General features: G+C 42.8%; 6 protein-coding genes and 1 long non-coding RNA gene across 17 annotated transcripts; 4 read left to right on the top strand and 3 right to left on the bottom strand.

Annotated features, from left to right (window-relative positions):
• Positions 1-55,249: 55,249 nt before the first annotated feature.
• Positions 55,250-56,163, bottom strand: LOC140581169 (uncharacterized). The gene is made up of 3 exons (XR_011984236.1): positions 56,114-56,163; positions 55,645-55,753; positions 55,250-55,538 (listed from the first exon to the last, which is right to left on the bottom strand). It is a non-coding gene; the product is annotated as an uncharacterized lncRNA (long non-coding RNA).
• Positions 56,164-83,835: 27,672 nt separating this feature from the next.
• LOC111833683 (ena/VASP-like protein) lies at positions 83,836-148,334 on the top strand. Of its 2 annotated transcripts, XM_023792196.2 has the most exons (13): positions 83,838-84,314; positions 127,361-127,529; positions 127,817-127,994; positions 131,719-131,782; positions 134,234-134,295; positions 135,930-136,177; positions 139,209-139,288; positions 139,530-139,575; positions 139,759-139,801; positions 140,486-140,546; positions 145,412-145,472; positions 146,592-146,649; positions 147,619-148,334. In XM_023792196.2, exons 1-13 carry the CDS (start codon positions 84,310-84,312, stop codon positions 147,654-147,656), a joined length of 1,113 nt encoding a protein of 370 aa, XP_023647964.1. In that variant the 5' UTR covers positions 83,838-84,309; the 3' UTR covers positions 147,657-148,334. The 2 variants fall into 2 exon arrangements, with proteins under 2 accessions (XP_072558607.1, XP_023647964.1); XM_072702506.1 differs by lacking the exons at positions 131,719-131,782; positions 134,234-134,295 and having other exon boundaries at positions 83,836-84,314.
• A 2,382-nt stretch (positions 148,335-150,716) lies between these two features.
• On the bottom strand, positions 150,717-160,482 carry LOC111833692 (acyl-CoA Delta-6 desaturase-like). 3 transcript variants are annotated; one of them, XM_023792222.2, is made up of 14 exons: positions 160,408-160,482; positions 159,825-160,154; positions 158,905-159,201; positions 158,239-158,349; positions 157,723-157,920; positions 156,991-157,092; positions 155,838-155,963; positions 154,207-154,267; positions 153,805-153,881; positions 153,588-153,685; positions 152,023-152,119; positions 151,701-151,780; positions 151,464-151,589; positions 150,717-151,090 (listed from the first exon to the last, which is right to left on the bottom strand). In XM_023792222.2, exons 3-14 carry the CDS (start codon positions 159,109-159,111, stop codon positions 151,039-151,041), a joined length of 1,335 nt encoding a protein of 444 aa, XP_023647990.1. In that variant the 5' UTR covers positions 159,112-159,201; positions 159,825-160,154; positions 160,408-160,482; the 3' UTR covers positions 150,717-151,038. The 3 variants fall into 3 exon arrangements, with proteins under 3 accessions (XP_023647990.1, XP_023647992.1, XP_023647993.1); XM_023792224.2 differs by lacking the exons at positions 159,825-160,154; positions 160,408-160,482 and adding an exon at positions 159,741-159,785 and having other exon boundaries at positions 158,905-159,168; XM_023792225.2 differs by lacking the exons at positions 159,825-160,154; positions 160,408-160,482 and adding an exon at positions 159,533-159,626 and having other exon boundaries at positions 158,905-159,168.
• Positions 160,095-194,638, top strand: LOC111833691 (adhesion G-protein coupled receptor G5-like). Its single transcript, XM_023792221.2, has 19 exons — positions 160,095-160,117; positions 166,331-166,448; positions 167,673-167,763; positions 170,543-170,593; positions 170,749-170,865; positions 177,344-177,409; positions 177,593-177,688; positions 177,970-178,047; positions 178,712-178,871; positions 179,472-179,625; positions 181,937-182,071; positions 182,159-182,269; positions 182,390-182,429; positions 182,599-182,699; positions 184,161-184,282; positions 184,885-185,153; positions 185,253-185,343; positions 185,483-185,766; positions 192,795-194,638. The coding sequence occupies exons 3-19, from the start codon at positions 167,694-167,696 to the stop codon at positions 192,947-192,949; spliced, it is 2,100 nt and encodes a 699-aa protein (XP_023647989.2). The 5' UTR covers positions 160,095-160,117; positions 166,331-166,448; positions 167,673-167,693; the 3' UTR covers positions 192,950-194,638.
• An 11,623-nt stretch (positions 194,639-206,261) lies between these two features.
• On the bottom strand, positions 206,262-211,180 carry LOC111833690 (uncharacterized). 7 transcript variants are annotated; one of them, XM_023792218.1, is made up of 10 exons: positions 211,128-211,156; positions 210,985-211,026; positions 210,825-210,896; positions 209,769-209,820; positions 209,666-209,695; positions 209,498-209,579; positions 209,186-209,300; positions 207,915-207,976; positions 206,697-206,771; positions 206,262-206,615 (listed from the first exon to the last, which is right to left on the bottom strand). In XM_023792218.1, the coding sequence occupies exons 3-10, from the start codon at positions 210,877-210,879 to the stop codon at positions 206,481-206,483; spliced, it is 606 nt and encodes a 201-aa protein (XP_023647986.1). In that variant the 5' UTR covers positions 210,880-210,896; positions 210,985-211,026; positions 211,128-211,156; the 3' UTR covers positions 206,262-206,480. The 7 variants fall into 7 exon arrangements, 6 of the variants coding, with proteins under 6 accessions (XP_023647986.1, XP_023647985.1, XP_023647984.1 ...); XM_023792217.2 differs by having other exon boundaries at positions 209,769-209,823; positions 211,128-211,150; XR_011984234.1 differs by adding an exon at positions 207,233-207,289 and having other exon boundaries at positions 206,584-206,615; positions 209,769-209,823; positions 210,985-211,180.
• Positions 211,181-216,679: 5,499 nt separating this feature from the next.
• LOC111833689 (uncharacterized) lies at positions 216,680-218,631 on the top strand. The gene is made up of 2 exons (XM_023792213.2): positions 216,680-216,843; positions 217,398-218,631. Exons 1-2 carry the CDS (start codon positions 216,722-216,724, stop codon positions 218,584-218,586), a joined length of 1,311 nt encoding a protein of 436 aa, XP_023647981.2. The 5' UTR covers positions 216,680-216,721; the 3' UTR covers positions 218,587-218,631.
• An 11,615-nt stretch (positions 218,632-230,246) lies between these two features.
• On the top strand, positions 230,247-288,040 carry LOC111853831 (uncharacterized). Of its 2 annotated transcripts, XM_072703029.1 has the most exons (21): positions 230,247-230,568; positions 230,827-231,171; positions 231,583-231,930; positions 233,173-233,274; positions 234,244-234,339; positions 239,079-239,168; positions 239,842-239,913; positions 242,490-242,603; positions 243,004-243,099; positions 244,930-245,028; positions 269,324-269,407; positions 270,024-270,104; positions 273,586-273,672; positions 279,725-279,817; positions 284,209-284,298; positions 284,515-284,607; positions 284,722-284,817; positions 285,115-285,133; positions 286,351-286,408; positions 286,848-286,905; positions 287,280-288,040. In XM_072703029.1, the coding sequence occupies exons 1-21, from the start codon at positions 230,508-230,510 to the stop codon at positions 287,297-287,299; spliced, it is 2,202 nt and encodes a 733-aa protein (XP_072559130.1). In that variant the 5' UTR covers positions 230,247-230,507; the 3' UTR covers positions 287,300-288,040. The 2 variants fall into 2 exon arrangements, with proteins under 2 accessions (XP_072559130.1, XP_072559131.1); XM_072703030.1 differs by lacking the exons at positions 285,115-285,133; positions 286,848-286,905; positions 287,280-288,040 and having other exon boundaries at positions 286,379-286,410.
• Positions 288,041-288,358: the final 318 nt, after the last annotated feature.

Raw genomic sequence — 288,358 nt, 5'->3', positions numbered from 1 at the left:
ATGCATTGAAGTCAATGGGAGAGAACGAGGGATGAAAGAGGAGTGCGGGTCAAGATGGTGGACTTGGGGTGTTGGGTGATGAGGCCTAAGGTTGAATATCGAGTCTTGTTGCTGTGGCATGAACACTGGCCCAGTGGGAAAACTTTGACTGGAATGCATTGAAGCCAATGGGAGAGAACGAGGGATGAAAGACGAGTGCGGGGCAAGATGTTGGACTTGGGGTGTTGGGTGATGAGGCCTAAGGTGGAATACCAAGTCTTGTTGCTCTGGTATGAACGCTGGCCGAGTGGGACAACTTTGACTGAAATGCATTGAAGCCAATGGGCCATTCACTCCCATGAAAAAAGATGCGCCTTACTACTATTCACATGGCTAATGCTAGGTAAAAGTTAGCATTCAATGCATTCCTATGAGATTTTAAGTGTGTTTAAACGTTAATAACGTCGCCATGGTAACATATTCTGCGCAGAAAAGTAATAGCACACCTCACACCATGAAGGACTCACTTTTGATATATAGCTTGCCTGGCTGCACGCTACGGTACGACCCGCATTAATTGCCGAAAATCACGGAAGAATAATAATAATAAAAAAATTCCTGAAGAAATTTTGAGATGGGCCTATTCTGCCGACCGAGGAAGAGCTGGTGCTTTTACTTATTGATTTAATTATTCAGTCTTGTAGCTGTGGCAGAAGTAGTGGCCAAATAATGAAACTTTGACAGAAATGCATTGAAGTCAATGGGAGAGAACGAGGGATGAAAGACGAGTGCGGGGCAAGATGTTGGACTTGGGGTGTTGGGTGATGAGGCCTAAGGTTGAATACCGAGTCTTGTTGCTGTGGTATGAATACTGGCCGAGTGGGAAAACATTGACTGAAATGCATTGAAGTCAATGGGAGAGAACGAGGGATGAAAGACGAGTGCGGGTCAAGATGTTGGACTTGCGGTGTTGAGTGATGAGGCGTACGGTATAATACCGAGCCTTGTTGCTGTGGTATGAACACTGGCCCAGTGGGAAAACTTTGACTGAAATGCATTGAAGTCAATGGGAGAGAACGAGGGATGAAAGACGAGTGCGGGTGAAGATGGTGGTCTTAAGGTGTTGAGTGATGAGGCCTAAGGTTGAATACCAAGTCTTGTTGCTGTGGCATTAATACTGGCTAGTTGGCAAAACTTTGATTGAAATGCATTGAAGTCAATGTGAGAGAACGAGGGATGAAAGACGAGTGCGGGTCAAGATGTTGAACTTGTGGTGTTGGATGATGAGGCCTAAGGTTTAATACCTAGTCTTGTTGCTGTGGCATAAACGTTGGCCCAGTGGGAAAACTTTGACTGAAATGCATTGAAGTCATTGGGAGAGAACGAGGGATGAAAGACGAGTGCGGGTGAAGATGGTGGTCTTAAGGTGTTTGGTGATGAGGACTAAGGTTGAATTCCTAGTCTTGTTGCTGTGGTATGAACACTGGCCGAGTAGGAAATCTTTGACTAAAATGTATTGAAGTCAATGGGAGAGAACGAGGGATGAAAGACGAGTGCGGGTCAAGATGGTGGACTTGGGGTGTTGGGTGATGAGGCCTAAGGTTGAATACCGAGTCTTGTTGCTGTGGTATGAACGCTGGCCGAGTGGGACAACTTTGACTGAAATGCATTGAAGCCAATGGGCCATTCACTCCCATGAAAAAAGATGCGCCTTACTACTATTCACATGGCTAATGCTAGGTAAAAGTTAGCATTTAATGCATTCCTATGGGATTTTTAGTGTGTTTTAACGTGAATAACGTCGCCATGGTAACATATTCTGCGCAGAAAAGTAATAGCACACCTCACACAACCAAGGACTCACTTTTGATATATAGATTGCCTGGCTGCACGTTACGGTACGACCCGCATTAATTGCCGAAAATCTACGGAAGAATAATAATAATAATAAACTAGAAACGAAAATTCCTGAAGAAATTTTGAGATGGGCCTATTCTGCTGACCGAGGAAGAGCTGGTGCTTTTACTTATTGATTTAATTATTTAGTCTTGTTGCTGTGGCAGAAGTATTGGCCAAATAATGAAACTTTGACAGAAATGCATTGAAGTCAATGTGAGAGAACGAGGGATGAAGGACGAGTGCGGGTCAGGATGGGGGTCTTAAGGTGTTGGGTGATGGTGCCTGAGGTTTTATAACGAGTCTTATTCTTGTGGCATAAACCCTGGCCTAGTAGGAAAACTTTGTCCGAAATGCATTGAAGTCAATGGGAGAGAACGAGGGATGAAAGACGAGTGCGGGTGAAGGTGTTGGACTTGGGGTGTTTGGTGAAGAGGCCTAAGGTTGAATACCAAGTCTTGTTGCTCTGGTATGAACGCTGGCCGAGTGGGAAAACTTTGACTGAAATGCATTGAAGTCAATGGGAGAGAACGAGGGATGAAAGACGAGTGCGGGTCAGGATGGTGGTCTTAAGTTGTTGGGTGATGAGGCCTAAGGTTGAATACCGAGTCTTCTTGCTCTGGTATGAACGCTGGCCGAGTGGGACAACTTTGACTGAAATGCATTGAAGCCAATGGGCCATTCACTCCCATGAAAAAAGATGCGCCTTACTACTATTCACATGGCTAATGCTAGGTAAAAGTTAGCATTTAATGCATTCCTATGGGATTTTAAGTGTGTTTGAACGTGAATATCGTCGCCATGGTAACATATTCTGCGCAGAAAAGTAATAGCACACCTCACACAACCAAGGACTCACTTTTGATATATAGATTGCCTGGCTGCACGCTACGGTACGACCCGCATTAATTGCCGAAAATCACGGAAGAATAATAAATAATAAATAATAATAAAGTTTTTTTTTCGACTTTGAGAGGCAACTGCACGCAATCCGTAAGGAGTACAGAGACAAACGATATGTCATTCCATCCGGCTAGGCAAGCCCTACGATTTGGCACCAAAGTGAGCTCCGTGCCTTTCACGGGCTCAGCGCAAATTGGCAAAATGTAGTTTACTAGGTGAAGAACAATATGGGCCTTTCATTACATGAATAGGCCCATAATAAAGTTTTTATTTTTCGACTTTGAGAGGCAATTGCACGCAATCCGTAAGAAGTACGGAGACAATCGATATGTCAATCCGTGCAGCTAAGTAAGCCCTACGATTTGGCACCAAAGTGAGCTCCGTGCCTTTCACGGGCTCAGCGCAAATTGGCAAAATGTAGTTTACTAGGTGAAGAACAATATGGGCCTTTCATTACATGAATAGGCCCATAATAATAATAAACTAGAAACGAAAATTCCTGAAGAAATTTTGAGATGGGCCTATTCCGCTGACCGTGGAAGAGCCTGTGCTACTATTAAAATGGCTGGTCTGTGTACTGCTAGGTGATTGCTAAGATTTGCAAGTTAGTTGCTACTGTGCTGCTAGGTGGTTACCGAAGTGCCGCTAGGCATTGCTAGGTGGTTGCAATGTTGTTATTAGGCATTACAAGTGTGTTGGTAGCTGGTTGCTAGGCATTGCTACGTGGTTGCTATGTTGTTGCTATGCAATTATAGGTGGTTGCTATGGTGTTGCATGGTGGTTGCTAGGTGCTGCAAGGTGTTTGCTATGGCATCAGAAGGCATTGCTATGGTCTCAGTAGCTGGTTGCTAGGCATAACTAAATGGTTGCTATGGTGTTGCTATGCATTTTTGGGTGGTTGCTATGGTGTTCCTAGGTGGTTGCTAGCTGTTGCAAGGTGGTTGCTATGGTGTCATAAGGCATTGCTATGGTCTCAGTAGCTGGTTGCTAGGCATAGATAGATGGTTGCTATGGTGTTGCTATGCAATTATAGGTGGTTGCTAAGGTGTTGCTAGGTGGTTGCTAGGTGCTGCAAGTGGGTTGCTATGATGTCAGAAGGCGTTGCTATGGTCTCAGTAGCTGGTTGCTAGGCATAGCTAGATGGTTGCTATGGTGTTGCTATGCAATTCTAGGTGGTTGCTAAGGTGTTGCTAGGTGGTTGCTATGTTGTCAGAAGGTGTTGCTACGGTCTCAGTAGCTGGTTGCTAGGCATAGCTAGATGGTTGCTATGGTGTTGCTATGCAATTCTAGGTTGTTGCTAAGGTGTTGCTAGGTGGTTGCTAGGTGCTGCAAGTTGGTTGCTATGATGTCAGAAGGCGTTGCTATGGTCTCAGTAGCTGGTTGCTAGGCATAGGTAGATGGTTGCTATGGTGTTGCTATGAAATTCTAGGTGGTTGCTAAGGTGTTGCTAGGTGGTTGCTAGGTGCTGCAAGTGGTTTGCTATGATGTCAGAAGGCGTTGCTAAGGTCTCAGTAGCTGGTTGCTAGGCATAGCTAGATGGTTGCTATGGTGTTGCTATGCAATTTTAGGTGGTTGCTAAGGTGTTGCTAGGTGGTTGCTAGGTGCTGCAAGTGGTTTGCTATGATGTCAGAAGGCGTTGCTAAGGTCTCAGTAGCTGGTTGCTAGGCATAGCTAGATGGTTGCTATGGTGTTGCTATGCAATTCTAGGTGGTTGCTAAGGTGTTGCTAGGTGGTTGCTAGGTGCTGCAAGCGGGTTGCTATGATGTCAGACGGCGTTGCTATGCTCTCAGTAGCTGGTTGCTAGGCATAGCTAGATGGTTGCTATGGTGTTGCTATGCAATTTTAGGTGGTTGCTAAGGTGCTGCTAGGTGGTTGCTATGTTGTCAGAAGGTGTTGCTATGGGCTCAGTAGCTGGTTGCTAGGCATAGCTAGATGGTTGCTATGGTGTTGCTATGGAATTATAGGTGGTTCCTAAGGTGTTGCTAGGTGGTTGCTAGGTGCTGCAAGTGGGTTGCTATGATGTCAGATGGAGTTGCTATGGTCTCAGTAGCTGGTTGCTAGGCATAGCCAGATGGTTGCTATGGTGTTGCTATGCAATTCTAGGTGGTTGCTAAGGTGTTGCTAGGTGGTTGCTAGGTGCTGTAAGCTGGTTGCTATGATGTCAGAAGGCGTTGCTATGGTCTCAGTAGCTGGTTGCTAGGCATAGCTAGATGGTTGCTATGGTGTTGCTATGCAATTCTAGGTGGTTGCTAAGGTGTTGCTAGGTGGTTGCTATGTTGTCAGAAGGTGTTGCTATGGGCTCAGTAGCTGGTTGCTAGGCATAGCTAGATGGTTGCTAAGGTGTTGCTATGAAATTGTAGGTAGTTGCTAAGGTGTTGCTAGGTGGTTGCTAGGCAGTTGCTAGGTGTTTGGTGACGAGGCCTAAGGTTGAATACCAAGTCTTGTTGCTGTGGCATTAACACTGGCTAGTTGGCAAAACTTTGATTGAAATGCATTGAAGTCAATGTGAGAGAACGAGGGATGAAAGACGAGTGCGGGTCAAGATGGTGGACTTGGGGTGTTGGGTGATGAGGCCTAAGGTTGAATACCGAGTCCTGTTGCTGTGGTATGAACACTGGCGGAGTGGGACAACTTTGACTGAAATGCATTGAAGTCAATGGGAGAGAACGAGGGATGAAAGACGAGTGCGGGTCAAGATGGTGGACTTGGGGCATTGGGTGATGAGGCCTAAGGGTGAATATGAAGTCTTGTTGCTGTGGTATGAACGCTGGCCGAGTGGGACAACTTTGACTGAAATGCATTGAAGCCAATGGGCCATTCACTCCCATGAAAAAAGATGCGCCTTACTACTATTCACTTGGCTAATGCTAGGTAAAAGTTAGCATTCAATGCATTCCTATGGGATTTTAAGTGTGTTTTAACGTGAATAACATCGCCATGGTAACATATTCTGCGCAGAAAAGTAATAGCACACCTCACACCATGAAGGACTCACTTTTGATATATAGATTGCCTGGCTGCACGCTACGGTACGACCCGCATTAATTGCCGAAAATCACGGAAGAATAATAATAATAATAATAATAATAAAGTTTTTTTTTCGACTTTGAGAGGCAATTGCACGCAATCCGTAAGAAGTACGGAGACAATCGATATGTCAATCCGTGCAGCTAAGTAAGTCCTACGATTTGGCACCAAAGTGAGCTCCGTGCCTTTCACGGGCTCAGCGCAAATTGGCAAAATGTAGTTTACTAGGTGAAGAACAATATGGGCCTTTCATTACATGAATAGGCCCATAATAATAAAGTTTTTTTTCGACTTTGAGAGGCAATTGCACGCAATCCGTAAGGAGGACGGAGACAAGCGATATGTCAATCCGTCCGGCTAGGTAAGCCCTACGATTTGGCACCAAAGTGAGCTCCGTGCCTTTCACGGGCTCCTCGCAAATCGGCAAAATGTAATTTACTAGGTGAAGAGTAATATGGGCCTTTCATTACATGAATAGGCCCATAATAACTAGAAACGAAAATTCCTGAAGAAATTTTGAGATGGGCCTATTCCGCTGACCGTGGAAGAGCCTGTGCTACTAATAAAATGGCTGGTCTGTGTACTGCTAGGTGATTGCTAAGATTTGCAAGTTAGTTGCTACGGTGCTGCTACGTGGTTACCGAAGTGCCGCTAGGCATCGCTAGGTGGTTGCAATGTTGTTATTAGGCATTGCAAGTGTGTTGGTAGCTGGTTGCTAGGCATTGCTATGTGGTTGCTATGGTGTTGCTATGCATTTTTTGGTGGTTGCTATGGTGTTGCTAGGTGGTTACTAGCTGCTGAAAGGTGGTTGCTATGGCCTCAGAAGGTGTTGCTATGGTCTCAGTGTCTGGTTGCTAGGCATAGCTAAATGGTTGCTATGGTGTTGCTATGCATTTTTTGGTGGTTGCTATGGTGTTGCTAGGTGGTTGCTAGGTGCTGCAAGTGGGTTGCTATGATGTCAGAAGGTGTTGCTATGGTCTCAGTATCTGGTTGCTAGGCATAGCTAAATGGTTGCTATGGTGTTGCTATGCATTTTTTGGTGGTTGCTATGGTGTTGCTAGGTGGTTGCTAGGTGCTGCAAGTGGGTTGCTATGATGTCAGAAGGCGTTGCTAAGGTCTCAGTAGCTGGTTGCTAGGCATAGCTAGATGGTTGCTATGGTGTTGCTATGCAATTCTAGGTGGTTGCTAAGGTGTTGCTAGGTGGTTGCTAGGTGCTGCAAGTGGGTTGCTATGATATCAGATGGTGTTGCTATGGTCTCAGTTGCTGGTTGCTATGCTGTTGCTATGCAATTCTAGGTGGTTGCTAAGGTGTTGCTAGGTGGTTGCTAGGTGCTGCAAGCTGGTTGCTATGACGTCAGAAGGCGTTGCTATGGTCTCAGTAGCTGGTTGCTAGGCATAGCTAGATGGTTGCTATGGTGTTGCTATGCAATTCTAGGTGGTTGCTAAGGTGTTGCTAGGTGGTTGCTAGGTGCTGCAAGCGGGTTGCTATGATGTCAGAAGGCGTTGCTATGGTCTCAGTAGCTGGTTGCTAGGCATAGCTAGATGGTTGCTATGGTGTTGCTATGCAATTCTAGGTGGTTGCTAAGGTGTTGGTAGGTGGTTGCTAGGTGCTGCAAGTGGGTTGCTATGATGTCAGAAGGCGTTGCTATGGTCTCAGTAGCTGGTTGCTAGGCATAGCGAGATGGTTGCTATGGTGTTGCTATGCAATTATAGGTGGTTGCTAAGGAGTTGCTAGGTGGTTGCTAGGTGCTGCAAGTGGGTTGCTATGATGTGAGAAGGCGTTGCTATGGTCTCAGTAGCTGGTTGCTAGGCATAGCTAGATGGTTGCTATGGTGATGCTATGCAATTCTAGGTGGTTGCTATGGTGTTGCTAGGTGGTTGCTAGGTGCTGCAAGGTGGTTGCTATGGCGTCAGAAGGCATTTCTATGGTCTCAGTAGCTGGTTGCTAGGCATAGCTAGATGGTTGCTATGGTGTTGCTATGCAATTATAGGTGGTTGCTAAGGTGTTGCTAGGTGGTTGCTAGGTGCTGCAAGTGGGTTGCTATGATGTCAGAAGGCGTTGCTATGGTCTCAGTAGCTGGTTGCTAGGCATAGCTAGATGGTTGCTATGGTGTTGCTATGCATGTTTTGGTGGTTGCTATGGTGCTGCTAGGTGGTTGCTAGGTGCTGTAAGTGGGTTGCTATGATGTCAGATGGCGTTGCTATGGTCTCAGTAGCTGGTTGCTAGGCATAGCTAGATGGTTGCTATGGTGTTGCTATGCAATTCTAGGTGTTTGCTAAGGTGTTGCTAGGTGGTTGCTAGGTGCTGCAAGTGGGTTGCTATGATGTCAGAAGGCGTTGCTATGGTCTCAGTAGCTGGTTGCTAGGCATAGCTAGATGGTTGCTATGGTGTTGCTATGCAATTCTAGGTGGTTGCTAAGGTGTTGCTAGGTGGTTGCTAGGTGCTGTAAGCTGGTTGCTATGTCAGAAGGCGTTGCTATGGTCTCAGTAGCTGGTTGCTAGGCATAGCTAGATGGTTGCTATGGTGTTGCTATGCAATTCTAGGTGGTTGCTAAGGTGTTGCTAGGTGGTTGGTAGGTGCTGCAAGTGGGTTGCTATGATGTCAGAAGGCGTTGCTAAGGTCTCAGTAGCTGGTTGCTAGGCATAGCTAGATGGTTGCTATGGTGTTGCTATGCAATTCTAGGTGGTTGCTAAGGTGTTGGTAGGTGGTTGCTAGGTGCTGCAAGTCGGTTGCTATGATGTCAGATGGCGTTGCTATGGTCTCAGTTGCTGGTTGCTAGGCATAGCTAGATGGTTGCTATGGTGTTGCTATGCAATTCTAGGTGGTTGCTAAGGTATGGGTAGGTGGTTGCTAGGTGCTGCAAGCTGGTTGCTATGATGTCAGAAGGCGTTGCTATGGTCTCAGTAGCTGGTTGCTAGGCATAGCTAGATGGTTGCTATGGTGTTGCTATGCAATTTTAGGTGGTTGCTAAGGTGTTGGTAGGTGGTTGCTAGGTGCTGCAAGCTGGTTGCTATGATGTCAGAAGGCGTTGCTATGGTCTCAGTAGCTGGTTGCTAGGCATAGCTAGATGGTTGCTATGGTGTTGCTATGCAATTCTAGGTGGTTGCTAAGGTGTTGCTAGGTGGTTGCTATGTTGTCAGATGGCGTTGCTATGGTCTCAGTAGCTGGTTGCTAGGCATAGCTAGATGGTTGCTATGGTGTTGCTATGCAATTCTAGGTGGTTGCTAAGGTGTTGCTAGGTGGTTGCTAGGTGCTGCTAGTGGGTTGCTATGATGTCAGAAGGCGTTGCTAAGGTTTCAGTAGCTGGTTGCTAGGCATAGCTAGATGGTTGCTATGGTGTTGCTATGCAATTCTAGGTGGTTGCTAAGGTGTTGCTAGGTGGTTGCTATGTTGTCAGAAGGTGTTGCTATGGTCTCAGTAGCTGGTTGCTAGGCATAGCTAGATGGTTGCTAAGGTGTTGCTATGAAATTGTAGGTAGTTGCTAAGCTGTTGCTAGGTGGTTGCTAGGCAGTTGCTATGTGTTTGGTGATGAGGCCTGAGGTTTAATACCAAGTCTTGTTGCTGTGGCATTAACACTGGCCAAGTGGCAAAACTTTGATTGAAATGCATTGAAGTCAATGGGAGAGAACGAGGGATGAAAGACGAGTGCGGGTCAAGATGATGGACTTGGGGTGTTGGGTGATGAGGCCTAAGGTTGAATACCGAGTCTTGTTGCTGTGGTATGAACGCTGGCCGAGAGGGACAACTTTGACTGAAATGCATTGAAGTCAATGGGAAAGAACGAGGGATGAAAGACGAGTGTGGGTCAAGATGTTGGACTTGTGGTGTTGGGTGATGAGGCCTAAGGTTGAATACCGAATCTTGTTGCTGTGGCATAAACGTTGGCCCAGTGGGAAAACTTTGACTGAAATGCATTGAAGTCAATGGGAGAGAACGAGGGATGAAAGACGAGTGCGGGTGAAGATGGTGGTCTTGAGGTGTTTGGTGATGAGGACTAAGGTTGAATTCCTAGTCTTGTTGCTGTGGTATGAACACTGGCCGAGTAGGAAATCTTTGACTAAAATGTATTGAAGTCAATGGGAGAGAACGAGGGATGAAAGACGAGTGCGGGTCAAGATGGTGGACTTGGGGTGTTGGGTGATGAGGCCTAAGGTTGAATACCGAGTCTTGTTGCTGTGGTATGAATGCTGGCCGAGTGGGACAACTTTGACTGAAATGCATTGAAGCCAATGGGCCATTCACTCCCATGAAAAAAGATGCGCCTTACTACTATTCACATGGCTAATGCTAGGTAAAAGTTAGCATTCAATGCATTCCTATGGGACTTTAAGTGTGTTTGAACGTGAATAACGTCGCCATGGTAACATATTCTGCGCAGAAAAGTAATAGCACACCTCACACAACCAAGGACTCACTTTTGATATATAGATTGCCTGGCTGCACGTTACGGTACGACCCGCATTAATTGCCGAAAATCTACGGAAGAATAATAATAATAACTAGAAACGAAAATTCCTGAAGAAATTTTGAGATGGGCCTATTCCGCTGACCGTGGCAGAGCTGGTGCTTTTACTTATTGATTTAATTATTTAGTGTTGTTGCTGTGGCAGAAGTATTGGCCAAATAATGAAACTTTGACAGAAATGCATTGAAGTCAATGGGAAAGAACGAGGGATGAAAGACGAGTGCGGGTCAGGATGGTGGTCTTAAGGTGTTGTGTGATGATGCCTGTGGTTTAATACCGAGTCTTATTGCTGTGGCATAAACGTTGGCCCAGTGGGAAAACTTTGACTGAAATGCATTGAAGTCAATGGGAGAGAACGAGGGATGAAAGACGAGTGCGGGTCAAGATGGTGGACTTGGGGCGTTGGGTGATGAGGCCTGAGGTTGAATACCAAGTCTTGTTGCTGTGGTATGAACGCTGGCCCAGTGGGGAAACTTTGACCAAAATGCATTGAAGTCAATGGGAGAGAACGAGGGATGAAAGACGAGTGCGGGTCAAGATGTTGGACTTGGGGTGTTGGGTGATGAGGCCTAAGGTTGAATACCGAGTCTTGTTGCTGTGGTATGAACACTGGCCGAATAGGAAAACTTTGACTGAAATGCATTGAAGTCAATGGGAGAGAACGAGGGATGAAAGACGAGTGCGGGTCAAGATGTTGGACTTGGGGTGTTGGGTGATGAGGCCTAAGGTTGAATACCGAGTCTTGTTGCTGTGGTATAAACCCTGGCCGAGTAGGAAAACTTTGACTAAAATCTATTGAAGTCAATGGGAGAGAACGAGGGATGAAAGACGAGTGCGGGTCAAGATGGTGGACTTGGGGCGTTGGGTGATGAGGCCTGAGGTTGAATACTGAGTCTTGTTGCTGTAGTATGTACGCTGGCCCAGTGGGAAAACTTTGACTGAAATGCATTGAAGTCAATGGGAGAGAACGAGGGATGAAAGACGAGTGCGGGTCAAGATGTTGGACTTGGGGTGTTGGCTGATGAGGCCTAAGGTTGAATACCAAGTCTTGTTGCTCTGGTATGAACGCTGGCCGAGTGGGACAACTTTGACTGAAATGCATTGAAGCCAATGGGCCATTCACTCCCATGAAAAAAGATGCGCCTTACTACTATTCACTTGGCTAATGCTAGGTAAAAGTTAGCATTTAATGCATTCCTATGGGATTTTTAGTGTGTTTTAACGTAAATAACGTCGCCATGGTAACATATTCTGCGCAGAAAAGTAATAGCACACCTCACACAACCAAGGACTCACTTTTGATATATAGATTGCCTGGCTGCACGCTACGGTACGACCCGCATTAATTGCCGAAAATCTACGGAAGAATAATAATAATAATAATAATAAAGTTTTTTTTTCGACTTTGAGAGGCAATTGCACGCAATCCGTAAGCAGTACGGAGACAAACGATATGTCAATCCGTGCAGCTAAGTAAGCCCTACGATTTGGCACCAAAGTGAGCTCCGTGGCTTTCACGGGCTCAGCGCAAATTGGCAAAATGTAGTTTACTAGGTGAAGAACAATATGGGCCTTTCATTACATGAATAGGCCCATAACTAGAAAGGAAAATTCCTGAAGAAATTTTGAGATGGGCCTATTCTGCTGACCGAGGAAGAGCCTGTTCTACTAATAAAGTGGCTGGTCTGTGCACTGCTAGGTGATTGCTAAGATTTGCAAGTTAGGTGGTACGGTGCTGGTAGGTGGTTACTGAACTGCCGCTAGGCATTGCAAGGCGGTTGCAATGTTGTTATTAGGCATTGCAAGGATGTTGATAGCTGGTTGCTAGGCGTTGCTACGTGGTGGCTATGGTGTTGCTATGCATTTTTTGGTGGTTGCTATGGTGTTGCTGGGTGGTTGCTAGCTGCTGCAAGGTGCTTGCTATGGCGTCAGAAGGTGTTACTATGGTCGCAGTAGCTGGTTGCTAGGCATAGCAAAATGGTTGCTATGGTGTTGCTATGCATTTTTTGGTGGTTGCTATGGTGTTGCTAGGTGGTTGCAAGTTGCTGCAAGGTGGTTGATATGATGTCAGAAGGCGTTGCTATGGTCTCAGTAGCTGGTTGCTAGGCATAGCTAGATGGTTGCTATGGTGTTGCTATGCAATTCTAGGTGGTTGCTAAGGTGTTGCTAGGTGGTTGCTAGGTGCTGCAAATGGCTTGCTATGATGTCAGAAGGCGTTGCTATGGTCTCAGTAGCTGGTTGCTAGGCATAGCTAGATGGTTGCTATGGTGTTGCTATGCAATTCTAGGTGGTTGCTAAGGTGTTGCTGGGTGGTTGGTATGTTGTCAGAACGTTTTGCTATGGGCTCAGTAGCTGGTTGCTAGGCATAGCTAGATGGTTGCTAAGGTGTTGCTATGAAATTGTAGGTAGTTGCTAAGGTGTTGCTAGGTGGTTGCTAGGCAGTTGCTAGGTGTTTGGTGATGAGGCCTGAGGTGTAATACCAAGTCTTGTTGCTGTGGCATTAACACTGGCCAAGTGGCAAAACTTTGATTGAAATACATTGAAGTCAATGGGAGAGAACGAGGGATGAAAGACGAGTGCGGGTCAACATGGTGGACTTGGGATGTTGGGTGATGAGGCCTGAGGTTGAATACCGAGTCTTGTTGCTGTGGTATGAATGCTGGCCTAGTGGGAAAACTTTGAGTGAAATGCATTGAAGTCAATGGGAGAGAACGAGGGATGAAAGACGAGTGCGGGTCAAGATGGTGGACTTGGGGTGTTGGGTGATGAGGCCTGAGGTTGAATACCGAGTCTTGTTGCTGTGGTATGAACGCTGGCCGAGTGGGACAACTTTGACTGAAATGCATTGAAGTCAATGGGAGAGAACGAGGGATGAAAGACGAGTGCGGGTCAAGATGGTGGACTTGGGGTGTTGGGTGATGAGGCCTGAGGTTGAATATCGAGTCTTGTTGCTGTGGTATGAATGCTGGCCCAGTGGGAAATCTTTGAGTGAAATGCATTGAAGTCAATGGGAGAGAACGAGGGATGAAAGACGAGTGCGGGTCAAGATGGTGGACTTGGGGTGTTGGGTGATGAGGCCTGAGGTTGAATATCGAGTCTTGTTGCTGTGGTATGAATGCTGGCCCAGTGGGAAATCTTTGAGTGAAATGCATTGAAGTCAATGGGAGAGAACGAGGGATGAAAGACGAGTGCGGGTCAAGATGGTGGACTTGGGGTGTTGGGTGATGAGGCCTGAGGTTGAATACCGAGTCTTGTTGCTGTGGTATGAACGCTGGCCGAGTGGGACAACTTTGACTGAAATGCATTGAAGTCAATGGGAGAGAACGAGGGATGAAAGACGAGTGCGGGACAAGATGTTGGACTTGCGGTGTTGAGTGATGAGGCCTATGGTATAATACCGAGTCTTGTTGCTGTGGTATGAACACTGGCCCAGTGGGAAAACGTTGACTTAAATGCATTGAAGTCAATGGGAGAGAACGAGGGATGAAAGACGAGTGCGGGTCAGGATGGTGGTCTTAAGGTGTTGTGTGATGATGCCTGTGGTTGAATACCTAGTCTTGTTGCTGTGGTATGAACGCTGGCCGAGTAGGAAAACTTTGACCAAAATGTATTGAAGTCAATGGGAGAGAACGAGGGATGAAAGACGAGTGCGGGTCAAGATGTTGGACTTGGGGTGTTGGGTGGTGAGGCCTAAGGTTGAATACCGAGTCTTGTTGCTGTGGTATGAACGCTGGCCGAGTGGGACAACTTTGACTGAAATGCATTGAAGTCAATGGGCCATTCACTGCCATGAAAAAAGACGATCCTTACTACTATTCACATGGTTAGTTAGGTATAGGCTAATGCTAGGTAAAAGTTAGCATTCAATGCATTCCTATGGGATTTTTAGTGTGTTTTAACGTGAATAACGTCACCATGGTAACATATTCTGCGCAGAAAAGTAATAGCACACCTCACACCATGAAGGACTCACTTTTGATATATAGATTACCTGGCTGCATGCTACGGTACGACCCGCATTAATTGCCGAAAATCACGGAAGAATAATAATAATAAAGTTTTTTTTTCGTGTTTGAGAGGCAATTGCACGCAATCCGTAAGAAGTACGGAGACAATCGATATGTCAATCCGTGCAGCTAAGTAAGTCCTACGATTTGGCACCAAAGTGAGCTCCGTGCCTTTCACGGGCTCAGCGCAAATTGGCAAAATGTAGTTTACTAGGTGAAGAACAATATGGGCCTTTCATTACATGAATAGGCCCATAATAAATAAAGTTTTTATTTTTCGACTTTGAGAGGCAATTGCACGCAATCCGTAAGAAGTACGGAGACAATCGATATGTCAATCCGTGCAGCTAAGTAAGCCCTACGATTTGGCACCAAAGTGAGCTCCGTGCCTTTCACGGGCTCCTCGCAAATCGGCAAAATGTAATTTACTAGGTGAAGAGTAATATGGGCCTTTCATTACATGAATAGGCCCATAATAACTAGAAACGAAAATTCCTGAAGAAATTTTGAGATGGGCCTATTCCGCTGACCGTGGAAGAGCCTGTGCTACTAATAAAATGGCTGGTCTGTGTACTGCTAGGTGATTGCTAAGATTTGCAAGTTAGTTGCTACGGTGCTGCTACGTGGTTACCGAAGTGCCGCTAGGCATCGCTAGGTGGTTGCAATGTTGTTATTATGGGCCTATTCATGTAATGAAAGGCCCATATTGTTCTTCACCTAGTAAACTACATTTTGCCAATTTGCGCTGAGCCCGTGAAAGGCACGGAGCTCACTTTGGTGCCAAATCGTAGGGCTTACTTAGCTGCACGGATTGACATATCGATTGTCTCCGTACTTCTTACGGATTGCGTGCAATTGCCTCTCAAACACGAAAAAAAAACTTTATTATTATTATTCTTCCGTGATTTTCGGCAATTAATGCGGGTCGTACCGTAGCATGCAGCCAGGTAATCTATATATCAAAAGTGAGTCCTTCATGGTGTGAGGTGTGCTATTACTTTTCTGCGCAGAATATGTTACCATGGTGACGTTATTCACGTTAAAACACACTAAAAATCCCATAGGAATGCATTGAATGCTAACTTTTACCTAGCATTAGCCTATACCTAACTAACCATGTGAATAGTAGTAAGGATCGTCTTTTTTCATGGCAGTGAATGGCCCATTGACTTCAATGCATTTCAGTCAAAGTTGTCCCACTCGGCCAGCGTTCATACCACAGCAACAAGACTCGGTATTCAACCTTAGGCCTCACCACCCAACACCCCAAGTCCAACATCTTGACCCGCACTCGTCTTTCATCCCTCGTTCTCTCCCATTGACTTCAATACATTTTGGTCAAAGTTTTCCTACTCGGCCAGCGTTCATACCACAGCAACAAGACTAGGTATTCAACCACAGGCATCATCACACAACACCTTAAGACCACCATCCTGACCCGCACTCGTCTTTCATCCCTCGTTCTCTCCCATTGACTTCAATGCATTTAAGTCAACGTTTTCCCACTGGGCCAGTGTTCATACCACAGCAACAAGACTCGGAATTATACCATAGGCCTCATCACTCAACACCGCAAGTCCAACATCTTGTCCCGCACTCGTCTTTCATCCCTCGTTCTCTCCCATTGACTTCAATGCATTTCAGTCAAAGTTGTCCCACTCGGCCAGCGTTCATACCACAGCAACAAGACTCGCTATTCAACCTTAGGCCTCATCACCCAACACCCCAAGTCCAACATCTTGCCCCGCACTCGTCTTTCATCCCTCGTTCTCTCCCATTGACTTCAATGCATTTTGGTCAAAGTTTTCCTACTCGGCCAGTGTTCATACCACAGCAACAAGACTCGGTATTCAACCTTAGGCCTCATCACCCAACACCCCAAGTCCATCATCTTGACCCGCACTCGTCTTTCATCCCTCGTTCTCTCCCATTGACTTCAATGCATTTCAATCAAAGTTTTGCCACTTGGCCAGTGTTAATGCCACAGCAACAAGACTTGGTATTAAACCTCAGGCCTCATCACCAAACACCTAGCAACTGCCTAGCAACCACCTAGCAACACCTTAGCAACTACCTACAATTTCATAGCAACACCTTAGCAACCATCTAGCTATGCCTAGCAACCAGCTACTGAGCCCATAGCAACACCTTCTGACAACATAGCAACCACCTAGCAACACCTTAGCAACCACCTAGAATTGCATAGCAACACCATAGCAACCATCTAGCTATGCCTAGCAACCAGCTACTGAGACCATAGCAACGCCTTCTGACATCATAGCAACCGGCTTGCAGCACCTAGCAACCACCTAGCAACACCTTAGCAACCACCTAGCTATGCCTAGCAACCAGCTACTGAGACCATAGCAACGCCTTCTGACATCATAGCAGCCAGCTTACAGCAACTAGCAACCACCTAGCAACACCTTAGCAACCACCTAGAATTGCATAGCAACACCATAGCAACCATCTAGCTATGCCTAGCAACCAGCTACTGAGACCATAGCAACGCCTTCTGACATCATAGCAACCAGCTTACAGCACCTAGCAACCACCTAGCAACACCTTAGCAACCATCTAGCTATGCCTAGCAACCAGCTACTGAGACCATAGCAACGCCATCTGACATCATAGCAACCCACTTGCAACACCTTAGCAACCACCTAGAATTGCATAGCAACACCATAGCAACCATCTAGCTATGCCTAGCAACCAGCTACTGAGACCATAGCAACGCCTTCTGACATCATAGCAACCAGCTTACAGCACCTAGCAACCACCTAGCAACACCTTAGCAACCACCTAGAATTGCATAGCAACACCATAGCAACCATCTAGCTATGCCTGGCAACCAGCTACTGAGACCTTAGCAACGCCTTCTGACATCATAGCAACCCACTTGCAGCACCTAGCAACCACCAAGCAACACCTTAGCAACCACCTAGAATTGCATAGCAACACCATAGCAACCATCTAGCTATGCCTAGCAACCAGCTACTGAGACCATAGCGACGCCTTCTGACATCATAGCAACCACCTTGCAGCAGCTAGCAACCACCTAGCAACACCATAGCAACCACCAAAAAATGCATAGCAACACCATAGCAACCATTTAGCTATGCCTAGCAACCAGCTGCTGAGACCATAGCAAGGCCTTCTGATGCCATTGCAAACACCTTGCAGCACCTAGCAACCACCTAGCAACACCTTAGCAACCACCTAGAATAGCATAGCAACACCATAGCAACAATCTAGCTATGCCTAGCAACCAGCTACTGAGTCCATAGCAATGCCTTCTGACACCATAGTAACCACCTTGCAGCACCTAGCAACCACCAAGCAACACCATAGCAACCACCAAAAAATGCATAGCAACACCATAGCAACCATTTAGATATGCCTAGCGACCAGCTACTGAGACCATTGCAACACCTTCTGATGCCATAGCAAACACCTTGCAGCACCTAGCAACCACCATGCAACACCATAGCAACCACCTATAATTGCATAGCAACAACATAGCAACCACGTAGCAATGCCTAGCATCCAGCTACCAACACACCTGCAATTCCTAATAACAACATTGCAACCACCTAGCAATGCCTAGCGGCACTTCGGTAACCACCTAGCAGCACCGTAGCAACTAATTTGCAAATCTTAGCAATCACCTAGCAGTACACAGACGAGCCATTTTAATAGTAGCACAGGCTATTCCACAGTCAGCGGAATAGGCCCATCTCAAAATTTCTTCAGGAATTTTCGTTTCTAGTTAGGCATTGCAAGTGTGTTGGTAGCTGGTTGCTAGGCATTGCTATGTGGTTGCTATGGTGTTGCTATGCATTTTTTGGTGGTTGCTATGGTGTTGCTAGGTGGTTACTAGCTGCTGAAAGGTGGTTGCTATGGCCTCAGAAGGTGTTGCTATGGTCTCAGTGTCTGGTTGCTAGGCATAGCTAAATGGTTGCTATGGTGTTGCTATGCATTTTTTGGTGGTTGCTATGGTGTTGCTAGGTGGTTGCTAGGTGCTGCAAGTGGGTTGCTATGATGTCAGAAGGTGTTGCTATGGTCTCAGTATCTGGTTGCTAGGCATAGCTAAATGGTTGCTATGGTGTTGCTATGCATTTTTTGGTGGTTGCTATGGTGTTGCTAGGTGGTTGCTAGGTGCTGCAAGTGGGTTGCTATGATGTCAGAAGGCGTTGCTAAGGTCTCAGTAGCTGGTTGCTAGGCATAGCTAGATGGTTGCTATGGTGTTGCTATGCAATTCTAGGTGGTTGCTAAGGTGTTGCTAGGTGGTTGCTAGGTGCTGCAAGTGGGTTGCTATGATATCAGATGGTGTTGCTATGGTCTCAGTTGCTGGTTGCTATGCTGTTGCTATGCAATTCTAGGTGGTTGCTAAGGTGTTGCTAGGTGGTTGCTAGGTGCTGCAAGCTGGTTGCTATGACGTCAGAAGGCGTTGCTATGGTCTCAGTAGCTGGTTGCTAGGCATAGCTAGATGGTTGCTATGGTGTTGCTATGCAATTCTAGGTGGTTGCTAAGGTGTTGCTAGGTGGTTGCTAGGTGCTGCAAGCGGGTTGCTATGATGTCAGAAGGCGTTGCTATGGTCTCAGTAGCTGGTTGCTAGGCATAGCTAGATGGTTGCTATGGTGTTGCTATGCAATTCTAGGTGGTTGCTAAGGTGTTGGTAGGTGGTTGCTAGGTGCTGCAAGTGGGTTGCTATGATGTCAGAAGGCGTTGCTATGGTCTCAGTAGCTGGTTGCTAGGCATAGCGAGATGGTTGCTATGGTGTTGCTATGCAATTATAGGTGGTTGCTAAGGAGTTGCTAGGTGGTTGCTAGGTGCTGCAAGTGGGTTGCTATGATGTGAGAAGGCGTTGCTATGGTCTCAGTAGCTGGTTGCTAGGCATAGCTAGATGGTTGCTATGGTGATGCTATGCAATTCTAGGTGGTTGCTATGGTGTTGCTAGGTGGTTGCTAGGTGCTGCAAGGTGGTTGCTATGGCGTCAGAAGGCATTTCTATGGTCTCAGTAGCTGGTTGCTAGGCATAGCTAGATGGTTGCTATGGTGTTGCTATGCAATTATAGGTGGTTGCTAAGGTGTTGCTAGGTGGTTGCTAGGTGCTGCAAGTGGGTTGCTATGATGTCAGAAGGCGTTGCTATGGTCTCAGTAGCTGGTTGCTAGGCATAGCTAGATGGTTGCTATGGTGTTGCTATGCATGTTTTGGTGGTTGCTATGGTGCTGCTAGGTGGTTGCTAGGTGCTGTAAGTGGGTTGCTATGATGTCAGATGGCGTTGCTATGGTCTCAGTAGCTGGTTGCTAGGCATAGCTAGATGGTTGCTATGGTGTTGCTATGCAATTCTAGGTGTTTGCTAAGGTGTTGCTAGGTGGTTGCTAGGTGCTGCAAGTGGGTTGCTATGATGTCAGAAGGCGTTGCTATGGTCTCAGTAGCTGGTTGCTAGGCATAGCTAGATGGTTGCTATGGTGTTGCTATGCAATTCTAGGTGGTTGCTAAGGTGTTGCTAGGTGGTTGCTAGGTGCTGTAAGCTGGTTGCTATGTCAGAAGGCGTTGCTATGGTCTCAGTAGCTGGTTGCTAGGCATAGCTAGATGGTTGCTATGGTGTTGCTATGCAATTCTAGGTGGTTGCTAAGGTGTTGCTAGGTGGTTGGTAGGTGCTGCAAGTGGGTTGCTATGATGTCAGAAGGCGTTGCTAAGGTCTCAGTAGCTGGTTGCTAGGCATAGCTAGATGGTTGCTATGGTGTTGCTATGCAATTCTAGGTGGTTGCTAAGGTGTTGGTAGGTGGTTGCTAGGTGCTGCAAGTCGGTTGCTATGATGTCAGATGGCGTTGCTATGGTCTCAGTTGCTGGTTGCTAGGCATAGCTAGATGGTTGCTATGGTGTTGCTATGCAATTCTAGGTGGTTGCTAAGGTATGGGTAGGTGGTTGCTAGGTGCTGCAAGCTGGTTGCTATGATGTCAGAAGGCGTTGCTATGGTCTCAGTAGCTGGTTGCTAGGCATAGCTAGATGGTTGCTATGGTGTTGCTATGCAATTTTAGGTGGTTGCTAAGGTGTTGGTAGGTGGTTGCTAGGTGCTGCAAGCTGGTTGCTATGATGTCAGAAGGCGTTGCTATGGTCTCAGTAGCTGGTTGCTAGGCATAGCTAGATGGTTGCTATGGTGTTGCTATGCAATTCTAGGTGGTTGCTAAGGTGTTGCTAGGTGGTTGCTATGTTGTCAGATGGCGTTGCTATGGTCTCAGTAGCTGGTTGCTAGGCATAGCTAGATGGTTGCTATGGTGTTGCTATGCAATTCTAGGTGGTTGCTAAGGTGTTGCTAGGTGGTTGCTAGGTGCTGCTAGTGGGTTGCTATGATGTCAGAAGGCGTTGCTAAGGTTTCAGTAGCTGGTTGCTAGGCATAGCTAGATGGTTGCTATGGTGTTGCTATGCAATTCTAGGTGGTTGCTAAGGTGTTGCTAGGTGGTTGCTATGTTGTCAGAAGGTGTTGCTATGGTCTCAGTAGCTGGTTGCTAGGCATAGCTAGATGGTTGCTAAGGTGTTGCTATGAAATTGTAGGTAGTTGCTAAGCTGTTGCTAGGTGGTTGCTAGGCAGTTGCTATGTGTTTGGTGATGAGGCCTGAGGTTTAATACCAAGTCTTGTTGCTGTGGCATTAACACTGGCCAAGTGGCAAAACTTTGATTGAAATGCATTGAAGTCAATGGGAGAGAACGAGGGATGAAAGACGAGTGCGGGTCAAGATGATGGACTTGGGGTGTTGGGTGATGAGGCCTAAGGTTGAATACCGAGTCTTGTTGCTGTGGTATGAACGCTGGCCGAGAGGGACAACTTTGACTGAAATGCATTGAAGTCAATGGGAAAGAACGAGGGATGAAAGACGAGTGTGGGTCAAGATGTTGGACTTGTGGTGTTGGGTGATGAGGCCTAAGGTTGAATACCGAATCTTGTTGCTGTGGCATAAACGTTGGCCCAGTGGGAAAACTTTGACTGAAATGCATTGAAGTCAATGGGAGAGAACGAGGGATGAAAGACGAGTGCGGGTGAAGATGGTGGTCTTGAGGTGTTTGGTGATGAGGACTAAGGTTGAATTCCTAGTCTTGTTGCTGTGGTATGAACACTGGCCGAGTAGGAAATCTTTGACTAAAATGTATTGAAGTCAATGGGAGAGAACGAGGGATGAAAGACGAGTGCGGGTCAAGATGGTGGACTTGGGGTGTTGGGTGATGAGGCCTAAGGTTGAATACCGAGTCTTGTTGCTGTGGTATGAATGCTGGCCGAGTGGGACAACTTTGACTGAAATGCATTGAAGCCAATGGGCCATTCACTCCCATGAAAAAAGATGCGCCTTACTACTATTCACATGGCTAATGCTAGGTAAAAGTTAGCATTCAATGCATTCCTATGGGACTTTAAGTGTGTTTGAACGTGAATAACGTCGCCATGGTAACATATTCTGCGCAGAAAAGTAATAGCACACCTCACACAACCAAGGACTCACTTTTGATATATAGATTGCCTGGCTGCACGTTACGGTACGACCCGCATTAATTGCCGAAAATCTACGGAAGAATAATAATAATAACTAGAAAGGAAAATTCCTGAAGAAATTTTGAGATGGGCCTATTCTGCTGACCGAGGAAGAGCCTGTTCTACTAATAAAGTGGCTGGTCTGTGCACTGCTAGGTGATTGCTAAGATTTGCAAGTTAGGTGGTACGGTGCTGGTAGGTGGTTACTGAACTGCCGCTAGGCATTGCAAGGCGGTTGCAATGTTGTTATTAGGCATTGCAAGGATGTTGATAGCTGGTTGCTAGGCGTTGCTACGTGGTGGCTATGGTGTTGCTATGCATTTTTTGGTGGTTGCTATGGTGTTGCTGGGTGGTTGCTAGCTGCTGCAAGGTGCTTGCTATGGCGTCAGAAGGTGTTACTATGGTCGCAGTAGCTGGTTGCTAGGCATAGCAAAATGGTTGCTATGGTGTTGCTATGCATTTTTTGGTGGTTGCTATGGTGTTGCTAGGTGGTTGCAAGTTGCTGCAAGGTGGTTGATATGATGTCAGAAGGCGTTGCTATGGTCTCAGTAGCTGGTTGCTAGGCATAGCTAGATGGTTGCTATGGTGTTGCTATGCAATTCTAGGTGGTTGCTAAGGTGTTGCTAGGTGGTTGCTAGGTGCTGCAAATGGCTTGCTATGATGTCAGAAGGCGTTGCTATGGTCTCAGTAGCTGGTTGCTAGGCATAGCTAGATGGTTGCTATGGTGTTGCTATGCAATTCTAGGTGGTTGCTAAGGTGTTGCTGGGTGGTTGGTATGTTGTCAGAACGTTTTGCTATGGGCTCAGTAGCTGGTTGCTAGGCATAGCTAGATGGTTGCTAAGGTGTTGCTATGAAATTGTAGGTAGTTGCTAAGGTGTTGCTAGGTGGTTGCTAGGCAGTTGCTAGGTGTTTGGTGATGAGGCCTGAGGTGTAATACCAAGTCTTGTTGCTGTGGCATTAACACTGGCCAAGTGGCAAAACTTTGATTGAAATACATTGAAGTCAATGGGAGAGAACGAGGGATGAAAGACGAGTGCGGGTCAACATGGTGGACTTGGGATGTTGGGTGATGAGGCCTGAGGTTGAATACCGAGTCTTGTTGCTGTGGTATGAATGCTGGCCTAGTGGGAAAACTTTGAGTGAAATGCATTGAAGTCAATGGGAGAGAACGAGGGATGAAAGACGAGTGCGGGTCAAGATGGTGGACTTGGGGTGTTGGGTGATGAGGCCTGAGGTTGAATACCGAGTCTTGTTGCTGTGGTATGAACGCTGGCCGAGTGGGACAACTTTGACTGAAATGCATTGAAGTCAATGGGAGAGAACGAGGGATGAAAGACGAGTGCGGGTCAAGATGGTGGACTTGGGGTGTTGGGTGATGAGGCCTGAGGTTGAATATCGAGTCTTGTTGCTGTGGTATGAATGCTGGCCCAGTGGGAAATCTTTGAGTGAAATGCATTGAAGTCAATGGGAGAGAACGAGGGATGAAAGACGAGTGCGGGTCAAGATGGTGGACTTGGGGTGTTGGGTGATGAGGCCTGAGGTTGAATATCGAGTCTTGTTGCTGTGGTATGAATGCTGGCCCAGTGGGAAATCTTTGAGTGAAATGCATTGAAGTCAATGGGAGAGAACGAGGGATGAAAGACGAGTGCGGGTCAAGATGGTGGACTTGGGGTGTTGGGTGATGAGGCCTGAGGTTGAATACCGAGTCTTGTTGCTGTGGTATGAACGCTGGCCGAGTGGGACAACTTTGACTGAAATGCATTGAAGTCAATGGGAGAGAACGAGGGATGAAAGACGAGTGCGGGACAAGATGTTGGACTTGCGGTGTTGAGTGATGAGGCCTATGGTATAATACCGAGTCTTGTTGCTGTGGTATGAACACTGGCCCAGTGGGAAAACGTTGACTTAAATGCATTGAAGTCAATGGGAGAGAACGAGGGATGAAAGACGAGTGCGGGTCAGGATGGTGGTCTTAAGGTGTTGTGTGATGATGCCTGTGGTTGAATACCTAGTCTTGTTGCTGTGGTATGAACGCTGGCCGAGTAGGAAAACTTTGACCAAAATGTATTGAAGTCAATGGGAGAGAACGAGGGATGAAAGACGAGTGCGGGTCAAGATGTTGGACTTGGGGTGTTGGGTGGTGAGGCCTAAGGTTGAATACCGAGTCTTGTTGCTGTGGTATGAACGCTGGCCGAGTGGGACAACTTTGACTGAAATGCATTGAAGTCAATGGGCCATTCACTGCCATGAAAAAAGACGATCCTTACTACTATTCACATGGTTAGTTAGGTATAGGCTAATGCTAGGTAAAAGTTAGCATTCAATGCATTCCTATGGGATTTTTAGTGTGTTTTAACGTGAATAACGTCACCATGGTAACATATTCTGCGCAGAAAAGTAATAGCACACCTCACACCATGAAGGACTCACTTTTGATATATAGATTACCTGGCTGCATGCTACGGTACGACCCGCATTAATTGCCGAAAATCACGGAAGAATAATAATAATAAAGTTTTTTTTTCGTGTTTGAGAGGCAATTGCACGCAATCCGTAAGAAGTACGGAGACAATCGATATGTCAATCCGTGCAGCTAAGTAAGTCCTACGATTTGGCACCAAAGTGAGCTCCGTGCCTTTCACGGGCTCAGCGCAAATTGGCAAAATGTAGTTTACTAGGTGAAGAACAATATGGGCCTTTCATTACATGAATAGGCCCATAATAAATAAAGTTTTTATTTTTCGACTTTGAGAGGCAATTGCACGCAATCCGTAAGAAGTACGGAGACAATCGATATGTCAATCCGTGCAGCTAAGTAAGCCCTACGATTTGGCACCAAAGTGAGCTCCGTGCCTTTCACGGGCTCAGCGCAAATTGGCAAAATGTAGTTTACTAGGTGAAGAACAATATGGGCCTTTCATTACATGAATAGGCCCATAATAAAGTTTTTTTTTCCACTTTGAGAGGGAATTGCACGCAATCCGTAAGGAGCCTGGAGACAAACGATATGTCAATTCGTCCAGCTAATCAAGCCCTACGATTTGGCACCAAAGTGAGCTCCGTGCCTTTCACGGGCTCAGCGCAAATTGGCAAAATGTAATTTACTAGGTGAAGAGTAATATGGGCCTTTCATTACATGAATAGGCCCATAACTAGAAACGAAAATTCCTGAAGAAATTTTGAGATGGGCCTATTCCGCTGACTGTGGAATAGCCTGTGCTACTATTAAAATGGCTCGTCTGTGTACTGCTAGGTGATTGCTAAGATTTGCAAATTAGTTGCTACGGTGCTGCTAGGTGGTTACCGAAGTGCCGCTAGGCATTGCTAGGTGGTTGCAATGTTGTTATTAGGAATTGCAGGTGTGTTGGTAGCTGGATGCTAGGCATTGCTACGTGGTTGCTATGTTGTTGCTATGCAATTATAGGTGGTTGCTATGGTGTTGCATGGTGGTTGCTAGGTGCTGCAAGGTGTTTGCTATGGCATCAGAAGGTGTTGCAATGGTCTCAGTAGCTGGTCGCTAGGCATATCTAAATGGTTGCTATGGTGTTGCTATGCATTTTTTGGTGGTTGCTATGGTGTTGCTAGGTGGTTGCTAGGTGCTGCAAGGTGGTTACTATGGTGTCAGAAGGCATTGCTATGGACTCAGTAGCTGGTTGCTAGGCATAGCTAGATTGTTGCTATGGTGTTGCTATGCTATTCTAGGTGGTTGCTAAGGTGTTGCTAGGTGGTTGCTAGGTGCTGCAAGGTGTTTGCAATGGCATCAGAAGGCCTTGCTATGGTCTCAGCAGCTGGTTGCTAGGCATAGCTAAATGGTTGCTATGGTGTTGCTATGCATTTTTTGGTGGTTGCTATGGTGTTGCTAGGTGGTTGCTAGCTGCTGCAAGGTGGTTGCTATGATGTCAGAAGGCGTCGCTATGGTCTCAGTAGCTGGTTGCTAGGCATAGCTAGATGGTTGCTATGGTGTTGCTATGCAATTCTAGGTGGTTGCTAAGGTGTTGCTTGGTGGTTGCTAGGTGCTGCAAGTGGGTTGCTATGATGTCAGAAGGCGTTGCTAAGGTCTCAGTAGCTGGTTGCCAGGCATAGCTAGATGGTTGCTATGGTGTTGCTATGCAATTCTAGGTGGTTGCTAAGGTGTTGCTAGGTGGTTGCTAGGTGCTGTAAGCTGGTTGCTATGATGTCAGAAGGCGTTGCTATGGTCTCAGTAGCTGGTTGCTAGGCATAGCTAGATGGTTGCTATGGTGTTGCTATGCAATTCTAGGTGGTTGCTAAGGTGTTGCAAGTGGGTTGCTATGATGTCAGATGGCGTTGCTATGGTCTCAGTAGCTGGTTGCTAGGCATAGCTAGATGGTTGCTAAGGTGTTGCTAGGTGGTTGCTAGGTGCTGTAAGCTGGTTGCTATGATGTCAGAAGGCGTTGCTATGGTCTCAGTAGCTGGTTGCTAGGCATAGCTAGATGGTTGCTATGGTGTTGCTATGCAATTCTAGGTGGTTGCTAAGGTGTTGCTAGGTGGTTGCTAGTTGCTGTAAGCTGGCTGCTATGATGTCAGAAGGCGTTGCTATGGTCTCAGTAGCTGGTTGCTAGGCATAGCTAGGTGGTTGCTAAGGTGTTGCTAGGTGGTTGCTAGGTGCTGCAAGCCGGTTGCTATGATGTCAGAAGGCGTTGCTATGGTCTCAGTAGCTGGTTGCTAGGCATAGCTAGATGGTTGCTATGGTGTTGCTATGCAATTCTAGGTGGTTGCTAAGGTGTTGCTAGGTGGTTGCTATGTTGTCAGAAGGTGTTGCTATGGGCTCAGTAGCTGGTTGCTAGGCATAGCTAGATGGTTGCTAAGGTGTTGCTATGAAATTGTAGGTAGTTGCTAAGGTGTTGCTAGGTGGTTGCTAGGCAGTTGCTAGGTGTTTGGTGATGAGGCCTGAGGTTTAATACCAAGTCTTGTTGCTGTGGCATTAACACTGGCCAAGTGGCAAAACTTTGATTGAAATGCATTGAAGTCAATGGGAGAGAACGAGGGATGAAAGACGAGTGCGGGTCAAGATGATGGACTTGGGGTGTTGGGTGATGAGGCCTAAGGTTGAATACCGAGTCTTGTTGCTGTGGTATGAACACTGGCCGAGTAGGAAAACTTTGACCAAAATGCATTGAAGTCAATGGGAGAGAACGAGGGATGAAAGACGAGTGCGGGGCAAGATGTTGGACTTGGGGTGTTGGGTGATGAGGCCTAAGGTTGAATAGCGAGTCTTGTTGCTGTGGTATGAACGCTGGCCGAGTGGGACAACTTTGACTGAAATGCATTGAAGTCAATGGGAGAGAACGAGGGATGAAAGACGAGTGCGGGACAAGATGTTGGACTTGCGGTGTTGAGTGATGAGGCCTATGGTATAATTCCGAGTCTTGTTGCTGTGGTATGAACACTGGCCCAGTGGGAAAACGTTGACTTAAATGCATTGAAGTCAATGGGAGAGAACGAGGGATGAAAGACGAGTGCGGGTCAGGATGGTGGTCTTAAGGTGTTGTGTGATGATGCCTGTGGTTGAATACCTAGTCTTGTTGCTGTGGTATGAACGCTGGCCGAGTAGGAAAACTTTGACCAAAATGTATTGAAGTCAATGGGAGAGAACGAGGGATGAAAGACGAGTGCGGGTCAAGATGTTGGACTTGGGGTGTTGGGTGGTGAGGCCTAAGGTTGAATACCGAGTCTTGTTGCTGTGGTATGAACGCTGGCCGAGTGGGACAACTTTGACTGAAATGCATTGAAGTCAATGGGCCATTCACTGCCATGAAAAAAGACGATCCTTACTACTATTCACATGGTTAGTTAGGTATAGGCTAATGCTAGGTAAAAGTTAGCATTCAATGCATTCCTATGGGATTTTTAGTGTGTTTTAACGTGAATAACGTCACCATGGTAACATATTCTGCGCAGAAAAGTAATAGCACACCTCACACCATGAAGGACTCACTTTTGATATATAGATTACCTGGCTGCATGCTACGGTACGACCCGCATTAATTGCCGAAAATCACGGAAGAATAATAATAATAAAGTTTTTTTTTCGTGTTTGAGAGGCAATTGCACGCAATCCGTAAGAAGTACGGAGACAATCGATATGTCAATCCGTGCAGCTAAGTAAGCCCTACGATTTGGCACCAAAGTGAGCTCCGTGCCTTTCACGGGCTCAGCGCAAATTGGCAAAATGTAGTTTACTAGGTGAAGAACAATATGGGCCTTTCATTACATGAATAGGCCCATAATAATAAATAATAAAGTTTTTTTTCCACTTTGAGAGGGAATTGCACGCAATCCGTAAGCAGTACGGAGACAAACGATATGTCAATCCGTCCGGCAAGGTAAGCCCTACGATTTGGCCCCAACGTGAGCTCCATGCCTTTCACGGGCTCAGCGCAAATTGGCAAAATGTAGTTTACTAGGTGAAGAACAATATGGGCCTTTCATTACATGAATAGGCCCATAATTAATAATGTGACAAATCGGTATTATATATATGTAGCATACACACGTGATCGTACCCTTATATATGTATATTTCAATTCCTAAATCTATAAGATACCCTAAAAAGTAATAATAATAATGATATTGATCGCTCAACCATTCTTGTATGCATCTGCAAGTGTAGCGGTTACCTGATTTGTCATTGGATGTGCTGGCATTTAATGCCGTCAGGGGAGGTGGCAGCACCCCCCCCCCCCCAGGCCCAAGGCGAAGGCAGGAGAACCAGGCAACCGAGGCCACCCTACCGCGCCCCCCGCACAAGGGCCCACAGCCGCGCATCCCCAAGACAACCACCCGCCCAACCCGAGAGGGAGGCACCAACCCCCGTACAGGGAGGCCCGCAGAGGGAGGACGGGCGGCGAGCCCCCCAGCCCCACCCGCAACCCCCCCCACCGAGGCAGGCGGGTCCAGGGCCGAAGGGCCCCACCAACCAGGACCCCCTCCCCCCCGGCGGACGGCCCCCCACACACCGGAGGAGCCTACCGCCCCTCAAGGCCCTAGTGTTGTGTGAAATGTGGTGTCAGGCCCAGGGGAGCAATAAGGGCGTGCCAGGAGTGGGCCCCCCCCGGCACCGGGGCCAGATCCCTGACTGGCCCTGATTAGTCCCCATCCCCGACCCCGCACAGCCGGCAGGGACGGCCAACCGAGGTGTTCAGGGGTGCCACAAGCAGCCCGGCAGCAGGGAACCCCCCTCCCCCAGGTGCAGACCGGGAGAGACCCACCCCACCACGCCCGATGAGACCCCAGCTAGCAGCCAAGGACGGGACAACCCCAGACCCCCCCGGCAAACGAGGAGCCGGTCCAGCCAGGCGGGGTGACCCCCGCCCCCCGGCCACCCCAGGCCCCCCCCAGTCGAGGCAGAGGCTCCCCCCACCGCCCCCTCCAAACCACCCCACAGCGCCCGAGGGCCCCGCGCCGGAATCGCCAACGGCAGACAACGACCCATCCCCACCAGGCAACAGGCCCAGGCAGACCAGGCCCCCCCAGCATGCGGGCGACCACCCGCCCGTGAGCCGGAGCAGCGGCCCAGGCGGAACCCAGAGGCCCCACCCCCCGATCCCCCCCCAGCGCGCCACCCACCCCACGGGGGCAGAACCCCCCATCCCCCGCACCGCCCCCAACAGGCCAGGCCAGCGGCCACCCAGAGACACTGACCACGCGCCCTCAGCCAAGAGAAACATCAGAGGACCCCAACAACCCAGCCCCCAACCCGGGACGGTGACGGCAAGGCCCCACCACCCCTGACGACATTACATTAAAAAATTTATTATTGGAGTCCAACTGTCTTCAAAATCGATCAAATGATTTTTCTTACAGGCAGACATCCTCTCCATGGAAACATAATCCAAGAGTAGATTTTTGAACAGATTTATGTTTAAATTCTCTTTTGACTTCCAGTTCAGAAGGATTGTTTTCTTAGCAACGGTTAGTACTGTGAGAAGCATGCAAGATTTATTCGTGTCCATATTCGTGTTAGTGAGGTCCCCAAGCAGGCAGAGTGAGGGGGAGGGTGGGATGGGATGCCCTAAGTGTCTTCACAAATCCTTTGCCAGAATTCGTTGACCGGTGTGCAGTACCAGAAAGCATGCAGGTAATTATTTGGTGCGTCCTTCTTACAAGTTAGGCATATGTCAGTATCTCTGATACCCATCTGGAACATCCTCTGCCCTGTGTAGTGTGTTCTGTGTAAAATTTTGTACTGTAATAGCTGCAGGTTGGAGTTCCGATTCATTCGAAAGGTATTCAAGCAAATTTGCCTCCAGAAGTTAGTATCTGGATTGATGAGTAAATCCCTTTCCCATTTGTGAGTAGGGAGTAGGGGTGTGCAAAGCAGCCGGTATTTGTATCTGTATTTGTATTTGTTGAGGGGGGAAAAGTATTTGTATTTGTATTCGAGTAAAATTCAAAATAGGCGTAAAAATCCAGTTTTTTTGCGTTGCACTTCTAATTTACGTTACAGTGTAAGTATTCTTTAATTATATCCATTATAATAATTATGGATATGCAGTAGACAGAGTAACTTAAACGTACCATATAACTCCTACAAGTGCATACAATTCGACACAACTACACAAGCATTGTTTTAACCTTTTTAACCAAACGTTAACGTTACTCTGTCAACAGCCTATTGTCTAAATTACCTAGCTAACAGAGCTACGTAAACAGAGCGAACATGAGAGCACCTGACTGCAGACGTCAATAATGCAGCGTAATGGAATAATCTCCCGATCAAACTCCGCTTCCCGAAAGTTATAAACTGCCTCCGGAACCCAGTTAAGGTACAAAAATAGTGATACAGTTAAGTCTTTTTTTCGCTCAGCCGAGTCTTCTCTGTTGCTGTGTGGAGCAGCCTGTGTCAGTCACCTCTTTTACTCCCCCCCCCCGACTCCTGAACTCACTCACTCACTCATCCGGGCATGCACTGCGGTCTCAAGAGGAAACGCAGGTTTTTGATATAAAGTTTTTCTTGTTCCCGAATACAAATATTTTTTTAAGTATTTGTTCGAAATAAGTATTCGTAAAAAACACATTATTTGTGCCTTTCCGAATACCGTATTCGGGTTCGGCTCCATCCCTAGTAGGGAGTGAGAGCGTTGTATCAGATTCTGCTAGATGCACGTAAATCCTAGACAGTAGTTTTTTAGTTGGAGTTATTAAGAAGTTTGCTATTTTAGGTGAAAGCTCCAGATCTAATTGCTTACGGCACCATCTATTATGTATTATTGATTTAAGTTGAAGATATTCTAAGTATTTGTTTTTCTCAGTGTTATAAGTTTCTGTAATTTTGTCAAATGATATCATGCAATTGCTCTTAAAACAGCAATGTCGTTTAAGTATATAACCGATAAATGGCAGGTCCTGGACTCGAATATCATTACAGAAAGTTTGCTCAATATCCAGCCAGTTATGGTCTAAGTTATTTTGCGTAGTCCATTTTAGGACTTTAAACTTATTCGTGGTGGTTTGGATTTACATAGATATTTTGAAATTAAGGAGTCCAGTGATTTAAACCAAGTCCGCGGAGGTTGACTCGGAACCATTGAGAACGTAGTTAATTTTTGGTAGGATCATCATTTTGATTGTAGCTACTCTTCCCAGAAGTGATGTGGGTAGATTGTTCCACCGTGCAAGGTCATCTTCTATCTTTTTAAGCAGCGGACTGTAATTTAATCGCGTCAGATCTGACAGCTTGGCAGAAATGTTAATACCCAGATATCTAATGTTCCCAGATTGAAGTGGGATAATTGGATTGGACTGGAAGTCACAAGATATTGGAAGAGTAGTCGACTTGTTCCAATTAATAGAGTAATCTGATATGGAGGAGAACTTATCTATGAGTCTTATCGTCTCCGTGAGGGAACCCTGTGTATTTTGAACCGGTTCATTGTTTGAGATGTTTGGTGTTTGTTATAGCTGTTAGTGTAGTTTTGGATTACTTATTAAAGTTTTAAATACAGTATAGCCTCCCTTTGGCCCCAGCTCCAACGTACAGTATCAGATGTTCCATAGTTTCATTATCTTCAGCAATATTTCTCAACTAACTTCCATAGTCGTTCAACTTTACATCTGAAGCCTCTCGTGAAAATGAAATTGAGCTTGAAATCTTTTAGCAGCGCTCTACATATTTTACAAAAGAATATAGAAAATTTTTTTAAATAAAGCATAGACAACCTGCCCCCTGGTACTCTGATCATACACGTGAACTAAAATAGTCTTCACGCAAGCTAGATCACACTGCGTGTGATACATTTCACTGCGTGTTGTACCCATATAACTATGCATGTGACAAATAAAGAATCTTGAAAATGGCGCTCAACTAAACTAGAAGAGAGCCTCTATATGTAAAGACAAGTACTAGTTTAATAGTAAAAAAACTAAGATTAGACAGACCATCCAGTGCATGTCTACATACAGCTACCAGCCTTATGCTAGTCCTATTCATACTGATAATGACACCTTTGAATCTTTCTTTCCTATAAAACAATCATAACTTTCCTCCTGCAAATCATCTACTAGCCTTGTAGACCAAATTCCTACAAAATTCCTCAAGGAGATTGCACCACTGATTAGCACTACCCTGTTAAACTTGTCAAACTCATCTCTCAGGCTTAGATATGTCCCAAAACTTTTTTAAATAGCTGTTATTATTCTTTTCTAAAGAAATCAAATCTTCAACCTAGTGTTTTAGGAAATTATAGACCTATCTCAAATCTTCCTTTCATTTCAAAGATCCTGGAAAAAGCTGCTGTTCATCAGCTGTCTTCTTTTCTACAGAAAAATAATACAAATGAATTATCAGTCCAAACCATAGCACAGAAACAGCTTTAATCAAAATAATGAATGACTTGCTTATGGCTTCTGAATATCGTTGATGTTACCATGGGCGTAATTTCCAGGGGGGTTAGGGGGGTCAATAATAATCATGTTTGCCCTGTAATGGGTGGAGCCAAAGTTACGCCCTTGGATATTACTAACTGCAGCTAGAGCTGGGTGTAATGGCCTAAAAATAATTTTCACAATAAATCAGATTTTCGATTTTAATCGATTTTCCCCTCATCTACTCAAAATAAAACTACAGATGACAAATAAATGGTTCAAAACAAGTTTAATTTAACTTTACACATTAACTCTAAAGTAAAAAAAAACAATCTGACAAGTCAAAAAAGATGCTTGTGAGATGGCAGACCACGCCATTATGGAAACCCGTTTCCGCCACCCGGAGGAGAAAAAAAAACCCATTTATCTCAGAATTCTGACTTATTAAGTCGGAATTCTGACTTTTTATCTCAGAACTCTGACTTTTTATCTCAGAACTCTGACTTATTTCTGAATTCTGAGTTCTTTCTGTCTTAAATTTTCATTGAATGTTGAGTGCTGATAAATCCATTCGCAAATGCGCATGTAACGGCAGACCCTATAGAGTATAGACCTACTTGGTCTTAGCAGCATGGAGCACATAGCTGAGTATTTTAGTTGTGGTTTTACAAACAAAGAGATTTTATCATTGTTAGATCTTAGACACAGTGTCCAAATCAGCAACAGAACTCTAGAAAGGTTTCTTAAAAATAAACAGCTATGGAGGCGAAAAAACCAAACAAATGAAACAACAGAAGTAGCCAGCTTCATACAACAACAGCTGTCAATATCTGGACAGCTACACGGATATAGATGGATGCTTCATGGAATAAAAACAAGCAGGGAGACTGAAAGGCAAATTTTGCGTTTAATTGACGGAGAAGGAGTTGATTTACGAGCGCGATACAGGCTTCGCAGACGAGTCTATCACTCTCACGGGCCAAATTTTGTCTGGCATATAGACGGATATGACAAAATAAAGCCTTATGGGATAGCAATTAGTAGGTGCATTGACGGCTACTCTCGCAAAATGATGTGGCTGGAAGCATTCAGAACAAACAATGATCCCAAGGTAATCGCTGGCTACTATATGGATACTGTTATTCAGTCAGGAGGGTGCCCAGAACGAGTTCGTTTGGACCACGGCACCGAAAATGTCTATGTTGCCGACCTACAGAAATTCTTGCGCCTGTCCCATAGTGAGAGAGCAGCCCAAGACAGTGTAATTTTTGGTCCGAGTACAGGTAACCAGCGCATCCAGCAGTGGTGGCTGACACTAAGAAAACAATGTGTTCAGTTTTGGCTTGACCTGTTTGAGAAATTGAAAGAAGACGGACACTTCACTGGCACCTTCTTGGATAAATCACTGGTTCAATGCTGCTTCATGAATACGATCCAGGCATGTATTTGCATTGATCTAGCTGACTTGAATTTGAGCACATTTGTCAGTGGTAGTGGTGTGTAGTATTATTCAGTGTGTCTATGGGCTTTAACAGCGTTTGCTATTTTACTGCTAGTATTGTAATATATATTTAAATGTTTAATAGACTGCTAATATTTTACAAATAATGAGACTCATTGACTGCAGACATCTCACACCCTCACTGGTCCTTCGTGGACAAGATTGTCCCAAGGTGTTATTGGAATCTGAGATGTCTTCCATATCAAATCAATTCTCGAAATGTGGCATTTTTAAAGAATTTCAAAAGACTATCTAAAAATCATAATGGTTCTGCTTGCTTGTTTTAATAGGAGGAGCTCGACGAGATTTGCTGGACTTGGAACAATCACCGGGTGCAACCATCACACAACGGTCGTGCTCCAAACGGCCGGCCTTTACTTATGTACGCTGTGCCAAATTTGTACGGGACCACAAGTTATCTTCACCCAGTGAATCAAGATTCAATTCAGACCTGCCTAGAAGAGTGTGCCTTCAAAGACTTTCCATGTGACAAGGACATTTACTATTTATGCGCTGACATTGTATCAGAAAATAATCTTGAGGTTGTAGATGAGGTGTACGCCAATGTAGATTTATACCTTAAACTTTGTGAAATTGTTATGGACATGCTGGGTTAATGCACTTTACTAGGTTTATGTTAAAACGTTTCATCCCTTTTTAACACAATGTTATTTTAAGAAGGCAGATGTATATTAACGGTTTTGTTTTGTCAGTTGTTCAGATAAAATGATTATGTATTTTCCTGATTGTTGGTATTTCCAGTCGTAGAAAGAGTACATACAATTTGTATTAAACACAAGCACAATGCTACTGCTTTGTCTTAAAATCAAGAGGGCCATCATGAGGGATAAAAATTTAGATTGAATGTTTTTACTATTTCACTTTTGTTTTGCTAATTAATAATTTATTAATATCTATATTTATTAATAATCTCCTTAGAAGATCCATAAGGTGAAAAGATTAAAAAAAAGTTACACCCGTTTGATAATTCAGAATGGGTAAGTCAGCAAAATGTACACACTGTTCTCCTATTATGTATATTATGCCTTCTTAAATATAACATTAAATTCACAAGTGAAAAGGTTAAGTAACAAAAAAGTAAACAAGTCAGTCTAAAGAGAAAAATATATTTTCAATAAATTTGACCAAATCACTGAGTATAAAACAGCTGTTTTTCACAGATAACAAAAAAGAAATCTTCAAGAGATCTGAAATTAGGTAAAATCTAGGAATTCACATTTCTTGTCTTTATGTGGTTTATACATTGCTTAAAGAATATTTTAAAGAACATTTTACAACATGTTAGAACAACCTCTTAGTTATTTGTAGAACACTTAACATTAAACTGCAATGATACATAAAATAGAAGAATATTTCAAAATACTAACAGGTCAAATTAAAAGAATTCCATATCAAGGAGTCATTAAAGTGCAAACAAAAGAACAGTCAGCATGCATTGTCTTTAAATGCTAAAACTGTATACCATTACAAATAAAATGGTAAAATCATCAAAACAAAACTAAAATCAAACACTGGCGTAGTGTACTTGCGGAGATAGTTTTTATAATAATCATAAAATCATAAATGGCCAATTATATCAAAATACTCCTCTACAACTGATTCTTTCTATCCTTCCATTATCAGAAACATTTTCTTGGAAAATGGACTTCCTTTAACTGCCCTGAACATTTAGGTTGAACCATGGTAGACCTCTTTGCACTATATCCATGACCCACATGTGGCTGTCTAGAATCTTGTACATTTCTGCCCGAAAATCAGGGTAACTGTCATAGAAAATTGACAGTTCCAGGACACATCCACATGTGTGTGATACAGGTGTTCTTTTAAAACCTTGAATCTCTGTGAATATTACATTTATGGTTTTTCCAAGGTACAAGTCAGAGCCTGTGCAAAATCGCAAGAACTTTGACAGGCGGTGAAATTCAGACTCCTTGATGTATCTTCTAAGGTGATTCTGAATTTCTCTTTCAGGACCATTTATTGCTGGATCAGTGGGGAAGGAAAGAGATTTTAGCATCTTTCTTACAGTTGGCTTCAGGTTTTCATAACCATATTTTATTTCTTCCAGGTCTGAACAGATTGCATTCAGCACCTTGGTCCACTGATCAATCACAAAAGCTGGCTCTTGGATGAATTTCTTATGTGCCATATCTCTCAAGATTTCTTCAATGGGCATCTTACGACAACTGTAACCATCAAGTATGTCAAGCAGTTCCTCTTTGTCAACAGAATGAAAATCAGTACGGCTCTCTTCAAAAACAGTACGCTCTGTTTCTGGGACATACTGCAAAAAGTTCTCAATTAAGTCACTTTGGACATCACCCAGTATTGCCTGCTCAAAAATTAGAGGTGCCAATTTAATTGGAAAGTATCTTTCTCTCTTCCAGCCCAATATGATCACTCTGGCTACGCTTACCCATTCTTCTTCAGCAAAATCATGACGCAGGAATGGGACTTTGCATTGGTTTCCCATTGTGCATTGCTCGTAGAAGTCATTCCAAAACTCACTTAAACAGTCCCTCAGTACTCCTCCTTCATCGTGTGCCATTTCATGTTGACCATTAGGCAGGACAAGCTGAATTTTGAACTGAGACTGGAGAGGATCTTCGTCAGTAAAAATGCCATAAGCTGAGGAAGTATGTTTCCACGATGAAGAAGCAGAACCTTGAATTCTGTTGACTGGGATTCTGATGGCATTGGTAATGTGTCATCTAAGACTTCTGACATTACTGACTCCATATTTATTAAAAATGTGATTGTGTCACTGTCATCACAATTGTTTTCAAATGAATTTTCAGGAGGAACTGAACTCTGTATCATGCATGACGCTTCCTCATCAACTGCAATAAATGATACCGTGTTTTGTGTAATGTCTAATGTATCATCAAGTATCCTCAAGTCTTCTCCTGAAGGTGATGAATGAGCTTGAGGAACTGATGGTGTAGTCTCAGGCAGAGGCGATCCTAGGGTCTGTTGGGGCCTCAAGCAAAAATTCACTGGGGGCCCCCCCTCTAACCAGTTTTTGTCATGATTTTAATAAATAATCTGACATTAACAAAAAATTGCGAACAGTAAACTTTTTTTATTTCACAAGTTACCATTTTCAACAAGTTAATGGACTTTAAAATATGAAACCAGCTCTCGTTCGCCATCTAGTGGCTTGGGGGTCCCAAGCAGCTGCCTGGCCTGCCTGCTGACAAGATGCACCTCTGGTCTCAGGCTGAACTAATCTGTTTTGTTTCAGTTTTGATGTCAAGTAAAAGAGAAGCACAGATAACTTCGTTTCATCGTAGAGGTCTCCTACAGTTGTGTTTTCGTCAAGTGATGCTTCCTAGAAATATTTTAGGTCCATTTCAAAGTCACTAGCACATCCAATAGAATTCCTGCCATTCGGGAAAAATAAAGATAAAGCTTTATCCAACAAATCAGTTTTTTGATAGCTTCTTGACACTTCAAGTTTTCTTGTTCCACCACCTTTCTTTGTTCTCACTTGAATGAATGCATTTTTTCATCATCAAAATTCACCCACCCTATTTCTATCTTTCTGAATATTTTGATCAATTTTTTTTTCAGTAATGCTGAAGTGCCTTCTGTTGTAGGACCTTCTTGTGGTCTTTTTTGACACAACTTTGACCGTAGACGTTCTAAAAGTTTTGACTGCCGCCCTTCTACATTTTTTACTTTCCTCCTACAGTATGACACTATTGCCAGATGGTCACCATTAGTGATCGACCGATATTGATTTTTTATTACCGATACTGATACCAATTATTTGCATGTTTATGTGCCCGATAACCAATATTCAGAACCGATATTTATTTACTATTATACTTCTGTTTTTGACACAATGATTACAACACCACTGAACTGAACAAACTGTTTTATTTATAACAATCACTTCCTCCTTGCATACAAATCAAAACTCTTATTTGTCAACAGTAAGAGGGGTCTGAAAGTGCAAAAAATACAAGAAGTGCACTGTTACTAAAGTGTTTAAGTGTGTAATATCGCTATTATTCTTACTGGATCTAACTGCAGCATTCGATACTGTAGACCATAATATTGTTTTGGACCGGCTGGAAACATTGATTGGCATTAAAGGGACAGCATTACTGTGGTTTCGTTCGTATTTAACTGATCGTTACCAGTTTGTCCATGTAAACAATGAGTCATCCATAGCCACTAAAGTAAGATATGGTGTCCCGCAGGGATCAGTGTTGGGCCCACTACTGTTCAATCTATATATGCTACCGCTTGGTAACATAATTAGAAATTACAGTGTTAATTTTCATTGTTATGCTGATGATACACAATTGTATCTATCTGTCAAACCTAGTGACGCATCCCAGCTCTCTTCTTTAGCCGACTGTCTGCTAGACATCCGTTGTTGGATGGCAAGGAATTTCCTCATGTTAAATACCGAAAAAACTGAGGTTCTTTTAATCGGTCCTAAGGATGCCCGCAATAAGTTTGTAAACCCCAACCCTAGCGGCCTCCCTACTCAATTTAAAACAGTGGTCAGAAATCTTGGTGTCCTGGTAGACTCCGACCTCTGCTTCAGTGCTCACATAAATAGCATTACCAGTACGGCATTTTACCATCTACGGAACATAGCCAAGCTTCGGAAGATGCTTTCCTTTCAAGATGCAGAAAAACTAATACATGCCTTTATAACTTCTAGATTGGACTACTGTAATGCCCTCCTTTCGGGTTGTCCATCTGGATCCCTACATAAACTTCAGTTAGTACAAAATGCAGCTGCCAGAGTTCTCACAAAAACTAAAAAATTTGATCACATTAGCCCTATCCTGTCTTCCCTGCACTGGCTACTGGTCAAGTTTAGGATTGACTACAAATTATTGCTATTGACCTACAAAACTCTGAATGGCCTTGCACCACAATATCTCAATGATCTTCTGGTCCCTTACAACCCTTCTCGCCTGCTTCGTTCACAAGGAGCAGGATATCTATTAGTTCCTAAAGTAGACAGGGCTATGGCAGGCTGCAGAGGAATGGTCTCCCGGCGGATGTGCGGGATTCAGGCACACTCTCGCTTTTCAAGTCTAGATTAAAAACGCACTTGTATAGCTTAGCGTATAGGAAACCTAGTTCGGGTTCCAGCTAGTCACTCACTCCCAGTCAGACTAACAGTATGAGGTGATGAGCTGGGTGGGGATCGGTGTCATTGGCTTTGGATAAACTGATGCGTCAGTGCTGTCACTCTAGCTTTACACTAGAGTGCTGATGTTCAGGGAGTCCCCATGCCTGTGTTCCCGCCTGTCTCTCCCTCTTTCTCATGCTGCTATACCCAGATCTGCCGGAGCCTAGACGAATATTGCACTCGATCATTTTGCTTGCACTGCCTCTGGTTTCCTCAACTCTGGCTAATACACAATTTTTCTTACTTCCTCCCTCACCCCTTCTGGGGTGTGCTCCCTGGAGCACAATGTCATTGAAGAATTTATGCCTCTGCTGCCTGCAAGACAACTACCTCCACCTCCGGCAACTACCCTCCAACCGGCCTGCCCTTGGCTCAACACGATGCCTCGCCATCCTTCCCTGCGGCTGTGCCTCTATTAATCCTGCCATCGTGCATCAAGCACCACGTGCCTGCACCGGTCGGTCGCTGCATTGAGACATATATTTCAACCCCTGTATTAGCTTAGTCATATCATCTTGTTTGTTTGACTCATCTGCCGGCCCCTGGAGGATGGGCTCCCCCTTTGGGTCTGGTTCCTCCCAAGGTTTCTTCCTCTTAGGGAGTTTTTCCTTGCCACCGTTGCCTTTGGCTTACTCAATGGGGGGTCCTTACGAGGCAGAAATGTAAAGCGCATTGAGACAATGTAATGTTGTGATAATGCGCTATATAAATAAAATTGAATTGAATTTTTGTTCAAAAATAAAATCTTCAATGAGTAAAAAAAAAAAAAACATGTAACATTCTTAGCCACCTGAAAAAAAATTACGTTGCTGTTTTAATGCAGCTTAATACTCCCAGTTGAGCAGAACGAGGTTGTAGTGTAGAAAACAGAGTCTACAGAGAAAAGCATGAGCAGCAACACTAACATTACCAATAAGCAAAATAAATATAGAATGTCTGTTTTCAAGCACAGGAGTCATATCAACTTTGCAGAAATGTAACTTCATTTTAAACTACAGTTTTATTAGGTTTATAAAGCTGTTTATAGGCTAAAGAGTGAAGAATAATTTGCTGGATAATGTTAATTTACTGAATAATATTCTGAAATATTGAAATATAACAAACAAAACATAGTTTTTTAATTGCTTTTCTGATATGTGTAGGATCACACATGCACATGTCACAGGCCCAAATTCCAGGTGGCCTGAGACAAGGCCGAGCCTGGTACGAGAGGCACCAAAGGGGGGTTACACACATGAACACACACACACAGATAACAAGGGAGGCCAGTACTCCAACTTTTATTGCCCTCGACTTGGCACACAACCCCCTTTCCATACTGTACATTCTGCCTTACATATCACTCACCCAACAGACGAACACCCTAAAGGAAATTTCATTTAAGTTTGGCTTTTGTATACCCTGTATATTGATTTACTCACGACTACTAGTCTCAATATACAGATAGGTTATGTTTGTATGTGTCCTTAGACAATCTTAGTGTTTTGTGTGCCACCCTTATAACCCTGTTCACGGAGTATCACCTATTTTACCCCTTTGCACTCGAACACATATAAATTTAAATAAATAGATAGGTATAGCTACCATTGTATATATGTTCTCATGGTATACCAGAAGAATCTGGAAAATTAGTGTAACCAATGTGTCCTAATGTAGCGGGTCCCGGCTAGGTCCCCGCTGGCAGATATATATATACTCCTCTCCTAGGAGTGCTCTGGAAATATATTAAATATTACAGAGAAATCAGTGACGCAGGAACACAGTTGCCCATTCTCCATTAACTTGGATTATGAGCTCATCTTGCTCTGCGCATCGCTAAATGTCCCCGTGTGACGCTACTCGCGATTACTGCCACCCTGTGTCTATTTTAGGAAATACATGTTGTGTGCTTTTTCGTACTCTCTCATTAATATCCAATTATATAAATCAGAATAAAATAAAATACTGTTGCAATAGAAGGAAAGGAAACTAAAATAAAATCTCAACAAAACTTATTTTGTGAGTGTCACATCCACCCCGACAAACAAAAAAATGACTCCCGACATTTTCCCATGTAAAACAAAACAAAACTTCTACTCTATTGGTTGTCTAGCAAACGTGTGTAGTAACGGCATGTAATAGGTATACGGCATGTACATATGAGGTGTATAAACAGTAGGTAAAATGAACTGGCTATGCAGATGTGGCATGAAAGGTAGGGGGGGGTAAGGTAAACTGCGAAGAAATGGACTCTACATGGGTTTGTAATGAGGGTTGGCCCAGTGACTCATAAGTGAATATTGGCCTCGGCCTTCTCTCTCTGGCTGACCTCCTAACCTATCTGCGTGTCTCTCCCGCAGGCCAAGTCATAGTAGGGGGAGAACTCTGTCTCTCCTCTTGTACTTGCTCCTCATGTCCATTTGTCTCTTCAAGCTGAGATAGGTAACCATCCTCAAGTTGTTCACTTGTCTGTGATTCCTCTCCCACTACTTCCACTTCTCTATCCGACGAGCTTTGTTTATCCTCTCTTTCAGGTAGGTTTGTCTCACCCGTGTGTATGTAGTCTCTTACAGGTGCCTCTCGTCCATCTGGTAAATATGCGTCCATCGGTTCGGTTTCCCTCATCAGTAATGTATCTGGACCTTCTTTGTGGGTCATGGTCAGTTTCTTTTTAGTCCGACCAGGCACTGTTGTAGGAGATGACTTTGGCACCGTACTTTGCTTCTTCCCCGAGGCCGCTGATCTGTCATGTCCAACTTGATCATTTTCCTTCCTGACTACAGGTGTTCTCAGCTAATAACCTCCTATCCACTCATCCTCCTCATCAGTATCCAAAATCCCATCCTTGTCCGCAGAGGTTACTCTCTGTTGAGGCTGCTTTTGCCTCAGACGGGGTTTTATAACAGAGTCAGCTGGCTGTGCTGAGCCAGCAGCAAGTTTCTGTGTATTGTTCTGTCCCTTGCATTTGGGTCTCCCTCAGGATGGATGACATATACCGGATTGTCTGAGATTGACTCCTTCACTACATAGATCCTCTTCTCCCAGTATGAGCGTAGCTTGCCGGGTCCACCTCGCTCACCCATATTCCGGACCAGTATTCGATCTCCTGGTTTGAGGACCACACCCCTCACCTTTTGATCATAGTAGGCCTTGTTCTTTGCACTTGATGCCAGGCTGGATTTATTGGTAATCTTATACGCCTCCGTCATCCTTTTTGACCACTTATCCACATATCCCTTGTGTGTCACTGATTCGTTGTTTCCCAATAATCCAAACAAGAGATCCACGGGGAGACGGGGGTGTTGCCCATACAGCAGGTAATGAGGTGAGTATCCGGTGGACTCGTGGCGAGTACAATTATATGCATGTATCATTTGTGGCAAATGTTCTTTCCATCTCTCCTTTTCTCTGTCTGTCAATGTCCGTAACATTTGCAACAGCGTACGGTTGAACCTCTCAGCAGGGTTGCACTGTGGGTGGTATAGAGATGTTCGTGAGTGTCCGACCCCTGACAGTCGTCCAAGAGTGTGAAATAGATTGTTCTCGAACTCACGTCCCTGATCATGGTGAAGACGATTTGGATAACCCAGACGAGGTATGTAGTCATTGTATATCCGTTCAGCCGCAGTTTGTCCTGATTTGTTTTTGGTGGGGTAAGCCTGGGCAAACCTGGTAAAGTGGTCTATTACTACCAGAATGTACTCATAGCCTCCTTTACTTTTCTCCATGTGTAGGTAGTCTATGCAAACCAGATCAAGAGGGGAAGTAGAAGTCAGACCACCCATTGGCGCACGCACATGTGTGGTGGGTTTCTTTTGTTTTATACAGCTGCATTTCCTGGTGACATACTCCTCTATACACCTCTTCATGTGTGGCCAATAGAAACGTTCTCTGGCGAGATGAAGCACACGTTCAGTGCCAACGTGTCCCATGTTTTCATGGAGATGCTTTAGGGCAACCGGCCGATACTTGGTAGGTAAGACTAACTGTTTTCGCTCTGATGTTTGGCGGTACAGGACTCCATTCTCCACATGTAGTTGATTCCACTCATGAAGAAGCTTGCGAGTGAGCCCACTCACTGAGCTTCTTACCTCATCAGTAAGAACATTATTTGCCTCTTTCAATCTCATTATTTCCCCTATTCCAGGGTCCTCTCGTTGGGTTTTTGCCAGCTCTTCATGGCTTATTTCGGGCAAGAATGAATGAGGCTGTGGTATCACATCAGCAGAGGAGATGTAAAGTGCAGCTATCCATGCTACATCTTTCTTTTGGGCTGCTCGACCCCCTTCCCAGGTCGCATGCAACACTTCCTGAGACAGCTCCTCCGTGCATGTAGCTACATAGTTGTCAATATCGAGTGGGATGTGTGATAGCGTGTCGGCATCTATATTGTTTTTCCCAGGTCTGTATCTAATCTTGAAGTGGAACTCTGACAATTCTCCAACCTAGCGATGTCCATTGAGTTTCGCAGTGCTCATGACATAAGTGAGCGGATTGTTGTCAGTGTAAATGGTGAAATGTGGAGCATAGAAGAGATAGTCTCTAAATTTCTCACACACTGCCCACTTCAGAGCAAGGAACTCGAGTTTTCCGCTGTGGAGCCGGTAATTCTTCTCCGCCTGTGTCAGAGTCCGTGACCCATATCCGATGACTCGCATCTTCCCGTCTTGACGTTGATAGAGGATTGCACCGAGTCCTTTCTCCGATGCATCCGTGTGTAAGACGAATGGTTCCTCAAAGTTAGGGTATGCAAGTACTGGAGGTTTGGTCAGCATACTAACAAGTCTTTACAAAGTACTCTGATGCTCACCTGTCCATAAGATGGGTGTTTTGGATGGAAGTTGTGGACCCTTGGACTTGTGGTGATGTGGAAGAGGTTGGGGCATGGAGGACTTCACTTGTAGCAATTCATACAACTGCTTTGCTATTTTGGCGAAGTCCTGTATGTAGGAACGATAGTAACTTAGAAAGCCGAGAACCCGTCGAAGGTCACCAACTGTTTGGGGTGGTTTGGTTTTTAAAGCCATCACTGCCTCGAGGTCTTTAGGGTCAATTCGAACTCCCTCAGCCGATACCAAGCGTCCAACATAGCGAACCTCCTTCTGAAACATTTCGCACTTCTCTGCTCGTAGCTTCACTCCATGATGCTGCAGTGCTCTGAGAACTCTGCGGATCACGTCCACATGATCACTGAAAGATCTAGAGTAGCACAGGAGATCATCCAGGTACGGGATGCAGCACTCATCCCTCAGAGAACCTAACATTTCCTCCATGCTCCTTTGAAACGCTGCAAGTGCGTTAGATAGTCCAAACGGAATTCTTACCCATTCGTAAAGACCCCATGGGGTGATGAAGGCCGTGAGATGACGTGACCCTTCGGCCATGAACCCCTGGTGGTAAGCTTTACCTTGGTCCAGTATGGTGAACATGGAATATCCTCCTAGCGTGTCTATCAAGTCCCGTATTCGTGGCAGCGGATGTCTGTCGGGTACGGTCTTTTGATTCAGGAGGCGATAGTCTATACAAAGACGAAGTGTGCCGTCTTTCTTCCGTACACACACCACTGGCGCAGAATAGGCAGACTTAGATTTCACTATCCAACCCTTCACAAGAAGATCTTGAATGTATCCTTTCACTTCTTTAAACAAAGGTTTGGGAATGGATGTGTATGCTCTTTGCACCGGAATATCGTCGTTGAGATTGATCACCATCTGTAGGTTTGGGATACAGCCAAGGTCATTTCCGTCTCTTGCAAAGGCGTTTGACTCCTCGCGAAGCATCTTCCTAGCAGCCTCTTGCTGTTCTTCCTCCAGATGGTCAAGGCTTACAGGTGGGTCCCACAGTGGTGAGTCTGAGTTGCTGTCTCGAGTGGTGGTGACCTGACTGATAGTCACTGCAGGCTGTGACCTGTCCAGGATATCTGCCTCCACCACATTTTCAACACGCTGCAGGATCCCTAAAGCTGTCTTACGTTGTATCGTGATGTCATGATTGGTGTTATTACCAATTGGGATGGTGACATAGGGCTTTGTCGGGTTCTGGATTTCAAACAACCATGGCCCTGTATCCCACTGTCCAGGAGATAAGATATCTTCATCTGTCTCGAACAACATTAGTCGGGTGGAGGCGTCCATGTTTGGCGGAACCCGACACCTCAGCCACAACACTTGAGCAGCTGAGAGAACAATATCCTTGGCCCCTGTCCTTATGCGTATTTGTTTGGTGAATGGCTTGGCTGTTTGAATATAGTTGACGAGAGCTTCAGCTGTTTCTTTGGAAACAGATATAGCGTTGCTAAGCAAGTTAGCGAGGATTGGCACTAGCCTCTCTGGTTTGCCACAGATGAGTACTTCCAAAACGTTAAAGCCAATCAGTGGTTTGTCCACAGGGTAGCTGCTGATGAGAAATGGAACACTAATGGACAGGTTGGGGTCCAAATTCCCTGGCAAATTCACTGTAATCGCTACCCACCCTTCATAGGGAATGAGACTACCATTTGCTGAGATAACCTTCAATTCCTCCTCCCCTAAGATCTCTGAAACTGGGTGGATACTGAGGTCAGGTAGGTACTCATCTTTCCAGGCGCGGCTGACTATGCTGACTTGTGACCCAGAGTCGAGCAAAGAAGTGACTGCTAAACCATTTAGATAGCTCTGAACTAGGGCCCTTTTCCCAATTAGGCTAGCAACACTCTAGCTTTAGCTACACGTAGTGACTGGGGAGGGAGCTGAGCTACTTGGTTACAGTGACTTAATGTGCTTCTCATTACTGGGGTTGAGGGTGAGGAGGGGCGTGTTTTGTCATTGTTGACCTCACTTTCTGGTTGGGACTTATCTGCAGACCCTGTCACTAGATGTCCCTCTCCAGTGCCCGAATGGAGTTTCCCTGTCCCTTTGGTCGTTTTAAACAGCCTGCTGCACGGTGTCCTTCCTCCCCGCATGTGAAGCAGTGTTTAGTCTGGTCTGTTTTGTTCCACGCAGCTTGGACAACCATAGGGTTTTCCATGTTTTGATGGGGTCCTCTTTTGACTGTACTGACGCCCATTGTGAGTTAGCTGTTGTTGGTTTTGTTTTTGCATAATCTCAACCAGTCTGGTGAGCTCCTCTACTTTTATCGTGAGTTCTCTCAAAGGATATGGTTTTGTTTGCTTTGATTTGGACTCTACTCTTTTCCACCTCCGACTCAAGCTGTGTGCATTCGTTACAGTCTGTCGGCGGGATGAGCCAAGTCTTTTCATTCTCTCATTTTCCTCGCTAGTGATTCTCATCACATGACGCAGAATCATCTCATCAGTGACCCCCGTTTGTCAACAAAGGTTTGAGCTCTCTGCGTATGTCCGTGTGTTTGTGTCCAAAACCTTGGTACACTGTATGTAAGAAGACATCTTGTATTGTAGCTGTAGAGTATTTAATATTAGTGTCAGCCAGTCTTGATGTCAACAGGATACGTTGTTTTAAACCTATCACACGATAGAGAAACTGTTGTGGTGTCTCGTTCTCGTCTTGTTTCGTGCACATCAACTCTTGAAATAACTCTGTGCTGTTTTTTTCTCTTAGATGAGTTTGAAGAAACCCCTTGAGATCAGTCACTGTCATGTCGTCTTTGTTTATCAACATTTCTTTGAATATGCCTGGTTTCATGATTCTCAGCACACCACGAACAATCTCTGAATCGGGAAATCCTTCTTTGATTCCATCATCAATTTGTCTACAGACATTGTTGTAGCTGATGTCTGAAGATTGGTCACCGATCTGTCCGCCTTGCACTTTGAACTCTCTCCGAGGCAGGTAGCTGAGTTCCCTCAAGGATACCATTCCCTCACGCGCCGACTGAGAGACAAGTTCACTCGATGGTTTCCTGTCTGGCTGTTGAAGAAGGCCCCAACCCTGCTCAGTATGTAACTCAGAATCACCTTTTACATTTGACATCGACACCTCATCATCACGACATTTCACCACCTCGTCAATAGCGTCTTTCAGGATCAACAACTGAACCATTCCCTCGTCCTCCGTGTCAAGTAACTGCTTACTGCACATGAACGAGTTGATGTAATCGTAACATCCTTCCTCGTCCTCCCGGTCTGACTGGACCTCGCTCGACACTGGCCCCACCGCTCCGGCGACCTGAAGAAGCTCTCCAGCTGACAGGGTGAGTAAGCGTTTCCTAATGTCCCACACTAGGCTTTTCCTCCCACTACGCGACATGATGGCTTCTCGTCTCCCCACGGCTAACAACACAATTCGGCCACGATGCAGTCAGCTCCGGATCGTATACCTCCACTCGTTCGAAGTTCCACGGCTGGACAGGGTTAATCACTGGTCAGCGTTGTCATCATTCGGCTCCCAATCCGCTAGGTGGCGCCGAAGAAAATCCCGGACGAGCCCCCAAGAATCTGTAGCGGGTCCCGGCTAGGTCCCCGCTGGCAGATATATATATACTCCTCTCCTAGGAGTGCTCTGGAAATATATTAAATATTACAGAGAAATCAGTGACGCAGGAACACAGTTGCCTATTCTCCATTAACTTGGATTATGAGCTCATCTTGCTACTCGCTACTCGCGATTACTGCCACCCTGTGTCTATTTTAGGAAATACATGTTGTGTGCTTTTTCGTACTCTCTCATTAATATCCAATTATATAAATCAGAATAAAATAAAATACTGTTGCAATAGAAGGAAAGGAAGCTAAAATAAAATCTCAACAAAACTTATTTTGTGAGTGTCACACTAACTTTTAGAGAGTCTTCTTTGTTAAAAACCCCCCCTTTTCTTCCAACATTCCTTTGTGGTCCTTATCTGATCTTGGTGGACCATCACCAAGTTTCTTTGTTTCTACCATGCTATGTTAAAAGAACTGAATTTAGGTGTATCTTATCCATTCTGGAGAAGATGAATTGGCATAAGCCACACCAAACAAAATATGTTGTGTCCAGATGTGCAACTTATATTGATATTACCACAAACTAATGGCCACGCCTATCTATGGCTAAGATGTGCTGTTTGTAATATGAATATTTGATTTAATGTCTGAACAATGCGTAACATCTGTTGAGGTGCAACCCAAAACACCTGTATCCTATACTGATGTGAATCAGTCACATAGATAAAATAATTAATTGTTTAATCAATTAATACAGATGGTATGAGGTATGTACCTGTGAAGCTGGTATGGCATGTTTGGTGACAAACTGATTGTTAATCACCCCTGATTCCAAATCTGGTCAGTGATTACCATAAAAGTGGATGTATCAAAGGTTCTAACAGCTTAATGAAAATCATCAGTAAAGGGAGAATCAGTCAAGTCATAAATCCCAAAAGGACTGATACAGACCCCCTTCCGAAAGCCCGCCAAATGGATGGCCAGCCATTGGGCCAGGAGTCGAATTCCTGGTCATCCCTATTCATGAACTTTAGACCATAAAAATCTAGCACCTCAGAACAAAGGTGCGCAGAGAATAACCGCCAGCCCGAAGGAGAACATCAGCCGGGGCAAACAGATCATCAAGCGCAGAAAAGACCATCAGCCCAGGAGACGAGAAACCCACAAGAAGCAATCCGGTGAAGGCACAGCTGAACAGAGAACAGCACCCAAGACAAAGCTTCACCAGGAGAGAGACTCCAGAGGGGCTCCACTCCACTGCTCCAAACGCCGCGCCTTCCTGAGTGCCATCAACTCAGCAGCTCTGCCATCAACCTGCCAAGACCCTCCCCCCACACACTCTTCAACCAAGTAAACCAACTTCCTTTCATTCTAACAACTTAAGCTGTTCTGTTAACCTGCTATAAGACTTTAGGGTCGTGTTCCACAAACTGTGCTTGCTTTGCAGAACAGTATTTCCCATTTAAGGTTACTCATTTAAAATCCGGTCATTGCATTTTCATAATTACATCGTTTGTTTTATTCCGTTATTTCGTGTTTGTTGTTTGTGTTAGGTGTAATGTCTGTCTTATGTTAGTTGTAGTGTTAGCTAGGAATAAATGCATGTCTTTTACACAACTTCAGCCTCCGTCATTGAGTACTCACACTAAGTTCCTGCCTCTGTGCGATCTTGCTACACGCTCTGAACCTCAAACTCGCCTGAAACATCGCGAGACTCTCTCTCATCGGCCGTGAGAGGAGCTTCGCTACCAATCGTTTACATTACCTGGTGATGCAGCTCGCTGGACGAGCCTTCTAACCCAGGTTACTAAGCGATACTGGTAATTAGTGAATCCCATTTAAGTCTCACATTAACAGACTCACAGGGATACCGCAATTGAGTTTGGAGGAGCCGACCATTCGGCATAACAATTGATTAATAATCAGCATTAAATAATAATTAATTAAACTTTAATTAATTCAAACATATTGGTGGAGATATAAAAATGTACCTGAGCTAATAATTCCTACATATGTTATACCACAATTACGTTTTTGGAAAAAAAAAACGTTTTTGTCGTTCTAGATTATGAAATGCGTGCTGACAAAGCGCATTCAATTTCTTAGTTATATTTATTTAGAAGATGTTTATTAGCGGAATGATGGTTATATATAGCAAATGTTAATATAATTCGGGGTGTTTTAGTGAATCTTGTTAAAAGTTATATGCGGTGGCTGTGCTGGAGCATTTCATGAGCATGAACCCGGTGAGTGAACAGCAAAATGGAAGCGGCTTCAGGAGACGAATGATGAGCATATAGACGCTCGTTAGTGGCTCTATTTAATTCAGGCAAGTTACATCTTTATTGGAACAGGCTGACATGACGGTTTCTTAGCATTCGTGACTCTGACTTCACGAGACTAATGATGAGCATGTAGACAACATTGAGAGAATTAAATTCAGCGCTTTTATTTACAAGATGCACTCATCCATGACTGTAATTTATTTAATTCATGCAAAGGTACATATTTATTGGGATAGGACTTGATGGGTTGTTTTAGCCGACCAACTTCACGAGACTAATGGTGAGCATATAGACAATATGAGAGAGAATTACATTCAGCGCTTTTATTTACAACATGTGCTTATTAATGGCTGTATATTATTTAATTCAGGCAAAGTTACGTCTTTATTGTGACAGGATTTGACGGATTATCTTACGTACGTGACTCTGTGAGTTCGTCTTTATTTCTTAGAGCCAAGCTGCATAAACTACATATCAGTCATTTATGTAACACATCTAATTTGTGCATTAATAGCTGTTATGTTAAATAAAGTTTACTAAATATAGCAAAGCAAGTAAGTATACTTTACCTGTGCACGCAGTTGTTTCCCCTCAGACGCCGTGCTGCAATGGCGATCATGTGCGTAATTCTCAAAACACCCACAAGATGGCGGCGTTTATCGGTGAACCCGATATTACAAAACCGATAACCGATTATAGTAAAATGCTTAAATATCGGGAAAAATATCGGTAAATTGATATATCGGTCGATCTCTAGTCACCATACGATGAAAAGTATCCCTGGAGTTGTTCATCTGTCATTAGTAGAATTACATCACTGTCAATCTGAAGAAGAAAAAACATACCAGCAAAAACATATTACTAACTACAGTGCACACATTTTTTTTTACAAATTATATACAGTATACAGTAAACACAAATACATCATATACAAGAATAAGTGTTGAAGTAATAAGTTTCAACAAAATTATTTGTTTATGTTACAAACACATACTTATGAAGAAACAGAAATGTCAACAAGTTAACAGGTACTGGGTTTTTAAATTTTTTTTTAGAATTTTTAAAAAATAACCACCTTGTCTCTTTCCAGCCTTTCAATGACATTCTCTGGAATGTTCCTCTGTCTCAAAAAACATGACAGCTCATCCATCCTGGCCAATTAAACAACCAAAAACATGCTACAGATGGCACTATAAACCTTAAGTTATTTAATTTGGAATATTACATGCTGTATTAAAGTATTACCAATTCAAGACACATACCTCTGCTTAAATTTAATGATTTCCCAGGACTTGTTTCTTTCATATAGTTAACTGCAGGCTATGAAATAGAACAATATCAAACAAGAAAAATAATTTCTAATTTAATATATTTAATGAACTATTTACTACATTCTGTAGCAGTGTGGTGCTACTTTGCTACTATGGCACATAGAGACTATATTTTTGATTGATTTTTATGGCCACTTGTAGAGGACACAGCTTTATTAAATTGAATCCTGGAATGAGGTCCTGACTCAGAAATTCAGGAAGAACACAACTGATGCTCCTGCCTACACTATTCCCACTTATCAATAATACTCACAAGCACATCATTTCTTAGGTATGTCACTATCACCAGTTCTGCGCCATAGGGGCTTTGGCAGGCAGCCTCGTTTTCAATTTGGTCGCCATTCCCCAGAGCACCAGGGTATCCCAATAGTTTTTGCCTTTTTGTTGTGTTATTTTTGTGTCTATTAGGGTAACCCGTTCTGATAACGTAAAACATACCTTCATCTGGGGATTTCCATTCAAAACACAGTAATCTGACTTTCTGATAACTTCGAAATTTCCTCCCGATCTTACCAAAAATTTCACTCGTTAAAACCTTCGTTGGGACAATAAAGGTAAGGAGAATTATTCTTCAAACTATGATAATTATATTTCTTGGTTAGTTTATTGTATTTAGGCGTATTTTGAACAAAATTTATCGATCAGCAGTTCACTTTTTTGGATCTGCCGCGAGAGCCGGCCATGTTTTGTGGTGAACAGTGCAGCAAGAGCCGAAAATAGCATGATTTTCAGCATGGAATTTACAGCTTTAAAATGATGTGAAGGCTTTTAAATGAGGTTATATGTGTTTATGAATATATATTCTTGTAATAAAATGGAGTAGATACCCATCGCTTGCTTTTGTAACACAGATGATTGATCATTTTGAATGGGTTAGAAAGGCTAGAAATAATTGCATATTGTCTTTTCAGTTACCTTTAACATGAAGAGAAAACGTAATCCTCCACAACCAGCACGGGCTGGCATAGCAAGGCAGCATCTCAAAGACTTCTTTTCTTCAACTCCCGGAGATCAGACAGTTCTTTACGGGCACATACTGCATATTTACCTGTACCTTTTGATACTTTACTATGGACAATGCTTTTCAAATGTATTATTATTGAATGGATTATAATGATAACACAAAGTACTTTTTAATTTGATGCTGTGGACTCTTTGAAAAGACATTCTTTTTATTATTCACTACATACATTCTCCGGTGAGTATTAATTGACAGACAAATAAATTAAATAATTATTTGTTTTATTTTCAGTGTATCTGAGACTGTTAGGCAAGGAATAAGCTTTCTAATGATACCTAGTTTATTAAAATCAGATAAACAATAACAGAGTTATGCTCATTTTTCTGAACATCATAAACAGGTCACAAAGTCAAGTATGGTTCTCCATTGTTTTAACTGTTACTAAGTGGACGTTAATAAGCCTTAATTGTCGTTACAAAATATCCTATAACTTTCTTGCCATTCATCACAGAAAGAAGTTCTTGGTATCATTGGAAAGGTCTTATCAAACCCTTTCTTCTGGTGCTATTTTTGTAAAAATCCAACAACTTTGAAATTTTTTGTGACATACCTACATTTCTCACCCACCACCTCCATCTCTATTTTCCCAGTTATATTTGTAATCTGTCCTGACTATCAAATACCTACCCAAGACTACATTAACACAGCCATACATACCAGATGCTACTTTTGGCTGGCATTTTTAATGACATTTTAAAAAGCTGCAATTACGTTTAAAATTGGGCTGTAAAAAGACGTCTGCTTGAAATCAGCTGGTCCACCAGCAAGGGCTCATAAATAACGCTAACAAGCTTACCAGCACCAAACAATAAATGCTAATAAATAACCGTTTTTTTCTCTTACGTAGAGAGCACACGTCCACGCTTATTGCCTGTCTTCGATCCTCCTCCTCCTCGCGTTTAGCAACACAGGATATTTGAGAAGGGTCCAGCTGCAGACGCCTGTATAGTGGAGCTCCACCGGAAATACGTCACCTCCACAGGAAATACGTGATTTTAAGGGGCGTAAAGTGGATCTCATCTTTACGGACGTAAAGTGGAGCTCCACAGGAAACACGTGACCAAACTGTGTGTTACAGCGGAATTTCAGTTGTAAAATTCTAAAAAAGTATGTTTTTGTTCATTTATACGCTAGAGAAATTATATATATATATGTATATATATATATATATATATATATATATATCTGGTCTGATCTAGTTTGTGGAATATACACTCACCTAAAGGATTATTAGGAACACCATACTAATACGGTGTTTGACCCCCTTTCGCCTTCAGAACTGCCTTAATTCTACGTGGCATTGATTCAACAAGGTGCTGAAAGCATTCTTTAGAAATGTTGGCCCATATTGATAGGATAGCATCTTGCAGTTGATGGAGATTTGTGGGGTGCACATCCAGGGCACGAAGCTGCCGTTCCACCACATCCCAAAGATGCTCTATTGGGTTGAGATCTGGTGATTGTGGGGGCCATTTTAGTACAGTGAACTCATTGTCATGTTCAAGAAACCAATTTGAAATGATTCGAGCTTTGTGACATGGTGCATTATCCTGCTGGAAGTAGCCATCAGAGGATGGGTACATGGTGGTCATAAAGGGATGGACATGGTCAGAAAAAATGCTCAGGTAGGCCGTGGCATTTAAACGATGCCCAATTGGCACTAAGGGGCCTAAAGTGTGCCAAGAAAACATCCCCCACACCATTACACCACCACCACCAGCCTGCACAGTGGTAACAAGGCATGATAGATCCATGTTCTCATTCTGTTTACGCCAAATTCTGACTCTACCATTTGAATGTCTCAACAGAAATCGAGACTCATCAGACCAGGCAACATTTTTCCAGTCTTCAACTGTCCAATTTTGGTGAGCTCGTGCAAATTGTAGCCTCTTTTTCCTATTTGTAGTGGAGATGAGTGGTACCCGGTGGGGTCTTCTGCTGTTGTAGCCCATCCGCCTCAAGGTTGTGCGTGTTGTGGCTTCGCAAATGCTTTGCTGCATACCTCGGTTGTAACGAGTGGTTATTTCAGTCAAAGTTGCTCTTCTATCAGCTTGAATCAGTCGGCCCATTCTCCTCTGACCTCTAGCATCAACAAGGCATTTTCGCCCACAGGACTGCCGCATACTGGATGTTTTTCCCTTTGCACACCATTCTTTGTAAACCCTAGAAATGGTTGTGCATGAAAATCCCAGTAACTGAGCAGATTGTGAAATACTCAGAACGGCCCGTCTGGCACCAACAACCATGCCACGCTCAAAATTGCTTAAATCACCTTTCTTTCCCATTCTGACATTCAGTTTGGAGTTCAGGAGATTGTCTTGACCAGGACCACACCCCTAAATGCATTGAAGCAACTGCCATGTGACTGGTTGATTAGATAATTGCATTAATGAGAAATTGGACAGATGTTCCTAATAATCCTTTAGGTGAGTGTATATATTGGTCATAAGATGAGCAGTCATAAACATACCATACATACGCAATTGCTATTATGTTACTTTACATACACATTACTAATATATATATTGGTCTTGCCTTAACTGTTATAAACATATACTATATACGATTGCTGGAACAGCGCAAATGCGTACGTATTCTATGTGCATTTGCGCTGATATGACAAGAAATTATTGTGCATTTTAACCTGTATGCTAATTCGTACTTCATTTGCGGTATATAGGTTGAAATGCACGGTATTTTCTTGTCATATCAGCACAAATGCACATAAAATACGTACGCATTTACACTGTCACAGCAATCGATTGCCGCACGTATCACTTTTAAAGGTGAATGCGTACTTGCGTACCAGTTATATGCAGACCTGTATGTGTTGTATAAATGATGATCAACATGTAACAATTATATTCAATCAACTGCTAAATTTATTTAGACAGCAACAACAAACAGAATGAAATTTAAAAAAATCAATCAACACACTCATGTGCCAGTAATTTAATCTTTCTCATAACAGACAGCATTAACCCGGAGGCCCCGCTGGTCAACACAGGCCTGTAAAAATAATTCCATGTCCTCTTGGATCTGAAAACCAAAGAGGAATGGCTCCTTGGATTCTATCTTGTCTCCATCCAGCACATCCCTTAGGGCCTCCTGGCGGTGCTCTTCCGTCATGGTCACATTTGGGAAAGGTTATTTGCCCACTGAATAGAGCCTCATTCCCCTCAATCCACTCCATAGCAACGTGTAGATCAGAGATGATTGCTGGCTTCTGTCAGAAGCATAGGAAGAAATGTTATTATGTGTATATTATTTTAACACTTTTTCAGAAATAAAACAATTTACTGTTAAAAGTAAGGTTTAATCTGTACACTGACCAGACTGAGTTCCACAGACTTGCGCTTTCTTAGTCTGAATACAGGTGCATGTTCACCTTTCAGCACAGCCTCTGATTCCTTTGTCCAGTGTGCAAAAACCTTCCCATAACTTATAATGGAGAAATACTGATATTGTTAATTTACAATCAGAAGTTCATAAATCAATGTTCCTGTTAATGTAATGACAAATGTAATCTCAAAAAAACACAATACACAGTGTGAAGATTACTGCACCTACGGCTTCCAACTGAATACACTTAACTGTTAGATGGTTAATAAGACTTTGCAGCATGCCTGAAGAACCGCGAAAAAAAAAAAAAGTTTTTAAAGTAAACGTTAAATGTTTTCATGGAAAGCCTGTTCTATATGACAACAAATGCTAAAACAGCTCGTCAAGCAACATAACGTTAGACTCAAATATTGTGTACACACGAGATTGTTTTAATGTTTGTCGCTTCGCTTAACTTACTTCAGATTCGCAGACTTGCTCCAGACTCTCTCTTTTCGCTAACAGAGTGGTAGTTTCCGATAGAGGTCACGTGTTTCCTGTGGAGCTCCACTTTACGTCAAGAGTGTCCGTAAAGATGAGATCCACTTTAAGCCCCTTAAAATCACGTATTTCCTGTGGAGGTGACGTAAATCCGGTGGAGCTCCACTCTACAGGCATCTGCAGCTGGACACTCTTGGGGATATTTTGCGATGCCTTCGGCAGGAAGTTCAAGGGGCATTGAACCATCCAATCAGAGTCAGAGATAAAAAGTCAGAATTCCGACTTTATAAGTCAGAGTTCTGAGATAAAAAGTCAGAATTCCGACTTAAATGTTTTTTTTTTCTCCTCCGGGTGGCAGAAATGGGCTTCCATAAACTGCAGCACTGAATACTGTGGACTATAATATTCTCTTGGACCAGCTAGAATCTGGGGCATTAAGGGGACAGCTTTCTCTTGGTTTCGCTCTTAACCCTTTAACGTTCTGGTCAACAATTTGGCAGAGCACATTTTGAGTCCCTATATCTTACTGAAGCATGCACTGAACTTAACTTAACTGATTGAGTCATCTCTACCACTTGGTTTAGGTCTGTTTTGCTCAGAAAATCCACTAGATGTCGCTGTCTTTTTTAATAGTATAGTTTTTCAATCGGCTTCCTCACAGGAAGTTAGGAATGACAAAGGAGCACTATAAATGTGGACTGTGGAGAAAATTTTAAAGGTAGGCATGTTTTTTCTACATTGTATACTGTCAGAGGCTTTATTGAACAGAATTAAGTAATTAGATCAATAAAAATAAAGTCTAATAAGGGTCAAATAATTTTCTGAAGACGTACTTTACCAAACGGTTCATTTGTCACTTTATGGTACAGTTAGTAAGCCTTAGCTAACATCAAGCTAATGTAATTGAAAATGACTATTTACCAAGAAATATTATTCACTGTTGTTTATATTATGCATATTTCATGGTATTAATGCTAAAACAACTTCATTAGTATGATTACAAGTATTATTTTTGGTAAAATTTATATCAAAATATATATCGTAATTGTCAAGACTGCGGGGCAGGTGAGCCAGAAAGCAGGCGAGCGGAGCTGTGAGGTCGGGCAAACAGGATTTATTTGGAATGGAGGGTAGACAGGCACGAACATCCACTGACACTACAATGATGGATCTGGGGAAGACGGGAGAGACTCGGACTAAATACAAAAGACTAGGCAAACGGAACAGGCAACAGGTGAGAACAATCAGGGATGAACACGCGGTAACGAGGTGAGTGTGGCACACATCAGGAACGGACAGAGCGGGGCGTGACAGAACCCCCCCCAAAGGTGCGCACACTGGGCGCACCCGAGAGGAGATGACGGACGAGACAAGGGGCCCAAAACCTGGAAAACAAAAGCAAAAACATCAACGAGACACCGGAAACCATCGCCGAGGAGGGAACAGAGGAGACACAGAGGGCGGAGGAGCAGAGAGGGGAGACCAGACAGGAACGGACGGAGGACAAAGGGGAGCCCGGGGGAACCCAGGCGGGCGAGGGAAGGCAGCCGCAGGGGCCACAGGCGGACGGGACCACACAGGGGGCAAGGAGACAGACGGAGGGACGGACAAAGGAAACGAGGAGGGAGCAGGAGGGAACAACGGCGCAGGCAGGAGGGGGAAGCCGTGGCATGAGAAGGTGCAGCCGGAGCCAGGGAAGGCGCCATCCGACGCCCAGCCGGAGCAGGGGGGCCCAGAGGCGGCCGACGAGGCACCGGAGGGGGACCCGGAGGCGAGAGCCGAACCGGCGCCGCAGGACCCGCAGGCAGCCACCGAGCCACAGCCAGGGGCCGAACGGGCGACCCAGGGGGTAGGGCGGACGGGACCCGGGCCTGATGCTTGAGTCCCCGTCCTTTGCGGGACACTGAAAGGCGGGGACCCGGGGGGCGTCGGCCTTGTCGGGGCAAGGGCGATGGAGTCATTAGGGCTGGGGAAACTAGAGGCAGGGCCTCTGGTGAGGCAGCAGGCGCGGCCGCAGGCGGTGCAGCCAGAGCCGCGAGCTGGACGGGAGAGCCGGGCTGGACAGGAAGGATGGGCTGGACGGCCTCAGGCAGGGCCGCGGGCTGGACGGGAGAGGTGGCCTCAGCCAGGGCCACGGGCTGGACGGGAGAGGTGGCCTCAGGCAGGGCCGCGGGCTGGACGGGAGAGTCCGGAGCAGGCTGGACCAAAGAGCAGGGCTGGACGGGCAGAACAGGCAGGGCCGCGGGCACAGCGGACGTGCGGCCAGCAGGGGGCGCCTCAGCAGGCACCTCGGGCGCGTGGCCAGCAGGGGGCGGCGCAGCAACCACTGCTCCAACAGAAGCCTCGTGTGCAGCAGCAGGAGGCGCGAAAGCTTCAGGCAGGATGGGCGGGACAGGCGAGACAGGCAGATCAGGCGGGGGCGCCTCGGCAGGCACCGCCATCACTTGGTCAGCAGGGGGCGCCTCGGCGGGTGCCGCCATCACGTGGCCAGCAGGGGGCGTCTTGGCAGGCACCTTGGGCGTGCGACCAGCTGGGGGCGCCTCGGCAGGCACCGCCGTCACGTGGTCAGCAGGGGGCATCTCGGCAGGCGCCTCGGGCGAGGGGCCAGCAGGGGGTGCCTCGGCAGAGTGGCGGCAGCTGCAGGGACCGCAGGCAGGACAGGTGGGTCAGGCAGGACAGGCGGGTCCCCAGGCAGAGCGGCGGCAACAGCAGCAGGCGTTGCTCCTTTAAGAGCCAGGCGCGTTCTTACAAAGGGGCGAGTTGCCGGTGCTGGCAGCAAAGGAGCGGGTAGGTGTGTCGCGCTCCTAGGCTGCCTGGCGGCTTTGATGCGGGCTTCGGGTACCCGCTTGTGCGAAGCGGCGCTGGTGACGTCAGGGGTGAACACCGCCGGGTTGAAAATCGGACGGGGTTTCCTCTGACCCCTGGCAGGCAGAACAGCGGAGAGCTGGGTAGCCCCTAGAAAGATCTTCGGTGTGTCTACCTGCTCTTGGAGAGTATGCCGTCCTCTCCCTCCCCTGGTCTGTGGTGAACTGCGGGGTGCTGCGAGTGGCGAGCTGTACATCAGCCCGCTGTCACAGTCTACCTGCCACTGCATGGCTTCAGCCGCTACCTCTCGAAGCTGCCGGAGGTTTTCGCGCACCTCGCTTGCTTGGTGCGCGTCGCCGGGTAAGGACATGCCTTCCAGGATATCCCGGCCTCCTGGATCTCGGGCTGGGTCAGCCAGCACAGGACCTCATCAACCAAGCCGAGGTACTCATCCTCGGCTAGGGGGGATCCTTTCTTGTGGAGATCCGTCATTCTGTCAGGACTGCGGGGCAGGCGAGCCAGAAAGCAGGCGAGCGGAGCCGTGAGGTCGGGCAAACAGGGTTTATTTGGAACGGAGGGTAGACAGGCACGAACATCCACTGACACTACAATCTGGGGAAGACGGACTGAGACTCGGACTAAATACAAAAGACTAGGCAAACGGAACAGGCAACAGGTGAGAACAATCAGGGATGAACACGCGGTAACGAGGTGGGTGTGGCACACATCAGGAGCGGACGGAGCGGGGCGTGACAGTAATTATATATATATAATGGTATTATCGTTAAAATTGCAAATATGCAAAACCATAAAAGAGCCGCAGCTTTCAGTTGTCTTCTGTGACAACTATTTTACCAGTTTTGACTTGATACACAACCTGCACGCAAACCTGGGTGTCAAATGCATTGGCACCGTCCGGTCCAACCGCATGGGTGGAGCTTCTCTAATGACAGACAAAGAGCTGGTGAAGAATGGACGTGGAGCTTATGATTACAGGTCACAGTGAAATGGTTTGACAACAAATGTGTCAACCTAATGAGCAATGCCTGTGGGATCAAGCCTCTTTCAACTGTTAAACGCTGGAGCAAAGAAGCCCATGCAGAAGTTGCTGTCCCATGCCCATCACTCATTCATGCCTACAATCAGCATATGGGAGGCATCGATCTTTCTGACATGCTGGTACACATGTACAAGACCCCAACAAAGTCAAGGCGATGGTACTTTCCCCTGTTTGGATACATCCTTCACCTGTGCATCTCAAACTCCTGGCTTATCTACAAGAGGAACTGTGCCCTACTGAATGAGAAACCAATCTCACTGATCGATGGTTTATTCCGAAAGCAGGATCACCTTTGTCATTGTCACCATCAATGGCACACGTGAGAACTAAATACAAGTGAAATATAAACATAAAACAGCAGTAAACATTCCTTGTTGGCTGCTCACAGAGAGGATATAACCTTTTTCTTCTTTGTGCTTACGAGCACACAAGCTGGATCCATTAGCATTCTTAACTGGATATGGGAAAAACGTGATTCCTTCTAACATACCTCAATAATAGCGGACTTCAGAACAACAGTTCCGCGCTATTACTTTAGGTCCGCTTAATTACGCTAAACCTATAGAAACGTGTAAAGGTAAAACAACAACACAAAGAGAACAAATTCAGACTGACAGGTTAATGTCAGTTACACTCAGATTGTCTACAAAATACTGCTAATAACTTATAAAGCACTAAATAAGCACTAAATAGGCACCAGAATACCTTACAGATCTACTGGCCTCTTATGAGCCTCCTCGCTTGCTTCTATCTCAAGAAGCAGGATATCTATTAGTACCTGGGGTAGAAAGAACTGCGACAGGGTGCAGATAATTGTCTTATAAAGTTCCTCAGCTGTGGAAAAGTCTTCCAGCGGATGTGCGGGATTCAAGCTCACTCTCAATATTATTGAAGTATAAACTAAAAACACACTTGTTTAGTCTTGCTTGTAGAGACTTTAGTTCTAGCTCTAGTTAACTACTTACTCCCAGTTAAGCCTACAGTGTGAGGTGTAGAGCTGGGTGGGGATCGGTGCCATTGGCTCTGGATGAACTGAATTGTCAGTGCTGTCACTCTAGCATCACACTCCCTTGTGGAATTGGAGTGCTGATGTTTCACTTACCTCTCCCTCCTACTTATCTGCCGGAGCTTACATATTGCACTCACCTAACTGATTGCACTGCCTCTAGTCTCCCCTGCTTTGGCTAATTGCACATATTATTTTCCCTGCTTCTCCTGGGGTGTGCTGCTTGGGGACCCCAAATTATCAAGATAGTCTGCCTTCCCTGCTGCCTGCGACATCTCCATTTCCTGTGGTGTCTTTCCAGCCTGCTCACCCTTCTGCTTGTGACGTCTCTCCTGAATACCTTGCTGTTGTACCACTGTTCATCCTGCCATCTGAAGCAGCACCAGCACCAGGACCTGCCTGCCATCACCTGCCTGCCCCCTGCTTTGAGACTTAAAGTGTTAAAAGTGGGACAGTGTGAATTGGAACTTTGCCATCTTGCCCATTTGACTTCCTCTGTTGCCCCCAGGAGGATGGGCTCCCCCTTTGAGTCTGATTCCTCTCAGTTTTCCCTTGCCACTGTGGCCTCTAACTTACTCACTGGGGCCTTTCGAGTTTGAGACACCATAATGTTGTGAAAATGCACTATATAAATTAAACTGGATTGAATTGAATCAAATCGAATTGAACTGAATTTGTGCTCACTGTCACGCCCAGCTCGTCTGATCCTCCTGTGTGCCACGCCCCCCTCGTTACCTCGTGTTAATTCCCGATTGTGATCACCTACCTGTTGCCTGTTATTTTTGGCTTGTCCTGTGTATTTAGTCCGCGTCTGAATCCATTTTCCTCAGGTCTGTCATTGATGTGGTTTGCTGTGTGCTCCCCAGTTGTCCTGTCAGCCCTAAATAAAACCCCGTTTACCCGCATTTACGGCTCTCTCGCCTGTTTCCCCGCTCGCCCGCATGCAGTCATCACACTCACAACCCGAAGCACTTCATAGTAAAGATTTAAAGATCTTTGCTGAGAAGTAAAGATCAGAAATTGCAGTTGGATTATTTTAGTCTGCTTTTGTATTATCAATTACTGAAGTGAATGCATCAAATACCATTACATATCCATAAACAAATACAGAGGTTTGCATCTCATAAGGTATTTCTGAATATAAAATTTTCTGAAAGACAATAATCATTATTTTATGTAACTAGGATGTGGTTATGTTTGCTGTAATATTCAAATTGCCTGTTTAGATTCACTGATTCATTACAGGTTTTCAGTTCTGAGTCACAACTGGCCCTGAGTGATACTATTTATATCTGCTTGTATGTGTCATGCCCATGCAAGCGGGACTGAACACCTGCAGGCAATCACCATCTGATCACCCCTCTTCTTAAGATCGGCAACGTCGATCTCTCATTGCGAAGTATTGTTGCCATTTCCGAATGAGCCATACCAAGCGTTTTCTCGGTCTCTTGTCCTCCCTGTTCATCCTGCCTGCTGTGTCCTGCCTGCCTGTCTGCCTCGTCCTATCCTGCTGCCTCGCTGATCCTGTTCCTCCTGTCCCCTCGTGATCTCGTCTAGTCCATCGGTGTAGGACTGACTTCCTCGGTACCCGACCTCTGCCTGTGACCCAACCACTCTTCTGGATTTGTTAGTGCCCGGTTTCCGAAATAAACGTGTCTGCTCTCGCATTTTGGGGTCTGCCTCCTCCCTTCTCGTCTGGTGTCACAGTATGTCCATCCTCCACTACACCCTTGACAAACATGATCATTTTGACAGGTAACATGGTACCATGGGTAGAGTCTCGGACACCTGGGGCCTCATGTATAAACGGTGCTTACGCACAAAAATGTTGCGCACGCCCGTTTCCACGCTCAGGTCGAGATGTATAAAAACTAAACTTGGCGTACCGCCACGCACATTCTCACGGCAACCCTAGACAAGGCGTATGCAAGTTTCTGCTCGATTTGGCAAAATGGAGGCACCTACTGGCAAAAGAGTGCTACTGCAGTTTCACTGTGTCACACTCGCATTCATGACGCGGTCTGCATGAAATACACCGAAATTAATTGGCCATCGGTCACCTGATCGTAATCAATCTGTGACAATAAAACGGTGCAGGGAAAGACAAAAAATATTCCAACCATGGCTGCTCTTGCATTGTTAGAGGACATAGCAAATGGAAGAGTCAGAAGAGAGCGCGTATTCAGGGATCACAGTGATTTCTTGGCTCATGATGATGACTGGTTCTGTCATGGTTCTGACTGGGTCGATGCAGATTTCCAAGAGCTATCCTCTTGGAGCTGTGTGCTGAACTGGAGCCAGCTTTACGGAGGAAGACTGCAAGAAATTGCGCCTTACCGGTACCTGTACAAGTTCTCTCCACCCTCGGATTTTTAGCCACAGGTGCTTTTCAGCGTGAACTTGCGGACCGATCAGGCATTTCTCAGTCATCACTGAGTCGTGCCATGCCAGCTGTATGGGATGGCATAATCCGCTTGTCATCGAGATATATAAATTTTCCCTACACTGGGTGAACAGGCAAACATTAAAGCGCAATTCGCAGCGATGTCCGGTTTTCCAAATTTAGTCGAATTATCGACTGCGCGCACATTGCTATAAAGTCACCTTCAGAGAACGAATTTGCTTATGCTTATGTAAATAGAAAGCACTTTCACTTTATTAATGTACTCTATTAATGCACTGGGGGCACCTCTTGTACTATTGTCTGTAAGAATAAACAAAGAGAATAAACTAAAGTAACACCGCATCTGCGCCCTACGTGTTATTCATAAACATGCAAGTAATTCAAACAAGTATGGTACGAGAAAAACTCACCCGCGCTGACATCGGCGTCCCCCTCACCCGATAAAAGTGTGTCCCCAATCATCGCAGCAACTAGTTGCTCAAAGGGTGTGATACCGGGAATTCCGCAACCTCCGCCTGTGCTTTTAAGACTCTTACGGCGAGCGGCCGCTCGTTTTTTCACGTCGATTTTAATGTCCGACCACTTCTTTTTAATTTTGGCCACCGTGCCATTTTCAGAACCAACACTTTTAACTGACTCTGCCACGCTGTGCCACTCCGTCAACTTTCGTTTATTGCTGATGCCACTTATACAGTACCACCAAATAATATCACTTTTCTTTTCTCGATTTCTGTTAACATGACCTCCACTTCGCACTCGCTGAAATACTTCTTTTTCCCTCGTGGTTTATCCATTGTTGTTTAAGAACAACATAGAACAAAGTGGACGTTTATATAGATTTACATATGCAAATATACATAATTATGGGCGGGTCGGGGGGGTGGCTGTGGGCTCGTTCACGTACGTAAAATATCACGCTCATTCGGATTTATAAAGGGAATGTGCGTAGATCTGTGCGTACGCAGAGTTTTATGCATCTGGATTTTTTCTTGCTTACGCACATTCCTAGTTTTGTCCGTACGCCATGTTTTAGTGTGAATTCTACACACGTCGTTATACATGAGGCCCCTGGAGAAGAGGTGCATCTGCCAATTCTGGGTAATCAGCGACTTGGAGACATGTCCCATGTCTACTTGGCACCAAAACATAATGACAACACAATCATATCAAATAAACAATGCTTAAAAATGGAGCTGAGGGGTATTCCACGAAGTAGGATTAAAGGGAAGTCTGACTTATTTCGACAAGTCTGGGTCATTTAAGTGGGAGTTCCGTTCCATCAATGTGTCTTAAATGAATCCCCGCCGAGCTACCATGGTAACTTAGGTGAGTGAACAAGTCTGCTCTGGACTGTCTCACTTAGTTACGCATTGTCTCAAACAACGTCCGACGTGTGGGAACAGATTCCCAAAAGATCGTTCCGTTGGATGAAATTCCACGCTCTCACTACTCATGTCATGTCATCAATATAATAAAGCCTATAAAAATCAAGTTTCTATGGAAGCCCATTTCCGCCAGTAAAAGAAAAAAAAATTTAAATAGAAAGTCGAAATAACAAAATGGAAAGTCGTAATTACGAGTTAAAAAAATCGAAATTACGAGATAGGAAGTCATAATTACGAGATAGAAAGTCATAATTATGAGATAAAAAGTTGAAATTATGAGATGCAAAGTCATAATTACGAGATAGAAAGTCATAATTACGAGATAGAAATTCGAAATTATGAGATACAAAGTCATAATTATGAGATAGAAAGTCATAATTACGAGATTAAAAAAAATCGAAATTATGAGATAGAAAGTCATAATTACGAGATAGGAAGTACGCATGCGCTCCAGTCCAGCTGAAGACCTGTCTTCGCCTCATTGGCGTCAATGTGGAGAGACGCAGTTCAAACGTAAGCCATTAGAAGTGGTGCTTTTAAATGTTAGATACAACTGCCAGACTGTAAATCCCTCGTTTCACTACATTATTGTTAGTTTTGCTGGACTGAGTGTCTTGATCTTATTCAAAGTTCAGCCTTACATACTGTTGAGTTTACGAGGCTGAAGTTGGCTACTTATTCGCAGCTACTTATTCGGATTTTTCCGGTCCACCTTAAATGCTTCTTTTTTTCAGCTATTTTTACAGGCCCCTGCTCTTTCATTTGTGAATTTTTACTGTAGCATTTTTTTAATAATGCTCCTCCTAAACCTCCTAAACTTGGCACCAACACTCCATTCTCCATAATGGTCTGATTGCAGATTTTAGCTATTTCTAGAGGCCCCTGCTCCTTCATTTCAAAACGTCCCAAAAATCTGCCATCGCCTTCTTATAGTAGGTATAACAGAGTGTAAGCAGACTTATTTTGGTGAATTTTTACTGTAGCATTTTCTCATAATCACCTCCTAAACTTGGCACCAACACTCCATTCTCTATGGGGCTCAATGCATTTCTGAGCAATTACAGTACATCCCAGCTTTTTTTATATGCCTGAGGAAGTGCAGTCGTTGGTGTGCCTTTTTAGTGACGGCTGCTGCATGCCCAGCTGACTTAGAAAGTCAACATGAAATGGAACATGAAATGGAATGACTGAAATTGAAAAAATAATCCATTAAAATAATATGAACAGGAAGATATTTTTATATTTTGTTTAGTCACTGTCTACAATAAGAGTTTATTAGTAAAACAGGCAATTATTTTGTCAATAACACTAAGCAACAAAAATCTGTGTCATTACATTTTGTAGTGTTTCCTATCCAATTTCGGCACGCTGATTTGGGTGGTAACGTTTTTTTTCATGTAGCTTCAAAGGTTTAGTTAGAAACGTCATTTTTAGAAAAAACTAAACTTGGCGGCTCGACTGACATGGTCTTTTGTTATACTTATACCTTTTTGCATATTAATATGCTGTTTTTTTGTTGTACATGTAGATAAAAATGTCTTCTAGACACTGTAAATTACCAGCTGACTGTTTCTGTTACGTTTGTGGATATTATATTGGAACGATATCAAGGAACACAAAGTATTACCAAGCTTATGAGAAGTATTTTGGAATGCCCACTGGGGACCAAGACAAATCCTGGGCTCCTCATGTTATATGTGGCTGCTGCAAATCAACATTGGAAGGGTGGTTAATTAAGAGGCACCAGGAAAAGTATGCCATTTGCAGTCCCTAGAATTTGGTTGGTGTCCCAAACTTTTTTCCTTTCAAAACTTAAATTGCATTTATATTTATTTTTTACTCTAACTTCTAATTTGAAGAGACCGATGATCGATTACATCGATTAGACTTGTAGGATCACACATGCACATATCACAGGGCCTAAATTCCAGGTGGCCTGAGACAAGGCCGAGCCTGGTACGAGAGGCACCAAAGGGGGGTTACACACACAAACACACACACACACAGATAACCAGGGAGGCTAGCACTCCAACTTTTATTGCCCAAAGATTTAGGGACCTACAGACAAGCAGAGTGGACTTCACGGACAGGGGTCCCTCGACTTGGCACCCAACCCCCTCCACATACACTCTGCCTTACATCTCACTCACCCAACAGACGAACACCCTAAAGGAAATTTCATTTAAGTTTGGCTTTTGTATACCCTGTATATTGATTTACTCACGACTACTAGTCTCAATATACAGATACGTTATGTTTGTATGTGTGCTAACTTTTAGAGAGTCTTCTGTGTTAGAAACCCCCCCTTCTCTTCCAACATTCCTTTGTGGTCCTTATCTGATCTTGGTGGACAGTCACCAAGTTTCTTTGTTTCTACCATGCTATGTTAAAAGAACTGAATTAAGGTGTATCTTATCCATTCTGGAGAAGATGAATTGGCACAAGCCACACCAAACAAAATATGTTGTTTCCAGATGTGCAACTTATATTGATATTACCACAAACTAACGGCCACGCCTATCTATGGATAAGATGTGCTGTTTGTAATAGGAATATTCGATGTAATATCCGCACAAAGTGTAACATCTGTTGAGGTGCAACCCAAAACCCCTGTATCCTATACTGATATGAATCAGTCACATAGATACAATAATTAATTGTTTAATCAATTAATGCAGATGGTATGAGGTATGTACCTGTGAAGCTGGTATGGCATGTTTGGTATCAAACTGATTGGTAATCACCCCTGATTCCAAATCTGGTCAGTGATTACCATAAAAGTGGATGTATCAAAAGTTATAACAGCTTAATGAAAATCATCAGTAAAGGTAGAATCTGGCGGGCCATAAATCCCAAAAGGACTGATACAGACCCCCTTCCGAAAGCCCGCCAAATGGATGGCCAGCCATTGGGCCAGGAGTCGAATTCCTGGTCATCCCTATTCGTGGACTTTACAGCATAAAAATCCTGGCACCTCAGAACAAAGGCGAGCAGAACAACTGCCAGCCGGCGCAGAGAAAACCATCCGCCCGAAGGAGAACATCAGCCCGGGAGGAGAGAATCCCACAAGAAGCCCTCCGGTGAAGGCCCAGCTGAACAGAGAACAGCACCCAAGACAAAGCTTCACCAGGAGAGAGAATCTAAAGGGACTCCACTCCACTGCTCCAAACGCCGCGCCTTCCTGAGTGCCATCAGCTCAGCAGCTCTGCCATCAACTGCCAAGACCCCCCCCCCCCCCCACTCTTCAACCAAGTAAACCAACTTCCTTTCATTCTAACAACTTAAGCTGTTCTGTTTAACCTGCTAATAAGACTTTAGGGTCGTGTTTCCACAAACTATGCTTGCTTTGCAGAACAGTATTTCCCATTTCAGGTTACTCATTTAAATCCGGTCATTGCATTTTCATAATTACATTGTTTGTTTTATTCCGTTATTTCGTGTTTGTTGTTTGTGTTAGGTGTAATGTCTGTCTTATGTCAGTTGTAGTGTTAGCTAGGAATAAATGCATGTCTTTTACACAACTTTAGCCTCCGTCATTGTGTGTCTCATAATAAGTTCCTGCCATTGTGCGATCTTGCTACACGCTCTGAACCTCAAACTCGCCTGAAACATCGCGAGACTCTCTCTCATCGGCCGTGAGGGGAGCTTCGCTACCAATCGTGTACATTACCTGGTGATGCAGCTCGCTGGACGAGCCTTCTAACCCAGGTTACTAAGCGATACTGGTAATTAGTGAATCCCATTTAAGTCTCATATTAACAGACTCACAGGGATACCGCAATTGAGTTTGGAGGAGCCGACCATTCGGCATAACAATTGATTAATAATCAGCATTAAATAATATTAATTAAACTTTAATTAATTCAAACATATTGGTGGAGAATATTAAAATTTATTTGAGCTAATAATTCCAACAGACTTTTAAACTTTCCGCGAAAGATCTTCAAGCTCCTTCAACCCGGACATGCAGGCTTTACAGCAACTCATCTTCATATTCCCCCAAAGACGCAAGAACCAACTTTTCAGCGAATCTACACAACAAGAAACAGCGTAAGTGAGATTTTGTTTTAAGTAAGATGGCTAATGGTGTTGTGTTTTGTAGCGAGTGTAGAATGTTTAGCCATAGTTCATAGTTCTTAGTTCAGCAATGGTAGTTTAAATAGCAATAATTTTATCTGTAGGAAGTGTAAGGCAATAAAAGCTCTGACGGAGAGAGTTACACAGCTAGAGCCTCCAGATATTAGCACAGTCGCCAGGTAGTCAATTAGCTGCAGGTTCGCAGTCAGGGAGTCTGGGGGCTTCAGAAATAGATTTAGACAGCATGGCCCAAACTCTGGCATTGGAGCCCATGCAGCAGGGCTAGTGAGAGTCAACTCAGCATCATAGCCGGAGAGCCCAAGCTTCGGTGAAGGTTACTCCTGAGCACCACTTTCCATCTCTCAGCGTGTCTAACAGGTTTTCCCCACTCAGTGAAACACCCACTGAGACACCTGTTGAAAGTGCTCTGGTGATAGGTGATTCTATCCTACAACACGTGAAAATAGCTAGACCGTTGGCGGCACCAGCAGTCGAGGTAGCCAGCGGGAGCGGGAGCCAGAGCGCCGGACATCAGAGCCAATCTTAAGGTGCTGACCAGAAATAGATGTAGATATTCCAAGATAGTTGTCCACATCGGCGCCAATGATGTCAAGCTCAGACAGACTGAGGTTACAAAAAGTAATTTTAAAGAGGTATGTGAGCTAGCCAAGACAATGTCCCAGGCAGTAGTTATTTCTGGCCACATCCCAGCTAGACATCGCTCAACTGCTGGCTGTCAAGGTGGTGCTCTGAAAATAGGATAGGTTTTGTAGATAACTGGTCCACTTTTGAGGGGAAGCCAGGTCTTTTGAGCCGGGACGGTATCCACCCCTCGTGGGAGGGTGCTGCCTGTATTTTAATGAACTTAGCAGCTAGCCTTTAGGCAGGTACAGGTTTAGGCGGCCTTTGACAAACCGGAGCTAAGGCCAGGCCACAGGCAGAATGTTGTGAGCGGCGTGCAGGCGAGCGGGGAAGCAGGCGAGAGAGCCGTAAATGCGGGTAAATGGGGTTTATTTAAGGCAGACAGCACAAACCAGTAGCACACGGCAACGAACATCAATGACAGACCTGGGGAAACAGACTTGAACGCGGACTAAATACAGGACGTGACCTTAGAATAAACGCAAGACAGCTGATACGATGGGAATTGACACAGGGTTAACAAGGAGGTTATGGCACACACGAGGACTGGACGTGCAGGTCATGACAGAACCCCCCCCCCCCTGCCCCAAAGGGAGCGGTGGACAGGACGAGATTGGGAACAAGACGAACCTGGAAAACAAGACAAGACCGTTACCGGGGCACAGGGAACAGGACCGAAACACAAAACACGCACAAGGGCAAAAACCACGACAAAACGGGAAACGCGGACAGACAAACTAGAAAGGGAGATACCGGGGGAACACCAACGGGAGGAATGAAAGGGCTGGGAGTGAACATGGGAGGCACAGAAGGACGAGTAGCAAAGACTGGAGGGACCAGGAGGGAACGGAGGAGACAGAGGGACGAGGAGCAGAGACAGGAGGGACCCAACAGGGAGGATGAAACCAGGCCGATGGACCCACGGGAGCCCTAGGGATCCACGGCAGGCGACGGGTGCGGAAGTGGGCCAGTGGAAGTCGTGCGAAGGCGAAGCAGCAGGGGCCTCGTGCGTGGCAGCAGGAGGCACAGCAGCAGGGGCCTCGTGCGTGGCAACAGGAGCCGCCGATTCATGGCCAGCAGGGGAAGCCGCAGCACACACCGTCGACTCATGGCCAGCAGGGGGCGCCGCAGCACGCACCAACAATTTGGAACCAGCAGGGGGTGCCGCAGCAACCGGAACCTCACTGGGCGGCATGGTGGCTGCCGGAACAAGCAGGATGGGCAGTTCAGGCAGGACAAGCAGATCAGACAGGACAGGCACCGCAGAGACCGCCGACCCGGGACCAGAAGGGGGTGCCGCAAAGACTGCAGCAGGCACCTCGGGCGGCGCCACAGGAACTGGTAGCTTAGGACCAGCAGGGGGCGCTACAGCCAGAGCCTCGCTTGGCAGCGCTGGCAAGACAAGCGGGACAGGCAGATCAGGCGCTGGCAAGACAGGCGAGTCGGGCTGACCAGGTAAAACAGGCAGCTGCACTTTTCGCAATTGGAGCAGCCTTCTCAGGCCGTCCGCTAACCTCTCTATCTTGCCTGGAGAAGAAGTCGGCGAAAACAGGGAGAACTCGCAATGTAGCTGAGCGGAAAGGTGGACAGCTTCAGCGGACTCCTGAACGGCCGGGTCCTCGATCACCCTCCAGTTGAACTCCAGGAGGGTAAAATAGTGTTCGGCGAAAGCCGGTTCTGCTCGCGCTTCCGCCAGCATAAACACCGCCGGGTCCAGGATTGGACGGGGCTCTTGCGAGCACCCGGCGGGGGGTTACTGCCCATAAGGGGATCACCAACGTCTCTTCAGGCCTCTTACCTCCTCTCCACTTTTTCTTCCTCTGGGTCTGGGCTTTCGGTGGAGGCTGGTATTCTCCGGGGACATCCACAGGCTGATCGGGGAACCTCTCCTTTTAGACACTGATCAGCCGGGCTTTCTGCCCGGTTAGCCTCTCCTGCAGCTGCCGTAGATTTTCGCACACATCCTCCGCTAGATGTGCGTCTTCAGTGAGGGACATTTCCTCCAAGACGTCCTGGATGTGGCTCGCTAAAGCCCGGGCTACAGGGTCCTCTCGGACCTCCGGCTGGGCCAGCCAGTAAAGGACCTCGTCGACCAAGCCGAGGTACTTGTCCTCGGCTTGGGGGGATCCTTTCTTGTGGAGGTCTGTCATTCTGTTGTGAGCGGCATGCGGGCGAGTGGGGAAGCAGGCGAGAGAGCCGTAAATGCGGGTAAATGGGGTTTATTTAAGGCGGACAGCACAAACATGACAACGAACATCAATGACAGACCTGGGGAAACAGATTGAACGCAGACTAAATATAGGACGTGACCTCATAATAAACGCAAGACAGCTGATACGATGGGAATTGACATGGGGTTAATGAGCAGGGCGTGGCACACATGAGGACTGGACGCGCAGGTCATGACACAGAAAGCCTAAACCGGCCGCCTGCGAGTTGCTTTGAGTCATCACCTAGGTACCACCATAATGACATTGCGTCTGTGCCCCAAAACAAAAATAGTGCACGTAGACTGCAAAAAACATCCCTTTCAAATTTAATTTAAGCTAGAGCATCTGACCTGCCCTGGGTCCTAGAGAGCCCCGCTCTCGCCAAAAAGAGGCGCAGGAGGAAAAGAACCGCCCAGACGCTCTTCCTGGGAGCGTGTTCCCTTTTCCCCGCCTGGGAAGACACCGCGGCCCCACTTACTCCTGCCGCCGCCGATCCGGGTAAGCCCTGCACAGGGGAGAAGCCACCGCCGATGGAGGCTTCCTTTTACCGGCTGGCGCGCCTGGGTCAAGGTGAGATACGCGCCGTAAGAGACGGCATTCCCCAGGTCTCGAGAGCCCTTAAAGGGACAACGCCTTCTCGCTCGGCGCCCCTCCTGCCGCCCGTGCCGAACCTAGCGGCGGTGCTGCCTGCTGCTGCCGCCGATCTGCGCGCGGCTGCACTGCCTGCTGAAGCTGCCGCCGATCTGCCGGCAGCACCGCCTGACCCGCCTGTCCTGCTTGATCCGCCTGTCCCGCCTGCTCTACCTGCAGTCCCTGCAGCTGCCACCACTCTGGCTGCGGCACCCGCCGCGGTGCCCCCTGCTGGCTGCGTGATGGCGGCACCCGCCGCGGTGCCCCCTGCTGGCCGCGGTATGGCAGCGCCCGCGAAGGCGCCCCCTGCTCCGTTCGATCCTAATGTGTGCCACGCCCACCTCGTTACCTTGTGTTTAGCCCTGATTGTGATCGCCTGTGTCCTATTAAGTCTAGCTTGTCTTTTGTATTTAGTCCTCGTCTGAGTCAGTCTTCCCCAGACTTGTCATTGTAGTGTCCGTTGATGTCCGTGCCTGTTCGTCCCTCCCTAAATAAACCCCGTTTCCCTGACTACCTGGCTCCGATCGCCTGCCTACCTGCACCGCATGACAAGTCTCCGCAACACGCTCAGCGCTACTGGGGAGAATCTCCCTATGGAGGAGGAGGTGATCAGGTGGACGGACCTGCTCGATCTCCACCCGGATCCCGTAGCCCGCCGGCTGGTGGCTAGCAGCTGGGAGCTCCTGGACAGGAGGTTCCGCACTGGTGAGGAACAGCTGCTCGAACAGATGGACGTATACCTGCGACAGCTGAGGGAGAGAGCGGCAGTCTGGCTACCCCACCTGGGGTATGCCGCCGGGCAACCGCCCCCCGACTCACCACCTGCCACCTCGGTCTCTAAAAGGACTGCTCCACCGAAGCGCAAAATTGAGCGCAACGCGGCTACGGCCGCTCAGTTCCCCAGAACTGGGGAGCTGCCTGGGAGAAGACCCCAGGAGAAGGACCTGCCCTGGGTCCTAGAGAGCCCCGCTCTCGCCAAAAAGAGGCGCAGGAGGAAAAGAACCGCCCAGACGCTCTTCCTGGGAGCGTGTTCCCTTTTCCCCGCCTGGGAAGACACCGCGGCCCCACTTACTCCTGCCGCCGCCGATCCGGGTAAGCCCTGCACAGGGGAGAAGCCACCGCCGATGGAGGCTTCCTTTTACCGGCTGGCGCGCCTGGGTCAAGGTGAGATACGCGCCGTAAGAGACGGCATTCCCCAGGTCTCGAGAGCCCTTAAAGGGACAACGCCTTCTCGCTCGGCGCCCCTCCTGCCGCCCGTGCCGAACCTAGCGGCGGCGCTGCCTGCTGCTGCCGCCGATCTGCGCGCGGCTGCACTGCCTGCTGAAGCTGCCGCCGATCTGCCGGCAGCACCGCCTGACCCGCCTGTCCTGCTTGATCCGCCTGCTCTACCTGCAGTCCCTGCAGCTGCCACCACTCTGGCTGCGGCACCCGCCGCGGTGCCCCCTGCTGGCTGCGTGATGGCGGCACCCGCCGCGGTGCCCCCTGCTGGCCGCGGGATGGCAGCGCCCGCGAAGGCGCCCCTTGCTAGCCACGTGACGGCGGCGCCCATCCTGCCGGCACCTGAACTGCCCGTCTCACCTGTCCCGCCGGCTCTTGACCTGCCCGTCTCGCCTGTCCTGCCGGCTCTTGACCTGCCCATCTCGCCGGTCCTGCCGGCGCCTGAACTGCCCGTCTCGCCGGTCCTGCCGGCGCCTGAACTGCCCGTCTCGCCGGTCCTGCCGGCGCCTGAACTGCCTGAGGTGGCCGCGGTTGCGCCCCCTGCTCGCCGTGTGAGGGCGGCGCCCGTTGTGGCGCTCCCTGCTGGTGGCGTGCTGGCGGCGCCCGTTGTGGCGCTCCCTGCTGGTCGCACGCCTGCAGCTGCCTCCGCTCTGCCTGAGGTGCCCGCCAAGGCGCCTCCTGCTGGCCACACGCCTGCGGCCCCGCCTGAGGCCGCCTCTCCCGTCCTGCCCGCGGCCCCACCTGAGGCTGCCTCTCCCGTCCTGCCCGCGACTCCGACTGCTCCGCCTGCGGCCACGCCCGCGGCTCCGACTGCTCCGCCTGCGGCCACGCCCGAGGCTCCGGCTGCCCCGCCTGTTGCCTCCTTAGAGGCCCTGACTCCCTCGCCCTTACCCCGGCAAGGCCAACGCCCCCCAGGACCCCGCCTGTCGGTGTCCCGTAAGGGAAGGGGACATAGGCGTCGGGCCCGGGTCCCGCCCGCCCTGCCCCCAGGCTCGCCCGTTCGGCCCCTGGCTGTGGCTCGGTGGCTGCCTGCGGGTCCTCCGGCTCGGGGTCGGCGATCGCTGCCGGGTCCCCCCCTGGATCCTCGGTGCCGGTCCTCGGTCCCGCCTCCGGCTCCATGTCGGTCGCCTCCTAGCCCCCCTGCTCCGGCTGGGCGTCAGACGGCGCCTTCGCCGGCTCCGGCTGCGCCTCCGCCTGCCGCGGCTTCCCCCTTTGGCCTGCCTGCACCGGTGTTCCCTCCTGCTCCCTCCGTGTCCCCTCCGTCACTCCCTCGTCCCGTTCCCTTGGCCCCTGGGTGGTCCCCTCCTGCTCCCGCCTCCCTCTCCCCTGCGGCCCCTCAGGCCACTGCCAGTCGCCCGCCTGGGCTCCCTCGTGCTCCCCTTGTTCCTCCTCCCTTTCCGGTTGTCCCGCCTGTCTCTGCTCCTCATCCCTCTCTGTCTCCTTCGTTCACTCCTGGCCCTTTTGTTCCACCTTTCTCCCCTTCTGTGTCTCCCTTCCTTGTCTGTCTGTCTGCGTTCCCCGTCCTCTGTCGGGTCCTGTCTTTCGTCTCGTCCCTGTTCTTGTTCTGCGTCTCCGTTCTGTTCCCTGTTTTTGGTTGACGTTCTGCTTTGTTTTCCAGGTCCTGTTTTCCAGGTTCGTCTCGTCCGTCGCCTCTCCTCTGGCGCGCCCGGTGTGCGCGCCTTTGGGGGGTGGTTCTGTCACACCCTGCTCCGTTCGATCCTAATGTGTGCCACGCCCACCTCGTTACCTTGTGTTCAGCCCTGATTGTGATCGCCTGTGTCCTATTAAGTCTAGCTTGTCTTTTGTATTTAGTCCTCGTCTGAGTCAGTCTTCCCCAGACTTGTCATTGTAGTGTCCGTTGATGTCCGTGCCTGTTCGTCCCTCCCTAAATAAACCCCGTTTCCCTGACTACCTTGCTCCGATCGCCTGCCTACCTGCACCGCTCGTCCACGAACGTGACACCCGGACTAAATGGTAAAGGCGGAGGTATTGCAGCAACTTATGAAGAAACACTTCCAATAACGCAGAAGTCAGGATTTAAATTTAAATCACTCTAATCATTTTTCCTCAAAATTTCAAGCTCCTGTTCAAAATCTAAATCTCTATCTCTCCCCCTCATTATAATTTACCGTCCACCAGGTCCTTATTTGGAATTTTTAGCTGAATTTGCAGAATTCCTTTCAGACCTAGTTACTTCAACTGAGAGAGCAATAATTGTGGGGAATTTTAATATTCATGTAGACAACAAACTAGATCCCCTGACAATAGCCTTTACTAATATACAGTACTAGACTCTATGGGTATCATTCAAAATGTAATTGGGCCTACCCACAACTGTGGTCATACACTTGATTTAATCCTATCGTTTAGTCTTAATATAGATAATGTAACTGTACTGCCTCAGACTAGTATTATCTCTGACCATCATCTTATCATGTTCAATATTTACCTTGCTCAAAATATTAGCTCGCTGACTCACTTCTATTCCAAACGTCAAATACAGCGAGTAACTTTATTGATAATCTCCCTGAGCTATCGTTTTTACGGATTACGGATTGTTTAGCATCTACGCTTAGTTCCACCCTAGATAAAATTGGTCCATTAAAAATAAAAAATACCAGAGTAAATAAAATTGCTCCTTGGTATAATGACCACTTGCGTACTTTAAAACAGGAGACACAGAAATTAGAACGTAAGTGGCATCAAAATAAACTAATATCTATCACAACTAATTGAAATAAACAAAAATAATCCTAGATTCCTATTTAATATGGTGTCCAAGCTGACTAATAACCAGCCTACTACTCAAAGTGTGCCCGCGTTATTTTCCAGTGACTGCAATTTTTTGACCAAAATAATATGTTCAATTAGACATAAAATTTTGAATATTCCAATAACTATATTCTCTGGCCTTGACACGGCATGTGCTAATGCTGCAACCGCCCTATTTGAAGCATTTACCATGGTTAACCAGTCAGAACTGACGTTCTTAATTTTATCTTCAAATTCATCTACTTGTACTGTATGCTAGACCCTGTTCCAACAAAATTATTCAAAGAGATGATCCCGGCAATGATTGAACCGCTACTAGCAATAGTTAACTCCTCAATCAGCATTGGCCATCCACCAAAATCTCTTAAATTAGCAGTAATTAAACCTCTATTGAATAGAACCAAACTTGGATCCCTTGGAAATGATAAACTATAGACCAATCTCTAATCTACCATTTATCTCTAAAATAATACAGAGAGTTGTAGCTGGTCAACTAACATCATTTCTGCAGGAGAATCAGATTTATGAAAGATTCCAGTCTGGGTTTAGAGCTCATCATAGCACAGAGACTGCTGTACTGAAGGTAGTAAATGATCTTCTCCTATCTGCTGACCAAGGCTGTGCCTAGCTCCTAGTGCTGCTTGATCTTAGTGCTGCTTTTGATACTATAGACCATGCCATTCTCCTACATAGGCTTGAACATACTGTAGGCATAAGGGGAGTGGCACTCTCTTAGTTTAAATCTTACCTCTCAGACTGCTTTCAGTATATGAATTTAAATAGTGATTCCTCAGAACATGTCAAGGTCAGATATAGAGTGCCACAAGGTTCTGTTTTAGGTCCCCTACTATTTTCACTATACCTTTAGGCTTAGTTATTCGTAATCATGGAGTTAGCTTTCATTGCTTTGCAGATGATACACAATTATATATACAGTATATCAGCCAAACCAGAAGATAGACAGCAACTTCAGAGACTGGAAGAATGAAATAAACAAGAACTCGTGGCCATAGGTGGAAATTAGCGGGAGAACATTTCAAACTGGATTTAAGGAAGCATTTCTTTACACAGCGTGTAGTCAGAGTATGGAATAGTCTTCCTGATAACATAGTGCAAGCTGAATCCCTGGGTTCCTTTAAATCAGAGCTAAATAAGATTTAAACAACTCTGAGCTATTAGTTAAGTTCTCCCCAAGCAAGCTTGATGGGCCGAATGGCCTCCTCTCGTTTGTATAGTTCTTATGTTCTTAATGTTTAATTCACATCAAAAAGTGGATGTCAGACAACTTCCTCCAGTTAAATCAGGACAAGACTGAGGTTCTTCTTACTGGCATTAAAGCAAAAATCATAGTCAATCTGGATGGACTACCTATTGCATCAAGTACTGTTGTTAAAAACCTTTGTGTTATTCTAGATTCTGATCTTTTATTTGATGTACATGCTTCTAACATTAGCCATACTGCCTACTTTCACCTGCGTAATATTGCGAAGTTAAGAAACACGCTATCCTTTCAAGATGCAGAGAAATTGGTTCATGCATTCATTACCTCCAGGCTCGATTACTGTAATGTCTTATTCTCCGCCTGTCCAAATAGGTCATTAAATAAACTCCAGCTAGTCCAGAATGCAGCAGCCAGAGTCCTCACCAAAACTAAAAGATTTCATGTTGACTACAAAATACTACTCATAAGTTATAAAGCTGTAAATGATCTTGCACCGCAGTATGTGTGACCTCATTTGCAACTACATTCCAAATCGTATGCTTCAATCGCAAGATGTAGGTCTTCTATTCATACCCAGAATAAAGCACATTACTTTTGGGGGAAGAGCATTTGCTCATAAAGCACCACAGTTATGGAATAAATTTCTTATTAGTATTCGGAACTCAGACACAATCTATGCTTTTAAGTCAAGGCTTAAGACGTACCTCTTTAGTCAGTCTTTTGGATAGTAAAATCCCCTTTTCTAAGGTGAATGTTAACTCTGGAGGTTCATGGTCATTTGAGATTAAAAGTAAAAGGGGGGTTTGGTGCTGTCGTCCTACCACTCTCACCGATCACTTAAGCCGTTGATGGTAATTTGGCTTGGTGCCAAAACACCTGGAAACCCTCATGTCTGTCCTTCCTTCCAGGTCGCTCTTTTAGCCAGGCTGCCATAGTTACTTTAGTACTGCCGGAGGTTAGGTTAGGTGTAGGGCAATAACTCTTCTTCATCTTCTCTTTTCCGAGCTGATCCCGAGCCGACACTACACCGCTTGAACCCTCACCTGGACTCGTTGGAGATAATTACATGAAACCAACTGGGACTTTAAAACTATACGGACTGAAATTAATGTCAGTGTAAATGCAGTTTCATGCTCCCCAGTCGCCCAGAGGAGGATGAGGTCCCCTTCCAAGTCTAGGTTCCTCTCAAGGTTTCTTCCTGCTAGAGGGAGTTTTTTCCTTGCCACTGTCGCCTCAGGCTTGCTTGGTGGGGTTCTGGCAGGTTAAATGTGAAGTGCTTTGTGACAATGACTGTTGTTAAAAGCGCTATATAAATAAAATTGAATTGAATCATTGTTTCCTAAGCTATCAGATGCTAAAGTTACAGCAGGTGTGTTCATTGGGCCACAGGTGAGACAGATGTTTGCATCAAAAAAGTCTGGAGAGCAAAATGAAGCAGAAAGAAAAGAGATCCTGGACTGCATTCAAACATGTTGTTTCTGATTTTCTTGGCAACAACAGGGCAGAAAATTACAAGGAACTGGTTGAAGAACTGCTCAGCAGCTACCGGGAGTTGGGTTGCAGAATGTCACCCAAGCTGCACTATTTGCACTCTCATCTTGATTTTTTTCGACCAAATCTTGGTGCTAAGTGAAGAACATGGAGAGAGATTTCACCAAGACATCCAGGTGATCGAGAAGCGGTACAAAGGATGATGGGACGAAGCCATGATGCGTGATTATATCTGGAGTTTGGTTCGTACTGATGACTCAACTCACAAGAGAGAAAAACGATCCAGTGTACACTTTTAAAGCTTTGAGGGTTATTTGCATTGTTACCTTATTTGTGCATGCAAAAGCTCTGAAATACACCTCTTGGTGCTACTTGGACACATCATCAGTGATGAACCCAAGGTCATGGGGTGTTTCGGGTCATTGACCATCAAACACTCTCGCTCGGGCGACCCAGTCAGGGGTGATCAGCCCCTGACTTGTGTCCAAGTGGCCTACTATTCCACGGATCCCCCCTCCGGATCCACAGCCATCTTGAGGCTTTCTCTGCAGCCTCTGTGATGTTCTTGATAGCTCTTCTGCACAGCTGACCTTTTGCTCCAAGAAGTTTGAGAGTACGATATAATGATTGGCCAGCAAAACCCCGGCTCCCCACCTCTACTGGTTCGCCGCGGGCTTTCCAGCCTTTGCTCCTACATTCCATCACAGCGTATTTGGCCCTCTTGCGCTCATTAGCCTCCTCAATCCGGTCTTCCCAGGGAACAGTAAGCTCTACCAGAACCACTTGCTTCGTTGACTCTGATGTTAACGCCATGTCTGGGCGGAGTGAAGTGGCTGAGATGTGCTCTGGGAACTTTAAGCTGAAAAAGAAACTTTGTTGCTCCAAGTGGTGTTAATATTTTGCAAATTCCATGCATGCTGGTTAAAGTGGATTGCTCGTATATGCTAAATACAGTGGTACCTCGGTTCTCGAACTCACTAGAACTCGAACTTCTTGAAAGTCGAACAAACCAGTTTGACCTAGAACTCGATCTGAATATCAGAAGTCGAACCGTGAACGCTGACCTAATATAAATTGTACACGTCAGGAAATGAGTCATACTACAATGCAATTCCTCCTTGAATGCCTTCTTCACAGACTGGACGATTAACCAAATAAAGCAGTGCAACATTACAGTAACTAACAATAAATAAACCACTAACTTACGTGTACTATTAGAGCATTTATGTAATTTATTTAAACTTTATTTTACCAGGTAAATTAACTGAAAACCAGTTCTCACTGCTTTACGTAATATTCGGGAGAAATAGCAGATTACACATCGGAACTGCCTGAGATACCAACGTCATGCGTGTAATTAAACTCTTCAGCCAATAAGGGCAAAGGCGTATCGTCACGGAGGCGGTTCCAGTTTGTGCAGCCGGGTGAGAGGTCGCAATGCATCTAACTGTAATGCATTGCGTCAGGATCAGAATGTGATGCTTTAAGCCAGCACTGTAAGCAACTCTAATGCACCCAATGACCAGACTGGGGAAACAAACTGAAACGCGGACTTAATACAGAGGACTAATGACAACAACCAGAAACAGCTGATCACATGGGGATCCCACACGGATAAGGGTCCAGCTGCAGATGCCTGTAGAGTGGAGTTCCACCGGAAATACGTCACCTCCACAGGAAACACGTGGCCTCAACTCTGTGTCACAGTGAATAAACCCTAACCCTAACCCTAACCGGAGCTCCACTTTATGACCTTAAAGATCACGTGTTTCCTGTGGAGGTGATGTATTTCCGGTGGAGCTCCACTCTACAGGTGTCTGCAGCTAGACCCTCTTGCCTACATGAGGTTAACGAGGGGGCGTGGCACACGGAAGGAGCGGACGTTCGGGGCAGGACAGGGGTAATGTTGGGATAAGATCTTTATTGTTTTGGAAGCCATTAAGAAAAAAATGCTCTTCTTGTTTTATCCTGTTCATTTTGTGTTTAAATGCTTTAAAAAAAAAAAAAAACATATTTAGGTGTAATTTTGGGGGGCGGGAACCAATTAATTGGTTTTCCATTATTTGTTATGGGAAAAATTCGATCAAAACTTGACCTTTTTAGGATTCAATCCGGAGTCCGGAACGGATTCATTTCGAGAACCGAGGTACCACTGTATACATAAAATTTAGTTTATCTCTAGAACTATTGAGGGTAGGAAGAAACTGATTTTCTGAATTAGCGTGCAAAACTTGACTAAGAAACATCAAAAATTGCAATGAAACAGACCTTTCTTAGAAATTTGTTACCCAGTGTAATAAGCCAGTAAAATTGTCAATAATAGACAAGATACGGTTATTTGTGCAGAACATTTCATACGGATGCGATTAAAAGTATTTTACGGAGATCAAATAATACAGAATAACACTATACAGTAAGAATGACACGTGAATTCAACCCAGATGGCTCCCTGGTGGCTATGGGGATCGAAGCAGGAACTTTTGCGGTGTAAGGCGACAGCATAAATCACTGTACCATCATGCCATTGTATTAGCTACCTGTAACATTTACATAACTACCGCATTTATTCTGTCTGCAATTCTTTGCCAAGTCAATTCCCTGGCTTTACTTATGGCCACAGTATTGCCTTTTTTAGTGATTACATCCCGCAGCTTAAGAAAAACACCACTCTCACTTTACACGCTTTCTGACTCATTTGATCGATTTATCGTTCATCCATTCATTTGGGCTTCTTAAATATCTCAGGTATGCGCACTAAGTGAGGTTATGCAAGTCTGCAGTATGAGCCTTGATTAGTTAAAGCTGAACTGCATTAGTGGAATGACTTGTGGCCAAGTTTAGAGATTGGCGCTAGTCTTAAGTTGGTTACCTTTAGCTACTGTCATGGAATACCCCACTGAAAGACTGTTTCTGGCTAAGCCACCTGAAATTCAAGATTCAGAAAATTACTGCCATTTATACAAGTACGGGTATACTGTAAGTACAATGAACTTGCATTCCTCCCTGCAGTCAACTCTACATACAATAAATGCAACACAATAAATATAATTGGCATACAAGTGGGGCAACGGTGACCTAATGGTTAGGGAAATGCACCTTTAATCAAAAGATTGTTGGTTTCAATCCCAACCAGCCAAGTAGTGCTGTGGTACCCTGAGCAATGTACCACCCCCAAGCACTGTTCCCTGCATGCTGAATTAGCTGCCCCCCCTATGTCACATATGGGTTAAATACAGAGGATGCATTTCAATGTTGTGTGCTGTGGTGTGTCAATAATGACAACTAATCACTTTAAAAAAATACAACAGGTACAACAAATATGTAATGTATACACCATACAATATTCAGTATGTAGGTAAAAAACTGGCTGCCAATTTTCTGGTGCCCAGGAAAAAAGGGATTTGAAGGAAATTGTAGAGCTGCCTAAAAACTGATACAAGAGAAAGAAGGCATATTAAATAGTCCACAAAAATAACAAAACTTGACCCAGCAGTCCATCTGCCAACCACTCATCCAGTGCTTTGTTGCAATGAGCATAAATGACTAAATGTTCTTTTTTTCACATAATAGTATTGTACCTTCTAAGAATAAGATGGTTATAGAACACCTACATGGGGTGCCACAGAAATGCAGTGGTTAGCACTGTTGCCTCAAATGGTCACACCTCTGGGAACAGGGTTTGAGTCTCTGCCATGGCTCCATATGCATGGGGATTGCATGTTCTCCCAGTGTCATTGTGGGGTTTCCTCCAAGTTCTCTGGTTTCCCCCCATAATGTGAAAACATGCTGAGGTTAATTGGAGTTACCACATTGCCTCTGTGATTGCTGTGTATATTACTGTGCCCTGAAATGGGTTAGAACTGTCCTAGGCTGTTCGCCGCCTCATGTGCATATGCTGCAGACCCCCATGACCCTGAAGAGGACAAGCAGTTACAGATAATGGATTGATGAATACATACACAAAAACTAAGTGCACAATATTTTTTAAAAATACACAATTGCTTTTTGCAACTCACAAACTTATATAAGCACTTTTCAGGCCCTCATCTCTCCACCACAAACTTCATTCAGTGAAGCTGACTGACACACCTTGTTTAAATGTTATGTACAGCTAATTTATTGCACTAAAATAGTCCAATCATTATACAGTAAAGTTATTTTTATTGTCATGTCTTGCAAAACAAGCAAGGTAAATGTTTTAAAGTCCCAATCCAAATTTACCACTCAACTAATGTTAGGCTATGGTTCTCCTATGATTATTTTACAAAAATCTTCTCGTAACGTTCTCCAAACATTCTGAGACTTCTAACATTACATGAACCTTTCTATAACGGTAGAGAACCTAACTGGAACGTTGCCATAAGGCTTTCCAAAGGGTTCTTGTATAGCATTGGTTAGGAGAACATTAATATAACCAAACAGGAACGGTACCCAAAGGTTATCCAAAGGTTCCCGCATTGCAAACTTTAGGAGAATGATCCATAAACCAAAACATGCAAGCAAAATTAACGTTATATATTTACGCTGAAAACATATTTCCTGGCAAACCATAGGACTCCAAAACAAACCTTCAGGATATCACTCCCGTAACTATAAAATAACATTCTCGGAACCATAAATTATTAGCTGCATATTCGAATACTTTTGCATTGCAAAAATGGTATGGAAACCCGTTTTTATATTATTATTATTTATGCCCATTTAACCCTTAAAACAATATTACAGGCAGTTTGTTAAACCTGAGTCAGACAGCGGGCGGACATGTGCGCTCCTATTTTACCCATGACCGCTGTATTGTAGGGCGGTGCTGTCGCAAGTGGGCAGCACAGCATCGTAAGGTTGTGTCCACCTCTCATCCCCCTTTCTCTGTAAACCCTGCAGGAAAAAGAACGGAAGATGGCAACTAAAGGACAACTGTTAGACGCAACGCCGTGCCATTTTACAACAACAGCAGACATCGATGCATCAACATAGGACAGGGGATACGCGGAAAATAACTAGAGGGGAATGGTAGTCCGCAAAAAGGTTAAGAGAGAACATTTGCAATTTGAAGTCTGTAGCTTTTCCCAGGCGTCGCTCGTCAGCATCAGCAACACATTGACATTGCTTACGCTGCTTGGCTGGCCTAATATACAAAATATCAAGTTAAAATTACCAGACTGAGATTTCTCTTTGTTATAGCTGCGCAGTGGAGTCTTCAAATAAATACCAATCAACGGATTTTTGTCAGTCTTACAAGAGAAAAAGGGAAGAATGAGGTAAGCGGCATTTGTCTCGTCTGACACACCATGCAAAATTATCAGACCGTATGGTATTTCACAATGTAAGGTGCCTAAATGCTGACAGATTTACTGTCTTTCGTGCTTTACGCTGCTAAATAGATAATTTGCTTTACTTGTTTTTATATTTTTGTCTTTCAAAATATATTTCTTCAATATGGGCATATTAGAGCGCTTGAAAAACGCAGTTACTAACAATGATGCGATCCGGCCAATGCAGCAGTGTGATCGCTTTTGGTGAACAGCGGTTTAATACGGCGCGGTGGGTTTCCTGCGGCACTGACATTAACGATACATACGTCTTCCATTACTTCATTATAATATTCAGTGTGTGATATACCCCTCTATACCGATTACCTTAGTCTTGCCTAGTGGTTTGTTATCCCTTTATCTTACATTGTTTAAACCTCCGCTTGTGTTCGTATTTGTAACACATTAGTGATGATGATGATGATGATGATGATGATGATTATACGATAAAATATGACATGGATATAATAAGTCGAGGGGTGCCGCAAGATCGTACTTGAAGGGGAGGACCGCCGTGGCCGCAGCATCGCATCCGGTTACCGGCGAAAGCAAATGACGAAATGGCCGTATTGACTGAACGTGATTGTCACAATGATCGTTATTATGCTCTTGTATACGTAACGATAATAATAATAATAATAATAATAATAATAAATTGTGATGGGGTGTTTTAAATAGTGAAAGGCCATACCCTCGCTAAAAATGTACTGCCTTGGGTTCGACTTATTTCTATAAAATGTGTAAAAATTCTCGCATTTTAGTAGCATTCAGCTATCACATTAAAAGGCAGAAGGGGGGGAAAGGCGAAACTATGCGGCTTATGCTATTACCACTCGCGAGTGCATAAACCCAGACTTTGCTCATTAAGGACATTGTTCTTGAAATTAATGAAAATATGACTGTTTGTCTGTGTATGTCGGTATGTAGACGCCAAAGGCAACCAACCCTCTAAATTTATCGATTATGCGCATATTTTAACAGCTGTATGAATTAAATATTTAAAATCATTACTTATTTAAATAACAGTTCACGATATTCTAGCTGTCAGTCATTTTACCCCACATTTAAAAGTAAACGTAAATGTATGACGAATAAATGCGAAACCTCCCGACGTTTTATTTGACGTATATCTGTTGTTTTACATATGTCTCTGTTTTTTCAATGTGCTGTTAATGGTTAAGAGTTAAATTCCTTTTATTGGGGCAGTTTGCAATTTTTCATTTTGACGGAGAAATGTTCGACAAAAACCACATAGGCCTAAAGAATAATAAAATAATAATAATAATTACAACGTATTATCTATCAGGCCATCCTTGGGCACACACACAGAAACAGTGCGACATTTACACAAAAAGCATGTAAACCACCAGCTGAAATCAGAGAGGAAAGACAAACAATCTGAGACTACGTGCAAATGCCATACATATCATGCAGGGGCCTGGATTCAAACCCACAACCTGACTATTGTTCACCCATTCAGCTACCATAATGTGCTATACAATAAAAACAGCAGTGATCTTACTTTGCCACTACATCAGTAGCATTATTTTCTAATTGCTGTTATTGACTGCTATGACTTACAGAGGGTGGTACTGTGGCTCGTTGGGTAACCCTGTTTGGAATCTCACATCCACTTTAGTTCTGTGTGGAGTTTGCATGTTCTCCCTGTGTCCCTGGATACTGTGGTGTCCTCCTGCAGCACAAAGACATGCAGTCATTATGTGCTTGTGAATGTGCATGTGCCCTGTGATGGACTGGCATCCCACCCAATGTCTCCAGCTGCGTCCCCTATACTGCCTAGGATAATGCTTCAGGCCCTGTGACCCTGACCAAGACATGTGGTTTGAAGATGGATAGTTGATTTATTGGTAACGGTATTAAATTGTTTTGAAAAGTCAATAGTGTAAACAGACCTACATGTGAGTTGTAAATATTGTAGCACCTGATTTTTTTAGATGTACACAACTTTCCAATACATCCTAGCACATTAGTATCTAAGTATAAGGGATGATTTTACATATAGGTCTTAATTACTGCATGTGGTCTTTGATGTAGATCTGTTAGATCAGGTGTAGGCAACCCTGAACTGGAGTGCCAGTTTTCTATCCTACTTGGTCTCTGTTGAACTACACCTGATCTCAGGCAGATAGTAAGTCATCAGGTTGAATGGAAAACCTACTGGATACTGGCACTCCAGGATCAGGACTGCCTACCCCTGAGCTAAATTATGTTTGAGTTATCCCCATAGCAGCTGGAAGTCTCATGATAATCATAATAAAAACTCCACACATTGCTTTTAGCTGCTTTTTTACATGGCCTACTAAAGATGGTATATAACAAAACAAAGCATCTTCTTACTGTCATTAAAATAAAATAGAATTTTGCATGCTTTCCCCAAAAACAACTTACAGTTTTAGTTGTTTTTATTGTTGTGTTTTTAATATTTTTTTTTATAAGTGCAATGTGCATGATTGCAGCAATAGGCCTTCCAACAATGCTTATACTTAGAAGAGGTCTATGTCTTTATGCCTGTTTACCCTAATAAATGCATTTGCTAATGTGAGTGATTTAAAGATATTTAAATGTGAAGTTATGAATACTTCATTTTAAATAGAATTCTGGGTTTTTAAATGAATAAATTTGGCCAGCACTATTGCCTCACATTTGCACGGTTTCGGGCTCGAATGCTACCACCCTGTGTTGCATCTGCGTTTCTTCCACAGAGCAACAACATCTTATGTAAGTTTAAATTTATGAATTGCCTTGCTGTAGATTGTTGTTCTGTCCAGGGCGCTTCCTGGGCTTGTACCCTTTTTCTGCCCAACATAGGCCCCCTTGACCCTGTACTGGGTAGGTGTTTGGAAGATGGATGAAGTATTAGCAGTGTTTCAGAAAATATATTCTGGAATGAAGAATGCGCTTCATTTGTACACTGTTTTCACTTTTAATAATTTAACAACTCTGAAATAATGCTAAAGCTGTGGAACTGTATTCATCACAAAATAATTCGCAGTAATGAGCCTTCCTACCCTTGTACATTGTTTCTATTCTGCTGTCGGAAGATTTATTTCACTTTTAGTTTAATTTGCTGAGCTGTAAAACACTCCAGTCATCCATGAAAATGAAAATAATGACACTTTATAGAAAGTTTCAAAAAGTAGTTAAAATGTTTTGAACCTGCCCTTTGATTCAGTATTGATGGGAGAAGCGTAAGAAATCACAATCTGTAAGCATTTATTACATGTAAGCAATTTGTCCCTTCATAATCCCCCATCCAGTGCAGGGTCTTGATGATGACATTTCACAATCTGCACAGCGAATTGGCCCCAGCACAATATTGAAATCAATTGAAGTATTCGGATTGGACACAGGTGGGGTCATTTATGTTACATATTAAGGCGTTCTGTGTAACCTAGTTCATCTGGGAGCTTTGTAGTGCAAAATGAGAGTGGTGCAGCATTTCAGTTGGTTATGCTGCCAGCTTATAACTCCTGGCTGGTGGGTTCATCTCTGAGTTTCCTCCAGGTGCAATGGTTACTCCCCACAGTTCAAAGACATGTAATTAGGTGAATATATGTCTTTGATTTGTCCATGATGTATCTGTGCCCTGTAATGGACTGACATCTTGCCCAGAGTGTTACCTACATTGTACCCTTTTTATTTCTCATTGAAATCTTACCACATGTTTTGTACATCAATGATGTGTTTAGTGTTTTTGTACTGGATATGGAGTTCACATTTGATGTACTTGTTCAGAATAAGATTTCAACCAAATCAAGGAAAATGGCACTTCCTTTTGGATACATTAACCTGTATCGTGACACAGAGGTCATTAGAAAGTCTCAATTTATTGTGTACATTCTTGGCATTCAGCATTCAGTAACTGAATGTTTTAATGATGCATGAAAACAGCAACTGTAGTCATAGAGTGAAATAATTTCACCCCATCAATATCACACCTGGAGAAAGAATAAAGGCGGTCTGAAATGGAGGAGTAGATCAGTAACAGGATTATCCTGGAGAAGATTCTGGGACAGGCAAGCAGCATCTGGTTGAGTTATTTTGGGGTCACGGGAGATTATCAAGGTAAGGTGCAGCACAGTTTTTAAAGTGTACAGCACACACTTTGATGTGCATGTTTCTTTAAGCCATAACTTGAACATTGTATACTGGGGACAGCACATTGCCACAGCACTGTGTTGAGGATAGCATTGTGTCAGGGACGGCACTGTGTCAGTGACAACTCTGTCAGGGAATACACTCTGTTGGGGTTTCATGGACAGCACTGTATGAGGGACAGCTCTGAGTCAGGGACAGCACTGTGTCATGGTATCTGGAGCTGCACTATGTCAGGGACAGCTCTGTGTTGGGGACAGCTCTGTGTCAGGGACAGCACTATTTTGTGGAAAGCTCTGTGTCAGGTCCAGTACTGTTTTGGGGACAGCTCTTTGTCATGGTTTCAGGAGCTGCATTGTATAGGGGACAGGTCTGTGTCGGGGACTCACTGTGTCAGGGCTTAGTGGGGACCATGTTATTATTGACCAAGACCTGGTAAAGAAAGCACGCCCAAAGGCCCATAAAAGTATTGACTAAGGGATTTCTGGAATGGGGAGCCCAATATACATGACATTGACAACTCAAACTCTTTAAGAGACACCAGGACCCAATTGTTCAAACAATTTAATCCAGATCAAAGTAATCCGGATTTTGAAATCCCTTGTTTTGCTATCCAGGATTTGGTAATCCATTTTACTTTTATGCTGGTTTTTCAAAGCAACACTGGATTGGATCACTGTTATCCAAATGCAGAATTTTCAGGATTACTAAATCTGGTTTACTAGTACATTAAATGGAACCAACAGTGTAGCCTACTGGCTATGTCAAGAACAACAGGTAGACCTAAAATACCAGTCACTACAAATAGCCATTATGTGTTTTAATTTGAACAAACAGAAAACACCACAATAAACCAGAGCAACCTCCAATGTTCTCTCAAAATGAGGGACACAACTGTAATTACTTCTGACTGGTGAATTGAATAATAGTAATTATTGTCATTAAAATACAATGGACATTAGAGCTTTTTGTTTTGAGCTTTGAGATTTTGTTTGAGTACAGATATCTCACGGGGATTTTTTTTCTCTTGACTATACCAAAAGGCTTCATGTCTGGATTTGGAATTGAGGTCCAGAGTTGAAGAACCCTGATCTAGATTAAAACCAAGATTGGATTAGGTGATCTGATCTGATTTCAGAATCCCTCTTTTCCCTTTGAACAACCTGTTTTCAAGATTCAATCCAATCCGTTATCTGAAATCCCATTGGATTACTTTTGAACAACTGGGCCCAGGGCCTAGTGATCGGGATTTTGAAACCCCTTGTTTTGCTATCCAGGATCTGGTAATATATTTTACTTTTATGCCAGTTTTTCAAAGCAACACTGGATTGGATCACTGTTATCCAAATACAGAATTTTCAGGATTACCAAAGCTGGTTTTCTAGTGCTTTGTCCTCTCTACCATTTAATGAACTGAAACATCCTACTATGGTGGAATAATGGCACCCAACACCCTCCAACTTGCTTGGTTTTGTGCCACTCTGAAATTAAGCCCTTTTGACAAACCAATCAGCTCGTTACTGCTTAATGAGTGTGTGACCATTTAAAATCACCCATTTCTTACACACCTATGTCATAGGTTTACAGAGGTATCAGCATGGCAGGTATTGTTCATCATCACCACCACAGGTTGGGAAGGAGAAGATACCGTGAAAGGGTGTATGCTGAGCATGCCCAACCACTTGAGCAATATACTACAGAGGAACTATATGCCTGCTTTTGCTTTGGGAGAGATGATATCAAGTACATTGCAGACCTTGTCAGGCCAAAGTTACAGCACAGAAGCCAAAAGAGTCATGCTCTGTCTGTGGAGGAACATTGCCTAATTGCACTGTGCTTTTATGCCTCTGGGACTTTCAACCAGGTTGTTGGTGACAATATGGAAGTGGAAAAATCAACAATTAGTAATGTGGTGAAAGCTGTCTCAGTTGCATTGGCCAGTCAGTGAATCTTTTTCATTTCCCAAGGATGACCAAATGGCTCAAACTACGTGCAGTTTTTATCTTTTGGGGATCATGCCTAATACTAACGGTGTTATTGATTGTACTCGTATGCATATCCAAGCACCTCAGGAGAGGGAGGGGGAGTATGTGAACCGAACAGGGAGGCACAGCATCAATATCCAACTTGTGGGCAACGTTTACCACATCATCACAAACTGTGTTGTCTAGTGGCCAGGGTCTGTCCATGATGCACGTGTACTGAGGGAGAGCGCACTCTACAGAGAGCTCCAGTCTGACCAACCAAATGGCATAATACTGGGAGACATTTCTTATCCACTCTTACCATGGCTGATGACCCATTTTCCAGTTGCAAACACACCTAAGCAGGCACGTTGCAACTCTACACATTGCAAAAGAAGATGTGCAATTGAGCTTTTAAATGGACTACTGAAGAGGCGCTTTGCATGCCTTAACTACTTGCGGGTGGAACCTGCATGCCATATAATATTAGCCTGTATTGTCTTACATGACATCGCCACCAGGCATAACGTTCCTCTTGATGACATATATGATGGACTTGAGCTTGATGAAGAGCAACCAGAGCAACCTCCAATGTTCTTTCCAAATGAGGGACAGTCTGGACATTTGGTCAGGGATGCAATTGTAAGACATTACTTCTGACTGATGAATTGTGCAATAGTAATTATTTATGGAGTGAGATCACTGCCAAATATACGAGAGCGCAGACGCATAGATAAACCGAGCAAAACAGACACTGCGAGCGCGCACTGCGCCTTTGAATCGCAGATAAGAGCACTCGCTTCTCGCAGCCTCGCGCTCGATTCACTGTTTCGCGCTCGCTTCTCGCAGCCTCATGCTCGATTCACCGTTTCTTGCGCACTTCTTAGTTTTCTGCTCGCTTCCAAAATCCCTGCGCGCTTCGCAATTTTCTGCTCGTTTTGTAATTAAAACAGGAAATTACGTCAGAGATTCAAGGCGTGGTAGCTGATTTCTGAGACTGTCGATTGAAAGCGCACAAAAGGGTATGGCATTGGCTGCAGAACGTGCACTCTTAGCTATATGCATGCTCAGCCACAACGGGAAGTGCAACCGGGGAATCGATTCCTAATTGCTAGTTAGTGCTAATAAAGTGTAAAAATGGTACGTTTTCGAACGATATAAAATATTCTAAATCTGGCCTTTATTGGTCAGCGGGCGTGAGGTGGAGGCCGCCGGAGCAGTAGGCGACCGTGAGGCTGAAGCAAGGGCTGAAGGGTACATCGAGGGTGGCGAGGACGCAGGTTAAAGGGCTGGTGGAGATGGCGAGGAGGGAGCTGAAAGGGACTGTGGCGGAGGGGAGAGGGGAGCCGTAGCTGTGGCCAGCGGGGGCGCAACCACAGCCAGTTCAGGTGCAGACAACCCACGAGTCACGGGCGGAGAACCCGCAGCCGATCGAAGAGGCGCCGGGCGGGGGACCCGACGAGGTGCCCTGGGTGAAGCCGGGACCAACCGCCGAGTTGGAACCTGGGGTAGTAAGGGTAATTCCGGGAGTCTACCCCGATGTCAGTGTCCCCTCCCTTTCCGGGAGGCCGAGAGGCAGAAACCCGGCCGTGAACCACCGTGATGAGGTGCCGATGGTTGGGGTGACCCCCTGGAGGGGTCCACGGGCATGGTCAGAGCGATCCCCGAGTGGTCCCACTACAGCTCCTCCTCCAGCTTCATTGTGGAGGAAGGAGCAGGGATCAGGTCATCAGGGACCTCCTCGGGGACGGGGCCGAGGGAGCCGGGACCGCGGAGACTGGGAGCTCATGGGGCTGGACCCTCGTGCGGTAGCGCGTTGGCTGCTGGGGCTGGAGCCGACGGGCATGGCATGGGCGGAGCCTGGGCCGGGACGTCGGGTACAGGCGGAGCTGGGGCCAACTCCTTACAGGGTGGAGCGTGGACTACAGGAGTGGATATCACAGGGACTGGCTCCTCGGGAGCGGACGCCAGAGCAGGAGCTGTGGGCACGGGGACCTCGGGCGCCAGAGCAGGAGCCGTGGGCGCGGGGACCTCCAGGGGCACACCGGAACGGCCCGGTCTGGAGTCCCAGAAAGCAGGGCAGAGGCTGCCGGGTCGGGGACCACTGGGGGCAGGGCTTCAGCCTCTGGCACTGAAACCCTGGGGGATGAAGCAGGAGGCGCAGGAACCACGGGGGACTGAGCAGGAGGCGCAGGATCCACGGGGGACTGAGCAGGAGGCGCAGGATCCACGGGGGACTGAGCAGGAGGTGCAGGAACCTCGGGGAGCTGAGCGGGGGCAAGAGCAGGGACCGTTGGGCCAGGAACCACGGGCACAGCCAGAACCTCCGGGGGTGGTGCAGGAACCTCCAGGAGCTGAGCATTCACCCCTGGCCTGGGAACCCCCAAGCAGGGACTGGAACCACCAGGGGCAAAGCAGGGACCTCAGGAGCCACGGGGGACTGAGCAGGACCCACAGGGGATGGCAGCGATGCTGCCGGGACCTCGGGCGACGAAGCAAGAACCGTGGAGGGCACGGCAGCCTCAGGAGGTGGTGCAGCAGCCACAGCATGAGGCTTGGGCGGTGTATGAAACGTCGACACTGGGCCAGCAGGGGGCACCGCAGCAACCTCTGAGGGTGGCACAAGAGCAGGAGGCACAGGAACCTTTGGGGGCGCCGCAGGAGCAGGAGGCACGGGAACTACTGTGGGGGCTGCGGGAACAGCCGGCACAGGAACTACTGGGGGCGCTGCTCAGTTCGGGAACTTAGGGACCCGCAGGATGGAGTCCCAAATGGACCTGGCCCCTTTACGGGCCAGGCACGTCCCGGAAAAGGGGCAAGCAGCTGACGTGGACAGCGATGCAGTGGGCGGATGGTCAGGGCAGGCGGTAACAGGAGCGAACACCGCCGGGTTCAGAATTGGAAGGGGGTTCTCCCAACACCTGGCTAAGGAAGCAGCAGAGAGAGAGACAGCCCCCAGACACACCTCCTGCACGTCTTCCTGCCCGCGTTTTCTCCACTTTTTCTTCCGCCTTCCTGCGGTGGGTGGCGGCGTTTCGGGTACCTCCGGTTGCTCAGAGAGCAGACCAAATGGCAGTCCGCTTGCGAGGGCTACCTTCCACATGTTTGCTTCTGCCACCCCGCTTCTCAGCCGGGTAGGGACATCTTCTCTTAAACGTCCCTGCTCTGGCTGGCTATAGCCAGAAGGAGGGGATCCTCTCGGACTTAGAGCAAGCCAATACATAACCTCGTCAACTAGACCAAGGTAGGAATCCTTAGTCAGGGGGGTTACCTGTTTTACGAGTCCAGTCATTCTGTCACGCTTGATGGCACACAGAGCGTAGGCAAAAGCACAGGACGCCAAGAGTCTGGGCAAATATGGGGTTTAATTGAAGTGGCAACAAAAGGAACAGGCAAAACGCAGGCTGATATCACAATGACCGGACTGGGGAAACAAACAGAAACACAGACTAAATACAATGGACTAATGATAGGAACAGCTGGTAAACACGGGGAATCCACACAAGGTTAACGAGGGGGTGTGGCACACGGAAGGAGCGGACGATCAGGGCAGGACATAATGGCTATTCTTGAACAGGAGTAATCTGTTTAATTGTTCAATTTAACGGTGGAACACAGAGAAATACCCCAACTTTCTGACCTGAAAATTAGCTTGAATAAGGGACAGGTTTTTATAGCAAAACTTTTTATTAAATTTATTCTTTTTCAAAAGTAACTGCAGTTTGTAGAACAGGAATACCCAACTCCAGTCCTGGAGGGCCAGAGCCCTACACATTTTTGGGTTTCCCCTCATTTAACACACCTGATTGTACTAATTACCACACAGCTCTTGAGCTGAATCATTTATGGAACAGGGAAAGAACTAAGCTACACAGGGCTCCGGCCCTCCTGGACTGGAGTTGGGCACCCCTGTTGTAGAACATGGTCAAAATTGTGTTCTTGGAAGAGTTAAATAAACCAATTAAGTGTATCTTATACAGGGGTCACCAACTCCGGTCCTGGAGGGCTACTATCCAGTAAGTTTTCTATCCTACCTGGCTTCTGATGAGCCACACCTGCTCCTAGTATTTACACTAATCACTAGTGTGGCTCATCAGAAGTTGGTGACCCCTGAATCTTATACACTCACCTAAAGGATTATTAGGAACACCAAACTAATACGGTGTTTGACCCCCTTTTGCCTTCAGAATTGCCTTAATTCTACAAGGTGCTGAAAGCATTCTTTAGAAATGTTGGCCCATATTGATAGGATAGCATCTTGCAGTTGATGGAGATTTGTGGGATGCACATCCAGGGCACGAAGCTCCCGTTCCACCACATCCCAAAGATGCTCTATTGGGTTGAGATCTGGTGACTGTGGGGGCCATTGTAGTAGTGAATTCATTGTCATGTTCAAGAAACCAATTTGAAATGATTCGAGCTTTGTGACATGGTGCATTATCCTGCTGGAAGTAGCCATCAGAGGATGGGTACATGGTGGTCATAAAGGGATGGACATGGTCAGAAACAATGCTCAGGTAGGCCGTGGCATTTAAACGATGCCCAATTGGCACTAAGGGGCCTAAAGTGTGCCAAGAAAACATCCCCCACACCATTACACCACCACCACCAGCCTGCACAGTGGTAACAAGGCATATGGATCCATGTTCTCATTCTGTTAACGCCAAATTCTGACTCTACCATTTGAATGTCTCAAGAGAAATCGAGACTCATCAGACCAGGCAACATTTTTCCAGTCTTCAACTGTCCAATTTTGGTGAGCTCATGCAAATTGTAGCCTATTTTTCCTATTTGTAGTGGAGATGAGTGGTACCCGGTGGGGTCTTCTGCTGTTGTAGCCCATCCGCTTCAAGGTTGTGCGTGTTGTGGCTTCATAAATGCTTTGCTGCATACCTCGGTTGTAACGAGTGGTTATTTCAGTCAAAGCTGCTCTTCTATCAGCTTGAATCAGTCGGCCCATTCTCCTCTGACCTCTAGCATCAACAAGGCATTTTCGCCCACAGGACTGCCGCATACTGGATGTTTTTCCCTTTGCACACCATTCTTTGTAAACCCTAGAAATGGTTGTGCGTGAAAATCCCAGTAACTGAGCAGATTGTGAAATACTCAGACCGGCCCGTCTGGCACCAACACCCATGCCACGCTCAAAATTGCTTACATCACCTTTCTTTCCCATTCTGACATTCAGTTGAGTTCAGGAGATTGTCATGACCAGGACCACACCCCTAAATGCATTGAAGCAACTGCCATGTGATTGGTTGATTAGATAATTGCATTAATGAGAAATTTAACAGGTGTTCCTAATAATCCTTTAGGTGAGTGTATATTAATCTAAATGTTCCAAAGTAATGTATGCTAATGGATCCTCACTAATATGATTAATATGATTCACAAGACAATAAGGTTTAATGTCATGAATTGAAGCTGGTACAATGAAAGACAAAAACAAGAGCATGGTCAAAAGACTGGCAAGGGTCAAAACTGGCATGCAACATGGTCAAAGGTATCAAAGCACAAGGCATTTGTGTACTCAGAAGACAAGCAATGGTCAAAAACAAGCAGACACAGGAAATAGGCAAAAGACTTGGGCAGAATCAGAAACACAAGAAGAAAAGCAAAGGTCAAAAAAATAAAGCAAGGCAAGATGAAGATAACCACTCAAATGCAAGACAAAACACTGACAATCTCACAAAAAAAATGGTTGCGAGGAAAAGGGCTAAATTGGGCAAGAGAACAAGACACAGGTGGGCACAATGAAATAATCAAGGTAATTGAGGGAATGGAACAGGACGTGCCTGCAAGGGTTTCTGGGGACTGGAGTCTGCTACAGTCAGACTGTGATTGGTGTCCCATTTGTATGTTCTTCCATTGTGCACATGGGTTTCTTGCTCATGCTTCGATACCCTCCCTCATTTCCTTAGTGAGTATGTCACTATGAGTGCATCAGAGTGTCTACTACCTTGTTCCCTGTGCTGTTGGGGATAGACTATGATGTGTGGGTCAATCTAAAAGACCCTTAAAAGACCAATAAAAAATGCCTAATTTAATATACAGTATGTAATATGGGTCTAGGAAGGTTTTTTATTTAAAATGAATAAAATGAATATGATTTCTGCCACAGTTGATTAGTGTCAAAGCATATTAGTGTCCTGTGTGCTAATACCTGGCCAAGGTTAGGGGTGGCTATTATATTCTTCTACAGTCATGTGAAAAAATTAGGACACCCCATTAAATATTTAGTTCTTCATTAAGAAATATCAAAATATCATTATTAAATATTCTTTCAAATTATATCAGTAGATAGAGCTGATGTAATTGCATGCAAAAACTAGAAACATATTCACTTATTTAACAAAGGAAATTAACCAAGATGCCAGTTCTTACTGAGGAAAAAGTTAGGACACCCTGTGCCCTAATAACTAGTATTTCCCCCTTTAGCTGAAATAACCTAAATGAGATGTTTCCTATAACCATCTATTAATCTCTGACATTGACTGGCAGAAAGTTTTCCCTACTCTCCAATGCAGAATTCCTTAAGCTGTGTGATGTTTGAAGGGTGTCCTGCATGCACTTCTGCTTCAAATCACCATACAGCATCTCAATAGGATTCAGATCCGGCTTTGACTTGACCATTCCAGAACTCTCCATTTATTCTTGTAAGCCATTCCTTGGTAGATTTCCTGGAAAGTTTTGGGTCATTCTCATTTGCATGGTCCACCCCACTTCAGCTTCAACATCTGGACAGATGTTTTCACATTGTCCTCAAGCACCCTATGATGAAGAATTCATAGTGGATTCTATGATGGTGAGCTGGCCAGGTTCTGCTGCAGCAAAGCAGCCCCAAACCATGACATTTCCACCCCCATGCTTCACGGTTGGTATGAGGTTCTTTTGCTCAAAAGTTGTCTTTGGTTTACACCAAACATGTCCTCTGTTACTGTGCCTAAATAATTCAATTTCAGATTCATCAGTCCAAAGCATGTTGTTCCAAAAGTCCCAATCTTTGTCTAGGTGGTCTCTGGCAAACTTCAGTGTTGCCCAGATGTTTTTTTGACAGCAAGGGTTTCCTCCTTGCACAGCTCCCATGAAAATCAAACTTGTGCAGTCTCTTTCTGATGGTAGATGCATGTACCTTGACATGAACTGTGGCAAGAGCTTCCTGTATGACCCGTGATGACCTTTTAGGATTTTTGGAGACTTACTTCAGCATCTTGCGGTCGGTTCTTTGCCTGAACTTGCTTGGACAGCCTACCCTGGCCATACTGGCAGTTGTTTTAAATGTTCACCACTTAATTATTCTCCAGATAGTGGAATGGCTGATTGCAAACTCTCTTGAGATCTTTTTGTATCCTTCTCAGACTCATATGCATCTATAAGCTTCTTTCTGAAGGCCTCAGCGAGCTCTTTGGATCTCACCATGGTGATACCACTCATTTCAACAATCAAGAGCAAACCAAACTAATTGTCTATCGTTTAAATAAGACAGGCTCCACCAAAAAGCTCTGTAATGATGTTCTGATCATTTCCCCCTGATGTGGTGCACCTGAATCTAATTCTAGGAATTTTAAATTGTGATGAATGTGAGGGTGTCCTAACTTTTTCCTCAGTGGAAATTAGGATCGCAGTTAAGTTCTTTTCATAAATAAGTGAATTTGTTTCTTGTTTTTGCATAGATGATGCAATTTCATCACTGTCATCTACAAGATATAATTTGAAAGAAGATTTAATACCAATATGTTGCAATTTCTTAATAAAAAACTAAATGTTTAATGGGGTGTCCTAATTTTTTCACATGACTGTGAAGCATGATTTTGAGCATTTTTGGTTTTCTGCAGGGTCAGGCCTTTTTTTCCCTGTGCATATCTATTTTTATTCAACTCACATCACCTAAAATTCTATTCTCTTCATGGCCAGTAATTTTACTCATGTGCAAGTCATTCATCCATGCATCTGTCTTGCATGGACACATGTCCACTACAGTGTAATGATGATGATGATGATGAAAACCCTTTATTGCTGTTACAATGCACCATGTCACTAGTCACAAGTACCAGCGAAAAGCAGGCCATCAACCCGACCATACATATACACACATCACATTACAGGGGGTAGACAGGTCAGGAAGACAGGGGATATAGGAAAAAACAGAGAAAACAGGATTACATGACGAGAGAGGAGGAGAATAAAAATAAATAAAGAAGCCAGTGTCAGATTAATGTTTACCTGTGAAAAGTATAAAAGTATGGGAACTGCTTGGACTTGTAATTCTAATGTTTTTCAGTTAGAGAGTCCAAAAGTATATTGTATTGAAAGTACAAGAGGTGGCACGTATCCAGAATAAGACATAACTATTTTGTTGAAAGTTTAAATGGTGGGATGTAGTGGGAGTAGCATATCATTGGGCATGGACGTACTGTAGGTTTCATATCAACATTGGGGTGGACGGGTATATCGGGGCTAGAGGTGTGATGTCATGTTGCATTATAGAGCGATTCTGTAGTGGCTATTATTATGATTAGAGGTGTTTTAGACATTTTAAACATTCAATACTTGCGTATCCTCTTTTGTAAGGTTTTGAAATTGAATTGCAAATGCCTCAAAAACGCTTAAAATTAGCTGTACAAGCAAGGTGAAGCAGTACACTATGTAGGCCTATGTTTCTAGTAGCCAAATTAAAGATTTTTTTGGCATACATTTTTTCATTTGTTTTTATAAGTTTAAAAATATTAATATATAAAGTATATAAGAACATAAAAACTATACAAACGAGAGGAGGCCATTCGGCCCATCGAGCTCGCTTGGGGAGAACTTAACTAATAGCTCAGAGTTGTTAAAATCTTATCTAGCTCTGATTTAAAGGAACCCAAGGATTCAGCTTGCACTACGTTATCAGGAAGACTATTCCATACTCTGACTACACGTTGTGTAAAGAAGTGCTTCCTTAAATCCAGTTTGAAATGTTCTCCCGCTAATTTCCACCTATGGCCACGAGTTTTTGTATTTGAACTAATGCTGAAGTAACTATTCGGTTGAACAGCATCCAAACCTGTTAGAATCTTATAGACCTGGATCATGTCCCCCCTCAGTCTCCTTTGCTTGAGGCTGAACAGATTTAGCTCAAATAACCTTTCCTCGTATGACATTCCTCTAAGACCAGGAATCATTCTTGTGGCCCTACGCTGCACCTTTTCTAAGGCCGCTATGTCCTTTTTAAGATATGGTGACCAAACCTGTATACAATATTCTAGGTGAGGTCTCACCAAGGAATTGTATAATCTTAGCATTACCTCCCTTGACTTAAACTCCACACACCTGGAGATATACCCCAACATCCTATTGGCCTTTTTTATTGCTTCCCCGCACTGGCGAGAATGAGACATGGAAGCATCAACATACACACCAAGGTCTTTCTCATAATCAGCTACCTTTATTTCAGTAGGTCCCATAAAATACCTGTACTTTATATTTCTGCTCCCTACATGGAGTACCTTACATTTGTCTATGTTAAATTTCATCTGCCAGGTGTCAGCCCAGTCACTAATTAAATTAAGATCCCGCTGTAGCTGCTGAGCCGCTAGTTCAGTATCTGCTACACCACCCACCTTGGTGTCATCTGCAAATTTCACCAGTTTACTGTATATATTGGTGTCTATATCATTTATGTAAATTAGGAACAAAAGTGGTCCTAAAATTGAACCCTGCGGTACCCCACTATGAACGCAGGCCCACTGTGACATTGAGCCTCTTATAACTACTCGCTGCTTCCTATCCGTTAACCAGTTATCAATCCAGGTCGCTACAGTTCCTAAAATACCTGTCGCTTTGAGTTTAAGTAAGAGCCTCTTGTGGGGGACAACATCAAAAGCCTTTTGGAAATCTAAGTAGATGACATCATAGGCCTTCTTATCATCAACTTCCTGAGTAGCTTCCTCAAAAAACTCCAACAGATTTGTTAAACAGGATCTACCTCTCCTAAATCCATGCTGGCTATCCCTCAAAATGTTATTTGAGTCCAGGTAATCTACCATTTTCTCTTTGATTATAGCCTCCATAACTTTACCAGTTATACAAGTTAGACTGATTGGCCTATAGTTTGACAAATTACTTCTATCCCCTTTTTTGAAAATGGGCGTTATGTTGGCATGCTTCCAATCAGAAGGTACCACACCTTCAGATAAGGATTTTTGAAACAGTAATGTTAAGGGTCGGCAAATAATATCCCTCATCTCTTTTAACACTATAGGTAAGATGCCATCAGGGCCCTGTGATTTATTTATTTTGAGCTTAGCTAGGCTTTGCAAAACATCAGCTTCAGTTATATATATATTAGTTATAGACGATATACTGTATATATATATTTATTTGTATTATATTAAAATATTAAAGTAAAAAAAGCTCTTGTATCAGAATCTACGTATATTGGTATCAGCAGTTATGTATCGGAATTGGAATGGAATGGAATTATTAATTATTATAATAATAATTATTATTGTTATTATTATTATTACAGTATGCCATGGAAATTTTCAGATTTAGCTTCAATTATGTGGAAAATGACTTAATTAAATCCAAAAACTTGCAAAGCCAAAGGGGATTTCAGTAGGTGGGACCTGATCTCTGAATGTATTGTCTATAACTGTGATTATACAGTATGTGTTACAAGAAAGGGTCCAGGCATGATAGGGAGTCATCCAGGGTAAAGCAGAGACACATTACACACAAGCACACCAGTGTGTGTGGAGGACAGAAACATTTGCTTTGACCAGGGGAATCCTGCAGAAGAGAACAGTGCAGTCAGGGGCATAGGATTCATTGGGGGGTCGGGTGTATCGGGGCCGGAGGTGTGATGTCACATCGCATTATAGAGCGATTCTGTAATTGCAGTGTATGCAGTTTTCTTTCTTTATTTGTAAACTATTGCTGTTACATGTGCAATACATAAAGTGATATTTATTTTCTCCATTTTTATTGATATTCATCTTCACTAATATGGCAATTTAAGTGCTGTAATGTTCTGCATTATATATGCTGACCCCTATGCTTTTGATGTAGCTGATTTTAGGTTTATAATAGAATACTATAGATTTGCTGCAAGATTTCTTGCGTGAGTGTGAATGCCTGAAAGCGTGTCACCCCTGAAGCATGAGAGTTGGCAACCCTGTGTGCAGAAATTGCAGAATTCCACCACAAATGTCAGGCCATGCACTGGAAAAATTATCTCACTTCAGGGTCCACTATGATACCCCAGTCACTCTCTTGCACCCTGTCTTCTCTAACATACACATGCTAACTTTCCAGAAAGAATCACTAGCACAATCACAACAAACATAAAATAATGATTTGGAGATCATTTCCTAGAGACCTGTAGAAATAAAAAAGGGGATTTATTGAATCTCTTCTTAGCAATAAATGGGACCTTCTGCCATCTTAGTGAACTGAATGATTCTGAGTTCCTGGTAACTGGGTAACTTACATTGTGGTGTTTTCCAAATAAATGCCACGTCTGGTCCTGTTTTTATGATGGGCTTCTTACTCGTACGCCCTGACAGCAAACACAGTGGGATGAGAATTGTTTCTGACACAGATGCACTTTATCGATGGGTTATCAGTATTGCTATTTGTGCTGTGCTATTAACTAATCAAGCTAGTTGCAGTTCACACAGTCAAAAAACAAGGTAATCTTTATGAAAACTGATCAATGAGAGATGATTCAATTCCACCCCTTACTAAAAATTATCATGGAATTATCATGTGAGTATGGTTGTACTGGATTGTACTTTTAATGTTTTTCTATTTTGTGCATGTTACATGCCCCTTATGATGAATAAAAACATAGTTTCACGTTTTCCCTCATCCACTTGGCACTTGGCAACAGGGCACCCTAGGCCGCAGTTCGATGATCGACTTTGTGGTCGTGTCATCAGACTTGTGGCCGCATGTATTGGACACTCGAGTGAGGAGAGGGGCGGAGCTGTCAAACAATCACCACCTGGTGGTGGGTTGGCTCCACTGGTGGGGGAGGAAGCTGTTCAGACCTGGCAGACCCAAGTATATGGTGCGGGTCTGCTGGGAACGTCTGGCAGAATCCCCTGTCAGAAGGAGCTTCAATTCTTACCTCCAGCAGAACTTCACCCATGTCCCGGGGGAGGCGGGGGACATTGAGTTCGAATTGAGTCCAGGCGGCTGACCGGACCTGTGGCCGTAAGGTGGTCGGTGCCTTTCGCGGCGGCAGTCCCCGAACCCGGATACCATCAAGCTGAATAAGGAGTTCTATCAGGCCTTTTTGGCCTGTGGGACTCCGGAGGCAGCTGATGAGTACTGACGGGCCAAGCGGAATGCGGCTTCGGTGATCGCTGAAGCAAAAACTTGGGTATGGGAGGAGTTTGGCAAGGCCATGGAGAACGACTTCCGGATGGCTTTGAAGAGATTCTGGTCCACCATCCGGCGGCTCAGGGCGGGAAAGCGGTGCAGCATCAACACTGTTTATGGTAGGGATGGGGCGCTGCTGACCTCAGCTCAGGACGTTGTGGGTCGGTGGAAGGAATACTTCGAATACCTCCTCAATCCCACCGACACGCCTTCCAAAGAGAAAGCACAGTCTGGGGACTTGGGGGTGGACTCCCCTATCTCAGGGGCAGAGGTTGCTGAGGTGGTTAAAAAGCTCCTCGATGGCCGGGCGACAGGGGTGGATGAGATCTGCCCAGAGTTCCTCAAGGCTCTGGATGTTGCAGGGCTGTCTTGGTTGACATGCATCTGCAGCATCACGTGGACACCGGTGGTGGTGTCTCTGGATTGGCAGACCAGGGTGGTGGTCCCCCTCTTCAAGAAGGGGGACCAGAGGGTGTGTTCCAACTATAGGGGGACCACACTCCTCAGCCTCCCACACTCCATCATTGCCACTCAATGATGTCAGCATTTACTCACTCAGCCTTGCCATCTTTCTGGTCTGTGGTTCATACTCAGAAAGAAGAGATTCCTCTTTCGGGAATAAAATGAAGAAACAGCTTTGAAGCCCCTATGTGCTAGCGGCGGAGGGGAATATGGATTCTAGGTATGTGCTGTTCTGTGTATTTTCTTTGCCCCCCCTAGTGATCAGATGTGGTTTAATTATACAGTTATGGTACAAAGCAGGGGTCCACATCTATTTTTCCCAGAGGAGTATATTCCTTCAGCAACACAAGACCAAGGTACACCATGTTAGAAAAAAAAAATAGCTGACGGGGTGAGGGCAAAATTTGGCAAGCAGAGGACCATTGATCACATGGTCTGTATTAAGTTGTCTGCTAGTTGCCCCTGGAATTATGGTGACCACCTAATCCATGTCAGGAGGGACACTATGAGCTACAACAGGATTTGAAAACTACCATTTCATACATTTCAATTAAAAGGACCAGGATTTCACTTACTGTAAGCACTGGGTTCTTGCCGTATGCTGATTGGTCAGTCTCCTATAATCATGCATATGTGTCAGTAATGTTAATGCAAAACAGCTGGATGAGTCTTTCAATCTAGGAACTAACCAAACATTTTAGCAGAGCACAGAACCCTTTCAGCTTTAAAGTAGTTCGTAAAAGCTGAAGTAGCTCATAGTGTCCCTCCTGACATGGATTAGGTGGTCACCCTACCTGGAATGGAGTGTTTGGTCACTGTTTCATGCAGCTTTTTTCTGGTGTGAGCGTGGAACTCTGTACAGAAAGAATCAGATTTCTCCTGATTGGGATTAGGGGTTTTCCCATAGAAATAAATGGAAGGTCCCCTTTTAGAGCCAACATGTGTCTGTGTGAATTTGGGTTGGTTACTTATGGTTAAGGTTAGGGCTGGGTAGAGTATAAGGGTGTTGTGATTGGGATTAGGGTTTTTCCCATAGTGAATGGACGGTCCCCATTTAGATAGGTGCACCAACATGTGTAAGTGTGTGTATGTGAGTGCATGTGGGGGGGAGCGGGGTTGGGGGGGGTTAGATCAGGACAAATATTTCAGAGCTAGGGCAGCCTTGTCAAAAAAACATTTTGATACCACTGCCTTAAAGCAAGAATATCTCCACTCGAACCAAGGACCTTTCACATGTCAGGTAAATGTGATACAGTCTCTGCTTCTTTATCAGTTGTGTAGGGTGTCCAATTAGGGAGAGTAGCAACATAAAGTGATTCCCTTTGTAAACTATCTGCCTGACTGCAAACTGATGGAGGTCCGAATTTAGGAATCCATTTGTATCTGAATCTCTTCAACTATTTTCCTGCTGAGTTCCTCTGTAATCTGTTTTGATCAGGCCATATTGCAACTGAACATAAATTTTGTTGTGAATAACAAGTAATCAGAATCATGTGGTTTCTTTTATATGACAAGACAAGTCAAAACATGCACCTGAGTTAACATAACCCCAAAATGATTATGCACCTCTGTTATCATAGAGGTTCGCATTATGTTTTCCCATAATGATTTTTAAAAATGTTGTTTAACAATGATAGAGTAATGTAAAATAATAGTGTATTTTTAGGACAAGTGGTTTTAGAAATTGGATGGATGGATGGATGATCCAAGCTTGAGAGCCAGAATCATAGTTCACAAACAGGCAAAGGTCAGAAACCCGGCAGAAAGAAATGAAGGCAAACAAATCCAAACTGGGAAACTGGGATTCAAATCCCCAGCCCAATTACAGGCAGAATGTCACATAGTTCATGCTGGGAGTATTGGGCCAATTACCACATCCAAATAAAAGACAAATAAGAGGCAAAAACTAAAAAGCACGAAATCAGATCATGAAACAAATGCTTAACAAGGACTTTACTGACACTGGGTGCTTTTTATCCATGCCAGTTATGTTGGTTGATGAGTTCAGAGTTTACCTGTCATTCAGGGGATGAGGTGCAGGATCCAGCTGGGTGAGATTGGGTGGATACTTGGCTTGATCCAAAAATCAGATCACATTTTAGGAGCCAATCATGCAGCGAAACAGTGACCAGATAATCTATGTCAGGGGGCTTTGAGCTGAGACAGAATTTGTAAATTCCATTTCAATTCAAATGACCTGGATTTCACTTAAGCACTGAGTTCTTACTGTGTGCTGATTGGTCCGTGTACTATAATCTTGCATGTGTCACTAATGTTAATGTAAACAGCTGGATGAGTCTCTCAATCAAGGAAAAAAACAGTCAAAGCACAAAAGGAAGTAAACTATTTAGCCAAGTATAGGAGCTGTTCAGATTTAAAGTAGTTTGTAAAACCCAATGTAATTCAAAGCATCCACCCGTACATGGATTATCAGAGTCCAGACAATTCCAAAGAAATCAATTTTTTTTCACCACTGTATAAGATCTGGTTGATACCTTTACACTGTGTGCACAATTATTAGGCAAGTGAGTATTTTGGCCATATCATCATTTTTATGCATATTTTCCAACTTCAAGCTGTATAAACTTGAGTGCTTATTGGATTTAAGCATATCAGGTGTATTTGCGTAATGAGTGAGGGTGTGGCCTAAGGAGATCAACACTCTATATAAAGGTGTGCATAATTATTAGGCAGCTTCTCTTCCTCAGGCAAAATGGGCCAAAAAAGAGATTTAAAGGACTCTGAAAAGTCAAAAATTGTAAAAAGTCTTTCAGAGGGATGCAGCACTCTTGAAATTGCTAAGATATTGGGGCATGATGGTTCTGTGGGGCATGACCACAGAACCATCAAACGTTTTGTTGCAAATAGCAGACAGGGTCGCAAGAAATGTATTGAGAAAAAAAGACGCAAATTAACTGCCAAAGATTTGAGAAGAATCAAATGTGAAGCTACCAGGAACCCATTATCCTCCAGTGCTGCCATATTCCAGAACTACCCAGAGTGTCCAGAAGTACAAGGTGTTCAGTGCTTAGAGACATGGCCAAGGTAAGGAAGGCTGAAACCCTAGTGCTGCCAGTTTTTAGAAGATACTTCCTTCAAGCAGTGGTACAGGAAAAAGTCTGCATCTTTCAAGAAGACCATGATTTTTATGCAGGACAATGCTCCATCGCATGCATCGAAGTACTCCACTGCATGGCTAGCCAGTAAAGGCCTAAAGGATGAAAAAATAATGAATGGCCCCCTTCCTCACCTGACCTAAACCCTATTGAGAACCTGTGGGCCCTGCTTAAATGGGAGATTTACAATGTAGGAAAACAGTACACCTCTCTCAACAGTGTCTGGGAGGCTGTGGTTGATGCTGCACAAAAAGTTGATCGTCAACAGATCAAGAAACTGACAGACTCCATGAATGGAAGGCTTGTCACAGTTATTGAAAAGAAGGGTGGCTATATTGGTCACTGATTTTTTTTGACATGTCAGAAATGTTTATATGTAAATTTTGAGTTGTTTTATTATTCTCACTTTAACAGATGAAAATAAACAAATGAGATGGGAAAATGTTTGTTTTTTCATTTAGTTGCATTATAATTCTGCACACTATTAGTTGCCAAATAATTGTGTACACAGTGTATATTCTCTTAAGAAAGACAAAACCTCACTTTTACTTTCTTAAACATTCAGGTTTAGGTTCATTAACATTTTGGATTGACCGAGAGCACTGTAGTTATTCAATAACACCTCTACAACCTGTAGTTCTTGACTTAATTTTGAAGAAAAAAAAAAAATCTCTTTATATTGGATTTAAATTCTGTATCCCAGCATCAGTTATTTAAGTAGTGCACCAGCCTACTTTTAAAATACAGCATTTTACTCTGCTGCTCGACATGTGTGAATGTGGGTCAGTGTAGTTTTAACATGAAAGGATTTTAGCAATACAGAGTGATCAGAGCTAAAGTTTATAGACCATGACTGCAGCTCAGAGGATAGCAAAGGAACAAAGGTATGTGTTCTCTCATCATTTGCCATTGAATGATGATTTAAATAACATCTGCATATCATGTTGTGTTGACTTAACAGGCCTAATCCATTTCAGTGAAGTTGATATCATACAGTGTTATTTGGCTAGTACTACTACAATGGGACATGATGCAATTTCAAGTTTATAATTGTGTATCTTCAATTTGATGTTACAATTTCATCTACAAATTAAGTATAATTGAAATCAGTTACATATTTCCCATCCTTTAGACAGTTGTTGGAGGTGTTAGCTGTTTTGTCAGATGACTTTGGGACCAGTCCTCAACAACACACAAAAGTTAAGGGAGTCTTTTTTTTCGGTCTCGGTCTTCGTCTCGTCTCAACTTTGTCTTGGTCTTGACGCAGTCTGTCTTGGTCTTAGTCTTTGTCTTGTCTTGGTCTCGATACCCTCTGGTCTTGGTAATGTCTTGGTCTTGGTTTAGGCGGTCTTGACTGCAAGTCTAGCTCAGTGTCCTCTATCTGCTGGGAGCTGGAAAACACTGGGGTTACTGTCGCACATAAACTGGAGCAGGGTGGGCGACATGGACAAAATATTTTTGGTTATAATCATGACCCACTATATATAGTCATGTGAAAAAGAAAGTACACCCTTCTAGGTGTAGGTCTGGACTTCGACTGGGCCATTACAACACCTTGATTCTTTTCTTTTTCAGCCATTCTGTTGTAGATTTGCTGGTGTGCTTGGGATCACTGTCCTGTTGCATGACTCAATTTCTGGCAAGCTTTAGCTGTTGGACTCACATTTCACTCTCCAAAACTTTGGTATACAGAGGAGTTCATGGTCAACTCAATGACTGCAAGGTGCCTAGGCCCTGTGGCTGATTAACAAGCCCAAATCATCACCCCTCCATGACCATGCCTGACAGTTGTGATGAAGTATTTGGGCTGATATGCTGTGCTTGGTTTTTGCCAAACATGGCCCTGCGCAGTATGCCCAACCATCTCCACTTTGGTCTTGTATGTCCAAAGGACATTGTTCCAAAAATTGTGTGGTTTGTTCAGATACAACTTTGCCAAAACCTAAGCCGTGCTGCTAAATGTTCCTAAGACCAGGCTGAAGACCAGAGGTGACCGAGCCTTTGGGGTGGCTGCCCCTAGACTTTGGAATAGCCTACCTTGGCATTTTAGATCTGCCTTGACTCTGGACACTTTTACTGTAAATCTTTTCTTAAGACACATCTTTTCTCGATGGCATTTAATTTAGGATGAGTTGGTCTAAAATGCTCTGAGTCTGTTGTTCTTCATTTTATGTTTCTTATTTGTTGTCATTTATTGTTTTTAATGATGTGAATCTGTACAGCACTTTGGTCAACTTTGGTTGTTTAAAAGTGCCTTATAAGTCGAATTTGATTTGATTTGATTTGATTCGATTCGATTTGCCTTTTGGTGAGAAGAGGCTTTCTCCTGGCAACCCTTCCAAACAAGCCATACTTGTTTAGTCTTTTTGTAATTGTACTGTCAAACATTTAACATGATAACTGAGGCCTATAGAGTCTGAGATGTAGCTCTTGTTTTTTTGCAATTTCTCTGAGCACTACACGGTCTGACCTTATGGTGCATTTGCTGGGACATACACTCCTGGGATGATTGGCAACTGTCTTGAATATTTTCCACTTGTGAGTAATCCATCTCAATGGAGAATGATGGACTTCAGATTGTTTGGAAATGGCCTTATAACCCTTTGCAGATTGGTGGGCAGCAACAATTGCCTCTCTAAGACCATTGCTGATATCTTTCCTCCATGGCATTGTGTTATCACACACCTGAATGGTTCAGGCCAGCAAACTGCCAAAATTTCTACTTTTCCAGAGTGGTCACGCTTGCTGATGATCAGTTAATCAAGTGCATTTGAGTAGCAGCACCTGACTGCTACTTACCCTCTTAATTCCTATGGAAGCAGTACTTAATTTTTCATTCACTGCTTCTGCATTTTGGCTTAATTTTTGTTAAATACATAATGACACAGTATAATATGTCATGTGTTGTTGTTCATCTGAGGTAGTATTCTACATAATTTGAAGACCTACTAAGGATGAAATGATTTCATTATTATTATTATGTTCTCATATGTAAAACCTTAGAATTGAATAGAATCTTTTTCACATAACTGTAGATCACATTATTTCTTTTTTACTGGTTTCAGTGTTTTTGAATTGAGCCTACCAGACAGGAGAAAAGTATCATATGATTAGGCATTTCTTTGATACCAGACCAAGTTTTTTCACATTTTGTCATTTCTTTTAAAATTTTATAATAAATTTAGTATATAAACATGGCAAGGGATGGCAACTACTTGTACAACCAACCTCTCCTCCCCAAGTGACAACTACACTGTTTCTGAATAAAGATCATAAACCTCAGTTCACTCAAAAGCATCATGACTTCTCATTTGCAGGAGAAAGCATGTTTATTTCCCCAAGAATCCCCACATGAATATTCTCCATTTTAGTAGCTCATGTAGGAATTATTAGCTCAGGTAAATTTTAATATCTCCACCAATATGTTTGAATTAATTAAAGTTTAATTATTATTTAATGCTGATTATTAACCAATTGTTATGCTGAATGGTCGGCTCCTCCAAACTCGATTGCGGTATTCCCGTGAGTCTGTTAATGTGAGACTTAAATGGGATTCACTAATTACCAGTATCACTTAGTAACCTGGGTTAGAAGGCTCGTCCACCGAGCTGCGTCACCAGGTAATGTAAACGATTGGTAGCGAAGCTCACGGCCGATGAGAGAGAGTCTTGCGATGTTTCAGGCAAGTTTGAGGTTCAGAGCGTGTAGCAAGATCGCACAGAGGCAGGGACTATTGTGAGCACTCAATGAACAGAGGCTGAGGTTGTGTAAAAGACATGCATTTATTCCTAACTAACACTACAACTAACATAAGACAGACATTACACTTAACACAAACAACAAACACGAAATAACGGAATGGTAACAATCAATGTAATTATGAAAATGCAATGACCGGATTTAAATGAGTTACCTTAAAAGGAAATACTGTTCTGCAAAGCAAGCCCCGTTTGTAGAAACACGAACCTAAAGTCATATAGTAGGTTAACAGAACAGCTTAGGTTGTTTGAATGAAAGGAAGTTGGTTTACTTGGTTGCAGAGTGGGGGGGTCTTTTGTAGTTGGTTGCAGAGGCTGATGAGCTGATGGAATCATGGCACTCAGGAAGGTGCGGCGTTTGGAGCAGTGGAGTGGAGCCCCGTGGATTCTCTCTTCTGGAGAAGCTTTGTCTTGGTTGCAGTTCTCTGTCCAGCTGGGCCTTCACCGGAGGGCTTCTTGTGGGCTTCTCTTCTCCTGGGCTGATGTTCTCTGCCTCTCCTCGGGCTGACGGGCTTTTCTCTGCTCCTTGATGATCTTTCTCCTCCTGATGATCTTTTCAGCCCTACTTTGTTCTGAGGTGCCAGGTTTTTATGGTCTAAAGTTCATGAATAGGGATGACCAGGAATTGGACTCCTGGCCTAATGGCTGGCCATCCATTTGGCGGGCTTTCGGAAGGGGGTCTGTATCAGTCCTTTTGGGATTTATGGCCCAACTGATTCTCCCTTTACTGATGATTTTCATTAAGCTAGTATAACTTTTGATACATCCACTTTCATGGTACTTCCTGGCCGGATTTGGAACCAGGGGTGATTATCAATTAGTTTGACACCAAACATGCCATACCAGCTTCACAGGTTCACACCTCATACCATCTACGTATATTAATTGATTAATAATTACTTTTATTATGTATGTGACTGATTCACATCAGTATATGATACAGGTGTTTTGGGTTGCACCTCAACAGATGTTACACTTTGTGCAGACATTACATCAAATATTCATATTACAAACAGCACATCTTATCCATAGATAGACGTGGCCGTTAGTTTGTGGTAATATCAATATAAGTTGCACATCTGGACACAACATATCTTGATTGGTGTGGCTTATCCCAATTGATCTTCTCCAGAATGGATAAGGTACACCTTAATTCAGTTCTTTTAACATAGCATGTTAGAACAAAGAAACTTGGTAACGGTCCACCAAGATCTGATAAGGACCAAAAAGGAATGTTGGAAGACACACTGGTTACACTAATTTCCAGATTCTTCTGGTATACCATGAGAACATGTATACAATGGTAGCTATACCTATTTATTTATTCAACTTTATATAAGTGTTCAAGTGCAAAGGGGTAAAATAGGTGATACTCCGAGAACATGGTTATAAAGGTGGCACACAAAACACTAAGATTGTCTAAGGACACATACAAACATAACCTATCTGTATATTGAGGCTAGTAGTCGTGAGTAAATCAATATACAGGGTATACAAAAGCCAAACTTAAATGAAACTTTCTTTAGGGTGTTGGTCTGTTGGGGTGAATGGTATGCAAGGCAGGATGTCTGGGGAGGGAGTTGTGTGCCAAGTCGAGGGACCCCTGTCCTTGAGGTCCACTCTGCTTGTCTGTAGGTCCCTAACTCTTTGGGCAATAAAAGTTGGAATGCTGGCCTCCCTTGTTATCTGTGTGTGTGTGTGTTTATGTGTGTAACCCCCCTTTGGTGCCTAGGCTAATGTTTACATCTCGTACCAGGCTAGGCCTGATCTCAGGCCACCTGCAATTTAAGCTCTGTGATATGTGCATGTGTGATCCTACACTCAACTAGTAGGATATTGTGCTATTAATACAAATGTTGAGAATGTAAATCCCAGGGAGCATACAAAAATTGTAACCCTTACCTCTACCGTAGGTTGTTTTACATAAAAGTGTCAGATAAATGAGCTAAAAAAATGTCTTATTACGTCATACCTTCCACATGCAGTGTCACGTAAATTAAAAAAATATATATGTAAAGTCTAAATTTAATAGACACACAATGGTCAGACATTGATTAACTAACTTTTGGTTTTGGTTTGGTTACTTTTTGTAATTCAGTGATATGGTGTTTGAGCTCTTCAGACTACATGCTATACCATCTTCAATCCACCAGATGTCGCTGTTTAATGCATCGAAATAATTTTCCCAACACTGCGAAAGCAACGCCTTGTGTGCTTTATGAGGCTTCATCTGCCCATCAATAGTTGTTTGGGCTATAGTGTTTAGACTCCTACACCAAGACCAGCATCTCAAGCATTTCTCTATGGTGACCATTTTTCTGCTAAGGCCAGCGAGCCTGCTTACACCAATATGCCCTCCCGAAACAAAGCAGAAAAAAGACTTCCTACAGAAAAAATTACAACAATCAATAAACACAAAACAAAAACACGCAACACATTTTTGGTAGCCAATAGGCTTGTTTTACCATATATAAGAAACATTTACCCCCATTACCCAGGAATCCCCCTGCACAGCTGGTAGTTCCTTGAAAGAAACCCAGTGGTTTTGCAGTTGGAAATCAAATTCAGATTGGGGGTGCACAAGTTACAAGCATTTGTTTCTAAACTTGAAATAAAGGCAATTATTTTTAACAGCTAAATGTATGTCTTGTGTCATGTTTCCGTGTGTGAACAGATGCTATTTGCAAAATGAAAGACATTGTACATAACGGTAGGCTTTTTCCAGCACCCAATCTAATTCACCACACAGTACATTATTTACATTGAACAGAGAACCCCACTGAAACAATCAAAACAGTTCAGTGTTCTTTCTTTTGCATATACTGGCTTCCAAAGAATCTGCTCTATGTCATGCCCTGCTTGTGCCGATCCTCCTGTGTTCCATGCCCCCCTCGCTACCACGTGTGGAATCCCAATGTCTTCAACTCTTTCTAGTCTTGTTAATAGCTGTTGTGTATTTAAGTCCACGTTAGAGTATGTTTCCCCAGTCCGGTCATTAATGTTGTAAAGTTGTGAAGTCGTTGTTTGTTCCTGCCTGTCTTTACCCTGAGTAAACCCCGTATTCACCTGATTCCTCGAGTCCTGCTCCTATTTCCCTGGTCCATGCCCATATGTCATGACACTATCATTTGGCTGTCACCACTTAATCCATAAAAACTATTATAAGCCAAACGCCAGGTATCTGCGGGAAGCCATAGGAAGGATACCATGCGTGTGAAACAAATTTTAGCAATGATGCCAAACATGCAAGGCAAAGATGCCCCTACATTGCCAGGTTCCCTTGGGGTCTTTCTGTTGAGTCTTAAAATTTATAACACTTTCAAGAAAAAAAAATATGTTAACAGTACTTCATGGTCCTGCCAACTTGACAAGACCCGGAAGTCAAATGGAGATCTGAGCATACAGACCACATGCAAATCACTTATGATCAGATGTTAGCAAAAGTTCTATGTTCTGGCGTAGATGACTGAGCGACCTTCATAACATTCCACTTGTGTCATGGTGCCTTTTTACCGTTTGCCTTTACCGCTAATTTATTTGCATGAGCAGTAGAAGTGTTTTGCCTGGCAAAGTAGCTCCCATGCCATTTCGCACTTGTGGTTGGATTCTGTCAGCTGCAAAGATGACACACTGTTGCTGAATGAGTGCCTTGATCCTATAAACTAACCTTTCTAATGAAGCTGGCTTTTTCACATTTATTAGTTTATTTTTCTAATTAAGTAATTTATTTACAATTTATGCATGTAAATGTAATGAGTTGATTGCTGCCTGGGACTGACTTCCGGCCTCCTTTTTCATGACCTTAATCAGGATAAGCAGTTAGAAATTGGGTGAGTCTAAGGATCTTGCATTAGTTATGGTTGCTTAATGATATGGTGGCTTTTTGACTAACTCTGCCTCAGTGTTTTTTGCTGATATAATAAAATATAGGAACTCTTGTCTTTTTTTTCTTGTAAGAAATTATTTTTATATCAGTGCACTGACTATAGTTTTTTTAGTTTCTTTTGCATTGAAGCGGGTATGATGTGTGACTCCATAGGTTAGACCTGGTCATCGGTTCAGATCCCGTGGCCGCAGGGGCAAATCTACAGGGGGGCAAGAGGGGGCAGCTGTCTTGCCCCCCAAACTTTTCAGTTGCAAAAAGTGTAATCATAAAAACGCAATCGCTAATATGTCCATAAGCTGCTCAGATCACTGAAACAAACAGGACATGGAAAGAGACCTAACTGTATATATGCAATCTTAGGTCCTGCAAAAACTTTGCTACGGCACTGCGCTAAAACGTGCAAGACACAGAGAGCTGACATCGCGAGCCTGTCTGTGTGCAGGGTCAGAGGAGAGGAGCCATGGAGCTGCGCAGCGTCTTAAGGGGAAGTCCGAGCTTCGCCGTTTTAAGTTTAACCTAGTATACGCAAATTTTATCAAAGTTAAATTAGTAATGAATGTAATATATGCTGAATTAGCAATATATGGTTTGTATGGTAATAGAAATTCAGCAATTTAGTCTGATACTGTCAGGGGCGGATTAAGGTGTACAGAGGGCCCTAGGCTACAGTAGTCTGTGGGCCCCCCAACCCCGCCCCCCTCCGCACCCCCTCCTCCCGACCAGCTTGTCTGGTCTTATCTAATAATAATAATAATAATAATAATAATAATGCCTTTCTTTTATTGAAAATAAAAACAGCAACAACTGTTGTAGCTATATGCCCACAGACCACATACATTAGACAGCATTACACTTGCAGCCCTTAAGAAAAAATACAAAAGGGCAACTGTACACAGCAGTTGTACTATTGCCACTATTACCACCATTGTACTATTGTACAATGCTGCACTATTACCAATTTACCACCATAACACTACAACTCCTGACACATACCGTACACTAGATGGCTGACTCTTGGGAACAAGGCTAACTACCTTAACTTGTAGCCTACATTAAACATTGATAACTGGACATCAAATAGGCTCACTTACTGTACATTAGGCCACATGACAGCAACCGAACCCCCAAATACACAAAACAGTATACAACAATTAAACTAAAGCATTACATAGGCCTGCGATTGTGGACAAAATAGTTTTGTCACAGGCCTACAGCAGAACTGGAAGATCAACAGTACAAAATACAAAACCAGTGTTCTTACCATTAGAAGTTCGTCTTCCTAGCCTTTCTTGTAGAGAAGTCGTTGATTAGGCTTGTGAAATGGAGTTTCTGCAAAATGTCGCTTTCTAGAGACATTAGTGTCAGGTGATTTAATTTGTTTTGGCCCATTGTGGATCTCAGTCTGTTTTTAATGAGTTCCAGCTTCGAAAAAGAGCGCTCGCAATGCCACTGGCATTGGTCACAGGCAATGTCATAAAAAGCCGCAACGTGATGTCAACATTAGGGAACGCTGTCTGTAGGTTCCTTTCCCTCAAATCCCGCAGAAGTAAGCCTGCAGATGTGTCCTTGCCTTGGCTTTCCTTAACATATTCTCTGAAATGTACAATTTCTTCCACAAAATCTGCCTCAAGATCACCTATATATTTTTCCTGGAGAATTGTGGCTTCTCTACGAAGATCTTCTAAGGAAATTGATGATAGATGGCTCAGAACTCCAAACGTTTCCCTAATGTTTTTGTAGGAGTCATATCTCCGATCTATTTCTGCAAGGAGTCGATCGATGATTGCAATGAACACTGTTGTCCTGAACTTGTCTCGGCCTGGTCGACACTGTCAGGTTCGGGCGTTTCGTCTGCTTTTTTTGTTCTTTTCCTTTGCCTCTGCGTGTCTGCTTTGTACATTTTTTTTGCAGCATTCTCGAATTTGTCAAAATCATCCCGTAGGTTAACCACATAACCCCTCAATGAACCAACTAAATCAACAGCATTGCTTAAATCCAGGTCCACTGCTTGCAGAACAGCACTTGTTCTGTGAAAACGTTGGAGTATGTTGTTCCATAGGTTACAAAGGAAAGCATTTTCTAATTGTTCCTTCTTTGAGCTCAGCGAGACAGCTTCACGCTGGGTTGTCACATGTTGGCTGGAATCTTCACTCAGTTCAAGCAGCGACTGCTGTATGTTCGCATAGTTTTGGGAAAGCGCTTTCGTAGCGGTTGTGTGTGCTGTCCATCTAGTATCGGATAGACTTTTGAGAGTCTCTATCCTTTGATTTTCATTAGGCTCCAAACCAGCTGTGATGGTCTGCCAACGAGAGGTAGATTTGGACGCAAAATTAAAAAGTGTTTGAACAAAACTGAAAAATTAGTCTCAAAACAGCTGTTGACACTATTCATTCCCACTAAATTGAGAGTGTGTGCAGCACACGGTACCCATTCGACCAAAGGGTTCATCTGTCTGATTCGAGCTTGTAGGCCTCTGTAAGTACCAGACATGTTCGCTGCATTGTCATAGCACTGGCCTCTGCAATCATTAATATCAATGCCCATTTCCTGTAATACAGAAAGAACAGATCGGAAAAGTGACTCTCCTGAATGATCCTGAATTGGTAGAAATTTTGCAAAACGTTCCACAACGCATCCATTCGTTAAGATATATCGTATGATGAATGTAAGCTGGTCTGTGTGTGTAACGTCGGGGCTAGAATCGACACTGATTGAAAAATACTTTGCCGTTTTGATCTGACTGATCATTTCTGCAAGGACCTGCTCTCCCATCAACTCAATAAATTCCTGACATATTGTTGAGGAAAGGTATGATGGAGTTCCCTTGCCAGCATTGCCAAATTTCTCCATATGTGCTTTCAAGAAGGGGTCAAATTCGCTAATGACTTCCAGTGTTCCCAAAAAGTTTCCATTATCAGATCTTCCAATAATTTCTGTTTTACCTCTGAACGCCAGACCCCGTTCCCAAATAACTTACACGCAAAACAAAAGATGGTGCCTCTGGATGGAGAGTAGAGAAGCCACTCCCGACTCACAATTTCTCATGAACAATGACTTAGAAAAGTACCTTTTTTGCTGTTTGTATTGTCTCTCCGATGCAGCAACGTCTGCGTCTTTATTACGCCAGTGGTCAGGCCCCATTGTAGTCAGGGGTGAATTAAGGTGTAGAGAGGTCCCTAGGCTACAGTAGTCTGTGGGCCCCCCAACCCCGCCCCCCTCCATGCCAATGGGGGCCCCCTTGCAGGCTGGCACACGTGGGGCCCCTAGGCTTAAGTCATATCTAGCCTGTGCGTTAATCCGCCCCTGATTGTAATCCAGTATTTTCTAGCATTTTCATCAATTTCGCCCCAGCAGCCAGGATCTGGGCTTAAATTAGCTTCTACCAGCACCGGACTTTCTGCTGGTGTTCCATCAGAGACTGCAACAGGAGGCGGGTCCGACGCCGCATGGAAAGTATCATCAGCTAGGGTAGGACTGCTTGTTCCCGCTGTAGAGCTAACAATAGCTCCAGCTCCAGTTAGCATAGCTCCATCACTGAAGTCATTATCAACGTTAACTTGATTTTCGATATGGTGATTGTTGGATCCAGCACCAGGTTTGAAATATCCTGTCAATATAGGGATTTGCCGTAGAAGATTTTGGTGTCATTGTTCTTTAATTCTCTCTGTTTTTCGTTTCTGAGCGCCACTATCATATTTTCTTCTTTCTGCCATTTTCTTGTTTTCACTCCTGTCAAGTGTATGGCCTATTATATCGTGTATTATGAGCATTGCCATGTTTACCCAATCAGCGTCGCTTACGATTTGTGGGCCAATACAGTTTAGATATTTTCTCGTATGCAAATTTAAATAAAATTATATATTTTTTACTGGCCAATGGGGGCCTCCTTGCAGGCTGGCACACGTGGGGCCCCTAGGCTTAAGCCATATCTAGCCTGTGCGTTAATCCGCCCCTGGATACTGTAATGTAAGCAAAAAGTAGGCTAAAGTTGCTCGCTAAATGGAGTTCCAAGACGTGACTTCTAGGAGCATTTTAGATTTTATGAGCCAACTTTCGTTTTAGTAAAGACAAAAAGAGCTTCAAAACCCTGGCATGCTTGAATCCATAACGTTTAAGCAGTGGGTTGCCAGTGGGGACTGTAGGGTGGGAGTGCAGCTTTTCAGCTTGGAGAAATGGTGAAATAATAACCTGTGCCATACAACCATGGCAGATGACCGTCTAAGCAATCTAGCTGTTCTCAGAACCATCGTGGAAAAGCGCTTAATTTGGATATTTTTGTGAAATCAAAAGCACATAATTACACCAATGAATTAGTCAATGTCACCAAAATGAAAAGTAGAGTCAGCATTGTTTAAATCATGATCGTCAAAATGCTTAGATATATTGTCAGTAGGTCAGTGTGAGCGTACTCCTGAGCTCCACAATTCTGAATGATAGTTGGTTTCCCCTTTCTCATTGTCACTGACTGATCACTTTCCAAAGACATAAAACAGAAAAGCTGTAATCATATGAAACACACCAGTTTAACATTGCAAGGTTCTACATTACAGTATGTAAAGTACCTGCATGGCATGTACATGTAACTTCTTCAGATCTCAAAACGCAGTAAATAGCAAACCAAAATGCAAAAAAAAAAAAAAAAAAAAACAACAACAATAAAATGCCCTGCAGGAAAAACAGAATTACAACAAAATCATTTACAGCTGTGGCCAAAAGTTTTGAGAATGACACAAATATTCATTTTCACAAAGTCTGCTGCCTCCTTTGTATGATCAGGCGCGGATCCAGAGGGGGACGCACCTGACGCACGCCCCCCCTATTTTTCCATGAACAACAATTTTTGTTGCCTAGAGATTCACGCCTACGGCACTCGCTCTAGTGGCTGTGCCCCCCCTTTCCAAAAATCCTAGATCCGCCCCTGATGATGGTAATTTGCATATACTCCAGAATGTTATGAAGAGTAATCAGATGTATTGCAATTAATTGCAAAGTCCCTCTTTGCCATGAAGATGAACTTATTCTCAAAAACCCATTTCCACTGCATTTCAGCCCTGTCACAAAAGGACCTGCAGACGTCACTTCAGTGATTCATTAACACAGGTTAGAGTGTTGATGAGGACAAGGATGGAGATCACTCTGTCATGCTGATTGAGTTAGAATAGCAGACTGGATGCTTTAAAAGGAGGGTGGTGCTTGAAATCATTGACCTTCCTCTGTTAACCATGGTTAATAACATGGTTATTGCTTTGCACAAAAAGGACTTCACAGGCAAGGATATTGCTGCTAGTAAGATTGCACCTAAATCAACCATTTATTGGATCATCAAGAACTTCAAGGACAGAGGTTCAATAGTCGTGAAGAAGGCTTCAGCACACCCAAGAAAGTCTAGCAAGAGCCAGGACCTTCTCCTAAAGTTGAATCAGCTGTGGGATTGGGGTACCACCAGTGCAGAGCTTACTCAGGAATGGCACCAGGCAAGTGTGAGTGCATCTGCATGCAGCGTGAGGCAAAGACTTTTGGAGGATGGCCTGGTGTCATGAAGGGCAGCAAAGAAGCCACTTCTCTCCAAGAAAAACATCAGGAACAGACTGATATTCTGAAAAAGGTACCGGGATTGGACTGCTGAGGACTGGGGTACAGTCAGTTGCCATGTTTACGATTTGTGGGCCAATACAGTTTAGATAAATCCCCTTTCCAATTGCTTGGGGCATCCAGAAAAAAGATTGTCCGGAGAAGAAAAGGTGAGCGCTACCATCAGTCCTATGTCATGCCAACAGTAAAACATCCGGAGACCATTCATGTATGGGGTTGCTTCTCAGACAAGGGAGTGAGTTCATTTACAATTTTGCCTAAGAACACAGTCATGAATAAAGAATGGTACCAAAACATCCTCCAAGGGCAACTTCTCCCAACCATCCAAGAACAGTTTGGTGATGAACAATGCCTTTTCCTGCATGATGGAGCTCCGTGCCATAAGGCAAAAGTGATAACTAAGTGGCTCGGAGAACAAAACATTGACATTTTGGGTCCATGGCCAGGAAACTCCCCAGACCTTAATCCCATTGAGAACGTGTGGTCAATCCTCAAGAGGCGGGTGGACAATCAAAAACCCACAAATTCTGATAAACTCCAAGCATTGATTATGCAAGAATCGGCTGCCATCTGACAAAAAGATCTACAAACACTGAAGCAGCAAACTTTGTGAAAACCAATACATGTCATTCTCAAAAATTTTGGCCATAACTGTACATGCACAGGAGGGGAATCGATTTATTGACCAAAGTATGCGTAATTAATTTTTTTTAGTGTGCATGTAAACATGCTGACTCTGTCATTGTTTTGTTGTTGGGTGAACGGCATGCTAATGAGATGGCCCATTGACAAAACAAGGTGTGATACGCAGAAGTTCATTGTTGCTGGTGGTTAAAGGAGGTCGCAGTAGTTCTATTGATAACAGGACCTTTTTGTAAACAACTCTGACCATGAAATGGGAAGTAGTTCACTTACGGCTCAGCAGTGGAATCTGTATTTTTTCACACCGCAAATGTAATGTTTTTCTTGGGTTTCATGTGTTTGTTGTTTGTGAGTGAATACACAGTGGCCTTGGGCCACTTCTGTTTGGAGAGCATGAGTGGCACGCGAGGAGCACCGCACTTCTGATTGGTGAGCATGATTGTCACACAAGGAGGATGGCATGAATTTGTAAAATTATTCTCACTACAGTTTTAAGCCTTGAGTCAGACATTCTGTATAATGCATATCCTAAATTGCAGCCTGTGATTTGCTAATGGCGTTGTTTCAAATCGCAATTTCGATTTGAAACTGATAAATCGTTCAGTCCTAATCGCTGGGATTTTCATCAGTCTTGAGTGTCTGTTAGTCATTGTTTCGTTCCTGGGTTTTTGGGTTCTGATTGGCCAGAGATATCCTTTATTTTCTGGTTGTGGTTGTCCTGTTTCTATGTTTCAATCTTACTTCCTGTTTCCTGTTCCTGGCTTTTCCATTGGTCCACACTTCAGTCTGCTTTTTATTGACCTCATCCTGCAGCTGCTCATCCAATCAGATGTCCCGACTCCAGTCGGTTACCTGTTTTCTGCAGTGTACTCTCCAATAGTCCCTGTACCCAGGCAGCTGTAAATCTGGTATTGTGGATGGATGGCCTCTGGAAGGCTCTGTGTCATACTTTGTTTCTGAAAGCCAGTAAAGGTATCTTTGAGTACTCTGAACAAGTGTTGTAACAGTAACATCACTAATGGTGGAACAACCCTCGATAGTAATGCTGTATTACTTTGACAGAGTTTGCAGTTGACCCAGCTCCATTCATGAAGGCTGGCTGTCTCTCCTTTCAGTTGAATGCATATTTGTTTTTTGTTTAGCGTTATTGCTATGCTACCGGAGGAAGGAAACATGGATTAAAAAAAATAAAATTTCTTCTGTTTTATTACAGATCTGAGGGGCAATGTGGATAAATATGGTCCGTTTATAAGAAGGATCCAACCATACTGGTAGATGAAAATTGTAGCTGCATCATTGATGGAGACAGTCAGTGAATATTACCCAGAGGTGGATAGTTCAGGTCCATAAAGTAAAAATCCAGACCAAGTTTTTTCTTTCAACAAACCAGTTGAGCACCCTGTAACTGTTACCATTTATACTGGCTGGTTGAAACAAAATCTTGGTCAGGATTTTTACTTTCTGGACCTGAGCTGTCCACCTCTGACATTAAGTACTAGTTTACCTTTAGTCACAGAGGAAGGCACGTTGGTCTTTTGTCATCACAAGGACACTCAGGCTTAAGATGGGAGGGGGGGGGGGTGGCTAAACACCTCAATAATGTCATATATAATGAAGGATGGACATAACTGGTACACAAGTACGCATTCACCTTTAAAAACGATACGTGTGACAATCGATTGTTTGTAAAACTGCAAATGCGTACTTATTTTATGTGCAATTGTGCTGCTATGACAAGAACATACCTTGCATTTTAACCTGCATACTACAATTGAAGTACGGCATTTGTTGTATCGTTTTTAAAGTTAAATGCGTACTTGCGTACCAGTTATGTCCGTCCCAGTACATAATATAATGCTTGGTTTACAAAAAAAAAAACTGGCAAACACATATAAATACATCTCATTATATAATTTAATTTTTTTCTGACACTTTTCACTTAGAGAATTCTTACCATTCTCTTAAAATAGTTTAGTCTAAACTCCTGCTCCGGGTCCATGTACCAAAAGCCGGCAAGTGGAAAAACACGGCATTGCTTTGTATGCAAAGTTAATTGATTGAAGGTCTTGTGTCATAACCAATAGTTAATCAAGAAAACATTATGTGTTATGGTCCCTTACAAAAAAGTACTGTGGTATTGTCATCAAAGTAATAGCAGAGTAATAACACTAAAAGCATTGTAACTTGGCCACCTAGCAAAAACAAGGAGATGGTTTTGGATTTTCGGAGGCAGGATGCAGCTCATCCCCCTATCTACATCGGAGGAGGTGCTGTGGAAAGGGTCAGCAGCTTCAGGCTCCTTGGGGTCACCCTCAGTGCCAACCTCAAGTACTCAGAACATACAGCAGCGGTCACCAAAAAAGCCCACCATCGACTTCAATTCCTCAGATGCCTAAAGAAGGCTGGGGTGTCCACCTCTGTCCTCACCAGCTTTTACAGGTGCGCTGTGGAGTCCATCCTCACAGGGAGTGTTGCGTCTTGGTACGGCAGCTGCACTGCTCAGGACAAGAAAGCTCTACAGAGGGTGGCAAAAACAGCTCAGAGGATCACAGGCACACCACTCCCAGCCATAACGGACATTTATAGCACGTGCTGTCTCAGGAAAAGTAAGAGCATCCTGAAAGACCCCAGCCACCCTGCACTGGCACTTTTTACTTTCTTGCCATCAGGCAAGAGACTCAGGACAATTCACACACGCACAACACGATTCAGGAACAGTTTTTACCCCAGTGCCATCAGGATATTCAACACACAGTAACTGTGGTTCTCTCTCTATGTGCAATAAATCTATTCTTCACACTATGTGTAATACTGGAACACAAAACAACGTATACTGCATTGTCACTTTACACCTTACTATGCAACTTACTTCACACTATGCACTGACACTTTACATTACGCACTTTCACATTATTCAACTTAGCTGTGACTATTATTTATTGCTGCTACACCACTTTGTCTTCTATGTCTTCTGTGTATCATGTGTTATGTTCTGTCTGCGAGGGAGGGGTTTTCAAGTAAGAATTGACAATAAACTTCAACTTCAACTTCAACCTATGTACCATGGTATACTACATAGTATTACAGTGTATCTTCAGTTAAAATACAGTGGTAATTTATAAAGCTTTTTGTATTACACCACAGTAACAATATGTTTTTAAAAATGCTTAGCTATGGTAATATAAGCTTATTTTTAATATTATTTCACCTAATGTTTCTTGTAGCATTGTAATACTACATCACTGAAATTAGACATCATAATTACATTACATCTACCATGCATGACATGTATCTGTTTAGAAAACACTTTAACAGTTTAATACATAGCCACATGCATCAAACCAATTAAACACTTATCAATGTAAGTGTTTCAATGGCTAAAATTGAATTCTTATCAAAACACATGTTGTGCATTTATTTCAAATTCCGAAAATAAAATGTGACATCATAATTACTGATTTGTGTGAGTTGCTTAGGTGACCAGGGCTGGACCATGCAGACCTGGCATTTTTTTGGAAAACACCACAAAATTACTTGGTTACCAAAAACTCAGAATCATTCAGTTCATAAACTGAGCTGGCAGAAAGTCCCATTTATTGCTAAGAACAGATTCTGTAAATCCCCTATATTTACTTTTTTACTCTCTAGGAAATCTCCTAGTCGCGATTTTATATTTGTTGTGATTGTGCTAGTGATTCTTTTTGGAAAGTTAGGATAAGTTTGTGATCTTTCAGGGTGCAGGAGAATGACGTATAAGGGCATCATAGTGGACCCTGAGCTGAGGTCATTTTTCCAGTGACCTTTGTGGCGGAATCCAAAAATTTGTGCATACAGGGTTGCCAACTCTCATGCATTTGATGTGACACTCACACTTCCAGAATTAAAAGGTAATAAACTTACATACATGTAAATGTGTGTGCAGAATTGAAAATCCAACTCCAGCCAGCTATCTTATCATAGTTAGCAACCCAGCATGGGTCATAATTTAAAAAATTCCCACAACTTCAGCATACATAATGCAGGATCTTACACTGTTACTTAAACTGCCATATTAGTGAAGATGAACAACAGTAAAAATGGAAGGATGAATATCACTTTATATATTGTTAGTGTAACAGCAATAGTTTACAAATTAAAAAAGCTAACTGCATACACTGTGACTATAGAATCGCTCTGTATTGCGATGTGACAGCACACCTCCTGGTCTCTGCTTTACCCTGGATGACTCCTCGTCATGGCTGGACCCTTTCGTTTAATGTCATGGTCTATATAATAGAAGCTAAATCTGAATATTTTCATGGTGTCAAGGTGCTGAGCAGGCGAATCGGGAAGACAGGCGAGTAGAGCCAAGCGGACGGGCAAACAGGTTTTATTTTAAGGACAGGGAGCATACGGGGAAGCACGACCACTAGACACTACGTAACAATACAATGACAGATCTGGGGACTACTGACTGAGACACGGACTAAATACACAAGACAGCCAAGAGAAACAGGAAACATTTGATGACAATCAGGGATTAACACGAGGTTACGAGGTGGGTGTGGCACACACGAGGATCGGATGGAGCTGGGCGTGACACATGGCATACTCTACTATTAATAATAATAAAAAGAAGAAGATCTGATAGCATTTAACTAAATGTTCTTTATTTGAGGCACAGTTAATCAGGAGGGGTGGCCTGTGGGATTAGGGTTATGCCCATAGGAGTCCCCACAAGGGGAAACTCAATTTTATAAAAATCTGTGAATGCAATTGAGAAAGTAAAAATGCCAAAAGTCTTGTTTTTGTTTGGTTACTTAAGGTTAAGGTTAGGGCTGTGTAGGGATTAAGGTTATCATTGTTGGGATTAGGGATTTGCCCAAATAAATGAATGAATGGTCTCCACAATAATATGAATAGAAATGTGCATGTGTGTATACAGAGGTTCTCCCTGTGTTATGCGAATGTCCTCCCACAGCCCATGGACATGTAGTTATTCTAATATGTGTCTCTAATACTGCGTGGAATAGGCTCCAGGCCCCTCAATAAGCTTTTGTATGTGTAAGTATGTAATGCTCAAAAACCTGCACTAGCTGTAAACAAGAATATAGAGACTCACTAGTGGTCTCTGTACACAGTACACATGGCTATCAGTAACCTTCTCTCTTAAGTGTACACAGCACGAGTAGTGTCCAGAACATTCAAACATATGCAAATTCACTCACAGAGTCAAATGGTGAGGGCCAACCAAGGCCATTCAGTCAGAGCAATGTTTTACAGTATGTTGATTATTTATGCATGCAGTTAACAGTACATCATTCAGTCTGTGGTGTCACCGTAGGATTAACTTTAAATCTTATAACTGTATATATATTTTTTTTTTCTAGTTTCATGTTAATCTTAATTTACCCCACAATATTTAACTTTCCAGTGTGAGGCTTCTTTGTAAGACTGTCTGAGCAGGCTGCAGATGTCAGCAGATGTTCCTAATGAGTGAATAGGCCTGTTCACACCCTACCCAGATTTACCTCTACAGTGAAATACAGCTCTCTTCCGTGAATTGCATAGTTTTATAGAATATAATGTTTAATATTTGAAGTGTGAATTTTTGTTTGCCAGGTTTATTGATTTTTGTGGATTTTTATTTTTTTTTTACTTGTAAATTTTGTTAACGGGAAGATAAATATTCGTAATACTTGGTTTTGCTAGATTTTTAACTGAAAATTTAAAATGTGCAGCAGTATTATGATTAAAATATTTAATATATTCCACAAGTGTATTCTCATTGTATTTAAATACAATTCATTATTGATCTTATTTTGGTCATCAGCTGTACTACTGTCAAAATTTTGGTATCAGCATCAGTTCTTGAAAAACACAAATTCTTACAATTAGGGAGCAGAAGTCTACGATAAACTGTCAATCCAACTAAATGATTTACAGCTTCATTAGGTATAATTAAGAGGTCAGCTGGAATAAATCCCATTTGCCTCACTGCGATCATGATCAGGATTGCTAAGAGTTAAAGTTAACAGTGACAAGAAGCTCCCCTGACAGCTGAGGTGAAAAAAAATGAAGAAAAAAGGAAAAATCCACTTTGATAGTGTAAAAGTAACTGTGTGGAAATGAAGTTGTAAAATATAATGTGCATTAACAAAGGAATGCTAAAAATAATTAAATCAAGGTTCGCAATTTAAAGACATTTTAATAATATTTTAACAATTATATTTGTTTTATATTTGTAATATTGTAACATTATGCTATACAGAACCATTTATTATAATTATTATTGTTATTATCCATTGTTGTTATTGTTGTAGTTGTTATTAGCCAATTATGTTCTATCACAGAAGACAAGGGTTATTATAAAAACACACGTGAATTATCTTGTGCTAGACAGTGTGACATTGTTGGAACTGGAGTACAGTTTTTATTGTGCACACTACACATAGCAAATGTCATTACCAGTACTTCTTAGCCTCATCATAACATTGAATACTGTGATTCGTCAGCCTCAGTGTCCTCAGTAGTTGGTCCTCTTGGGTATTGAGCCTCACTTACACAGGCTACTGAAGGTTGCTAAAACCACTGTATTATAGGAACAGGAATGTGGATGGACAGTCTTTAAAATCATATCACTGTTTCTCAATGTCCATATACTGTATATACTTAGTATATAGTATTCAGACTAAATTCAGACTGTGTCAAATGGGGATGAGAAGCGAAAATGACAGATTTAAAAGCTAAAACATGAAATTAGAAACAACTTCTTAGGAGATGTGGGAGGTTATTCAATGTTTTATGATTAAAGTATAACAAAGGGGGAATTTGAATAGTATTATTAGTCAGTTTTCTCATCTATCTCCAACAAAAGAACACACACAGTCGGAAAGTAGCACATGCACCTTCAATGTTGCTCACATGCCAGGGGAGGCATGCTACGTAAACTGGCCATTCCAGGACCAACTGGAGAAGAGATATATCTCTCTTCATTCAACTGGGATCATACAGGTGCAATATATGTCCCTATCAGACCCCAGTGAAGCTGACAGCCAAGATATGCTAATGACAACTCAATGATTCAAGGGAGACCTTTTTCTGTTCATAGTGAGCAAAGCATTTGCCAGGCCCGGGCATCAGTCATGGTCTATGATGACAGCAGCAAGAAGTGGGTGCCAATCAAGCCTGGACAACAGGGCTTCAGCCGCATCAACATCTACCACAACACGGCAAACAACAGCTTCCGTGTGGTAGGCGTGAAGCTGCAGGACCAGCAGGTAAGCTCATCAAGAATAATAAAATAAATAGAGGACTGTCTCTGCCTTCATATTTACATGATTCTTGTTTACATGGTTCCCCTTCATTGGCCAGGTCCAATATACAGTAATTCAAACATCACCAATTAATCATAAAATACAAATAATATTATTAAAGGGGATGGGGAAATAATAAAGGAAATAGTTTACATGCTTATTATAGTTTAAATGTACCTAAACTTGTTTTTTAATGTCATAGACTTGTGATGTCACAATTACACAATTAGTCTCTCATTATCTTCACGCAGGTGGTCATTAACTACTCCATTGTGAGAGGACTGAAATATAATCAAGCCACACCCACTTTTCATCAGTGGCGAGATGCCAGGCAGGTCTATGGACTCAACTTTGCCAGCAAGGAAGAGGCCACCACATTCTCAAATGCAATGCTCTTTGCCCTCAATGTGTTGAGTAGTCAAGATGGAGGTGAGTCACCATCTTTACTGTACTCTTCTTTGTTGGGACTGTTCTTTCTGTGTTCATTAGTACTGTGGTCATGTTTACAGAGTTTACAGAGTTTTCTGTCTGTTGTCATGTTGATTGTATTTGAGTAGTGAAAGGGAAAATGCATAGTATGTCTGAGCTGGAAGATGTGTATATTAAAAAAGAGGCACAAAGGCAGATAGTGATTGACCCAGGAGTGCTTAATGTAGTCTTCTCCTAAGCCACTGCTGTCAGGGGCTCCTGCCAATACCCCAGAGACACTTTGTTCAGCTTTCTCAAATAATTACAACACCAGAAGCTACTGTCAGGCTTGGGCACAGTGAGAGTAGGACTATACTTTGGCCCTCCTCAGTCACTCCCATCTGCAACATCCTGTAGACTTCCTCCTCTGTCACACATCACATATATTTGGTTGGTCCTCCTGTATTCTGCTTGGCTGATCCACAAGTTCACTAGCCCCTCTCCCCTTGATGACATAGGGACCTTGCCAGGTGGTCTAGAACTTGAAGAGTTGGGAATGAGGACAAAAAAGCACTCACCTGGATGGAATTCTGGGTGGTCAGCAGGCTTGTTGTAAAATTGCTGCTCTGCTCTGTTAGTCACCTTCAGGATTTTCTTAACCACAGGGATGCACCTTCCGATTTGTTGTAACATATACTGGATATGTTTTATGATGGATGGGTTTGGAGCTGGTTGGGACTTGTTGACCTCCTGTGCAATACGGAAGAGTCCTCTATGTCTCGTCATATGGGGAAAAGCGTGTGTGGGATGATGAGGTCCCAGCTGCACTTATCGTCACCCAGCACCTTGAGAAGCATCCACTGGTTGAAATGCTCGACCAGACCATTACTTTATGGGAGGTCAGAAGGGGTCCCAAGATGAGATATCCAAAGAAGACTGTAGAGGTCACCTATGAGTCTGGAGACGCTTGGGGTTTGCTGGTCAGTTATCATGTCTTTTGGGATGCTCACCTTTGTAGCCGGGGGTGGTATACCTTCAGGGTGGTGGGTAGCATAATCAACCAGCAGCAGGACATATTTGTGTTGTCTGGCAGACTGTGAAAGTGTCCTAAGTCACTCAAAGAACATGTCAATGATGGGGAGCGAATGGCATGGGGTGAGGTCTATTGGCATCCATGCTTAATGCATCCAGTCCAGGATTTTCTCCACTGTGTTTTGTTCCCCCAGATGCCTTTTCAGGGGGTTGGTATTTGTAATGTGCATGACTTGTACCACAAGCAGGTCAACTGTCTCCCCCCAACTGGTGGTCTCAGAATAGGGGTAATTGTGGACCACTGCGTAGTGTTATGGTAACTCTTTTCATGAAAGAAGGACTCCTAGGTCACCTACTGAAACAGACCAGAAAGAGATTGGCGCAATGGAAAGGGTTTTCCTCCCAGGTTTGCATCCTCCGCATCCTCTTCTTCCAGGGCCACCAGTTGTGGGGTCTCCTGCATAAGGAAGTCCCTTCTGTTTCTTCATGTTTGTTGGTATTGACAGGCTCATTTTCTGGCTCACCAGAGAGTATCAAATCCTAAGAAATCCCTCTCAGTCAGGAGATGTACCGGTATCTTGGGCACCACCTTAAACTTCAGATTCCTGGCTTCTAGAGAACCCGCCAGTCAAACAGTGGTGCAGGGTACTTGGCAGATGTCTCCATGTACTCACTCATGTAGACTTGTAAATTTGATTTTGATACCTCACTATCAATAGCAAATCAATACTGTAAATTATTTAAATATTAAATTACTTTGAAATGTACGTGACCAATAAAGGAATCTTGAAACTTGACTCTTGAAATAAACAAGCCTATCTATGAATTAAGCCGCAATATGTACAGCACACTTTCATCAAATACCGCAATTTCCAAATTGATTCATTACATTTAAAATTTTTGGTGTCATGATGCACCACCCTTCTTGGCCAGCGACTGCCTCCAATGTGTTGAGATATGCCTCCATGCCGTTGTCTAGTGTCAGCTTCATAAGAAAGCTATGTGGGCTTCATTGCATGGTGCTGGTGCCATATGTTACACCAGGATGACCTGGTACACTGCAGGAACAGGGGGAGATAGGCAAACATGGTTTTTGACCCAGGAAGGTGGGGAATACAAGGATAGTAGAAAAGAGTAGTGACAGGTTGTGTGATCTTGTGGGTTTGACCTGGTTGTTGGCTCCAGTCAGGACATGGCTTCTTTTGCTTGGGCATAAGGTATGTTTTCAGTGAGCCTAAGCCAAATATAGCCTCAACTTCCTGTTCTTAGGTGACAGGAGTGGAACCCAATGTGGTCTTCTGCTGTTGTAGGCCCTGCACCTTATGGTTCAGTGTATCATGAAATGCTTTCAGAGACTATGAGATCCTTTTAGGCTCACATCTCTTGCAAAGATTTATTGTTTGAGCTATTGTAACACACCTGCCATCTCAAACCAGTGCAGTTATTCTGCATTTGTGTTTCTGACATGAGACTTTAGTGAAAATCCTAGGAGATCAGCAGCTTCTGAAATACTCAAACCACCCATACCTCGGTCCTACCAACATGTAGCTGGAGCTGGTGCTGGTGCTGGGCTAGTTTTCGCTTGGTGCCTATTGAGAACCAGCCTGCATTTCCACTGTTTTCTAAAAAGAATGGAACAGAAATGTTATGTAGGAGGAAGTGAAAGTAAAGTAAAGGTTAATCTGTATTTCATTTTTTTGGATTTATTTTTCTGAACCAAAAGAAAAGTTTCCAGAGTATGACTCATTGCGCACGGTATCTATTGCCTGTATCCACTTTTGTCTCCTTAAAGGCTCCCCGTCTGTGTGTGTAAGTGAGTTTATTCTTTATTATCAGTTATTGATTTACTGCTTTCCTTTTAAGGATTGTTCAATTAGAGTCTTTTAAAAACTAAACTTTACTCATGATCCTTTTAAGGATCGTGCAGTAATGCTAAAAGCTGCTGAACTTTGCTGTCCACCTCATAATTTCTTCACCACTCAAATGCCAAAATATTTTATTTATTCAACCTGCGACATATTTATACTTTGTTATTAAATCTGGTCAGCAGATCGATCTTACGTTTTTCTCAGAATAAAAAAAACTATGTAACCTTGCATCATTTATGTGAATTATACATACACTGTTATAAGACTAAACTATATCGGTTATGGATTGAATTTTATGGGTATGAGGAAGGTTTGGACACCATAGCCCATCCCACTTTCACTGACGTTATGGTGCCAAATTCTGCGCCCAGCTTTTCTGTGGTGCTGTGCTGGAGACCTTTTTCTGGCCCAGGGCCATTTTTTGCGATGGAAATACATGGAACCAGTGCCAGATTGGGAAAAACTCTGCCACCAGCACTGCGTTGGTGGAAACGAGGCACCAGTCTGACAAGAGCTGATGTTCTCCATGCGTCACTACCACAAATTTAGAAATAGAGAGCGGTTTCACTCCCAGTCTTTGTCAACTTTTCAGAGAGCTGAACGTAATACTGAGTCATTGAAATAACAGATGAGAAAAGGCCGCAATTTGCATAACCTGATCATGCAAAGTGTGACCTTTTCTTGTTTGTTATTTTAACTACCATTTTAAATACCATTTGCCAAATGCCGCTACATGAAAAAGTCATACAAAGTTTTACCAGCAGGTAGACTCCCCAGATGAACCAGACAATGAAGCTCTGTGGGTACACAGGTAAAGTAAGCTCTTCCATTTCCCCTCACCTCAGGTCCAGCTGCCCCACGCCAAATCCAGAATGGGGCCCCTGCAGATGACCAGGAGGGGCAGAGAAGGCAAGGCCTCCAAGCAGTACACACAGGATATGAATGACAAAACATGCGCAGCTAGCCTGAAAATCCGACTGGAACACAAACTCAATTAGGCTAACAGATTACCAAATTACACTTTACTTGATGGGGCACAGATAACATAGTATGCTGTTACTTGTGTATTTATTAACCACAAACTAAGTCTTAGTTACATACTGATCTATTACATACTGATTTGTTCATCATTAATGAATTGTGATGCTTCTTTTATCTCAAGCAGTTTCAATATTTTTACTATACAGTGGTACCTCAGTTCTCGAACTCATTATAACTCGAATTTCTTATAAGTCGAACCAACCAGTTAGAAAAAAATAAATTCCTAGAACTCGATCTGAATCTCAGAAGTCAAACCGTGAACACAGACATAAGATAACTTGTACGCGCGGGGAAATGAGTCACGCAGCACATCTCTCAGCGGAAACAAAGGGTAATGCTTCAGTCTCAGCCTCGCATTCACTGTGATAGCATCATGCATGTTTACACTAGCTGAATACATATATTTAGACAGTAAAAATAGATTTAGACAATGACAGTAACAGTAATTATTTTATAATAAAATACATTTTAAAATAAAGATTCCTTATTTTAATATTAATAATAAATCATTAATACATTTAATTATAATAATATTGTTGTGTCCAGCGGGGACGGAACGGAGACAAAGGCGCAGACGTCAGGGTATCGGGGAATACGGGGTTTAATTACAGGTAAGGCAGGCAAAACGCAGATGGACAATAAAATGACCGGACTGGGGAAACAAACTCAATCATGGACTAAATACAGAGGACTAATGACAACAACCAGAAACAGCTGATCACACAGGGATTCCACACGGGGTTAACAAGGGGGCGTGGTACACGGAAGGAGCGGATGATCGGGGCAGGACACATTGTTTGGATACATTTATTTTCCTACTTTAAAAATTACTGTTTTGATAAATGTGCTTAGATGTGTTTAGTACAGTTTATGCTCTTGTTTTATCCGGTTCATTTTGTGTTTAAATGCTAAAAAACATATTTCATTGTAATTTTTTGGGGCCGGGAACCAATTATTTGGTTTTTCATTATTTCTTTTGGGGAAAATTCGATCAGAACTCAAACTTTTTAGGATTCGATCCGGAGCTCTGAACGGATTAAGTTTGAGTTCTGAGGTACCACTGTATCTGTTAATTCTGTAAACCTTTGTAAACTACTGAAGGAACTACTGAAAGAACAAGTAATGAATAACACAAGTTAAATACTGATCTCATGTTTATCATTAATGAATCATGACACATCTTTTATCTAAAGCAGCTACTATGTTTGTTCATTATTTGTACCTCGGAAGTAACTAAGTTACTACTAAGTATTTGTGCCCCTCAAGTAAAGTATTACCATTGGTGAGCAGTTTGAACCTTACAAATTATAAAAGTTCACATGAATATCTAGACGTAAAAAGTGAGAATCTTCTAGTGGTGCACTAAGACCAACCTTTCTGTACAAGTGTTCTCCTTACTGTCTGATTGGAAGGGGAAGGGGCTGAAGGATATACATCTGACAAATATTGAAATAGTAATGAAGTGATATTTTGAAGCTGATTCGCACTGCAGCTAAACATGTCAAACGAAAATAAGACCTGTTTCATGAATTAGTCCTTACATCACCTTATCTGGTATATTTTTAAATCTGATCTCAGTGATTCATATTGAAATCTGGTTTCTTGGAAACATCAGAAACACTTGGGAACACTCTCACTAGTGACCAATCCCTATATAGGGGGTGCTCGGGTTACGACACCTCGACATATGACGTTTTGAGTTTACGACACTCACTCCCATAAAAACTTTTGAACCGTTAATTAGTGTCGTACTTATGAACTACGTGGGCAAACTAGTTTGCTTGCATGCGGCAGAAGAATACGCAGTAATGCGGCGTATGAGTGAAGGAGTTGGCGTACCCCAGTATGCTTACCTGTGCCATTTTTGACTGTTAAAAGCGCAAGTGTTCCATTTGTGAAGGGGAAAGCCATCGCGATGGAAGTGAAATTAGACATTGTAAAGAGATCAGAAAAAGGGTGTGTTTTGATTTGCACCAAAATTCGGGTTACGTCACTGTCGTAGGAACGGAACTGTGTCGTAACCCGAAGACCCCATGTACTATATATATATAATATTCTGTACTTCATGGCATTCATTAGGATATATGTCTGCAGTGGCCATATTTCTCAGCCCATAGCTGTTTTCTTGTGCTTAAAGTGCGAACAATGTTGTAGCTAGAGTACCCAACTTTTTTCTCCCATATCCGAAGAAGGTTCATGTGATGGTATTGCGGTTAATGTTGTCCTTTTGGATCATATACCTTCATCTCAGCCATACACACCTACTTTCGTCCCACAATGTTGTACATTTGGCACCAGCCTGTCCCTGTATGTCCACAGACAGGTGATGGAGCAGCAGCAGATGCAGGCACAGGAAAGGGAGAGACGGGCCTCCAACTCAGGTGAGCAGCTTGGACAGAGCCAGTGTCACCCACTGCACAGTGCTGCCACATGTCAAAGGTTACCAGTGAATCCCACATGCGATCTCGTATCAGGGAAGCAGAAACATGGCACTTAACATCCTGGGATATCCTATGGCTTTGTAGGCCATACAGTATCCAGCTGTTTCACTGTATATTCTGTGATAGTAGGTTATACAGTATCAAACTGTGTGCCTGTATATTCTGTGCTGGTAGGTGATACAGTATGCAGTTATTTTCCTGTATACTCTGTGCTAGTTGATTATATAGTAGGGGTGGGCAATCTTATCTGCAAAGGGCCAGTATGTGTATGCAAGTTTTTGGGATAACCTTTAAGTCAATTGTTCAAACCGAGGTGTGAGGACTCTTCAGTCAGTCAGTTCTCTAATTAGTAATCTAATTAGGAAGTTGCAGAAAAAACCCACAAACCCAATGACCCTTTATGGATACGATTGCTCACTCCTATTTTACAGTATCCTGCTGTTTGCCTCTATACTCTGTGCAGCTAGGTAATACGGTATACAGCACCCAGTCCTTTGCTGTATGCTCTGTGCTTGTAGGTTATACAGTATCCAGCTGTTTGCCCATATTCTCTGCGTTAGGAGGTCATACAGTATCCAGCTGTTTTCCTGTATGGTCTGCCCTGGTAGGTTATCCAGTATCCAACTATTTGTTTGTGTGCTCTGTGCTGGTAGGTTTTAAACTATCCAGCTGTTTGCGGGTCGGGGCTAGTAGGTCATACCGTATGATCCTGTTGTTTGTCTGTATACAGTGTCCAGCTGTTTGCTTGCATATTCTGTGACAGTAGGTCATTCAGTATCCAGCTCTTTGCCTGTATACTCTGCGGTAGTAGGTTATACAGTATCCAGATGTTTGTTTGTGTGCTAATGGGTTATACAGTATCCAGCTCTTTGCCTGTATAATCTGTGCTGATGGGTTATACAGTATCCAGCTCTGCCTGTATACTCTATGCTGGTGGGAAATACAGTATCCAGCTCTTTGCCTGTATGGTCGGGGCTAGTAGGTCATACAGTATCTTCCAGCTGTTTGTCTGTATACAGTGTCCAGCTGAATTTTGCTTGAATACTTGACATTAGGTCATACAGTATGCATCTCTGCCAAGTTGCAGCAAAAACCCTCAAACCCAATGACCCTTTATGTATACTAACTCCGATTTTACAGTATCCTGCTGTTTGCCTCTATACTCCGTGCTGGTAGGTCATACAGTATCCAGCTATTTGGTCATATATTCTGCGCTGGTAGGTTGTACAGTATCTAGGTGTTTGCCCATATGCTCTGTGATAGTTGGTTATACAGTATCCAGGTGTATGCCTGTATACTCGGCACTGGTAGGTTACACGGTATCCAGCTGTTTGCCTGTATACTCTGGACTGGTAGGTTATACAGTATCCAGTTTTTTGTCATTATATTCTGTATTGGTAGGTTATATAGTGTCCAGCTGTTTGTCTGCATTCTCTGTGCTGGTAGGTCATGCAGTTTCCATGTTTGTGTCCAATTGTTTCATCCTGTCTCTCCTGGTTTCTGGCTTTCACTCAGTGAGAAAATGTGGACAGTATCTTAGTTTAAGGGCATTGTGGCTTTTTCTGTTTCTGCAGGACCCTCTGCTTCCTCGGTGCTCAGTGTGGCCCCCACCTCAAGTGTGCCTGCTGCCATGCCTGCCCCCATTGGCATGTATCTGCCACCTCCACCTCCTCCAGGGCCACCTCCACCTTCCACTGGACCGCCTCCACCTCCACCCCCACTCCCAGCTAGTGGAGCTCCATGGGCACAGGGCCAGGTTGCCCATCCCCCCTCGGGCCTGGCAGCTGCCATTGCTGGGGCAAAGTTGCGTCGTGTGCAGAGGGTTAGTGATGGACACTGGCTGAGTATGATCATAATAAGGATGGGATTAAATCCCAGTACACACAGAGTGTTTTTACACTGCATCAGGTGCCATACTTTTGATACAGTACTTTTTGTTCTTTCCCTTTTCCATTGACTTCCAATTGAGTACCAGTACCACAAGTGCCAAACCAGCTGGGGTACTTTTTTGGTACTTTGGGATGGGACTTGAAATACTTTCTTTGTTGATTGGTTATGCAAATAGCCTGCTTCTAAAACAATACAAGTGGTGTCTTGAAAAAAAAATACAACAGTAAATGGAATTTCCATAATAATGGAAGCGTGTACAAATGAAGAGACCCAAGCTTAATTGTGATCAGCTGGAAAAATCAGATACAAGAAGATCAGGAAAGCATTACAAGGAATAAAGTATTTTGTATAATTGGAAAATTTTGCAATGATTTTCCTTTTTGGGTGCCATGGTGGTGCAGTGGTTAGCACTATTGCCTCCCATCTCTGAGACCAGGGTTCAAGTGTCTGCTTGGGTTCCATGTGTGTGGAGTTTGCATATTTTCCCTGTGTCGTCATGGGGTACTCCAGCTTTCCCCCACAGTCCAAAGACATGCTAAGGCTAATTGGGGTTACTGAAATTGCCCATAGGTATGTGAGTGTGCCCTGCGATGGGCTGGCCCCCCATAATGGGTTGTTCCCCACCTCATGCCCATATCTTCTGGGATAGGCTCTGGACTCCCTGTGACCCAGTAGGATAAGTGGCTTGGAAAATGCATGGGTGATTTTCTTGTAATAAATCTAGGGGTATTTATAAAGCAAATAAAAAAAAAAAACACAAACCCATCTAGGAGTAATTTAAACAGTAAAGAGGAAAATGATAATGATTCCTTGGGAGAACACATGTAGTGCTTCATGCCAAAGCAAGCTGCAAGCTGACTTTTACACATATACTAAAACAGGGGCCTCAAACTCAAATTACCTGGCGGCCACATGCTACGTGGTGTTCCTCCAAGGGGGCCACGTAAAAAATCGCAAAAAAAAACATGTCCCATCTTTTTCACTTGAAATTTAAAATTTATACAGTCATTAACTATATTCAGGACATTCTGGTCACGTGGTCAGTCAATAAGCTCCATCTGAAGTATAATCTCATAAGATTTCAACTATTTACTGAAATTCAGGCAAATACAAATAATGCTGACACATCATAGTTACGCTGAAAAATCCATAAAGAAGACGGAAATTGGTCTAAACTATTCTGTTTCTAGAAGATATGAATACAAATGTACATGGAATTAGTTTTTAGCAAATGGGTATTCCGCTAGTTTTGAGGCTGAGGCAAAGTGCCGTTTCCATTACACTACTGACAATATGTAATGTTCTTACAAGACAAAGAAACACTGAAAACTTCAGTGTACATTACTGACAAACTATTAGCAAGTTAAACAGACAAACCATAACATTTCCCCCTATTTTGAAGTTTCAGGGTGGTGATCACAAAGATTAAAACCCAAAATATTACCACACCAGAATTAGTCCTCTTAAAAGGCTGAAAAAGCTCCAGAGCATTGTAACTGTCTTCCTCCATGTTTTTACTGACACAAAACAAACCCATGTTCCAAGTGGTGTCTGTCTCCATTTGTCTGGGGGACTGTTGCTACCTTTGGTTGATGCAGGAGAACTTTTTCAAAGTGCAGTAATGAACCATAGTTTTAATGGTAATTCAAATTTGAAAATGTAATACTAAGTGTCGGGAATTTTACCATGAAACTGGTAACCATTTCATCCCTAGTACAAAGTAAAGATTGATTTGAGGGCCAGATTAAATAGAAAAATAAAAACATGATGCAGACCATATGTCTCCAGTCCGCAGGCCAGGACTTTGAGACCACTGTTTTTATCACTGACCATTCTAGAATATCTTGAAAAGGAATAATCATTAAAATTACAAAACTTGCTTAGTTTTTTCCACGTGACAGAGTAAACATGTTCTAGCAAAGCTTAAACTCCCTGTGCTATAATGTCTGTACAGAATTGAAGGTAAGAAAAAGCCAATTTTCCAGCTGACTAGTAAGTGGTGCAGTGGTTAGTGCTGCTGCTTTGCAGTAAGAAAGTCCTGGGTTCAGTCCCTGGGTCCCTGGACCTTTTGTATGCTCTCTCTGTGTTCATGTGGGTTTCAGGCAGAGGCACCAGTTTCCTCCCACAGTCCAAACGTGTGCAGGATAGGTTGATTGATGACTCTAAGTTGGCCCAGTGCGTGTGTGTGCACCCTTTGGTGTGTTGGTGCCTATCTGGGGTTGGTTCCTGCCTGTGCCTGTTGTTCCTAGGATAGGCTCTGGTCCCCCCATGTCCCTGGTTGGGATTACATGGTGATGGATGGATAGTAATGTGAGAATTGCATGGGTATAACATGCAGTGATGGTATTAATATCACACACTGTCTAACCCTATAATATACTATTGCTATTTTTCGAGGAAGGAAGGAAGGAAGTATTTTGGAGGAAGACAAAATACCGCATTGGGATGTCATTCTGTACCGGCACCAGTTTTTACATCAGTGGAAAAACAATACCTTGAAGTATCATACTTTCATGAAGTACCAAAAGTACGGCACCTGATGCAGTGGAAAAGCACCCTTAATGTGCAAAAGTCTTAGAAGTCAAGGAGAATGTGTGAAGCTGATTATCTGGCATGTAAGTGCGTATTTGGTCAAAAAACATTAACAGAATACATGAAAGCAAATAATGACATAATAAAGTAAGGATTGTTGGCTAGAAGTACACCACTTAGGTCTGCAAACTCCCAGATTTTACCACCAGCTCACTTAAGTATCTTATTTAATTAAATTTGATGAGTTATTTGTTAGCCAAACATGATATGGTAGTAGACAAGTCAACAAATATCTGGGTATTTTGCCAACAAATACTGGGGTGACTTTAGGAGAGGTTTTGAAATAGCTAAGCTAACACACTTTGACAGACATTATCATGGTTTTAGACCAACATGAAGATCATTTAAGCGTCATTTCCTTTGACTCTTAGTCTGACGACAGCGCCAAGGGCGACGCCAACAGAACGAGCGGTGGCCTGATGGAGGAGATGAACGCCCTGCTGGCGCGAAGGTGAGTGTGGGGGGCTGTCAACCTTTTCTCACTGACGATTTCTGTCCTGAACTGTATGGTGCCTCTTTAATAAATATCCGATTTGGTGTCATTTATCATGTATGTATTATCTAATAATTGAATATTTATCGCTTGGGAAATCTAGTCGAAAGATCATAATTTAAATATGTATTTACCCCAGATTGCTGAGTATTTTTAAATGAGTATACTGTATATGTCAGTGTAATGTTCTCGATGGCAGAAGGAAAGCAGCAGAGAAGCCTGTAGAAAAGGAAGACAGCCAAAATGTGAGTATGTCACAGGAGGTGCCCTCATGCCAGTCTGAGACGTTGGCACTGTAACTGGCGAGCTTGTCTATCCATTTGTAAGGATTGCTGCATGTGGGTGAGCCCAGTACTGGTGTTTACTAAGCGTGTCTGACCGCACAGCATCAGTGCACTCTGGTTGACGGTGACTACTTTGTCTTACAGGAAGACCTCAGCCTCTCTCCATCTCCTGTAACACGTGGGGCAGGTAAGCAGGTGGCTGCCTCTCATTTTTGACATATACAGACGCTCCTCTACTTACGAACTTTCAACTTACAAACTTTCAGACATATGACCGAAGAGGACTGCAAGTCCAAATTGTGTTCCTCAGGCTCGCGTTTCCTGTCTGCAACACCATTTTTTTTTCTCTCCACGGCAGTTCCGCCTACTATGACTTCTGTCCGCTTCTCTCGCCACGCAGCAGCGTAGCGTGCATACTCCCAGCATCCCAATTCTTTTTACTTGCGTATACCCTTAAAATTATGTTGAATATCAACTTACGAACATTTCAAGTTACGAACGGCCATTCTGAACGTAACTCATTCGTAAGTAGAGGAGCGTCTGTATATGCAAATAAATAGCAAAGCTCCAAAAAAGTTACTTCTTGCTGGATGACTAGAAGAACATCACTTTGGTTCCAAAACCTGCCTTCAGGGGCTCCTCAGCCATTCCATGTATTTATTAAATTTAAAATAGCTGAACCAAGTAATTTTCACAGGCATGATGTTACATCAGTACATTTCCCAACAGGAAGATCATTTAAACAGTTTTCCTTTGCATAGTACTGCTTATAAAACATGCAAATTCATCACTTTTGGACATAGGTGATGTCATGTCAGTATAGGTGGTGTCGGGGACAGTGTCTGGTCTCACTGTGCTGCTTCTGTTCCAGAAGCCCAGCGGAGGCCTTGGGATCGAGCCAGTTCTGCAGACAGGTCATCGCTTGTGTCAAGGTGAGCCCAATACTGCTGCTTGCTCCTAATATTAGTGCGTCTTTTATGTAGCCTGACCCTATGCATGTCGATGCAAACCAAATTCTCCTATACAGTATCTGCACAGTACAAACACCCCTACCTCATGTAAAAGCGTGTTTACTATCCAGGATGGCCCATCTTGTTCTCAGTGCTTCCTAGGACAACTTTTGCAAGATTCACTTGTGAGATATGTGGTCCACAAGATGTCAAACTAATAGCTGAATAATGCAACATCTTGAGCCTTTGGAGAGAGAGGTGTTACAAAAGGAGGCACCAGATAGCTGATTATTAAAAATAAAAATTGAGAAGAATGTGGAGGAAGCTGGTGGAAAGGGAGAGCCAAAACTGAGTCTGATGATGAAAGTTAGGTTATTAAAGCTGATGTTCAGATTAAAATATTTGAAGGGGATCGAATTGCAGTGAGTGGCATTCCTATAAAAACAGGAACGCTCTCGACAGGAACACCCCTCATCGTTTTCATTGGTTCTTATGCAATTATGTTTAACACAAACGTCATAGCCCACACCAGGGAACACAGTTTGCCGGGGACTTCCTGCTTTGCTTGTATGTGTTAAAACTGTATTAAAACAACAAACATAAATAGTTCTCATTGGCCTACAATGCCACGATTACTGCTTAAATTGGTCGAACACCGTTCACATTATGATTCCGCTACTACTGTTTAAGTGCCGTTAGCATGTTTGTTTTAAACAGCGAATGTGATACATCTAGAGCAGTAGTACTCATTCCTGGTCTTCATAATTCACTGCCCTAAATATGTATTTCCTACTTCAGCACACCTGATGGTGTTATGATTGTGTAGGACAGGGGGTCGCGAGGACAGGGATTATGAACCCATGATCTGGACATTTAGAAAACAGACAGGCTACTGCTGAGGTGTCCATTCTCGCTTCTGGAGTGCTAGAACATTATAATCAGGTGTGATAGATTATGGCTGGTCCTAAATTGTAAATTATTCAGTACATCCATAAAACAAACACAACTGATAACTAACTGTAGTGGAAGTGACAAACAAAGCTACATACTGTATAGAGCATGATTATACTGTAAAACAAAGATAGTTAAATGTTCATAAGGCAATCGCAGAGACAAACTGGTTGTTTTAGCACTTTATTTACACACTTTTATTTACACACTCCTAGCACCCATCTTCTGATTCAGGAGCAAAGCACAGTACACAGGGATTTGCCTTTTCTCACAAACTTCTGCAATAAATAAGTGTATGTCTGACATATAATTAAAAACAAATTTCAAAAGAACTCCTCATGATCCTCGATTCCTTTTTTAAACAGAAAAGAAGGTGAAATGGAGAAATACATGGTGTGCAAAAATCAGTCTGTTTTTGTAATCATGTTTATAAGCACTTTATATCTCTATATATGAGCTCAATATGTATTGATCAATTACAAATTTACCGAACAGCGCAAGCTTATATTGTTAACATACACTCTGAGAAAGACGGTGATGGAATACATGTCTAATGTATTATAGCGCGGGTGCCGTTCAGGTGGGCTACCTCTTTTGCATAATCCCCCCTGTAATACAGGCAAAAGGGACAGTGTAAAACATGCCGTCTCACTGGAAGTGGAGTTTCTCCACTTGGTATGATTGACAAGTGGCGCTGAAAGAGAGAGGAAGTACTAAGTTTAACATCATGTAAACATTTTACCAACACATCCAATTATTAAATCAGCTTTAAAGTGTGAGTCTGAATGTGAAAATCTGAAAATCTCCACTTTTTAGTGTCACTTGCCTTCTAGTTGATGCATATCTTTCGGCAAGCCCATTAGCTCACACACAGTGACACACATCTTAGTATTGTTTCGCTATTGTTTCACAATACTAAGATGCATGAACTGAGTCAGGGCTGCTCATCCTAGGTCCTGGCACCTAATATCTGCAGGGCACTTGATCGCCAGGAACAGTGGTGGGCAAGAACTAATTTAATGTAATCCTTGTAGACAGGGTTGTTTCTAGCTATTGAAAAGACAAGGGGTTAAGTCAAGTTTATTTGGGGCTTGACTTTTTTTTTTAAAAAGGACGACTGGCATCTAGGCTAAAATATTCAGGGCTAAGCTTAAAATACACAGGGATATAGCCCCGAGTGATCAGACCTAATGACCCCCATGCTGGTGCATCTAGCAGTCAGAACATCTCGTTTAACCACTATTAGACTTTCTTTAACACAAATAACTGTGGTGTCACCAAGTTAACATTTGTCCGTGGTCTTATGCCATTAACGATATGGCTGCTCAACTTTAGCATTACAACTTGTTGACTTTGACAAGACGTGCACTATTTTCTGTTCATCGAGATGACATTAAGCATTAAGGAAAAACACATAAAAGTTACATACAAACATCACTCACCGACATGTGCAACTCTTTTAAGTGAAATATATTCGCTACAAACCTTGCTTTCATTGAGGTTCTGCAGTACTTTGTTTCCAGATGCCAACGTCATGGTGGGGGAGTTCCTGTAGGGACCGCAATTCTACTCTGTTGAAATATTTTGCTAGAAAAGCAATTTCTGCCCTTCACATTTGCTCATTTCACATTCACGATTTTGGTCATTCATGAGTTTGCCGTGAACAATTACACAGGAATATTTTTGCTGAAAGATCGCAGAAACTCAGACAATGCCTAAGACTAAAACAATACTGAAAATGATTTGGGTTGTATAAAATTATATAATATATAAATATTTGTAATACGTAATATTTGTTAGTGTAAGCGCATACGAAAAGTCTTGGCTTGGGTACGCCACACATCTTTGTCTCGGTAATCAGTCTCACTCACGTTTCTCTCAGTAACTTTTAAACTTTTCATTTATGTTAATTTTACATTTTCAATAATGAGTCCAAATAATGAGTGCTCCCAGTGCATACAGAGTAACTTTGTTGACACATGGCCATTATTTAGATGATTTGCATATTATATAAAAATGTTAAAGAAATTTGACATCTAAAGTGGTAACAAATAGACTTTTATGTTATCGTTCAGGCTAACAGACTGTTATGAGTAGCAGTTAGGGGTGCCTCTATTGCATTGATTAGCTATACAATGTATGCTCGTGGTCAAGTACAAAAATTCATGAATGTATTGTATGGTTGCTGGAAATAATGGGGTGATTTTAGTAGAGGTTTTGCAATGGCTAGGCTAGTACACTTTGACAGGCATAATATCATAGTTTTACACCAACATAAAGATCATTTAAACATAAATTTCTTTGGCTGCCTAATATATATAGTATAATGAAAGTATTATTCATAAATTGTCACATCAGCACTTCTTTACACAGCGTGTAGTCAGAGTATGGAATAGTCTTCCTGATAACGTAGTGCAAGCTGAATCCTTGGGTTCCTTTAAATCAGAGCTAGATAAGATTTTAACAACTTTGAGCTATTAGTTAAGCTCTCCCGAAGCGAGCTCGATGGGCCGAATGGCCTCCTCTCGTTTGTATAGTTCTTATGTTCTTATGTACAGTTGCAGGAATCTGCCACACCAAACCCTCACTAATATGATGGTGTTACTGTATCAAGTCTTGAGTCACTGTCAATGTTTCTCCAGTAAAAAAACTAGGGTATGCAAATTCGGACAATTATTCATCAGCATGTAAGGTCATTGATTAATATCATGCTGCACCAAAAAGTGCAGGTGCGGCCAGATCATGTGCTGGTGTAACCAATTGGAAAACTAGTAGCAGCAGTGCTACTACTGGAAAAGCTATCCTGGAGCCCTGGACAAGCAGACACAGGAGGATGCCAGGAGAGAGGTTAGGGTACCTACTGTACTGTGTAAAGCTCTTAGGTGGCCAAAGAAAATGATGTTTAAATGATCTTCATGTCGGTGTACAAACTATGGTATTATACCGGTGTTAACAGTTTCAAAATCTCTCCTAAAGTCACCCCAGGATTTGCAGGAACCATCCAATGTACCCATGTATTAGAGCATACCTCCTACAGCTAATCAATATCTCACTGACCGTTTTAACTTATTTAATTAATTAAATGAGCTGGTGGTGAAATTTAATAAACACATGGAATGAGTAATTCCATGTTCTAATACTAAATTGTGTGTTTTGTTCTGAGCAAAAGTGCACTTACTGCCCAGATAAACAGCTCTAAACATTCCTTTTGACTGCCTAAGACTGTTGCACAGTTCAGTAGCTGCATGAGTCAGCACTGGGCTAGTAAGGGTTCAGGCAGCGGGGGCCAGAGCAGATCCAGTGATTTTACTGGTGTGGCAATGGGGTCATATTTTTCCAGTTGTTGGTGTGGGGGGGGGTCCTTTAGTACATTTTTCTAATCACAGGCATTATCTATTAATCACATACCATGATAAATGAGGTTTGGCAGCTCTGGTTTACAGGATAAAATGATTCATATCTTGTTTTTATTTTTTGTGAGGAGTGGTAACTGGGGTGGGGCCATGGCAACCCCTTAGATTCACCCCCATCAGGCAGATGTTAGAGTTCTACTTCATAGCTAGGAGTTGTAAGTAGAGTACAGGAACTACAAGGACAAAACAGGTGCTTGAGATGGAGATATTGTATTTTCCTTAAGATAGGGCACACTATCGGGTCCTGCAGCCGCCCCAGTCCCGGCCATGCCACCTCTGAGGAGCTTTCAAGATGACAGGTCAGGAGCCTGGGCTCTGGATCAGTGGGGCTTACAAATCTCACAGAACTCACTGTAATGGCAGCAGAAAAGCCCTGAGCTGGATCAGCACCTGAAGATGGATTCTGAATATAGTGTGAGGAGACTATGGGCATTCATTTGTCAGAAGACACTGGGGTTCATTAATGGTTTTTACTCCCCACAGGGTACGACCCGTAGGGAGCAGCAGTGATATGGACGCCTTAGACTTTGACAAAATGAAGCAGGTAAATTTGCAAACAGACACTTGTCAGACAAATAGACTCTTTGTTTTTTTCCCCACCACAGTTCCACCACGTTAGATTTTTATTTCACTGAGAAATATATAGCAAGTATATAGTCAGTTGCCTGTGTATTTTCAGGTACACCGGCTCATAAACACAAACAGCCTGTTCATCCAAACAGCCAATCCTGTGGCTGCTGATGAATACATACAGGACCCTGACAGCATGGAGAGCCTAAATAACTGTTTGGCCAGTGGTTCCCACATCTCAGAAACTGCCAGCTTTCTGGGATTTTCACACACTACATGTTCACAGAGAATGGTGCAATGAAAAACACCCATTCAGTGGAACACCTTCTTACTGAAAGAGGTCAGAGGTGAATGGCCAGAATCCTTAAAGGCCACAGGAAGGCCTCAAGAGCAAAATAACAGCACAGTACAATTATGGTGTGCAGAAAGGTTTCTCTGAATACACAATGCATCTATCCTTGAAGAGGTTTTGGAGGCAAACATGGATCTTATGCTGTACTGCCCCAGTATGTTTAATAAAAGGGCCACACACACACACACATATGCATATATATCTATACATACCCATACAAATGGGCGAAGTGGTGGCTCTGAGGCTGGGGATCTGTGTTGGAAATCGTAAGGTTAGCAGAATGCCTGGAGTGTTTATTCTCCGTGTCCCCTTGAACAAGGCCTTTAAGCTGCAATTCCTTTGTTCTGGGTATGACATTAATCTACATCCAGCCCTGCAAACAGGTCCTCCAAGTTTCAGGGGAAAATTTGGGAGTTGGTGGCAGGATTGGCACTCCAGCCAGCAGGAAACAATTTGCACTATTCCATTTCATTCAGACTAGTGTGGTGCTGAGGAATCACATACCACTCAGCTGTGCTTGGGTTCTCATCCCTGTGGTGGGTGTGGCAACATGCTGTATCAGTGCAGGCTCCTTACCTACTCCTCACACATACAAATATATATAAACTATTATTTAAATTAGATAAGGTGTTATATATAATACTGGATATGCTTGTCCTTCTATTACAAATCTTTTGTGCATGGAAATGATTTACACTGCAGAGCAGATGCATGGAAAAGGTCACGCTTTTCCTGTTGCAGGAAATCTTGGAGGAGGTTGTACGTGAATTGCACAAGGTGAAGGATGAAATAATCAATGGTGAGTTTATGGTATTGGTGTGTTGTGATTAGTCAGATGTGGAGTATAATTTTATTTGGCCTATTATGAATGTGACTGTGTATCATCTTTCTTTGTGATTCGCTTTGTTCTCTATTATGTATGACACATTTCCTTGTATGAGTCACAGTCACTCATTTGTCTGCATGATGCCTGTATCACAGTTAGTGTGTTGGCTATTTTGAGGCACTTTTCTCTGTAATGCTGTGTGTGTGACCTCCTTGCGTTCTACTTCTTGAGTATTACTTGACAAACTGTGTTCTGTGTACAGCAATTCCTTGCATTCTTCCACATAGTATGAGTTAGATCGGCCGTGTACTGCTTATTCTGGGTTGCATTATTTTATTCTAGATGTTCTGTGTGATCACTTTCCTGTGTGGTAGTTACTGTAAATGCAGTGTGTTTTTGTGCTGGGTTCTCCATATCTCACTCTGTATTACTTACTGTGTGTCGCACTACTGTGTGAAGCCATGGCCTGTGGTGTAGCTCCTGTCTATAACCTTCCTGCTTACTTTTTGTGTATAACAGGTTTGGGGAGATCAAATGCGTATACCATACACAATACGTACAAACTGCCACAAGACACTACAGTAACACAGTAAGAAACAGTGCACACTACACTATATCACTATTACTTTACGAATATAAGAATATATACAGAAGTTGTAGAGATACAGTACAAAAAGCAAACAATAAACACACAAAAGTGCTCAAAACCAGAGTAAAGTACAAGTGATGGTAATTTTAAGTTTTATTTTTCAAAATTAAATTGCAGCTATGGATAATGAATCTGGATAGCAGCAGAATGCCGATCTTAAGTAATTGGCCTTTCTATGATAAAAAAAAAAGCTAAATAAATGTCTCTAACACAAGGACCCAAGTTTCTCCTTATGTTCATGAACTATTGAATCACATTACCAAGCCTGTTGTTCTTTCTGTCTTTTCTTGCAGCCATTAGACAAGAACTTAGTAGAATTAGCACAACGTAATATCTGTGGATGACGTAAGACAGCAGGAGGTGCCGCAGTGCTGAGGAGGAGAGGGCCACCCGATGGACACGACTGGCTGAGCGGCACTGAGCTGTCCACGTCATATCGTCATGTTGCTAAATTACTGGAATGACCAAAATTTTGGTGGAACTAGTGAGTACCCCGTGTTTGCTGGATGAAGGTATGGAAAAGAGCAGGAGCATCCGGGAGGCGCTGAGGCAGGAGGAGATGTGGGAGGAGCCTGTTTCTCTGTGTTTTTAATTGTTTTCCCTCTGTACACTTCTGGACACCCATTTTATCTCACTGCTTTCAGTCTGAAAATGTTGATAAATTTTTTATGGATTTTTTTCCCCCTGTAGGCTCCTTATTATTTTGTTGTATTCAGATCTCACACAGTCTGATGTCACCCTATTATTTTATTCCTTTGGAGGAAAATACTGTTAGAAGCACACAGTCTGAACTCCGGTTATGACCTCAGCATACTTATTTTAGTATGTTTTTGTATTCTTTTGCTAAAAAATGTATTACATCACTGAAGTAACAAAAAAAAAATGAACCTGAATTACTGAAAATATAAACTGTCACTCTGAGCACTGAAACTCTACACACCAGTCATGAATTTACTGGAGTACTTGTGGTCATGTTAATAAAACGTTTACTGGTTGCAGAAATATGAAACATTGCTCCACTCTATATTCTTGTTTGACCATGTTTATAAAGTTTGAGATTCACATTTACACATTAATAAAATTAAGATTAACGTTGATCACATTAAGATTGAACTTTAGCGCATTAGCAGAAATATAATTTTATCCTATTAAATTATAGTAATTTTTTAGAGCCCAGAACCAGCAATCCATGAGACTACACAAAGCTGACTCTTCATTCAGATGTGGGTAGTGCACCAGTGATGCATAGTTTGGGGTGTAGCTTGAATGATATGGCATTTCTGACCACACCTACAGTGCTAGGTTACACAAAGGCAAGCTAAACGAGATTTAGTTACACGCCAGGTAACGTAAGCTTGAACTGCTTTGTGCCAACCCTGGAACGCTGCATGTAGCGATCACATAGATGTATTGCAAAACTTTGTTTTTGCTAGGGGGTGGCATGGTATTGCAGTGGTTAGCACTGTTGCCTCACACCTCTGGGACCTGGGTTTGAGTCTCTGCTAGTGTTCCGTGTGTGTGGAGCTTGCATGTTCTCTCCCTATCATCATGGGGTTTCCTCCAACTACTCCAGTTAGTCCCCACAGTCCAAAAACATGCTGAGGTTAAACTGGAGTTGCCAAGTTTTCCATAGGTGTGAATGATATGTGTGGGTGCCCTGCAATATGTTGGCACCCCATCCAGGGTTGTTCCCTGCCTTGCAGCTGTGGACTCCAGGGCACCACAACCAGGAATAGGACAAATGGTAACAGAAGATGGATTGATGGGTTTTTACTAAGTTTACTAGGTTTCAACTAGGCTCTGCGGCATCTTCTTTATGTTCCATTCATGGCAGAGAATGAATAAGTTAAACAGTCTGAAAGGTGGATGGTATCAAACATGTAGTCCCAGGGCAGGGAATTAAGCTGTAATCTTAGGAGGGTTACAGCTTGGACACGTATCCCTGTGAGAAGACTTCTGTGGATCTCTGCAGTCCATTTGGTCAATCAGTATGTTTACATGCACAGCTAAGTTGAGCTACAGATATACCTCGACTACGCCGTTTAATCAGACTACTGTCCTTGTCCCAGTATACATGCACGGGAGGGGAATCGATTTATTGACCGAAGTATGTCAGACTCCACTACAATAGGTGGCTATATGGCTCTTTTCAGCTTGTTAGTATTGGGCTTTTTCCGGCTGACCTATTATGTCACAGACATAAAAAATAACAACATTTAAAATAATGGGTGTGTGGACAAATTAAGTGACACAAGGTTTAATTGCAATCTGGTTGGAAGAACAGATGCAATAAGATCATAATAGCATAAAAATAAATAAAGTATTTTGTATAATATACTATTATACTATACAGCATAATATTGGAAATTTTTCAAATATTGCTGGCATTTTGTTATAATAAATATTTGGGTATTTATGAAACAAAAAAGGAGTTCAACATACATTTCTCGCAAACCCGTCTAGGAGTGATTTAAACAGCAAGGATGAAAATGATTATGATTGTCTCGGAGAACGCATGCAGCACTCATGCAAAAGCAGAGGAGCAAACTTTAAACTGATTTTTAAAAATATACTAGATAATGTTGAAAAGGAATAATCACTAAAATTGTAATTCTTGCTAGGTTTTTTTTCTTATGACAGAGTAGAAAAGTTTTAGCGAGACTTAAACTCCCTGTGTTATAATATCCATACCAAACCAAAGGGAAGAAAAAGCCTGATATTAATCTAGCTGACTAGCGATGTAAGAATTAGATGTGAATAACACGTAATGCAATGCTGGTATTAATATCACACGTTGTCCAGTCCTACTACAGACATTTTTAGAATTTAGTACAAAATACCCTGCCTGATGTCATTCGGCACGGGTACCATTTTTTACACCAGTGGAAAACAAACACCTATATAATTACCATACATTTTATACCTTCTTGAAGGACCCAACATACAGTAGCTGGTGCGGTGGGAAATTGCCCTTTAGTTGAGTGGTGAATTGGACAGCTTTACAGCACTGTACATTTCATATATGTTGTATGTCCTCTGCAGTCTCTGTACCGGCTTCTACTATTACAAAGCCCAGAGGGGGGAGACTGTGGATCATGCGCAGAGTAGCTAGGCCAGTTTGAGTCCGATTGAACGTATATATGCAGGATTAAATCGATTCCCAATAAGATTATCTGGGGTGTCTTAGTTCGATTTAGTACGATTTCAGCTAGACTAATATGTTTAAATGTACTTTAAAAGTCCAGTTTTAGTTGGACTAACACAATAATAATATTTTCTTAGTGTGCCTGTAAATCTACTGAGTGTTTTTTAATAACCACTACATTTTTTACATGATTGGGGCTTTAAACATGATAAAGTGGAAAAGGATAATTTCAGCAAACACACTATGTACAAATATTAATGATTTACTTTTGTATTTTCCACAAAATGCATTCAGAAAGCCAGAAAATTACAGGCATCCTTCCCATATCTACAAATGTCAGGAAAAGTTTGCATGTTCTTTCCAACAATACAAACAACAATACAAAGTTATCATTCCCGATAACAACAATTAACAGTTCTGAAAAAAATCACATAATTAAAGACATGTACACAATGCTAGTCAAGTTAGCCAGAACAAGGTATGGCTACATTTCAATAAACTCATAAATATGAAGAGATTCTTTCTTCTCATGAAAAAAAACCCAGGGAATCCAGTGGTTTTGGTGGTGTTATTTGTGGAGATATGCATCTAACCATAAGCCTCCAGACTTCCTAAGGGAGCTAAAAAAATAAAAGAAAGCAAAAGTGGGTATTAACAGAGATAAATGACACTGTCATCATCAATGTCCCATGTGGGTCACTGCCAGTGAGAGTGTGACTTTGTTAATATAAACCCCAATGGTGAGCTGTGTCCATATAAGTACATTACATTTATTTTTTTTAGCAGACGCTTTTGTCAAAGTGATGTACAGGTGAGGCAAACAGTACATCAACTGGGCATAAATGCAGAGAGGCTGAGCTTCCAATGAATGTCCAGTATTGTTTTAACATCGCAAGAACTTAATAAGACAACTAGTCAAATCAAAAAACAAAGTTCAACGCTAATAGCATTCAGAGAATATAGGGTGCGGTAGGTTAGTTGAGGTCCTCTTACCCAACAATGTCAGCGAAAGCGCACCAGAGCGATTTGACCTGGTAGGGAATGCCGTGTTTCTCGCACAGCGCCCTCACCATGGGAGCCGCACGCTGGTAGTTGTGCCGGGGCATTGTAGGAAACAGGCTGCAGCAAAACAGGTATGGGGACCACGTCAGGTCTGGCAAACTGTGGCCAGGCTGAAGTGTCGAAGGTATCAAAGTGGTCGTTTGCTGAAATGCCGTGTGCTGCACTTACTGATGCTCAATCTGGAAGTTGAGATGTCCACTAAACCAGTCATTGAAGGGAGACTGCTCAACGTTACATGTCGCACTCAGCTTAAAAGGAAGAAAAAAGCAAAGATAATGTACATACGCAGTCACGTTCTACAAACCTTCAATCTTACCATATCTTTCATTATATAAAGGTCATATTAATCTTAGGATTCTTTAAGTTTTTATTAGTCTGGTTTTTGGTGTCAGTGTCAATATTCAAATAGTTGTTTTGTGGTAAAAATACAGTGATTTTGTGGGTAAATCAAAGACAAAGAAAGGGTTAGGCTGCTGGGATTAAAGTGTACCTGCATGGTCAGCCAATCTTGGTGTGCCTCATGGTCGATGTTCATGGGGATGTGGTTCATCTGTGTCACCCATACAAACCAGTGGCTTTCAAGAAACCTGGGCCAGGAGAGCACGCCATTTGCAGTGCATTTCTCGAATGACACACAGACCTTTGTCTGAATAACCACCTTCTGCCACGTATCTTGTGCTTTCCTTGTGGCGTATCTAACATTCAAGATTCAACTTCCAAAGCCAATGCAATACAAATATGAAGTAAATAATATCCTCCTGAGATCCAGCAATGTTTTGTCCACTGTAGAGGATATTAGGTTTTTGCTCATATCTCTCATACTATACATGCCACTGTATTCAATTTGGTAACTCCAATTATCCTCAGCATGTTTTTGGTTTGTGGGGGGAAAGTACCTAGAGGAAACCCCGCAACCCCACGTGGGAGAACATGCAAGTGTAACAGGTATAACTTCATAAATTAACTAGTTGGGGGAAGACATCACAATCCCCCGAAAACAAAAACCCACAACATAAATAATACCCCGGCTTCTAACAGGAACCACAAACCTTTCCCGTGGCGCCTGGAGTCCACGCCGCCGCCACCGAACGCGGACCTGCGTCGCTAACTTCCCAATCCGGCGCACCCCGCCAGTACTCGTCTTATGTCCCAACAATGCGATAATCTCCCCGAGATACGCGCCTTCGCATATGGCAGCTGCAGCGTGGATTCCAAGCACCACCAAGCATATGGAGGCCTCACTGCTCACTCCTTCACTGGTATTTTATAGCGTCCATACTTCCACCTCACAGGTGTTTTCTATTAACCCTTACTTGTCACCATAAAAATCCCTGCTTACACAAGCTCCACACACAGAGCCATGGCAGAAAGTTGAACCCAGGTCCCAGTGGTGTGAGGCAACGGTACCAACCACTATACCCCCATGCCACCTAAAATTTTAATCAATAATTATAATTAAAAAAAAAAAAAACTTTTTTCCCTAGATCTCAGGAGGATATATAAAATATATAAACAATATACATGAGTAAACTATCAATAAAAGTGAACACATACTGAGATAGTCAAATATAAAACAGATAAATTATAAACAGACTATGTGCAAATAGCATAATATGAAGTGCTGGAGTGACAAGCAAACATTATCATAGGTTATACCCCAGATTTGGTAAATACTATTTTGTTATTGGTCCAAACATGTGACATGGGTGCTGAGGTGTGCGGTTATATGAAAATAATCAACTCCAAAATGGTTAGCGACATTACACCAAGTTGTTGTTGGTTATTTTTGTATTAACCCACACCTTGTTATGGTTTATCCCTTACTTATCGGACATACTGGCATATTGCACATTGAATAGATTTCTGTGAAACTGCAATGGTCTATTATGGTACTGTTTATGCAGGATGTATCCAACAGAATGATGTGGCGGGTTGTAGCCAGTCATGCTTCTCTAAGTGAGGAGATGAGGAATGAGGGTAATAACTGCTGTTTGTAAGTGTGTAGTTTGTGGACAAAGCACAGCGTTTGGCTGGAGCTCATCCCTTAAGTCTCACCTTATGCAAGTGAGCAGCAACACCGAGCCCCAGACTCCGTAAAAAGGCACATAGCAGTAGAAGAATCTCATGTAGAAGCTTGTCCACCAAGCCAAATCCTAGAGTGGGGAAGAAGAACACTGATGAAGACCAGGAAATATCCCTCTGTTCATTAATACAGAACATTGTGCCATCAGCTGCACCATCAAGTCAGCCTACAGCCATCAAGTCAACCTACCACCCAGAGACGTTGAGACAGCATTGTTCGCACGATTTGCAGATTGAAAATGACAGGAATGATAAGCGGAGGTCCAACTGAGAAAGAGAATGAGATGCAGGCATTGCATTAGATCTTAATAATGCTTAATTGTTTCTATGCTCATAAACACTGTTCCATTTCAACCAAGGAAGTTATCATTATCATTATCATCATCATCATCATCATCATCATCATCATCATCATCATTATTATTATTATTATTATTATTATTATTATTATATTTTCACTTCACGGCTCTTAAGCTGGTCTGTACAAAGTAACCGGGTCTCAACTAGTCAGGACTACCCTACACACCCTGTGGCAGTAAACAGAAGTACAAGCAAATTGCATGTCAGTGTAAGGAGAGTAAGAGGAACTCACTGAGGAAGAAATACTGATGCTGATGATTATAAGGTAAATACTTGATCTTCTTTATTCCATACTGAAAAGCAGAAAAGCAATGTATCAGCCTACCCAGAAGCTGTATATCCTACAGTCTGTGAACCCGTTTTGGTACAGTACTCTCTTCACATCTATCTACACCTATACATCAGTATGTCAGAAGTGGACCGTCGGGATTACTCATTACAGCCCAGTCATTTATGAAGGGTGTTTTTTGACAATATTCAATAAATGAATACGTCACTTAAATTATTTTTTAAATTATAATTGAATATAATTATAATTTAAACTGTCATTTAAATTATTACTTTAATCATTGTTTAAATTGTTATTTAACTGATTGTTCAAATGACCATTTAAATGATACCAGCAACCATACAAATTATCTGTCAAAGTCACTTGTAAAACTCAGTGGGCAGATTCTAATAAAAAAAATTTACATCTGTTTGGTTCCATTGCAAATTAATTCACAACAGACTGGTGTCACCTAATCGACTGATTTCTCATTTATAACCGCGTTATGTCTGTTCCGTCATATTTCTGGTCATATGACAGACACTTCCCAACAGTTTGGTAACAATGGTAACTGGGGTTAGAACCTGATTTAGGAAGAAGCCATTACAGACGAGCAGTTCCTAAGTTATTGTTCCTGTCTTGACATCACACAAGGAAACATGTATTATACAAGCCTCCTAACTTTAGGATAACTACATAGCCCCACTCATGATGTAATGATACAAGTTATGCATATAATGGCCACATTTTACCTCAGTAGTCCCCCCCGAATCCACAGGTGAGTGTGTGGCAGCGTGTGGCTCAGTGGGCTAAGCCTTTCTGCCTGTGATTGGAATTCTGCCAGTTCTAGCCTGGCTTTGGCAGAAAAGCCACATCTGTAGGCCTTTGAGCACGGTCCTTAACCCAAGCTCAATGGGCACTGCTGCCCTTCGATGCCAAGCTTGCTCTCACCTATGTGTGTGTCAAGGTAAGCAAAAAGAGAATTTCCTCACCAGGATCAATGAAGTGTTATTATTCTTATTGTGTTTGAAGATCTACCATGGATAGCCAAAACAATCCACAGACCCCATAAATAGCATGATTTTCATGTATATGCATATAGCAAAGTGTAAATAGTATGTTACGCACTGTAAGACATTACCAACATTAAATACAGTAATAATACATTGCGCACAATTATCAAGAGATGATGGAGCAATGAAAAAATGATAGAACAGACAAAAAGCGGTTATAAATGAGAATTCAACCGAATAGGCAAGATTGATCTGTTGTGACTTAGTTATCAATGCAACCAATCAGAAGTTATGTTTTGTTTAGAGCCTGCCCTGAGTTTGATGGGTGACTCTGACACATAATTTTAATGGTTGCTGGTATCAATTAATTTGTATTTTAAATAATCACGATATACAATGCATTGCTGCATTGCTCATTTTTTGTTAATCCTCGTTTGTTAAGATCTCGTGTTAATTTTGGTTAAGGAGATTTAGCCATGCAGGCAAAACGCCTATTTTTGTATCTCATACACCCCTGGCCACATCACAAAGACAATCAGCAGAACAAGGCGCATCTCTTCATGAATATGTCAGGGCCAGTACCTCCACAGGCTGGGTGTTTCCCACTACAAAGACATGCTGTGTGTTGACGTCAGGGTCCTTGCCAAAGATGTTGGGCTTGGCATGATGCTGGAAGTGCAGATGATTCCACCAGCAGGCAGAAGCACCCTGAGGGCAGACAGACAAGCCCAGGGAGATTCCCACCATGCACATCTCCATTCCTCACATCTCCTTTAGCACTTGATTCTTGGTCAGTCTCTCGTTTTAATTTTTCTGAATCCTCACCCTGTGTGCTGCTTTTTAGCAATACATCACAGTACTCAAGTAATCTTTTTTCTTTTTACATGCTGTTTGTCTTGCATGTTAAACACTACCTAGGTACAGAGTTTCACTGTGGGCACACTTCATACCTATACAGGCAGTTTTTTTCCCTACTAGATCACAGTTACTCTTTAGGGACCTTAAATAAAAAAGCCATGATATATCACACATCTCTGACATTCCTGTTTATGCCCCCATCCATATGCTGTCTGACTGATGAGAGTCATAAATTATTCACCTTGGAATTGTTCACTAGGAAGGTACCTGTCTTTGCTAAGTATACTATCAATCAGTCACAATATCTGCATTATATTAGTATGTCATCATTACAGTTATTCTTATAGAGATCCAATTTTAACTATTTTTGTTGTCATTGTTGTTGTTATTATTTTGTGTCTCGGATTGGCTGAGATGTTCACCAAACCAGTGTCTCTCAAACCAGTCCTCGAGTTGACACAGTCCACGTTTTTCCTCCCTCCCAAATCTGAGCATTCTTGTACTAATGCTTGATTGTTTGGCTCAGGTGTTCTGGGAGCTGAGAGGGAGCAAAAATGTAGAATGTTTGGGAGTCTTTGACTCGTGTTATACTCACGTTACTGCATCTTGGTGTCAAAGAGTGGCATTTCTTACATTAGGGAGGCTCAATTCACATATGAACACAATGCAGATAATAATGGTGTCCATTACCACAGGTCAACAGATGAGCTTAACTCTCACAACTTTAGCCACAACCCTCATATAGACACCCTACAGTCTGCAGTCCACTTATAGACTCCCACACAGTGTGGCAGGATATGGAACATGATAGTTTAAATTTTAGTAAGCAAACTATGTTTACATTTGAACAAAGTGAACATCCCCTCCATTTGCAAACCTTTATGTGTCCAACAACAAATTTGTGTAGCAGGTGATTCCAATACGATGTTTTGAACACGGATAGGTGGCCAAAATCATGTTGAAGCCATCCAGCCTGGGCCTGCGAGAGAACCACATATTAATATGTTTCAGTTTGGCAGAGTACAACCTATCAGGATTCGAGGGTTTTATTCGTCAAATGCAAGGTTTACAGTCAGACCATAACCTAGAGTGAAATGCAAGGTGGTCAACCCTGCAATAATGAAGAGTGGAAGCAAAAAAGACATTAAGAGTATCATTAGAATAAATAGTCATAAATGAGGAAAGTTACACTGTAAAAAGTACATAGACCAGGGATGTGCAACATAGATCAAATAAAGTGTAAGCTGCATAAACAAGGAGAGGATAAATTAAAAGTGTCAATTTAATATTAAGCAGTCAATGGCTTGAGGGTAGAAACTCCTTCTGAGCCTCGCAACTCTCACTGAGAGACAGCAGAAGTGCTTTCCAGACCTCAGCCTGATAACGAGGTAGCTGTTTGTGTGGGTAGGTTGTGTCTCTGCTGATTTTGGCAGCTCAGCTCCTGCATCGTCTGAGGTAAATGTCTTGCAGGGACAGCATATCAGCCAAGGGTACTTCTTTCACTCCACTCATTTTTGATACTTTCCACTCTTTTGTTCACTCTCTTGCTTTGGATATATGACCATTTCCTGTCATGTGACACATGAGCGCTAAGGTATAGTGATTATACCTGAGATGTACTAAGAACCACTGCACACATCAAGCTTGGGATCCACCCCGTGCCCCATGTCCACAGCACTAACAGGGACAACATTTCTAAGAGCAGAATATGCCCCAAGTGGAGGCAGAAGAAAGTGGCATCGGCTCGGAACAGGCCCTTTTTCTCCACTTGCTCTCGGAGGGCTCGGAAGTCTTGGACCACCATTGCCTGTGATAGAAGGAGAAGAGAAAGTCACATGACACAGGAGAATACCAATGCAGAGGAAAAAGTTAGAGTAAGCAATTATGAAATGAGAACAACTGGATTTACAGAGGCAATATTAAACCATGTAGCAGCTGTGTAAACATACTAGAATCCTGCCTTTGAATGTATCAGTCTTGCTCTCCCTAAGTCATGTGACTCAGGTTCGGATTCACATTGCATTATCTTCATAAACTCCACTGAACAATAACCTGGTACAGTAAGCGCCACGGTAACAACATTTGGCAACTCGCACAAGCTTGGAAGGTGAATGTCGGCACTCACATTCTTCTGGTGGTCCTGACTTGGCTCCAAGGGTGCCAGCTCTCCAATCAGCAGTGGCTTCAGAAACTTGCGCACAAAACCTGGATCTGGGTGGAATGCAACAAATGCATCCTAAAATGCAGCCACAGAGAGATGATGTGTTATCATTTACCATTTTCCAAGATTACACGACACGTTCATGTTACAAGGGTCTCACAGTGCAAAATGTTTCCTGGCTGTTACTTTTATTTTCTTTAAAAAGCTCCCTGAGCAGCATTTCTTTTTTATAATTCCCAATAATATATTGTATAACAATTTAAAAAATGTTCTTTAGCAAGCAAACATAGCCTACTCTCAATCATAATATGAGTGACATATCACAACAAAGAGTAATTTAAAATAACTGTATTTTACACATGAAAAAATTTTACAAAATAGAATGTAAAATATTAAGCAAATGGTTTTAATATACCTGTCATCTGTTGCACATAAATAAGAAAAACTAAGCAGGTCGTATTTTTTATAGACTTACAACATGCAGGGTAAGCTTCAAACGGTTTTTCTTACAGTATAACAAACCACTGCACTACACGATCTACAAAGAGCCAGGTTCTAAACAGTGCCTGGTTATTGCAACGTGCCAGTCCAACCATACACGAAGTTGGGATGCGGACTGCGATTTCGTACCGTGGCGTCCTCCCCAGCGTAGTGGGTTATAACCCGATATCCTCCCGGGTGCCTCTTAATCCACTCGGTTACATTATACACTTTTCTTTCAATGACGATCCACTGATCGTTTCTGCTGCGGTGTCTCTGCACCTCCTCCCACGTATAAACACTGCTGTCTCGGCTGCCACTGGGGGCGGCTTCAGGGTGCCGTCGTCCGCCGCCCATTTTCGCTGCTCCTGATCCGCTTGCTCGTCTCCACCTAGGCGCTGCTGCTCCCCTTAACTGCAGGGCAAAGGCACACTGATATACAGACGCCTGAAAAGGAAACGCAGAAATAATAGGCCCACAATATAGTACTATTGAAAAGAACGACATCAAAATACAGTACATGACGTGGGCATACATATGTTCTTATAAGAATAAGTGTACCATCTATTATGATTCAAAGACTGCTGTACAAGCACAACGAAATTTACTGAAAAATTGCACACGTGAATTTACATTTGTTCATCATTCGCCACACTAAAATAATAACAATAATAATAATATAGATAAATAGATAGATAGATTTAAAAACAAAATACGATCCATTCAGATTAAATAATTTCCATATAGTCTTCAGATTCATTGTAACAGATTAATTTACCGAACTACAAGTTATTTAACCCCATTTCTTATTTACGCCAACATTCTCCTCGGAGAAGGAAAGATTGATCGTATCACCGGGTAAGAATAGCCTATTAAGAAGTGATAGTTATTTCTTTAAGCCGAACGGTCATGTTCTCTTTATGTATTATTTTGTTATTGCAGCTGCTTTTATAAGCACTAAATTATTAACGATATTGCATCCATACTTTGTTACTCTAGGTATTATGTACATCACAGACAGGAGATCCGCCTCTATATGCAGATGCATGGTACAGCTACGGTGCACTCACCTGTTCCTTGTGGGTTTCCCTCACTGCCACATCCCTGCGCCGTATAAGTGTGCTCCGTCTCTCCCGTAACAAAGTCCAGTTGATTCCGTGGCTCCTTACGCAACGCGCTCATTCACAGTCCGCTCGGTGCCCCGGCGATCATTCGAGGCCTTCCAGTCCAATCGGTGCCTTCTTCGGCGCTGCCTGCGAACTCGCAATTGGTCCGGATCGCTCTTCCGACAGTAAGCGAGAGAGAGGGAAGCCGCATTTTGCTCCCATGGGTCCTCCGTTGGTAATACAGGCCAGGGTGATCGGTGAGTGTTATGGACTCGCTGGTGCACTGCCAGTTTGCTGAACATGGGGATAGAGCAGATGCGTGAATATTGAAAACACTCTCGCCAATCTAAATCCCATAAATGTTAAGTAAAGATTCAGGTTAATAATAAAACCATCACAACCAGAAACTGATGTTCAGGGGATGCTTGTTTGGCATGCTTACATTGGGTTGCTCAAGTTTAATCATTGAAAGTATGTTTTATTCATATTACATATTTACAGTATATTACAGAGGCATCACAATTAAACAACAAACACCAATACTTACCCCGAAGGCAAAAAAGTGAAATAAGTTAGTAAATACTGTGGTCTACATAATTATTGAGAACTGTCAACTCAGTATCCGCTGGATGCACTTTCAGGAAGACCTACAATACAGCCTTTGTGTAACCTACTTTACCTGTTGCTTAACCCATTCTTCTTTTAGAAATAGTTATACAGTGAAGTTGTTCAAACGTCTTACAGATCATTTGTAACATCAGAACAGGAGCACTCAAGGACATTTACTTTGCCATGGATTAACACTTCAGCTTTGGTCTTACATCTGTATCAATGTTTTCTTCTTTCTGTGGTAGACTTTGTTAGTAGATTTCTTCTGGCACTTTGTCCATTTTATATGCAGTTGTAAAGCATTTACCAGTCCCTGCTGTTCTGTCAGGTGATGATACCAGAATAGCTTTGTCACAAGGATCGTTTATATCCAGTTCAATTTAATTTATTTTTATATAGCGCCTTTCACAACAGTATCGCCCAAAGGCTCTTTACAGTGTTTAGAGTTGTGATACATTACAACATCATTAAGAGAGAACAAAACAAAAACTGGGAAAAGAAAAGACAAAGATATGAAGGAAACAATCAGATCACAACAGATGAGAGGAACCTAAAACTCCCAAGTAGAGAGGTCAACTGGCTGCCCAACCCCCCTGGGCAGGCTAACATTATAGAAAAAAGAAAGAGTGGACTTGCTTGCCAAAAGCAAGGTGTAAACCATGAATAAGGGCAAAGCCAAAGTCCATCAATGAGTCAATTCTCCATGCCGGCCTGTGCAGGGTGCAGAATGAAGTCCGTACCCATGATGTTACAGCTCGTAGGTCACATACACAATGTCACCCCTCCACGGAACTGAACTAGGATTCCATCTCAGATTGTGTCCACCCTGGGCATCGTCCGAACATCTGGGAAGAATGGCAGAGAACATGGGTGGTCAGAACATTCATTGACACTTTAATGGACAAGCATAGTAGATAAATATGACATGCACAGCAGCACCAGCAGCCATAGTTACGGTGTGTTGGGTTGCCAGTAAGCTAAACTAAAGTAATAGATCTTCAGTCAAGATTTATAGACTGAGATCGATTCGGCATCCCAAGCATAAGCTGGCAAACCATTCCATAATATAGGGGCCCTGTAACAGAATGCTTTTTGCTAACTCTCATTTTATTTATGTGTGGAACGACAAAGAAACCTACGTTCTATCATCTGAGTGGATGATGTGGCTTGTAAACGAAGTAATTCTGTTAGGTAGGCAGGTACTAGACCTTTAAGTGCCCTACTGTATATGTAAGTAGGGGAACTTTGAAGTCAGTCCTGAACCTAAGCGGAGGTCAGTGCAGGGAACTAAGGGCAGGGGTTATGTGTTCAAACTTCCTGTTCTTGCTGACAATTTGAGTTGCTGCATTTTGAATACGCTACAAGGTGATTAATGTGCAGTGCATCCTCCCCGATAACAGAGCATTACAGTAGTTTAACCTACTGCATACAAAGGCAGCATCCCATAGTAGATCTACGGCAAACAGAACAAAATTTTAAAACGTAACTCTCGCCCAATCACAGCACTTCTTTGTACATGACCCTTTGTCTGCTTTGTTTTGTTTTGCTGATGACATCATACTGTATGCCATAGGTAGGGAGAGTTCTATTCAAAGAGATTCTGCTGCTTTTAAAGTGTCTCATTTTGGCAAGTATGGCTCTGACACCTGGATGACAGTGACTCAGTGGTTAGTGCCATTGCCTAACATCTCCCTGGTTGGTCCTCCCTCAGTCCACAGACATGAGGTTAGAGAACTGGTACCTCCAAACTGGCCACAGTGTGTACACCCTGGCTGGGTTAACCTGGGACATTTGCTCTGTTTCCTCATTTACTGGGATGGGCTGCAGATTCGGTGTTTGGGGTGAGGAGTTGAAAGATGGAGGGTTATGGCATTTATCCCTACTTTAAACAATATTTTAGATAAATGTCACATATGTATGAAATCATATTTAATAATAAATAAAACAACTGGGGAGGTAAATTTATAATTTGAGCTTTTAAATCAAATGGGAAAAACACAGAAATGAAATCTGGGAGTGGTGAGAATCATCAGGTAATATAATCTTCACTGAAAGTACTGTGATTAGTAGTGCCAAACCAGAATCTCTGCTTTGTGTGCCTGTAGCTACCTACGATTGTTATATTATAGTTTCACAAGATGCCAGCATTGATAATACAATGTTACCTTTCGATACTGTGGGTGCCAGGTATGCACAAACGCCTGGGCAGCCAGTTGTCATTGGGTAGTTTGGAGTATACAAATAATGAATATGTGAACAATACTTGTGTTTACTGAGAGGACAGTGTGTGTGTCATGAGGCAAACATTATGCAGGGATGGATTATACAGGAACAATATTTTAGGTACCTTTGAAATAAGATGAGATTTCTCATTGTGTGATTGGAGTTAAGAACATAAGAACTATACAAACGAGAGGAGGTCATTCGGCTCATCGAGCTCGCTTGGGGAGAACTTAAATAATACAGTAGCTCAGAGTTGTTAAAATCTTATCTAGCTCTGATTTAAAGGAACCCAAGGATTCAGCTTGCACTACGTTATCAAGAAGACTATTCCATACTCTGACTACACGCTGTGTAAAGAAGTGCTTCCTTAAATCCAGTTTGAAATTTTCTCCCGCTAATTTCCAACCTATGGCCACGAGTTCTTGTATTTGAACTAATGCTGAAGAACTATTTGGTTGAACAGCATCTAAACCTTTTTAGAATCTTATAGACCTGGATCATGTCCCCCCTCAGTCTCCTTTGCTTGAGGCTGAACAGATTTAGCTCAACTAACCTTTCCTCGTATGACATTCCTGTAAGACCAGGAGTCATTCTTGTGGCCCTATGCTGCACCTTTTCTAAGGCCGCAATGTCCTTTTTAAGATATGCTGACCAAACCTGCACACAATATTCTAGGTGAGGTCTCACCAAGGAATTGTATAATCTTAGCATTACCTCCCTTGACTTAAACTCCATACACCTGGAGATATACCCCAACATCCTATTAGCCTTTTTTGTTGCTTCCCCGCACTGGCGAGAATGAGACATGGAAGCATCAACATACACACCAAGGTCTTTCTCATAATCAGCTACTTTTATTTCAGTAGGTCCCATAAAATACCTGTACTTTATATTTCTGCTCCCTACATGGATTACCTTACATTTGTCTATGTTAAATTTCATCTGCCAGGTATCGGCCCAGTCACTAATTAAATCAAGATCCCACTGTAGCTGCTGAGCCGCAAGTTCAGTATCTGCTACACCCACCCGCCTTGGTGTCATCTGCAAATTTCATCAGTTTACTGTATATATTGGTATCTATATCATTTATGTAAATTAGGAACAATAGTGGTCCTAGAATTGCACCCTGCGGTACCCCACTATGAACGCAGGCCCACTGTGACATTGTGCCTCTTACAACTACTCGCTGCTTCCTATCTGTTAACCAGTTATCAATCCAGGTCGCTACAGTTCCTAAAATACCTGTCGCTTTGATTTTAAGTAAGAGAGTTGCAGAACTTCACAAGGATTTAAAATACATGAGACATTTTCCATCCATCCATTTTCTGTACCTGTTTGGCCCATTCAGGGATATCTGGAACCTATCTTGGAAGCTACAGGCGCACAACAGGGAATAATTCAGGATAGGCCACACGAGACATTATATGGTACATAAATAGAAATGTCAGGATATCAAATAAAATGCACCTATCATGTTGTGAGAAATTTGGTCGAAACAGCATTGGAATCCGCATCCTCTGAGTCACTGTCCACTTCAGTTGATGTGTTGGATGGGTACGATTCAGTCTGAAATTTCTCCATTGGTACATTTGTGTGTCTGTTGCAGACTTTAAAGTGTGTATTGCCAAAGAGAAACCAGTTGTGCTCACAGGCAGCTGATTTTGGAAGAATTTGACAAATTATTGCTGCAACCAGTAACCTGCAATAAGATAGGTCTGATGAGCAAAGTCTCTTCCATGGATGATGCTAAGTTACGACACCACAAAATAAACTTGACGTAAACATCATTAACATCAATTAGCTAGCAAAATTCCTAGCTAGCTGGTTGATGACCAACAACCAGATGTCTTTGGAAATTGGTTTTGATATCTTTAAATATTTAGTTTAGCACTGCATTCTTTTTTTGTGGATTATGTCATTTATTTGTGTACTGTGTATAAAATCAGTGTTAAATCAGTTTTTAATTGTTTGTGCTATTTTATTTATACTGTCTAGTCTGTTTGGCACTATTTGTGTATTTGTCTGAGCACATGTTCTTGCTGCTGTATGCATCAGAATTTTCCTCTGGGATAAATAAAGTAATATTAATCTTAACATTAATTTTAGTTTGTGTGTCCTAATTGTTAGGACCAAAAATAACCTATACTGGACACAGTCGAACAACATCTCACTTGACCGTTCATGCAAACTGTTGACCTTAATTGACTCTGTTGCTTATTTAGGTTGCATTTCCTGGGGTAGGTGTTGGCAGTTCCTCTTTTCATTGTATGTTTCATTGTATGTTTACCTTTTAAACTAAATAAATAAAGACGCACCTTTCAACTCTAACCCATTTAAATAAATCATTATATATTCAAAAATACTGAAAATCAGTATTATAGCCTTTTTTTTTTGCTTTTCCTTCATTAAAGATTTACATTTGCACATGAACATACTACTTTCAAAATCTAAACATTATCTGAATGAACCAAGATATATATAAAACAAGTTCACAAAGTCTATGTTGTTTGCTGAAGGCTCATGTCACTTCATACTATTATTACACTTTCCAGCACTTACTCTGTTGTTACTTATTCTTTAAGCAAAATGAAGCAGGATTTTATGGTCACCAATAACCAATTAAACAAAATATGCCTGCGACAGTCATACTTAATTTTATTTTAGTAAATATAAACACAATTGTAATCATAAACTATAAAAGAAAACATAAAATATAAAATATTATTATTGTTACTGTACTATTCAATCTTAGCTCTAGAAGAAAATTAGAAAAGGAAAAATAAAGCAATTTTTGAGATTAGCTACAGTATATACAACAGGGTGCTCTGCCTATAGGAGAGGTACCTGAATACCAGGTGCTTGAACTCCCAGCATGCAGTGCAAATGATCATGAACGCGAGCACTGAGATGAGTTTGCTTGCCCTCTTTCCCCATACTACCCTCTTCTGACAATGATGTACAGATTCCAATGATGTACAGTAGCAGAGGTGGACAGTAAACAGAGTTGAGTACTCTGTGACTCTTTATACTGAACTAGCTGATTGAAACAAAGTCGATTTTTACTTTCTGAACCTGAATTATCCACCTCTGAACATTAGAAAAGTCTAAGCAGGGTCAGTATCACAAAGAAGTCAGAGGGTCCAGCCCCCTCATCCAGACCTGTGGGCCTCCTCAATGCAATATGGCTGACCTCCATATGGCTGACGGATTTGTTCTAGTGCCTAATTCAGCTTGGGCCGTATTGTGTGAACCATGGCAAGGCCTGGAAAGACTTTGACAGTGAACCCCAATACATGCATATAATATCCAAATGAAGGAATTTTAACTTAAAGTGCACATGTGCTCACAAAAGCAAACAAAACCACTGTGTTTGAGGAACACAATACTGAAATATAACATTGTTCACACTGTGGAGATTTATCTCAGGTAATGTATAATCATAAAGATTCAGCGGTTCATAAAGACTCAAAACGAAGAAAGATGAAAGGGAACGTATTTAATTATATGTTATTAAATTCAAAGAAATGTTTCCCCTTATGAAAAGCAACAACAAGACCGCTGACCTTCAGGTTTCTGTCTCTTTGACTGCCCATAATTTTCCTTTATGGTGACACAGAGCTTGTTCTGTTTCTGACCAGGCTTCATGTTTGCAAGGCAAATGTCCATGTTTTGATAAAGCATAGAAATGGAAATTTACTGGATGGCAGAGGATGCTGCAAATGACTCTTTCTGCATTTGTACGTTCCTGTTAATCAGGTAAGACTCTAAGATTTTTTTCTTTGTTGATGGACACTAGCAGATAGAAAAGCAATTCATATAAATGTGAAAGCTATTATTATTATTGCGTTGAATAATAAATTATCTTTACTCAGTTGGTTTTATAGGAAAGCTATTGCAAAGTGCTGTTAATGATGCCCAGCAGGATTCACAAGCTCTGTAGCTGTCAGTAAGTAAAATGATTATGGTGCTAGGCTACAGAAACAGCTCCCATGGCTGGCAATCATGTATAAAGATTTTAAATTCATAATAATAAGTAGTAGTACTATTATATTAAAAATGTACACTAATTTAACTAAATATAGCAAATAATAAAAAGCACAGTACATTTCAGTTCTTGTACATACCTATGAAGCAGCACACTTCTGTATTCTTTCTGCTTGATCTGCCATTGTTTACCTTGAAGTGTGTTAAAATTGCACTACAATTCATTTGTGTGTATATAAAAGGATTAAATAAGTGTAAGAAATGTGTGTCTTTTTCAATAGTAACTATCGGACAGTGCCTCTGTCCTGACATGGCAGGATATGAGAACTTTTACTGTATTACTCTGAAAGTAAGCAGCTATGCTCCATATGACGCTCCAACATAGTATATCATTACTTGACAGGGCACAAATAATGTATTACTATAATAATACTTATGTATTAATTAACCACAAACTAAGTGTTAGTTACATTCTCATCTCATGTTTGTTCATTATTAATGAATCATGACACATCTTTTATCTCAAGCAGTTACTATATTTGTTACTATACCTGTTGATTCTGTTAATCTTTGTGAACTACTGAAGGAACTGCTGGATGACCAAGTAATGAATAACACAATTGAAATACTGATCTCATGTTTGTTCATCATTAATGAATCATGAAGCTTTTATCTGAAGCAGCTACTATATTTGTTCAAGATTTGTACTTCAGTAGTAACCAGGGGTGTCGTTAGGCCAATTTTAGGGGGGTTTCAGCCCCCCCACAAATAAATGTGTATGTATTGGTTTAAGTCATAAATAGTTTGCCATCAGCCCCCCTAGTAAAGACTCAGCCCCCCAATCCATTCATCTCTAACTACGCCCCGGGTAATAACTGACTAACTACTAAGTATTTGTATCCCGTCAAGCAAAGTGTTACCCTAGAGTGGTTTATGTGTATCAGACTGTAGAGCTTGCAAATGGGTGAATAATTATAATGATTCACAATCACGCAGATCCAAAAGACAAAATCCATCATGGGGTGGAAAAGGCTGTTGTGCCCGGCCATCATAGCTTTCATGATATTGTGCAGATGCAGTAACAATGGTAAGTATGGAACATTGCCCTCTGCTAGCCTTTGCTTGATATTTATTATCATTTATTATCATAATGCAAACCCGCCACATACACAGTGTGTCTTTGGAATAGATATTCATCCTATGCTATTGGGGTAACCACCCTATTAAGAGGCTAACCGTTGACATCAGTCACATCGCAATCTTCATTTTGTCCTTCTCTCAATGCACTGAAAAAAAGTTACTTTGAATAAACTAAATTGAATCATGTACATTGGTTTCACACAACTAGAATGAGTATTTTGAAAATTAGACATTCTTTTTAAGTAAATACATTCACTTTGTGTTCTGAGCATACACTGCATGGTGTCTATATGTGACCACACCATTCAGTGTTACCTTTAACACTTTTCAGTGTGCAGTGAGTGTTGTTTTTACAGTGTTCATATTTATTAATTCTTATAGTGTTCAATTTACAACCTAGAGTGTTAGGACAACATGTCTCCACCTCTTCCAAAATTGCAAGCCCATATGGGTGGCACACAAGTACAAAATGGGTGGCCCATATCTGCCCTATTTTAATGTACTCTCATGTGAACATATTTGGGCATTCAGCTGCTGTGTTTTACTAACCCACCATAATAAGAAAGACTTTTTTGGCCTTTTCTCTTTTTATGCAAAGTTTTATTTCAGTTCAGCTTTTGATAATCAAAGAACTGTGTTGAGAACCTCCTATGGTATAAAAGTGTGTGAAAGGTATGGCACCAATCACCAAACACAGATTATGAAGCTAGATTGTAGCATCACATAATTGTTTAGCATGGCTGAAAAAGGATGAGAGCTATCTTAATGACTGAAGGAGTGTATTTCCGCTAAAGCAGATATAATGGGTGGTGGCCTCATTGCTTTTAGACCACAACTTGCGATAGAACAAATCAAATCACTTTGCTCATTTAATATTAAGATTTTCATTAAGCATATTTTTTAGAAACCCACCACGATCGAGGCTGGTTTCCGTTGTGTTTTCCTCCCAGGCAATGCCTTTTCTACTTAAGCCGTAGAGGCTAAACCACCCCACCTGGTCATTGGCTGGAACACAAGAGCCATTTCTGTGGTTTTTGTTCTCTTGCCTTATTCCTCACAATCGCGGTGGATTTAAAAAAAAATTAAGTCAAAAACAGTACTGTGTCATGCTATGCAAATATACATCCAGCACAATTGGTCTGCAGGGGAGAGGGTGGCACCAGGAGCTGCACAGAAAAGGGTATCACAACTGTCCTAACACCTTTCTGCATATGTTAAAGGCAGGACTGGCACTCAAACCTACTCCCACACAATTAATATATACACCAAACTGGAGACACGTCCTGTACATTTCCAATAGCTTTTTCCTCTGACACAATAACAACATACCATGAAACCACAGCTCTCTAATCTTCAAGAGTAGTCAGAACCAAGCGAACAAAACTTTAACACAAAATAAGAAAAAGCTGTAAGGTCCTGTTTGGTCAGAATCTTTCTCATGATGGTGGGTAAATCTGGTATGGGTCTTCTGATCCTCATGACGTCTTGTGTGCATATTAAAATGGGGCTGATATGTGGAGGTGGAGACTCTTTGACAACACTCTAGGTTGTAAATTGAACACTATAAAAATCATTAACACTAAAAACAACACCCACGGCACACTGAAAAGTGTTAAAGGTAACACTGAATGGTGTGGACACATATAGACACCATGTAGTGTTAATTTAACACTGGCACATTTGCTGTGTAGTTGAGTTAATCTCACTAAGGTTTCTCACATCTAATTAAAACAAGTGAACTGGTTGCTAGACTGCATAAAATTAAGTATTTATAAGGCCTGCGAGAAGATGATAGCTCCCCTAATGGCTATAGGAGTGAATTTTCATTGCTTTTAGACCACAACTTCAGATAAAAGAACAAATATAGTCATTTTGCTCATTAAATATTAACATTTTTACTAGGCTTAATTTTTAGAAACCCAGGCTTAATATTCAGAAGCCCGCCGTGATCTAGGATGGTATGCCATGGATATTAGTAGTGCTGTCCCAAACTATTATTCTTTAAACGACTAATCTAGCGTTTATTTTTTTGATTATTCGACTAATCAAACAACTAATTTTTCGATTGATCTGATGATAAATTTATTGATAAACAATTATTTTCAAGTTAGTCATTTAACACAATTCACTCCCTCCCCCCCACTCACGAATCTGAAATTCTTATTACCATTTCAAATTTATTTAAACATTTCTTAAACATTAGAGCATTGTTAACAAAAAAAGGCAAATCATAAGAGATTCAATAGGATTTCTATGTTAGACTGAAGTTAATAATCACTGCAATAGTTTTTACTTAATTATTTCAGTACACCTATTTGACTTTAATGTTGAAATAGATGCTAAAACATGGAATGATTTCACAACTAGAGAAACATGTTTTTAACAAACACTAGCAAAGGTAGCTTTTAGTTAAGCTTACTTCAGTGAGTGAACGATTTAGGCTACAGTGTGTCAGAGTAGTCGTAAACGATAATTTCTCACTCTAGAGAGAATAAGTAAACAGAAAATATAAACAGCGTCATTAGCGTCAGCTACAGTAGCTTTACAATCTTTGTACAAACTTTGGAAGAGCTTTTTTTTGTTGCACGCTTTAAACACATGTAACCTTATTAAAACAATACATACATGTGGATGTCGGGCTAAGGATATGAAGGATACGAAGATAAATTCATGGAAAATTTGCTACATTTGTGATAAATAATTCCTGTCTTTTTTCTGTTCCATAGCTGATGAGAAGTGTGTGTATAACAAGTACCCGACTGACACCTGGCCATACTGTAAGTGAGCAGTACACTTTATTCAAAGTGAAACTCATAAATTAATAACTATTCCCATAGAATAATAACACATAACAGATTTTCAAGGCTTAACATGGTAACTACTGTACAATCAATTCAAATAATATTTGTACTGAACTTCTGTCTTATTTTAGGTCTTTATAATGTAACCCTGAACAGTTGTAAATCTAACAAGATGGTTGTGATAGTTGGTGAAAACTACACTGGAATACTGAAGAGAACTCCATGCTCACAGCTATCACAGTGCCAGAGTAAGTTACAAGTAAACGGTTCCCATGGAAGATACCCGGGACAAAAGCAGAGTGACATCGAGCCCTGTAATCAAGGAAATGGGTCTGCCTCCTCTGAGTATACTATTAAACATAGCCCTAATCGCCAAGGAAGCGGTCTTGCTGCCGTATGAGTTGAATCTATGAATCTCAGAGAAATTGTATTACAGATTTAACACATATGAAATCTTGGTTCTTCATGTTTCTGGCTCAACTACCTGCAATTCTTCATCATTTACTTTTATCGTTCACAGACATCCTGGTCAATATAGGATGTCAATAATTAATACAGAGGTTTGCAGACCCCTGACGAACCTGATTGTTAGTACAAATGAACATGTGATTGTTGGAGATTTTAATATCCATACTGAAAATGACTGATCGTGACTGCCTGCCTCAGGCAGGGCCACGGGCGTAGCGGCGTCAGCAGGCACCTCAGGCGTGTGGCCAGCAGGGGGTGCCTCAGCAGGTACCTTGGGCGTGAGGCCAGCAGGGGGCGCCTCAGCAGGCACCTTGGGCGTGTGGCCAGCAGGGGGCGCTGCCAAGACGGACAGGACAGATGAGACGGGCGTAGCGGCGGCATCCGGCGGTGCCGCGGCAGAGTGGCATCAGCAGGCGAGGCTGCGGGCAGAGCGGCTTCAGCAGGCGAGGCCGCGGGCGTAGCCGGCACGGGCAGATCAGGAATGACGGGCAGATCAGGAACGGGCACCAGGGTGGGTGCTGGGCGAGCAGGCACTGCCCCTTTAAGGGCCTTGGGGATCCGGGGAATGGCGTCCCAAACGACCCTGGCCCCCCTATTAAACAGGCGTGCCACCCGGTAATGATACGCCGCTAGCGGCGGCTGCTCTACTACGGCGCCGGGGGCTTTGAATACTTGCGGGGGCATCGCAGCGGGGATGTCCACGGCAATCAGGGATTCCCCCTGATCACAAACAAGGAGCGAAGCTGGAGAGAGAGAAGCGGCTCCCAGGAAGACTGGTTGGGGCTTCCTCTGGCTTCTCCTTTGGCTTTCTCATCTTTTTCCTCCGGTTTGTTGTTGTCGGCGGGGACTGGGTTGTGTCGGAGATGACGGACGACGCGACCAGCTGGGTCTCACCTCCGTTACCCTCTCCATCAGCCGCCGAAGATTTTCACGTACTTCCCGCAAAGGGTAAGTGTTTCCGGGCGGGTTTACCTCACTCAGGAGGTTCCCACTCCGGCTGGCTAAATCCCGGGCTGATTTAGCCAGTATAGCACCTCCTGCAGCAGACCGAGGCGTTGGTCCTCTATTTGCCGCGGTGCGTTTTTGGAGAGGTCCGTCATTCTGTTATGATCGGGGGGAAAGACGAGGCAGGAAGGCGAGAATCCACAGGCAACGGGTTTATTCAGGGAAACATGGGGCAGACGGCGACGAACTAACATCAATGACGGACAACCAACTAAGGAAGACGTGGACTAATATACATGAAACAAGCCGAAATAACAGGCAACAGGTGATCACAATCGGGAATTAACACGAGGTAACGAGGGGGGCGTGGCACACACGAGGATCGGACGAGCCGGGGGTGACATCAAGCATGTCAGTAGTCTCTAATCATTCTCTCCTAACATTCATAAGGTCCTACTAAGGTTTGCTAATCTTTTTGCTCAAGCTGTTGGTTGTTCACTTCCTGCACTTTATGCAGTGACTTTATGTAACCTTGAATCTAGTGACCTAGCAAATTACAAACTGCTCTCTACTCTTACATTTATCTCAAAATAAGAACATAAGAACATAAGAACTATACAAACGAGAGGTATGTATCCAGTGGTAAACCCGCTAGGAGCGAGTTGCAGTAGTCAAGGCAGGAGATGACGAGGGACTGAACGAGTATCTGGGTAGCCTGTGTGGAAAGAAATGGACGTATCCTTCTGATATTGAACAGGAGAAACCGACAAGAGCGGGAAACGTTGGCGATATGAGAGGAAAAGGACAGACGATTGTCCATGGTAACCCCAAGGTTACGAGCAGTAACCGAAGGACGGATCAGGGAGTTGTCGAGGGAGATCACAAGGTCCAGGACGGGGGATGAGTCAGCGGGGATGTACAGCAGTTCCGTTTTACTAGGGTTAAGTTTCAGTTGGTGAGCGGTCATCCAAGATGAGATATCTGCTAGACATGCAGATATCTTAGTGGAGACATGAGTGCCTGAAGGAGAGGATGAGTTGAGTGTCATCTGCATGGCAGTGGTAAGAGAAGCCATGAGAGGATATGACCTCACCAAGAGATTTGGTATAGAGGGAGAACAGGAGTGGGCAAAGAACCGAGCCCTGAGGGACACCAGTGAAGAGACTATGTGGGGTAGATGTGAGTCCTTTCCATGTCACTCGGTATGATCGGCTTTCGAGGTAGGATGCAAGCCATTGCCAAGCCAAACCACCAATGCCAAGACTCCTAAGGATGGACAGGAGAGTCTTGTGGTTAATCGTGTCAAATGCTGCTGATAGGTCAAGAAGGATGAGGACAGATGACAGTTTGGCTGACCTAGCAGCATGCAGCTTCTCAGTGACTGCTAAGAGGGCAGTCTCTGTGGAGTGAGCTGCTTTGAAGCCAGACTGATTAGGATCCTGGAGGTTGTTCTGAGAGAGGTAAAGAGAGAGCTGGTTGTAGACTGTGCGTTCGAGGATTTTTGAAAGGAAGGAAAGAAGCGATACTGGTCGGTAGTTGCGAGTGTCCGAGGGATTTAGAGTGGGTTTTTTCAAGATGGGAATGACCCTGGCTATTTTGAATGCTGTTGTTACATGCCCGGAAGTTATGGAGCCATTAATGATAGTGGTGATGAAGGGGAGAAGGTCCAGAGAGATTGTCTGGAGCAATGTGGAAGGGATTGGATCCAGTGGGCAGGTGGTATGGTTGGAAGATGAGATGACTTTCATGATCTCATCAACTGTAAGACTGGAATACTTGGTCAGTAAGAGGGAAGGGAAATCCTGGGTGTGTAGTGTACTGTAGTGGATGGGGAGGGAGAGAATGTCTGGCAGATTTCGTCAATCCTTTAGTCAAAGAAGGTGGCAAAGTCTTCAGCAGTCAGGGAGGATGGAGCAGGAGGAGTTGGAGGGTTGAGTAGTGATGAAAAGATATGATGGAGTTTACGGGGATCATGTGAGGATAGCTCAAGTTTTTCCTTATAAAAGGCAGTTTTAGCTGCAGTCACATCCGAAGAGAATTTGGATAGAAGAGTACGGTAGAAAGACAGATCTGCATCAAGTTTAGATTTCTTCCATGTCCTCTCTGCTACCCGCAATTCTCTTCGGTTGCTGCGTAATGCAGCTGAAAGCCAAGGAGCAGGGCGAGTTTTCCTGGGGTTAAGAGACAGTGGGCAGAGGTGATCAATGGATGAGGAAAGTGAGTTTATATTTTATTTCCCTAGTAAACCACCTAGGTTGCAATTTCCTAAATTTATTCTTGCTGGAAACAGGTATTTAGTCCTCTTGCACTTGCAATAATGTGCTTTTAAAAAATTCCCATGCCTCTTCAACAGTTTTGTTATTTAACTCCATCCAGTTCACAGTTTCTAGTTTTAATCTCATACAATTGAAGTTAGCCTTCCTAACATTATATATTTTTGATTTGGACTTTGCTCTTCAGGCACTAAACTTAACCTCAAATTTAACCATGTTATGATCGCTACTGTCAAGTGGTTCTAAAACGTCTAATTTACCAATCCTGTCCTGGTTATTAGAGAAAACCAGATCAAGAATGGCATCTCCCCTGGTAGGGGTGTTAACAAACTGAGTTAAAAAAACAATCCTGTACTAATTCCACCATCTCCAGTTCATTTTCAGAAGAGCCAGCAACAATGTCCCACTGCATCCCCGGTAGATTAAAATCACCGATAACTACCACATAATTTTTATTGCTCATAATCCTAATATCACTGTATAACAATCTGCTTTCCTCGGCAGCTACATTAGGTGCTCTGTAACAAACACCGACAATTAGGCTATTTGAGTTTTTAGCATCTAATTTTACCCATATAGCTTCCGTAGTTTTACAGTAAGCTCCCTTGCCTGCAAGTTTTCCTTCACATATACTGCAACACCACCTCCCTTCTTACCTATACGGTCTTTACGGAACAACGTGTAACCATCCATATTACATGGTTTTATTATTATTCTTGTCCATCCTTTTCTCTCAACCACGTTTCAGTTATTGCTATAATATCATATGAGTATGATGAGATAAGAGCCTCTAAATCATGAATTTTATTCCTAATACTCCTGGCGTTTAAATACAGACAACAAAGGGTAGGCCTATAATGGTGCCCACTTACATGATTTTTTGGGGCTTTCTGTTTCCCCCCAGTTACATACTTAACTAACCTCCCTGCCCCCCCAGTCCCTAGTTTAAACATTCCTCAACTACTCTACAAATACGCCTTCCCAGTACACTGGTTCCCCTCCAGTTCAAATGCAACCCATCCGGCTTGAACTGGTCCCACCTGTTCCAGAAGGTCCTCCAGTGCCCCATAAACCTAAACCCCTCTTTCCTACACCATCCTTTTAGCCACGCATTTAATCTCCTTTCAGAGATTTCAGAGAATACCACCATGGACGTTTTGCTTCTAAGCTTATTGGCGACTTCTATAAATTTATCCTGTAGAACACCCCTTCTACCCTTGCCTATGTCGTTGGTGCCAACATGCACCACAACAACTGGATCCACCCCAGCTGGGGCCAAAAGCTTGTCCACACGATCTGGAAGGTCTCCTACCTGGGCACCAGGCAGGCAAGACACCGTACGGGACCCTCAATCACGCGTGCACACATAACTGTCTACTCCCCTAATAATTGAATCCCCCACTACCACAACCTCCCTCTTCCTGGGGGGAGGGGGCTCCTCAGTGCCCAAGGGCCCACCTGCCTCCCCAGTCCCTTCCGGCTCTAAAGCTGGAAGCACCTGAAACCTGTTAGACACAGACACCTCAGGTGATGCCGCCTTTGTAACGTGTGTACGCCTTTTCCTGTGTCTACGACCTATGGTCACCCAGCTCTTTCGACCTCTCTGCTCTTCATTCTCCCTCCTCCCCGCTAGTGGCGTACACACCATCTCCCTAAACGGCGTATTAACTAGCTCCTCTAACTCACTGTTGCATTGGATGAGAGCCAGTTGCTCCTCAAGGTCGCGAACCTTGACCATGAGTGAGTCCACTAGCTTACATCGCTCGCAGATGAAGTCCAACTGGACACTAACGTCCAGAAGGGCAAACATCTTGCAAACGCAACACTGAGCCGGCCCCATAATTAACTAACTGACTATGACCCCGTACTCCCAGCCCAGTAAATTTATATAGTGTATTTAACTATAAAGATTAATTTGCGTAACGATAAATGCAGTAAAGTGCCGAGTACATTAAAATAAGTTATTACTTGTGTTAAAAGGGAACTTAATTATTATTTTTATTTTAAATTTTAAACCTGATAAATTTACTACTACTTACCAGAAGAAGTTCTGCCTGAACCAAGTATGAACTAAAAACAAGGCGAAATCGAAGTTCCTCTTGGGTGTCGAAAAACCACAAAAACCCCCTCACAGCAGGCTACTGCCGGGGCGGGAAGTATGTTCACAAGTATGTTCACAAGTATCAGTCCTGTGCCCATTATTGTTTATTTTGTGTATGCTGCTACTCAGTTACGTTACACAGTTATACCACCATTTCCAAGATACAGGAAACAGGATAAGACTAGTTAAGCATATTTCTCCAAACATGGAACAGGACCCAGGGCATTCTAGCAGACTATTCTGGGTCAGAGTTATTACAGTTTCAACATTTACATTAGTTTTTCATTTTTAATTAGTATTTCATTTTGATTTTCAGTTTTACTTCAGTTTCATTTCCTTTTAGGTGTGTACAGATAATTTTAATTCCGTTTTTATTTTAGGAAAGTTTCCAGTTTTATCCTTATAAAGGATTAAGCCTAAGAAAACATTGGCCCTTTTTTATATAAATCATTGTTCAGCACAAACGCGTCTGTCTGTGAAACAAACGGAATGGAGAAAATGTGCTGCGGCGCACTAACCTGATGTGGAATTTTGCTGCGCACCTTAAATCATCCCGAAATCAACCTGAAGCAACACTAAGCCGCCAGTAGATGGGGATAGATATTCACCTATAAACACTGGATCTATACAAAGTGTTCGTAATCGCAATGCTCCATCTTCTGTAATTTAAAAAAGTCAGCACTAATTAATAAGAAATTGCAAGAAAACTGTATAAGATTTTAATGAAATTTGCGACCACATAAGTAGACAAATGTTTGCATTTTCCTGTTGGTTGATTTTAAATTAATAAACATCTGGAGGACCTGACTGAGTGGAAAGACTGAAGAAAACACTGCAAGATTTTCTATATATAAAATTGTTTAAATTGTGATTTATTATTACCTTTTAATTTCAGTTCCCTCCTCATTCATTTTAAAAGGTGTAATGAATATTTTTTAGGTTTGCCCAGTGAGTATGCAGATCTCGCTGTTCTGTCATTTCAGCACAATGGAAACTTAAGTAAAGGTAAGGCTTTCTATTTTCCAGACAAGGTCACATCCTAACTATCTGTCGAATTCAAAGTTTCAATAAGTAAATGATGAATCCCATTCATCATTTATAATAATTGTCATAATTGTCATTTATAATTATCATTTATAATAATTGTCATTTATATGTTCATTTCAATTATTTGTGTATGCCATTCAGCTGATTTTTGGGTGTGGCAAGATGGTGAGTCATACCGTGTATACCTGCAGAAGACTTTGTTGACCTCACTGAATCTTTCACTGATTCTTTTACCAGGTACTTAAAAATGACCTCAATATTGTTTTTGTTATTCCGTCAAACTAAACTGCAATTAAAATGGGCTAGTTTTGGTTGTAATCGTTAATTCATGTTAATTAATTATGTTGATTTAATTATTAATTATTTAATATGGATTAAGAATTAAACGTGTAATATTATTCAAATTCTAGTTTGCATGCCAGCACTCAAATGATTATATTACTCTTTTGAAGTCTTGAAGATAAAACATTTTTAAAATTATAAAACTAATCTTGCTTTTTGAATATTCATTTTCAAAGGAAATGGGTCCTATAATATAACCTTAAACACTGTAGAAATATGTACCTCCGCAAAGTTTGTTGCAGATATTTGCAAAGGTAAGTAACACATAATTGTACAAATAAATGTTTCATTCATTGCTCATTGCATCATATTGAAACCCTGAATTGATATTCTGTGCTGTCCAGAGTTCAAAATTTTTTCTTACAAGTACTCAGTGGAATGGGGTCCCATCCCTGGCATATCCCCAATGGGGTCCTGTTCCTAGCGTTCCCACAATGGGGTCCTGTTCCTAGAGTAAGCCCAACATGGTCCTGTCCCTATTTTCCACCCCAAGGGGGTCCTGTCCCTAGCATTCCCCCAATGTGGTAATATCCCTAGCATCCCCCCCCCCCCCCCCCCCCAGTGTGGTCCTGTCGCTAGTGTTACGGCTGTCCCTAACATACATCCCAAGTTAATTTGGACAAACATGCATTACCTTTTGTGAAAATAGATATAGGGACATTTTCAAAATTCTTCCTGCACATGTATCCATCCATCTTTTAATCCAAGCAGGGCTGTGGGGATCTTGGAGCCTCCCCTAGGCAGCACAGGGCACAAACATGTACAATCATAACTAATAGTCAACTTAGAGACCCGTAACTGCATATCTTTGGCATGTGGAAACCAGCATACCCAGAGTAAACCTGTATGACACTGAGAAAGACACTATTCATGTGTGTGTGTATTAAAACCGGATTTAAATGTATCCTTCTGTTCCAGATGAAGACAAAAGATTTGTTATTAACATCACAGTACAAAGCACTACACACTCCCCATATATTACATGTGCAAAATGTCAAACTGTAGAATATCCCCAAATGAACTTTACGTTTCCTGAAGCGGGAAACGGGACATCAGGAATAAGTGCAGCTGTTGCTGTGTAAGTGATTTGTTTTCTATCTTTGTTCCTCAACTTTTTCCCTGCTGTTTCTAAACTGTATTTTTGATTGTATTTTTCTGACTATCTTATGTCCATGTCTCAGTATTGTCCGATTGGGCAACACTTTACTTGAAGTAGTCTACATATGGGTGACATGTAACCGTCATAAGAATGACATGACACATGTCATGCACATTAATGACACATTATTGATGTTTATGTTGTCATAATTTTTGGAACTGAATAACACATTATGACAACAGTCATAAACATCAATAATGTGTCATTAATGTGCAGGACATGTGTCATGTCATTCTTATGACGGTTACATGTCACCCTTATGTAGACTGCTTCAAGTAAAGCGTTACCTCAGATTGTCAGTGTTATATGTCTTTAATATTCATATTTATGTTCTGTTTATCACTGTTCTTTTTTTTTTTTTTGCACTATGACCTACGAGTCCATAATTTCATCTCATGCAATGATGACAATGACAATAATGATGTTTTGAATTTGACTATGGCCTAAACTGCTGTCAAGGCAGTCAGCACTAGATGAGGCCACATATTATGCATCAGAATGATAGCTCTTCCCTTACAGGCAGGTTATGAAAAACCTCACGCAACTGTTGACCATGATGGGAAGTAAATCATCTGCAGCTATCACAATAGGAGAAGCCAAAGGCATCCTGGTGAAACCAGAAGATAAGAACACTCTTCCAGGAACTTCCTTTGTAATCTCTGATTCCGTATTGGTAAATATTTTCCCATTGAGGACTATCGCCCCAGGTCTCCAGGGCTGGGTGCTGGAATGTTCTCTCCAGGGTTCCCTACTGCAGGTCAAAGACAGAGTGCTGTATTGCCTGGGACATGCTCCAGGGGCCCATACAAGCCTTCCTTAGATATTTGATTAGAAGGTGGAGGTGCTTCATTTCATGCTTTTTTCGTATTCATAGAATATACTGCAGTTCCACAAACAGCTCTTGCTAGAGCTCAAAGCTGCAGGGATTTTAGGAACTGTGGCAGCTTGGATCAAAAACTGGTTAACTGATAGGAAGCAGCGAGTAGTTATGAGAGGCACAATGTCACAGTGGGCCTGTGTTCATAGTGGGGTACCGCAGAGTTCAGTTTTAGGACCACTATTGTTCCTAATTTACATTAATGATATTGAAACCAATACATACAGTAATCTGGTTAAATTTGCAGACGACACCAAGGTAGGTGGTGTAGCAGATACTGATCTAGCAGCATAGAGGCTACAACAGGATCTGGATTTAATTAGCGACTGGGCTGATACTTGGCAGATGAAATTTAACACAGATAAATGTAAGGTAATCTATGCAGGGAGCAGAAATATAAAGTACAGATATTTTATGGGTTCCACTGAAATAAAGGTAGCTGATTCCGAGAAAGATCTCGGTCTGTATGTTGATGCTTCCATGTCCCACTCTCGCCAGTGTGGGGAAGCAATAAAAAAGGCCAATAGAATGTTGGGTTATATCTCTAGGTGTGTGGAGTTTAAGTCAAGGGAGGTGATGTTACATTTATATAATTCCTTGGAAAGACCCCACCTAGAATATTGTGTGCAGGTTTGGTCACCATACCTCAAGAAGGACATTGCTGCCTTAGAAAAGGTGCAACAGAGGGCTACGAGAATGATTCCTGGTCTTAGAGGAATGTCTTATGAGGAGAGGTTAGCTGAGCTGAATCTGTTTAGCCTTGAGCAAAGGAGACTAAGGGGGGACATGATCCAGGTCTATAATATTCTAACAGGTCTGGATGCTGTTCAGCCAAATGGCTATATCAGTATTAGTTTAAATACTAGAACTCGTGGCCATAAGTGGAAATTAGCGGGAGAACATTTTAAAACAAATTTGAGGAAGCACTTCTTTACACAGCGTGTAGTTAGAGTATGGAATAGTCTTCCTGCTAGTGTAGCAGAAGCTAAAACCCTGGGTTCCTTTAAATCAGAGCTAGATAAGATTTTAACAACTCTGAGCTATTAGTTAAGTTCTCCCCAAACTAGCTTGATGGGCCGAATGGCCCCCTCTCGTTTGTAAATTTCTTATGTTCTTCTTATGTTCTAATTTATTTCCAGTAAAAAGAGGCAGTTTCTTTACTGGTACATAGGCACATGCCCCTGATAAGGCAAAAGGGTATTGTTGTTTCTGCAGTTCCCTTCACAGTGACTAAACACCTACTCAAGCAGCTTACAGTCATGCATCGCATAATGACATTTCAAGCAACGACGGAATGCGTATATGACTGGTGGTCCCGTAAGATTATAACAGAGCTGGAAAATTCCTATCATCTTCTGATGTCATAGTGCAATGCATCGTTCACTTGTTTGTGGTGATGCTGGTGTAAACAAACCTACTGCACTGCCAGTCATGTAAAAGTATAGCACATGCAATTACGTACTGTACATAATACTTGACAGTGATAACAAACAACTTTGTTACTTGTTTAGTATTTACTAAACCATGGGCGTAATTTCCAGGGGGGTTAGGGGGGTCATGACCCCCCCAATAATCAGATCCAGCCAATATAACCCCCCCCAATAATCATGTTTCCCCTGTAATGGGTGGAGACCTCGACCCCCCCAATGTTCCAGCCAAAGTTACGCCCTTGTACTAAACTGTACCCTTTAATCGTTATTTAGAGTGTACTTTAAGTTTATTGTAGCCTAGGTGTGTAGTAGGCTAGGTTTGTGTAAATACACTCTAAGATGTTCACACAATCGAGTAATGACGCATTTCTCAGAATGCATCCACATGGTTACGTGACGCATGTCTTTCAATTTTAACCTTTGCTTTCAAAATCTGCAGGCAAGAAATGTATTTTGGATTTTGATAGTTAAAAAAATACTCCAAATAAAAATTTAAGTATAATTTAGATAGAGCTTTCTATATATTTAGAAATTCCGTAAGATTTGAATGTATTTGCATGGTGTGAATACTTTAACAAAGCACTAAACTAATTGATAATGAATTGATAACAATTCATGTGTCCAGCAGGATGTGCATAGATGGGTGTAAAAAAAACCAAACGTGTGCTGTTTTGTAGATGTCTGATAATGAAGAAATAATGCAAAAAAGCCCAAGAAGCGTTTCTGTCCCTCAAGAAGCTATAAACAAAGCAATATCGGTAAACCAAAACAGGACATTTCTGGGAGTATTTCTGTTTCCAAATATGACTAAGGTAAATAAACTTTGGAAGTTCCTCATGTTACCAAAATCTCATCATTGTAAACTATCTGTTCAAGAGTGTATTTTTATGATCTTTCAGGATGCAAAAAATACCAGTGTTTTAAACAATGAGGTTATTGCAATTGATATGGGAACTGAGATTTCTAATCTCACAACTGACATAAACATTACTTACAGAAACGTCAAAAAGGTAAGTTACAAGACCAGGACAGAACCCTTCAGTGTCTCAATATAACTTATGTTAAACTATCAAACAGGGTTAATATGCTTGTGAGTGGAAAATGAAAATTGAAACTTTATTTTCATGCAGGATGGTTTCACGGTGATTTGCAGTTCATGGAACGGTGAAGGTAATGTCAATCCAAGAAGAGACATCGAATAGATTATGTGTTATTGGCATGTTTAACATAAATCATTCAAATAATTAAAACAAACTTTTTGCTGCAGAAAAATTTGCATTCATCCCTTTGGGGTGAATTATGAGGAAATAAACAGTGTTTTCTGCACTTTCACTTGAAGGTCAGTACCCCAACTGGACGAGACAGGGATGCAACACTTTGGAAGACAATAACACTATCACATGCCTGTGTAGCCACCTGACCTTCTTTGCCATTCTCATGGTAAGGCTTTTTCATTGAAGCATTTATTCCTGAGATCCAGCATTTCATTTTTGTCCTCTATAAAGGGCATTTTGTTTTTGTTCATATCCCTCATACTATGCATGCCACTTTGTTAAGTCCTGTTGTTCTAATTAGGGCTTTAAGATGACATCATTTATAGGGGTATGACCGTGCCAACTTCCTCTTCCTATTAAATCAAAATTATTTTTTTACACTGGATCTCAAGATAATAAGCAACACAGGAAAACAGCTTCAGGGGCATGAAATGTCATTTACATTTACATTTACGGCATTTGGCAGATGCCCTTAGCCAGAGCGACTTACATACATGCCTTTGAAGTCTACATCAGTCAATACATTCTAATACTGGTTCAATAGAACCCGGGCTAAGAATACTCTGTCTAAAAACTCTGTTGGCAAGCAATACTGTTTCAAATTTATTATTATTATTTTTTAAAAAAAGAATATAATCCTGGAACTGCTAATCCAAGTATTTCCGAAAGAGGCAGGTTTTTAGTCATCATTTGAAGGGACCCATTGACTCAGCTGTTCGGACAACTATGGGAAGTTCATTACACCACTTAGGTGCCAAAACAGAGAATAGTCTAGATGCATGTCTTCCTTGCACCTTGAGAGACGGCGGGACCAAGCAAGCGGTGCTGGAGGATCGGAGAGATCATGGTGCAGTGTGGGGTGAGATAAGTTATTTTAGGTAAGAGGGTGCTGGTCCTTTTTTGGGTTTGTAGGCGAGTATCAAAGTTTTGCATCTGATGTGGGCAACTACAGAAAGCCAGCTGAAGGAGCGAAACAATGATGTGGTGTGGGAGAACCTGGGTAGGTTGAAAACGAGTCAAGCAACTGCATTCTGGATCAGTTGCAGAGGACGAATGCCGCTCAGAGGCAGATCAGCTAGGAGTGAGTTACAGTAGTCTAGTCTCGAGATGACAAGGGATTGAACAAATACGTGAGTGACCTGTGAGGAGAGAAATGGACAAATCCTTCTGATGTTGAAGAGGAGCAATCAACGTGCGTGAGAAGAATTAGCAATATGAGAGGAAAAGGACAGGTGATTGTCCATGATCACCCCAAAGTTGCGTGTGGTGACTGAAGGAGAGATCAGAGAGTTGCCCAGGGAGATCACAAGATCCGATGTGAGGATGAATCAGCTGGGATGAACAGCAGCTCAGTTTTGCTGGGGTTGAGTTTCAGCTGATGAGCTGCCATCCATGATGAGATTTCACCCAGACATGCAGAGATCTGAGTGGAAATATGAGTGTCTGAGGGTGGAAAAGAGAGGATAAGTTGAGTGTCGTCTGCATAGAAGTCCTGTGGTTTATTATATACAGAATAAGCCTCAGATAAAATAATTGTATTTAGGGTTGCCCATGGTGGACTGTGCTAGTGGGTAAAGTAGAAAAGAAACAGCTACATAGGCAAAAACCATTTGATTTTCCCACTCAGGTTGATCCTAACGTGAACATCAGTAGGACCAATCTGGAGACTCTCACCTACATCTCCTACATTGGTTGCGGCTTGTCGATGTTCTTTCTGGGTATTGCTCTGTTCACACACTTCATTTTAAGGTAGGGCTTTCAATATCATTACTTCATTAACCCTCATCCTACCAACTGGGGTCCCCAAAGAAGAACTTACTGTGAGAGACAAATACAGCAAAATAATATTAATTGCAAAATTTCAGAGAGATGACAAATATATATATCTGTCGGTAGAATGAGGGTGAAAGTCACTGTGGTAACACTTCATTTAAGGGGGCACAAACACTTAGTAGTAACTCAGTTACCACTGAGGTACAAATCATGAACAATTATAGTTACTTAAGAACAAAATATGCATCATGATTCAAAAATGATGAAGAAATCTGATCAATAGTTCACTTGTATCATCCATTACTTGTTCCTTCAGTAGTTCACAAGAATTTACTGAATTAATTAACAGATATAGTAACAAATATAGTAACTGCTTAGGAGAAAATATGCATCACAATCCATTAATTATGAATGAACATAAGATCTGTAGGTAACTAAGACTTGGTTTGTGGGTAATTAAGTAATACCATAATACTACATTATGGGTGCCCCCTCAAGTAAAGTGTTACTGTGTAACTGATACATAGGCTTAGAGCAGGGCACAAAAAACTGACGTGCCCACTCTGTTCTGTTTGTAGGAAAGCTAAGTCCAATTCAGCTTCCAAAATCCTCATAAACCTTTTTGTCGCCATGTTTCTGCTGGACCTCACCTTCCTTTCCAATGAATGGATCACCTCTTTAGGCAATCTCACAGGCTGTAAGATCATGGGGGCATTCATGCACTACTCATTGCTCTCTACCTTCAACTGGTTTGCCATTGAAGCCTTACACCTCTGCTTGCACCTCGTCGGTGCTTTGAAATTGGACATCAGTCATTATGTGCTCAAAATGTGCTTTGTTGGGTGGGGTGAGTATCCAGTTCTCTGTCTGCTTCTGATGTGATGATGCAGTTATGCATGTCTGGGTGAATCCAGTCGGTGCCAGTAATGCCTCTGCTTCTTGCCAGCACTTCCTGCTTTGGTCGTCATAATCCTCTTGTGCCTTGGAAAGTATGGACAACAGACTGCCAGCTTTGGTCAAAGTAGTAACGTAACAATGTAACTCTTCTTTTTCTAATTCTAAAACCATAGTTAAATACTGTTATGAAAATCAGTGCAAATAATGCCACTGATGGTAATGTTACTGTATTGCATCTTACGTTTAAGTGCTGAGGACTTGCTATTCTTGTGATTTCAGGTGCTGGATAACGGACATCTTAGTCCATTACATTGTGAATATTGGCTATTATGCGTTAGTGTTTCTGTTCACCTTCACCATCTTCATCATCATTGTGAGAAGGCTTGTGTATTTCATGGGCAAAAATGCAGGCACTTCCAAGGCAGGCTCAGGAAGAGCTGATATATTTACTATAATGGGACTATGCTGCCTGCTGGGAATCACCTGGGGCTTTGCCTTCCTCAGCTACGGGCCCCTCACGATACCAGCGCTCTACATATTCACCATCCTGAACTCATTTCAAGGTGAGCTGCAGAAACACTCAGTATGTTTACATGCACACTAAGAAAATCAAATTATTGTGTTAGTCCGAATAAAACTGGACTTTTGGAAAATGGAAAACACTTTATTGTCATTGTAATTTACATTAACAACGAAATTCAGTTGGCAACTCTCATTTAAGCAGCAGCGATATACATATATAAATATAAGAAAGTACACAAATTAAAAGTTGTAATAATAATAATAGTAATAATAATCTACACAGTAGAGAAATAATTGCAATAAAGGAATACCCAATCAATTAAAAAGAGAGCAAAAAGTGTAAACACATTGAGTTCTTCCCTTCAACTTCATATACAGTTAGGATGATAAACAATAAACAATTGCTGTAGTGCAAATGAGGTAGTTATGGTAAAGTATGAGCAGTAATTAAAAAGTCTACATGAAACCAGGTTTACAATGGTCTAAGTGTGTGGGGGTGGGGTTGTGATGGAACAACTGAGACTACAGCTCTGGGAAAGAAGCTGTTCTTCAGTCGGTTTGTGTGCACTGTAATTGTCCTTCAACGTTTGCCTGATGGCAAAGCAACAAATAGACTGTGTCCTGGATGATGCATGTTCACAATAATGCTGTTAGCTTTCTGTCTCAGCCGACTAGCATAGATGGAGTCCAGCTCTGGAAGTTCAGACCCAATAACCCGTTGAGCTGCCTTCACCACTCTCTGTAGATCCCTTTGGTCCTCTACAGTGCAGCTGGAATACCACACTGTAATACAGTAGGACAGAATACTCTCTATGGTAGAGCGGTAAAAGTTAATCAACAGTTTGTTGGGCAATTGAGCATGTTTTAATTTCCTCAGGAAAAAGAGCCTTTGTTGAGCTTTTTTCACTAGGTAGGAGGTGTTAAGAGCCCAAGACAAATCTTTTGTAATGTAGACTCCTAGAAATTTTATGCTCTTCACATTTCCAACCTCCTCATCGTTGATGAGCAATGCGGGATGGTTAGCCTTCTTTGTCTTTCTGAAGTCAACAATTACTTCTTTTGTTTTATTGGTGTTCAGGATCAAGTTGTTTTCTGTGCACCACTCCACCAGATGTTGCACCTCCTCCCTGTAGGCAGTTTCCTCATGTACTTTTAAAGTACATGTAAACATTAATCTGCCTGGAATTGTACTAAATTGAATTTCTTGAAGTTGGACTAAGACACCCCAGAAATGCGATTGGGAGTTGATATACTCCATGTATACATTCAGTCGGGCTCAAACTGGCCTAGGCGCTCTGTGCATGATCCACAGTCCCCCACCCCCCTTGCATTGACCTGAAAGTAACTGAAGAAGTATAGAGCATAACAGAGGACGTACAACATTTACGAAATGTACAGAGCTGTAAAGCTGTCCAATTCACTGCTCAACTAAAAGGCGCTTTCCACTGCACCAGCTACTGTACGTTTGGTAACTCAAGAATGTATCAAAAGTATGGTACATCAAGGTGTTGGTTTTCCACTGCCGCAAAAAATGATACTGGCGCACATCACAACACGAGGCAGGGTATTTTGTACTAAATTCTAAAAATGGCTGTAGTAGGACTGGACGATGTGCGATATTAATACCAGCATTGCATGTTCTGCACATCCAAGTCACATTGCTAGTCAGCTAGAATCATTTAAAGTTTGCCTCCTCTGCTTTTGCCTGAGTGCTGCATGCATTCTCCAAAACAATCATAATCATTTTCATCCTTGCTGTTTAAATCACTCCTAGACAGGTTTGTGAGAAATTTATGTTGAACTCCTCTTTTTATTACATAAATACCCCAATATATATTATAACAAAATCACATCACAATATTTGAAAGATTTTCCAATACCGAGCTGTCATAATGTATTATGCAAAATACTTTATTTCTTGTTATGCTGTTCTGATCGTATTGTATCTGTTCTTCTGAGCAGATCGCAATTAAAAGCTTGTGCCACTTCATTTGTCCGCACACCCATTATTATTAATTTTATTATTTCTTTCTGAGATGTAATAGGTCAAAAAGTATGGAGTAAGATTGCTGTCAAAAATAACTCGTAAAAACGTACGTCAAATGTACGTTTCACAAGCGTAAATTACGCTTGCGCCTTTGAAAATTACGCTTGCTTCTGAAATTTACGCTTGCGCTTCTGAAAATTACGCTTGCTTCTGAAATTTACGCTTGCGCTTCTGAAAATTACGAGTGGATTCTTAAGCCTGAACAACCTGTCAAAAAACGTCATTGGACGTACAAGGCATTCTCTATCGAGGAAGAAACAATCGATTTTTGTTACTACGCATGTGCCGCAAAGCTGGAAAGATGGAGAACCAACCCAAACCGCCGAATTCACAGGTATTTCTATTAGTTTACTTGTTGTTGCACAACACTTTTTCTCGGTGTACATGCAGAATGTAACAAAATTAAGGTAAAGTATGTTATACTTTATTCGTACTAATTATAGTTGGTTATTATTTATTATAATACTGTAATGACCAGACAACATGCGTAACTCAAAAGAGCACTTTAATGTACCCTGTACGGCCGCAGCCCACACCAAACTCGCAAAAGAACAGGATCCAACAGAAAAAGAACAGCAACACTTAATGTTCCCCTGTATATATAAGGTTGTGCGGAGCCCGCCACTTTTCCTTTTATCCACTCCGCAGGTACCCCACATTCCCGCTATCTCCAAACCCCCCGAGATTGGCTGAAAAGGGGTGGGAGGACTGCCCTATAATAAACATTAAATAGTCCTAGTCCTCTAGCCACTACAATATGTTGTGACTGTCTTAATTTCTGTCATTGCAGAAATGTGTATTTTGGAGAGTATACAGAGACCTGGAATGTCTATATATATATATATATATATATATATATATATATATATATATATATATATATATATATATATATATATATATAAACAAATATCAACAAAACTTAATAACTACTACATACCCGTGAAGTGGTTTGTGCTCACTGAACCCTAAGCTGTATGAAAAATCTTATTCTTATGAAAACAAAATTATAACTGTTAGCCATAGCTAGTACACTCTTTATTATTTATCAGAAAATAACACTGTGTACTTAAATGTCCATCTCATATACATGAGACTATTAACAGCTTAGCCTGACACATTACTAGACAGCAGCAGTGACATAGGCTACTTCTGCATAATAAATAATAACCAACTATAATTAGTACGAATAAAGTATAACATACTTTACCTTAATTTTGTTACATTCTGTACACCGAGAAAAAGTGTTGTGCAACAACAAGTAAACTAATAGAAATACCTGTGAATTCGGCGGGTTGGGTTGGTTCTCCATCTTTCCAGCTTTGCGGCACATGCGTAGTAACAAAAAAAAAAGCGCAAGCGTAAATTTCAGAAGCAAGCGTAATTTTCAGAAGCGCAAGCGTAAATTTCAGAAGCAAGCGTAATTTTCAGAGGCGCAAGCGTTATTTACGCTTGTGAAACGTACATTTGACGTACATTTTTACGAGTTATTTTTGACAGCGATCTTACTCCATAAAAAGCCCAATACTAACAAGCTGAAAGGAGCCATATCACCACCTACTGTAGTGGAGTCAGACATACTTCGCTCAATAATTCGATTCCCCTCCCGTGCATGTATACTGGGACAAGGACAGTAGTCTGATTAAATGGTGTAGTTGAGCTATAACCGTAGCTCGACTTAGCTGAGCATGTAAACATGAACTGACTGTGTTAAAACAACATAATATATATGTAACTGGAGCATTTAGATAAATTCAGACAAAGTGCGGTCACGTGCTGGCTAGTCTCTGCTGACGTGGATGTGTGTGGCAAGTTTTTAGAGTCAATCGGGGCTAATTATGCTGCACCGGGGATGGTTTATAGGTAGGACGCGGCGTTCACGCTGAGTCCAGTGTAGTTACCGTATTGACTCCGAACGCAGTGACTGACGCTGCGTTTGTCCGCTGGTCTTGTTTGCCCCTCCCCGATCGATGTTACTGGTAGGCATTTGCCGTTCGGTGTTACATTTAGTCTGTGGTTCTGCGTTTTAATTCCCGTGTTTTTTTTTGTACGTTTGTAGTGGACTGTGGGTAAGGTGGGTTTGTTAGCCTGCTGCTTTCGTTATGGCTGGCTAAGCGGTAGCTACACGTTCCGGTAGGTATAAGATCGACCGGAGTTTTAATGAATTTGAGCTATGACGGCAGGTTTGATTGTTTGTCTTTTTGGATTTTTGTTTTATTTCTAAGTAGTCTCCCCCTTTCGTGGTTCGCAGTGGGTAGGGCTGCTGTCTTGTCTGTCTTCAGATTATAGTAGTTGGTGTTTTTTTTTTTTAATTATTATTTTTGGTTTGATTAGTTTGTACGTGTGAGTAAGCCCCGGTTCCTAGCGTTTGTGTGGCCTGCGTTTGTTTATGGGGTGGGTCTTGTCTTTGGGTTTTTTTTGGTTTGGTTTTTATTAGTTCTGCAGTGCTTTAAAGTGATTTGCTGTGTTTGTTGTTTCATTGTAAACGCTTACGCTGGGCTGTGTGATTCAATATGTGATTGTGGTTCGGTTATTGTCACTGTTTACCGTTTCTAGCTTCTTGGTGAGGCTGCTGTTGTGAGTTGAATAAAAGTGCAATTCCTTTGAATTCCTTTGAATTTTCCCGGCCGCTTGCGGTCAGCTGTAGGTTGTTCTCTTGGACCCCCGGGAACTTTTTTTTTTTAATGGAATTCACATCGCCTGTTCTACTTGGACCTGTGCAGGGGATACTGTCTTTTTTTTTTTTTCCTCTCCCAGTGACGATTTAGTCGGTGTCCCTGGGCAGTAGGACCTGGGGTGGCGTAGTCAGGCTACTGTGGTTTGCTCTGGCCTTTCCCCTTACCACTCCTGCCGCATATATATTAATCCTCACCCCTCTGTGACCAGGTTTCCTGTCTCTGTCATGGTTCTTTGTGTGTGGGCTTTGCATGTTCTCCCCATGTCATTGTGGGACTACCTACAGTCCAAAAACATGCTGAGGTGAATTAGTGTTGCCAAACTGCCCAGAGGTGTGACTGGTGTGTGAGTGGGTTGGCACCCCATCCTGGGTTGTTCCCTGCTTAGTGCCCATAGCCTCTTGGTTGGGCTCCAGACCCCTATGACCCTGAATAGGTATGGAAAGTGGACGTGGAAAATTAATGAATCCTATTTTACATATTAAGAACATAAGAACTATACAAACAAGAGGAGGCCATTCGGCCCATCGAGCTCGCTTGGGGAGAACTTAACTAATAGCTCAGAGTTGTTAAAATCTTATCTAGCTCTAATTTAAAGGAACCCAAGGATTCAGCTTGCACTACGTTATCAGGAAGACTATTCCATACTCTGACTACACGCTGTGTAAAGAAGTGCTTCCTTAAATCCAGTTTGAAATGTTCTCCCGCCAATTTCCACCTATGGCCATGAGTTCTTGTATTTGAACTAATGCTGAAGTAACTATTTGGTTGAACAGCATCCAAACCTCTTCGAATCTTATAGACCTGGATCATGCCCCCCTCAGTCTCCTTTGCTTGAGGCTGAACAGATTTAGCTCAACTAACCTTTCCTCATAAGACATTCCTCTAAGACCAGGAATCATTCTAGTGGCCCTACGCTGCACCAAGGAATTGTATAATCTTAGCATTACCTCCCTTGACTTAAACTCCACACACCTGGAGATATACCTCAACATCCTATTGGCCTTTTTTTATTGCTTCCCCGCACTGGCGAGAATGAAACATGGAATCATCAACATACATACCAAGGTCTTTCTCATAATCGGCTACCTTTATTTCAGTAGGTCCCATAAAATACCTGTACTTTTATATTTCTGCTTCCTACTTGGAGTACCTTACATTTGTCTGTTAAATTTCATCTGCCAGGTATCAGCCCAGTCACTAATTAAATCAAGATCCCGCTGTAGCTGCTGAGCCGCTAGTTCAGTATCTGCTACACCACCCACCTTGGTGTCATCTGCAAATTTCACCAGTTTACTGTATATATTGGTGTCTATATCATTTATGTGAATTAGGAACAATCGTGGTCCTAAAATTGAACCCTGCGGTAGCCCACTATGAACGCAGGCCCACTGTGACATTGTGCCTCTAATAACTACTCGCTCCTTCCTATCTGTTAACCAGTTATCAATCCAGGTCGCTACAGTTCCTAAAATACCTGTCACTTTGAGTTTAAGTAAGAGCCTCTTGTGGGGGACAACATCAAAAGCCTTTTGGAAATCTAAGTAGATGACGTCATAGGCCTTCTTATCAACTTCCTGAGTAGCTTCCTCAAAAAACTCCAATGGATTTGTTAAACAGGATCTACCTCTCCTAAATCCATGCTGGCGATCCCTCAAAATGTTATTTGAGTCCAGGTAATCTACCATTTTCTCTTTGATTATAGCCTCCATAACTTTACCAGTTATACAAGTTAGACTGATTGGCCTATAGTTTGCCAAATTACTTCTATCCCCTTTTTTGAAAATGGGCGTTATGTTGGCATGCTTCCAATCAGAAGGTACCACACCTTCAGATAAGGATTTTTGAAACAGTAAAGTTAAGGGTCGGCAAATAATATCCCTCTTCTCTTTTAACACTATAGGTAAGATGCCATCAGGGCCCTGTGATTTATTTATTTTGAGCTTAGCTAGGCTTATATATTGCGTATTTCATTTGCTTTATAACTATTTCTATCAAATTAAAAGGAAAAACGTTGAATCCTCCTAGGACAGTAGTGAGTACTTTGGCTAGGGGCAATGCTGATTTCTGTTATTACTAATTAGCTTTGGAAAGTTGGCTGCTTAGTTAGCATTACAGCAGTAACCCTATGATTATCAGAGTAATGGCTGAACGGTGTTCCACATATTTTACACGTGTAAAATATAAAACTAATTGTAAGCTGAATAAACTTAAGTTGCAGATGCAAACTACAGAATGTATAGAGATGTACTTGTCTAAATGTTCATTTGCCAGTTAATGGGCTTGGATTTATATGTACTTGAGGAACTATTAATGAAATGGAATGAACCTGGTGTCTTTTTCACAGGCTTCTTTCTCTTCATCTACTACATCAAATCAAGCAAAGCGATTGAAGGAGAGGAAAGTGAAAGCTGTTCAAGCAAACAATCAGCCACACTCCACAGCATGGTAGAACAGAACAACCCCTATGGAGAGCAAGGCCGAGGACCCAAACACGAGTGACTGAGTTGGGGGGGGGGGTTACCGGTCTCATTACTCATTTAGTCATTTCATTATACTGTTACATCTACATCTTTAAATACACAGGTATTTATTTCATGGCTTTAACTCAGTTCAGAATTTGTTTGATTGTACATTCCTCTTGCATGAATCAGGAGGAAAAATCTACACATGCGAGATTAAAGATTAGTGAACCTCTAAGGCCACCATTATAAATTGCCCTATTGGCACTCCCAACAATCCCAAGATATATATAAATACACACACTGCAGGACTTTATAGTGTGACCGTCTTACTTGCATATATGAGTGCTTACGTGAAAAAAGATTTAGGTGCACTGGTGCGAGTGACTTCTAACATCGCCTAAGAAAATAAACTGAAACCTCACATGGCGTTCTCAATGACAGAGCCACACTTCACACACCGCCATATTTACATATGTTTACATGCTAGTTGCATTTCACGCTACGATTGGCTGCTTCAGAACCTGCTATCCTTCATTCTCCCAGTATGCACAGATTAAAAGTTTTAGCAGATTTAAAAGTGTGAAATAGGCATGGGCGATATGACCTAAAATTATCACGGTATTTTTCACGTTTTGGACGGTGACGGTATCTTTTATACTGCATATTACTTTTCCCCCAGTTTTAGGAGAAGTAGCATGTCCCGTCCCTTTATGTAAATTAAAAGTATATATATTTTATAATATATTAAGTATACACTTGAATCGCTGTTATAGATGGGTATGGGTGGTCTTATTTCTAAAAGATATAAAAAGTGACAGATAATGCTTTTCTCATATTCATATAACTGTCTGAATAAGAACGCAGAATAACAAGTTGCTTCAGCCGAAAACTATGCATTTTGCAGTTGATTTCACGTAAAACGCAGAGTTGCTAACTTTCGTCAGCTGGCTAGAGAGATTTTCAATTCCAGGCAAATCCGCACACACACACGCTTGTAACAGTTTTATTACCTTGTAAATAATCTGTAAGGTTTGCAAACATTACCAACGCTTTTGATGTCGCTAATTTAAGTTTATAATGCAATGATATAAATGTGCTGTAAGATTTCTGAGCTATGAAAGCGTGAATGTCACGCCAGATGTGTATAAGGCGTACGGATTTGTTTTTGTTTCACCTGAGTTGATTTGCGTAAAAAACATTACTTTTTAGTTGTTCAAAAACGTAAACTTTGACGAACATGAAATCAACAGTAAACCACGTGTACTTATCCAACATTTTATTAAAAAAAAAAAAATTAAAAAAAATACATCATTTAAAATCTTTACGAATTCAGGATGTACAGAGCAGCCGCTCTGATAGGAACATTATGGCTTTTTGGTTGAGGGTGTTTGATTCGCCAATGTTAACACTAACAGCATATTATAGAAAACGAAAAGGCTATTAGCGAATATATTACTTTTTAATTTGCTACTATATATGTATGTAACTAGGTTATTTTTGTTTGCTGTGGCCAATTACACAAAATCAGTTTATTGTGAATTTGTTAATTTCCTGTCAGGACATGGCGTCAGAGTGTTTATAGAAAAGACAAACTCGCAGATAAACCGGTTACACACACCTTATGTACAAAGCTTGGCCAAGCCAGTTGGATTTGATTACAGCATGAATTGTAATGTGAAATACGATAAAGCATCAAAAGAAATCCAAAACACGAAATTAAAAAGCTTGTCTGTTTTGTCTGTCATTCTTAACCTTTACATTCCACTAGCTTGTGTGTGAAATTGTATTACTGTATAATGGTGCATTAATTTTGAGTGCTTAAACAGAACTGACTGTGCACCCAAATTTTTGTCTGTGCTCCTAAATTTTTTTTGACTTGGGGGGCACAAGTGCTCCTTGAAACACACACACGACACTGTTCATTCATATATAGCAGTAGATTTTGTGAAAATTAACAGTTGTGTGGAATGATGTACATTTAGATAGGTGATTAATCATGAAATACCAAAAGATACATTAAATGTATAATGATCCAATTAAGCTCATTTCTTAAAAAAATTATGAAAATACATATATATATCCAAATACTTTAGAAGCAAAAACATATTGTCAGAACCAGCCAATACAATTGGTGGAGACTTCAACCTCTGCAATGCCCAACCCAGAGTAATGCCCTTGCCTGTGGTGGTTGAATGGAGGGCAGCTGTGCAGAGGGCAGTGAAGATGGTATACACCCTGGGTCTGTTTGCGTGGCAGGCATATTGGTGCTAGTCCAGAGTGGCTGGAGTGATGCCTTTGGGGTGTATATACACTTTAGGTTATGGACCATCCAAACTAAATATGTTATTCATGTTTTTAAAAATAAAGTTTTAAAATATTTTGTTGGAAACTGTGACTTCCTTATGGAGCCATGTGACCCACGTCAATAGCTGTATAGCAAAAATAGATCTTAATATTTCTGTTTGGGTCATATAGGTGTCCTCCTGCAGCCGAACAACACGCAGGTAGACTAACTGCTGTCACTGCCCATAGTGTATGACTGTGTGCTAGTCTGTGCTTCAGTCTGTCTGTGATGGACTGCCATATTGTCCAGGGCATTTATAGGCAGCCCAGATCCTGGAGTGCTGGTATCCAGCAAGTTTTTAATCCTACCTGATGAGTTACTATATTCTTGAGATCTGGGGGGTATTCCACAAAACAGTATGGGAATTTCACCAAGCAAAATTTCTTTTACCCAGATAACTTGAGCCAAATGTAAGAATTGTCTAATAAGAGTGTCACTTACCTCTCCTCCTATTGGACAGTTTCCTCATTTGGCTTCAGTTACCCATCTAACTTGGAAACCCTGCATTGTCGAACACTGACAAGGTAGGATAGAAAACCTGCTGGATACCGGCACTCCAGGATCAGGTTTGCCTATCCCTGGCCTATTATTCAATGGCTTGAATAATAGTGCATATATCTGCTATAAAGAGAGAAAAACCTCCCGGGGGGGAGCACGCCCTCTGACTCCTAAGGTTTCAGCTAAGCCCCAAATGTTGACAAGGCTCCATCCCTGCTAATAGTTATGATAATGGGGCTCCTATCAGGTGCATGATTAAAAAAAAATATGACTTAAAAACTTGTTTGTTTGAGTTACGCCTATTCTCTCATCAGTGTGGACATGCCCACTGCACTTAACCTTAAAAAGAAAATTGAGAAGTATAAATAACTTTTCAAACAATTAATGGGGGACACGCCATCAATGATTTTGGCAACAAATAAAATGTGAAACATAGGCTCTTTTATATATATACTGGGGTTGATTCTCGTGTTGCTGCGCCCTCTTTGCTCAGCCAGCTGCCCCTGTAGCCTGGACCAGATAAGTGTCACAAAATGACCCCTGATCTAGTGTATATGGCACATAGTGATGTATATTTACTAGACTTGGTATCAGATGACTGGAAGTGTAATGATTTGACCACTATATTGGAGAAGTCAAAACAATCCTTCACACTGTGCAGCTTTTGCCTGCAGAAACAAGCGTGGATTCTGCTCCAGTGATATAAACATCCACCAGTTGATGTGTTTACTAATCATTCTATATTTTTGTATTGACAGTTGTGTGATGTTCCCTTGCAAACATATGTTTTGCAGTCTTCAGAATAGCGCTGGGCAGTACACCTGTCATACGGTATGAATTTTTAATATACCACCATACTGTAGCATAGCTGAAAGGACAGCTGTGATTTTGTGTATAATGTAATAAAAATACTTTTCTTGTGGCCAAACATTTGATAGGAAATTATTCTTACTTTTATGAAACTTCCCAAATAGCCAATAAAATTCCTAAAAAGACGATCAAATTCATTTTCATACATTAGCACTCGCATTTAATTCCAAAATATTTTTCACAAAATGAAATTCTATTAAACTTAATTTTATAAAGAGATATTTCAAATCTATCAAATGTTTTCCTTCAATATGCAGAAACACTATATTTGCATTTAAATTCATAATTGCTAATTCACAGCTCGAAAATTACTATAAAAATTAAATATGTTTACATGTAACTCATAGAAATGAAATTCCTTAACAAAAATGCTCCAGAAACCTAATTATAAACGAAATGGACAGAAGTATTAGGACACCTGGCCATTACACCTACAGGAAACTTTATGAGATTCCGTTCTAAATCCATAGGCGTCAATATGGAGTTGGTCACCTCTTTGCCGCCACTCTTCTGGGAAGGTTTTCCACATGATGGAGTGTGGAATTTTTGCCAATTCATCCAGAAGAGTATTTGTGAGGTCAGGCACTGATGTTGGACATGAAGGTCTGGCTCGAAATCTCTGTTCTATTTCACCCCAAAGATGTTCGATGGGGTTGAGATCAGGGCTCTGTGCAGGTCAGTCAAGTTCTTCCACACCAAACTCACCCAACCATGTCATTATGAACCTCGCTTTGTGCACTATAGGGCAGTCATGCTGGAACAGAGAAGGGCCTTCACCAAACCATTCCCACAGAGTTGGAAGGATAGAATTGTCCAAAATGTCTTGCTATGCTGAAGCATTAAGAGTTCCCTTCAATGGGACTAAGGGACTTGACTAATAGCTCAGAGTTGTTAAAATCTTATCTAGCTCTGATTTAAAGGAACCCAGGGTTTTAGCTTGCGCTACTGTAGCAGGAAGACTATTCCATACTCTAACTACATGCTGTCTAAAGAAGTGCTTCCTCAAATTTGTTTTAAAATGTTCTCCCGCTAATTTCCACTTATGGCCACGAGTTCTAGTATTTAAACTAATACTGATATAGCCATTTGGCTGAACAGCATCCAGACCTGTTGGAATCTTATATACCTGGATCATGTTCCCCCTTAGTCTCCTTTGCCTGAGGCTAAACAGATTCAGCTCAGCTAACCTCTCCTCATAAGACTTTCCACTAAGACCAGGAAGCATTCTTGTAGCCCTACATTGCACCCTTTCCAAGCAATGTCCTTTTTAAGGTATGGTGACCAGACCTGCACACAGTATTCTAGGTGGGGTCTTACCAAGGAATTATATAAATGTAACATCACCTCCCTTGACTTAAACTCCACATACCTAGAGATATAACCCAACATTCTATTGGCCTTTTTTATTGCTTCCCCACACTGGCGAGAGTGGGACATGGAAGCATCAACATACACACCGAGATCTTTCTCGGAATCAGCTACCTTTATTTCAGTGGAACCCATAAAATATCTGTACTTTATATTTCTGCTCCCTGCATGGATTACCTTACATTTATCTATGTTCAACTTCATCTGCCAGGTATCAGCCCAGTCACTAATTAAATCAAGATCCCGTTGTAGCCTCTATGCTGCTAGATCAGTATCTGCTACACCACCCACCTTGGTGTTGTCTGCAAATTTAACCAGATTACTGTATGTGTCACGATCGCGGGCAAGTGAGCAGGAAAGCAGACGTACGGAGCCGTGAATCAGGACGAACGGGGTTTAATGGAGGCAGACTGACGGACAAAGCACAGCACATGACAATACAATGACAAGTCTGGGGAAGACTGACTCAGACGAGGACTAAATACAAAAGACAAGCTAGACTTAACAGGACACAGGCGATCACAATTAGGGCTGAACACGAGGTAACGAGGTGGGCGTGGCACACATCAGGAGCGGACGGAGCGGATCATGACAGAACCCCCCCCCAAAGGCGCGCACACCGGGCGCGCCCGAGAGGAGGCGACGGACGGGACGAGACCGGGGGAACAGGACCTGGAAGACAAAAACCAAAAACCATCAACGAAGAACAGGGAACAAGACAGAGACACAAAACAAGAACAAGGACGAAAAGAAAGACAGGACCTGACACAGAACAGGGAAGGCAGACAGGCAGACAAGGAAGGGAGACACAGAAGGGGAGAAAGGCGGAACAAAAGGGCCAGGAGTGAACGAAGGAGACAGAGAGGGACGAGGAGCAGAGACAGGCGGGACAAACGGAAAGGGAGGAGGAACAAGGGGAGCACGAGGGAGCCCAGGCGGGTGACGGGCAGCGGCCGGAGGGGCCGCAGGGGAGAGGGAGGAGGGAGCAGGAGGGGACCACCCAGGGGCCAAGGGAACCGGACGAGGGAGTGACGGAGGGGACACGGAGGGAGCAGGAGGGAACACCAGTGAAGGCAGGCAGGAGGGGGAAGCCACGGGAGGCGGAGGCGCAGCCGAAGCCGGGGAAGGCGCTGTCCGACGCCCAGCCGGAGCAGGGTGGCCCGGAGGCGACCGACATGGAGCCGGAGGCGGGACCGAGGATCCAGGGGGGGACCCGGCGGCGATCGCCGACCCCGAGGACCCGCAGGCAGCCACCGAGCCACAGCCAGGGGCCGAACGGGCGAGCCAGGGGGCAGGGCGGGCGGGACCCGGGCCCGACGCCTATGTCCCCGTCCCTTACGGGACACCGAAAGGTGGGGTCCTGGGGGGCGTTGGCCTTGCCGGGGTAAGGGCGAGGGAGTCAGGAGGGAGGACAGAGCCGGGCGGATAAGAGTCAGGGCCTCTAAGGAGGCAACAGGCGGGGCACCCAGAGCCGCCGACGAGCAGGGCTGGACCGGCTGGACAGGCAAGCAGGGCTGGACCGGCGAGCTGCCAACAGGGGACGCCGCGGGCAGAGCAGCGGCAGCAGCCGGTGATGAAGCCGCGGGCATGGCCGCAGGCGGTGCAGCCAGAGGCCAGACGGGCAGGTCAGGCGAGCGGCCAGCAGGGGGCGCTGCAGGCAGAGCAGGGGCCACTGCAGGCGCCTCGGCGGGCGCCGCCATCACGCGGCCAGCAGGGGGCGCTGCGGCGGGCGCCGCCATCACGCGGCCAGCAGGGGGCACAACCGCGGCCACCTCAGGCAGTTCAGGCGCCGGCAGGACAGGCGAAACAGGTAGTTCAGGCGCCGGCAGGACAAGCGAGCAGGAGCAGGGCTGGCCGGGCAGGACAGGCGAGCAGGAGCAGGGCTGGCCGGGCAGGACAGGCGAGCAGGAGCAGGGCTGGCCGGGCAGGACAGGCGAGCAGGAGCAGGGCTGGCCGGGCAGGACAGGCAAAACGGGTAGGACCGGCGAGCAGGGCTGGCCGGACAGGACAGGCGAGAAGGGCAGGTCAGGCGAGTGGCCAGCAGGAGCTGCCACGGGCAGAGCGGCGTCTTCTTCTGCCGGCAAGCGGCCAGCAGGGGGTGCCGCGGCGGGCGCCGCCATCACACGGCCAGCAGGGGGCGTAACCGCGGCCACCTCGAGCAGAGCTGCAGTCAAAGCGGCAGCCGCAGCAGCAGGTGTAGCCGCTGTCTGGGCAGGCGGGTCAGGCAGGACAGGCGGGTCAGGCAGGACAGGCGGGTCAGGCAGGACAGGCGGGTCAGGAAGGACAGGCGGTGCCGCGGGCAGAGCGGCGGCAGCAGCAACAGGCGGTGCTGCAGGCAGATCGGTGGCAGCAGCAGCAGCAGGCGGGAGGGGTTCTGAGCGCGTTGGCGCCGTCCCTTTAAGTGCTTTAGGGACCCGGGGACTTGCGTCTCTTACGGCGCTGATCCCTCTTCCGGGACAGCGCTCTGGCCGGTCATCCCCAGCCTCTAAAGGAGGCAGGGTCTCCTCGTCATGGGGCTCACCGGTAACACAGGCGTCCTCCAAGACGGGGAGAAGGGAGCACGCTCCCAAGAAGAGCGTCGTCGGATGGGCTTTCCTCTCTTTTCCACGGCGTCTCTTCTTGGCGAGGGGGAGAGCGGAGCCCTCTGGGACCCAGGGCAGCTCCCCACAGCGGCCGTAGCTGCTGAGCGGCCGTAGCCGCGTGAAGCTCAGGGTTGCGCGTTCTATTATCAGCCCTTTTTGAAACCGGGAAGGTGGCTGGTAGCGAGTCGGGGGGCGGTTCCCGGGCGGCACACCCCGGGAGGGGTAGCCAAACAGCCGCTCTCACCCTCAGCTGCTGCAGGTTTTCGCCCACCTGCTGGAGCAGCTGTTCCTCGCCGGTACGGAACCTCCTATCTAGGAGCTCCCAACAGCCTTCTACCAGCCGGCGGGCTTCGGGATCCGGGTGGTGATCTAACTGGTTCGTCCACCGAATCACCTCGTCCTCCATGGGGAGGACTTCCCCAGTAGCGCTGAGCTTATTTCTGAGACTTGTCATTCTGTCACGATCGCGGGCAAGTGAGCAGGAAAGCAGACGTACGGAGCCGTGAATCAGGACGAATGGGGTTTAATGGAGGCAGACTGACGGACAAAGCACAGCGCATGACAATACAATGACAAGTCTGGGGAAGACTGACTCAGACGAGGACTAAATACAAAAGACAAGCTAGACTTAACAGGACACAGGCGATCACAATTAGGGCTGAACACGAGGTAACGAGGTGGGCATGGCACACATCAGGAGCGGACAGAGCGGATCATGACAGTATGTATTGGTGCCAATATCATTAATGTAAATTAGGAACAATAGTGGTCCTAAAATTGAACCCTGCGGTACCCCACTATGAACGCAGGCCCACTGTGACATTGTGCCTCTCATAACTATCCACTGCTGTTAACCAGTTTTCTTTCCAAGCTGTTCCTAAAATCCCTGCAGCTTTGATCTTAAGTTCAAAGGCCTTCTGGAAATCTAAGTAGATCACATCATAGAACTTTTTGTGATCAATTTCTCTTGTAGCTTCCTCAAAGAACTCAAGCAAATTAGTTAAACAGGACCTACCTCTCCTAAATCCATGTTGGCTATCCCTCAGAATGTTATTTTAATCTAGGTAATCTACCATTTTCACTTGGATTATAACTTCCATGACTTTTCCAGTTATGCAAGTTATACTGATTGGCCTATAGTTTGCTGTATTACTTCTATCCCCTTGTTTGAATATAGGTGTTATATTAGCATGCTTCTAATCAGAAGGTACCACATCAGCAGATAGGGATTTCTGAAATAGTAAAGTTAAAGGTTGGCTAATAATATCCCTCATCTTTTTTAAAACTATAGGTAAGATGCCATCAGGGACCTGTGATTTATTTATTTTGAGCTTAGCTAGGCTTTGTACCACATCAGCCTTACTTTGTACTCACATCAGTTATACATACAGTAAAACCTTGGATTGCGAGTAATTTGGTTTGCGAGTGTTTTGCAATACGAGCACAAATTTAAAATTAATTTTAACTTGATAAACGAGGTCTTGCAATACAAGTATTATATGTACGCTTTGTCTGCCTAGCGTTACGTGATCACAACTGAACCGATGGTTCTTCTCTCTCTTTCGCTGCGGGATTGTGGGTAATTGTCTCCCATCAGTCAGTGTGCCTCACTTGTATAGTCAAAATTTAGTAGAAAAGCGCCATCCGGATAAGAGCATAGCAGTGCAAGCGATGAATCTGCTTAAAGACAATGCAATGTCACATTTCCAGGAAATCAAAAAGGAGACAAAAGCAGCTGTCATTGGATAGGTTCCTTGTTAAAGTTGCACAAAAGAAAAAGATTCCAGCAAGCCAACAGATAGCGGTGATTCCGTTAGTTATAGTGAGTCGTCCTACAAAATAACCCTCCTCTTCTCCTCTCTCTCTCGTTTCCCTCACACCATCCACTATTCTTTTCAAAGGTAAAGTGCAGGTTAATTTGTTTTATGTATTTTTACTTTATATTTTGCATTAATAATTTTTATATGAATATTTTTTGGTTGTGGAACAAATCCTCTGAGTTTCCATTACTTCTTATGGGAAAATTCGCTTTGATATACGAGTGCTTTGGATTACAAGCATGTTACCGATGATAATTATGCTCACAAACCAAGGTACCACTGTATATTGGTCATAGACGATGCTGTATTCCTACTAAATGGTGGTAAGTTACTTGTGTTCTCTACTGTGAACAACCGTGCAAAATAATCATTAAAATCATTTACTATATCAATTTCATTTTCAATTATAAGGCACTTACTATCCTGCAAATGAACGATTTCAGCTTCTACAGCTTTTTTGGAATTAAAATATTAGGCCTTTTCCTCCTGACTTTATTCTTACTTTCCTTAGTAAACCACCTTGGTTGCAGTTTCCTAGATTTAGTTTTGCTGGAAACAGGTATAAAGTCCTCTTGCACTTGCAACAATGTGCTTTTAAAAAATTCCCATGCCTCTTCAACCGTTTTGCTATTTCACTCCATCCAGTTTACAGTTTCTAGTTTCAGTCTCATATCATTAAAGTTAGCCTTCCTAATGTTGTATACTTTTGTTTTGGACTTTGCTCTTCGGACACTAAACTTAACCTCAAATTTAACCATGTTATGACCACTACTGTCCAGTGCTTCTAAAACCTCTAATTTTCCAATCCTATCCTGGTTGTTAGAGAAAACAATATCAAGAAGGGCTTCTCCCCTGGTAGGGGTATTAACAAACTGAGTAAAAAAACAATCCTGTACTAATTTTCCACCATCTCAAGTTCATTTACAGAAGAGACTATGTCCCACTGTATCCCAGGTAAATTAAAATCCAAACCCAAAACCACTACATAATTTTTACTTATAATCCTGATAACGTCATATAACATTGTTTCCTCTGCAGCTACATTAGGTGCTCTATAACAAACACCGACAATTAGGTCATTTAAGTTTTTAGCATCTAGTTTTATCCATACAGCTTCTGTACTATTATTTTTATCAGTGAACTCCAAACGTGACGAAAAACCAAGCATGAATGAGCACCTTACATTGGCTTAGAAGTTTCTGTATCTGTTAGCTATTTTGTTAGCCTTTAATGTATGAATCTGTACTTATCTGCAGCTTATCACCATGTTGAAGGACAAATACCTTATTAACCCTTTAGCCAGAGAATCTGCAACAAGCAGAAGCTGCCAAGGTTTGCTACTGAAGGAAGGTATTTGCCTTAGTTCACCAAAAGTTCACGGCTGGGTATTCAAAAAAAAAAAAAAACAAGTAGAGATGGTCACGCCACCGTTATATTCAGCCGAGGCACCAAGCAGTAAAAGAGATGATTGACAAACTTATCATAAAGGGGTGTGGATTAAGGGAGAAAACAACGATGGTGAATGGTTGAGGGAATGATGATGGTTAAGTGACAAGGTATTGTTACATAATAAGAAAATGTATAAAAATTGGTGTAAAACAGTATCGAACACACTTGTGTCTGGCCTTGGTTGTAACGCCATTGTTGCAATAAAGGCTGAATCTGAATATCTACACAAGCGGCTCCTGACTCCTTATTGGCAGGGAAGAAAAAAACACAACACGTTTTTGTTATTCCTATAATGTCGTAAGTGTCTGATGAAATTGAAGCCTCCAAATCATGAATTTTGTTTCTAGTACTCTTAGCGTTTAAATACAGACCGCAGGCCTTTTACAGTGACCACTTTTAGTATTAATTGGGGCTTCTGTTTCTCCCGAACCTATATTCTTAACCTCCCTGCCCCCCCAGTCCCTAGTTGAAACATTCCTCAACTACTCTACACATATGCCTCCCCAATACACCGGTTCCCCCCTGGTTCAGATGCACCCCATCCGGCTTGAACAGGTCCCACCTGTTCCAGAAGGACTTCCAGTGCCTCATAAACCTAAACCCCTCTTTCCTACACCACCTATTTAGCCACGCATTTATTGTCTTTATCTCAGCTAACTTAGCCTGGCTTGCACATGCCACAGGAAGTATTCCAGAGAATACCACCATGGATTTTCTGATTCTAAGCTTATCTGCAACTTCTATAAATTTATCCTGCAGAACAGCCCTCCTGCCCTTGCCTATGTCGTTGGTGCCAACATGCACCATGACGACTGGATCCACCCCGGCTGGGGCCAAAAGCCTGTGCACGGAAGGTCCCCTACCTGGGCACCAGGCAGGCAAGACACCATACGGGACCCTCTATCCCAGGTGCACACATAACTGTCTGCACTTCTAATAATTGAATTCCCTACTACCACAACCTCCCTCCTCCTGGGGGGAGAGGGCTCCTTGGTGCCCAAGCACCCACCTGCCTCCCCAGTGTCTAAAGCTGGAAGCACCTGAATGCGGTTAGACAGTCACTTCAGGTGATGCCGCATCTATGAACTGTGTATGCCCTTTTCTACGTCTATGACCTACGTTCACCCAGCTCTCGACCTATCTGTTCCTCATTCTCCCCCTCCCTGCTTGTGACATACACACAGTCTCCCTCTCTCCTCTAACTCCTTGCATCGGATGAGAGCCAGTTGCTCCTCGAGGTCACGAACCTTGACCATGAGCGAGTCTACTAACTTACATCGCTCGCAGATGAAGTCCGACTGGACACAAACATCCAGAACGGTAAACATCTTGCAAACACAACACTGAGCTGGCCACATAATTACCTAACTCACTATGATCCTTTACTCCCAGCCCAGTATATTTATATAGCGTATTTAACTTTTAGTTGATCTAATTAACGTATAGTTAAAACAATTAAGTGCTGAGTACAACAAAACAGTGAATTAACACTTGCGTTAAAATGGAACTTTTTTTAGTTATCCGATAGCATCAGAGATAATCTTTGAAATTAAACTTTTAAAATAACCAAATTAACTATTACCTACCCAAGACTAACTTTCGGCTGAACCACATTTAACTAAAATGGAATCTGCCAAACCCATACTCATCCATTAGTCTGCCAGACAGAGAAACAAGATTCTTCACTGCACAGAACACATTTCCACTGCTCCAGCATCCAGTGGCAGCAAGTTCACACTACTTCATCTGACTCCTGGCATTGCATTTGGTGATGTGAGGTTTGTATGCAGCTGCTCAGCCATGGAAGCCCATTCCATGAAACTGCAGGCGCTAAGTTGTGCTGTGATTAACACCAGAACGTTGGCAACTTTTACACATTTACAATTGACCATGGAATATATAGCAAGGAAGAAATTTCACAAACTTTTTGCCAAGGTGGCATCCTATAACGGTACCACACTTGAATTCACCGAGCTCCTCAAAATGACCCATTCTTTCAGAAATGTTTGCAAACCTGACTGCATGGCTAGGTGCTTGATTTTATACACTTGGCAATGGGTCTGAATGAAACACTTCAATTTAATGATTGAGAGGTGTATCCAAATACTTTTGTCCATATAGTGTAAATTGCAATCCCAACATAAAACAATAATGATCGTGGACTTCCTCACGATGTAGTTGCAGTGAAAAGATACAGACAAAGCAGTTGTGTTCATGTGAAAAAGGTATGTTAAAATTTCCTTGCTTTAAGTGTTCTTTAAGTAATAAATGGACGCATAGCTGTCTTTTTTACGGATCCAAAAAAATGAGACAATCCGTGACTCAAAATCTGAAAAACATAAGCTTTGTGATCCGTTGGACCCTTAATATACATACACACAATTTTCTACCAGTTCTATTTTAAGGATACCTCCCCAATTGGATATGCAAAGCATAAATAAGACTTTATTATATCAATAACATTTAAAAAATTAATCTGAGGAAGAAAGAGGCAAAACAGCACATATTCCAGACCAAGGAGTATAGTAGTTTACAAGAATACTGAAAGATTGGCTTTGAATAATGGTACAACATAGCACAGTATAATAGATATGCTGTGCTGAAGCTTACGGATTAAGTAAAGATACAATCTGGCTGTTATATGTCCTGCAGCAGAGCTTCGGCATCCTCCAGGGCCCTCTCCATCGTCTCCACTTCCAGAGAAAAGCCCTTCCTCTCCTCACAGTGCTGCTCTTGGCTGCTCTTAAGCACCCTCATTGTCTCCTGCACCTGCTGCAATAGTTACATTGTAAAAACTGCCTCCCACAAATCATTGCCGATGCAACAACAGAATAGACCACAGTGTTCACCAACCTGCAGCTGCTGTCTGTGTCCCGAGGCCAATTTCCCAAAAGTCTTCAGCTCTCCAAGCAGATCCGCTGCAGCATTCTTTAAGGTGGCGGTGGTGGGGGAAATAGTCAATCATAATCAGTCACATACAATGAGACTGCAATTAAAGTCATTGACTGGCCTGCACATACAGATTCTGCAATACAGAATTTAAACAGACCATTCCAGCAGGCCAAAATTAAGCTATACATTTTCATATATATTTTTACAATCCCTCACATTTGCACGTTCCATTTAAATCTGAATCCCCACCCCCCAAGAAGTGAGACATGAAAAGGCTGCAACTCTACAATACAGTATTTGTATAAACTAATGTAAGCTTCAAAGTTTACAAGCAGTGTCCAGGTTATGAAGGACATCTTCTCTCAGTTAAATTTATAGGTACACTACCAGTCAAAAGTTTCACAGTGAGATTTACTACATTTGAATGTTACTCACTTAACATTTACTAAAATACACTCAATATTCTTTGCCAGCAAATAAATTTACAGTATGTTCACCATTTGGGGGGCAGTGTGTGGCTCAGTGCTTGTAAGCCATCAGCACGTCTGCGGGTCCTTGAGGGAGGGAGGTGTAAAAAGAAAATTTCCCCATGGGGATCAATAAAGTATCGATTATTATTATTATTTATTATTTTAGCAAGAAAATATCATCTTTGATTAGCAGTTATAACAGAGAGAAAATTTGAGGTGTTCTTTCTACAAGGGACATTAAATACTGCTCATGGGATGAAACAGTTAAATGTAAGAGGTAAAGGACAGTGTAGAATTTGACTATGCCAGCACCACACAACCTGTTAATTGGATGTCAGACATACATTCTTACACACTCTTTCCATATTATAAAGGAAACTTGTTTTGACATATTTTCATTTCTCTCTCTTCACTCAACTTTCCAGTGCTTAACACTAAAAAATCTGCAGTTCATGAAATAAATGGAACAGGGGGGATAAACCTGTGGCATACAAAAACTTTTGACTGGTAGTGCAAGTTAACGAGCGTCAGAAAGAAGTGTGTGTATTCATTATTATGAATCAATGTATTTAACCTGAATTTTTAATTTAATAGGCTTTGTGATCCCAGTGACTCCCTGTATTTGTGTAGAAAAACAGATTGAAGCCATGCATGGGTCACAAACAATAGCTTGGATTTAGAAAACCTAATTACTTTATGAAGGGCTCACCATGACATCCTTCTGCTGTTCTTCATTCTGTTTTGTCATTTCTGCAACTCTCTGACCCAAAACTGAAAGAAAAACATTACAGCTGTGACAGTACTGTGAGAAAGCCAACTGATATTTAACTTTTACAACTCCTTATCCTACAGGGACAGCAGGATTCACTCATGAAATTTCCTTTGAGAAAACACCCAGCTCAAACGGAACATTTCAAGGTAAAGCTGATCTATGTCAATAATGCTCTATGCTGTACACAGTAATTCACCATTCATTTAAATACACTACAAACATCATTAAAGTGCAAGTCCAAAGTTCAAGTGAATCACCTGGATCAGTGGTTCCCAAACTGGGGGGCGCGCCCCCCTAAGGGGGCGCAGAGGTATTGCGTGGGAGGCGCACCAATGGGATAGCCTCAGGGGCATGTGCCACCTTAAAATAATCTCTTCACAAACTGGACGATTAACCAAATAAAGCAGCGCAACATTACAGTAACTAACAATAAATAAACCATTAACTTACGTGTACTATTAGAGCATTTATGTCATTTATTTAAACTTTATTTTACCAGGTAAATTAACTGAAAACCAGTTCTCACTGCTTTACGTGATATTCGGGAGAAATAGCAGATAACGCATTGGAACTTCCTGGGATACAAACATCACGTTCTTCAGCCAATAAGGGCAAAGTTGTGTCGTCACGGAGGCTGTTCCAGTTTGTTCAGCCGGCTGAGAGGTGCTGTACAATCTGTCTTAAGTCGTCTTGCTCTTGCAAGGTTTTTGTACCATAAGACATGGTGACGCGTGACGACGTTTTGCAGCGCCGGTTAAAAAATCTAACCACATCATGAAAAACGAGGTTTAAAATTTTCTACATGAAGTGCAGGGAGACTATCAATTAATGGGTATGATTTAGTGTTGTTTTGTGCTATAGTATAGGCTGAAACCTGCAGTTATCATTAAAAACAAAATGCGGTAATCGTAAGACAAACTTTAATTTGTGTACGCCAATGAATATTAACATGAATGTTAAATCTGCATTAGCATAATTTCAAGCTTATGCTGGACTTTTATTTTTAATTAATTGCTCTTTTTTCTCCCACAGTGGTGAAATTGCACCATTTGTATTTTGTAATTGCATTTGTTTAGCTCAATTAGAAAAGGGAGTTGTATTTGAAATAAAAGTTTTAATCTGAACCTGTGTAGTTTGAATGGGGGGGCTCAATAATGTTCCTATCTAGAAAAGGGGGGCCCTGCAGAGAAAGTTTGGGGACCACTGACCTGGATCAACATTCCCAGCAAGCAGCAGCAGACAGCAACTGTCGAGCTGCTTCCGGATCTCCCTGTTCTCCTGATGAAGGGCTGTGCACTGCTGTTCTAATTGGATCACCTGCTCCTGCATTTAAAAACACACATCACAGACAACCTATTCCAGAAAGCATGCATACAATATCTATAGCTTAACCATTTACCAAAAACAGGCAGAAACAGCAAAACATAACTGCCAAAATACACACGATGCAGTGACACAAAATCCACCTTTTACCCCAACCATTCAAACGGAACGAATTAATCGAGTAAAGGATTGCTAACCTTCGACTGCGAGAAGATTCTTGTAAGCTCTTCATTACTTGCTTGCAAAGCAAGATTCTGCTCATGCAGCTCTGTATCACAGCTATGCAAAGAAAGAGAGGTTTACTCAAGGAACATTCAACGTACCCCCCAAAGTCTACATAGATGTTCACTGGAATGAAGGCCTACCCTCTGGGGACCCTCATGGCAGGCTTTTTCCTGTAAATACAAGAACTTCAGGTGTTATGAATTTCATTTTATAACAACAGACCAATGGACACACAACACCCACCTTGAAAGAACGTTTTGAATTTTCCTTTGTTTTGAAGCTTGAACGGCAACTTCTGCTTCAGAGAAGAAAAAAAAGTCAGCTGGTGTAGCAGTTGCTTGAATTCTGTCGAACCCACTTTTCAAAACATCCACACGTCTAAACAGGTATTATATAAACAGATTAAGATCGCATAGTTCTTTTTATACTGCAACTGAAAACCTATGGTTTGAAACGAATATATAATACAAGCTAAAAAATGGAAAATGGACGCATGTCCCAGCATTGTTATCGTTAATGGTCATATTCCTTATTGTCGCGCGCGCGTTTGCCAGTGTCTTGCGTGTACCCTACCCTGTCCGATCCTCATGTGCAATTAGCTTCCGTAAATCTCCCACCGTGTGTGTGTGTGTGTGTATCTTAGAGTTCAGCGTCTGACAACCCTGTGTTTGTCCTGTATTTTCGGTGCTCGTTGGGTGCCCGTTGTTACGGAATTCTGTTAATCTCAGAATTCTGAGTATAGGAAAAAAAAGTCAGAATTCTGACATTAAAGTCAGAATTCAAATAATATTTTCATGGTGGCCCTAATCCTCTTCCGTACGTTGTAGTCCTTCTCAGGACTACCAATAAAGAGCGTGTTCTCCCTGGCAAGCGAGTCTGTTTCTCTGCTCCCGCGATGCCTCGGTTCGCCCTTCGCCACAATATTTACACTGGTTATACCGACAGGACACATGTACAAATGAAAACATTCTAACATCTGAATATAACAGGGTCTAATAGCATATCGTCAGTAGTTCCCGACTCATACATAAACTGGGTAAACCGTGTTATACTCCACCGCAGTATTTTTGATTAGACAGTAACAAATTACTGGACACATCTACAAATTTAAAAGCAGAAGAATCGGGGGGGGGGGGGATTATTTGTAGATTACCGAAAACAGCTGCCTTCCTATAACATGGTTTACACATTGACATTTCTATTTTTGTCAGTTCAGATCAGGTTATTTTGCCATCTTAAGTGTGTAAATAATACAGCCCAAACGCAATCGCAAAGCTGACCATTTAGTGATTTACTTACGATTTGCAGCGTTTCCACTACGGTTGTCCACATGCACCGGAATTTTTGAAGCCATTTGCGCTGCACTACTCGCTATTAGTCAAAAGAAAATAGTTATTAATCAATTAGTACATACGGAACTTGCTGATTAACTTCATATGAATAATAAAATGATACCTACTGTTTAAAACACTGAAATGCAGCGTGGCAAGAAACGCACGATCTATGTAACAGCAAAACCCCAGAGAAACTAGCTTTATAATGAAAAATATATATATAATGAATAATATTAACATGCGAAATTCGATATCGCTACTGACTAACCTTAACTGTTACAACAACAATGCCCGCGCTTGAAATTTTAAATTCTTATTCGCTTACCCTGCGCCCCGCATATAAGCCATTGATATTATGTCGCCCTCTATTGGATAGGAGGCTATAGCCTAAAACATCGTTGCAATGAATGTTGATCTCATAAGGAATTGCGGAGTCATGGATATAAAGCAACATCAAGAGAAGCAGACAAGGATGAGCAAAAGCAAGTCTTAAAATATAACGATATATTTCTACGCAAAGAGCCAACCGCAACATTCTCATTGATTTGCCATTTGTTTCCGAAACACAGTAATAAATAGCAAAAATAAATAAATAAATAAACAGCTACAAAAAAGTCCGGTGCTGTTTGCGCGTGTAATTACACATATATTTTCCACTAATTAAATTAAAATTTATATTTATTTATTTCCTTAATTTTTAGGAGGTTGTCTTCGTATATTGTGTACTTTTAAAATCTGTTTAAAAATTTGTTTACTGTTTTATATCACTAAATCTGTAGCAAAGAGTGAGTGACGTTTAGGGTAAGGTTTTAGCATTTACTTGTCAATTGCTCTCATTCTGTTCAAGGTGTCACATATCATCATGACCATGATCATCAAGACACTTACCCAATAAACCAATATTAAAAATTAATGGAAACAAACATTAGGGGTCCAGCTCTTGTAAAGTGAAAGAATCCTTATTGTTGTATCAGCTTTGTGGTAGATAGATAGATAGATAGATAGATAGATAGATAGATAGATAGATAGATAGACTATATTGCCAAAAATATTGGGACACTTGCCTTTACACACACATGAAATTTAATGACATCCCATTCTTAATGCATGCAGCTATAACAGCTTCAACTCTTATGGGAAGGCTGTCCACAAGGTTTAGGAGTGTGTTTATGGGAATTTTTGACCATTCTTCCAGAACATAATTTATGCAGTCAGGCACTGATGTTGGACGAGAAGGCCTGGCTCGCAGTCTCCGCTTTAATTCATCCCAAAGGTGTCCTGTCGGGTTGAGGTCAGGGCTCTGTGCAGGCCAGTCAAGTTCCTCCACACCAGATTTGTTCATGGTCCTTATGGACCTTGCTTTGTGTACTGGTGCACAGTCATGTTGGAATAGGAAGGGGTCATTCCCAAACAGTTACCACAAAGTTGGGAACATGAAATTATCCAAAATGGCTTTGATTGCTGCAGCATTAAGAGTTCCTTTCACTGGAACTAAGGGGCCAAGCCCAACCCCTGAAAACAACCCCACACCATAATCCCCCCTCCACCAAACTTTACAGTTGGTATAATGCAGTCAGGCAAATACCATTCTCCTGACAATTGTCAAACCCAAACTCATCCATGGGACTGCCAGTCAGAGAAGCGTGATTTGCCACTCCAAAGAACGTTTCCACTGCTCTAGAATCCAGTTACGATGTGCTCTACACCACTGCATCTGACACTTTACATTGCACTTGGTGATGTAAGGCTTGGATGAAGCTGCTCAGCCATGGAAACCCATTCCATGAAGTTCTCTATGCACTGTTCTTGAGCTAATCTGAAGGCCACATGTAGTTTGGAGGTCTGTAGCTATTGATTCTGCAGACAGCTGGCGACTTCTGCACACTGTGCGCCTCAGCATACCTTGTCCCCAGTCTGTCGTTTACCACTTTGTGGCTGAGTTGCTGTTGTTCCCAATTGCATCCACTTTGTTATAATACCACTATCAGTTGACCGTGGAATATTTAGTAGCGAGGAAATTTCACAAATGGATTTATTGGTACAGGTGGCTGTCATGGATAGCACTGAGGAACCCCCTTCGTCGTGTCAGCCACGCCCCTCCGGGGGTTCCGATCGATAGGGCTTCCCCGAGGTGTTCGCGTCCTGTCAACCAGTTGTTCTGGTCGTACCGGTTGCTCCCGTTCCAGACACTCATCTCCCAGCTGTGTCTTGTTTTCCCCGGTTTCGGTGTCACTATATCAGGCAACTCAGTTCTCTGATCAGTGCAAGATCTTCATGGTTTGCCCTGAGTTCGAGCGTTTTTTCCGGTGTGTGTTTCCCTGTGTTCTGACCTCTGCTACATCTCCTAAACTCCGAGTTTCTGCCTGCCCCCTTTCTGGACCGACGCCAATCGCCCGACCACTGCCTGGACCCTTGACTGTGTTTTTCGCCTCTGCCTCTTTCTGGACCGACGCCGATTGCCCGACGCCTGCCTGGATTCCCGACCGTGTTTTTCGCCTCTCCCTCGTCTGTACCGAAGCCGATCATCCTGCCTCCCCGCCTGAGTTTCAGCCACGCTCTCGGGCTTTGCCCTGGGTACTTCTGACCTTCCTAAGGAAAGAAGTACATAAACAATCAGGACTTACAGCTTGCCACGTCAGTGTCCGTCTTCTTGCCTTCACAACAGGTGGCATCCTATCATGGTACCAAGCTTGAATTCACTGAGCTCCTGAGAGCGACCCATTTTTATCTTTGCAAATGTGAGAACAGCTCGTTGAAATGAGGGATGACTGTAGTACAAAAAAGCTCTTCAATGACAGGCCCGTGGATAGTTCTTGGTGCAGCTAAGAAGCATCCATATGCTATCATCTCAGTCAGAGCAGTTACAATATTGCTCCCCTTTTCTACTACCTAGTTGTGTGAGCTCAGCTTTTCAAGCCTTTCGCTCTCAAAACAAAAACAAAGAGAAACTGAGAGCCAAGGATGAGGAGCTGTGGATTTGCCTCTCATCAGTACCGGCCAGAATCCCTTCATTATATGCAACCAAGGAACAACTACTCCCTGAGTATGGGAGCCATCAGACTGACCAGAGCAAAAGTAGGTATACCCACCTACAGAGACCTGGCCACTCCCCGGTCTGCGTACCTCAGAGAGTGCTGCCACCGAAACGCGGAGTTTACGAAGCCCTGATCCCCAACAGGCCTGACCCTATTAGCTCTCCGATGGCTTTAACTTATCCAGGGATGGGGCTCCTGAAGGCCTTCCTGCGGGCGGCTGCAGCAGAGCTACCCCCGCAGAGAGCAGAAGAGTATCGTTCTTGTTTAAATCGAGCAGTTGTGAATTGTTTTACAGTGGCTGGAGTGCCAATCACACCACCAAGCCCCAAAATAAATTGTTTCACTGCAAGTTGGAGGACTGCTTGCAGGGCCAGATGCAGTTTAGCATAATACTCAGGTGTGTAATATAAAATAATTAATAACACTGGTATACAGTGATTTTGGTGGCAACGATATCTGAACGGTTTTGTATTAAGTTTATGGTGCTTGTGAAAAGGGTACTTTTTTTTTCCTTTTCACTGGATTCAATTCCCTTATTTATATGGTTTGTTTATGAAATATAATTGTTTTGTATTTTCTTTATCTAGGGGAGTTTGCTGTGTATGTGGTGGTTGGTTGTGCTGCTGCTGGGAAGGCAGGGAAGTCAGCTGCTCATTAGGGAGAGTGAAGACAGGTTTGGGTGCTGCTTACTTGAGTTATACTAGGGGGGGGAAGAATATCAAAGATTACCAGTTAGTAATTATGTAGCCCTTATGAGACTGCAGCCAAATGCAGAGGCATGGTGGGAGGTCAAACATAGCTGCCATGGCTTGTTTGGTTTGGTATGAGTTAATTTTGTGTTTTATCTTTGCACAGCTCACCCCATGCTTACCTGAACAGGTGGTAGGTTCCAGTTAGGTGAGGTGGTAAAGGTGAAGGCCAGGAGAGAGAAGGGGGGGCAGCTTGCTGTGAGGCTGTGATTTTAAACCTGTGTTTGGTTTTCTTTAGTGTAGATGGTTTTCCCGGGAGACTGTTTTTTTTGGGCTATTGTTTCGTTATTATTTTTGTTAATAAACCTTACAACCTTCTGCACCTATTCCTGCTAATTGGACTATTTTTTCCCCAACATCCTTTTTAACGGGGTTGGTGTGCCAAAACCATCCCATTTCCCTTTAGTTCCCTTCCTTTAATGGAGGGCCGGCGGACAGTGCTGATTAAGAATATGACTTTGGTTTTGCCAGATTGGCTCTCATTTCGGAGATATTAATTAACACAACATGTGTGAAAAGCATTCAGAATTGCAAGAATATTATTATTTTAGTTACAACTAGTATGTAAACAGTCTAACATCATACAAAAAAGAAATGTAAAATATCTAACGGTGACAGGAAAAAGTTATGTGTCATGCCCCGATCATCCGCTCCTCTCGTGTGCCACGCCCCCTCGTTAACCTCATGTGGAATCCCAGTGTTTTACAGCTGTTTCTGATTGTTGTCATTAGTTCATTGTATTTAGTCCGCGTTTCCGTTTGTTTCCCGAGTCCGGTCATTGATATATTGACGTATTGATGTGTAGTCGTTCTGTGTTTTCGCCTTCATTCCTATAATTATTATCCTGCCTATTTGTCTGCGCTCCAAGCGCTCACGTGACGTAACATTATGTATGATTTGATTAAATAATACAATATTAATTAGTTATGAATTGTTATTAATGTCAATGGTTCAGAAAAAAAGTACTGTGGCTGGTTGAAAGACGACTAATGTGTAGAAGCGCGATGCGACCTTTGTTAAAAAAAAAAAAAAAAAAAAGTAATCAAACTGGCAACAATGAGCTTTAATGCCTTCGACTCGCATATCAGGGGAGAGAAGCACAAGCGTTTTCTCAAGTCAGACAACTGTCCCCATTCAGTTGTTTGCCAGTCCTGCAAGTACAACCCCTATGGATAGGCCTACACCCGCTTTGGTAGTGTCTCTGGATCCCACGACAAGCAATGCCTTCGGTACATTCTCCTCAACCAACACACTGAAAGCAGAAGTGCTATGGGCTTTGCAAACAGTTAGCCAACATCACTCCTATACATCCAATGATGACATTCACACTGTAGTGAGCAATGTGCTGGGACACAGTTAGTAATTGTAGGAAGTTGTGGCCTACATACCCTTCACAACTCATTGAAGTTTTCATGGCCCTATCATGAGCATTCAACCATTTCTGTTCTCATGATGCCCCTCCTTTGGAAAGACTTGGCAGATTTGATCTGAGTAAATATTCACCACCACAGTAACAACAGCAATGAATGAACATGCAAACATGCACATGTGAACTTAACTCTAATTTTATTTTCACTCTCCTTCAACGCTTCATCATTCATTTCATTACCTGTTAAAGAGTCAAAAGACAGACCAAAAGCTATTGCATTTGTTATCACACACAAGTCGCATTGGGGAATGCATTATTTTCATGGATGTCCATTATCTCAAAATCTAGAACCAATTCAGCAAAAGTAATGTGATTTTTGAATTCAGTACCCTCAAAATACCCTAAAACCATTCAAAAAACCTTGACAACTGATTTTTTTTTTTATGTAGACCTGTGTAATTTGTCAAATATTTTGTCCCTCTCCTGCCTCCATCTTATAAGGCTTGCCCCGTTCCCACCCGCAAAGGATAAATCTGTTTTGTTTGACTTATTTTCAGGTAAAGAATAAAGAAAAACCTGTAGCCTTTCAAAATAGGCAATGTTCAACATTTAATAGTTAAAGCAGGCTAGTCTTACATATCCGCTTGTTTAGTCGTGACGTCACCAAACTGTTTCCGGGTCCAAAGTCACAAAGGCGCTCTTGTTTAATATGCCGCAGTGCTGTGTCCCGTGCTGTTTAAACAGATCAGAATTAAAAAAAACATGTCAGTTGTCATTTTACCGCTTTCCCTGTGACGAGAAAGAGAAGAGGAGATGGCTGCGACTGATAAGGTAAGTTACAATTCTTAAATATACGACGCCAGCGGGTGCCAATATTAGCTGCTAACCTAGCTAACGTTACGTTAGCACTCTCCGGTAAACGTATCCCTGATACGGGGTAACTGGGTTTTGTAGGGTGTTTCTTGCAGTTATTTTTCAATGGTTCGTTCACGATTCATTACGTTCTATCGAAAAACCAGTTAAAAACCTTAGCTTGTTTTATACTTTATGCTTTATCTTAACTGGGTAGCACAGAAAATGACAACCGAAACATGATAGGGGATTCATAGCAGGAAGCATTATGGAAAACCCAATATCTATGCCAACCAGCTAGAATTAGCAAATCAGAGGTTAGCTAACGTAAGCTCATAAGAGTATTGTTATTATGCATCATATACATTACTGCACAACCTATTTAAATTAGTTTAGCATTACTGTACACTTCATATTTTTAACCATTGTACTATATATAGTTTTAGTACTGTGACTGTTTCATAGTAAGCACTGTAGAGAACTTAAATACTAATCATGATTTTCCTGTTTCGTTTTTTTTTTTTTTTTTAAAGGCGTGAGAACTTCACTCCAAACTGCAACTCTAGAGTGTGCAGTTGGCATTTCCCGGATGGCAAAGCTGCTGGGCCAACGCGATTTGCATGGAATGAACAGAAGAATTTAAAAGTCCCTGACCAGTTCAGGCATATGCGTAAAAAGAAACCAATGGTTCCTGCAGGTGGTGAGGATGCAGGAACAGATCAAGGACAGACCCCCGGCACTTCAAAAACTCTTACAGTTCTTGAAATAGAGAATGACATGCTTCGAGAAGAGAATGAGAGACTAAAAAAACTATTGGAAAAACAGAAGCAAACTTTTTCCTTCAGTCAAATTTCCTCTGATTCTGACAAAGTACAGTATTTCATTGGATTGCCCGATGCTGCCACTGTCCTGTTTTTGGAAGCACTTCTTACCAAATTTGAGCTACAGTATCATTCTGATTGGACTGTCCAAAGTATTCTTCTAGTTGATCAATTGCTCCTTGCTTTAATGAAGCTGAAACTTAATTGTGGCCACGTAGACCTTGCAACAAGGTTTAATTGCAGCACTGCAACTGTCAGCAACATCTTCACCACCATCGTTTCTGCGCTGTATGACATTTTGTATGTCGGTATGTTTGAGAACAACATCCCCTCCACTGCCAAGAATCAAACATCACTGCCAGACTGCTTCAAGCCTTTTCCCAACTGTAGGATAGTGCTTGACTGCACTGAGGTTGCAGTCTCAAACACAGAAAGGCTTGACACACAAAGTCATTTGTACAGTCAGTACAAAGGACGGACAACACTGAAGGCTTTAATTGGTGTTGCTCCAAATGTAGTGATTACCTTTGCCAGTAACCTGTATGGTGGGAGTGCCTCAGACAAGGCAATAACAGCTGACTGTGGAATTCTCCAACATCTACAGCCAGGTGATATGGTTGTGGCAGACAAGGGCTTTACGATTCGTGACATTTTGCCAGAAGGAGTGTCACTGAACATCCCGTCTTTCCTTGTCAATGGACAGTTCACACAAGAGGAAGTGAACAACAACAGACTCATCTCACGTGCGAGGATACATGTGGAACGTTCCATTCAGAGACTCAAGCTGTATTCCATTTTGGACCACATCCCATACCAGTTCAAAAAAAATATTAACAAGATACTTAAAGTGTGTGTATGTCTTACAAATTTACAAACACCCATTCTCCGTGAAATTGAATGAATTATCTGACTGACAGTACGTGAATAAAACTTTATTAAAAAGTAATGCCAGGTTACTGTTGATTTTTATATCCAGAAACAGTACAACAAGCAATTTTTTTGGAAATCAAACTTTGTTTCAATTAGAATAGTTGATACATGGGGGTATTTACAAGTGCATATATTAAAGTTACATCTCTGACAGAATGCTTGGTAGGAAATAGTCTTTATAAAATATTTCCAGTGTGTCAATGTTAACAGCCCACATTGGGTCTTTGAGCACTGGCAGGATGAGAAGGTCAAGAGGAGTCCACACAAGTAAGTGACAACTGTTGGCTTTTGTCAGGTAGATGTTGCCCTGGATCTGATGCCAGTAGTCATGACTTTGTTTTAGTGTTAGGGAACCAGACACTTCATCCAATGCCAGAAAGAAGTCCCTGCTCTCAGCAGCCTGCAGGATTGTCTTGGTTCTGGCTGACTATGGACACTTGACCTCAATAATACAGTCACCAGATACTGTCCCATCTGGAGATCCCCCAAGCAGGCCACTGTCAGACAGGAAAAGTCCGCTCTCCTGGATCACAACACCAGTGTGCTCTGTGTATTGCTGCTTTGCCCTTGGTTCATGAAGGATTCCCCAGTCACATGCCTTGATAATTGGTAAACCAGTTTAGGGCTGCAACTAATGATTATTTTGATAATCGATTAATCTGTCGATTACTTTTTCGATTAATCGGATTGGGGGGGGGGGGCAAAAAAACAATTTGATTTCCAGCAATTTTTAATAACCCAGTCTGTCTTTGTACAAAAGTTGTTTCCAGCAACTCACATAAAAAACAAATGTATGCTACATTAAGAGTATACAAAAAAAAATAATAATTTGTAGCAGCTGAATCAACGTAATGAAATACACAAAATCTTGTTTTATAAAGTGCAACCAGCATGGTGCTTTAGATAATGTATTCAGTACTCCAGTTTTTTAATGTAAAAGCACAGACTACCGCTGCTGCTACTAAGAATATTATTAAATAATTGTCTAATGTTATTTCATGTTGATACACATATATGACAGGGGGAGAGAGCACGCCAGCGAGTCTGTCTGCATTTATTACGGACAAATAAAGTAAACATTTATTGCGAAGAAAAAGCCTTTTCCGCATGATCTTACGCTAAAAATTACTGAGCAACGCAAATAAGACGATTGGTGCCCGTGAACGGCAGGCGGCAAATTTTGTTTTAAAACGTGTCCGGTTGTTTCAGCATACTACAGTGATGAACTGTAAATAAGATAAATAATATAAGGCTATTTAGTTTGTTTAATAAAAGGACAAGATATAAACCTGTTCTATCGGAAAGGTAGCCTTAAATGACTTCTGTTGCGATCTGGAGCTATATAGAAAATGAAATTAAATAAAATTAACTTGGGGCGCCCACCTAATAGAATGGTAGGGTAAACACGTTGTGGTATACTGTATGTAGCCGCATTTCTAGCCCCATAATAGCTGATTGTGTTGACAACCACGACTTCCCCTGCGTTCATTTAAACACATGTGCGTGTGTGAAGGGACGGGGCGGGCAACGCGGCCGGCAGTAACGCCATTGGTTGCCGTTATTAGTTATCCAATCCGACAGTAAACGGCTCATTAATAAGAATATTCTAAGAGTTATGGTCTCGAAATAAAATCCCGAGTCCTTGACAAGAACGAGTACAAATACGGCTGCTTCAAAGACAAGATCGAGACCTTCAAAAACTGGTCTTGAGTACTACAACATTTGATATTACTATAAATTTCTATCGTGAAGAAATGAAGCAGTGGTGTAGTGGTAACAAGAAATTTAAGGTGGGTAAACTATATGCACAGCAGTAAAAACGGTGGGTAACTATATCATTAACATTAGTGATCTTAAAAAAGGTGAGTAAAAGCTGTTTTGTAAATTTAAAAGGTGCGTAAATGGCGTTTATGTGCATTTACTTTTTTCTTTTATGGCGGTCGGCATCCAACTTAATGGTACTTTACTGCCACCGCGGCTTTGGTTAGCTTACTGCTCCCAAATTAGGAGGTTGCCACTGTACTTATGTGTATAATAACGTAGACCCAACTAATCGATTATTAAATTAGTTGGCAACTATTTTAATAATCGATTTTAATCGATTAAATCGATTAGTTGTTGCAGCCCTAAACCAGTTAATAGTTTACTGAAATGAAATTAGATGGTAATGCCTTTATTTGTCTTATTTCTTTGTGTAATTAAAAAATGTCTAAATTATACATTGCATCATAGCTGAGCTTAGTATCCTCTGTCCTCATGTCAGCTATGATATACACTCACCTAAAGGATTATTAGGAACACCTGTTCAATTTCTCATTAATGCAATTATCTAATCAACCAATCACATGGCAGTTGCTTCAATGCATTTAGGGGTGTGGTCCTGGTCAAGACAATCTCCTGAACTCCAAACTGAATGTCAGAATGGGAAAGAAAGGTTATTTAAGCAATTTTGAGCGTGGCATGGTTGTTGGTGCCAGACGGGCCGGTCTGAGTATTTCACAATCTGCTCAGTTACTGGGATTTTCACGCACAACCATTTCTAGGGTTTACAAAGAATGGTGTGCAAAGGGAAAAACATCCAGTATGCGGCAGTCCTGTGGGCGAAAATGCCTTGTTGATGCTAGAGGTCAGAGGAGAATGGGCCGACTGATTCAAGCTGATAGAAGAGCAACTTTGACTGAAATAACCACTCGTTACAACCGAGGTATGCAGCAAAGCATTTGTGAAGCCACAACATGCACAACCTTGAGGTGGATGGGCTACAACAGCAGAAGACCCCACCGGGTACCACTCATCTCCACTACAAATAGGAAAAAGAGGCTACAATTTGCACAAGCTCACCAAAATTGGACAGTTGAAGACTGGAAAAATGTTGCCTGGTCTGATGAGTCTCGATTTCTGTTGAGACATTCAAACGGTAGAGTCAGAATTTGGCGTAAACTGAATGAGAACATGGATCCATCATGCCTTGTTACCACTGTGCAGGCTGGTGGTGGTGGTGTAATGGTGTGGGGGATGTTTTCTTGGCACACTTTAGGCTCCTTAATGCCAATTGGGCATCGTTTAAATGCCACGGCCTACCTGAGCATTGTTTCTGACCATGTCCATCCCTTTATGACCACCATGTACCCATCCTCTGATGGCTACTTCCAGCAGGATAATGCACCATGTCACAAAGCTCAAATCATTTCAAATTGGTTTATTGAACATGACAATGAGTTCACTGTACTAAAATGGCCCCCACAGTCACCAGATCTCAACCCAATAGAGCATCTTTGGGATGTGGTGGAACAGGAGCTTCGTGCCCTGGATGTGCATCCCACAAATCTCCATCAACTGCAAGATGCTATCCTATCAATATGGGCCAACATTTCTAAAGAAAGCTTTCAGCACCTTGTTGAATCAATGCCACGTAGAATTAAGGCAGTTCTGAAGGCGAAAGGGGGTCAAACACCGTATTAGTATGGTGTTGCTAATAATCCTTTAGGTGAGTGTATGTATATATATATATATATATATATATACACAGTACAGTATATATATATAGTAATCTATATCATACAAATAAGAAATTATAGAATTACTAATTGTTAGTAAACATGGTTTTCATTCATAATAAATAACTATTAGCTTTCAGTATTTACCAATTACTGACTATGCTTATTATAGAATCAGATTACTTCAGTTTAAATAATCACAGTACACAGTACCCAAAACTTACTTTTGATCCTTCTTTGAGGTTGTACTTGCCAAGCAGGGTTTTGAATAAGGAAGGAGGGTAAGATTTCCGCTGCTTTCTGCTGCCAAGACCAAACCAAAGTTGCTTGCTGTGATCCGTTTCTTGCGATATGCAGACCTGTAATTAGTTTTAAACATTTTGAGTTGCCTGTTGAAACATGTTGCAAAAAAGGTATACTACTCGTTTTTATTAATGTGCTTTCTTACCATAATGCATTCTTTGTTTGGCCAACGGTAGCTCTCTCAATCTGCTGCTTCTCCAGATTCGTGACAGCAAGCGATGAAAGCACATAAAGAGCCTTTTCTTCAGCTTGAATAAATCCTGGGCTTGTCACCAGTCCATCAAATGTTTTGACAGGGAGAATCTAAATTCAAAGTAAAGCACATATTGTCAGATATTCAGTGATGAGTCCATTTACTTTTTGCTACATAGTGTGCAAAAAATATTTTCAAATTAAAACACAGTTTGATGTATGATTTACAAAAGATACATATCTGCATACACTCAGTTTGACACCTCGTTGAAATTATGAAAAATTATTAAACTTTTAACATTGCACAACATGTGTGGAGTGTGGAATCACTAGATGAATTGTCTCTAGTTTTAAAGAGTTTAAAGTACTGTTCCTGTGGTGTTTCTGGACTCAAAATCCACCCCATACCAGTAAAACGCCCAAGCTGTGACAAGGATGCCAGTGCTCAATCCTTGTCCTCCTGGGTGACCGGTCGTTTGATTCCTGCTTAAACATAAAACGTGTAATAAAATGAGTAATAATAACTGATAATTTCACTGAGGACATTATATAATTGCATTTTAATTGCCACTATTACTTCACAATAATGTTTCTCAATCATAGAACTGCCCTCCCCCCCGTCCTGTATGTCTTAGAAGTTTCACCTATGCCAACACTTCATTCAAACGAATAAGATCATTATCAAGCTCTGCAAAAGCCTGATAATGACCCATTCATTAAAATCCCGCGACCAGGATTGGAAAACCCAGACTTTCAGTACATCATAACCATAAACTGCAACACACTTTGCATGTATGTCAGCACATTTCAATAATCAAGGTTCACATAATAAAGTTAAATCAATTATTTAACTACTAACCCCGTGTTGTGGATGGCGTCATCTCTGACACTCTTTTGGCTGCTACATCCTCCGTTTTCGGTGTTTTCGCCCTCTTCCACGAGCATTCCACGTCGGTGCGGGACACATTTTTCTCCACCCAAATCAACAAGGCTGCCATATGATGACACTTGTCTCTGCCGATTGGGCACTTGCAGGTGCTGTACCTCACTGACTGACCCGCAACATGCATCTATATTGAAAATAATTTCACCCTCACCCTAACACTAACTGAACACATTGGCGGAGCAGCTTTAATCTTAGCCTAACTATACAGTGATACCTCAGTTCTCGAACTCATTAGAACTCGAATTTCTTAAAAGTCGAATCAACCAGTTAGAAAAAATATGACCTAGAATTCGAGCTGAATCTCAGAAGTCGAACAGTGAACGCCGACCTAAGATAACTTGTACACGCGGGGAAATGAGTCAAGCGGCACGTCTCTCAGCGGAAACAAAGGGTAAAGCTTCAGTCTCAGCCTCGCATTAGCTGTGATAGCATCGTGCATGTTTACACTAGCTGAATACATATATTTACACTGTAAAAATACATTGACAATGATAGACAGTAACAGTAATTATTATTATATAATAAAATACATCTAAAAATTAAACATTATTTTAATATTAATAATAAACCATTAATACATTTAATTATAATAATATTGTTTTGTGCCCAGCGGGACGGAACGGAGACAAAGGCACAGGCGTCAGGGTATCGGGAATACAGGATTTATAATTACAGGTAAGGCAGGCAAAACCCAGACGGACGACACAATGACCGGACTGGGGAAACAAACTGAAACGCAGACTAAATACGCAGGACTAATGACAACAACCAGAAACAGCTGATCAGATGGGGATTCCACAGGTGGTTAACGAGGGGGCATGGCACACGGAAGGAGTGGACGATCGGGGCAGGACACATTGTTTGGATATATTTATTTTCTTACTTTACAAATTACTGTTTTGTGCTTAGATGTGTTTAGTACAGTATATGCCCTTCTTGTTTTATCCTGTTCATTTTGTGTTTAAATGCTAAAAAAATACAAATAAAAACATATTTAGGTGTAATTTTTTTGGGTCCGGGAACCAATTAATTGGTTTTCAATTATTTCTTATGGTGAAAATTCGATCAGAACTTGAACTTTTTAGGATTCGATCCGGAGTTCTGAACGGATTAATTTCGAGTTCTGAGGTACCACAGTATTTCTGTATATAAATAACCCTTACTTCACTAACACTGCAAAACATTGCTGGTAGTTTTTCAATTAGATCCATCTTCATTTACAGCCACTGTTATAGTGGTTTTATATGATTTAGTGTTAATTTATTAGGAAAGATGAACTAGCTAGCTTACTGCTAACGTCTACCTCACCTCAACCTCGTAAATCTTCTTTTTCATGGATGCCTGCACACTACCCTTGATAACGCCACCTGGAAGAACTGCTACACTAACCACCCTGTCAGACTTGAAAGAATTTAGTCCTTTTTTAACGCTAGCTGGTGTATCGCTAAAGAAAGAGGTAATAGTAAACAGGTTCACCGGTTCCGCCATTGTTCATTTCCTGTGGGATCGGAGGACCCGGAAATGGGTGCGTGACGTCTCACTTAACAACCGGATAGGCATATTTGGCCTGCAGTGTTTGCAATAACAGGGCATAGGTCTGCACAAACAAAATCCACAGGATTTTGGCTCTTTGAAACTGAGCATATGTGGCCCTGAAGTGCCAGACTAGTACCGTGTAAATCGTAGCTCTGGGATGACCGAGGCATCGCAAGAGCAGGAAAGGACCAGGAGACTTGATTGCTGGGAAGAACATGCTCTTTATTGCAGTCCTTAAAAGGACTATATGAGGCACCCAACGAGCATTGAACCCAACACAGTGGATGAAACACAAGGAAGTCAGACGCTGAACAGTAAGATGCACATACAGTGGGAGATTTATACACAGCTAAGGACACATGAGGATCGGGAATGGTGCACATAAGACCTGGGCAAACATGCAAGCAACAATCAGGAAATACAAGTATTAATAATAACATGACAACAACAATACAAGGGCTATTTACAATTACTTACAGGGCATGCTGGGACTTGCATGCCCCACTGGCGCTGCGGTATGCACTTTTTTGCATTTGTAACAACAGGCAAAAGCTCAATGGTTCCTATAGTGGTCTCTTACAATGAGAAGAGCAGCCAAATATCTGATTTCCCTTACTTAGTTTGATATTAGTTTTTCTCAGTTGCTTTGGACAATTTTTCAAATGAAAATGGTACTTCTCATAACCACATATGTAAACCTGCGCACTCTTTTTTCACAACAGAATGCCATTTTTCATTTTTCATTCATTCACAAATGATTCAGTTTCGGCCGGACTTTTGGATGCACTTTGAATTAGTCCAAAAGTCAGTTGTATTAGTTATATTGCCAAAATGAATGATATGTTCCTCGTTTCTTTACTACTACTCTGCAAAACATGTAAACATGTGCATGGTGTAAGTCATCACATACAAAAATGCTAATGCAATGGTCAGAAAGGTTCCTTCAATGATGAACTGTATGGGAAATAGTTGAAAAATAGAGGGTTTATTGGAACAAACAACTAGTAGCTCAGTGTTTCTATGTATGTATTTGACGCATGGATATGAATGTTTGTCTTTTACTATTTATTTACATAAGAAGTTTGTATCCGTGGAAAATCAGCAACTGCTTGTCATCAGCCACACATTCATGTTTCGTTACTCACTGCAAGTGGTGACATCCCAGCAGATTCTTTTAGAGTGTGACTGATGCATACAAGATTTTTTTTTCCTAATGCAAGAGAGCATTACATACATATCAGATGTGATGTAGATGAAAATATGTGGCCAAACCAGTAGGAGCAACAGGACAACACATGATGTACAGTTGGCCTTCTTCATTCCAACATAACTAAGACATTGTGTACATTTTTACTGTAACGTATAACTTCATTTATTTTCAAAGCTTCCAGATATAGAGAAATGATAGTGAAGTGAATAGTGCAACAATTGATCCATTTTAATTTTTAAAATACTTCCATAGTATATTTTCATGTTGACAACATGATTGTAACCTTGGGGTGCTAGGTCACTAAGTGTAGGTAGGACACCAGACTATGGCACCTAAGGCCCAGCCCCTTATGATGTATGACTACAGGATTCCCTCAGACACAGCTACATCACATAAACGACACAGAGACTCATATACCAGTAACTGGGCAATATTTATTAATGCAAATAAAGCCTTTAAAAAGAAAACATGGCTAAAACCACAGATCGGAAGCCAGGAAGTTACAAAACCCAGAGTACTGGCAGTCCAATTCTAGATGCAAACCTAAGCCAATATGCAAGCCAATGAGAGTGGTTACCTGGAGGAAGAGGGGAAAGGAATTTCAACACAGCAAACACACCAAGAGCTCAAGTATCAAGGTGATATATCACTAACACACACACAGAGTCACACAGAAAACCACAATATAGGGTGAGTGCTTATTGACTCGCACCTTAGCCACTCCATGCAGTGCAGAAAAGGCCCCACCAAAACACCAGCACCATGTTCATCGGCTCTGGAGATGGAAAGAGAATAAAGGATAAATACCCTCAGGACACAAATTAGAGCAACCAGTACTCTAAAGCTGAACTTAGTAAAAAAAAAAAAAACATATACACCAGCAGTAGTCATTGCCACTCACTCACTCAAAAAAAGTCAAACAAGATACCAAAATAAAAAAAGCCACATCACCTTATCACAAACAAAAGAAAAAACAAAATAAATGTACAGGCAAAACAGAAATGGCAACTCCTGCAAACATATGCACACAATTAATACCATAGCCATGATGCACACGGATTTAGAATAATTATATGCACAACGTATATAAATAGCATCCTACCTGGGCTTCAGTATAAACCCAGACACGTAACCCCTTCAACCTGATAACATGTCTAAAGGAAATAGTTTGTCATTACAAACAAAACAAACACACATCACCTCCACCACCACGCCATCCAGGCAACATAACTGAATACCATGTGCTACAGCATGACACAGGAGAACCAGCAGCTCACAAAGATCCCTGTCCATCAAATGAATGCGGGTAGAACACCGGACCACGCCCCCTACCACCGGCATCCCATGGCTTTTATCCTCAATGACACCAAACAGTATAATTTTGTGAGCAATAACAGCTGTGCAATGCTGGAAATTTAAAGTTACGGAGGTTACCTTGGTAACCGCATAAACAACCTACCTAGGTAGCCCCGCATATAACCCACACAAATCAGGAAGCTTGGATTTATGGAACGCTGCCATAGTAACCATATAAACCAGTCACCAGTGTACCGCAGCCCAACATGTGATCTGTGAGTGACGTAGCCCACGTCACTCACTGGTTACAATAACTAAACATTTTGACTGGTATGACGGTAGGCAGTGATACAGAGATTTCACATTTTAGTGGCATTTACTAAATGACTGACAACTGCATTGAATGAATGACAGGTTTTGAATGAATTACTTAATTTGTGGTTTATCCAAATTTTTTGCTGCAGTGTACAAGTTGTTTTGTGAAATCCACAAGCAGTTGAGAGAACCTTAACGCCGTTTAGAGAAAATGTCCAAAGCAACCAAATGAAACAAATTGGGAATTGTACCAATTTACTGTTTTTCTCTGACACTTACAGTAACTAACAACATAAGAAATTTACAAACGAGAGGAGGCCATTCAGTCCATCAAGCTTGTTTGGGGAGAACTTAACTAATAGCTCAGAGTTGTTAAAATCTTATCTAGCTCTGATTTAAAGGAACCCAGGGTTTTAGCTTCCGCTACACTAGCGGGAAGACTATTCCATACTCTAACTACACACTGTGTAAAGAAGTGCTTCCTCAAATTCAGTTTAAAATGTTCTCCCGCTAATTTCCACCTATGGCCACGAGTTCTAGTATTTAAACTAATATAAAAGTAGCCATTTGGCTGAACAGCTTCAAGGGGTGTTAAAATCTTATATATTGTGAAGCCGGGAAAGCAGGCAGGAGGCAGACCCCGTAGTGCAGGAGACTGGGAGTTTTATTTGAACACCAGGTACAAACAAAGCCAAATCCACAATTGTAGTCGGGTCCGGTGCAGGAGGTCAGAAACCGGAGAGGTCAGTCCTACGGGAAGGCACAGGACTGGATGACGAAAGGGTAGGATGGACGATGGAGACGGGTCAGAAGTGCAGGACAGGGCAGGCAGGCAGGGCAAACGGGGAAGACAAAAGACAAGTAAGTACTCAGTAAGGCTCCAAACCATGGCAAAAATACTTTGCAACATCTGTTGCGAGTCGTCTGCCTAGACCTGGACGTAACAGCAGCTTCACCCTGCACACCTGTGACAGACATGAAAGGGTGAGAAGCCACGGAGAATGTTATGCTGCCTGTAATATTGTTCAGCATTATCCAGTTTGATGGTGGGTCAGTGATGGTCTTGGACGGCATATCCATGGCTGGACACACAGACCTCTACAGGCTAGACAACAGCACCTTGACTGCCATAGGTATCGGGATGAAATCCTTGGACCCATTGTCAGACCCTATACGGGAGCAGTGGGTTCTGGGTTCCTCCTGGTACACGACAATGCCTGGCCTCATGTGGCAAGAGTATGAAGGCAGTTTCTGGAGGATGAAGGAATTGATACCATTGACTGGCCCCCATGCTCACTTGACCTAAATTTGTGATAGTTTTTACAGGAGGTTGTCAATGATAACTTAAGGTTTGTAAAATACCATGATAAACAAGTAATGTGAGTTTTTTCAAGTCGACATGTCCCCCCCTAAATCCACACCTATGTTCTACACACACACACACACACACACACATGTAGGGTAAACATATCCTTATGGGGACCGCTCATTCATTTCAATGGGAAAAATGCTAACGCTAACTATGACAACCTTAACCCCTACCCTGCCCTAACCATAACCATAAGTAACCTAACAAAATACAAGAGTTTTTGCATTTTTAGTTTTTTCATAGCAGTCACCGATTTTTATAAAATAGAGTTTTCCCTTATGGGGACCAGGAAACCGGTCTCCATAAGGGAAAAAAACGGATATTTATCACGTTATGGGGACATTATGTCTCCATAAGGATAGGTAAACCCGCTCACACACACACACATCAGATCTTCCTCAGGTACACAATTTATGAGAACACTTAAATTACATGACGTCATGATTTCAAATCAGCGTGCTACAGGGAGAACACGGGTGAACTGAATGTCCCATAACAGCTGAACCACCGGAGTCAAATCGACTTGGGCGTATCTCGATAGTTATAGAGGTTATATAATGTACAATACTACAGCACTCTACAGCGAATAATAATGAATATATAAAAATCACAACACTTTATAATAAACGATACACTCAGTAATGTCCCACTACGTCCGCTTTTAAGCATCTCCTATTTAATGTGCATTATTTACTATGGAGCCTGGACGTAAATGCGATCGGACGTTACTCGATCAGACGTAACCCCATGTATACGGCTGTAGTAATATCTGCATTCAGATGTAGAGGCGGGCCGGTGTTCTGACGAGTTTAGCTACTTTGTCGAGTTAGGCTACCGTAGTGCTAATCGATAGCCCTAACCCTAATCCCCCCCCCAAAAAACCTAAAACGCTTACCCATACTAACCCTAACCATAATCCTAAAACGGTGGAACTGCACATGCGCAGAAAGGCTCGATAGCACGTCTCGATAGGTAGCTGAACTTGTCAGAACGCCGGCTGGTTATTCAACATTTTTGTTTATTTCTTCCCTTTTGTTTAACGTAGCGTGTTAGGTAATAGTTGAAAGTACAATCAGAACTGAATCCGAAAGTGTGGTCAGAAAGACAGCATTGTCTATAAAGATATACTGTATTAAGTCAAGCTATATATGTTTGAAATATTACGTTTTTTCCCGTCGTATAGAAACGGTAATTTGCGAACGTAATCAGAATAACTATTCATGTGGGAATGAAGATCAGAAGTCTCGCCCTTACTTTGATCTTGTTCTGGATTGTCGTTAGCACTGACGGTATGTATCACACAAATTATGTTCCATATAACTCGTATGATAATACATCCTCTTACCTACTGTATTCGTATGCTGGTCATATAATATATTTAAGGGCAATGATTAAGACGGTTTTAAGAAAAGTCACTTGTTTTTGGTGTACTAATTATTGTGGAAATATACGCTTACTGCGGAGATAATTTATAATCGATGATTTGTCTATTATTTACCATCTAAGAGTAGATTGTAGATATTTTACATATAGTGCTGCTGTTGCAGGTTTCCTGCTACACGGCTCTGCTGGTCCTCTAACAGCCCAGCTGAGAGGAGCTGTACTGCTGCCCTGCTTTGTGGACAGACCCCTGCCTTTGGAGGAGCTGAAGGTGGACTGGAGAAGGACTGACTCAGACACCATCGTGCACCTATTCCAGGGGGGTCAGAGCAGACCTGAATCACAGGGGGACGCCTACAGGAGCAGAGCGAGCTTCTTCTCTCAGGAAATCCCCAAAGGCAATTTCTCTCTGCTGCTTGAGGATGTGAGGACTGCAGATGCAGGGGTGTACAAGTGTGTGGTTTATACAAAGCAGGAGCACCAGGAAACACGGGTGGCAATACGGCAAGTAGGTAAGTTAGTCCATCTTAGGGTTACCATACATCCCGGTTTCCCTGGACACATCCTCTCCTTGGAGCCCCATCCGGTCGTCTGGGTGGTTTTCAAAAATAGCCGGTTTATCTGAGTTTAGCTTTGCAACTCGTATGACACAATGTTGCAAGTTACAGTAGAGTACCAAGTAAAGGAAAAGGCACCAATTTTCAATATACGGCAGCCACTCAGTATCATCACACAACTGTTTGCAAGGTTTGTGAACATGTTTACTAATTGTTTATTAAACAATATGTACAGCCCTATGTATCACACTGCTCACATTCACCCTAATCAATCTGATATTTATTACTTCAAGGGATGGAAAATCTGGTTCTCTTTGGCAAAACAAAAAAGATCAGATTGTATGAATCTTGCTGTTCTTGTTCCAGAGCGGCTGGTGGTGACTGGTGTGGATGAGGCTGTCTATGCACATGTTGCAGAGGATGTGACTCTTAGCTGCTCTGTGGACACCCATGTTAACGTGACAGAGCTTTATGTGGAATGGAGGAAGACAGACGATGACATCTTGGTCCTTCTTTATGCTGATGGAGAGATCAGACCGGAGTCTCAGCCTGAGAGATACTCTGGAAGAGCTGAATTCTTCATTGAGGAAATTCCCAAAGGAAACTTCTCAATGAAACTGTGGAAAGTCAGGACTGAAGATAATGGAGAGTTCATGTGTGAAATCCACACAAATACTGATTCTGCCAATACAACTGTCAGGATATCACCGCTGGGTAAGTCACCAGAGGAAATTGTTTTAATATGCTTCTCAACATTATGTTTTGTGATTAAATCACATGTTAATTTGTATTACATTCTGTTATATGAGTGTTCTGTACTCTAACTGGCTTTAATACACGCAAAATGAAATAATAATTATTGATCCTGTATTGTCCCTGTGGGGAAATTCTTTTTTATGCCTCCCTCAACTTGCTCTTTGTAGAGTAAGCTGTTTGCAAAGGGCAGCCATCTGTAGTGGTGCCCAGGGAGCTGGGGGTTAAGGGCCTTTCTGAAAGACCCGCAGATGTGCTGAGGCTGGGTTTGAACCAGTGACCTTGTGATTACAGGCTCACAGGCTTAGCCCACTGAGCCACACGCTGCCCCCATAGGCATAAATACTGAATATTCTTTTGGAAATGTATTTTTTTTTGGTAACACTTTGGCCACATTTATAGAAATTTATAAACATTCATAACAACAATGCATTCATAAAACATTTTAATGTTAGAACTGCAGAATGAATTTCACTGGAATAAAGTGCAGTAACTGTTAATAATTGTACATAACTCTGAAGCTGGACTGCACTGAGCCACGTCCCTTTGTTAGGTCTTCCTCTCCTGAGGATTAGCTCAGCTCTGTCTCACTCCTCTTTCTGGTTTCCCTTGATTGACACACTGAATTGCACTGTGCTGTTGCTATGAGCTCATCAAGAGCTTCGATCCTGATTGCCGCTTCTCCCTGTGTGCCTGCTGCTCCTTCTTTTGGTTTAGTGAGTGTGTTTTTCCCTGCTACCCTTCCTGATGAGTTTGAATCCCACTTCCTTGATGTCTGCTTTACTGCTTAGTTCTAGGACAGATATTCTGGCTTCCTGATCTTAGCTTTTGTTACCGACTGATTTGTAGCTATTATTCCTTTTATCCCTTTTTGGGTCCCCTGACCTTGAGGATTCTCTCTATAACTTTAATGTCAAAATACACTTAAAATAATTTTCCTTTGGTTACTAAAGTGTCTGTTTCAGTATGAGGTAAAAATATCTCTGAAATGTTTGTGGGAAAGATCCCATATTTTAAAATTTACTAAGTATGTTGTCAAGCACCTATTTGAGAAAGGTGAAGATTTGTGCTTCAATTTAGGAAATGACTTGAAGGGTTGCATGGGTTGGTTATGCTCGTGTTACATGCTTTTTGTGTCGGTTAAGGTGTGCTAAGCAACATGTATTTTTGAAAAATGCTTAATGAAATGTGTTTTTTTTTTAGGCTATTCATCCCTGCACTGGTTGATTTTAGTGCTGTGTTTTGCTGTTACGCTTATTGTTGTGCTAATCATAGTTTTAAGTGCCTTACAAAGAAAGCTATCAGGTAAGTGACTTTAATTCATATTTGGCCTTAATTCCAAATCCAGCCAGTAAAGCACAGGTCAAAGATCAGGTGAATTACTATGGAATGTCTCTATCATTCTATCATTTAAAATTGCCTCAGTTTTTAATAACCACTTGTGCTGGAGAGGCTCAGCAATTACAGGGTGGAAGTCAGGGATTTACACAGTAGAATATAGACAGGATTCATGTGTATTGCAGGGCTAAATTGTGTCAAGTTTTAATTTTAGCTTTGATTTGCTGTGATTAACATTGAACAAAAATGGTCCTTGTTCTTATAGGCCTATAAAATAAGACAGGGTGTAAGTGAATGATGATTTAGGGATGGCTGTATAACAGAGGTGGACAATCTTATCCAGAGATGGCCGTTGTATACAGTATGTGGGTTCTCTCTGCAACTCCCTAATTAGATTACCAAGTAGAGGACTGATTGGCTGAAGAGTCCTCACACCTGGGTTTGAACAGCTGATGTAAAGGTTATCCCAAAAACCTGCATATGTACTGACCCTTTGCAGATAAGATTGGCCACGACTGCTGTACATCATTAAAGCATAGTGTGTGGCTTAGTGGATTGGGGCACGGAACCCCAGTTGCTCCAGGGGCTGGCTGACCCTGCATTCTCAGATGTATGTGGTTTTGGATAAAAAAACATCTGCTTGAGGAATAAATGCACAAGGTAACAGATTTCTGGGGGTGCTGTACGGCTCTGTGGTTTAGGAAACTGTATCCACGATCAGAAAGTTGGAGGTTAAAATCTCATGGTTGGCAGAGTGATTTCATCATTGGGCCTTTGAGCAAGACCCTTAAGCCCAATTACTTCAGGCTGACCCTGTTGTCTCATTTGTATGTTGCTTTGGTTAATAAAGTGCTTGCTAAATGCAAATGTTGAAGTTTGAATGAATCTGATGTTAAATAGTATGTGGTTAAGTTTCTGTATACTTTCTGTTTATAGGTGAAATAATACAACCTGTGTTGTATCACTGTTTATACATCATAGTTCCATCCGTCATGGTTTTCATAGCGTTCACCCTGTGGGGCGTAACTGAAGGTGAGTTTATAAAATGTGGACATACTAACTGATTTATGGACAATAGCTCATGTTACAAATGCAGCCATAGAATAAGACTTTGGATTATCTGCTGCTTCCCTCACCTTTATACAGCCTGTAGTTACACACGGGATCCCATTAGATGAGGTATAATGTAAATTTTGGGCAGTACTAAGCTGCAATCTTATACCTCCCAATCTAACTACGGGCGCTAAGTACAGTACTTTTGGTACGCTACTTTCGGTACTTTCGCTTTTCCATTGACTTCCGGTCGAGTACGAGTACCAAAAATTCCAGTACCCAAAGTGCCAAACCAGCTGGGGTATTACTTTGGTACTTTGGGGTGGGACTTGAAATGCTTTCTTTGTCAATTGGTTATGCAAATAGTCTGCCTCTGACACACAATACAAACACCACCTTTAAAACAGTTTCAAAATAAGAAGATAATGAGAAACTAAGTAAAAAAAAAAATGCGATTTGGTCATAAGAACATATACAACAAAAAAATCCAGATGGCATGACAAGAAATTAAAAAGGATGAGAAAAAGTATTTTGTTATAAATATAGCAATGTGATTTTGTTCTAATAAATATTGGGGTATTTTATAAAACAAAAAAGGAGTTCATAAATATCTCTCACCCCAATTTCGAGTGATTTAAACGGCAAGGATGAAAGGGATGATGATTGTCTCAGAGAACACATGCAGCGGTCATGCAAAAGCAGTGGAGGTAACACTTTAAACTGATTTTCAAACATGAGAATATATGAAAGGAATAATAATTAAAATTGAAAAGCTTGCTGAGTTTTTTTTCCTATGACAAAATAACAAAGTAAAAATATTTTAGCAAAACTTTTAAGCCCCTGCGCTAATGTCCATACAGAATTGAAAGTAAAAAAAAGCCTGATCTTAATCTACAGTAGCTGACTAGTGATGTAAGAATTGTATGTGCATAACATGCAATGTTGGTATTAATATTGCACATTATCCAGCCCTATAATACACTACAGCCGTTTTTCGTATTCAGTACAAAATTCCTTGCCTGAATTTGTGATGATATTCTGCGCTGGTACCAGTTACGCCAATGGAAAACCAACACCCTGAAGTACCATAAGTACGGTACCTGGTGTAGGGGAAAAATGCCCTATATATATCATTTATCCCAGGTAGTGAAATTTATTATGAGTGACCCACCCCCCATACCCACACCAAGATATGAAAATACCGGAATAGCGTCTCTTTTGAAAATGCCATTAAAGTACCATTAAAAAAAATAATATATATACAGTATATATATCACCCAAACCTAACATAATGAGCCTTCAAGGAAATGTTACATGGAAGTACTTACTGATGATATTTGCTCTCATTTCTTGAAGGATGTAATAAATAGAGGTTTATACCTCCTGAAAAAATACAGGCGACTCTTAGCCAGGGTAGTTAACAAGAGAATAACAGAACCAAGCTTTTACAGTTTTTTTTCATTGCTTTGGACAAAATGTGAAATCTTTGTATCATTACGTACAGTCATACTAGTCAAAATGTTTAGTCAAAATTTATTTAAGATTTAAAATTGATCAGTTTACTCAATTTACTTAATTATCATTTCTCTATATCTGGAAGCTTTGAAAAAAATTAAGTTATGTTACAGTAAAAATTTCCACAGTGTCTTAGGTAGCTATGTTGGAATGAAGAAGGCCAACTGTACATCATGTGTTGTCCTGTTGCTCCTGCTGGTTTGGCCACATATTTTCATCTACATCACATCTGATATGCTCTCTTGCATTACACCGAGGAAAAAAAAATCTTGTATGCGTTAGCCACACTCTACAAGAATCTGCTGGGATGTCACCACTTGCAGTGAGTAACAAAACATGAATGTGTGGCTGGTGACAAGCAGTTGCCAATTTTATCATCCAATAAAACCTATTTTTCAACTATACAGTTCATTATTGAAGGAACCTTTCTGACCACTGCATTAACATTTTTGTATGTGATGACTGGCACCATGCACACATGTTTAACCATTTTGCAGAGTAGAAGTAAACAAATGAGAAGCACATATATCATTTTGGACATGACTATTACAACATGACTATTACAACAGATTTTTGGACTAATTCAAAGTAAATATATCTAATCATATGAGAGCTGAAACTAAGTCATTTGTAAATTAATAAAAACAATGTGAAAATACATTCTGTTGTGAGAAACTGGCATAAGGGTGTGCAGGTTTATATATGTGGTTGTGAGAAGTACCATTTTCATATGAGAATTTGTCCAAAGCAATCGAGTAAAACTGTAACTAACTGGTATGTACCTGCAATGAGGTAGGATACACCAAGACTGCCACCTGCAGGTGAACCGACCAACAAACATTCTAGGCTTTTGTATCTTGCTCACAGGTGAACCCCACTGAACATGCATTAGAATGACTTGTTGGTTTCAGAACTGTTTACTGTGGTATGTTTGTCAAAAGTTAACAAACATTCAGCTTATGAATTCCTGAATTACTCTAAGGTAGGACAACAAGTCGTGTTACTGTGTTAAGCCACTTCATTAATCCCAGCGCTGAGTAGAAGAAGCACAATCAGGAAGTTTAGCTGAGATTGTCATTATATGTGAAAGCATTGAGATGGCACTTTATTGATGTAAGGATATTAATGTGTATTTCATCTTACATTGCCTCAAAGATCAAAATAAGTTATGCAAGAAGCAATGGATTCCTATGAACTTGTACAAGTAGCAAAGAAAAAGTCATTGCTAATATAATTCGCTTAAAATGAAGTTATTTTTTTACCTCTTGTTACTTTCCTTGTTTTATGAGTGAGAAATAGGTATTATCTTCATGGACACAAAATGTGCCGGGTTGATAAACACAGCTCTTATGTGCATGAAGCACAAATGTATAATTAATAAATCAGTCAAATTTGGTAAGATTTACCAAGCAGGAATGTTAAATGGCAGAGTAGTGGTGTTTATTATAATGCATTATAGATGAGAGCTTCATGGAGCATTCATAATGCATAATAAACATGGCTATAATGCGTTATGCCTTAATCTACAGAATTTTTATCATGTGGTGATGTAATTTATCATTTGAAGAAATTCGAATGAACAATTATGCTACATACCCAACCCATCAACACACAGTAGCCCAAGCCAACCAACTGTGAAAGGTGAAACCTACAGTGTTGGCTTGCTACTATCTTGGAAAATGATGAGGGGGCAGTAATACAGTAATACAGTGACTTGCAAAAGTATTCCTCCCCCTTGACAGGCATCATGATTGTATGGAATATAAAAAAATGTATGTACACACAGCCGACTTTAACATAGTCTTTATTGTCAGAAAATGCAGGTTATTCTTAATGAGTGAAAAACATATCATAGCTTTGAACATCTGGTTTGTGGACATATTGCTGCAATGATTTAGCCACTTTACCCTGTGGTATCTGAAGGCTGAAAAACACCCACATGTTATTTGCAGTGACAGGCTGCCAATGATTGTTACATGAAAATGGATTCATTTGACTTTTCCAAGACTGTTCAGCATAGCAGTTTATTTCAACAACTGTTTTCTCCACCAGACTGTCATGAACAAACAGTCATAAATAGTCTAGATAATCATGATCAACAGGTACCTTTAGATTGGGGTGACCTGGTAATGGGCAGGTAAGAAGCTACCAAACAGATTTCAGTTTTGCCGTCTGTATCAATATCTTAACAGTTCACATTGTCATCATTATCACTCAAATAAACTGATGTTTCAGTTTGTTTTGTTCTTAAACTGACTTTTTTACCGCATTATGTTTATTAATTTTTTTTTGGCTGAAGGCTGTGTCCCACTCATGAATATTGATTAGATACTGTAATGTAGAATAACCCATAGAAATGCACAGAAAAGTTCATGATTGTTTGTTTATTTAGCTGTCTATTTATCTATTTATTTACTTTGCTGCATGATGTTATTTTATTCAGTAGGATACTGCCACAAGCATTACCCAGGCTTACTGTAACACTGTGTATGTGTCATACAACGTAGGACACAGACCGGGGAAACAGGCGAAGGAAAGCAGGAATGGGGTTATATAAAAGGATTTAATGGGGAAATGCAAGGGCATAAGGAAAAACAACAACACGGAACTACACGACAATACAACAATGCAATGCAAGACACTGCAATGACAGAACTAAGGAAACAAACTCTGACGTGGACTTAAATACACTGAACTAATACAGACAATTGAAAACAGCTGTAAAACACAGGGAATCGACATGAGGTTAACAAGGGGGGACGTGGCACAGGAGGATCAGCACGATCGGGGTGTGACAGTATGGGGAGAAACCAGGTTACCCCAAGTCTTACGTTTCTATGTAAAATTCCATACCTGAGTTGTGCTCATGGTTAGTGTGAAGGAGGTTAAAAAATAGAATCCATTGACCACTGAGAACATGAAAAATATTTTACATTTGTATTCCCCAGGCAGGGAAGGTTAACTCTGCAGCACTGTCAGAGCTTAGGTTACCCATATGTTCTGCATGCTACTAAAACAAATACCAACAAACTGTCTATCCTAGATAAAATCTACCGGAAGGTTCAGCAAAGCAGACGAAAATTGTGAAGAGATTCAAACAGGAAAAACTGGACTGAGGAACAATTTTATTGATGTGTCTGTAGATACTGTAATAGGAAAAGTTTCCCTCAGTGTTACCTAATATATGACAATTTTTTTCTCAGGATCCACAGAAGAGGCCGTTACTTGTGCCTCCATCAGTCTGCTGAATGTCCTGATGTTGTTTAATTTGATTCCACATCATTTATTTACTGGTATGTTTACATACTTTAATTTGTTTCCATGGTTTCCTTATATTTCCTGCATACACTGATAAAAGGTGACAAGCAATGTGTTTACTAAGAAAATGTGAAAAATAAAACATAAGAAGTGCAGAAGAATTAACAAAGGGTGGCCCCATAAAGTAGCCTGACATTTTAACAAATAGAATTTACGTGAGGGGCTACTTTATGTGAGCCACCCTGCATTTCTCTATTGCTGTGTTGCAGAGTAAGATTATTATTAATCAATTACTATCAAATCATTTAAACAAAAATTGCAACAGAAAATATTTTGTATGTTGTTATATTTTTTCTAGATGTGATTGATAAATGTTTCAATGAAACCTTTAATGCAGGGGTCTCCAACTCCGGTCCTGGAGAGCTACTAACCAGTAGGTTTTCTATCATACCCGGCTTCTGATGAGCCACACCTGCTCTCAGGTAAATACCAGGGCCAGGTGTGGCTCATCAGAAGCCAGGTAGGATAGAAAACGTACTGGATAGTAGCTCTCCAGGACTGGAGTTGGAGACCCCTGCTTTAATGGATGGCAATGTAAATTTGAAAGCTGTCTGACAGCACAAATTGTTTTACCAGGGTGACCTGTGATGTTAAGCGCGGGATCTGACATTCCTGCATTGTTTCATCATAAAACTCCCTGTTTTACAGGTATAGCAAGGAAGATTAAAGATCTGGCTCACAGACTAGGAAGTGGAATCTTTATCATTTATGCAGGCATATGTAAGTTTTTAAGTGTGCTTACTAAGCAGCACTAGAACAGAAGAAACCAGCAGTAACTGGTAATATGTGCTGTGGTACATCTATAGCAACAGACATCTGCATGCCCGTTGTGCCTCAGGACTATAGGCTTTAAAATTAGGGCTCGATTCACACCGGAGACATCAGGGGCCTGTACTATGGAGTGGGGTTACTGGCTTATCGGGGTAACTTGTCGGATTTAAGGTAGTCTGGGCAAAATGTAAGTAAACGAATATGAAGTCCATTTAAACTGTGGTACCTTAAGTCCAACAAGCAGTAAGCCTGCTTCGTTGTTCAGGCCACAGGTCCCTGTAAAATTCAGAAAGGTGAAAAACAACACATTAAACAAAGACATGAGAATTAGAGCAAAAATCAGCTAATCGGTTCTCCAGTACTGGGGGGTATTTTCCGTACGTCACTTCAATCATCCGAGATCTTAGTCTTGGATGAGTTAATGTCAGTAAAACTCATCTGGGATAAGTCGGTTTTTCAAAGACAGGTGTGCAGTAGATTAGTCTAGCTGGATCCATTCATCCAAGATGATTGCGCGCGCCCGAACTGATTGAAAAGCCCAAAAATATCGAGTGTAGAAAACATGATCACCAAGTCTTTGATAGGCTGCAACAAAATGATGAAAGAAAGGGCACACCTTTTCACAGAAGCGGAGCAGGACCTTGTATTAGAAGGATATGAAGACATGAGGTAATGAGGGGGCGTGGCACACACGAGGATCGTTCGGAGCTGAACGTGACATAACCCATCTGCAGCGCAGAATGACTCAAAATCCCTGAAATGTCTCTGTCAACCCATTTTGGCCCGTTTTGGCGCGTTCCATTTGCCCTGGGAACTCTTATTCCGAGTCGGTTTCCGAGTTTTGAAGCCGGAAGTGATGACATGCGTGCTCCCGTTTCTCGGAGATCCAAGAAATATCTCAGAGCAGCACAGAGGATCCCGAGTTCAGAATCTAAGATGGCTGCGCCTTTTATCAACAGAAGGGAAAGTTGTAGTTTTGTACTGTTTAAGCACTACTTCTCATTTGTGGCTCATTAAATCGGTCGCACACACTATACCGTCCAACTTATCTGTGGACATGTTGCTACGGAGTTTTATACGTAAAGCACCGCGCGTAATGTGTTAACTGATATTGCTAACAATTGCAATTAACCCCTCTAGAGTTGGATTTCATGATTAGACGGATTATTTGTCGGATTTACGGTAGTTCGGGCTAATTGTAAGTGAACGAAGATAAACACCATTTAAACTGAGGTACCTTAAATCCAACAAGTTGTCCAGCTAAGCAAAAAATCTTGCTTTTTGATATGGGTCCATGGTATTGCACTTCTGTGGCAGATGGAATGCATCCGACTCGTGTTCAAGATGTTCAATAAACATGTTAAGTGCATATATATTCCCTTTTTTCTTGAGTCTGTTTGCTCATGCAAAATGAAATGCGATTAATATAGATTAAAAATGAATGATATTTAATCGTGATTAATCGAAATTAATCCACAGCAACCCTGTGATTAATCTGATTAAAAATTTGAATCGTTTGACAGCAATAATATATATATATATATATACACACACACACACACACACACACACACACACGGTACAATATTCCCCCTCGGCTAAAGCGGTATCTTTCGCAAACAAAGAGCAATAAAGGATCTTGCCGATTGCACAAAACCATCTCTATATGGAATTCTCTTCTTATAATTTGCACACCGATATCAATTGGCTGCTCATTCATGAATGGCGAGGCCATTACTGAACGGATTTCCATGCATGGATACTGATTATGTGTGTGAGTTAATCCTTGTTTACATAGAACAAACCTGCTCCGAGCAGGTTTGAGGATTTGGATGTGCTGCTATGACAACACATCCAGCAAGAGTTTAGAAAAACCGACAGATCCAGGATCACGCCAAATCGTCAACAATTACATTCAGCTAAACCAGTAATCCAAATATGAAAAATACCCCCCTGGGCCCTGGTGTTTCCCCCCTATGATCCATAGCACAAAGGGCACCTTGTGAAGGCAAAATGACTGAGGAGACAGGAAGACGACTTCAAGGAGCAAACTGTCTGTGTTTTGTATGATTGGCATTTTTTCAGTAACACTTTATTTGGATAGTCTGCCGACAGCGGGTTACCAATTCAGCTGTTTCACTGGGTCTTTAGATGTTTAAAACAATATACAGTACACAGAGTATATGTAGCAATTCATGAACATGCCTTTACATTTCTAAAATAATTAAATTGTATTTGACTACTCAGTCAATGTTATAGTCGATGTTGTTGACTGTCAACTAATAAGCTGTTGAAATACTACAAATACTTCTCTATACCTTTTGTAAGTGGACTATCCAAATGAATTGTTACCTTTTTTCTTATTTACAGTTGCTCTTTAGATGTTTGAAAGTATAATTTGCAACATTAATAAGAAGCATTTCTTTTATAACCCATTTTAAACTGTATTATATAGGACCACTGAACATATCTGTTTTTGTGCCATGTCTTTTGTCATGACTAACTCTACTCTTACTTCTTTACAGTTGCAATCATTGAGTTTACAACAAATTATTCCACATACACCGCTGAGAAAGTAGTACTAGGATACTTTGTTGGTGTATTTATAACTACAATGATCTTTACAGTTTCTTTGCAAGGTAAGTACTTTTAGAGGTCAGGGGCGGAATTAGCTACAGAAATGTTTCTTTGTTCATTAAACAGATGTAAAACACAATTAAATAACCCTGGAAAACTAATGATACAGGTGACTTGCGATTATGATATTATTCTCCCATACAATTACGTTAACATAAGAAAAGAGAGCCTGTATGGAGATGTACAGATACAAGTGACTTTGTTAACTACTGCAAATTCATAGATTCTCAGATCTTTCATTCAGACTCCACTCAGTCCACATTTACACCATAAACTAGGGTAGTTTCCGATGTCCCATCCTACACTTCTATGATCTGGGCACACCCTAACCTACAGTACTGTATGTACATGTGCCTAGCATGAACTTCTCGCAGCCTAATCCTGTTCTTTCCATCCTTTCAGTTGGCTACATTTTTCTTAAGGACATAACACTGAGCACATTTAAGAAAATGCTGGGCAGCATAGCTGTTTTTCTGATTATCCATATTTCATTTGCAAGTAAGTATGTTTCCACATTCATAAATATGTTTGTTTTACAATTTGAAGATATCTGGAAAGGCATTATGTAGAGGAGCTTATTTTCTATATTGTAATGTATAAGACAGAGATGTTCACAAGTCACAAAATTAGAGTCCGAGTCTAGTTTCAAGTCTACATCACGGTTCCAATTTGACATTACTATTTATCCAAAATTTCACCGCCTATTAGTACCTGATGCGACTAAATGAGAATCACCACCTGAACAGTTCAAAAACTATGTGTCACAGTTTTTTAGGCTAATACACATTTTCAAAGTAATTGCTATTTCAAATGCCTTTGAAGCAATACAATTGTTGTGAGAACCTAAGCACTTTTCTAATGCAAATTTTAAAATGAATTCTTTATCAAAAATAACATAATGTTGAAGACATCAATTCCAGGAAATTTTGACATAAATTCCTAAGTTAGACTGGGTATGCATAAATCGTTGCTCTGAAAGCATGTCAGACTGGCCCTGCTCTGGAGCCAAACTAAACCATGTTCTGACTCCGTCCTCAACTATGTTAAACTGAGGTGATTGACTAATGAATGAGTATAACCCAGACCCCATTTGTCATGCTGCTAAAGTAAATGCACGTTTTCAGTAAATCGCAATTTTGATTTTTACACATAATTCTAAAGCAAAAACTCCAGTTAATGGATAAAATTTATCTCTAAGCTCATGTGTGTGCAGTTCAATAAATGATTATTAGAATAACACCACAAACTCGATATTAAAAAGTTAAAATAATGTGTGCAGTCATATTGCTCTTTTAGTTACAGTATGGAAGAGCAGTCATTGATATTACTTTTCAGTCAAATTATTTACAGCCATTATGCTTCTACCTTATTAAAAACCGTTAAATTTGCATGTGTGACGGAACCCCGAATAATTTAAGAAATAACACTACATGCTGTACATGGGGTACAATGAAAAGGTGTGGGCACCTTTTCATTGTACAGCTTTTCCATTTGTGGGCAGCTTTTCCAGCATCTGATTCCATAACCAAGGATAGTGAAATTAAGCTGGTCACAGGGCTGGGCAGTATGGCCAAGAATGTCTTCACGATAAAATTTAATATAAATTGATATCGACAATTATCACGACAATTGTCAAATCATTAATTCTTTCCAGTTTAAATTAATTTTATTAATTAATATTTCTTCCTAAGTGAAATTTTAAGAAACCAGATGGTTAATTGTGGTTTTAAACTATTCTTTATGATCAGAACATAACAAACACTTGCCAAACAGCATTTCACATTTCACAAATCATGTAGAGGTAGAAGTTGAACAGGTTTGCCATTGTCTGCCTATTACATTCTCTCATTTGTTCAATAAAATCTCCACTTGTATTTTTATGGCTGTGTCTGTGCTTGTGCCTCATTGCTGGTCCTCACAAACAGCCACAGAGAAAGTGACATAATTTCCTTGTGATGCAAAACGTGTTGCTAGCAACACTTTGGGTCTCAAATTAATATAAATATTTTTATTGAGCATTTGTTGTATTGATATTGAGGAAAATTATATTGTGTTAATTATTGTTATCGTTTTATGTGTGTGCGTGTATGTGTGTGTATCTGTCTGTGTGTATGTATATATGTACTGTGTTGTGCCCCGCTACATCCTTGTTACTTTTGCATAAATAATTTTTATATGCTTATTAAACTGGGAAGTACTTTCACTTCCCCAATGTCCAAAATGGGATTCAGACCCAGAGCCCCTGTGCAGTGCAGGGTTTTAAATGCATTGGTTTTTGTATCTGACATGAATGCCATGATGACTGACAGTATTCTTTTCTCATTGCAGCTGCTGTCGGTGTGTACCTCACGAAATATCTCACAGCCACAGTGAGCAAAGAAATGCTAACTGTATTGATAGTTCCACTGGTTGTAGTACTATTCCCATGTAAGTATATCAGCATGTTTGTACATCTGTTATATGTTCATATTGAATTTGTTTTGGCCATTGCAATCTCAGGATTTCTGGACCAGAAATAATCAGCAAGGTATTTGCATATTTGCATTGAATGGATTTAAAAAACATAATTTTAATTTTGTGTGTGTGTGCACGTGTATGTATACGTGTATGTGTATGTATAAAGGGTTTGGACAATGAAATTGAAACACCTGGTTTTAGACCACAGTAATTTATTAGTATGGTGTAGAGCCTCTTTTTGCGGTCAATCAATCCATCTTGGGAATGGCAGATACAAATCATAGCAACATATAATTCTACGCACGTCGTTATACATGAGGCCCCTGGTCACTACATGATGCTGCTGGAGAAAAACCTTTCCTGACTTGCTCCTCCAAAACACCCCAAAGTGGCTCAATAATATTCAGATCTGGGGCCTCATGTATAACAACGTGCGTAGAATTCACACTAAAACATGGCGTACGGACAAAACTAGGAATGTGCGTAAGCAAGAAAAAATCCAGATGCATAAAACTGTGCGTAAGCACAGATCTACGCACATTCCCTTTATAAATCCCAATGAGCGTGAAATTTTACGTACGTGAACGAGCCCACAGCCACTCCCCCGACCCGCCCATATTTATGTATATTTGCATATGTAAATCTGTATAAATGCCCGCTTTGTTCTATGTTTTTCTTAAACAACAATGGACAAACCACGAGGGAAAAAGAAGTATTTCTGCGAGTGCGAAGTGGAGGTCATGTTAACAGAAATCGAGAAAAGAAAAGTGATATTATTTGGTGGTATAAGTGGCATCAGCAATAAACGAAAGTTGACGGAGTGGCACAGCGTGGCGGAGTCAGTTAAAAGTGTTGGTTCCAAAATTCGCACGGTGGCCGAAATTAAAAAGAAGTGGTCGGACATTAAAATCGACGTGAAAAAACGAGCGGCCGCTCACTGTAAGAGTCTTAACAGCACAGGCGGAGGTAGCGGAATTCCCGGTCTCACACCCTTTGAGCAACTAGTTGCTGCGATGATTGGGGACACACTTTTATCGGGTGAGGGGGACGCTGATGTCATTGCGGGTGAGTTTTTCGTGTACCATACTTCTTTGAATTACTTGCATGTTTATGAATAACACGTAGGGCGCAGATGCGGTGTTACTTTCGTTTATTCTGTTTGTTTATTCTTACAGACAACAATACAAGAGGTGCCCCCAATGCATTAATAGAGTACATTAATAGAGGGAAAGTGCTTTCTGTTTACATAAGCAAATTCGTTCTCTGAAGGTGACTTAATAGCAATGTGCGCGCAGTCGATAGCTTCGTCTACGTTGGGAAAACTGGACATCGCTGCAAATTGCACTTTAATATTTGCCTGTTCAACCACAGTGTAAGGAAATTTTATATATCTGGGCAAGGGCGTAACTTTGGCTGGAACATTGGGGGGGGTGGAAGTCTCCACCCATGACAGGGGAAACATGATTATTGGGGGGAGGTGGTCATGACCCCCCTGGAAATTACGCCCATGTATCTGGGTGACAAGCAGATTTTGCCGTCCGATACAACACCGGTGTTATGCCGAAAAAGGCATCCCTGCCGTAGAATGCATGCCTGTCTCTAAATGACCGATTGGTCGCTGATCTGAAACGAGTTGAGCTACTTTGTCGAGTAAGGCTACTGTAGTGCTAATCAATAGACCCCAAAAACCAGTAAAATTCTAACCCTAACCCCCAAAAAACCTCTAAAACCATAACCCCCAAAACCCCCCTAAAACCCTAACCCTAACATCCCTAAAACCCTAACCCTAACCCCTAAAAAACTCCTGACCCCCAAAAAACCCTAAAAAACCTAAACTTGTCGGAACACCGGCATGCATTCTAAGGCAGGGATGCCTTTTTCGGCATAACACCGGCATTGCGCGACTCAGTGTTGACTGAGAAATACCCGATCAGTCCGCAAATTCTCGCTGAAAAGCACCTGTGGCTAAGAACCCGCGAGTGGACAGAACTTGTAAAGGAACAGGTAGCCTATAGCGCAATTCCTCATCGTCTGCTTTTGTAATGCTGGCCCCAGTTTAGCACACAGCTCCAAAAGGATTGCTCTTTGAAATCTGAATCGACTTAGAAGCCAGTCATCATCATGGGCCAGGAAATCAGTATATGATCCCTGAATACGAGCTCTATTCTGACTCTTCCATTTGCAATATCCTCTAACAATGCAAGAGCAGCCATGGTTGGAATATTTTTTGTCTTTCCCTGCACCATTTTATTGTCACAGATTGATTACGATCAGGTGACCGATGGCCAAATAATTTCGGTGTATTTCATGCAGACCGCGTCATGAATGCGAGTCTGACACAGTGAAACTGCAATAGCACTCTTTTGCCAGTAGGTGCCTCCATTTTGCCAAATCGAGCAGAAACTTGCGTACGCCTTGTCTGGGGTTGCAGTGAGAATGTGCGTGGCGGTACGCCAAGTTTAGTTTTTATACATCTCGACGTGAGCGTGGAAACGGGCGTGCGCAACATTTTCATGCGTAAGCACCGTTTATACATGAGGCCCCTGGTGACTGATTTTATGCTCATCAAACCTTTCTGTTAGCAGTCTTGCTGTGTGTATTGGTGTATTGGTGTATTATCATCCTGACACACGGCACCACCTTAGGGTACATTGTTTGACCCATTGGGTGAACATGGTCCTCGAGAATGATTCGGTAGTCCTTGGCAGTGATGTGCTCATATAGAAGTACTGGGCCTACGGAATTTCATGATATTGCAGCCCAAACCATGACTGATCCACCCACGTGTTGCACTCTGTAGGGCTGTGCCATGTGTTATGGAAATTTGGAGGTAGGAAGCAACAGATGAGTCCAATGGTTTAGCTTGGTTTCATTTATTGAGATATCTTTCTATGCGAGCTCGGGGAGACTCTCCACAGACAGTTCTGAGAAGTTCTCCAAAAAGCAGACGCAGTTGCTTTCATTTTATATTGACAGACAAATGACCTTTCTCTGCAACCACAACCGGAAGACCCATGTCTGCTTTTGCACATTCTATGCTCAGGACAAGCTTTTCGTCTAGCACAAGCATCTTATATTTACCATATATAGAATAAAAATTCATCTCTTGTCTAGCTTAACATGGGTAAGGTCTAAAACCCCTCCCCAGTCTCTTGCATCTGTTTCTTCGAGCATAGCAACCTTATTTTGCAGCCTAACTTCCTTAGTAACCATCAGACATCATGCTTGGTGGTAATTTTCCACTACATTCCCCCCTTTGATACAAAATCATTCTTGTATCACACACTGACGTCGTCCTCGTCCGAGGAGTAAGGGTTCCCAGGAGCAGTCCATTCCAGCTGGGCATGAGAGGCAGCAGAACGTGCTGTCTGCTGCTTCTTCCTCTGTGGTGGAACATCCTGCATAAGCTGTACCATCTGATGATGTGACGCCCGAGGATGAAATTGAGCCATAGTAGAACAACATGGTATACAGCATGGAACAAATAAGCACACACAGACAAGCAATAAAACAATAGGGAGAGCAGAGAGGATAATCAAGGTCTACTTCCCAAACCATGCCTGGAACACATTCAGGGGCCATGGCCATATACCATTATCATGAGACTCCTGACTGTACAGCGCATGGGCGACCTCATGCATTTTGGCGATGGCCTGTGACAAATTTCCGTTGTCCTCATCATTTGGGGGAATGTACGTGCAGCAATGGTCTCCCACCATAGCGCAAACTCCTCCTTCCTTGGCTAGCAGTATGTCTAGGGCTAATCTATTTTGGGTGGTCATTAAACGGACAGCCGTGAGTTCCTCTTTCACTCCAGTGAATGCAACAATGGAGGCATTAACGAACTTGGCCAATTGGTAATGAGTGGTCTCTAATTGGTTCCAAACCTGTGTCATGCCGTACTGGGGAAACAGGCTCATTCCAAACTTTTGAAGCTTTGTATAGAGCTGATGCTCAGGTGGGGGAAAGTCATTATTATCTATGGCCTTAAGAAAACGCTTCGTCCGGACATGGAGGGGGCCAGTGTTTCCTGTGAACACCATATGGACTGCGGCTTGTAATTGCACAAGACCACAAACACCTACCCAATTAGATGGTAACCATAGGTAGATGGAGCTCCCACACTCCCAATACCAATCTTGACCCTTTGTGGTCAGCCAATTTGGCCACACCCTACCTCCTGGGAGTGCGGCATATATCCAAGGGTTTACGCGCTGGTGAAGAGTGATATCCAGCCGGAATTGGGTAACATTCAACGCGGAGTGGTTAGTTATATCCTGATTATAGAAAAGTGACATGTTAATTCGGGAATCTTCCCCCTGGAAGCTATCAAACGGCATCCCGCTATTGGGGACATGACGTGAAATTATATTTTTACACTGTGAGGCGAGCACTGAGGGTAGTGGACTTTGTCCATCCTCTCGTGAAATTGGTGCACAGGACAAACCTATTAACCCCAGGCGATACTGTCATGTCTAGTTTTCCTGATTTTCCTGGGCGCGTGATGTTCTGGGTAGGCGCAAATATCAGTGCCACCACGCCTGACACAGTACCCGGAGCCGTCCGTAGGGGAAACGGCTGTTCCACTGAGTGAGGAATCAAAGTGCATACCAAACAATGGCCAGAAATGTTTTGTTGCATCACCGAGAAATTTGCAAATTGCCAATACGAATTCAGTTGAGGCATATGATACGTTTTTGTTCCTACACCCTTTTTATCATCTCTGCTTTCCGTTAGATTCACATGATCATACATATACCCTACATAAGCAATGATAGAACACAAAATTACAAAACCAATAATAATGCTTATAGCTGGGGCCCAATACCCCAATCTACGTCTCCAAATCATAGTCTTTCAGGAGGACTAAAGATCTCTTGCAGTGCGACTGATGGACCCAGGAGGAGATACCGTGGACCTTCACGGCGTTAGGTGTAGAGAGAAGGACTTGGTATGGTCCTCGCCACCTCGGTTGATGCCAATGCTTCCGGCGCAGGTCCTTGATCAGGATCCACTCTCCTGGTCCTATGGTCTCTGGCTGATTTGGCTCCGGTCCGACCTGAGCAGCCCTGATCTGGCTATGGATCCTCTTCAAGGAAATCTGTAAACTAGACACATAGGGTAGTAAATCGCCATCAACAGTTTCTAACGTGAGCGTGCCTCCCGGGTATGGGAGCGGCATTGGTCTCCCGGTGAGCACCTGAAATGGAGCTAACCCCGTTCCACTATGTGTTCTTCCCCTCATGGCCGTGAGAACAAGAGGTAAAGCAGTCACCCAGTCAAGTCCAGTTTCAGCACACAGTTTTGCCAATTTTACTTTAATTGTCTGGTTTGCTCTTTCCACTATTCCACCACTCTGCGGGTGGTAAGCACAGTAGTGCTTTAGATCAATCCCCAGCCACTGACCTAGGTGACGAATGACTTGATTTGCAAAATGGGAGCCATTATCCGTAGTTAATTTTCCTGGTACTCCCCACCTAGGTAGTATCTCCCGAAGGAGGTTCTTTGCAACTGACAGGGCATCTGCTCTGCGACATGGAAAAACTTCCGGCCACCTGGAGAATAGATCTATGATCACTAGACAGTACTTGTATCCCCTACATGGGGTGAGCTCAATGAAGTCCATTTGTAAATGCCGAAATGGACCTTCTGAAGGTTTCGTTACTGATTGTGTAACGGATACTGGCCTTCCAACATTGTGTTGGGCACACAGGTAGCATCTCTTTACGAATTCTTGGGCATAGGCAGAAAAACCTGGTGCAGCCCACCTTTTGGCCAGCATTTCTACCATGGCCGTTTTTGAAGCATGGTCTAATCCATGTGTCATTCGGGCCAGGCCCGGATATGCCGATTTTGGAATGAATGGTAACTGCGTCTCCCTCTGTCTCCATAGCCCATCTGGCCCTTTCACACCATCTTTCTTCCACTTACCCAGTTCCCCCTCTGTCACACCCGACTGGACATCAAGGAGGGTGTGAGTGTCATGTAATACCCGTGAAGGCATGAGCGCCACTGGGGCATCAGTGTGTAGGGCTGCCCTCTTAGCCCACCAATCGGCCCAGGAGTTACCAATGCTGACCGGGTCAGAGCACCCCGTGTGAGCCTTACACTTAACCACAGCAATGGAGTGAGGCAGTTGGATGGCAGAAAGGAGGTCTCGGACTAACTCATGGTGCTGTATTGGTTTACCTGTGCTGGTGAGGAAGCCCCTCTGTTTCCAGAGGGCTCCATGGTCATGGCATACCCCGAATGCATACCTGGAATCTGTGAATATCGTGACATCCTCACCTGCGAACTGGCGGCAGGCCTGGGCTAGGGCGAACAGCTCTGCAGCCTGTGCTGACCAGGTGGACGGTAACTTACCTCCAGAGAGCAATTGGCCCTCTGACGCAACCACAGCGTAAGAGGTAGATGGGCTCCCATCAGGGAGCCTAAGGGAGCACCCATCCACAAAAATGAACTCAGAAATTGGCAATGGGTCTTCACCCAGGTCTGATCTAGGCTTAGCGAGGGATTGAGCAACCTCAACACAGTCATGAGGGGAACCTTCCATTTCAGTGGAAAGAAGTGTGGCCGGGTTTATTGTGGAACACCTTTGGAGGGTCACATTGGAGAGAGTAAGCAGGATGTTTTGGTAGTGAATCAGACGTGCAGTGGTAAGGTGAGATGTTTTAGCCTGCGTTATCAGGGCATGCACAGCATGCGAGGTGTGCACCACAAGGGGATGCATTTGGACTAAATCTGCAGACATGAGGACTGCCTCCGCAGTGGCTGCCACAGCTCTGAGGCAGGCTGGCAGAGAGCTGGCCACCGTGTCCAGACGTTTAGAATAATACGCAATGGGGCGCAACCTGTCACCATGAATCTGGCCAAGGACGGCGGTCATGAAACCATGCCGTTCATCCACATACAATTGAAATGGCTTGGAAAAATTTGGTACTCCTAAAGCGGGCGCATCGCATAGCGCTTGTTTAAGGTCAGAGAACGCCGTCTCAGCCTTAGTCGTCCAGTCCAGTCTGTCATTAGGTCTAAGTCCTTGTCCCCCATGCATAAGGTCTAGTAAAGGTTGGGATCTTTCAGCAAAATCCTGGATCCAGGGACGGCAGTAGCCGACCATTCCCATCCATTTCATCAATTGCCTTTTAGTATCTGGGATGGGGGCCTTGCGAATCCCTTCTACCCGTTTTAGACCTAGGCGTCTGCCTAGGTGATTGAGGACATGTCCGAGATATTGAACCTCTTGTTTGACTAACTGCAGTTTTGCCTTTGAGGCTTTATGGCCATTTTGGGCTAGAAACAGCAACAGCGCTTTGGTATCTTGCTCACAACTCTGCCTAGTGGTGGAACACAACAGCAGGTCATCTACATATTGAATTAGGGTGCTCCCGCCCGGGGGCTTGAACCCCTCTAAGTTCTTTCCTAATTCTTGAGCATAAACGCTAGGTGACTCAGTGTACCCCTGGGGTATCACTGTCCACGTATAACGGTTGCCTCTAAAGGTGTGCGCGAACCAGTACTGTGAGTCTGGGTGAACAGGGATAGAGAAAAATGCATTTGCTAGATCAATAACAGAAAACCACTGAGCCTGAGGTGGTATGGATGATAGGATAGTTACTGGATTAGGAACAATAGGTGCACGGGATGTATGGCGTCATTCACCCCCCTCAGGTCCTGTACAAACCGCCAGGAGCCATCTGCCTTCCTCACAGGCAGGATCGGAGAATTAACGGGGGAGTAGGGAATTTCCTTCAGAGCCCCCTTTTGTACCAGTTCTTGGTGCACCATGGTGATACCCTTCTCTGCCTCAGGTGAGAGTGGGTACTGAGCTTTTACTGGTCTGTGGTTGGACTTTGGCTGGACTTGCAGTGGTGCCGCGGTGCAGATTCTCCCAAAGTCATTCTTGCCACTTGCCCATAGGGTTTCTGGTATCTCAGACAGCCACTCAGGTTCAGTTGGTGGGGCTGGTAGGTTCGTGGTCTGGCGATGTTCTTCAGAGAGGAACGCTTCTCTCCTGACATCTACTGTGAGGGAGATGGTATGTCTTTGAATGGTTCCATCAGTAGTAATACTTCGGCCATCCTCGACTGGAATCCAGTCTTGTCCGTCTTCGCAGTCTTTGATCCATGGGCCTAGGTCTTTCCATTGGTGGGCGTCAGTTTTTCCCAGTGACACATGGGGCATATGATGATCGAAGATCCATGTACTTTGATCTTGGTTGAGCTGGACAGACATGCCGGCCATGGATGCGCTTACATACAGAAACTTCATTAACACGGTCTCAGGGGGTTTCTGTTCTTCCAGGAAGAACATCATCCATTCCCTTATCTCATGGTCGCAGTGTGAACTATAGAGAGCCGTGCAATGGAGGATGGGGGGTTGTTCAAGTGAGTGTGGCACCTTGTCTCGACCAATGGTGTTATCAGTGAGGACCCATGCGGCGTAGCATGGCTTGCTTTCTTGGGAGACATACAATCCAAGTGGGGGAGAGGTCAGGTGGACTCCCCTCTCGTCCAAATCAATTTTGCATTGCAGTTTACATAGTAGGTCTCTGCCCAAAAGGTTAACTGGACAGTGGTTATTCAACAGGAAGGCGTGATGGACAGGACCGGACCTTGTGGCAATGGATAACGGAACAGTCTCTAACAAGGTGTGGGGTAGGCCAGAGGACCCCCACAACTGTCACATGATTTCCAGACTTAGGGACTCCAGGGAGGTCTGTGTCTTTCACTGTGGACTTGGTAGCTCCTGTGTCCACTAGGAAGACAACAGCATGATCGTCAATCTCGAGGGTTATCGTGGGGTCCTCCCTTGATGTCTCTGTGAGGGACAAGAACTGGCCGTTTCCTGGTCCCTCAGTCCCCTCGCCTCTTCATTGTGGGCCATATGTACCCCACTGGGGTGGGGGCCCCTGACGGCTTCCTCCTCTTCCTCCCCTCTGTGGAGCGGCCACTGTTGACCATTATTCTGGGGACAATCCTTTCTCCAATGATCTTGTTTTCCACAGAGGAAACATCCCTCTTGGTCATCACCCCGGGGTTGGGTGCGGTGGAACTGTCTCCGGTCTCGACTGCTAAAGCCGCCTCTTTCTCTCGGGGTTCGGCCCCTTCTGTTGTTAGGTCCACCCCGGTGATATTGGAGCTGGGCTTGGGCTAACTGGAGCTGGGCCAGTTGCAGAGTCGAGGCCTGCCTCTCTTTCTGGTCCTGGGTCACCTCTTCTGCATGTGTAGCGTGACGTCTTAGTTCTTGCCATTCCGCCTGACTCCATCCCAGGCATGTGATTTTCACCATCTGCTGGACCTTGGGTCGGAGACCCGCCACAAAGAGCGTCTTCATGGCGTTCCTCCTTGCTTCGTCATTGTCGATCCCAGAGTGGTCTTTCATTAGCCCATCCAAACGTGCTTCCCACTGGGAGACGGTTTCTCCAGATCCTTGTTTTTCCTTTTGGATTTTGTTCTAGTCTGGAGTCTTCTTATATTTTGCCTTAATTCTGGTTCCCAGTGCTGCCATGTCTGCAGTGAATGGATTAGCCCGAGTGTTCATGGCATTTCCTCCAAAATCAGCGTTCACTGCGGCCCAGTCACCTTTCAGCTTCCTCCGGAGAACTTGTTCCCATTCCCTTCCACTGGGTTGGTAAATTCCATCCAATGCAAGGACTTCATCCCAGAAACGGGCCCCTCCCACTTGGTTTGGGTCTGGCAGACTGTTGACCACCTCCTTCAGTTCACTTAGATCCCAGTTCCTCTGCACCTGTACCATCCCGTCGTCTCTGGGGTTTGGCATTTCCACCAAGGGGAACTGTCTTGGCACTCCAACAGGTGCCCTTTGCTCTTCAGTCAGAGGCTGTTGCATGCGTTGTTGAATACGCTCACTCCTTCGAGGAGGAGTATCTTCTTCATCTTCTGCCGAATCTGCAGCTCTTGCGGCTTGTGCTGGCGAGTATGCAGGGGGCGGATCCTGTCTCGCTGAAGGTGGCAGGATTTCCTGAGCAGGGGGAGCTGGCGGCGCTGAAGGGAGGGGTGGGTAGATGCAGCTGTCTTCCGCTTTCTTTTTTTTTTCCTCTATCTTCTTTCTCTTTTAACAACATATTCAAACTTTGTTGTGCTTGGACTGCCTTTGCTTTTTCCTCACCTATTTTTTTTATGATTCCCTCATTCTTGCGTCTCTCAGCCTCTATTTCGATCTGTCTTGCCACATTTTCCCACATTTCCAAACATTCCTCTTCACCTTCACTACTTCTACAACATCCACAACAGCCTTCTCGCTTCTTTATCTTTCTTCTTACCATCCTTATTTTCGCAGGGTCGAAAGACCCATCTCTTGGCCACTTGCCACCTGTCCTTTTCGCCCACATTTCACACATCTCTGAAAAGTCCTTTCCAGTTCTTTCCTCTACTGCTTCCCTACATGTTTTACCCCGTAGTAAACCCTTATTTCCCTTATCACGTTTTCGCATTTCCCTTTCAAATGCTGTTTCACCTTCCGGATCATAAGCCGGATCAGGAGTCCAATTTGACTTGCTACTGCTATTTCCCATTTTGTCGCACCAGACTTTCAGTACTGATTATTATTATTATTATTTTTTTATTATTATTATTTTTTTATTTTTATTTTTTTTTAAGATAGGTTACTTAACAAACATGCACAGAATATGTTAGACAAGCCAGTCTTCTTTGCATAAAGAAAAAGAGAAAAGGTAAACTTGTTTTCTTTGCAGGGAAAGAATATATATATATATATATATATATTAAAATCGTCACACAGTAGAAAACTTCTATGCCTGTGTTATTTTGCAAAGCAAGTTCTTCATTGCAACAATGCAGACTTTTACAAAAGACTTATCACAAAACAGTTATATTTGTATAATTTATGTATGCCAAATGCACATCCCAGTAACATAAATCTCAATTCGGGGTGCAGTTCTGATAATAGGGACAAAGCAGTCGTGGGGATAATCTACAGTACATGGAGGTCTTTGTCTCAGCCTCTCCGTTAAACTATATGTTTACGGAACCTTTTACACCTTAATTTCTGCTTAATTATTATTTTATTTTTATTTATTTATTTATTTATTTATTTATTATTATTATTTATTTATTTTTTTAATAATACTTATGAGCTCATTTATTTGATATTCTTAACTTGTCAGGTTTCTAATTTCACACTCGGCACACTCATCCAAACCACAAACCTTACACATTCATACCGTGCACATTACATTCATACAATCTTATTTTATCTAGTTTGCAGACAAAACACATTTCACATCTCGCTGGACGTGATACAGATATTTTACGACTCTCTCAGTCGAAACTGGTTATTTTACGACTCTCCCAGTCGAACTTGGTTATTTTACGACTCTCCCAGTCGAACTTGGTTATTTTACGACTCTCCCAGTCGAACTTGGTTATTTTACGACTCTCCCAGTCGAACTTGGCTATTTTACGACTCTCCCAGTCGAACTTGGTTATTTTACGACTCTCCCAGTCGAACTTGGTTATTTTACCTTCAGAAAGATACCGCAACAAATTTTCTATTCCACAAAATTTGTTCTACCTTTTAGTCCGGCCGGAGTGACGGGGGACCGCAGGCCTCAGGAACTGTGATGGGTCAGGCTAAAATTCTCTGTCCTCGACTCCAGACGGGTACCTCGTCGTCCTTCTAGGACTCGCGTCCTTCTGAAGGTCCTGGCGGTCCCCGTGCAACCGAATCCCGGACGAGCCCCCAAGTCTGTTATGGAAATTTGGAGGTAGGAAGCAACAGATGAGTCCAATGGTTTAGCTTGGTTTCATTTATTGAGATATCTTTCTATGCGAGCTCGGGGAGACTCTCCACAGACAGTTCTGAGAAGTTCTCCAAAAAGCAGACGCAGTTGCTTTCATTTTATATTGACAGACAAATGACCTTTCTCTGCAACCACAACCGGAAGACCCATGTCTGCTTTTGCACATTCTATGCTCAGGACAAGCTTTTCGTCTAGCACAAGCATCTTATATTTACCATATATAGAATAAAAATTCATCTCTTGTCTAGCTTAACATGGGTAAGGTCTAAAACCCCTCCCCAGTCTCTTGCATCTGTTTCTTCGAGCATAGCAACCTTATTTTGCAGCCTAACTTCCTTAGTAACCATCAGACATCATGCTTGGTGGTAATTTTCCACTACACATGTCATACCATCCGCAATAACCCCCAGTATAAATTTTTACATGATAAAAAAGTGTCATATTGCATATAGCGAAGCAATCAATTTTGGGCTGCCACTAATGATTGTTTTTCAATAGATTAATCTATCAGCTATTATACCTATTGTGCGCGCTGTCCGACAGGCAGGCAGGACACGGGGAAATTATCAAGCAGGCAGACGAAGATCCAAGAATACGGGTTTATTGCAAACGGGCAGGACAACACGGTTACTGACATTAATGACAGATCTAGGGATACTGACACAGACGTGGACTAAATACACAAGAAAAGCCAGGATTCACAGGAAACAGGTGCACACAATCGGGAAGTCACACGAGGTAACGAGGTGGGCGTGGCACACAGGAGGGGCGAACGAGCAGGTCATGACAATACCGATGGTTCAAGTAATGTAAACAATAATTTTTCTTTCAGAAATCAAACTGTCTTATTTAAGTTAAATTTCTTTTGATAGGTACATACTGTATGGCATTGTAGGGTTTTAGCTAAAGGACATCGGCTTTTCGGCACTATACATACATTTACTTATGCCCACAATTAGAGATAAATTGTGATGCCCAAAAGTTAGGAATCTGTATAAATTCAGCATATCCTTGTGTTTACTAAACAAAAAGTTAGCAAAGCACACCACATGTGACTTTTGTTAAATCATGGAAGTGATGAAGAAAGGGACAACTCAGCAGTCACAACATCTTAAAAAGGAGATATTGTGGACTGTTTTAAGACGTGCATTATGGAAGTGAATCATTTCCCAGTTTCTCAGCTTCATTTCTATTTCAGTTAATGATTTTTTTTTTATTATTAATTTCTGTTTTCATTTCAGTTTTAGTTTACGGTAATAACACCGGTCCCAACAAGCCGAACAATGTGTACGAACATGAGTAGATCAATATACAGGGTATACAAAAGCCAAACTTAAATGAAACTTTCTTTAGGGTGTTGGTCTGTTGGGTGAGTGGTATGTAAGGCAGGATGTCTGGGGAGGGGGTTGTGTGCCAAGTCGAGGGACCCCTGTCCTTGAGGTCCACTCTGCTGTCTGTAGGTCCCTAAATCTTTGGGCAATAAAAGTTGGAGTGCTGGCCTCCCTTGTTATCTGTGTGTGTATGTGTGTGTGTGTGTGTGTGTTTGTGTGTGTGTGTGCGTGTGTGGGGTCACTAACCCCCCTTTGGTGCCTAGGCCAATGTCTACCTCTCGTAACAGGCTCGGCCTTGTCTCAGGCCACCTGGAAATATTTGTTCAAACACAACACACCCAATAGTTCTTTAAGGTGTTTTAAAATGTTTAAACTGAAAGGTTTTGTAGGTGCCAGATGTCTGTTTTACACACTGGCATTTAAATTAAGTTTATATTTGATATTTCACATACGATCATGATTCACATAACCCAAAATTTTGAATTTATAATGTACATGGTTAAAACTTGGATTTAGTGTCATTGCACTTTAATGATAAAAATAGGTACTGCCACTTTAAGCACGTAGGGGCAATGGCTGCGCGTTGTGCTTGATAGTGCTTTAGGATGGATACGAGCTGAGAAGCCTGGAGTCACACGGCTTTCTGACTGTGTCGTCGTGTCGTGTCCTGTCAGCTTATAGACTTGCGTGTCCACGAGTCAGTATTTATTTACAACCTTTGACTTGTATATATATATATGGAATTCATATCTTGTTCGTTAAAATAAAAACTGCAAACGTAAGTCAAGGGGAAGATTTTCTTGGATCCTGGAACACTCCTCTTCTTTTTTAAATTAGTTTCGGAAATACCCTACAATTTTAGTCAGAAAACCCTCTGCTTCATGTGGAAAAGGAATATTGGAAAGGATACAAGGCTCGAGGAAACTGTGGACTGCTTGGATAAAGTTAGAAAGGAACCGAAAGTTAGCCATGCACAGTGGATGGAAGGTAACTAGCTATGTGTGGATGAAAGAAAGTTTTGGTAACCTGCAACTTGCTTTGCTATTTTTGGAAGTTTGCCATAATGGACGAAATTACTGGAAAATTAGCTTGTAGAAAAAGACAATCGAAAATGACAGAGAAGGCTATTGAGGAAAGGCTGCACAGGTTAATTCAATCTAGAAAGGCTAAGCTAGGCCACCTAACTAGCCAAGCTAATCAGATTGAAAGACTAATGGAAGACGATGCTAACGTGAACACAGTTAAACAGAAATTGCATTTGGACTATCAAAACTCCTTTGGAGAATTGCGCAAGATAAATGATAGCTTAGAACAATTAATGGATGTGGAAGAATTTGAAGGACCGAAGTTCTTGGTATGAGCCAAATTCAAATTATTTATTCAACATGTGGAATTGTGGATTAAAGCAGCTGAGGAATGCTCAGAACAAGTTATGCACTGTGATGCAGACCTCCATCCGTCTGACAGCGTCTCTGCTGTGTCTGCATTAAGTAGTAAGAGCAGAAAGCGTGTGTCACGCAACAGCGTGCAGGCGAGCGGGGAAGCAGCAGAGTAACCCGGGAATACTCAAAAGGGTGTTGTGCTAACAACAAGGAAACGAGAAACAGCATGACACCACAATGACTGATCTGGGGAAGACTGACTGAGACACGGACTAAATACACAAGACAAGCTAAGGGTAACGAGCAACAGGTGCGAACAATCAGGCAGAAACAGGAGGTAACAAGGTGGGCGTGGCACACACGAGGATCGTACGCAGCTGGGTGTGACAGTGTGGGTCAGCCACTGGGACCAAAGTGTCCAATGCTTCCTCAGTGCGCCTAAAAGCAGAAATGGAGAGAGCTATATTGCTTGCACAGGCAGCAGTTCTCAAATAAAAACAAGCTCTTGAGCATCAGAAAGCTAAATTGAAATCAAAAAGAGAAGAATTAGACTTACAAACTGCTATCGCTGCGTCTGATGCAAAATTAAGAGTTTTAGAAAATTTTGAAAATGAGTGTTCATCACAAGTGAATCCTGCACATGTAATGACAATGGATTCTGAATATATTCCATTACCTGTAAGACGAAACCCAGTTACCAACACAGAAAATGAACATGGTGAATTCGTGTCTATTCATTCTCAGCCTATTGGCACACAACAGTCAAATTTCGTAGCAGATGATCATGCAGTTGAAACACTTTGCAGTGTTGGTGAAACAACAGAAAATGATGACGTTGCCACCTTTAGACATTCCTACATTCAGTGCTGATCCTGTCACTTGATTACAATACATTTATAAGAGCCTTTGAGCATGGTGTAGAATCACGCACTAAACGCCCTAAGGATCGTCTGTACTTTTTAGAGCAGTTCACTAGTGAACAGCCGAAGGAGCTGATAAAGAGCTGCCTTCATATGCAGCCAGATGAAGGCCACCACAAAGCCAGACCATTACTTAAGGAGCATTTCGGAAATGATTACAAAATTGCCGTAGCCTATATGAACAAAGTCTTGAACTGGACACCTATCAAGCCAGAGGATGCAGGAGCTCTGAATGCATTCTCACTTTTTCTGACAGCTTGCCGTAACACCATGGCTGAAGTGAGTTACATGGAGGAGCTTGATAATGTTACAAACCTGAAAGTCATTGTAACAAAGCTTCCATATCAGCTACGTGAAAAGTGGAGAAATGTTGTATGTAGCATTTAGGAATTATGTGACAGGAGAGTCAAGTTTATGGATTTGGTGGAGTTTATTAATAAACAAGCCAAAATTGCACTTCATCCAGTCTTCGGTGACATAAGGGACATCACAACTGTTAAAACATCTACAATTAAACAAAGCAATAACAAAGAGCAGAAAAAAGGCGTAATCATGAAGTCATTCACCACAAGTGCTATACAGTTGAACAATCAGGAGACAGACACAGAGTCATAGGAAAACACTAATTCTGTGAAGGACAACAACACAGACGTGTCTATTTTGTGATGGTGACCAACCCATAGACTTGTGTGGTAAGCTTAAAGGCAAGACACATGACGAAAAGTTAAAGTTCTTAAAGAGAAAAGGACTTTGTTTTGGCTGCTTGAAGCAAGGTCACATGAGCAGATTCTGCAAAGGAAAGGTCAGCTGTCAGGTGTGTTCTCTAACTCATCCTACACTGCTGCATATTAAGAAAAGGAACACAGCTGCTGAAACAAAGAAGACTAAGAGCAGCGAAACTCAAACAATCTTCTGTGCCTTCATTGCTGCAGAGTTTGAGAGCTGTGAGCTGACTGGGGCCGGGGAAGATGACTGCACACTTGCAATCATTCCTGTTCAGGTCAAAGCCAAGAGGGGAAAAGCAGTGGTGCAGACTTACGCCTTCCTGGACCCAGGAAGCTCAGCCACGTTCTGTACAGAGGCATTGATGGATGAATTGAAGCTCACCGGGAGAAAGACCGACATACTACTGAGAACCATGAATGAAGAGAAACCTGTCCGTACTTACATGGTGTCAGGCTTGGAGGTCAGTAGTTTGTCCGGTGAGGAATACATTGATCTTCCAGATGCAAAGGTCAATACCTGTAGGAAAGGAAAACATACCGCAACAAAAGGATCTTGAAAGGTGATTGCTTATTGGAGCAAATGTACCTAAAGCTATGGAGCCGTGGGAGGTGGTAAGCAGTGTTGGTAATGGGCCATACGCTGTACGAACCAAGCTAGGCTGGACTGTGAATAGACTTTGGAGGGCCATGCAGACAAGAGAAAGCCAATGAAGACAACGGCAAACTGCATATCAGTGAGCAGTTTAGAGAACCTGTGGCTACAACAGTTCAAGGTGGATTTTCCAGAAGGTGGAAAACATGATGAAGTGGAAATGTCTAGGGAGGACCATCAGTTCATGGACATGGTCATGGAATGTGCTGAACTGATTGACGGTCACTACTCCTTACGTCTACCCCTCAAAAACAGATTGGTCAACATACCAAATAATTGCCCAATTGCTGAGCAACGAGCACTCAACTTAAAGCGGAAATTTCTCAGGAATGACTGCTTTAGACAGGAGTATACAGACTTTATGGATGACCTGATTAAAAGGGGCTATGCAGTGAAATTGTCCAATGATAAACTGACACACAAAGAAGGGAAAGTGTGGTATATGCCGCACCACGCTGTATACCATCCTGTCAAGCAGTAATTGAGAGGTGTGTTCGACGGTGCAGCATCCTATCGACACATCCCTGAACGATCAACTTCTTCAGGGTCCAAACTTGACAAGCAGTCTGATTGGCGTCGTGGTCTGATTCAGACAAGAGCCCGTTGTGATCATGGAAGCAATGTTCCACCAAGTAAAGGTGCCTGAAGACGACTCTTCCTCTGATGGATGGGCAGTGACTGCAGTCAAGCTTTGACTGAGCACAAAATGACCGTGCACTTGTTTGGGGCCACATCACCCAGTTGCACCAGTTTCGCCTTGAGGAGGTTCTGACTCTCCCTGCCGGTCCCTGGAGGATGGGCTCCCCCTTTGAGTCTGGTCCCTCCCAAGGTTTCTTCCTTCTAGGGAGTTTTTCCTTGCCACTGTCGCCTATGGCTTACTCACTGGGGGCTTTGGGTGGGGATGCTGTAAAGCGCTTTGAGACGATGTAATGTTGTGATAATGCGCTATACAAAAATAAATTTGTTGTTGTTGTTGCTGAAGATCAGAGTGGGCAGTTCAGAGCTGAAGTGGTTCAGACAGTCTTACAGAACTTTTTTAGAACATAAGAACATAAGAAATTTACAAACGAGAGGGGGCCATTCGGCCTATCAAGCTCGTTTGGGGAGAACTTAACTAATAGCTCAGAGTTGTTAAAATCTTATCTAGCTCTGATTTAAAGGAACCCAGGGATTTAGCTTCCGCTACACTAGCAGGAAGACTATTCCATACTCTAACTACACGCTGTGTAAAGAAGTGCTTCCCCAGATTTGTTTTAAAATGTTCTCCCGCTAATTTCCACTTATGACTACGAGTTCTAGTATTTGACTGTCTTTGTTGTATTTGTTGACTGTCTCAAGTCTGTTGCTACACAGGAGGCAGCCATATTAATGTGTCAGGATCTTCTGCAAATCTGTGCTAATGGAGGCTTCCGTCTCAACAAATGGGTGAGCAACCAACGTAATGTGCTCGACTCGATCCCGAAGTCTAAACTGGCTACAGAAATGAAAACCTTAGATCTGGATCATGACGAACTTCCTCTGGAGAGGGCCCTCGGTCTCAATTGGTGTGTTGAATCAGACACATTCAAATTCAAGATCACCATTAGAGATCACATGAAGAGGTCTTCTTTCATTCACATGAAGAGGTCTTCTTTCATTCACATGAAGAGGTCTTCTTTCAGTCATTGAATCAGTCTATGACCCATTAGGCATCTTGTCCCCTGTAGTATTGCCAGCAAAGACTATCCTGCAAGAATTGTGCAGATTGAAGATTGGATGGGATGGCAACTTACCTGAGCATGGTAAGCGGTGGTTTGACTGGCTAGCCAGTCTTCCTGCTTTGGAACACTTCTCAGTTGCAAGATGTCTCAAGCCTGAAGAATTTGGAAGTTGCGTATTTGTTCAATTACATCACTTTGTGGACGTGAGTGAGGATGCTTACGGATCAGTCAGCTACCTTCTCCTGCGCAATGCAAACAATGAGATGCATTGTGCATTTGTGATGGGCAAGTCCAGAGTAGCGTCTCTTAGGCCTCTTACCATTCCCCGCATGGAATTGACCGCTGCTACCGTTGCCGTTAAGATGGATGGCATCCTGAGAAGAGAGCTACAATTGGATCTTGCGGAATCAATTTTTTGGACTGATAGTATGGTGGTACTCCGGTATCTGCAGAACAGGACCACACGTTTCCGCACATTCGTGGCAAACAGAGTTTCAGATATTCTGAAGGGCTCTGATGTGGATCAGTGGAGACATGTCAGCACAGACAAGAATCCGGCCGACTGCGCCTCTAGAGGGCAAAGAGTGGATGAATTCATGAAGAACACTATTTGTGTATCTGGACCTGAGTTTCTCTGCAGTCCTGTAGAGTGTTGGTCCAGTACTCCATTGAGCCACACGGAAATCACTTCAGATGATCCTGAGATCAAAAGGGTCACAGTAAATCGAATAGAAGTGGAAGAAAACATTACTCCATTCAAGAGACTGATCAACTACTTCTCATCATGGATTAAGTTAAAAAGAACTGTGGCGTGGTTCCGGAAGCTTAAAGCTTTATTATGGAGTCTCTGTCAAAAACGCAAAGAGCTGTGTGCGGCCAATGTGGAGAACAACTTAGATCATGGTCAACATCTGATCCAAAGTCAGATTGACAGATTGAAGACGAGCTTTAGGCATACACAACTTGCAGTGGAAGAACTGGATCAAGCAGAACTTGACATAATGAAATTCTGTCAAAGGGAGAAATTCTCAGAAGAGATTTCAGCTTTAGTCACTTGTATAAGCTGAACCCTGTACTTCAGGATGATCTGTTGCAAGTTGGTGGGAGACTGAGTCGGGTAGCTAAGCCAGAAAATAGCAAGCAGCCTGTCATCTTGTCCAGAGACTTTCACATTGCGGATTTAGTCCTCCAACAGATACATAAAGAGACTGGGCACGGAGGGCGCAATCACATGCTCTCTGGATTGCACCAGAGGTTTTGGATTCCGAGCAGCAATACAGCCATCAGAAAGGTCATTGCAAAGTGTGTGACATGTCGTCGGTTGCATGGAAAGGTTGGAAAACAACTAATGACTGATCTTCCACAAGTGCGAGTGATGCCAGATGATCCACCCTTTACCCAAGTAGGTGTAGATTATTTTGGACCATTCGAGGTGAGGCGTGGAAGAACCCTCTTGAAAATATACGGAGTCATATTCACTCGTTTAGCCATTCATGCAGTGCACATCGAGCTGGCCTCGTCATTAGACACAGATTTGTGCATAAATGCAATCCGGCGCTTCATAGCACGGAGAGAACAAGTGAAGGAGATTCGCTCAGATAACGGGACAAATTTTGTTGCTGCCAATTGCGAGCTGAAGGCAGCCATTGCTGACTGGAACACCTCAGAGTTTCAGCATCTGTTCCACCAGCATGGAATTAAGTAGACATTCAACCCTCTCGCTGCTTCGCATTATGGTGGAGCGTGGGAGAGGTTGTTAAGATCAGTCAGAAAGGTGCTGAATTCCACTGCAAAAGAACAAATTCTCGATGAGGAAGGCCTTCAAACAGTCTTATGTGAGGCAGAGTTGATCATCAACAGCCAACCAATCACTAAGGCATCCAGTGACCCGAATGATTTGGATAGTGATTTTTTTGATTAATAATGCAACAATGCATAATGATAATATTAGGGATTTGGCTTTACCAATATGCATTTCATTGCAGACCTAGTGCAGTGCCAGCAACATCTGCATGTCCCGGAATACCTTGCGAGCACATGTATATACTGTAGCCACATGTATGTCTTGAATATAGCCCTTGTTTATATTTGTTAGTGTAGACACTTGGATACTTGTTGTGCTGTGTATCCGGTTATCGCATGTGCCTTTATCTGTGTTGTATGTGTAATCCTGATGTGCTCTAGTGTTGTGTAACTTCCTACTGTGTGGGAGCCTTCCCGTTTAGTGTGTAACCTCCCCGTGTTTGTCTGCCATGTTTGTCGATGTGATATTGTTGCTTATTGTGCTATTTCTTTAAGGACGGATATTTATTTATTTATTTGCCATCACCACAATGCCTTGGTCTGCCCGTGCTACAATAATAACAGTCAGTCCTGTTACAACGTGAGTAATGCGTTCCTGAACAACCTTGCGTAAACTAAAATCACACACTAAAATGCATATATCCAATGGGACAAATAGGGTTAGGGTTAGGGGAATGCGGCTCCAAAACATAGCAACTTACACCAAATGAAATTAATTAAATAATAAAAACATATCATATTATAAACACCTCCTTTGGGTCTTATGAGTCTCACGAGAATTGCCTACAGGGGATAGAAGTAATTTGTCAAACTATAGGCCAATCAGTCTAACTTGTATAACTGGTAAAGTTATGGAGGCTATAATCAAAGAGAAAATGGTAGATTACCTGGACTCAAATAACATTTTGAGGGATAGCCAGCATGGATTTAGGAGAGGTAGATCCTGTTTAATAAATCTTTTGGAGTTTTTTGAGGAAGCTACTCAGGAAGTTGATGATAAGAAGCCTATGATGTTATCTACTTAGATTTCCAAAAGGCTTTTGATGTTGTCCCCCACAAGAGGCTCTTACTTAAACTTAAAGCGACAGGTTTTTTAGGAACTGTAGCGACCTGGATTGATAACTTGTTAACAGATAGGAAGCAGCGAGTAGTTATGAGGCACAATGTCACAGTGGGCATGCGTTCATAGTGGGGTACCGCAGGCTTAAATTTTAGGACCACTATTGTTCCTAATTTACATAAATGATATAGACACCAATATATGCAGTAAACTGGTGAAATTTGCAGATGACACCAAGGTGGGTGGTGTAGCAGATACTGAACTAGCGGCTCAGCAGCTACAGCGGGATTTTGATTTAATTAGTGACTGGGCCGATACCTGGCAGATGAAATTTAACATAGACAAATGTAAGGTACTCCAAGTAGGGAGCAGAAATATAAAGTACAGGTATTTTATGGGACCTACTGAAATAAAGGTAGCTGATTATGAGAAAGACCTTAGTGTGTATCTTGATGCTTCCATGTCTCATTCTCGCCAGTGCGGGGAAGCAATAAAAAATGCCAATAGGATGTTGGGGTATATCTCCAGGTGTGTGGAGTTTAAGTCAAGGGAGGTAATGCTAAGATTATACAATTCCTTGGTGAGACCTCACCTAGAATATTGTGTGCAGGTTTGGTCACCATATCTTAAAAAGGACATTGCGGCCTTAGAAAAGGTGCAGCGTAGGGCCACAAGAATGATTCCTGGTCTTAGAGGAATGTCATACGAGGAAAGGTTAGTTGAGCTAAATATGTTCAGCCTCAAGCAAAGGAGACTGAGGGGGGGCATGATCCAGGTCTATAAGATTCTAACAGGTTTGGATGCTGTTCAACCAAATAGTTACTTCAGCATTAGTTCAAATACAAGAACTTGTGGCCATAGGTGGAAATTACCGGGAGAACATTTCAAACTGGATTTAAGGAAGCACTTCTTTACACAGCATGTAGTCAGAGTATGGAATAGTCTTCCTGATAACGTAGTGCAAGCTGAATCCTTGGGTTCCTTTAAATCAGAGCTAGATAAGATTTTAACAACCCTGAGCTATTAGTTAAGTTCTCCCCAAGCGAGCTCGATGGGTCGAATGGCCTCCTCTCGTTTGTATAGTTCTTATGTTCTTATGTTGTAACTACTGCTTCAACCAAAAGTGCTAAACAAGCTAACTTGTGTCAGGGTCAGCACCCATCTGTCTGAGTCTTTCATGTTCCCTTCCCTATTTTGGCCAGCAGGCGTTGCTGGTCATCCTGTCCCTCCTGTTGTCAACCTTTGTCTTTTTCCCCTGTTCCCTGTCAGCCACATGACTCAACCAGTTGAGCTTGCGGCTGCCTGCAAATCCCTTTGTCATGTGTTCAAATTCCACCTCCTGTTTTTGCAGATTTTGTTCCTTTATGTTTCACTTGTATCAATTTTCTAGTCCCTGTGCTTTGATTTGTATTCGGTTTTGTTTTTTTTTGCCTTTGTGCCTTTGAGTGTGTTTTTACTGGGGCCTGTACTACGAAGCGGGGTAACTGGCTTATCGTGGTAACTTTGTGAGTAACTTGATGATGTGTGGTGTAACTTCACAATTAACCCGTGCTACGAAAGGTGGGTAGGTTTTAGTCGAGACATGTTGCTATGTCAATTTACGCTAAGTCTCAAAACTGCTCCGAGCAGTTTTTGTTCTTGGTTAAGTGGAGGTTTCCGCGTAAGCCAGACCCATATGAGCACCGCCCCTCCCACTACAATTTCTCAGAAGACAATGCCGGCGTACCTGGATGATCCGTACAACATTGCTAAGCGCTAATCGTGAGGGGCTCTCTCTGAATATGTATGAAATGGAGCAATGGCATATAATATGCATACAATGTATTAATTAATAACTGTTAGAGAGAAAGTTATTCTGAAAACCCAAGGGGTGTGCATTGTTCCCTGTTGTCCACTGACCAAAGCACACTTCACTAGATGTGCCTGTCTTGTCTAGTTTTAACGTTATTAACCCATTCATGTATTGTCCCATTGCACATTATACGGATACATTGAAACATTCAAAAATTAATAAAAATTCGTACGTAAATCATTCTGGGAAATAAAGGGGTGTGCAAGAGTCACCATGAGCCCAAAATGCTGAACCACCATGTCATTACAGCTGAAAGGACCTATTATATTAGCTATTAACACGATTTGGCACAAATCACAAAATGTGTTGAAGCTGAAAAATAATCGGTGTGCATCGATGTCTGTGTACTGGACATCACAATTCTGTCATTAAAAACTCCTACCTTCTGTAAAGATATTAAAGCCATGGACTATGAGGCTAACTTAACTGTGGTGACAGGTTCCTAGTCATTTTCTCACTACACATATGCTTCTGTTTTGTCCTGTTGTAAATCATTTAATTGTTTGTTAAACAGTGGCTCACCTTCTATTAAGTGTCATATGAACAGACACCTTTTTATTATTAGCTGTAAAACATAGAAACACACTATTAGTGGAGGCTAGACACAACAAATCTTTCATAATGAGTAGAAATATAAATACATAGCCCTCCACTTGACATGATGTTTTTATATTTCATCTTGACTTGCTGCCACGTACGCTTTCCACTACTATTGCTGTTGGGAAAACTGGAGTACAGTCTGGGGGCTGTTTTTTATTCACCTCCCCTCTCCTCATGTAATCTTGTTTCTCTGAGTTTTCCTATAGTCCCCTGTCTTCCTGACCTATCTACCCCCTATAATGTGATGCTTGTATATGTATGGTCTGGTTGATGGCCTGCTTTTCGCTGGTACTTGTGACTAGTGACATGGTGAATTGCAACAGCAATAAAGGGAATTAATCAATCAATCAATCAATATATTGATAGTGTTTATAATGGCAATTCTATTAGGAATGGAACCTTCTTTACTCATGTATTTCATGCAAATTTCATGATAACTAATTCTTGCCTCTTTTCAGTTGTCAGCTGTGGGATTGTTCTGACCCGTTACATAATGAAACCTGTAGAAGACCAGCGTCCTATGATAAATTATTTATTTAAGTGTAAGTATATCTTCAAGTTTCAATCAACTGTTTCTTTATTTTACAGTGTAGACCAGTGTTATTTCACAGGAATACTGGATTGTAATGAGATCTAGCAGTGTCTCTGTCATTTAGAGTGTACTGAATTATAGACACAGCCACATGAACTTTTCATAAAATCCATACTCGTCCGACCACTTGTCCAGCAAGGGCACTGGGGCCGATCCCAGAAAGTAAAGGCATAAGACAGGGATTTTCATAACATAAATTGTTTAACATAGATGTTTGTTCTATTGGTTTTCCTTTAGAAGTTATTTTGGTGAATACTAAGTTACCTACATAAAAGACACAAAAGAAACTAAACAGAATAAGAAGTAAAACACTTCAAATACAATTGTTTTATTAACGTTTCAGTTATCTTAAAAGCTTAGCAAATTGTTTCTTTATCCAGAACAAATTACAGTTAACCTGTTGAATCACTGGGTAGTTTTTACTGAGGCGATTCAGTAATCTATAATAAAACACCTTTCACTGGACCCTGAACCTTCTTTAGGGGTACTGTGTTATGTGTTATGATGTTATCTATACTAATGAAAAAATGATGGTGTCTAATTTGTTGGATTTTTTGCCCATACAGGTATTCCTTCATTTTCATATTTTATGATTCTTACTGTTTATAACCAGCTTATTACCTTGGTGCACAATGTGTTTATACCAGGTGAGCTTTCCCGAAGTTAAATTGAGGTTTTGTGAAACTCTTAGTAGGTTCATTTCTCTACATTCTCATTTTTCTGCAAAACTCAGATCTTTTCTTCTTTATGTAATGTTCAACAAAACCTCCCCCACACAATTATACAAAAAGTGCAAAAAGCTGCTTATTCAAAGTTTTCTTTGTCATTAAAGTGAAGCAGAACATATCTAATCTGACCTTTATACAACAGTGACATTACCCTTTAAATAAGGGAATGGATAAATCATCATGCAGAAAGGTGCAGCTGATCCCTGATTGGTCCAGACTTGTCACATGATGTAAGTGTGGTTGCAGCATAGCAGGGGGATGGATAAAAGCACCTCTGCATGCATGATGGAGAAGAATGTTTGCCAAGGTTTACTTTATCCTTACTACAGTTGACCCTTCCATATCATGGAGGTTATGGGCACAGGCCCCCTGGGATTTGGTCCCCATGGTGCATGGCACGTAACCTCACCTTTAAAAGGCATCGGCACATGCAGTTCAGCATGACGCCTTGTAAAGTCCTTTAATATGTACCCATTTAAGTCCTACAGACATCTATCATGCATAGTAATGTTAAGTAAGGGATAATGTACAGGCAGCCGGTAGTTATCGCAGAAATAAGCCCCGACAGTGTGATCAGGACCCGACGCGAAGCGCTTATTACACGGCTACTTGCCACATAAGGAAAAAAACTGGACATGAATATGAATTTGAAACATTTTATTGGCATATTTGTTTTTAATTTACATTTTTAAACGGTAATCTTTGTTGGCGCGGAGGGATTTTAAACATACAAGTAGTACCGGCTATGCGTTATTACTTTGGAGCGGTTATTATTTGAAAACGAACGAACCTGCAAATGTCTCAACTGACCAATCAGAATCAAGCATTCCAGAGAGCCGTGTAATAAGCAATAAACAACACGCACCAAAGAATGCTGCAACCTCCTGAGGGATGTAATGTTCCACCTGACTTATCTTAATATCTGAAATGCATTGTCCAAATGTCCTTTCCATTACAGTATGTGCTTAATTCTGATAATGAACTCGAAAGATTTTTTTAATCATATGGTTTTTCCTTGACTTAATATATATATTTTTTCTTTTGGTGTTTGATTTTTCTTTCGGAGTATGATTACACAAAAGGACTAGGGGTCTCATTTATAACCATTGCGTACGCACGAAACAGGACCTAAAAGATGTGTACGCCTCTTTCTACATAAACGTTGCGATTGATATAAACAAACTTGATGGCAGAATGTGCTGAGAGCCCAAGCCATGCGTCGAGGTGAGCCCAACTACATCTAGTCGGAATGCCACCAGAGAGGTGACATTCCATGTCCCTAGAGTTAGCTTCTGCAGCCGAGGATCGGACCACCAAGGTCCCCACCTTCGGCCACTGCCCAACTCACACTGCACCCGACCCCTATGGCCCCTCCTACAGGTGGTGAGCCCATTGGAGGGGGGACCCACGTGCCTTGTTCAGGCTGTGCCCAACCAGGCCCCATGGGTGTAGGCCTGGCCACCAGGTGCTCGCCATTGAGCCCCACCCCCAGGCCTGGCTCCAGGGGGGGGGCCCGGTGACCCGTGTCCGAGCAAGGGAAATCATGGATCCAATATTTTGTTCATCATTAGGGGTCTTGTGAGCCGCACTTCGTCTAGTTCCTCACCCAGGACCTGTTTGCCTTGGGTGACCCTACCAGGGGCATAAAGCCCTGGGCAACTTAGCTCCTGGGATCATTGGAACATGCAAACCCCTCCACCACGATAAGGTGTCGGAATTGTATTCTATGTCTGGGATATCACAACCATCACTAAGCTCAATAATACCTGTCATTTTGGATGGGATTATTAAAATGACTAGTAGATACATTAAGTTCCCTTACACTGTGGGAGAACAGGCCAACATCGACAGGCAATTTGCAGCAATGTCCGGCTTCCCAAATATAATCAGCACAATTGACTGCACTCACGTTGCAATGAGGGCTCCATATGAAAACGAATTTATTTACGTGAATAGAAAACGTGCATTCTATAAATGTGCAAGTTATTTGTGACGCTGATATGGTCCTGACAAACGTGGTTGCACGATGGCCTGGTTCAACACATGACTCGTTTATCCTGGAACACAGCAGTGTAGGGAGCAGAGTGCAGGCTGGCGCTGCGCGCGATGGCTAGCTTCTTGGTAAGGTGATAAAAACATTGTGTAATTTATAACTATTCATTGTTCATGTATTGAATCGTTCTGTTATGAAATGCAGATGACAGCGGCTACCCTCTCAAGCCCTGGCTCCTCATCCCCCTTTCAAACCCCCAGAGCACACAGGAAAATCGCTATAATGATGCTCACGCTCATGCGCGCACCGTTGTGGAGCGTGCGATCGGCCTCCTGAAATGCAGATGCCGATGTTTAGACGCATCAGGTGGCCGGTTTTTATACCTATGGAAGCCCGTTTCCGTCCCCGTGGAAAAAAATATGTATAATTTAAGCTGAAATTTCGAAATAATATCTCAAAACAACGAGATAACTAAGTTGAAATTTATATTATATATATATATATTTTTTTTTTTTTCCACGGTGGCTTCCATACCCACAACCACATCCATCCCGGTTTCAGAAAAAATTCTCTTCTTACTTTTCCCCTCGGTTGCCATGATGCCATGAGTTTTTCAGGTTTACATCGGATTCTTAAATATGCATGAGGTGATTTGCATTGACCATGTATGGTTGAACGGGGGCGTGTAAAGGGTGGAATATGCAGCAAATCCATGTGCGTGCAATCCCAGGTTGTGTGCGATTTATAAAGCTTATATTGCTTGGAGGTGTGCGTGCGCACATTTTTATAAATCTGACTTTTTCTTTGCATACGTCATTTTAGTTTTTTGAGCGCACGTGCACTTTTAGTATGAGTTCTACGCAAAGTTTTATAAATGCGACCCCAGATGTACTCTATGATAAAACATATGTAAATAATATTAAATAAAATAAAAACCATTAGTGCACCTCGGGGGTGTAACCTGTCTCCATAAGTGTTGTGCACCCGCACATTTCTGAAACGCGCCGCTTAAATACAGTTTAGCAATGTGTCACTGACTTTAGACATAGTTTTTGTTAGTCAAAAATGCAAGGTCATTTCGCTGCCCTAAATAGCAACGCACCGCCAATGCACCCGGCCACGCCTCATTTAAAAAACATCACTCCTACGAGTGCAAAGCAGGCGCAAAGTCATTTGCTATTTTGACAATATGCACACATGGCTTGAAAATGAGCAATGAGCTGGTACGAAACTAGCAAAACCACTTTGTAACATAATGTACCCCAGTGGAAAATAAAGCCCAAAGTCATTAACCGTGATTCAATTGAATGTTAATAGATATATATATAAATGAATGCGTGAATGTGAAATTAATGTGGGGAATTTGTAAACCTCTAATGCGTACTTATGTTTGCTTTCTCCTACCAGGATATTTCCTTGCGATTGTAATAGCTCCTTCATTAATGTTTGCATCTTTTGTCGCTGAAGTATACATGCATTCATGGAGACATTTCTGTAAGTATTTTGTTATGAACTATAATCAACCCTGTTTTCATTGACCTATAACTGACACATCAGGATTCTTCACCATAAAGTAAAAAAAATAAACACTGAAATTTCCAAGCCCAACTGCATTATGCGGGGATCAATGCATTACAAACCATGTATTATATGTTTTTAAATGCACAACTGGCAAAGAACCACTTTTAACTGTTCTGTGCAGCTTGTAGTGTGATAACCCACTTACACCATGCTCACCACACATTTGCCTTTCACATTTGTACTTGAAGTCATTAATTTCACGTTTACAAATTGAAAACATATTTATTAGTTGAACTACCATTTAGGCTTGGGCGGTATTTCATTTCGGCCAAAATGTATCTTGGGAACCTATTTGGCTAAATGTCCAACGTTACAGGTTTTGTAGATACACTATATGGAAAATGGTTTTGAGAAACCTATCCATTACACCTAGAGGAACTTTTGTTGACATCCTAGTCTGAATCCACTAGCATCAATATGGATTTGGTCCCCCCTTGCAGCTGTAACAGCTGTTGCTCTTCTGGGAAGGCTTTCCACAAGATTTTGGAGTGTGTTTCTGGGAATATTTGCCCATTCATCCAGAAGAGCATTTGTGAGGTCAGGGACTGATGTTGATTGTGAGGGCCTGGCTTGTAGTCTCTGTTTTAGTTGATCCCAAAGGTGTTTTATGGGGTTGAGGTCAGGGCTCAGTGTGGGCCAGTCAAGTTATTCCAAACTAAACGCACCCACCATGCCTTCATGGACCTTGTTTTGTGCACTGGGGCGCAATCATGCTGGAACAGAAAAGGGCCTTCCTCAAACTGTTCTTCCCAAGTTGGAAGCATAGAATTGTCCAACATGTATTGGTATGCCAAAGTGTTCCTTTCACAGGAACTAAGGGGCCTACAACAGCCCCTGAAAACCACCCCATAGCATTATCTCTCCTCCACCAAACTTTACAGTTGGCACAATGCAGTCAGGCAGGTAATGTTCTCCTGGCAACCCAAACTCATCCATCAGTCTGCCAGACAGAGAAGCATGATTTGTCACTTCACAGAATATGTTTCCAATGTTTCACAGTCAAATAGCAGCGTGCTTTACATGACTCTATCCAATGCTTGGAATTTTGCTTGGTGATGTGATGCTTTCACACAGCTGCTCAGCCAGGGAAGCCCATTCCATGAAACTCCTGTTGCATTGTCTTTTTGTTGGGGTTCGTGCCAGAGATAGTTTGGAACAACAAAAAAAGTGCTGGAGACTTTTACGCACTATGTGCCTCAGCACTCAGTGACCCCTGCACTGTTACTTTATGTGGTCTAGTACTTTGTGGCCACTTACAGTTCACTGTGGAATATCTAGCAGGGAAGAAATTTCACTAACATACTTATTGCAAAGGTGGCATCCTATGACAGTACCATGCTTGAATTCACTGAGCTCTTCAGAATGACCCATTCTTTCACAAATGTTTGTAAACCTGACTGCATGGCTAGGTGTTGGATTTTATACACATGTGGCAATGGGTGTGAATTTAAGAGGTCCAAATACTTTTATCATATAGTGTATTAACAGCCATCCAAAATATTAGCATTTGTCCTTACTCAGAGCTGCTTTCATAATTGATTGGAATTTTGTGTAGCGATGTTACCATTTTTGACATCATTCATCTTATGCTTCTGTACAAGCTTACAATCTAAGGGGATGGTGTGTGACTGTGCAATGGTGCTTGTGATTGAAAGGTTGCCAGTTCAAGCCCAGTATCAGCAGAGTAGTCACATGCCTGTGGACCCTTGAGCCTGATCACAAGCATAGAGGATTAGCCCACTGAGCCTTATGCCCCCTGTGATAGAGAGAGGCAAAAAATAATTTCCTCATAGGAATCACTATCATTAAAAATAATCACTTTACATTTTTGCTATCAGAATTCTGCTTTAAGAGTCTCTCCCTCTCATATGTATACAGTGTATATATATATTATATATATATATATATATATATATATACACACATACATACACACACACACACACACACACACACACACATATATATATGCATACATACATATGCACAAGCAGACCACCAGGAACACTGTCTAAATATTGTCGTACCCGTATCTGCATCTAAGAGGAGGGAGTGGAAGCCACACACCAACTTTCACACATACTCTCACACACACACCCATACAAGGAGAAAAAAGGGGTGAAATAGGGGATGAGAGCCCTAGGCTCTCCTGTGTGTGTGTGTGCGTTCTAAGTGTATGTGTGTTGATGTGAAAGTGTGTGTATGTGTGTGCGTGTGCATATGTACGTGTATGTGTGTGTGTGTACGCATACGTGTACGTGTGTGCGTACGCATATGTGCACGCGTGTATGCCTGTGTGTTGTGAGTGCATGTATGAGTGTGCAGGTTAACATGGAATGATTCCCAGTGAGTGTGCGAGGCCACAACAACACCGCCCCGGGGCCCCCAGACGGCCGGGAGATCCCCGACGGGTCATGGACCCAGCTGCCCCACAGCGGCCAGGTACCCGGGCCCCCCGCCACCGGAAGGCTGCGCGCCCACCCAAGGCAGGCAGGGAAGGAGGCACCGGGCGCCCCCCACCGGCGAGCACGAGGCAGGAACCCCACGGCCACAGGCGGCAGCGCGCCTGGGAGCCCGGAGCACCCGCACACCCCGTGGGGGCCCCGCCAGCCCCGGGGAGACCCGCCCCCCCCCGAGAACCCCCACCCAGGGGACCAGGGGGACGCCCCGAGAGCCACCAAGCACACCCGCCCCTGGCTACCCCGACCCCCCCTCCCCCAAGCCCAGATCCCAACCCTCCCTCCCCCAAGTCCCCTCACTGCCGTCCCCACACCGCCCCCACACCGCCCCATCATCCACGTGCTCCCCGTACCAGGACAAACCTGCAGACACACAGATCCATGCATGCACTCATACACACACTCAGACACACACTCCCAGTCACACCTGCTCGTCTTTGAAGTCCGGCAGCAGATGCCCTGGACTTGCCCAGTGGACGGCCCAGAGGATGTTCCCCACCCCCCCAGATCGCAGGCGAGCAGGCACCCCGCCGGAGACCGGCAGCGCCCCACAGATGCGGCCGCCCCACCCCCGAGCCCACCCGCCGGCGCCCACCGCCCCCGCCACACCCAGGACCACTCACCCCGCCTGCCCCCCAACCGCCCCCCACCCACCTTGATCATTGATGGTGTACATGTGTGTGAGCTAAGGTGTCGTTGAGATATGGGGGAGCATATGGGGAAAAGACACCCACCGGCCCCCCCAAGCCCTAAGTGTCTAAAGTGGAGTTAAAATAGAGGGGAAGGGAGCCGTGCAGTCCAGCTGCGGGCTGCAGAAGCAGCCGACCCAGGACCTGCACAGCTCCCCTCGCCCTCCAAGGCCCTATGTGGATGAGTGGTGTGACGTGGATGTATGTCTAAAATGCAGTTAAGATAATGAGGGGGGGATGAGTGGCTAATCGCCCCCCCTTCCCTCTGTGTGGTGCGGTGTGATGTCTAGATGTGGCGTCTAATGTGTAAGATGGGGGGTGAATAGCTGATCACCCCCCATTACCTATGTGTGGTGTAGGTGGATGCGGGCCAGCAGGGGGGGCGCGGGGCGAAGGTCGACAGCGCCGCAGGGTAGCGGGCGCCAGGCAAGGCACGCCCGGACGCACAGCGCCAACACCCAGGGGGACACCCCCGCCCCCCGCCCCAACCCAAGGAGGTGTCTGGGGCCTCATCTGCTCCGGCATCGCCGACGAGCCATTCATACCCAGATACCCACATTCACCAAACACTCGCACCCCACCACACCCGCACCACCCCAACATCGACGTGCTCCCCCGTCCCAGGCCATACATGCAGACAAACAGAGCATGCATACTCACCAGATACACACACACAGGCACGCACGCCCACACGCACACACTCACCAGATACACGCACGCCCACACGCACACACTCACCAGATACACACACAGACACGCACGCCCACACGCACACACTCACCAGATACACGCACAGACACACACGCCCACACGCACACACTCATCTCGAGGCCCAACAGCAGATGCCCTGGAATTGTCCAGTGGACGGCTCCAGAGGCTGTTCCCCCACCCCCCAGGTCGCAGGCTAGCGGCCTCTCGCCGAAGGCCGGCAGCCCCCCACGGACGCCGCCGCCCTGCACCCGGGCCCGCCACCCAACACCCGCTGCCCCCCCATCCCCCAACCGCCCCGGTCCGCCCACCACCCCTCTTGATCAGTGGGAATGGGTGTGTGTGTGGAGCTAGGGTGCAGTTAAAATGAGGGGGGGACACAAGTGGGGGATGGATACCCCAGCCAGAGCTGCGGGCCTCCCCCCCCAGCCCCCACAGGCCCTCAATGTCTAAAGTGGAGTTAAAATAGAGCGGAAGGGAGCCGCGCTGTCCAGCTGTGGGCTGCCAAAGCAGCCGACCCAGGACCTGCACAGCTCCCCCCACCCTCCAATGCCCTATGTGAAAGAGTGGTGTGACATGAATGTATGTCTAAAGTGCAATTAAAATAATACAGAGGGAGGTGAGTGGCTAGTCACCCCCCCCTTCCCTCTGTGTGATGCAGTGCGGTGTTGTGGGTGTGTTGTCTAAAGTGGAATTAATATGGGGGGTGACTAGCTGATCACCCCCCAGTACCTATATGGAGTGTGGTGTAGGTGGGTGTGGGCTGTAGGGGGCCGTGGGGGAATAGGTGGTAGTGCAGCAGGGCAGCGGGCATCCAGCATGACGCGCCCGGATGCGCGGTGCCAATGCCCACGGGGGCGCTACCCCCCCCCCGCCGCAGCACCCCCGCCCCAACCCGAGGGGGGTATCTGGAGCCTCATCTGCGAAGGCCTCGCTGACGAGCCGCTCTCATACAAACACCTACACTCACCAGACAGACTGACCTGGGACCTGTACCCTCTGTACCCTGCCCCGGTGCCCTCCCCCCAGAGGCCAGCATGCCCAGAGGCTCCCAGAGTGACACCCTAGTCAGTCCCACATGGGAAGGGGCGCCCAGGGGGAGACGAGGCCCCCACCCCACTAGCGGGCCCCCCGGAGCCCCAAGCCCCACCCCGCACCCACGAGGCCCTAGCCACCCGGCCAGGGCCGGCGCCCCCCGCCCGGGCCGCCAGGCCCCCCCCCGCGCCCACCGGGTAGACGCCCCCAGCCCCCCCCACCCCGCCAGCCCAGGGGCGACCCACAACCCCCAGCCCAGGAACCGCAGGCCCCCAGCCCCATGGAGCCACCGGCACCCACACCCCCCAGAGCCCCCCCACCATCCAAGGGACACAAGGAACAGCAAAGCCATGACACCACACACCCACTAAGTGATGGAGTCAATTATTGGGGACCAGAGAGAGTTGAAATTGGCTAATTGATTCTTGGAGGAAGCAGACATTCGCTCCATACTAATGTGGTCCAACAAGAGAAGCATTATATGCATTGTGAGTGAGTATCAGTTATGGCACTACAGCCATGTGGCGCGTTTCCCTGACGGTGATCTGGCTCACAGGATCCTCATTGCTGAGGATCCAAACGACTGGACCAGGCTGAAGGGGCGCCCACGTAACACCTGGCTATAGCAGATGGATGGCCATTTGAGGAGTTTGGGACTGGACTGTGTGTCTGCCTAGGGGGTCACTAGCTGGTATCCCGAGGAGTCTCGTCGTGTGGTGGGTGCGGCAATGCACTGCATGAGCACATGCTCTCAAACCTGACCTGACCTGACCTGTACATACACCAATCAGCGATAACATTAAAACCACCTGCCTAACATTGTAGTCCACGGAAGTTTTACTTGACTGCCCATTTTTCCTGCTTCCAAGCTTCAAGAACTGACTTGTTCACTTGCCTAATATATAATGGCACCAGGGTGAGTTGTAGCTCGAAAGATTGGTAAAATGAAACTGAATCATACTGCTATTGTTTAGGTATCACCCCATAAAGTAAACCAATGGATTTTTAAATGAAAGTCTGTTTCATTTCATGTTTACCTACTGTTTTGCTCTTTGTGTTATTAATATTTTTTAGACCTGAGTCAGAGGATCCTATTGGTGATAGTATTCCCGTTTTACCTAATAATAAGTGCCCAGTATGTGAGTTTGACTCTGGAAGATGACAAAGGTAAGAGATAAGAAACCATGACAGCAATTATTTTTTCTCAATACTTTAAAAAATGTTTTAAAATTCAATATGTTTCTTTGATGCCATAAACATACAGTTTTGTAACAATTTTAAGTACCAAGCCTTATTGAATCATACTGTAGTGTAGCATACACTATAAATACTGTATTCTTGTTAGAAAGTAGCTTTATTCAAAATTGAATTTCGGAAACACAATTTGAGGGGACACAAAACATCTAGTGATACATGCTCACATATTGCATTAATTAACAACTGTTAGTTACATACTGACCCCATGTTTGTTCATCATTAATCAAGCATGGTTGTTCTTCTACGTTAGTTCAATATTTGTTCTTTAGTAGTAACTAAGTTATTGGTGTCCCCCAAGAGGTAATGGGTTACTGGCATTTTCCTTTCTGAAAATAATCAAAAATGAAATCTCAGAATAAAACAAGGAGTATCGAACTTGCAGGCAAATTAGACATTATCTCTAAAACCTCAAAATAGCCAATAATTGCATTAATCACAATTTAGCAAAGATAACTGACTCACATGCAGAACTCATGTGCTCATCTTCTTTACTTCTTCTAAACATAGTGTGGGTCTGCGTGTGTCGTCCTGTGATACAGGGTGTGTGAGTATCTGTGTGAATGTGCCCTGTGATACAGGGTGTGTGAGTGTATGTATGTGTGCCCTGTGATGCCAGGTGTGTAAAAGCTGAAATTACTATTATGCAGGATAGTAAGGCCCTTATAATTGAAAATGAAATTGATATAGTAAATGAGTTTGATTATTTTACACACAGTAGAGAACATTAGTAACTTACCACCATTTAGTGCAAATACAGCATCGTCTATGACTAATATATGTATAACTGAGGCTGATGTGGTAGAAAGCCTAGCTTAGCTCAGAATTAATAAATCGCAGGGCCCTGATGGCATCTTACCTATAGTTTTAGAAGAGATGAGGGATATTATTAGCCAACCTTTAACTTTACTATTTCAGGGATAGAAGTAATACAGATAAACTTGCATAACTGGAATAGCAATGGAAGCTATAATCCAAGTGAAAATGGTAGATTACCTGGATGCAAATAACATTCTGAGGGATAGCCAACATGGATTTAGGAGAGGTAGATCCTGTTTAACTAATTTACTTGAGTTCTTTGAGGAAGCTACAAGAGAAATTGATCACAAATAGGCCAACGATGTGATCTACTTAGATTTCCAGAAGGCCTTTGATGTTGTCCCCCACAAACGGCTCTTGCTTAAGATCAAAGCTGCAGGGATCTTAGGAACTGTAGCAGCTTGGATCCAAAACTGGTTAACAGACAGGAAGCAGCGAGTAGTTAGAGGCACAATGTCACAGTGGGCCTGCGTTCATAGTGGGGTACCGCAGGGTTCAATTTTAGGACCAATATTGTTCCTAATTTACATTAACCCTCTGGAGTCTACGGCATCGTCGGCGATGCCTCGTATCTTTCTCGTGAATTTCAGTTCGTAACTCGCTGAAATCTTATTATAGAAACATGAAATAAACGCTGACTAAACCCATAATCTGTCTTCTTTTCAAAATGTCCATTGTCAGAAGCATTAAAGTTTTCAAAATTAGGTTAAATCAGCAAAAAATTAAACCATGTCACCTTATTTTGTTTTACCTGCATCGGGGGCGTGTAGTACTGCTGTCACCTGAAGATCGCTATTCACATTCTAAATAGCCGCATTAGCGCATATTCAAATAGCATTCGCATGGTAATTTCATGAACAAAACAACTGTGAAACGCGATCCAGATATATCCACCTCAGCGCCATAAAAGGGGGGGAGGGATGTGGCCAGGTGTCAATGGCTCATTCATACACATGAAAGTTGCTACATATTCAATGAAAGGAGCCAGAAATAGTGACATGAGTTAGGTTTTTCTTGTTTATTTATCCAACTGAATATTGCAATTACACCATTTAGTCACCTTCATGTAGCCTAGACTTTGGTGATCAGATATCTGGGATCAAAACAAACTTCCACCATTGCTTTTATAATGTTTCTGCAAGTATTCCAAACTGCATTTTGCAAGTTTGTCATTTTTGATGTCAAATTACAAACTTCATATAAATCTGATATACAGTGGTACCTTGGTCCTCGAACTCACTAGAACTGGAATTTCCTGAAAGTCGAACAAACCAGTTTGACCTAGAACTCAATCTGAATATCAGAAGTCGAACCGTGAACGCTGACCTAATGAATGCGAACAAAAAGGGCTTTATTACCGGGATAACATACTCCAAGACACATGTAACGTCAATGACCGGACTGGGGAAACAAACGGAAACGCAGACTTAATACAGAGGACTAATGACAACAGCTGATCACATGGGGATCCCATACGAGGTTAACGAGGGGGCGTTGCACACCGAAGGAGTGGACAATCGGAGCAGGACAGGGGTAATGTTGTCTTTATTGTTTTGGAAGCCATTAAGAAAAAAAATGCTGTTCTTATTTTATCCTGTTCATTTTGTGTTTAAATGCTAAAAAAAACAAAACATATTTAGGTGTAATTTTGGGGGGCCGGGAACCAATTAATTGGTTTTCCATTATTTCTTATGGGAAAAATTCGATCAGAACTCGAACTTTTTAGGATTAAAATCAGAGTCCGGAACGGATTAAGTTCGAGAACCGAGGTACCACTGTATTTACAAAGTACACTTTATGCCAAAACAAATATATAAGACATAATTAATTTGCCATGAATTAAGTTTATGATATTGAATGAAATGTCTGACCATGCCCCAGTCAGTGAAAGTGTCTTCCCTACCCCTAGACTCCAGACGGTTAACGCATACAGCAAACTGGTTAAATTGGCAGACAACACCAAGGTGGGTGGTGTAGCAGATACTGAACTAGCAGCACAGAGGCTACAACGGGATCTTGATTTAATTAACGACTGGGCTGATACCTGGCAGATTAAATTTAATGTATATAAATGTAAGGTAATCCACGCAGGGAGCAGAAATATGAAGTACAGATATTTCATGGGTTCCACTGAAATAAAGGTAGCTGATTATGAGAAAGAACTTGTGTATGTTGATGCTTCCATGTCCCACTCTCGCCAGTGTGGGGAAGCAATAAAAAGGCCAATAGGATGTTGGGTTACATCTCTAGCTGTGTGGAGTTTAAGTCAAGGGAGGTGATGCTTGATTATACAATCCCTTGGTAAGACCCCACCTAGAATATTGTGTTCAGGTTTGGTCACCTTACCTTAAAAAGGGCATTGCTGTCTTGGAAAGGGTGCCACATAGGACTCCAAGAATGATTCCTGGTTTTAGAGGAATGACTTAGAGGGAAGATTAGCTGAGGTGAATCTGTTTAGCCTTGAGCAAAGGAGAGTAAAGGTAGACATGATCCAGGTATACAAGATTCTAACAGGTCTGGATGCTTCAGCCAAATGGCTACTTCAATATTAGTCTAAATACTAGAACTCGTGGCCATAAATGGAAATTAGCAGGAGAACATTTTAAAATGAATTTGAGAAAGCACTTCTTTACACAGCGTGTAGTTAGAGTTTGGAATAGTCTTCCTGTTAATGTAGTGCAAGCTAAAACCCTGGGTTCCTTTAAATCAGAGCTAGATAAGATTTTAACAACTCTGAGCTATTAGTTAAGTTCCCCCCAAATGTGCTTGATGGGGGGAATGGTCTACTCTTGTTTGTAAATTTCTTATGTTCTTATGTGAGTATCTGTGTGTATGTGCCCTGTGATACAAGGTGTGTGAGTGTCTGTGTGTGTGTGCCCTGTGATACAGTTTGTGTGTGTGTGTGTGTGTGTGTGTACGTGTGTATGTGTGTGTGTGTGCGTGTATGTAGCATATGATACAGGGTGTGTGAGTGTCTTTGCCATTATTTACAGGGTGTGTGAGTATCTGTGTGTGTGTCATGTGATGCAGGGTATGTGTCTGTGTGTGTGTTCCGTGATACAGGGTGTGTGAGTGTCTGTGTGTGAGTGTCCCTGTATATGTGCCCTGTGATACAGGGTGTGTGAGTGTCTGTGTGTGTGTCATGTGACACAGGGTGTGTGACTGTCTGCGTGTATGTGCCGTGTGATACAGGGTGTGTGAGTGTCTGTTTGTGTGCGCCCTGTGATACAGGGTGCGTGAGTTTTTGTGTGTGTGCGCTATTGTTTCAAACAGTCAACCGCCTTAACCACTCATGTCCTCTTGCTTTGTGTGACCATTTCATTTCATTTGCAAGATTTCAATTTTTATTTAAAAGACAAATTTTGAAATGCAGTTTACCATTAATTACCTATGCTGGTACTGTATTGACTGTGTCTGATGTTAGAGGAACAGGAAGTTGTTCACTTCATTAATAACCTTCTCTTGTAATCATTATTTTACCACAGAGCGACTTGTGAAGTTGGCCCGGTATACATTCATCTATTCATCGACTATCATATCATTCTTTGACGACTGGCTTCGATTACGTTTACTTGGTAGTGATAACAATATTTTCAAACTTTTTGAGTGAATATTTGTCTTGGTTTCTATCTAATGTAATAATAAATATGAAAAAAAAAACTTTACTGTCTGTATATTAATATGAAATATTCTAATATTTTAAACTTATGGGAGTATAATATGGTGGAAAATAATGATGGTATGAATGTTGAAGTAATTTCATGTTTTTATGTTCTCTCCCTATCTTTCAGACAAACCCCGCGTCATTCTCTATTGGTTCGGGACTGTTTGTCTCCCCCTGGTGAATTCTATTACCCTGGCTGTAGTATTAATTCTCAAAGCAGGTAAACTAACATTTTTATATTTTGTCCTTAGAAATGGATTCCTGAGATTTTATTATGTTTATTATTTGTTGCTCATTTACTCTGTTGGTTATTTTTATGATCATATGATTTCAGACACAGGAAAGTCGATATTGGACCTACGGCTTGTTGTCTTTTTTTCTGCGTCTTCCATCCTCTTTAGCTTGTTTCTTATCAAGATCATTGAATACTGTAAGTATAACAGAGGTGTGTTAAACTAAGATGGGTTATACGCATTGGGACATTTCCAGTGTGCTGTGGACTCTCCAGTCAACGTTTATTTGAGTTGAAGCACCATTTTAAACCTTCTTTTATCTTGCTGTTTTAGTGATGTAATAAGGGAACAGTTTACATTGGGAGGTACACATGTTAATTCATTCTGTATGTGATGGAGAAGGCTGGAACTATATAATAATTTTTAATTATTTCCTGGCAGTTACATTAAATGTTGTTGTGAATTATATTACTGTGTATCTTTTTTTATTATAGGGATGGACAGAAAAGAAGAGTAAGTAGACATTTTTCTAAGTACAATTCATTTAACCAATTAACAGCAGCCCTGTATAACTAAGGGTGAGGACTCTGACCAGACACCCCCAGATCCTTTAGCTTGGCCCTTGTTACCAGACACTTCATCGCTGGTAGACTAATAGGATGATGCTGGAAGTCCAGGTGAAGCTCACTGAAGTGTGGGGATTGTGCTCAGCCTTGTTACCTGTGGTGAGATGGATGCTAGTGGGCGGGAGACGATCCAGGATGACCAGCATCTGGTCTATTAGAGAGCCTGTCAGCACTGGCCAGACTCTCAATGTGGGCCCCTTATGGTGCCTTTCCACTGCCACTGAGAACCGAGCCATGCCACGAAGAGGCAGTTTTTGAAAATTGAAGTGGTGGACATACTGTACCATCTTCTCCCACTCATACCCAGAAGGCAGTGCAGCTGGCTGAATATCAAGGCATGTCCACCCAGCACCACTGCTGAGAAGCACTGTCAGTTCACCAGCCATAAAATGATCCTCAGGTGCCCTGTGTTTACACAATGGGGACCAGTCAGGGAAAGTCTGCATGTTGCCTGTACGTACCTCACTGCGGCAGTACAGACACCCTGTGACTATCTGCCATACAGCCCATCAGTGTAACACATGGAGCATCTTTACAGTAGATACAGATCCAAAGGTATCAGCAGAGCATAAAACGAGATAAATTGGAGTGTAATATTGAGTCCATGGCCTCCACTGAATTCTGCTCTCCTAATTTGTTAACTTCTGTGGTATTTTTAGCAGACATTCAGGATGCCATGGAGCTGTCTAATCATAATTACATTAATATTTCATATATTTAATCCAATCCTCAATAACAAGCAAGATCTGTATTAGACATAATATATGTGATCAGTCTTTTTGTCAGATATGAATGAGAGCATATTTTAAACATTAACATTTCAGTAGGTTCATCACACAATAACTTCTCTGTAATATGATTTTTTTAGTGGGATCCATGCTCTTAGTTGATGTTCTGTTATACATTAGTTCTTAAAATTGCTGGAATTACCTAAATTTAAGGTAATACTGGACACAAATATAATACACATGACAAATGACTGTGCATCCATCCATCCATCTTCCAACCTCTCATCCTGTTCAGGGTTGTGGGAACCACTAGTCAGATTCTGAAATTGTTCTCCACTGCCAGTGCTCTGTTGTACTGACTGTGTCTTTTCCTTAGAATAAAACAATCATTCGCCTGTCTTCAGAGACACAGGAAGGATAATGAGCCTTATCAGGTGGGTGTTCAAGATGCATCTGCCTGTTTGATCGGTATCTTATTTCTATACATCACTTTGACTATCTTCACTGTGGATATGTCTTTAGCAAATCTGTGGCCCTGTGCACTTCCTCCATTCCTTTAAGAATGCAGTCTGCAGAGGCAGGGGAAGAGCCCTTATTGTAACTCCAGGATAGAGGAAGATGTCAGTACATTCTCCATGTACACGGCCCCCTGTTGTTAAACATAGTTACGGATCCAGCACACAGGAATATGTCAGTACATTCTCCATGTACATGGTCCCCTGTTAAACATAATTATGTCAAAAGTATCATATTTATATCATATTTGGATACTTTAAAAAGTTGCCATGTAACCTGAAAGGTAAATATCATTTCATGGTCATTATATTGTTTAATGAAACCTGTAAATATGAAAATTATCAAATGACCCTGTAGGTATCACATGGTGATCAGGAGATGGAAGTGTTGTCACCCACTGATTCCAATGGAGCAGGTAAATATGCACCTGAGGCAGTGTTAGCAAAAAGTGACTCATGTACAGTATGTTCAGTTAGAAGGATACACTGTATATTGATTTATTACAGCTATATTGTAATCTAACCACTTTCACCCTGGGTTTAGTCGGGGTGAAAGTACTGTTATTCTGTAAGTGCTGCGGCTGAACACAAAATTTTGTGGAAAGATTTTTGTATTGGAGCACTGTAAATTGCTTCCTAAGTCTTCTTGAGGGATAATGGACATGAGAGTTAAGGAATTCACAATGAAAGGGTCTTAAGTCCACACTGGCTGTTATTGAATTTCATATATTTTTGATGTGTCAAGGAACATTCCCACCTGTAACATACCTTTACCCTCTGCAATGCACAGGTACCTCGGAGCAGAACTGATAAATCCAAAGGATCCTAAACACAACTTACAGGATTCAGATCTCAGGTCTCAAGTTTGCCAAAGACTGTTGCGTAACCAAGCCGGTCACATAATCAGTTGTCAGATTACTGATGACTGTTACGGCCCATTTTGTTTGCTGACATGAAACACCTTGCTGGGTATAAGATGAACATTTGCTTGAACAGGGTCCATCTTGCCATCATATTTTTCTTACTATTTTGTTGATTTGGTGTCACAATATTTGCTTTGCATAAAGCAATCAATCTTGATTTGACACTAACCCTAATACCAACCATTACCATAATCCTAACCCTAGCCTCAACCCTAACGCTAAACGTAAGCACAGTTGCAAACCGAATGCAAACCATAACCTAAGCTTCAAAGCTAATACTCCAGTATCACACTGTTTCTCTTGTATTGCAGCACTTTTTTGTCTTCCCCCCATCATCCTTTCACCCACAACTATAACAGAAATGTTTTTTTGTCTCACTGAGAATTTTGGGCTTTTTTTTCTCTCATCCCTGCCCTGTCCCCATAAAAACTGAAACATACCTAATAAAACCCTGTTTAGTATCTGTTATGTATTTATGTAAAATGACTGCAGTTTTTGGAATACTCTGTAGGTGTTACTGTCATTCTTGGGACAAGTGTAAACAAGGCCAGAGAACCAATAACGCCATTGTTGTTGACTGCATTGTGTTGATGGCATTATCAAATGTGAGTCCCCCAAATACAGTTAATATGTAAATGATATGGTTGTCATGACTTAACACTTTCTTGACTGTAGTCATTTGCAGTATGATGTACAGCTTGGCTTTAATTTTTGCAAAAGTATCCAGAATCAAGCCTGAGCTTGTAGCTTACTTCAAAACAATCAACAACAAATGTTAATTTAAAAAATGTTAAGGGATGAAGACGGGCAAATATCAGACCTCTATTCTGTATGAAATACAATTGCAGTTTCTCTGATATCTATGGTATGAGACGGAAATTAGAAACTGTAAACTGGACAGAGTTAAATAGCAAAACAGTTGAAGAGGCATGGGAATTTTTCAAAA

This window comes from Paramormyrops kingsleyae, chromosome 19, assembly GCF_048594095.1.
Source record: "Paramormyrops kingsleyae isolate MSU_618 chromosome 19, PKINGS_0.4, whole genome shotgun sequence".
Lineage (NCBI taxonomy): Eukaryota > Metazoa > Chordata > Actinopteri > Osteoglossiformes > Mormyridae > Paramormyrops > Paramormyrops kingsleyae.
The sequence above is the reverse complement of the archived record's forward strand: the minus strand, read 5'-3'. Positions and strand labels throughout refer to the sequence as shown.

Coding starts and splice junctions, on each gene's coding strand:
- LOC111833683 (XM_023792196.2), top strand. Junction 131,783..134,233: donor GACCAGGAGGGGCAGAGAAG/GCAAGGCCTCCA, acceptor GTATGTCCACAG/ACAGGTGATGGAGCAGCAGC. Junction 140,547..145,411: donor AGGTCATCGCTTGTGTCAAG/GTGAGCCCAATA, acceptor TACTCCCCACAG/GGTACGACCCGTAGGGAGCA.
- LOC111833692 (XM_023792222.2), bottom strand. CDS start 159,111: ATGGGCGGCGGACGACGGCACCCTGAAGCCGCCCCCAGTGGCAGCCGA. Junction 157,093..157,722: donor TGGTTCTTAGTACATCTCAG/GTATAATCACTA, acceptor GTTCTCTCGCAG/GCCCAGGCTGGATGGCTTCA. Junction 153,882..154,206: donor GCATCAGTATTTCTTCCTCA/GTGAGTTCCTCT, acceptor TCTCTTTCTCAG/TTGGACCTCCGCTTATCATT.
- LOC111833691 (XM_023792221.2), top strand. CDS start 167,694: ATGGGGTGGAAAAGGCTGTTGTGCCCGGCCATCATAGCTTTCATGATA. Junction 167,764..170,542: donor GTGCAGATGCAGTAACAATG/GTAAGTATGGAA, acceptor TCTGTTCCATAG/CTGATGAGAAGTGTGTGTAT. Junction 185,344..185,482: donor CAAAGTAGTAACGTAACAAT/GTAACTCTTCTT, acceptor TTGTGATTTCAG/GTGCTGGATAACGGACATCT.
- LOC111833690 (XM_023792214.2), bottom strand. CDS start 211,099: ATGTTAATATTATTCATTATATATATATTTTTCATTATAAAGCTAGTT. Junction 209,580..209,665: donor GCCATGAGGGTCCCCAGAGG/GTAGGCCTTCAT, acceptor TTCTTTGCATAG/CTGTGATACAGAGCTGCATG. Junction 207,977..209,185: donor TGCTGGGAATGTTGATCCAG/GTCAGTGGTCCC, acceptor TTTTTCTTTCAG/TTTTGGGTCAGAGAGTTGCA.
- LOC111833689 (XM_023792213.2), top strand. CDS start 216,722: ATGCCGCAGTGCTGTGTCCCGTGCTGTTTAAACAGATCAGAATTAAAA. Junction 216,844..217,397: donor AGATGGCTGCGACTGATAAG/GTAAGTTACAAT, acceptor TTTTTTTTAAAG/GCGTGAGAACTTCACTCCAA.
- LOC111853831 (XM_072703029.1), top strand. CDS start 230,508: ATGAAGATCAGAAGTCTCGCCCTTACTTTGATCTTGTTCTGGATTGTC. Junction 245,029..269,323: donor GGTTGTAGTACTATTCCCAT/GTAAGTATATCA, acceptor GCCTCTTTTCAG/TTGTCAGCTGTGGGATTGTT. Junction 273,673..279,724: donor GCATTCATGGAGACATTTCT/GTAAGTATTTTG, acceptor AATATTTTTTAG/ACCTGAGTCAGAGGATCCTA.